The sequence below is a fragment of the Dromiciops gliroides genome, chromosome 3 (assembly GCF_019393635.1).
Source record: "Dromiciops gliroides isolate mDroGli1 chromosome 3, mDroGli1.pri, whole genome shotgun sequence".
Lineage (NCBI taxonomy): Eukaryota > Metazoa > Chordata > Mammalia > Microbiotheria > Microbiotheriidae > Dromiciops > Dromiciops gliroides.
In genome coordinates, this window is record NC_057863.1 from 521,695,612 (window position 1) to 521,983,969 (window position 288,358).

General features: G+C 37.9%; 1 protein-coding gene across 12 annotated transcripts; it reads left to right on the forward strand.

Moving 5' to 3' along the window:
* The first annotated feature begins 54,958 nt into the window (after positions 1-54,958).
* YAP1 (Yes1 associated transcriptional regulator) lies at positions 54,959-216,440 on the forward strand. 12 transcript variants are annotated; one of them, XM_043997456.1, is made up of 9 exons: positions 54,959-55,991; positions 60,294-60,544; positions 139,076-139,191; positions 165,499-165,618; positions 188,109-188,302; positions 190,711-190,758; positions 206,203-206,333; positions 211,035-211,147; positions 212,340-216,440. In XM_043997456.1, the coding sequence occupies exons 1-9, from the start codon at positions 55,659-55,661 to the stop codon at positions 212,576-212,578; spliced, it is 1,545 nt and encodes a 514-aa protein (XP_043853391.1). In that variant the 5' UTR covers positions 54,959-55,658; the 3' UTR covers positions 212,579-216,440. The 12 variants fall into 12 exon arrangements, with proteins under 12 accessions (XP_043853391.1, XP_043853393.1, XP_043853392.1 ...); XM_043997458.1 differs by having other exon boundaries at positions 188,109-188,290; XM_043997457.1 differs by having other exon boundaries at positions 165,499-165,612.
* Positions 216,441-288,358: the final 71,918 nt, after the last annotated feature.

The following is a 288,358-nucleotide window of genomic DNA, read 5'->3' on the forward strand; positions in this document are numbered from 1 at the left end:
ATCCAGCCTCAGACACTTGACACTCAACTAGCTGTGTGACCCTGACCAAGTCACTTAACCCTCATTGCCATGGGAAAAAAAAAGAGAGAGAGAGAGTTTATTGAGGTGAATAACTTTGGTACTTGTTCAACTGAAAAATTCTTACTTAGAGGTTTGTCTTATTCATTACTATCCATTAAACTATAGCTCCTTGAGTACAGGGATGTTTTTTGCCCTTTTTTTTGTATCCCCAGTACTTAGCACAGTACCTGACATATAGGAGGTGCTTAATAAATCTTTATTGAATTGAATTGATTACAGAGAGAGAGAGAGAAGGCAATGCTTAAGCTATATTTTGAAGGAAAAAAAGGATTCTGTGAGGCAGGTCAGGAAAAAGTGTATTCCAGGCATGGGAGATAGTCCATACAAAGTCATATAGTTGAGAAATGAAGTACTATTCATGAGGCGTTTTTCATATCCACCTCTGCAACATATTCCTCATCCTACCCCTTCTCTAATCACATGGCACCACAGAGATCACCAAGCAAAACAATATAGAGAAAGAAGAGAAGAGGGCCCAGCATAGGGCCTTGGAGAGAGATACACATAGTTAGCATGCACAACATGGATGAAGATCCATCAGAATAAACTAAGAAGGAGAAGTCAGGTAAGAGGAAAACTAGGAGAGTGTCAACAAGACCTAGAGAAAAGAGTCAAGGAGAAAAAGGGTGATTAACAATGCCAAAGTTTACATAGAAGACAACAAGGATGAAGGTTCAGAAAAGACCATCAAGGTGGCCATTATTAAGAGGCCACTGGTAACTTTGGAGAGAATAGTTAAAATTGAATGATAAAGGGAGCAGCTGGGTGGCACAATGGATAAAGCACCAGCCCTGGATTCAGGAGGACCTGAGTTCAAATCCAGACTCAGACACTTGATATTTACTAGCTGTGTGACCCTGGGCAAGTCACTTAACCCTCACTGACCTGCAAAAAAGAAAAAAGAAAAAAGTTGAATGATAATGTTGGATACCACATTTTCATTCTGGCCATGTCTCCTGGCACATGCATTCACTGCTTGCCCCTGAATCTGTTCATACCCAAAAGGCAAAGTATTAAAGTGTTATTCCAGGAAAAGAAGTGTCATAAAAAGAAAAAAAGAAAAAGAAAAACCAGGATGGTCTCAGTCACCATCTTGTCTATCTTTTCTTCTTAAAAAGTCACTTTCCACATCATTTTCTAGACTACCTCCTTCCTCACAAGCTGATATAAACTCTACCCATGATCCTCCACTATTTTTATCATGATCTTGGCTCAGAAGTCTTGTGAGACCAGTGGGTGCCCTCCCCACCCAGAGCATACTTTTTATTGATGTAACAAGAGCAATAATTTTGTTCAAAGAGCTCTGATTATCAATTTCAAGTGAAGAATTAAGCAGGGACATTTGTGTTTTATCAAATGTGTTTGCTCCTCTCAGGTAAGATTCCAGTATAGAATCCAAATCAAAGAGGGATTTCCTATAGATGATATGATCATATAGATGCTCTTGTTCCCAGATAACATTGTACTAATTACATTGACCCTTGGAAAATTCTAGAGATATCTAACTGAGATCCATAATATTCAAAAGAATTTGGTCTGGGCTGAGCCAATATAGTGGAGGAAAGGCAGTGACTTCCCTGAGCTCTCCCGAAGACCCCTCCAAATACCTTCAAATAATGCTATAAGACAATTCCTGGAGCAGCAGAACGCACAAAAGGACAGGGTGAGACCATTTTCCACCCAAAGATGACTTAGAAGGTCAGCAGGAAAGGTCTGTTGTACCGGGATGAGAGTTGAGCACAGACCCATACAGGCAGCACCACGCAGACCCAGCCCCAGCCCCAGCCCCAGTCCCAGAGAATGAAGCCTCAGGAGTCTCTGAATCAGCTTTGGCAGCAGCTGCTTCTGGAATTCAGCCCACAGACAATGAGAGGGGCGAGCAATTGGCCAGGGGGAGATTACAGAGGTCTCTGCTGGCACTGAGGCAAAAATCTGTTGTTTTGCCCATGCTCAAATGTGAATCCAGTTTGCAGTCTTGGGTGGTGAGCCAGGTAGGGGAGGGACACAGGCATACCAGAGCTTACAGCCACAGTAGAACAGGAATCTTTTCTGGTTTAGAGGGCAAGCAGGCCTGTGGTTGCTTGCAGACCAAAACACAGGGTAGGGGAGTGGTAAATGTGCCTCTCCTTAAATTGTACCACCTTGGACCCCCTGAAGCTTGGGACAGTGCACTCCAGAAGCAGTGCCCCACTTTAATAAGGAGTTAAAAGTTAAGAAATAGGCTGGGAAAATGAACAAACAGAAAAAAATGCTGACCCTAGCAAGTTTCTATGGTGACAAGGAAGATCAAAATACACCCTCAGAAGAAGATAACAAAGTCAAAGCTCCTACATCCAAAGCTTCAAAAAAATATATTAATTGGTCGCAGGCCATAGAAGCGCTCGAAAGGGATTTTGAAAATAAAGTAAGAGAGGTAGAGGGGAAAATGGAGAGAGAAATGAGAGGGATGCAGGAAAATCATGAAAAAAAAAATTCAACAGCTTGAAAAGCCAAATTGACCAAATGGAAAAGGAAGTACAAAAGCACTCTGAAGAAAATAATTCCTTAAAAAAGTAGGATTGAGCAAATGGAAGCTAATGACTTTATGAGAAATCAAGACACAATAAAGCAAAACCAAAAGAATGAAAAAAATAGAAGGCAAAGTGAAATATCTCCTTGGGAAAACAATTGACCTGGAAAATAGATCCAGGAGAGATAATTTGAAAATTATTGGATTACCTGAAGGCCATGATCAAAAAAAGAGTTTAGACATCATCCTCCAAGAAATTGTCAGGGGGGATTGTGCTGATATTCTTGAACCAGAAGATAAAATAGAAATTGAAAGAATCTACCAATCACCTCCTGAAAGAGGTCCCAAAATAAAAGCTTCCAGGAATATTATAGCCAAATTCCAGAGCTCCTAGGTCAAGGAGAAAATACTGCAAGCAGCCAGAAAGAAACAATTCAAGTATTGTGGAGCCACAGTCAGGATAACACAAGACCTAGCAGCTTCTACATTGAAGGATCAGAGGGCTTGGAATATGATATTCCAGAGGGCAAAGGAACTGAGATTACAACCAAGAATCACCTACCCAGCAAAAGTGAGTATAATATTTCAGGGGGGGGAAATGGGAATTCAATGAAAAAGAGGACTTTCAGGCATTCTTGATGAAAAGACCTGAGCTGAATAGAAAATTTCACTTTCAAATACAAGATCCTAGAAAAGCATAAAAAGGTAAACAGGAAAAAGAAATCATGAGGGATATTAAAAGGTTAAACTGTTTATATTCCTACATGAAAAGATGATACTTGTAACTCAAGAATTTTCCCATTATTAGGGCAGCTGAATGGAGTATATTTAGACAGAAGGCATAATTTAATATGAAGGGATGATATGTTTAAAAAAATAAAATTAAGTGGTGAGAGGAATGCATTGCGAGAAAGGGAAAGGGAGAAGTGGAATAGGGTAAAGTATCTCACATAAAAGAAGAAAAAGTTTATGGAATTGAGGGGAAGATGGGGGAGTCAGTGAGCCTTACTCTCATCAGAATTGTCTCAAAGAGGGAATAACATACACACTCAGTTGGGTAGAGTAATCTATCTTACCCTAAAGGAAAGTAGAAGGGGAAGGGGATAAGGGGAGAGGGCTGAAGGAAGTTAGGGCAGATTGGAGGAGTGAGCACTCAGAAGCAAAATGCTTCTGAGTAGGAATAGGGTGAAAGAAGATAGAAAATAGAGAAAATATCAAAGGGAGGGAATAGGATGGAGGGAAATACAGTTAGCAATAGTAACTGTGGGGGAAAAAAAACTTGAAGCAACTTTGTCTGATAGGCCTCAGTTCTCAAACATATAAAGAATGGAGTCAAGTTTGTTAAAATAAGAGCCATTCCCCAATTGATAGATGATCAAAAGACATGAAGTTTTCAGATGAAATCATCAAAACTACCTATAACTATAGGGGAATAAAATCTCTAACTCATTATTGATTGGAGAGATTCAGGTCAAAACAATTTGGGGTACTACCTCATACCTATTGGATTGGATAATAGGACAGCAGAAGAAAATGGCAAATGTTAGGGGCAGCTAGGTGGCGCAGTAGATACAACACCAGCCCTGGAGTCAGGAGTACCTGAGTTCAAATCTGGCCTCAGACACTTAACACTTACTAGCTGTGTGACCCTGGGCGAGTCACTTACCCCATTGCCTCACTAAAAAAAAAAAAAAATGGCAAATGTTGTAGGGGATATGGGGGAAATGAGACATGAATATACTCTTGGTAAAGTTGTAAACTGATTCAAACATTCTGTAGAACAATTTGGAACTATGGCCAAAGGGCTATAAAACCATGCATACTCTTTGAGCTAATAATACCACCACTAGGTTGGTATCCTAAAAGAGATTTTTTTAAAAAGTTGAATTTGAAATTGGGGAAATGCCCATCAATTGGGGAATGGATGAACAAATTGTGGGATGAAATTATGATGAAACACTATTGTGCTATAAGAAATGATGAGGAGGATGTTATCAGAAAAACCTGGAAAGACTTACATGAACTGATGCAAAGCGAAATGTACAGTATACAAAATAAAGCAATATTGTAAGATGATCTGCTATGAATGACTTAGTTATTTCCAGCAATACAATGATCCAAGACAACTCTGAAGGACTTATGAAAAATGCAATCTATGTATAGAGAAAGAACTGATGATTTCTGAATACAGATTGAAGCATAATTTTTGTTAGTTCCTTTTTTAAGTTTTTTTTCTGTTTTCTTTCACGATCTGACTAATGTGGAAATGTTTTGCATGACTACACATGTATAACTTATATTGAATTGCTTGAGTTCTTAAGGGGGTGGAGAATTTGGAACACAAAGTTTTAAAAACCAGTGTTAAAATTTGTTTTTACATGTAATTTGGGAAAAAATAAAATTCTAAATAAAGATTAAAAAAAACTTTAAAAAAAGGATTTGTCTACCTACATAAGAAAAATCAAGTGGCTAAAGAATGCTAAATATCCAGACTGTGCTATGCAGTTATATAGCCCATAGAGCTCATCCATCTACATCTATAACTTGGACAAATATTGCAAATAAACAGTGAAAATTGAACCTGAGGAAGAGAGCAGTCTGTATTATCTTTAGAAAACTGCACATTTTTTTTATACTTTCCTGGGGGTGGGGGGGGGGTGTATTTTTTTAATACCAGTATTCTTCCAGTGATGTTTTAGGACTATAAGCTATAGAATACCACAGTCTCTAAAGAAGTAAAGTTGGGAATTGTCTGACAGAGTAGAATTTTGTTTCTGAGAGATTTTTAGAAATGGCAGGCTCCTAACCAGGGAAAGAATGCACCTAATTAGCCAAGTAAGAATTAATTTGCCTGAGGTCTTAAAAATCTAATTTAGAAGGGTTAAAGTGAAAAGGAAGAGGAGAGAAATTTCCTACACATAGCCACAAAATTAGGTACTATGTGGAGAGTAACAAGACTGGGCAGTCCAGTTGCCCAGAAATTCACAACAGATAGCAATAAAAAGTATGAGTTTGGATAGGTCTCACTGAGACTTGGTGTTATGAGACCCATAATAAAATTATTCTGGGAGGAGGATACATTTTTTTACAAGGAATAAGACATAAAAATGCATGGGTGGGAAATGGGAGGATATTATGAATGTCCCTGTAAATTAAGAAAATATACTCAGGTGAGGACATCCAGGACCCAGACAGGGGAAACATGATGGAGAACATATGGCTGAAGATCAAGGGGAGCAAGAAAAAACAACAATGAATATTGTCATTGGAGTATACTACAGAGCAGCTGGACTGAAAAAAGAGATAGATGAGGAGTTCAGGAAACATCACAGGACTGTCATGAGATAAGATATAGTAGTGATAGAGGATTTCAATTATCTTGTTATCTGTTGTAACTATCTCCCCTTCCCCCCTCTTTCTCTTTTTCTGTGTTTTTGTGTGTGTGTTTATGTACGTATGTGTTTCTCTTTCTCCCAGCAAAATGGAGCAGTTAATCATTTCTTGACCTGCCTTAAATTCATTCTTCATTGGAGGAACCAATGAGGGGAACTTCCCTTCTGAATTCCAATACTGTTTCACAAGAAAGGACTATTACATAAAAATGAATGGAACTGTGGAAGGGGATGTAGGTGGGGGAGAAGTGGCCATTTCACTTTAGAATATGTGATAGAAGTGAGGGAAGCCAAGCACTGGTCTGACATGCCTAAATGTTGAGACAGCAGGTTTCCAAACATTCGGAAAAAGAGTAAGTTAAATTCCATGGACTAAAATTCCACAGAAGTCATTACAAGAGGGATAGGAAATTCTCAGAAAATTCTGAAAACACAAAGAGAAACCATTCAGATGAAGAGATAAAGAAAGAGTTGTCACACACACACACAGAATGACATTGATTAACCAGCTTAGATTTAAATATATAATATATTTATATAATGTATGTGTATGTGTATATATACATATATATACACATATATTTATGTATGTGTATACACACACATATTGTTGAAGACGTGGCATGCAGCAGAGGATGAATATAAAATCATGGGATGGTTTTGTTAAAAGAGCATCCAAAGTGCTAAAGCTCAGAATGAACAAAAGTTTAAAAAAAAAAAAAAAAAGAATCTGAGGAGAACCAAAAGGGCTGGCTAGGATGTTTTTTATTCTATATTGCAGAAAAGTGGAGGATGGAACATCTTAATGTGGTTGAAGTTTCTGTTGTTTTAAGATCCGTTCATGAGATTTCACTGCTCCACCCCCCCAACTTTTCTTCACCAACACTGATCAGTAACTAATCTACAACTTTCATTTTTACAGTGGGCGGGAGGGTCTGAGAATTTAACTGTCTAGAGTTTCTCAGCTTATGAGAAAGGCAGGACTTGAACACACATCATCCTGACTCCAGGGAAACACTCTATCCACTTCATTTTTCTGCCTTTCATCTAAACATATACCAAAATTTATAAATCATAAAAAGGACAAATCAAACAATTAATCATATTATAAAATATTTATGACTTTTCACTTTAAATTTTGGTTTTATGGCTTAGGACCTGAAAGGTACTTTATCAATAATCTAATGTTTTCATGGACAGCTGCAGGGAACAGTGGACAGAATGTCAGGCCTGGAGTTGGGAAGACATGAATTCAAATTCAGTCTCAGGTACTAGCTGTGTGATTTTGGGCAAGTCACTTATCCCTGTTTGCCTCGTTTCCTTATCTATGAAATGAGCTGGAGAAGGAAATAGCAAACCACTCTAGTATCTTTACCAAGAAAACCCCAAATGGGGTCACAAAGTATCAGATACAATTGAAAATGACTAAAACAAAATGTTTTCCTTTAAATGATGAGGAAAATTGGGGCTTAGAGAGGCTGTAATTTGTTCAAGATTACCCAGTGTGTCATTTGAAATATATTGGGGGTGCCTGTCTCCTTTCTAGATTTTAGGGAACATAGCTGGAGTTTCTAATATATTGATACTTATAAACTAGAGGCTATAGCACCAGTCTTTGGCATTAAGTATTTATTAAATCATATTAAATGTTGGTAAAAAGAGAGCACATGGCTCCAAAAGTTCAGAAGCCCTACATAACCTAGGATAGAGAGGAGGCTGGGGCGGGACACGTGGCTGCCCCCCTTCAGCATCCTAGCCCAGAGAGAGAGCGAGGGAAAGAGAGTGAGTGACCTTCCTTCTCCCCAAGGATTTTATCCTCTCTCAGGTAAAGTCAGGTCACTGCACCTTGACCCAAGCTAATTGGCCAGTAATGTTCAAGTCCATTGATTGGCATGACTTGAGGGTGGTCCATATCAAAATGAACAGTGCCCTGCTGCTCAGGGTCTGTGAAAGAAAGACCCTCTGAGGGCAAAGCTTTTAAGGAGGCTTGGTTCTAATCTCTATTGTCCCTATTCAGAGCCCAAGCTCCAACTTTACTAACTCTGGACTGACCTTAAAAGAGGTCAGGCAAGGCTCCCTCGATGGGGCCCTCTGGATGCCCCCAAACCCCATTATTTTTCTCATACCAGTTAGTATCAGAATTATGTGATTTAAACCTAGGTCTTTGGAAAGTTCAATGTTATTTCTATTTAATCACTTCTTAGTTTCTGGCTGGTTTGTATCATTCTCTTCCATTCTCTCTACTCCATTCAACTTTGCCTACCCAACCCCCATTATCTGTTACTTTTTCTTTTTCATGAGTAGTACAGGATTTGTAGCTACTCAAAATGGTAGTCCAGGGGGCAGCTAGGTGGCACAGTGGATAAAGCACCAGCCCTAGATTCAAGAGGACCTGAGTTCAAATCTGGACTCAGACATTTGACACTTACTAGCTGTGTGACCCTGGGCAAGTCACTTAACCCTCATTGCCCCACACAAAAAAAGGTAGTCTAGGTCTCCGGATGGCAGTTGCTACTTCTCCTCTCAGAGATCTAGCAGACCTTTATGGTATAGGGTGTGGTCTTTTAGTGCTATAGCTCATGAATTCCCCATGTTTCAGCTTCATTATTAGTTGATATCAATTAGTCATTCTCAGATATGTCAAACTTGAGGCCTGCTGTGGCCTGCAACACTCCTGTGCACCACAGGAACCTGATCAAAATGTAATTGGGAAATGTTTAACAAAATAAATAAAAATACAACATATTTAATATTAATTCAGTTTTCTAAGTTAACATGCAGCCCACAGGGATTCATTTCTATTTGAGTTTGACATCACTGAACAAATGAGCTTTTACAAAGGAGTTTTTACTAAGGTAGGATGTAGTAAAAATAGTTGTTACAAAATATCTTTCCCAGGGGCAGCTAGGTGGCACAGTGGATAGAGCACTGGCCCTGGAGTCAGGAGGACCTGGGTTCAAATCCAGCCTCAGACACTTAACACTTACTAGCTGTATGACCCTGGGCAAGTCACTTAACCCCAATTGCCTCACTTAAAAAAAAAAATCTTTCCCAAATCTGAAGATGACTCTCCCACAGTACCTTCAGAACATCTCGAGTTTAGAGAACACATGTTGTCAAGGGATAACTCACAGCTCCCCAAAATCTTCTCCCCTTTGTGGGGCTCTACTGGGTTCCTTTTAGAGGACTGTAATGTGTATCTGGTTTGTCCTTAGCTCCCATTGTAGACACTATCACCACTCACTGTTGCTCCGAGAACACTAAGACAATGATGAGAAGTCCATCTCTTCATACCCTCTGAAATTCACAAGGACATCGTCTGATCCAAAAAGGAAAAGGGATAGAAGCTTTCTTCCTTCCCCCCTCCTTCCTAGGGGCTTGATGGGAACTATACTTTCTTCTAAGTTGCCAGACTCTCAGATGCTAAAACTGGCTTGTTTTATAGAAGAGCTGCAGGCTGTGACAAGATCATATAGTAGTTTAATGCCTTGGAATGACTGATTGATTGTTTCAGGAGAAAGGTTTTCACCTAATAAGGGCATTCGGGCCAGAATATTTTGTTAGTTATTTTAAGTCTGGTTGGATGATTACTTGATGGATGTGTTTTAAGGAGCATCATGTCATAGTACAAGAACCTCAGACTTTGGGTCAGGAGACATGGTTGGTACTCAGGTCTCTTCTGCTAAACATATGATCTCAAGCAAGCTACTTTGTTTAATTTCCTCATTTATAATTTAAGGGACTAGCTGGACTCTAGTGGACTAGTTGATCTCTAGAATCTCTTTAATCTTCAAAATGAAACCAATATAGAGTAACAAAAATCAAATCGATATGCTTATTTTAGTGAGACACCAGAAATTGGATGGCTATGGGACTGAAAATTTAGCTAGGATTATAAGTTATCAGCTCTGAGCAATTCTTATAAATCTGTCCCCACCTCCCCCAAGAGATCTCAATCCCGTCATCTATAAAATGAGAGGATTGGACTATATCATCCCTAAGATTCCTCCCAGCTCTAATTTAATGCCTCTACAAGTTTTGTTACGTTTCTTATGTTCTTATGTTTATTGACTTGCTATTTAGTCATTAATGGAAAAAATTAAAAAGGAGGCTCTTGGAAGAGTTTAGTCATTTAGTTGTCTATCTAACTAGGGTCATAAACAATGTTTAATGTATTTTATGGTAAACTAAGAAAAGCTGTGGCTCAACAACTTGAGAAGTACATGGGACACTTGGAGAGGGTTCAGAGGAATGCAAAAAGATGATTAAAGAGGTAGAAGTAGAACTTTTGAGTAAAGGATAAAGGAATTGATATTGTTTAGCCTATAGGGAAAAAAATTGAGAGAAGACTTAGTAATGGCATTCATATATATGAAAAGGTTATTATGCAGAAGATAGTACCCAGCTGTTCTCCAACTCGATGAGAGACAAAACACTAAGAAAATGGATTTGAGTTAGCTATTAAGAGGGACTTCCAGGGGGCTGGTAGGTGGCGCAGTGGATAAAGCACCAGCCCTGGATTCAGGAGGACCTGAGTTCAAATCCAGCCTCAGACACTTGACACTTAGTAGCTGTGTGACCCTGGACAAGTCACTTAACCCCCATTGTCCTGCAAAAACAAAACAAACCCCCCCCCAAAAAAAACCCAAAACAAACAAAAAAATAAATGTTGACTAACTGAATGAACTAACAAAAATTAGTTTAAAAAAAAAAAAAAGAGGGACTTCCTGACAGAAAAGTTTGTTAAACACTGGAATAGACATCAAGGAAAGTAATTAATTTTTTTTCTGTTAATTCCTTATAAGGAAGTGATTTTTAAGCTCCTTTTACCATCTCATAGGCTTGTTTAGAGGATTAAATTAGATTATCTAACTATATACACACATAGGTATAATGTTTCGTAACTATATGTATGTGCATATATGCTTACACATGCACATATATGTAAGCTATTATCATTTTCACCAGCATGATGTAGTAGCTAGACCTGCAACTTCATGTCACCTCAACTACGCACAAAAATAGACTATAACCCAACCCCAACTCCATGATCAAGAACCCTAAAATTCCTCTCTGACTATATCCTCTAATCCTTCGATCTCTCCTTCTGTTTCCTTCGTTCTAAACTTACTCCTCACCGTGTCCTCACTGTGACCTCTAATTCCTCAAACTCTCCCTGTTCTCCTGGTCTCTCATATTTGCTTTGGCTTCACTTTCCCCCTTCACATTATAGCACCTGGTTCACCCCACCCCCTCCCATACTAAATATTCCCCCAGACAAACTACCCCAGATTCAAGATATTCTGTGGGTCTGTATCCACTCAGAACCATAGCTCATGAACCTCCTCATATACTTACTTTTATGAGTCAGCCAGAGGACACAATTAGTTCAAAATAAAGGCATTTGATGACATAGCATAGTTCGAAAAGAAGCAATAGAAAATTTCCTCCCCAAACCTGAGGCACATTCTCCTACAAGCACACACACACACAATCTACAATCCAGCTCTATTGGCCTCCTTGCAGTTCCTCCAACAGGACCCAACATGTCCAGTCACAATGCTTTTGCATTGTCTGTCACCTATTCCTGGAATGTTCTGTCCCCTCATCTCTGACTTTTTTTTCTTTTTAATTTTTGGAATAAAATGAACATTTCCATAATATAGAGTTTTAAAATATGATTGCACATGAAGCTGCAAATCTATTATATACAACTTGCTATTCCTTTTAAATACATAATAATATTAATACGTAAATTTCTTTTTTCTTTTTCTTCCTTCCCCCCCATTTGTATATATGTATACATATATGTGTGTATGTATAATCATTCTATACATACTTTTATCAGTTCTTTCTCTGGATGCACATAGCATCTGCCTTCATATGTCCTTAGTTTTCCTGGCTTCTTTCAAGACTCAGCTCAAAGTCTACCTTCTGTAGGATGCCTTTCCCCCAGGCTATAATGCCTTTCTCCTTCAGATTACCTCTCATCTACTCTGTATATATCTTAAATGTGCCTACTTATTTACATCTTGCCTCTTCCGATGGAAAGTATTCACCTTAAGGGCAAGGACTGATTTTTTGCCTTTTGCTATTTTAGCACTGTGCCTGGCACATAACAAATGCCCAATAAATTCTTGTTTATTTACTGACTGAATATATCCTCAGGATGTAGCACAGTGCCTTGCACTAGTTGGTACTTAATATTTGTTGAATTGACTTTGAGTCAGGAAGACCTGGGTTCAAACTCTGCCTCTGTTACTAACAGTGTGACCTAGAGTAAGTCACAAAATCTTTATGTGACTCAATTCATAGATGGGTTGTTTTCTGAGTTGGCCGTGGGAATTTCCTTACTAAAAGTTCCCCACACTGATAAAATTGTATATTTTTGTGTATTCTTTTTACTATTATTTTTATTTAGTATGAGTATTTCCATTCCCCGCCAAATCCACCTTTCAAGGTTCTTTTCAAAATGATTTTATCATTATTGTGAATTTAATACATATCTATTTTTAATTAGCCACTATATGTATACATACAGTGATATTTCTTAAATCCTTATCAAATTATATGATAGATACAAAAAACCCTATTTCTATAAAACTTGTATATGTTTCACAGGGACAAGGACTATGCTTGTAATTTCATTGTTATAGGGACTCCTAGGTGAGGAAACTCCCTCTACAAAGCAGGTCAGCACCTTCTCTGCAACTTAATAGTCCTCAAGATTTTCCTGGACTGCTACTCTGGACTACATGTAAGACTATAGACTATTGTAAATGAGGGAATTTGAGACCAGAACTTCAGGTGATCCATCAACAAACAAGATTAGATTTTTAAATGTATAAGCAGTATTGTCTACCCCTTTGTTACCTTTATCAGGTGGAATTCCTCTTTAATTGGGTCAAGGAAGGAACAGCTGATCAGTTAGCCAAATAAACTAAGTACTGACCCCTCCTCCTTTAATATGTAGGACAACTTTTAACAGTTGTTAAGTAAAGTGGTAGACCAAGCCAAGATTAATAAGTCAACAAAGATTTATTAAGCACATACTGTGTCAGACACTGTGCTAAGTAAGCCCTCAGGATACAAAAAAAAAAAAAGAACAAAAAAAACCAGTCCCTATTCTCAAAAAGCTTATAGATAACATGCCAACAACTATAAACAAACATGATATTGATAGATACACACATTTGTATGGATATAGATATATATATATACACATAGACACAGATAGAATGATGATAAATTTGAGGTAGTCACAAAGAGAAGGCACAAAAATCGGGGTTAGGACTAGGAAAGGCTTCTTGCAGTAGGTGGAACTTGAATATCAGACTTGAAGGAAGCCAGGCATCTAGGAGGCAGAAATGAGGAGGGAAAGAAATCCAAGCAATTTCAACTGTCTCCAGGATCTAGGATTCCTAGGGCCCAAAGGAAGGTTAAAAAAAAAAAAAGTGAATTGATGACTACTTACCTTGATTTCACTCAGTACCTTCTCCTCTCCCACCCACCACGCTACCAGCAGTGAGGCTGCACTAGCTGACCCAAGGACCAGACCCGTGGGCTTTCAACAAAACCCAGCCCCACAACTCTGCTCCCCACTCCGCACACCCTTCTTCCCTCTGTCTGGTCCTGTGGAGATCTGAGCTCCAGGTTGTAGATGGCTACTGCAGTCTCATTGGTCCACCTAGTAGGGACATTCTATGCTACAAAAGACAGAATGGGAGGTACAAGACACATGTCTGGACTCAAAATAATAACAACAACAAACATTTTATAGCACTTAGTATGTCCTAAGTGCTTTACCCCACACCCCAACTGTCTCCCTTGTTCCAGAACCTTGGAGACTCAAACTTGAAAGAACATAAATCATCCCCAGCTACAGTGGCACCAGTGTTTTGGCAGGTCAAACTGCCTGGACAGAGGACTGAGAAACAATTGGAATGAGATCGTATACCCTGTGTGGGAGGGCTGTGTATCACTCCACTAAGCCTGATGGGAAAAGCCCTGCATCCAGATGAGACTAGTTCTATCCCCTCAAAGGTCACTTGGGGCAAAGACCTAGCCCTGTGTGGGTGGAGGCTGAGATGCTTTGACATCCAGTCTCCAGGAAAAAACACTACCAAAGGGGAAGAAATCAGAAAGTAAGTGATTAGGGGGAGGGGGCTGGAGGGAAAAACTGAACTTACCAAAAGTATCAGGAAGAAGAAAATTCAAAAACCTTGAACATAAGCAGATAAATTAATTTGGAAAACATTAATAGTAAAAGGAAATGTGACTTTCAAATCTATTAAACAAATTCAGGCATTTACAAACAACGACTACAAAACAAAGGAAAACTGATGCTTGGTAAATCAGGTTCCTGTGGAATATGCAAAGAACATGCAATCACATACACACATATACACATACAGATATGTATGGGGGTATATGTATATATGTATATGTGTGTGTGCGCGTGTGTGTATGTGTGTATATATATACACACACACACACACACACAGAAAGAGAGAGAGAGAGAAAGAGAGAGAGAAAGAGAGAGAGAGACGGTCAATAATAAAGAGGCATTTGAAACATTCTTAGGGAAAATAATCCAGACTTGAGATTATTTGCTTCTCAGAAACTCCAGTCAGCAAAAATGCAGAAAGGGTGAATAAATATAGCATCCAAAGACACATATAACAAAGTGACAGCAGAGACATCCAAAAGAGACTTGGTTCTTTTCTTTCTTTCTTTCTTTCTTTCTTTCTTTTTTTTGGGGGGGGGCAGGGCAATGAAGGTTAAGTGACTTGCCCAGGGTCACACAGCTAGTGTTAAGTGTCTGAGGCTGGATCTGAACTCAGGTCCTCCTGAATCCAGGGCCAGTGCTTTATCCACTGTGCCACCTAACTGACCCTGAGACTTCTTTCTAATGTTCACAGGGAGGCAGGACTGAAGGCAGATGTCTGGTGGAGGTAATAATGAAAAGAAATGGGCCTGGCATATTATAGATACAACCTGGCGAATTGATGATGATGGTGTTTGTAGTGGTGGTGGTGGTGGTGGTGGTGGTGGTGTGATGTGACATGGTTGTTGTTGTTATAGAACTACATTACAAATGGGAGAGTGCATGAAAGGGGAAAGGAAAACAGGGGGACGGGGGATTTTGTGATGTACCCGGGTCAGATAGAGGGCTAGCAATGAGGGGAAGGTGACCACTGTGGTCTCTAAAAAAGAGAATAGCCTGAAGGGAATTGAGAGAAGGGGTGGAATCATGGGAAAGGGAGGGGGGAAAAGAAGGGTGACTTACTTTGATGGTGGGAGGGGGTTCCACCGATGTTCTATGAATTCTGAGTGTTGTCTGGGGGATTTGGTGCTTGAAAAGATCATTTATCCTACCTTGAGGAGGAGGTGGAGGCTGAGTTGGAACTCAGAGGGGAGGAGGAGCAACTGGCACCTGGAGGAAAAAGCACTGGCCCTGGATTCAGGAGGACCTGAGTACAAATTTGACCTCAGACACTTGACACTTAATAGCTGTGTGACCCTGGGCAAGTCACTTAATCCCCATTGTCCTGCCAAAACCAAAACAAATTAAAAAAAGAAATTCTCTCTAAAAAGGGGGGGCAGGGTAAAAATGAAATTTGAAATCCTAATGAACAGGACTAGTTAAAGGGTAAGAGAGGAAGAGGGAATCTCTTTGAGAGAGAAAAAGGGGGAAGAATTATATAATCATATAAAAGCAGGATAGAAAAAGGAACTAAAGCAAAACTCCAAAAGGAAAAGGGTAACAAATGAAAGGATCAAGAGTGAGAGAAAGAGTACCAGTGGGAACAGGGCCACCTTAAAAAATATTAAAGTAAAGTAACTGAAGGACCATAATGCTGTGTTTATAATAGGAGGGAGAAAATCATAACTTGAAAAAATTAGAGACAGATGGAGGAAATATAAATCTAACTCTCATTACCTTAAATAAGAAAGAATTAAACAATATAATAAAATGAAAAAAGAGCAACAGATTGGATAAGAAAACAGAATCCTATAATTTGTTGCTTACAAAAAACACATTTAAAAAAAAAAGATACATGCAAAATAAAACTGAAGGAAGGGTAAAAAGTTTACTATGCAAAAAGTGAATCCAAAAAAGGAGTTGTAATCATGCTATTTGATAAAGCAAAACTAAATATTCTAAAAGCAAACAAAATTTGTGTTAAAAGGAACTGTAGGCAATCAACCAATATCAATAATAAACAGTTCCAAATGCTTTAGCATGCAACTTAATAAAGGAAACATTAATTGAGTTACAAGAAGACATAGATAGTATATAATAGTGACTAGAGACTTCAATATCCCTCCCTCAGTTTGGTATACCTCTATCAGAAAGATAAATAAAATAGAACATATGGAAATGAACAAATTGATGGAGAAATTAGACATATCATCTATGTGAGACTACAAAAGAATATGCAGATTTCCTAGCACCACGTGAACCTTTAAAAAATTAACCACTGACCATGAGACATTGCAAATAAATGTAAAAAAGGCAGAAATTATAGATACATTCTTTACATACCATAAAAATAGTCATTGGTTTATAACGATTGGAATGACGCCACCTGCTAGAGAGCTCCTGTAGGAAAGCTCCACCATGAGGAGAAGGCCTCTGAGTGCAAGCCATGTGGTCAGTTCCTTGGCGTCAGGAAGTGACGTTTGCTCATGGGTACTGTCTATCAAAGCTACCAGGCAAATTTCTAGGAGGAGGACACAAAGTAGGAAGCAGACGCTGGCAGAGGGGTTTTTCCTCTTTTTGTTCCTGACCTCGCCATGACGGTTAGATGATGGGGTCTCTTAGAAATAGTTACATTTTTACCTTTCTGTCTGATCCTAATGCTCTTTAATAAATGCTTAAACACTTAAGTACTCTTGCTAAAGCTTATAATTTATTGACGACCACTCATTAGATTTTAGATAGTACAGCTAGAATTTTAGCCTCTTACAGGTTCAAGGGCCACAAACAAGACCAAAATGGAGACTTAACAGTGAAATGCTAAAATAATTAGTGGGCCAAAAAACAAAACCATAGAAGCAAAAATTATGTGAAAGAAAATGATAATGATGAAACAACATATTAAAATTTCTGGGATGCAGCCAAAGCAGTTCTCAGAGGAAAAATCCTATCTTACAAACATATAAACAAAACAGAAAAAGAGAGGATTAATTGAGTACCTTAATAGATAGAGCACTGTGGGGCAGCTAGGTGGCAAAGTGGATAAAGCATTGGCCCTGGGATTCAGGAGAACCTCAGTTCAAATCCAACCTCAGACACTTCACACTTATGAGTTGTATAGCCCTGGGCAAGTCACTTAACCCTCATTGCCCTGCAAAAAAGAAAGAAAGAAGATAGAGCACTGAGCCTGGAGTCAGGAAGACTTGGGTTCAAATCCAGCCTCAGATATTTACGAGCTGTGTGAACCTGGGCAAGCCACCTAACCTCCATTTGCCTTAATCCACTGGAAAAAGAAATATCAAACCACTTCAATAATTTTGCCAAGAAAGCCTTTTAAGGGGTCACAAAGAGTCAGACACAGATGAATGACTGAATAACGTCAAAAATTTGAAGAAATTGGAAAGCCAACAGATAAACAAACCTAAAATAATCACAAAAGATAAGATTTTTTAAATTAAAGAAGAAATAAATTGGAAACAAAAAACTATTAAAATAAGTAAAAACAAAAGCTGTTTTTTGAAAAGATAAATAATTTAAAAAAAAACTTTAGCTAATCTGATTAAAAAAGAAAAAGGAAGAAAATCAAAACAGAAATAAATGTGCAAAGTGAAATCACAACAAAATCAGAAGAAATAAAAATAAGAAGAACATATTATGCACACTTATATGCTAACAAAACTGAGAACCCAAATGAAATGAAAGAATAACTTCAAAAATATAAAATGCCCAAACTATCTGAAGATGAGTTTGAGACATTAAGTAACACAATCTGAGAAAAAGAAATAGATCTAGCTGTAAAGAAACTACTAAAGGAAAAAAAAACTCCTTGTCCTGATGGATTCACAGGAAAATTGTATCAAATTTTTAGAGATCAGTTAGTACAAATTATTTTCCAAATTGAGAAAGAAAGCACTGTATCAGAATTCTATTATAAAACAAATATAGTCCCAATACTTAAACCAGGGAAAGATAAAACATGGAGGAAAAACTATAGGTCAACATCTTCATAAATATTGATTAAAAATTATTAAACAAAATTCTCAGAGACTACAGTGATTTATCCAAGAAATCATTCATTATGACCAAGAATATTACCAGAGATGCAAGGATGGTTCAACATTATGAAAACAATGAACATAATCATATTCAAAACCAGAACATCTAAAAGAATATAATTATCTCAGATCCAGAAAAAAGCCTTTGACAAACTACAGGTCTCTTTTATGCTAAAAAACTTCACCAAGTATTATACACAGAAGGACCTTTACTTAATATCATCAAAAGCATCTATCTAAAATCATAAGCAAGCATCATGTCCAATGGAAATATTCTAGAACTTTTTCCAATAAAAAACAGCATGAAGTAAGGATTCTCACTCTCCTTACTATTACTTGATATAATTCTGAAAAGGCTAGTAATGTCAATAAGACAAAAGAAATCAAAGGCATAAAGATAAAGTAAAAAGGAGATAAAACTATCCATATTTGCCGATATGACATTTATTGTACTTGGAAAGTCCTAGGGAATCAGTAAAGATATTAACTGAGACAATAGCTTCAGCAAAGTTGACAGCTAAAATATAAACCCTTGAAACTCAGCATTTCTATACAATAATTTTTAAAACACAAAAAGAAAAAATAGAAAGAAAAATCTCATTCCAAAGAACTGCAAAATGCATGAAATATTTGGAAATTGACCTACCAAAACACATAAAAGATTTATAAAGATTAAATTACGAAGTGCTCCTTAAATAAAGAACCACTTAAATATCTGGTGGGATATTCAGTGCTTATGGGTTGGCTGTGCCAATATAATAAAATTGATAATAGTACCAAAGTTAATTTATAGTTTTAATGCTATACCAATCAATTTTCCAAGGGATTACTTTATAAAATTTGGTAAAATAATAATGAAATTTGTTTGGAAAAACAAAAGATCTAGAATGTCAAGGGAAATGATGAAAAGAAGCAACAAAATGGCAATAGCATTTACAGACTTCGGACTAACAAAGCAGTAATCATCAAAACCATTTGGTATTGGTTAAAGAAACTGATCTATGTCAATGGAAGAGGCTAGATAAGGGAGAATATGAATGGATCTCAATAAACCAGTGTTGGATAAAGTGGGAATATAAATTACCTAAAGGAAAAAAGAACTTATTTGACTAAAAACTCCTGGGAAAATGGGAGAGCAGTCTGGCAAAAATTAGGCTTAAATCAACATCTTCTATCATATTCCATAAATCATTCTAAATGGATATACAACCTTAACAGTAAAGATCATACTAAAAGAAAAATTTAAATGGAAGCAGATTATATACCTCTTATAGTTATTGGTGGAGGATATATCCAATCAAATGAGATAAAGGTAATAAAAAAGATTAAGTTGGTAGTTTTTATTAAAATACACTAAAAAGCTTTTGCACAGACAAAAATAATGCACCTAGGACAAGAAGGGAAGCAGTCAAATGGGAATAATCTTGGTATTAGATTTCTCTGATAGTGGTTTGGCATCTAAGATATATAGATATAGATATAGAGATATATACACACATACATATATATATAGTTTGTGTGTATATGTGTGCATGCATGCATGCATATGTAACCAATAGCCATTCCCCAATAGATAAGTGGTCAAATGATATGAACATAGAGTTCTCAATAGAATTGCAAATCATTCAAAACCACATGAAAGAATGCTCTCAAAAGCACCAATAATAAGAGTAATACACATCAAAACAACCCTGAGGTTTCATTTCGTATTGTGCAAGTTGGCAAAGATGACTAAAAAAATGATAATAATCAACGCTGGAACAATGTTAAAAACAACTTTGAGCAAATACTTTATTTTGACTCTTTTAAATAACCAAATTAACTATAAGGGGCATATGAGGAAAGACACTATCTGCATCCAGGGAAAGAACTGATGAATAGAAGTGTGTATAGAACAGTTTTACATAAATATACATATTTGTGTCTAATGGTAGCCATCTCTGGGGGGAGGATGAAGGGAAAAGAAGAAAAAAAAATTTTTAAAGGAAATTACATGATAATTTTGTTTTGTATTTGAAAAGAATAGCAAGTTGTGCATAGTAGATTTACAACCTCATGTGCAATCATCTTTTTTATTGTACTATGTTAAGGAAATGCTTCTTTTATTCCATAAATTTAAAATTAAATAAAATTAAAAAGAATGATAGGGACACCAATACATTTTGGTGGACCTGTGATACCACCATTTTGGAAAGCAAGTTTTAATTATGCAAACAAGTGACTAAAATATCCATATAATTTGAATCAGAGATGCCATTATTGAACTAATACCCTAAGGAAGCATCCACATAAAAAAGAAAGTATCCACATACTCCAAAATATTTACAGTAGCACTTTTTGTGATGATGATGATGAAGATGACAACAACAACAATGACAGATAATATTTATATAACACTTACTCTGATAGCAAAATGTTGGAAACGATGTAGATGCCCATCAGTTAGTAAAGAGCTAAACAAATTGTGGTACATGAATGTAATAGAAAACCTCTATCCTGTAAGAAATTTTTTATGTGATGAATACAGAGAAGCATGGAAAGATGTGTATGAACTGATGCAGAGTAAAGGAACCAGAACCAAGAAAACAGTATACACAATAACCACAACAATATAAAAGAAAAGAACAACCACACATACAATCAGAAGTAAATATAACAAAATTGTTAAGATCAAACAGGTCTTGAACAAAAGGAGAGGACACTCCCAACCCACCCCTTTGTAGAGTGAAAGGCCTATAAGTGTTACACCCTGCATGCGTTTTCAGACTTTTTCAGTGTATCAATTGTGTTACATAGAATGGCTCTCTTGGAGGGGGAGGAAGGATACTGGTGATTACTATTGATGATGTAAAAAACAAAAGTCATCGATAAGGATTTTCTTTTTGTCATTGCTCATGACTTTTTTTTTTCTTTGCAACAAACATTTATTTTATTTTTTTCCAGTTACATGTAAGGGTAATTTTCAACATTCATTTTCATAAGATTTAGAGTTCCCAAAAAACAAAACAAAACAAAAAAAAGGGGGCAGCTAGATGGCCCAGTGGTTAAAGCACTGGCCCTGGATTCAGGAGTACCTGAATTCAAATCTGGCCTCAGACACTTGACACTTCCTAGCTGTGTGACCGTGGGCAAGTCACTTAACCCCCATTGCCTAAAACAAAAAACAAAACAAAACAAAAAGATTTAGAGTTCCAAATTTTTCTCCCTCCCTCCCTCCCTTTCCTCCCCCCTCCACAAGATTGCAACCAGGTTATATATGTATAATCCACAAGTGCTCTTTTTATCAGTTCTTTCTATGGGAGTGGATAGTATGCTTAGTCATTAGTCCCTTGGGATTGTCTTGGATCATTGTATTGCTGAGAGTAGTTAAGTCATTCACAATTCCTCATCCAACAATACTGCTGTCACTATGCACAATGTCCTCCCACTTCTGTTCACTTCACTATACATCAGTTCATATGAGTCTTTTCAGGTTTTTCTGGGATCATCCTGTTTGTCATTTCCTATACCACAATACCATTCCACTACAGTCATATACTACATCTTCTTCAGTCATTCCTCAATTGGACATTCACTTGATTCCCAATTCTTAGCCACCACAAAAAGTTGATATAAATATTTTTTGTACAATTTTTCCACCTTTTCTCTTTTTCATGATTACTATTGTTAATTGTTCCCCTCCATCCTATTCCCTTCCCCATGATATTTACTCTATTATCCATCTTCTTTCATCCTATCACTCTTCAAAAGGGATTTGCTTCTGACTTCCCTTTTCACCAATCTGCCCTTCCTTCTTTTATTCCTCCCTCCTTATCCCCCTTATCCTCCTACTTTCCAATGGGTTAGATAGATTACTCCACCCAATTGAGTGTGTATGTTATTCCCTCCTTGAGCCAATTCTAATGAGATTGAGGTCTTTAAACCAATTCTGATAAATGTTAGGCTCATTTACTGCCCAGATTAGATTACCCCACCCAATTGGGTGAGTGTGTTAATCCCTCCTTGAGGCAACTCTGATGAAATTAAGGTCTTTGAGCCTATTCTGATGAATATAAAATTCATTTACTGCCCTGCTCCTCCCCCATCTCTTCCCCACTCCATAAGCCCTTTCCTGTTTCTTTCATGTGGGATTTCACCCCATGCTACCTCTGCCCCTCCCCCTCACCTTTCAATTTAGCATTAAAGATGTCATCATGGGGCAGCTAGGTGACACAATGGACAAAGCATCCACTCTGGACCCAGGGGGATCCCAACCAAAACCTGGCCTCACACACAAGACAGTCACCCACTGCATGACCCCAGGTATTTCCCCCAACTCCAATTTTTATGGTTCTCTGGGGTCTTGTATTTGAAAGTCAAATTTGCCATTCAGTTCAGGTCTTTTTTATCATGAATACCTGAAAGTCCTCTTTTTCATTGAAGTCCCATTTTTTTCTCAGAAAGATTATGATCAGTTTTTCTGGGTAAGTGATTCTTGGTTGTAATCTCAGTTCCTTTGCCCTCTGGAATATCATTTTCCATGCCCTCTGGTCCTTTAATGTAGAAGCTGCTAGATCTTGTGCTATCTTGACTGGGGCTCCACAGTACTTGAATTCTTTCTTTTTGGCAGCTTGCAATATTTTCTCCTTGACCTGAGAGCTCTGGAATTTGGTTATAATATTCCTGGGAGTTTTCCTTTTGGGATCTCATTCAGGAGGTGATCAGTGGATTCTTTCAATTTCTATTTTACCTTCTGCTTCTAGACTATCAGGGCAATTTTCCCTGACAATTTCTTGGAAGATGATATCTAAGCTCTTTCCTTGGTCATGGTTTTCAGGTAGACCAATAATTTTTGAATTATCTCTCCTGGACTTATTTTCCAGGTCAACAGTTTTTCCCAGAAGATATTTCACATTGCCCTCTATTTTTTTTTATTCATTTGGATTTGCTTTATTGTGTCTTGGTTTCTCATAAAGTTACTAGCTTCCATTTGTTCAATCCTAATTCTTAGGCAATTATTTTCATCAGAGGGCTTTTGTACCTCCTTTTCCATTTGGCCAATTTGGCTTTTCAAGCTGTTGACTTTTTTCTCATGTCTTTCCTGCATCACCTGCATCATTTCTCTTTCTATTTTTTCCTGAACCTCTCTAACTTTATCTTCAAAGTCCTTTTTGAGCACTTTTATGGCCTGAGACCAATTCATATTTTTCTTGGAAGCTTTAGATATAGGGGCCCTGACATTGACATCTTCCTCTGAGGGTATACCTCGATCTTCCTTGTCACTAAAGAAATTTTCTATGGTCCTCACCTTTCTCTGTCTGCTCATCTTGCCTTTCCTTTACTTGACTTTTAGCTCCTTAAAGTGGGGGCACTGTTTCCAGACTGCAGTATCCCAATATTCAGAAGGTCCCAGGTGGTATGATTTAAGGAGGAGCAGGTTCTTCACTCACCTGGCCTGTTCCTGGTCTATAGATGACCTCAGACCAACTTGCTAATCAACTAGCTTTGTGTGTTGTGGTTGTCAGCTCTGAAGAGCCTGTGCCCCTCCCCAACCTGGGCCACTGGTTCTTAGCAGAGGTGAAAAATCCAAGTTCTGCCTCAGCACCAGCATAGACCCCTATAATGTCCCCCCTGCCAAGGGCTCAGCCCTCTTACAAGACTGTGAGCTTAGTTCCAGACAACACTGGTGCTGCAGCTGATTCAGATGCTCTGGGGGGGTCTCTTTTTCTGGCGAGGCCTTCCTGGGACTGGATCTGTGTCAGGGTGACTGTGGGGTTGGGCTCCACTCCTGTCTCAGAACAGCAGCTCCCTCCTTCCGACCTTCCAAGTCGTCCTTGGTTGGAAGATGATTTCAGCACATTATTCTGTGGGTTTTGCTGCTCCAGGGATTGTCCTGTGGCATTATTTGGATGTTTTTGGAGCAATCATATCATGAATTCAAGAGTTCACTGCCTTTCCTCCTCCATCTTGGCTCTGTCCCGGAAGTCTTGATTTATTTTTTAAAAAGAAAATACACCATCTCAGAAGTAAACGACTTCAGATTCAGAGGGAATTTCTGCAGGGAAGGCCAGAAGAAAGAGTTTGTCCCTCTCTTCTCTCATCCTTATTTCTCATTTTCTTTTCTTTTTCTTTTTTTCTTTCTTTTTTTTGGGGGGAGCGGGGTGATGAGGGTTAAGTGACTTGCCCAAGGTCACACAGCTAGTAAATGTCAAGTGTCTGAAGCTGGATTTGAACTCAGGTCCTCCTGAATCCAGGTGTTCTATCCACTGTGCCACCTAGCTTCCCTCTCTCATTTTCTCTCTTTCCCATCAATCCATTAACCACTGGAAAGAAGGGACCAGTAGGAGACAATAATAAATAAAAAATCATTTATTAACCAATTACAATGTCTCAGATGCTGCATTAAGTGCTAGGAATACAAAGAAAGACAAAAATGTCCCTGCCTTCAAGGAGCTGATATTCTAAGTGAAGTGACGACATTTAAATAATTATATGGAGCAGATAAAAAGCCATCTGAGGAGAGACAGGGAGGGCAAAGATGGACACAGACAGATGCAGAAAAAGAGACACTCAAGGTAGAATAAGCTTTTAGAAGTGTGACCCCTTGCACCAGAGAATGTCAGCTGTGGATACAAGAAAGGATTTCCATTTCTAATGCATCTTGGCTGTGTGATCTCTGGTAAGTGATTTGACTTCTTAGTGTCCCCACATAGCTTTCTAAGAATATAAATGGTATGACAGTTGTTAGTCTGCTTTAGGAGGAATTTTTTCACAAGAAGTTCCTGATAACAATAAAATCAAAGATCCAGACAAATGTGGCTCACCTCACTATCCCTAACCCCAACCCCATATACAAACACACAAAAATAAGACTGATAAATCAGAGAAATATTAGAGATATTGCATCTGATTTAAATGAGGTAAGTGTTGGCAACTTGACTTATTAGCGACCTGGTTTATACTGGTAGCAACCTCTATTTATAGTAGTTGCATATAAATATTTTCCAGATAACAGTTGTAAGTACCCATGTTATTATAAACCATTCAAGATGTTACTGATCATTAGTACAGTAAAAGCTCACTTATTTGGATTAGTTGGCAGGAAGGATGGTATAAATTAAGGAAAAGTTTTAATTATACAACATTTTAAAGGAAATACAGTTTTATTGCTTTCATGTACCTAATTAATCCCAATATAGGTCACATATGTTCACCAAATCTGGCTTGTACATAGCCTAAATGCAACTTATAATCATTCTCTTAATAAAAGCATAAAAATTAATGATGACAAAATAAGAATTTGGTGAACATGTGGGATCTATTTTGGGACTAATTATATTCAATGAATATTTATAAAGCACCTACTATGTACAAAACACATAGGATACTTTAAAATTGAAATGTGATATCATCAATGTTGGCATTCCCTCCAGTGATATAGATTGCAAGGCATTCATGAATTTCCTCTGTATTATTTCACGTATGTGTTATATCCCCCGTAATCCTGTGCACCTCCTTTCAATATCCTCCCATAAATTCAAAACAGGGTAGAGGCACACTCATCATACCAATGAACTTGTTTGAATTTCCCTGGAATTCTGAGGGTACCAATGTGGCACACAAGGTCATACTGGTTATCTCTTTCTCTTGCCATATCACAGGACTGTATTTTTTCTGTATACATTTCATGACATCATTTATACCACTTCTCAAATCCTTGTTTGTCACATGTAATAGTCTGTTAAGGCACCAGGGATACAAAGAAAAAAATGAAAAATAGTCCCTGACATCAAGGAACTCAATATTTCAATGGATCTCATTGATGTGGAAATTTCTTCAAAGGTGCAGATTGAAGCCCAAGCACACTTCCTACTCCCCCACCCCCTAACCCTTAGCCATAAAACCTCCATATGAGATCCACCCAATATGCCGAGGGATTTTTTCCTAGATTTTTTAGCATGATGTTATGGATAATTGTGGAACATGTGAGCTATCAGCTATTCTTCACTCTTGTTATATGACTAGCTATTCCAACTCCCTTTCTGTTTACACATTTTCCCCACTCTCACCCCCACTGGAAACATTCTTACTTTTTAATATCATTTAAAAAAATATATTTTGTTTTAATTAGCCTTTGATCCACCTTCTCACCCTTCTTTCCCCCTGCCACAAGAAAAACACAAGAAAACTAAATCCATCAGCAATCAAAACAATTTTTTACATTGGGCATGTCCTAAAACATTTTTTTGTCTCATTCTTCATTCTGAGTCCTTCATTTCTCTGTTGGGAGGTAGGTAGTATGTTTCATCATTAGTCCTCTGGAATCCTGGTTGGTCATTACAATGATAAGAATTTAACACTTTTAATATTTCATCCTATTTAAATACCATAACTTGTCCATCCATTCCTCAATTTAAGGGCACCCCCCCTCATATTCCCATTCTTTGTCACTTCAAAAAGTGACTATTTGTGTACATCCTTAGAGGTTGTTTTGCTTAGGATTAATTCTTTCCTTAATCTACTGTTCTTCTAATTTCCTCTTCCACTTCTCTTTCCCTTTTATTTCCTTGTTGAGTGAAAGTATTGCTGCACTCAACAATTTGTGTGTGTGTGTGTGTGTGTTCTTCCTTCTTTTGACCAATACAGATGAGAGTGTGATTCAAGTGACATGTGCTCCCTCTCACCTTCCTCCTTGTTTGTATTAATGTGTACATAATTCATCTAGATTTTATAAGATAATTCCCCTAACCTTCCTTTCCCTTCCCTTCCCCTCACAAGTGTATTCCTCTTCCTTCTCTTTCAATTCTTTTCTTAAGATCATCAAGACATGACAGAACCACTTCCAGGCCTTGTCTAACTGGACTTCATACTTTATGAACTCTGATAATGAAGGGGGATACATGTATCATCTTCCCATATTTGAATATAAGTACTTTATTCTTGTTTACTGCTTCTCCTTCCTTTACATCCTTTTCCACCTAGTTTCTTTAAAATTCCTTACCTTTTGTTCTTCCAAATCAACTTTGTTATTATTTTTTCAAATCAGTAAAATAATTTTTACTAATTTAATTGGGATGGTATTGGATAAATGGATTCATTAGGAAACATTGTCATTTTTAATTACAGGGTTAACCAAAAGACACAAAGTCACAAAGGAGTTTCAATATTTTTTCCTTTATTTTTTGTTTTAAAATTTATAATATCATAGCATTATATAGGAAATATAGGAAATAAATATATATGCATATATATAGGAAATAAAAATAATTTTCAAAAAGTTATCAAAACCTCAAACCCCTTTATGACTTTTGGCTCACACTATATATTAGGCTTTACCTATCCATGAACAATAAATAATATTCCAATTATGTACATCTGACATTAACCCATTTTTTTTTCAAATGTTTTCTTCAAGAGCTCTCATTCCATTTATAGAAATATGTTTAACTCTTTAAAGCTCTAGCTTCATCTCGTCTAGGAATTCTAGTTGAGTTGTGTCCAAGCCTTATTTTTCTTTGAGGTTTTCCTTGTAAATGTTTTATGGCCATTCTCTTCTTTTACATTTCTGTCTTGAGCATTTCTGCCACCATCATCACTCCTTGTGGTGGGGTTTGTTTTTTGCTTGCCCATTCTTCCAGCCTACTTTCTAACTTCAGACTTGATATTATGTCTGGACTCTAACACATTTCTGGAAGGAAAGTCTGGGCTGGGCTAGTTACTGTTTTCTTGGCATATTAAGTGTTGTGCTATTCTAGAATTTCAAGGACAAGTTGTTAACCTCCAAGTTTTCAGTGCTCCCAAAGTTGTCTGATTTAAAGCAAAGATTGATAACTCTCCCCCCTCCCCAATTCTGCACCCAGTTCCAGTCTAACTCAGCAAGTTTTTAACCCAGGTTTGGGTCTGTGCAAGAGAAGACTGGACTCTGCTTCTATCAGCCAGCTGGAAAACATTGTTGGTTCAGTGATAGAATTGTAGGCTCCCCTTTGGGCATTTTGGTTCCTGCCTTGGTTATTCCTCTATAGGCTGTGCTAGATGCTAAAAGTGAAACCCTACTCTGACCTTGGAGTCTGAGTCACACAGCTGCTCCTCCTGCTGTTGGTTTCTGAATGTCCTTCTTCCTAGGTAAACTGCCCAGGTCCTCCTTGCCTACAAATGCCACCTCTAAGTATAGGTTCCCTTTTCCTTCCACCTTGGATCTATGACCTAGAACTGAGAAGTAGCCGACAAAGCCATGAATTTGCTCCTGTCTCTATCATTGTGCCCTGGTATGGGTCTAGGACCCATATCATCTGACACCTCTTTTTGCCTTGGTGCACAGATTCTTTTGGGACAACTAGAGAGTGCTGCATAGTGTATTTCTGCCCCAGACCTCTCCTCAATGTCCACAGACCTTCTTGTCAGTCTCCCTATGCCAAACCCAGGCTCACAATCTAGGTGTCATCCTCAATTCTTTCTCTCTCTCTCTCTCTCTCTCTCTCTCTCTCTCTCTCTCTCTCTCTCTCTCACACCACATATCCAATCTGTTGCCAAGGACTGTCCATTCTACCTTTGTATTGTCTTTGTATTCTCTTACACTCTCTTCTGTCTTCTGACACTACCATCATTGCCATGATGCAGACCCTCATTATCTCAAACCTGGACTGTTGCAATAACTTGCTCACTAGTCTCAGTCAATTAGGAAGAATCCATAAGTTCTACTAGCAGGTGTCCATTTGTTTTCTTCTTTTTTAAATTCAAATTTTATGCCTGCTCTTCTGACATTTCCCTTCTGTCTCTACCTTCCTTCAAAGCTCAGTGAATCTCTGGATTTAAATCAGGCAGATAAAAATGTGATAGAATATTAATGTGCTGGTGCAAACAACAGTGCCAGTCACATAAATATCTGATTCTTAAGTGCTTCTATTTTGTTCTCTCAACTAGGTTAAGTATGCCTCTGTTAGGTTGGGTTTTTCCTTGTTGACTTAACACTTATTCTAGATCAGGTCAAGGTAAGTTTTAGCCTAACCACACCTAATATCACAAATTTTAAAATAGCATATTCTTTATTCATGAATTTTCACATTTTTAGTCTTTAATTCTCAGAAGTCTTGTGCCCTGGCCTTTAAGCACATCTCCATAATAATCCAGTTTTCAACTGTTTTGCTATTACATAAAAATCAATAACTCTGTGTGTGTGTGTGTGTGTTTTACGTACATATTTGTGAAGACGTAGATTGAAGGAAGGACAATAGGGAGCATATGATTATGATTTTTAGGTGAAGTTTAATCCCATTAGTCCCATTTAGCAACAGTGAAACTGAAGGAACAATTATAAATACTGATAGAGAAGGTATGTGATCACTGCTATTGATAGTGGTGCTCCAGGATAGCACTCACAGTTGTTTCTAGTTTCTTGTTGGGGGCATCACTTGGAAGCTGCCCTACCTGTTATAGATTTAAAGTCTAATATGAACATAGCCAATGTCCCACAAAACAAGTTAAGAGTTCCAATTTGAGAATTCAAGTTATGGATTAGTGAAAATGCCCAGAGTCAGAAGATAGAGTATCTTGGTCAAGGAAGAACAAGGAGGGCAGTGTCACTGCTCTTGAAGTGTATGTGGGGGGATAGACAGTAAAGTGTAAGAAAATTGGAAAGGTTGGGGTGGAGGGGTGCTTTGAATGCCAAACAGAGCATATTTTATTTGATTCTGGAGAGGACAGGAAGTTGTTGGTATTGATTGAATAGTAAGAGGGTGGGGAAACCCTGCAATGCTCAGATTTGTACTTTAGAAAGGTGATTTTGACACATCAGTGGAGGATGAACCGGAGTGACAAGAGACTTAGGACAAGGAGGCCAACCAGCAAGGTATTCCAATAGTCCAGGTATGAAAATTGACAGGACTTGGCAACATATTGGATATGGGGGCTGAGGGAGAGTAAGGAGTTGAGGGTAAGACCTCAGTTATGAGACTGGGTGACTAGGATCGTGGTAGCCTTGGCAGTAATAGGAAAGTACTTACTATGTGTCAAGCACTGTGCTAGGTGCTAGGGAAACAAATGAAACAGAACTCTCTCTACCTTCATAGAATTTACATATCATTGGAGGAGGCAACATGTATACAAATAAATAATAAAAAATAAATACAAGGAAAACAGAACTTTGTCAAGATAAATAGAACTTCAAGAATAGAATACCTCCTGACTAATTGTGTCACTTTGCACAAGTTGTTTGACCTCTCTGTGCCTCTGAAAAAATTGGACTAGAAAATTTCTGAGCTTCTTTCCAGCATTTTCACCCCATAACTGTTCCAGACTCAGACAATTCAAGGAACTCAGACAAAACCTCATCCTAAGCTGATCAAACTATAGTATTTCTCAATAGCATAGCATATTATAATATAAAAGAAAACTTTTAAAATGTAAAAACCATTCTTGGCTCATGGGTTGTAAAAAACAACAGAAGGTGGATTACATTTGGCCTATGGGTCATAGTTTGCTAACCTCTGTTCTATACAAACCAATTTAGAGGACAGGCTCATTCATTTAGAAAGGGTACAAAACACATGCATTCTCCATCTCCCTTTTGTCCCAAATCCCAAGGTTGCAGGCTGAATGCCAGGAAACCACCTTGAGCCAGACTGACACTTGGTTCTGGGTGACCCATAAATATTAGTAGTAGAGAGATTTTACGATTTAGAATTCAAAGGTTTTCTGCCTCAGAGTCAGGAGCTGAATTCATGCACATTCATCAGTCAATTTAGCTGGCTCTACCGATGTGATCTCCCTCCTCGGAGCAAAAGGGACCTACTCTCCTTGATCTGCCATCAATGTCTATAGCTTTATAGAGAGTGTTTTAAAAGGTTTAGTGCAGTTTTAAACTGTAATGGCTTAAAATATTCACCCTCTAAAAGAACTACATGCAGAAGCTTTTCTTTAGAATTCTCCTTCATGTGAGCACATTAAGTAAAACTAAGCATACTTAGATAGTTCATCTATGGCCTAAAGTACATGAAAATGCCTGATCCTTTTATATGAACAAGTAATCATTTGTTATTTGTTTCTCAATACTGTGTTTTATTTAATTTCCTTTTCATGTAGTAAATGCATTTCAAACTACAGGGACTATATTTCCTTCTGGATCTTGTAGTGTGGGGAAGGAGAGAATAATTTTAATGGGAAATAGATATGCTGTATCCCTAAGCTACATTTGAAGATTTTTCTGGAGTAATTTCCAGGAGGGCCAAAGTTGCAATAATATTATGAAATGCTATATAAGAATGATGATTTTTTTTTCATTAAAAAAAAAATAGGTCGGGGGCAGCTAGGTGGTGCAGTGGATAAAGCACAGGTCCTGGATTCAGGAGGACCTGAGTTCAAATCCGACCTCAGATACTTGACACTTACTAGCTGTGTAACCCTGGGCAAGTCACTTAACCCTCATTGCCCCACCCCCCCCCAAAAAAATAGGTCAAGCTTAAAGGAATCTGGACTGAGGTGGAGACAAGGGGAAGGTACCTGATGAAATTAGACAACTTCCTAGACTATCTACAACCAGAGCATCAGTTTTTTTCCCTTTGGGTAGTACCTTATCACCCCTTCTATAATACAAGGTGTTGTCTATACTCTCCCTCCCTTTTTGTACATATGAAGACCAAAATCCCCATTTCAAGGTATTTCTCTAAACATGATAAAATATTTCTAAACATTTCAAGGTATTCCTAAGGTACAGATCTAAGCATTGTAGTTCTCCCACCCCCACCCCCCATTCAATCAAAACCAGAAACTTCCTGTCTCCTCCAGGATCAAGTATAATATCCTCTGTTTTGCATTCAAATCTAAACGTTTCAAGGTATTTCTTTAAATATAATAAAATATCAAACATCTTGAAATTTCATGATAAGGCAGGCAAGTTGTTTTTTGTCTTTTTTTAAAAATCTTGGATATACTTCCTTTTTTGTGACTACAATAATGAATAAAAGTAATCAATGAGAAAATATTATTTCAACTTAAAATCTCCAGAAAAAATATATTTAGTTAATCTACCTTCTATTCCCAACCATAGTTTATAGTGGCATGAGTATTGTTTTTTTATTTGTTATTACTTAAAAAGCTATAATATAATATAATATAATATAATATAATATAATATAATATAGTATTGTATTATATTATATTATATTATATTATATTATATTATATTATATTATATTATATTATATTAATTAATAAATATTAAGTAAACACTTTGTTGCAGGCATTCTGCTAGATTCTGTATATGTACTACAATTTGTTTAGTCATTCCTCAATTAATTGAACTCAGTTTGTTTCCAGACTTTTGCTAGCAGAAGTACTACTATGAATAATTTTGAATTTGGAAACTTTCTTTCACCTTGTTTTGTTGGGTCAAAGTATGTGAGCATTTTAGTAACTTTTCTTACATAATTCCAAATTGTTTTCCAAAATGGTAGTATCACTACCCAGCTCAACTAAAGTGTATTAGTGTGTCTATCTTTCCTCCGATTACCTTTCCCAATTTACTAGATGTTAGAGAAAATATCAGTTGTTTTAATTTGTGTTTTTCCTATTGTTGGATAACTGGAGCATAATTTCATGTAGTTGGTGGTGGTTTGTAATTCTTTTAAAAATGTTCACAGTTTTGGGCCTCTTATCCTTGGAGGAATACATACTTGTTTTTCATTAGCAGCCCTGATGCACTTTCTTTTTGTGTTAACTTCATCTGGGGCCTTCTCCTAGCTGAAGTCTTCTTTTTAATGTTTCCAGGTACCCTAAATATTTGTAACAACAACAAAAAAAAACGCTCCTTTTTTGATCTAGGGATTACAAAGAAGATACTGTCTACTGCCTTGGTTTCTCTGGTGCCACCATCTCCGAGTTCTCTTTCCTTCACACTGTTGTTTTTGTGTTTCCTTCATTGATTCCTTTCCCCCTTCCAACTCCCTTAATTCTGACATTTTCTAATATCAATCCTTGGTCCATTTTTCTCATGTTTATGCACTACTTCTTGTTTAATATCACATCACCTCTTTGTAGACAATTTCCAATTCTACAATTCTAAACATGACCTCTATTTGGAGCTCATTCAGATTTCCAATTGACTAGTGGACATCTCTACCCAATGGCAGTAGTAATTCAAGCTCAGTCAGTACATCTAGAATTGAACTCATCATTTCTCCCTTGAGTCCTATCTTACTCAACAGTTTCCTACCTTTGGATTTTTATTGTTAAATAAAATTTTAAAGTTTGTTAAACATAAAATGTTCAAGGGAACTCTTAATCCAACTGAATTTTAAAAAATATTTTCCTAATGGCTTTTAACATTGTAGTCATTTATTCTCCAAATTCAAAAATTATACCTTCTCTTGTAACCAAAATAAAGTTAAGCAAAAACACCTAATACAGTGAGCACATCTGACAGTATATACAACATTTTTCTCTAGTAGTCCTCTATTTCTTTGTTGATAGGAGGGTATATTTCCCAGTGTGCGAATTTTAAAAGTTTGAGAGAGATAATTTCTGGGTGATTAGTCATTTTATCAATAATGACTTAATTAATAATTAATAATTACTTACATTTTAAATAGAAGATCAATGGCATTCTTGAATACCAAAGACAATCATGGAGGTGGGAACATGGCTTATATGCCCTTAGAAAAGTGGATGTTCCAGAGGGTGGTAATTAACCCTGATTGGTTAATGAGAAAATAAATATTACAATGAGGGGATGGCCCTATTTTAATGAATTTCAATTATGTCATTTATTTCTAAGTCACACCCAGCCTTAGGCAATCTATTCAAAGAATTTATCCCCCCTAAACCTGAGTAGAGCACAATGGCTTCCCCACCTGGGTGTGGTCTGAACAAGATTGTTAAGAAAGTCAATCCAATCTTGTTATCAGTAATGTCCTTTGAGAGAGTGAACTTTAAAATTTTGAAACTGCATCTCCCAAATCATTGGTTATTAATAATAATTTCTTTCACCAATACAATGTTAATAGTAAATCTAAAAATGAATATTGAGTATTCACCATTGCCAAAAAATTTTAAACCAATTTAAATATTCAAATGACCCAAAACTAAAATTTCATGATAAAGCAGGCAGATTAAAAATAATTAAAACTTGCATATACTTTCTTCTTTACAACTATAATGAGGAATAAAAATAATCAATGGGAAAATATGTTCCACCTTAAAGTCTCCCCCCAAAATTAAGTTAATCCATCCTCTGTTCCCAATCATAGTTTATAGTAACCTAAGTATTGTTTATTTCCTTTTGTAATTACATTTTATTAAAATGCTAGATATTTAGAGGCATAAGTAAAACATTTTTTTGTTTGTTTGTTTGTTTGGTGGGTCAATGAGGGTTAAGTGACTTGCCCAAGGTCACACAGCTAGTATGTGTTATTTGTCTGAGGTTGGATTTGAACTCAGGTCCTCCTGAATTCAGGGCCGGTGCTTTATTCACTGCACCACCTAGCCACCCAAAACTTTAAAATATATTCAGAGGGGGCAACTAGATAGCTCTGGATTCAGGAGGACCTGAGTTCAAATCTAGCCTCAGACACTTAACACTTATTAGCTAAGTGACCCTGGGCAAGTCACTTAACCCTCATTGTCCTGCAAAAATAAACAAACAAACAAACAAACAAATAAATAAATAGATGAATAGATAAACAAACAAATAAATAAATAAATGAAATATATTAAGAAACAGGGGTCAGTTTCTGGAAATGAAGCCTTAGACACTATCATTAATTAAAATACTCTGTGTGTGTGTGTATCATCCTAACAAATGGCACTATTGCTGCAAAGACAGGAGCAGAAGAAATTTAAGCTTATTTTCCTCCTGGGCTTCCTGTTTCATTTCATGTCCATTTTCTTGGCCATGCATTTCTGCTGACTTTTAGCAAAGCCAGTCAAAATCTTCTGTTTTGACCAGTATTGTCTTATTCTGCATGCAATCCATTTCAAATGAGAAACAGCTGAAGTGTCTCTTCATTCATGTTTTTTATCCAGGAGTGGAGGTCATTGACTAGCACTTGTAGCTACCCAGATGTCAAATATCTCAGGTCATCAGACTTTAAACTTCTTTTCATCAACTGTTCACTTACATGGGTCATATGTAGCAGAATATGAGCTAGCAGATTTTTTTTTCTATTCTGGTTTTTTTTTACTTCTATTTGCATTTTAGTGAAGGGATGGGCTATTGTGAGAGCCAATATGATTTTTTCTTGCTGCTTTCTTTGTCTAGGGAGGAAATCCATATTGTCCAGGAATCTGTTCTTTTTGGGACCAGAAGGCAAAAGCAGGGAAAAAAAAGAAAAGCAGTGAAAGTGTCAGAGAACATTTGTGATTGGTATTAGCAAAACAATTAGAACCATCTATAAATTGAATGAGAGGTGGCAGGTTCCCTGACTTTGGAGGTCTTAAAGTAGAAGCTAGCTGACCACTAGGTAATATACAGATTGTAGAGGAATGGACTTGGAATCAGGAAGACCTGAGTTTGAGTGCCGTCTTAAAAACTTGTCTGCTAGATGATTCTAGGCAAGTCATTTTAGCTCTTTGAACCTTATTCCTAACCTGTTTTAATAAATAGCATTTACCTCACAGGATTGTAAGGATCAAGTGAAATAATATATATAAAACATTTTGCAAACCTTAAAATGCTGCTGCTGGTGGTGGTGGTTGAAATAGTCCTTTTGGCAAGGTTTGGACTGGCTTTCTTACAAGGGGCCCTAAGTTACTTAAGAGCAGGAGATTATTATTTCCTGATTCTGGAAGAAAGGCAGATAATATAAGCTCAGAATGGAATAGTAGAATTTTTTGCTCCAGTGAGGTGGTTTGCTCTGAAAGTCTTGGCCTCCTGGAATACCAGTGCAGCCACAACAGTAGTCAGTGGTGGTACAGTTGTCAGTTTCTCCCTTAAAATCCACACCTCCTCAGGAGACGAGGGAGACAAAAGTTAAAGGGACAAGGAATAAGGCATAAGACCATTTAGGTTTGATTTGGTTTGGTTTGTAGCAAGTTCTCTAGATGACTGGAGTACTGAAGAGGGAGGAGAAAACAGCCATGGCAGAACTAGCAATCCATATCCCCTACCCTGCCATACTTTATAAAGTTGGCTTTGACTGGCATTCATTTCTAAGCATTGCATAGGACTGAACTAATCTGTCCCTGTTCTTTGCATTTCCTTGTATCATTTTGTTCAAGGCAGGAGGGCACAGAAGAGCTCTGGGAATCCTATAGAAGACAGTGACCTTCCCTAGGATGGGGCTTAGATCTATAACTGGGAATATGATCCTAAGCTAGTCATATCTTCCACAACCATATTTCCAAAGGCAGAATAACTATGAACATGGGCATTTAAATATGCCCCATCAGACATTGAGCCTAATGTAGTTGTACCCTAGTGTTATGGTTTTTGGGTATGGGTTAGACGAGCTTTCTTCTGAAGGCCTTCTTCCAACATCCATTCAACACTATAGCTCATGAAACTCCACCAATATGTTCACATTTATTTAGTTATCTAGAAGACATAATTCAAAGCAAAAACATTTTATGAAATAGCATGGTAAGAAAAGAAATAATAACACTTCCCCCCAAAACCTGAGACACTATCCCACAAATACACGTGCTATTAATGGGAAGAGTAGACAGCTATAGAGAACACAATTAGAAAGAGGCACATGTAGGAAACTTCTATGGGTTAGGCACGTGTGGAGGGATAGACAGATCCTTCATGTATGAAGGGAAAAACTGACACCTATGAAGATATAGGGCTGCCAATGTTTTCTGGTGATATCATTGCACTCTCCTGCAATGGGAAGAGCTTCTGTAGCCTCCTATGGTATGGTATAGTATTCCCACCCCCTCCCCCCCATCCCCATACATGGTCTCTGCCAGGCATTTCTTTATTCTGGTCTCAAGTGGCTGTGAATGAACCTTGTTTCATTGGTCCCAAGATCAGTGCTGGTCACTGCCAACTACAGCATCACCTGATAGTTTGGTTTTAGGGCTTTTCTTTCTAGCTTCTGGCTTTGGCCCCAGTCATTAGGTAAGTCGCTTCCTTCCTCATAGGAGAATGAGTAAGCTCTGTTGCGTACTTGTAGTTTAAAAATTCCAAGTTTTTCCCTGCTGCAGTTCTTTATAGAAAGCAGAAATCGTAACACATGCAATTATTAGGCTAGGTTTAAAAAGAAAAAAAATGAACCACAACTTTCTAAGGAATCTTGTATATTCAGGAGTAATCTGTCTGGGTTTTGTTGTTGTTGGTTGGGTTTCTTTTGGAGTTTTGACTAGAATCTTTCCAGAAGATTCTTTTTACCATGCATGAAGATCTCTGGACCACAAAATAGGGTCACTTAATCCTTTATTCTTAATTCTGCTTTTTAAAAACTGTATTTCTTGGTCACTGAAGCCTATATCACTGTCAGCAACCTCTATTTAGTTTAGGGCTAGATTTATGTGGCACCCTATTCCCAAATGGGGATCCTGTGTGGGATCCCCTTATATGGAAGCTTAGATGGAATCCATAACTCTGATTATCCAACATGCCCTATATTCATTATTCAAATGAATCAAAACAAACTTAAAAGCAAAGACCAGGGGGCAAGATAATCAGCTGTCTCCTTCTTACTTGACCAAATTCCTGGCATATGTGTACAGGTAAAATATTGCAACTTTACGTGAGTAATATACCTATTAGAAGGAGCAGAAGGTGAATTGATGTACAAAGAAAAAAAAGATTAAACCAACTTTGGAAGGATGTAAAGTACTGTCACTTTCATATGTGAACAATTTGGTAGCTGAAAGGGGCAGAAAAAAAACCCAACCAAACTTTTGTATGAAAAACTGTTAAAATTCACAAGTGAATTTTCCCCATTTTTCCCATTACAATATGAGGAGAGACAGAAGGACTGGATAGAGAGCAAAGAAATGACTGAGGTTGCAGCAAATTGTGATCCCTCTGCTCCTTTGTGACTATTTTTTGAGCTTGAGAGGTTAAAACTCACAGTGATACTATGGGAAGATTAAATATGGTCTGTTAATTTTATAACTGATATAAAGTCAGATTTTGTGAGTTTTACCTCCTAATGGAAAGATGAGTCATTGACCACCAGAAGATCTTGATTTGAGCCATTAAACAGTAAGGAACCCAGCTGGAGTGGTTATAAAAGTAATCAAAACTGAAGGATAAAAAATCCATCAGGATCAGTCAGCTAACATGGCTGCAACTGCAGTACTTGGAAACCTAACAAGAGAAGTAACATTTTTGTATATTGGCTGAAGAAAAGGCCAGGAGTCTTCTAGTAGACAACTGCTTGACTATGACTCCAGTATCATCTACTGTTCTTTATCTGGGTTTGCATTTTGAGAGGAGTAAAACCTCCCAGAAGTGCCCAGTTGCTCTCTGCTGATTCCTCTGAGTTAAAAAGGAAAAAAACAATTGAGGAAAGACAAGTTTTACTTTGAGCTCTGCTTTGCTCTAACAGGATACTAATGTCTGATTGGACTATGCAAAATCCTGTTGAATGAAGCATAATTGATTGGGCTTGTTTGAATTGCCCAGACTGCCAACTTGTAAAGTTTTGCTGGGCACTCTAGTGACTGTAACAAGATGCTGAGAACTGATTGGATGACACAGAATCCAGTTGATGAGGAATTGTCTGGGCTTTTCTGCGTTGCCCAGAGAGCCAATGTTAGGAGTTTTACTCTTCCTTTTCTTTTTTTTTTTTTTTATAATGTTTTTTTTTTGCAGGCAACGGGGGTAAAGTGACTTGCCCATGGTCACACAGCCAGTAAGTGTCAAGTGTCTGAGGCCGGATTTGAACTCAGGTACTCCTGAATCCAGGGCCGGTGCTTAACCACTGTGCCATCTAGCTGCCCCCACTACTCTTCCTTTTCTTAAGAGGCAAGTTTGTCACTATAATAGTATACAATTTTCTCAATGCTGCTTTAAGGGTTATTGTAAATTAAAATAACAACAGTTCAAGAATAGAAGAGATTTGTCCAACAGGAGAGCAGTGAAGGCCAGAAGGGAGAAGTTAGCAGAGAAGTGACTTGTGTGATATAGATCATTTCTGCCCCATGAGTTATATTTTGAAGAACTCTCACTGTTTATTTTGATCATTGACAATGCTATGCTAAGAATTAGTGAAAATCCAGCAGTTCAATAGCTAAAGAAGTGGGTGCAGAGACAACCAGAGTCCAAACCAGAGTCCAGTTTCCCTGATGACATCCCACCACTCCAAGAAGACAAGATCTCAAAGATTTTAAATGAACAGTTTTGTTTTGTTGTTTTTCTTTTTTCCTTCTATTATTATATACACCATTTGTAATATGTATTCTCTGCAGAAGCCCTCCCTCTGCAGGCAGTGTCAAAGTGCCGGCTCATGAGGGACTGCCCCTCTGGACAAAATTTCCCCTTTCTCCTTTTCCTATATTGTTATTTACATAGTGTTTGTTAGCATAGGGTGTGTTTCATCAAGGAAACACTGGATTCCTAGAAGAAAAAAAGGGGGGGATGTGTCAAGATAATGGAATGTGGTAGATAAGGGGATTTAGCAGATACTCAAAGGCCCACCTGGAGATTAATCTAAACTGATTGAATTAAGTGAGAGTGACTGACTGCTGACTATCTTACTTCCAGTTAACTGGATTGTAAGCATATCTGGTTGGTCCTTAAAAGGGTATTGTTCTCAGAAGCTAAAAACTTTGAACGTTACATCCAGACCACCTTTGGGTCCAGTGAACCAATGAATTTGAATGATGCTAGCCAATCAGCTTGAAGAACCTCCCATTTCTGGAAGGAGAACATGAAGGAGGAAGTTGATGCTGGCAGAGGAGTTCTTTTTCTTTTGGTTGGAGACATAGGCTTGGTGGAGGACTTCAAATGGGAGTTTAGGAAAGCTAGGATTTCCATGCTATAAGAAATCTGTCCTCAATCTTTCTCTTTCTTTTACTATTTTTTAATAAACCCTTAAAAAACCTAAACTCATTTATCAGTGATTTTAGCCAGTTTCCCCAAAAAAACTGGGGGGACAGATTAGAACCCACATTTAGAATTTTAAAATACACAGCTAGAGAAGGAAATGACAAACTACACCAGTATCTTTGCCAAGAAAACTCCAAATGGGGTCATGAAGAGTTGGATATTACTGAATAATAAGAACAAAGGGTGATTAATTCAGATAGCAAGGAAGTAAAGCACTTGATGCCAGATGCTACACTCTAGGGCCACTCCATGTGCTTGCTACACATGCCCCAGCAAAACTATATCAAGCTTTGAGCTTCTCTTAGAGTGTCACATAAAATATCTCCCCACCACTAGGCTCTACTCCCTCCAATCCATCTTATACACATTACTGGCACATTCTTATACACATCAAAGTATCATGATAGGACTTTAATTGGCAATAAAGATTGTCCTCCATGAAATGTTAACCTTTACTAAGTAACATTTAATAAATATATTTTAAATACTTACTATATAATATACATTGTGAGATAAGAAATGATCCCTACTGCTTATCTAATAGGGGCCAGGTATTTATATACATATACATATATATGTGTGTATATGCAAATATTCATACATATATACATACACACAGATAACTATATAAAAATTTTCATATGATAAGTATAAAAAATGAATATGCAGTCTTTTGAGGTTGCATTAGGGAGATATAATTTTTAGCTGGGGACTTGGAGAAGGCTTAATAGAAGTGGCATTTGAGCTGGGCATTATGAGATATGAGTGCAAAGGTAGGTTGAATACCAGGCTAAGAAGTTTAGGCTTAAATTTAGTAGGAAATGAGGAGACAGTCAAGGTTTTTGAGCAGAAGATTTCTAGATTAAGGAGAAGAACTAGGTCAAATATTTGTCCAGCCTAGGTAGGATTTGAAAATGGCTCTTTTTCTTACTTCCCTTTTCAAAATTTCAGTCCCCATGAATTACTCTTTCCCCAGAAACACCAAGACTTATAAAACCCTATTTTAAAAGATACCTAATCAACTCCTAGTCTGATCTGTTTTTGGAAGGTAAATCAAATAGAAATGATGTTAGAACCTAAACATATTGGGGAAAGGCAAACAGCTATGTGAGGAAAACAGTTAAGTTTTGTCAAAGCCAATAATTGCCATTTATCCCTTGGGCTATTTAGGAAGCATCAAGATACAACCTTGATGCTGATATTTGAGAGAAGGTGCAACAATAGATAGATTTCCTGACTGTCTGAGTGAATCAGAACCCTAGTTTACAATAATTAAGGTAATTACTATAACTAAAATCTACAAAATTTTATCATTTAAAAATGTGTTTATTCAACAAACATTTATTAAGCACCTACTATGTGCTAGGTTATATTTTGATTGTTAGGGATTCAGAGACAAAAATAAAATGATCTGTGCTCTCAAGGGATTAATATCTTAATTATATAATAAAAGCTGCAACAATGACCTTTTCTTCAATGCATATGCATTTAGTCAGTAAATAAGCATTTGTTATTTATTAAAAGTTTCCTCTTATACTGTATGTTGAAAGGAAAAAGATCAATAATCAATGCCTTGAGTGCTCTGCTCTATATTGCCTTACTAATCTTTTATCAGCTATAATCACTTTGATAAGAAATAACTATGTGATTTATAGTCCAAGGTTAAAAAAAACCAAACCTGTGTGTAAAAAAACTATCATATATTCCTAGGAAATTCCTGTGTTAATTAACCTTAGAAGTGTAGCTAAATCATTATGAAGTGTGGATCTTAAAAATTGACCATAATAATCATGTCAAATATTAATCTTTGTTTTTGTTTGTTTTTTGCAGGGCAATGAGGGTTAAGTGACTTGCCCAGGGTCACACAGCTAGTTAAGTGTCACGTGTCTGAGGCTGGATTTGAATTCAGGTCCTCCTGAATCCAAGGCCAGTGCTTTATCCACTGCGCCACCTAGCTGCCCCTATATTAATCTTTATATTAAAATGATAGAGTAAGAAAATGCTGTAAAGGGCTGATTGAGACATAATGGAAAGTACAAAGTTAAGATGTCACAAAGTTAGGACATAGTGACCTGTAAAATGTAATTTTATATGACTCAGCTTCTAGAGGACATTGTTGCACTATACATGAATGAAGAAAACGATAAATATCTGTGAATTCTGTATCATGACATCTCAAACTCTACTGGGTGGACTGTAGACCCCACCTTTGTTTCTCTCTCTTTTTTTTCTCTTTTTCTTTTTCCTTCTTATTCTTATTTTTTTTTTTTGGTAGGGCAATGAGGGTTAAGTGACTTGCCCAGGGTCACACTGCTAGTGAGTGTCAAGTGTCTGAGGCTGGATTTGAACTCAGGTCCTCCTGAATCCAAGGCCAGTGCTTTATCCACTGCGCCACCTAGCTGCCCCCTACCTTTGTTTCTCTTAATGAAGGTTGGTTTCTTTCTTCAGAAAGGCTTCCCAGTTTCTTTCTTTTCTTTTTTTTTTTTACAATATACACACAAAAAGGCACATTAACATCAATCTCCCCCCCCCCAAATGAGACATTAACACCAAAAATCATTGTTTTGAGATAAATTTAGGAATATGCAACTACCAAGGGGCTTATGAAACAGGATTGCCAAACACAAAAACTTTAAAGCAGTCTCAAGTTAGAGGCCTAGAGCAATTTGTGAAACTCTAAAATGAGTCAGGAAAAGGTCTTGAGAGAGAGGCAGGAGCAGTGAGCATGCATGTAGAATGGATGGATGGGTGTTTTCCTAGAGTAGGCCAATATGGAGACTGGCTTTTTTAGGCCCAAGGTAAGAGGAATTGTGTGTAGAAGTCTGGGTTCTAGAGCTTCCTAATGCAAGGATATCAGTTTGGGAAGCAATGATTGGCAGTCATTAATCAAGTTTGGATTTGTATCATGTGACCAAATCACCATTTTCTGTGTTCCTTACAACCTTCACATGGGAAAAGAGATTATTTGGAGGCATAGGAAGTCCTGGGGCTTGGGTTTGGGGTGAATTCAGAGGCAATGGTATGATTGCTGGTGTGTGTACAGTGGCACCAAGGAGCATGTTAGCAACAGAAAAGCTTCCCCCTTCACGTCAACTTTAAAGGTTAGCTACCCCAAACCATCTGTGTATGTAATCCATAACATAATAACCACTTACATTTATATAGTGCATTAAAGTTTGCAAAGCCCCCTTCACCTACATCAGTTTCACGTGAGCTTCATAGCAATTCTGTGAGGTGGGCTCCTCTGTAACTATTATTACAGATGAGGAAATGGAGATTCAGAGAAGTCATGTCATAGTTAAGCATCAGAGGTGAGATTTAACCCCAAATTTATGATCTAATTAAATCTACGACTCTATGCACCACATTATGATGCCTCTCAATATGGATGTGTCATTTATGAATTCATAATCAAGGTCCTCCACTCCCTGGTTTCCATTTTAGCTTTTCATACCTGCTGAGAGCAATGAGTTCCACATGGTTACCTTCCCAGCATGAAATAGTATTTGGTTTTGTTGTTGTTGTTCTAAACTTAAGTCTAACAAGTTCAAGGTCTGTGCTCCTATTTTTTATCAAATCTGTCATCATCCTATCTTCACATTGTTTTGTTGACTTTGACCACAGATCTGTGAAGACTCCTAATCTTGTTCTGCTATCACTTCAACTCTTCATCCCCTTGAAAGCTCTGCACAGAGAGGATTTGGTCAAATGCAACTGAAATATGGAAGTCTTGTTACCACCTGTTCCTTTTAAGATGAGTACTAGTTTCCTCTAGTATTACCTTCCTTTTCAATGCCAAGAATTTAAATCTGATGATTGCTTAGAAAGGTAAAGGAGAAGAAGGGATTGATTTTGTTTCTTTCTATCCCTTTCTTTTTTTTTTCTTTTTTTGGTAAGGCAATCGGGGTTAAGTGACTTGCCCAGGGTCACACAGCTAGTGTTAAGTGTCTGAGGCCGGATTTGAACTCAGGTACTCCTGAATCCAGGGCCCGTGCTTTATTCACTGTGCCACCTAGCTGCCCCCTTTCTATCCCTTTCTAACCTGTGTTTGAAATATTGCAACTGAAAAACTTTGTAACAAATAACATCTTAAAAGATGTAACAAAGGCACTTAGACAAGATAAAATCACAGCAAACCACCTCCCACACCACTTGTCAAAATAATTCTGGTCTCATTTTAAAGGCAGGTGAAAACAATATTGAACATAGCAACATCCTAAGTCCTTTAATTATAATGTTCATTATAGTAAAAGCTCTGGTGCAGAGCTTTTCACAACCCCAGGCTTTCAGTCATCTTAACTTCTAAGGAGAAAAAAAGCTTTTGGATTGAAGCTTTCCTTAGTTTCTAAGCAAAAGTACTTTTCAAGGTTGGTTCTGTTTTGGTTTATTTTTTTTTAAATAACTGGATATCATAGAGGCTGTAGCCAAGATAGGGGTTGAGTTTAAAAACCAAAGTTGGGCAAGTTGATATTATTGAAAAGGGAAGACTCATGTCACAACTTTTGTTGTCTTCTATGAAGAGGCAATTTCAGGAAAATACTTCTGAAACTGCATAGGCTAAAATGCTGGGAGTGGAATTAGCAAAACCTGGTCTCAAATTCTACCTCTGACATTAATTACCTCTGCAACCATAGACATCGAGCTTCTCTGAATCTTAGCTTCCTCATCTGTAAAGTGGAGGGAACTCCGTGGGGAACAATACTTGTAATACCTGCTTCCCATGGTTTGAGGCTCAAATGAGAAAGCATATGAAGTAACACTTTCCAAACTTTAAATGTTATATATAAATGCCAGTTATGATGATGGTGGTGATGAAAAATTGTGAAATGCTACAACTGAAAGGGACCTTAGAGTAGGGCTTCTTAAATTTTTTCCACTTGTGACCCCATTTCAGCAGAAAAATTTTTATGTGATCCTGCATACATAGGTATATAAAATAGGTATACGTAACCTTTTTCTGTTGCGAAATCTTTCATGATACTCACATTCTGTTATGTGACCCCATATGGAGTCAAGACCCACAGTTGAAGAAGCTTTGCCTTAGAGAACATATAGTCATACATAACCCCCTCACATACCACACACACACACACACACACACACACACACACTGTCATTTTACAGATAAAGAATTGATACTTAGAAAGGCAAAATGAGATCAACAGAGTACAACATGTATAGATTGGACTAGATCATCCCTGAGTTCTCTTTTGTAGGAACTTTTAAGAAGTTCTTTCTTTTGACCTCAGACCTCAACCTTCATCTTTCCAGGAAAAAGACTTCTAATCTTATTCAGCTACCATTTCAGCTCTTCAACCCCTTGAAAGCTCTACACAAAAAGGATTGATTCCTTCCTTCTTCCCTCCCGCCCTTCTCTCTCTCTCTCTCTCTCTCTCTCTCTCTCTCTCTCTCTCTCTCTCTCTTTCTTTCTTTCTTCTTCCTTTTTTTTTAACCATGGAAGATAATTCTGTTTTATTTTAACACAAATTTGCAAGAAAATCCCTGATTTTACAGATGAAGAAATTGAGATTGAGAGAAGTGAAGTAACTTCCCTACAGTCACACAGGTACAAAGAAAATATTGGAGGCAGGATTTGGTCCCATCTGACTCTAGGGCCAGTGCTCTTCAATGTTGCATGTGGCTTAATTGCAGTCAACAAGCAAGACCTTATGCTAAGCACTGGAGATACAAAGAAAGGTAAAAGACAGCTCCGGCCACAAGGAGATGGAAGGCTAATGGAGTTGCCAAGATGCAAACAACTAAGTACAAAGAAGACATAAAAAGGATAAAAGTAGAAGGAAGGCAAAGCATTAAGTGTCTGGGGGGTGTGGGGGAGGAGTGGTTGGGGAGGTTGGAAAGGCTTCTTGTAGAAGATTAGATTTTATCTGAGACTTGAAGGAAGCAAGGAAAACCAGGAGACAGATATGAGAATAGAGAAAATTCCAAGCATGGGGAACAGCCTTGAAAAATACTGAGGTAAGGGGCAGCTAGGTTGTGAAGTGGATAAAGCAGTGGCCCTGGATTCAGGAGGACCTGAGTTCAAATCCAGCCTCAGACACTTGACACTCACTAGCTGTGTGACCCTGAGCAAGTCACTTAATCCTCATTGCCCCTCAAAAAACCAAAAAACAAAAAAATGGAGTTTCAACTAAAAAGCTAGTTGAAATAATAATTAATGATTTTAGCAAAGTAGCAGGATATAAAATAAACACACATAAATCACAAGAATTTCTATATATCACCAACAAAATAATACCCCATTTAAAATAACCATAGACAGCATAAGATATCTGGGAGTGTACCTGCCAAGACAAACTCAGGAACTACATGAACATAATTATAAATCACTTTTTATACAAATAAAGTCATATTTAAACAACTGGAAAATATTAACTGTTCATAAGTGAGCAGAGGCAATATGGTAAAAATAACAATTCATCCTAAACAAATTTACTTATTCAATACCATCTCAATTAAATTACCAAAAAAAAAATTATTGAGCTGGAAAAAATAATGACATAATTCATTGGGAAGACAAAAAGATCAAGAATAACAAAAGAATTAGTGAAAAATATGTAAAGGAAGAAGGTTTAGCAGTACCAGGTCTTAAACTGTATTATAAAGTAGTAATTATCAACATCATCTGGTGCTGGCTAAGAAATAGAAAGGTAGATCAGTGGAACAGAGTAGATATACAATGCACAGAAGTAAATTATTTTAATAACCTTGTGTTCAACAAATGTAAAAATTTAAGCTTGTGGGATAAGATTTCACTATTTGATAAATTGTTGGGGAAATTGGAAAGCAGTCTGGCAGATATTGGGTATAGATCAATATCCTATATCATTTACCAAGATATGGTCAAAATGGATATATGACAGAGATATAAAGGGAGAGATCGTAAGTAAATCAAAAGAAAACATGGAAAATATTACCTGTCAGACTTTTGGATAGCAGAAGAATTAATGAATAAATAAGATATAGAGACCATTGTGAGATGTAAAATAATCTGATTACATTAAATTTTTAAAAAGTTTTGTACAAATAAAACCAATGTAGCCAAGATTAGAAAGAAAGCAGAAAATTGGGGGGAGAGGGATTTTATAGACAGTTTCCAGATGAAGGTCTCATTTCAAATATATAGAGAACTTTGTCAAATTTATAAGAATGAATCATTCTGCAACTGATAAATTGTCAAAGGATATGAACAGGCTGTTTTTTGATGAAGAAATCAAAGCTACATGTTGTCATATGAAAAAGCCCTCTAAATTATTATTGATTAGAGAAATGCATATTAAAACAACTTTGAGATATCATCTCACACCTTTCAGATTGTCTAAAATGATAGAAGGGGAAAATGACAAATGTCAGAGGGGATATGGAAAAATTGGGACATTAATACAATGTTGGTGGAACTTTTAATTGATTTAACTATTATGGAGAGCAATCTGGAATTATGCCCAAAGAGTTATAGCCTTGGACCCTGAAATACCACTATTAGGTCTATTTCCCAGTGTGATCAGGGAAAAATGTAAAGAACCTATTTGCTCTAAAATATTTTAGCAGCTTTCTTTGTGGGTGGCAAAGGTATTGAGGGGATGCCTATCAGTTGGGGAATGGCTAAATAAGTTGTGGTATATGATTGCGATGGAATACTACTATCCTGTAAGAAATGGTGAGCAAGTTGATTTTAGAAAAACATGGAAAGACTTGCATGAAATAAGGAAGAGTGAAATGAGCAGAACCAAGAGAACATTGTATATACAGTAACAGCAGAATAACTGTGAACAACTAAGTTATTCTGATTATTATAAATACTCAATTCAACTACAAAGGACCTATGAAGATTCTATCTACTTCCAAAGAAAGAACTGATAAATAGAAATATGCATAGTGTGGATTTTCTTACACATGTATGCATGTGGGCATATGAGTGTGTGTGTGTGTGTGTGTGTGTGTGTGTGTGTGTGAAATGGTGGTCTTCTCTAGTTCTCCATTTCAGGGTGGGGAAGGAGGGAGGGGACAGTACAGAAGTTAAAATGTAACAAAAACAAATAAACAAAATTTTAAAAATACATGGATTTGAGAGATGGAATATATGAGATGAAAAGTAAGGAAGCCAGTGTCACTGAATAGTACAGCATATGGAGGGAAGTCAGATATAAGAAGAGTGAAAAGGCATGAAGGAACCAGTTTATGAAAGGCTTTAAAATTGAGACAGAGGGTTTTATATTTGATGCTGAAAGTAATGGGGAACCCACAGAATTAATTAAATAGAATGGGTGACAAGGTTAGACTTGTGCTTTAGGAAGATCACTTTTATCCCTGAGTAAAGGGTGGGAGTTCTCTGTACCAGTAAAATCACAAGTCTAGACAAAAATAAAATATGTAATTCTTTCAAATACATGGTCTTATTTGATTCTTATAAGGACCCTGTGAGGAAGGAAGCAAGAAAGCATTTATTAAACACATACTACTATATGTCAGACACTGTGCTAAGAACTTTACAAATATTATCTCATTTGATCCTCACCATAACCTTGGGAGGTAGGGGAGAAAGGGAAAAAGCATTTATATAGCACCTACTATGTTCTGGGCACTGTGATAAGTTCTTTTTAATTTTAACAAACATTATCTCATTTGATTCTCACAATATCCGTGAGGATCACTATTGTTGTTCCCATTTTATATTTGAGGAAACTGAGGCAAACAGAGGTGAAGTGACTTGTCTAAGGTCACATAGATACTAGTCAGTAGAAGTCAGTTTACACCCAGTTATCTGACTGGAGGATCAGAGCTCTATCAACTACATGACCCACCTCCCTCTAAAATAGGTAAGTAGATAGGTAGGCAGACTCTAAAAGTCTTAAACAGCTTGTACAGGTCCAGTGTTCTTTCTTCTATCCCTGCTGCTATGACAAAGGTTTTGGTAAATTGATTGCTAGCTTAATGAGAGCCAACAATATATCATTGCCCTCACTGAAAGAGAGAATGTAAATTTTGTCTACATTCATAGAAATGACTGTCCAGAACAACACACGTTATAGATCTCTTGCACTCTGTAGTTGAATTGCCATGTTCGGTTCTCCCAGTCGTATTTTAAGAAAACGAAGGAGCAACAAGTCTACTGCAGGGTGATCAGGATTGTGAAGAGACTGGAAACCATTTCATTTGTGAGATGGTTCAAGAAACTAAGGAATTATTTATATATAGCCTAGAGATGAATAGATTTGAGAGAACATTGTAGCAACTTCTAAATAGTTGAAGGGTTGTGGTATGGAGAAAAAAAAGAATTGGGTTTATTCTGTATTGGTCTAGTGGGGAGAACTAGGGGTGAAACTAAGAGTGGAAGTTTCTAGGATGAAACCTAACTCAAGTATCATGGCATCATAGTAAAGGGACAAGAACACTGGTTCTAAATTCAAATCCTGCCTCTTGTTCTTATTACCTGTGTAATTCTGGGCTAGTCCATTAATTTCTGAGGGGGGAGGGAGCCTAGATTTGTCTAAGATCTTTTCTAGTTTATATATATATGTGTGTGTGTATTTCTTGACAATTTGAACTGCTCAAAAATGGAATCTATTACATAGACATGAAGTAGCTAGTGAGTTCCCCACTACTCGAGATTTTTAATTAGGAACTGGAATCCTCTCATTTTATTCCTCACAACATCCCTGGGAGGTAGTTGCTGTTATCTCCATTTTACTGATAATGAAACTGAAGCAGACTGAGGTTAAGTTACTTGCCTGGGGTCACACAGCTAGTAAGGATCCAAGGTAGGATTTGAATGCTAGTGTTTCGGATTTGATATCCTGCTCGATTTCTACTGCACCACCTAGCTGCTTGTCAGGGATGGAGAGCATTCTTGTTTCAGTTATGGATTAAAGCAGATGACTTCTGAAGTCTCTTTCTCTTATGATTCTATTACCATATGATTTTTAATATTCACACTTCTTCATGAGAGCTTTAAAAATAGCTGTGTCCTCTAGAAGAATCTCAGTAGAAGTCTTTGAGGTCTTTCTCTGTCATGCTTTTCCCAGTTTAATTTACATGTATATCTGTATTCTGATGCTTATTAGATCAAATGCTGAAATGAGACTCTAGGGGGAGGGCTATCAGAATCTGGATCAGTTTAGAGAACTTCCAGTGTGAAAACCTCCCCTACCATTGTAGATGAACAGCTCATTTGTAATTTATAGTTTCAGAGAGCTGCCTGGGAACTGAGAGATAAGTAGTTTGTCTATCATGCTGGAATCATAGAGTCATAGATTTAGAGCTGAAGGGGACCACAGAGGACATCTACTCCAGCTCCCATGATTTATAGATGAGTAACTAAGGCCCAGAGATGTTAAGTAATTTGCTCAGGGGCACACAAGTAGTAAGTGATAAAGCCAAGATTAAAGGCCAGGTCCTGACTGTAAATGCAATAGTACTTCCACTGTATCACTCTAGTTACCTGGCCAGTATGTGCTTCAGGCAGGATTTGAGCCCAAGTCTTGACTTCGAAGTAAAGGAAAACTGACTCTGGAGTCAGAGGAGCTGAGTTCAATGCCAGCCTCAGTTACCTGTGTGACCTTGGGCAACAACCCCATCTATTAAGCACCTAGTGTGTGCCTAACACTATGCTGCCTACTGGGGATACAGACAAAGATGAAAGTCACTGCCCTAACGTGTACTTAGATCCATGCAGCATCCTCTCTAGAGCAAATTCCCCAATTTCCACTCACAATAGCAGGGCAAGTCCCCACTTGTGGCAGACTACGCTATTTTCTCTCCGGGTAATTCTGAGGGGCTGGAGATTTCTAGTGCTCATCAGCTATCCCCATGTGTGTTTCCCACTAATTATTAGCCAGATTTAATTAGATTTTAGAAAGGCTATTTACTAACATATAGCAAAGACAGTAGGACCAAAATAATGCCCCCAAACCTGGGGTTCTCTCTCCCCTTACATAGTGTAACGATTGGAATGACGCCACCTGCTGGATACTTACTGTAGAGGAGTTCTGCCCATGAAGGGAAGGTCTTTGAGGGCAAGACCAGGAGTCAGGAAGTGACGCGGGCTAGTGGGAGGAGGAAGGAAGAGACTGGCGCTCAGTCTCGGGCTCTTTCCTTTGGACTCTGGTGGAGAGCGGAGCTAGAAATGTGCTCTCCCTTTAATAGCTAGGAATTTAGGCCTTTTTCTCTCTCTTTACCAATTCTTATTCTCCTTAATAAATGCTTAAAAGTCTAACTCTTGCTAAAGCTTATAATTTATTGGCGACCACTCATTAGATATTTTAGACAGACTAGCTAGAATTTTAGCCCTTAACAATAGTCAATGAGAAAATGGGTTTAAGAGTGTGGCAAAGAGTTAATCCATAGTTCCTGGTTACTGCCTTCTTTTTCCCTTTATGGAATCCCGATGAGATTTCCTGTAGGCCTTTATTGAGCTCCAAGTTGGTGTTTTTGTATAGTTCATAGCCTTCATTTTTCTCTGTCCCTAATGGGGCATGATTCCTGATGTTGCTTTCCTTGACATCTGTCTTTCCACATCCATCTGCAGGTGTCTCCTCTGTCATCAGCCCTTGTGATCACCTCTCGTGGACATCTCCATCAACTTCAGTTGTCATTGGGACCTTAGATGGTTCTGAACTTTCCAAATTCCCAAAGCTGTAACCTGGTCAATTCTGTCTCCAGATATTTACATTCACCCAAGATTAGGGAAGAACAAACACAAAAGAAACTAAAGCCATGCACTCGCTATCACATGGCCAGGTAGAGTGAATGTACCTTGCTGCCATTCCCCTACAAGGCAGCTCCCAACAGCTTAACTCCTTTTGTACACACATTCACTTCTGACTCAACCACTCATGAGTCATCAGTCCTTCTGGCTCCTCAGCCAGTCAGAAGACTCTTTGTCACCACACAGCTACTCAGTCACTCATGGCTACAAGTAGTACCATCAGACTTCCACAAGTGGCTGGATTAGAAACTGACAGAAAATATGTTTTAAGGACTGAATGCTGTCAGGAAATATCCACACCTCTCACAAGGACTCACACACACACACACACACACACACACACACACACACACACACATGAATTAACCTTCCTGGGGTTCAGTTCCAAACTTCCCTATTACTGTTAAACCACCCCATCTTCCTAGTCACCCAAGCTCACAACCTTAGTGACATCTTCAGTTCTCTCACACACATCCTCCATATCCAACCTGTTCCCAAGTTTTGTTTCTATCTTCACTATATATCTCTTATTGTTGCCTTCTCTTCACTCACACAACAACTGCTCTGGAGCAGGCCCTGATTTCCTTAGCCTGGACTACTTTAATAGCCTGCTGGTTGGTCTCAAGTCTCTTCCCATTGCAGTTCATCCTCCGCTCAGATGTCAGACTGATCTTTCTAAAATCGAAGATCAGACTAGGTCATCTCCTCCCCTTAATAAAACTCCAATGCTTCTCTGTCATGTGCAATATCAAATATAAAGTCTTCTGTTTGGCTTTTTAAAGCTCCTCATAACCAGGCCCCTTCCTACTTTTCCAGTTTTCTTTCACTTTATTCTCTATGTACTCTGTGATCCAGTAAAAATGGCCTACTTGGCTGTTCCTTCACCTGATTTGTCCCTTTTCACTATCCTCCATTTCTGGAAAGTTCTGCCTCTTGGCTTCTTTCAAGACCTAGCTTAAACCCCACCTCCTGGAAGAAGCCTATCCCACCTTTCCTCTCCATCCTCCCACTCTCCCCTTACTTCTAGTACTTTCTTTCCCTCTGTGATGACCTTTCCTCATCTACATCTTGCATGTACAATTGTTTACATGTTATCTCCACAAGAATGTGAGGTTTTAAAATTTTGTTTTGTTTTTGTTCTTGCTTTTGTGTCCTCAGATCTTGGCACATAGTAAATATATAATTAATGCTTGTTGATTGACTGCCTGATTCATCTATAAAAGGAACAGAATAGCCTATAGCCTGAGGTCCTTGGAGCTCTAAATCTGTGATCCTACAATGCTGTGCCTCTCACTTATTCTTTGGAAAATAGATTAAAAAAAAACACTCAGATTTCTTTAAAGCACTTCCAGACTTTGTTTTTCTACAGATGTGCCACAACCACATTATGGGTTCATTTGCATGGGGAAGTTACAGTAACAATACTGTGTAGTGATTTTTTTTTTTTTACAATAAGGTATTTTATAACAATGTCACAGGTAGAGTTAAAAAGTTGAGGCTATCCCCTTGATTATAAAGAAAACTTTTTTTTTCAGAAAAAGCAGCTTTTTATTTTATTTTTTTTTAATGTATGAGGTATTTTATTTTTTCCATTACATGTAAAGATAGTTCTCAACTTTTGTTTATACATGCTTTACAATTTCAGATTTTTCTCCCTCCCACCCCTCCCTCCCCCTCCCCTAGACAGCAGGTAATCTGATATAGGTTATATCTATATATCTCTATACATATACATATAGATATATATATACACACACACACATATATATACACATAATAACATTAATCCTATCTCTGCATTAATCCTGTTACAAGAGAAAGAATCAGAGCAGTGATGCAAAACCTCAAAATAGAAAGAAAAAAAAACCAACAGCACCCAAAACAAAAGAAATAATATGGTTCAATCAGCATCTATACTCCACAGTTCTTTCTTTCTTTTTTTTTCTTGGATTTGGAGATCCTCTTCTATCATGAGTTCCCTCTTCTGTACCATTGCATTGGTGAGAAGAATATAGTCCATCACAGTAGGTCAACACTCAATGTTGATGATACTGTGTACAATGTTCTTCTGGTTCTGCTCATCTCACTCATCATCAGCTCACGTAAGACCCTCCAGGTTTCTCTGAACTCTTCCTGCTCATCATTTCTTACAGCACAATAGTATTCCATTGTATTCATATACCACAACTTGTCCAGCCATTCCCCAATTGATGGGCACCCCCTCAACTTCCAATTCCTTGCTACCACGTAAAGAGCAGCTATAAATATTTTTGTACATGTGGGTCCCTTTCCCCCTTCCATGATTTCTTTGGGCAAAAGACCTAAAAGTGGGATTGCTGGGTCAAAGGGTATGCACAGAAAAGCAGCTTTTTATTAAACTGAATCGCCATATAAGCAAAGTGAATCCAATATTTTCAGTAAGCATACAGGTGCCTCCAAATCACTTTTTTCCCTCTGGATAATCAATAAGGTCCTTTCTAAGGTGTATAGATACAAGTTAGGAAAGGGCAGGGAACATATGAAAATTCAAGGTTTTTGTTTATAAACGTCCTTCATTCAAAATGTGGAAATATCCACGAGGACTACCTAGTGCAAGGCTGGCCTGTTTTATGAGTTAGCAATTATTGCTTCGTAGTCTCAAGACTGCTACATTAACTTTTTTACACACGAAGGGCTCAGAATCAGTGCAGTTCTGTGGCTCTTACCAACTTAAGTGATTTTACAAAACCAAAGCGAACACAGTCAAATAAGATGGAAGGACTATGTGTGTAAGGGGGAGAAATGGGAGCGGATCTCTCAGGGGGAGGAGACCGCACAATGCACCCGAGGACATCCTGTAGTTGAGAGTAACCTTAATCCCCGGAGAGAAAGGAGAGATCTTAAAACCAGATTTGGCCCAAAGTTTCCCCAAGTGCTGCTTTCCACTGCAGCAGCACGGAGAAGCAATGGCCAGAGTTTCTGTCCCTTTAAGCAACCAGTGAGGATTAGGGTGAGGGGGAGATCTCAGTTGCTTGGTGGTCACGTGAAGCAGGGAGAGAAATTGGAGGTCCCGGAGGTGCCTGGGAAGGAGGAACTTCGGGGGAAAGTTTTTTTTTTTCTTTTTCTTTCTTTCTTTCCTTTTTCTGCCCCTTCCCTCCCCTGGGCGCGGATTCGGTGCGGGCGGGCGCGCAGAGGCAGGAGGAGGCGGAGTCGGCGGCCGGCTCGGGCGGGCAGTTCTCCAAAACTTTAGTTTTGGTGTCTGCTGAGAGTTTGGGTCTCAGTCGGGCGCAGCCGCCGCCGGGAAAAGAAAGGAAGGAAGGAAAGAAGGAAGGAAGCAAGGAAACTAAGGAAAAGAAAAAGGCGAAAGGAAACGAACAAGCCTCAATTCCGTAGAGGGAGTTCAGGGAGAAAAGTTTTCGGGCGGCTTCAGGTCCCAGGCTGAGCCACTCCCGAAACTTCGGAGCGGCGTCCGGAGAAGAGTCCGGGGGCCCCACAGGGGGCGGAGGGGTCGCTGCCGGGGATGCGGTGCTGCCCTGTGGACTCCCAGCTCTGAGACTAGGATAAGGAGGAGGAGGAAGGAAAAGGAGGCCACCCTAGCCGCCTGTGTGTACGCGGCTCCTGGTCCTTGCCGCCTCCCCTCGTTCCTTCTAGTTGTGGGTCCGGGGCTGTCCCGGACGGGCGGAGCCCTCCCCTCGCCGGGTTAGGGGGTGCTTGCCGGGGGGGAGGGAAGCGCAGGGTGGGAGAGCCATGGATCCGGGCCAGCAGCAGCCACAGCCGCCCTCCCAGGGCCAGGGGCAGCCTCCGTCCCAGGCCCCCCAGGGTCAGGGTCAGGGACCACCGACCGGCCCCGGGCAGCCGGCGCCTCCGGGGGCTCCGGGTTCTCAGGCTGCGCCGCCGCCGCCCCCAGCTGGGCATCAGATAGTGCACGTCCGGGGGGACTCGGAGACCGACTTGGAGGCGCTCTTCAACGCCGTCATGAACCCCAAGACTGCCAATGTGCCCCAGACGGTACCCATGCGCCTCAGGAAGCTGCCCGACTCCTTCTTTAAGCCACCGGAACCCAAATCGCACTCCAGACAGGTAACTTCACGCTTCTCTCCCTCTTTACCGCCCCCCCCCCCCCCTTGTGAATCCCTTCTCACTCTGGCGCGGGACTGGGGGGACCCAGGGACTCTGGGCTGGGGGGGGGATGGGGAGGCTTAGAAGCATGGCCCTTCTGGCCTGTCTGGGATGGGCTGGTCCCGGGGGCTCTCAGGGCTCTAAAGAAGGGGGTGGGACAAGAGAGTACTTGTGAGTGGGTTAACTGGAACTGCCGGGACCGGGCAGCGGGTGGGGGGGTGGGGGGTTGGTTTAAGCCTTTGCCCGGCTGACTTTCACACTCCTCCGGCCCCTCCCTGTTGCTGCTGCTGCTGTTCTGGGCTGAGATTTTTTTTTTCCTCCCCCCACCCCCCCGCCCCTGTGTTCCCTTCAGGTTCTATACAATCCTGGGGGTTGTAGAGATTTGTGGGGCTTTGGGGAGGCCCCCCTTTTAATTTCCTTTCCCCCCTTTTTCTCAGGTTGGCGGGAGGAGTTAAACGGGGGAGGTTTGTGGGGGGCGGGGAGGGGAGGAGAAGGAACTGGGAAGGGAGGAAGGGGGGTGGGGAAAAAGTTGCTGAGAGCTCTGTGCTACTTGGTGGGCTTGCACAATGCGAGCACCTCCCCTCCCTCCGCACCTTCCTTCCTTCCTTCCCCTGCTGGATGGAGGGGGAGGGGGGGAGTCTGGCATTTTGTGTGTGGGTGAGTTGCCAGCGGCAGCCTAGTTTGTGAAGTTGAGCTCTGGGCCCCCCTCTCCTTCTGGGCCTCTCAGTCCACATCAGTCTCCTGGGGAGTCAAATAATTGTTCTCTTGTTTTCCAACGTTGATTAGGGGGTGGGGGTTGAACCAGTCTATTTAGTTTCTTACTCTTTCTCTCTTGCTCTCTGCTCTTCCCCTCCACCCCCCCCCCACTTCCCCCCCAGTAAAGCATTTATTTCCGTCCCTCTCCGTCTTAGCGCTTTTCAGAGCCACGAAACACAACTTCCACTTCAGAGACTTCCGAGACTTTTCCTGAAAGTTGTTTATGGAGTTAGCCCTGCCACCCTCCTGCACTTTGGTGCCATAGATTGTTAGTTCGTTTCACTTCTAAAAAGTTAGTCACGTTAAGTAGTTTTAGAAGTTTATTCTCCGATTAAATACTTTTGAATGAGCCATTTTTGTTATTTGTGAAGGACTGGGGTTGCTTTTTACATTTTTTTTTTAAGCAGGCAGCCTTTGATAATGCTATACAGGTTGACTCATAGGTTGAGCTTTTCTTACGAAGTCCAAGTATGATTAAAAGTTAATGTTTGGGAAGCGATGACTAATTCTAGGATAGCCATTGCTTTTTAATTTTTACTGAGGTTGTGAACGTGGCTGCTTTTAAATATTCACCCCGCTTCATTATTTATTATTTAGGGGATTTTCAAAACAAAAAAGTCAGCGGTTCTTTCTTTTGGAATTAATTATATGTTAATTATATTTCCGTGGGTTTAAGAAATACTAAACATAGATTTTCTTTAAAAAAAAATTACTCATTTAGGCAAAAACTTGGCATAGTGGTCTTGGCCATAGTCTGTTTTCCACATACTGTCTAGTATGTAACTAATGTAAAGAATAGTTAGCTCTTCCACCCCCACTTCCCATTCACATTAGTTAAAAGTCTACAAGAATGCAGTAGATAAGGGCCTTTTTAGAATCTAAAGCTCTTTTAAGCCTCTGGACGACTGGGGGGGGAGGGGTTCTGGTAAAGAAAAAGAAGGAAAAAGTTGTTAGTAACTATCCCCCTATAGGCAAGCTGTGAAAAGTGGGGTTGGCGTTGCATCTATTATTATGGATCCATTACATACGTATGCACACTTTAGCAATACCCAGCGCAGCCAAAAAAGTCCAACAAAAACTGCAAAATAGATTTCCCATTTTAGATTCATCTAATAACGATATATCAAAAAGAAGTGGGACTGCAAATGGTATATATCCTCCAAATACTACACCAATATATGAGCCAATTAAGTACTACGGTAGTTGCTTCTGGTAGTTTGTTTTAGATACTTTGGCTTTTACAATAGAGTTCATAATCCAAAATCGTTCATTGGACCTCAGTCATGTTAATAATTATGTGCCCTAAATTTTCCTTTGTCTTGTTACTGCTTAACATATCAAGAAAGCTCCCAATGATCATGAATTGAAATACAAAAGCATTTAAGGCATATGTTTTATTCCACTAATTTCTTCCATTTCTTTCCTTCATTGCCCATAGGAATTTAAGAAATTCCAGGCACTGAGTAAATCTTTCATAACTTTTACCTGATTGTAATCTCTGATCAGTTCCACACTATACTATGTTCCATAACTAAATTAACATTGTAAGCATCTCATGGATCTTACTTTTTGAGCTGGAAGAGATCTTCAGGGTCCTTTACTCCAACCCCCTCATTCTACAGATGAGGAAACTGAGGTCCTGGGAGGTTATGACTCAAGCTGTCAAGTAATGCCCTCATTATTTAGGTGCAGAGATGTGGTAATAACTGTTTAATTTAAATTCAGGTTCAAGTGTGGATTTTTTTTTACTTGTTAATGAATTTTCTGTTGTCAGAAACAATGTTAGCATTGTTTAAAAGTTGTTTTAATTGTGATGCTTTATTGATTGGAATTTGTTCATAATGTGGAACTAAATGCTAACACTGTAGTGTTGCTCTGTTTTGGGGTGGGGGAAATGCTGATGTAGAAAACAACTCACTTTTGAATACTGATTTCTTCAGTAGCAACTGGTACCTTAGTTTTTTCTGAAAGAAAAGAATGCTTTCATTACATTATTTCTGATTTTTGGATTAAGTTCATAAATACCTTTTGTACTTTGTGTGTATTTTATTAACCATATCCTCTAGAAAATACAGATTCATAATGTGTAGCATTAAGCATACATTAAGGCACTGAGTTCCAATTGCTTAACCTGCTGGATTCTAATCAGGCTTTGCTACCTAATATTTTGATTGACCTGGGGCAACTCAATTTAATCTCTCTGGACCTCTGTTTCCTTTTCAGTCAAAGAAGCATATATTAAGCACCTACTATCTTCCAGTCACTGTGCTCAATGCTGTGCTCAAAAATAAAACCCTTATGAAGGTTCCTTAACTTGAGTCAGCTAGGTGGGAAAGTGGATAGACTGCTGGATTTAGTATCAGAATGACCCCAGTTAAAATTCGGTTTTAGTAACTGTATGATTCTAGACAAATCACTTAATCTTTCTCCGATTCAGTTTTCTTATCTGTAAAATGGGAATGATAATAGCACTTACCTTCCAGGGTTGTTATGAGAATCAAAGGATATATTTGTGAAGCACTTTGCAAGCCTTAAAGTGCTGTATAAATGCTAATTACTCTATCAGGTAATCTGCTATCAAAAATGCATGCATGTAAATACATACTAGGGTAATTTGGGGTTGGGGAAACTGAACTAGTAGCTGAGACTGGGAAAGGCTGCAACATAAAAAGCGGTGCTTGAGTTGAGTTTGGAAAGAAACAAAGGCTTCTAAGATTTGGAGGTGAACAGAGAGTGCTTTCCAGGCATGAGGGACAGCCAGAGGACAATTAGACTAGATGTAGTGTTCTGTTTGAGGAATAGCAAGAAGTCTCAAATCTGTAAGTAAATTTATGAGGTAGTTGGTAGGACCAGATCACAGTATCACAGAATCATAGGTTTGGAGCTAAAAGAGACCTTATGCTTCTCAAGTATCATTCCTTTACATCTGGGGTTTCAAACCTGGACTCTGAACCTTTCTTTTTCATTTTATGCATTTATGAATATCATTCTGAAAAGATGTCCATAGGCTTTACTGACAGTCCTTGACATGCAAAAGTAGGTGAAGTCCTGCTTTTTAGATCAAATGAAATTTCATATTTATAAAAGTATAGATTTAAATCAAATCATACAGCATCTTCAAAATAATCTTCAATCTTCACTATACAATTCTTTTATTTTTTTAAGTACATCCTACAATTTTAGTCACACCAATGTCCCTTACTGTCTCTGCGACCTTGGGCAAGTCAGTTAACATCTGAGCTGCAATTTCTTTACCTGCTTAAAAAACAAAACAAAACAAAAAAGTAGATGTTTATTGTTGACAAATAACAGGGTTATTGACATCAAGTAAGAGTATATGTGCAAATGCTCTGAAACTCGTAAAGTACTGTACAAATGTAGGTATTACTTATGCCTGTGTGGAGTACTAAACATTGAAAATTGCTTTAGCATCATAACATATTCCTAGCATTTTCTGTGGAATAATAATATTGTAATGAAAACTTTTTTTCCTTCCACTCCTGGCAGGCTAGCACTGATGCAGGGACTGCAGGAGCTCTGACTCCTCAGCATGTCCGAGCCCATTCCTCTCCAGCCTCATTACAACTAGGGGCTGTTTCACCTGGGACACTTAGCCCCTCTGGAGTAGTCTCTGGCCCAGGAGCTGCACCCACCGGTCAACACCTCCGACAGTCTTCTTTTGAGATCCCAGATGATGTACCTCTACCAGCAGGCTGGGAGATGGCCAAGACATCATCTGGCCAGAGATACTTTTTAAAGTAAGTACCACCAATTGAGGAATAGGAGAGGTAAAGAATTTTTGGTTTTTGAAAATAAGATGTCAAACACATTTAACCTTCCCTTGACTATGCCTGGACCTTCAACTATTGTCCTTTTCTTTAGCTGAATTTCTGGAAAAAAAGTAGTCTGTTCTTGTTGCTTCAAAATACTACTTCTCTTGGTGACCTCATCGGCTCCCATGACTATCTCTATGCAGATAATTCTCAGATGTCTTTGTCTAGCTGTAAATTCTCTCCTGATCTCCATTCTCTAAGTGATGATGTCCAGTTGGACATTTTGAACTGGATGTCTTGTAGACATATTAAACTCAGCATTTCTGAAACTGAACTTATCTTCTCTCCTAGGTATCATCCTCAATTCTTCACTTCCTCGAACAAACCCCTTACGTCCCACCTCACCCCCTACCTACCAGGCAGTCTATTCCCCAGTCCTCTCATTTCTACCTTACTAATATTTCTTTGTATATGCCCCATTCTTTCCTCTAACACTGCTCCCACGTTGGTGTAGGCCCTCATCACTTTATGCCTGGACTATTATAATAGCTTTCTGGTTGGTTTCCTTGCTGTGATCAAGCCTTTCCCTACTTCAGTCCATCTTCCACTCAGCTATCAAATTGATCTTCTTAAAGTGCATCCCCAATACATTCAATAAACTCCAACGTTTCCCTCTCTTACTTTTAGGATCCAATATAAAATCCTCCTTTTGACTTTTTTTTTCCCTTAAGTGGGGCAATTGGGGTTAAGTGATTTGCCCAAGGTCATACAGCTAGTAAGTGTCAAGTGTCTGAGGCTGGATTTGAACTCAGGTACTCCTGACTCCGGGTGCTCTATCCACTGCGCCACCTAGCTGCCCCTCCGGTCTTCTTACAGTTTAGTCCAGTGACACTAGACTTGTTAGCTGTTCTTCACAGGTGACACTCCCACCTCCCAATTCCAGGGGTTTTCACTGGCTGGCAATCCACCTTGCCTGGAATTCTCTCTCCTCATCTCCACTTCCTGGCTTTCCTATGAATATATCTTGTTTGTACATGGTTGTTTACATGTTTTCTCCCCCAAGGAGTGTGTCAGCTCCTTGAGATCAGGGACTCATTTTTTGCCTTTCTTTGTTTGCCCAGTGTCTGGCAGGAAATGCTTGATGGGAGCTCGTTGACTTCAATTTATCACCTGTTTATTCCTTAACTCCCTGTAATTTGCTGTATTTTGTACCTTGTCTGTTCTTTTAGAGTGAGATTACAAATGATCTTTTTTTTTGGCTGGGCAGTGAGGGTTAAGTGACTTGCTCGGGGTCATACAGCTAGTAAGTGTTAAGTGTCTGAGACTGAATTTGAACTCAGGTACTCCTGAATCCAGGGCTGGTGTTTTATCCACTGTGCCACATAGCTGCCCTCCAAATGATCTTTTAATTACCAAAGTCAGTAGCCTTTTTTCCTTCCTTGACCTTTCTATACAGGTGGTTTCTATTAACCACTCTTTTCTCTCTGATACTTTCTCCTTCCTTAACTTCAACAACACATCATTCTTCTGATTCTCTTCCTATATCTCTGACCTTCCTCTTTTGATCACCTTAGCTAGTTCCTCTTCTTCCTCCTGCTCCTTGAGTCCAGTTGGTTCTCAGGGCTCTGTCTTTTTGCCCCATTTTCTATCCCTGTTGAAATCAATCTACTTTCACAGGTTCAGATATCCCATTAAACTCCCAAATTTCACCTTCTGGCTGGGCTCTCCCCTGATTCCAGGCTAACATACTTAACTTTCACCAATACTCTAAATTCAAAATCTATTCTTTATGCTAGCTTGCCTGTTTCTGTCGGTGATACCAGCATTTATACCCAGTTACAGGTTTGAAGCTTTAAAGTTATCTTTGATTCTTTGACAGCACCCCTGTTTAACCCATATCTAATCAGTTACCAAGGTCTATTGAACCTTAAATCAGTGATCCATCTTGTTTCTTTCCCCTTTTCTTTATTCTCATGCCCATGGCCACTACCCTAGCTAAAGAGCTTATGACCTCTTACCTGGAGTTTTTTTATTAGCCTCTTTAATTGGTTCCTTTTCTTCCATTGTCTCTCTTCTCCATTTTATTCTTTGCAGCTGCCAAAATGAGGCACATGTCACGCCCCTGTTCAAAATTTTGAACAGGATTCCTTAGCTTGACATTTAAAAGAGTGTCCACAATAACAGGTTAACCAAGATTTACAAAACTTTCCTCACAATCAGTGTAGTATGTCCATTATACAGATGAGGAAACTGGGATAATGGTAAAGCCAAGCAAGTAAGTGCCACAACTACGACTTGAAGTCGGACATCAAGTTTTCTTTTTCCTGTGCCTCTGAAGCTAGTTCTAACCTTTCTTTCCAGTCTGATTTCACACTTTTCCATTCATTCACTAATAGTCCAGTTTGAGAATGTGAAATTATTCTCTTATCTCATCTGGTACCATATCACCTCCTTAGACTTTTGTATGACATTTCTACATTTACCTGTTGAAATCTCTTCATTTTCTTCTCAGCTTAGGTATCACTTGCTCCCTTAAGTCTTCTCTGAATTCCCACCATTACTCTCTCCCTCACCATGAAATTGAATTTGTTCTTCACAGTTTCTCATATAGCACTCTATCTGGTTCTTTCCTTTATCCTATTGAATTATACATTGTATCATTTACTTGTGCCTTATCTCACCTATTGTATTGCAAGGACTATATTTTTTTCCTCTCTATATGCCCAGTGCTTTCATGAAGCAAATGCTTAATAATTGTGAAACTAAAATGTAAATGAAATTTTATGTATGTATGTCTATATGTAATATGTTCTGTATGCTATACGATCATATATATATACATATATATATACATGTGTATGTGTTTTTTACTAGGAATTTACCAATGAGTATCATCCTTAATGATATCTTTATGTCTTGATCATTTTCTTTGTTGTGATATTATACACAAGAAAAGTTCTTTAGCTTTGTGGCATTGTGAGAGCCTGATGGATATTTATAAAGCTTTTTGCATTTTTTTTGGGGTAGCAATTTTGATATTTCTATATTGTTTGTCAAACCTATTAACCCATACAAAAATATGAAAGTATGTTATGTTATTTTCAAATGGCAAGAATTATGGTCAGACCAGCAGTCATTAAATGTATATCTTATTGGTATTACAGTTCTTTACATTATTTTCTGTTTGGGAGTGAATATTGTCAGTAGAGAAGAATTGTGAAGAGTATTCAGTTGTTAATCTTCATTTTTTATTTTTATTTTTTAGTTTGGGGATTTAATAATGTACTTCTGTTGAAATATTCATATATCAAACAGTGTTGGAAACAAGACAGTTTTCTTTAAAATTTAGTGTTGGTAACTTTCTCAAGTTTCAGGAGTCTTTTTAAAATGAGTGCCCACCAAGATGGTTAAGTGGCCTTCAAGTGTTTTAAGAAAATGTAAAAAATGCACTTGGATTGCACCGTGTTGAATAGGCCTTTATTATATCATATTTTGAAGTTAAAGGTAACATCTAGCTTTTATTCCTCATGTTGAATCAGATCTTGTGCAAAATATTCTATAAACTCCAAATCTTAAAGACTAAAGTTTCTCTGTAGGAAACTTACTCTCTTAGGAATATAATATTTAGGCAATTAGTAATGGTAATTTTTACAAAAATCACATTTTATGTAATTGACCCATAGTATACCTTTTAAGTCAGTTATTTTGATCTTGATAAATTAATGAAAAATAACTCATATTGTGATTAAGCTAGTTTATAGTATGAACTCTTGCTAATTATAAATGACTGTAGCCAACACTAAAATTATTCTTTATTTCAGATAATTGCATTAATTACACTTTTTACTGTTGTGTATTCACTTTTTGATGTTGCTCTTGGTTTTTTGGTTTGGGGGTTTTGTTTTTTATTTACATCTTATAAAATACACTTGATCTCTTAAGTGACCTCTTGTGAAATGAGTTTTTAAAGTTTTTTTGTAACTTATGCTCGTTCAGGTGAAGAACAGAGGAAATGAATTGATCTTGGAGTTTCTACAGTTTCTTTTCCTCTTCTCCATAATTTTTTTCCTTCTTCTTTCTGTTTTTGCCCTTTTCTTGGTGTCCTGGTATCCATTTCAAAGGGTCAGGTTTCAACAAGAACAATAAAGGGCCTGAGACTGGAAAGTACACACAAGTCTGGCAAACTCATCTGCATGAGCCAGACCGCTTGTTCTCCAGCAGACATCCAAAGTCAATGATTGAAAGAGCGGCTAGCTGTGAAGGATGGGTCTTGAAGGGGAAAGGAGTGGAAACAAACCAGGTTGTTAGGAAGAAAAATAAAGGCTGTACTTTTTGAACCTCTCCCTGCTGGGTCACATGCTGACCTGGGGAGATTTTAAACAGCTTAATAGGCTGTTTGCTTTCTGCTTTCTGCTTTCCTTGGTTGGTGCTGTTGGGAGAGTGTGGAGCTCTGTTCACACTTAAAGGATGACATTAATAGTCTCTTAGTAAGCTTTTTGCATCCTTTAATATTATCACTGGGTGGAATCACTCTATTGTTACATAAGTTAGAATAAATGAACTCTTAGTTTGAGTCTTAGTCTTAGTTTGAGACCATTAGTTGTTTATTCAGAACAGCTGACTTGATATTGCTATGTTAGGCTCAGATTTATTGAAGTAGAATTTGTCAAGCAATCTTTATTATTGTGTTAGAACTACCTACTGGCTAATTTTTTTTGATACTTTAATTACTTTTGCTACTTTAAAGAAAAGCTTTTTTATTATGAAGATAATATTCTTTGACTTTTAATTTAAAAATTTTCTGATTACATTTCAAAGAGGGGCTTTGAACAACTGCTTTTATGTTCAAAGCAGCTTGGTAACTGTCATTTAGGGCATTTATGTCCTGATGAAGGGATCCAGAGGCCATGTTGAATAAGACATGTTAAAGGAGATGGGAAATATTGTAATGCCTGGAGAACACAAGATTAGAGGGATGGTACAGCTATTTTCTATATTTGAAGGGTCCTTGTATCATAGAGATTAAACTTATTCCATATAACTCTGGACAGAGTCTAATAGCAGGGGGTAAGAATTGGTGTGGGGATTTTTCCTTTAAAGGAATTTATCTTGGTCTATGAGTCCCTGAGTTTCTTGACACTGGAAGTATCCAAACAGAGACTGGATGACCACCTTATCTGGGCTGTGGTTGGAAAGTTTCCTGCATTAGTAGTGAAGTTGAGCTAGATGATCTCTTAAAATTCCTTCCAGCTCTTAAGTTTATGTAATATCTTAGGTGACATCTATGCTTTAAGAATAGTATGTTGTGTTGAGAGAGGCTGGTGAGCAAGATGCATTTATATGTTGAACTTTTCTAATTTCTCTCCAATTCTGAACTCTGTTGTACAGTTCACTGGGATATAATCTGGGAAGTATGTATTGATAATTTAGGGCATATTTGAATAGTACTTGTATGGATAGAGGTGACTGAATGGTATTATCTTTCTTCAAAGCCAGTCTGGGTTTGGAAAATCTAAGGAATTTTAGCTCCAGATTTTCTCAAAATTTCAGTTTTGCAAGAACCAGCCTATTTTAAAGCCTTTTTTTCTTGTGAATTATTGTTATTTAGAAAATATTGGCTAGAATGCCAATAATTTAGAATTTTTTATTGTTAAGGAAAAAATAATAACTTGAAAATTTGAAGTGTTCAGTGGATGCTAGAGCTAAACACCTATGAATAGTTGTGCTTATTTATACATTTTAAAAAAGCATAATCTCTTTTGGCTGTGTTAGAAGTCATGCCACCAAAAATTATATGAAGAGTACATTTCCTTCTTTGATATTTGAAAAGTGCTGTTAGTATATAAATGTGGCAAATTTAAGGTAGATGCATAAAATGATGTTCATTTTAATAAAAAATTATTCACATAATTCCATTTGTAATTAGCTGAAATTTAAGAATATTTAAGAGGATGTTAACTTAGTGCATAGATATTTTTGTAAATTGGCTAAACTCTTCATTATAAGTGATAGAATTTGAAGGGTTAGGGTTAGGGATAGCACTAGGTGGTGCAGTGGATAGAGCACCAGCCCTGAGTTCAAATCTGGCTTCAGACACTTTACACATACTAGCTGTGTGACCCTGGGCAAGTCACTTAACCCCCATTGCCCAGCCCCCCCCTCCAAAAAAAAGAAAAAGTGATAGAATTTGAACAAATAAAGGAGTTGACTTGGATATATTTACCAGACCAGTTGGCTTCAAGATCTCTTCCACCTTCCCATTGTCACACTATAGAGCTTTGAAGGATTTTCAGTGGTTGAGAAGCCTATTTTTAAAGACATCTAGAGGAAGTTTCAAGGAGTGAGTTTCCATGGAACAAGGCTTCTACGTAACAAAAAATATCATGGAGGTGCAGTAAAAGTTGTACTGGGTGGTAACATCTATCTGGGTTTTGTATATCACCTTACCTGATAAATCTGTGTAGTACAGATAATCATATTTGTCAGGTGTCATTTCCTTTACAACTCAAAATGCTTCTCTAGAGTATAACACATGGAATTGATGTGGGGAAAAAAAACTTAACCCCAAAACCTCAAAAACCCTCTGATCTTTCCACTATTCTAAAAATATTGCTCACACCAGCTGTCTTAATGTTTTCCCTGCAGGAAATGGTTCTTCAAGTAGTTGGTCAACAACTTCCTATTTCTTTATGAATTGCTAAATGACTTCCTGATTTAGTTTTCAATATCATCTCTGGTGATGGGTGTTTATCTATTCAGATTAATTTTTATCATTAAGTACTTTGTAGCCATTTGTTATGTTAAAATGAGTTTGTATTGTGTGTTGGTTTTTATAATTTACAAAAAATGCAAATTTTCCAAATCTCAAACCAAAGTATTAACATATTTGAATTGTTCTCATATATAAAATTTTTTTAGCTTCTTTTTGTTCTGATTTTTAAAAAAGATTCATTCTTTATGTAGAATATAAGTAAGGGCTTATCTATGGGGTGAAAAGAGGGGACATCACATACCCTCGTAAATAAATATAAAATATACTCTAAGTAATAACATAGAGTAAGAAAGAGCACTAACAAAGGACTGGATTTAGTCACTTTTACTTACTCTCTCTGTGACCTCTAAGTTTCTTCCAGCTTTAAATCCGTTATTCCATAATCTAGGGGGATTTCATAAGCAATGGCACCTGAACTGAACCTTAAGGAATAAGAGACTCCCAAGAGGTAGGGGGCAAAGAGTCTATATAAGGCATGAGGGAAACTGCAAAAGCATAGAGGTGGAATGACATATATTGAAGAGTAGCTGTTAGCTGATTGAGGGGAAGTAATGTGAAATCAGTCTAAAAAGTTGAAAATTTTTAAAATACCAGACAGAGGGTTTCAGTGATTAAAATTAAGAAAATACTGAGTACAACACAGATTCACTATTTTGCATTAACTACTTTTCAGTTCTTTTGGCCCTTCCTAATGTAGAGATTAGAATTATTTATATATTAATTGTATCTTTAAGGTCAGAGAGTCTTTCAATACTTTTTTCAGCTTCTTCAGAAGGATGGACTAGACTCATTGCCTACTGCAAACTGTGGTAAATGTATAAAATGAGAAAACCAAATAAAATATTTTGGCCTTTGAGTACTGTTCTTGACTGCCTTTTGTGCTTATAACACTTGCCAAGTAGTAAGAACACATAGTGTGTATTGTGTATGTAACTATTTAGCTGTTCTACAAGAGAATACTTGTATTAAAAATGAGAAGTTTCTGTGTCCTGGTATAGTTTAGATGGTGCTATGTTAAATGTATCTCATCTGATTTCCCTTTAAAAATGAAGGCTGTAATTTGGCCATTGAATGTTGATTGGGTTGCAAAAACAGTTCAAATTGCAATCACATAAAGTATTTCCATATATAAGGGGAGGGAAAGTCTCCTCCTATTTGTCTTGGTATTGAGACTGAGTGGGAGAGAGATGAAAGTGTACCCTTAGCTCTCTGTAGAGTGCTTGCAGTCAGCTCAGTGGGTGGGCATCAATGGAGAGAGTGAGCCACAATACCATACTGATTTAGGGGGGAAAACCCTGGAAGACCACTGTTGAATACTCTGTCATGCTTTTTTTTTTTCATTCTAGTGAAAGAAGAAAAACAGTTTGAAGATAGTGGATGTGACTGTGTAAATTTGAACACATGATTAATCTACTAAACTGATAAATATTAACTATTTTAGTGTAAGTAATACAGGGAGTGAACTCAGGTACCTGCATGAAGCAAAGAAATTTTAAAATTAACTGTTCAGGAACATTTTTACTATTTGTGAATTTTTTTTTTTTTAGTTAATTGAATTTTTTATTCTAATGTTTTTAAAGTATAGTGTAGGATCACTTTTTAATATTAATATAATGAGAGATATTTTCTAATTAATAATTAGAAAAATATTTAAAAGCATAGGCAGTTTTTAAAACTTAGGAAGGAGGACTCATTTGGTTGTTTTTTTTTTTCCTTCAAGTGGTTATGCTAAATCACATGTAACTCCAGAATTAGTTTAGGCTTGATACAAATCAAGGTTGAGATCATTTATTTTTTTCACTTGTACTTTGATCCTAAGTTCTTCAAGGTTAGTTAGTGTCTCTGACAGTAGCATAATTTAACCATTTATTGTTGCATGAAAGTTTGATAAGTCATCACTATCTGAAAGCAAACAACAATGGAAGGAAACTCTTAAAAGAGGGATGCAGATTGGTTATAGCAGTGCCTGAGAGAGGCAGTGCTTACAGAAAAGGGTTTCTGCTTCCAGGATTAATCAGAACTTCAAACCATGAAAGGGACATTACCGTTTTTATGAAGAAGAATTGCTTCATGGCTCTGGTCAGTCAAGTACTGTAGCACTGAGTTTCCTGGGAACAAGTACTGCCACCATGGAAGCACTTTTATTTGCTCAGGGCTCGACCTCTTCCAAAGGCAAACAAAGAAGTTTGGTATAAATCACAACACTCTTCTTTCTCTGCCTTCACATTCTTAGAGGCAAGGAAAAGTGCTTGGTTGAATTGTTTTAATCCTCATTTGGTTTATGGCATAGGAAGGATTATAATATATAGCCTCTCAAGTTACAGACATTTGTTGCTCTGAATAACATTGTAAATTAGTGAAATGATGGTAATTTTGAAGTTTTATTAAAATATTAAGACTTTCTCTTTCTCCACATAACTTGTTTATGCAATATTTGTGGTGAGTGCTATTAGCTGACTTTATGCTGATTTGTGGTATAATTTTTCAGTCATCTTATGAGTAGTTTTTCAAGTTCCATCTGTGCTATCAAATTCCTTCAAACAATTTCAGACCTTATTTGTTAGAATCTTTTTTTCCCCAGGGAATTAAAGGGATGACCTGTCCCTTCCTTTTCTCCCTATGTTTTGGGCTAACTTTACTTTTTAAAAAAACTCCCCTTTTTAATTGATTTTTATAGCCACAAGTTAACTGAGAAATTACTTTTTTGTTAAGCATGTGTGAAATCTTACTAAGTAATATTTGAAGAAAACTCTTTTCTTGTGAAGATACTAGGTTCTTTGATACAAGTGGACAAGAAACTGATTTGAAATACAGTTCCCAGCTTATTGAGAAGTGATTGTCAGATTTAGCAGGAATTTGTGGGCAGGAAGGAAAAGAAGATGTAGGAGATTAGCAGGATGCTAGATTTTTCTCCCTGAAAGTGAGAGGAGTTATTTTTACCTTATTTTCACGGAGGTAGTATCTGTAAGCATAAGGGTAGATAACTTTAGAGAATAATTCTTTTAAAAAAATTTTGTGAAATTTACTCCTTTAAAATACAGTTTACTTTTTAAAGGCATTTTAAAGTGAATCTTTCTGAAAAAAATCTATTGTAATATGTGTAACCATGCCCTATTTTATCTGACTTATTTTCAGATTTTGAATGTTTTCTTTAAATCATAAAATTGAATGTTCTCATTCAGAGTTTAAAGAATCAGTATGTATCTTGAAAATGGTAACTATGTTTCTGAAGCCAAGAGGGATATATAGTCAGACAAAGGATATTCCTTTTGTAAAGCCTTTTTAGAAGTACATTTTCTTTTCCTAAAACTGGGACAGAATCTGGAGATAAGGTCACTATGCAGATGACCCAAGGGCCCTGTGTCACACAGGATATATGTATGCTGAACAGAACATTAATTATTCCTAGTGGAACAAGTAGGGCATTGCATTTTGGGAGCTAAACTGTAACTGTATCCATAATATCAAAGACTTTGCCACCTTTGAGTATGTGATTTTTATGGGTCTTCCTGTGTATTATAAGCAATTTAGATGTAGTACTTTTAAAGTAAGGCACATATAAATGGAAAACTAATAAGCCCAATCTTTTAAAAAAATACACAGATTATGCTTTCTTTGGAGGGGAACGAGGGGTAATAAAATAAACAAAATCTATATACTGCCCTAATTTAGGTCAACAAGTATTTATTGAGCCCTTAACATGCATACCAGTATGCTAGGCACATGTCAATATATGAAATGGTCCCTTGCCCTCACAGACCTTAAATTGTTGCTTCCTCTACCCTAAAGGCAATTGGGAAGGTTGCCTTTCTAAGCTGTCTTATCTTGAAAAGACCCAGCTTTAGGTATACATCATTTTGAGTGTTTTAGGGAGAGTATTTACTACCTACAAATGATAGTATATCATCCTATGAAAAGGTAAACATTGTTAGGAGCTAGATCACAGTTTCAGGAGGACCTGGGTTTAAATTAGGGTAAATAAATAAATATGTGGTGGAAATGGAAAGGAAGAAATATGTGACCCCTTGATTGTTACCCTTATCCTGGGGCAAGAGATCATCTTTTCAAAGATCTATCCCGCTTGGTTAAATAGAAGAATATTCCTTGTAGAGAGAGATTTTTTTGTTGAGAGAAGCAGGATGACTTCATCAAAATAAGTCAACAGAGTAATCTTTAGGCTTAAATATCTTTTCTATCTTCAATGGAAAACCAGTCCTTCATTAGCTATTTATTATGGGTGCTAAAATATGGATTCACCAGGTTTTTATTCTGTAAGTCAGAAATAGTATGATGCTTCGGTTGTTAAAAGTATCAGTAAATTGTTTGTCTTGGGAGAGGAATGTTGATTCTGAGATGAAATGTGTATTAAATATATCTCAATCATGTGCCCAATGAGGACCTGTATTATAGTACAGGTATAGTATAGTATAGATGGGAATTAACTAAATGGGGGGGTGCAGAAAAGGGGTAGGGAACAAGCATTTTTTTTTTGGTAGGGCAATGAGGGTTAAGTGACTTGCCCAAGGTCACACAGCTAGTGTCAAGTGTCTGAGGCTGGATTTGAACTCAGGTCCTCCTGAATCCAAGGCCAGTGCTTTATCTACTGCGCCACCTAGCCACCCCTGGGAACAAGCATTTTTAAAGAAAATGAAAATATGGGAGATGAGCAGGATTTTGGGTTTTCCTTCTGAAAGTAAGGGGAGTTATTTTTATTAGATGTTTATAGAGATGCTGTCTGTCAGTATAGGGGTCTCTAACTTTAGGGAATAATAGTCTTTAAGTAGGCTTTTTGTAATACTACATAGCCTACATTTGATCCTCATAGCAAGCTTGGGAGGTAGATGCTAGTATTATCTGCATTTTGCACTCGAAACTAAGGCAGAAAATTCAGCAGGTGAGTTAACCAGAGTCACCCAGCTAGTTAAGTGTCTGGGCTAGATTTTAACTTGGGTCTTCTTGACTTCCACCTAATTGCCTTGAGATGTGCACTGGAGCCCTCTGCGTAATTAACACTTCACTAATGATTCAGTGACCTTTAAAAATTTATCAAATATACTTGGATAACTTTTTTTTTTAATACAAGGGTAATACCTATTGGGCAGAGTTGGCTGAATTACAGAGATTTCTCTTGTTCTGATACACATGTCCAGACCAATGTAGGCTATGTTTCCTCTCGCACTTTGAGTGGATTCCAGGTGATGTAATCAAATCCTTTTTAACCCCTCGTAACTGGTGGGTGTGCAGATATTCCTGTTAGAACCAGTACCAGTTTCTTCTTGTAGATGAGGAAATAACTGTTGCCTTTTGGCACTGATGATAAGTTATTCTCATTGTCCTTGGTATATGAAGCTGACCCTGAATTAGCATGACTCAAGAAAAGGCTGCAGGACCAGAAGGAAGACCTTTTTCACACTCTGTGTTTGAAAGCTATTCTTTGGTTTGCAACTATTACCTATGACTTTCTTTCTTTCTTTTTTTTTTTTTAATTTTTTTTTTTAGTGAGGCAATTGGGGTTAAGTGGCTTGCTAGTAAGTGTTAAGTGTCTGAGGTCGGATTTGAACTCAGGTACTCCTGACTCCAGGGCCGGTGCTCTATCCACTGTGCCACCTAGCTGCCCCCATACCTATGACTTTCTAAAGCTAAAAATAGTGACAAACTCTAGAAGTTGTTAACACAGGAAGCAAAAACCACTAATTGAAGTGGAAACATGGGAACACTGGACATGAACATTCTCTCAGAATTTATGAGAGATCAGAGGAAGCCCTTGATTTTGAAAGATGAAGTTCTGAGAGAAAAGGTCTGTGTCCTAAAATCTTAGCAGGAATGTAGGGTTAGAAGGAATGGGGAATGTAGAATACAGATTCATATAATGACTAGAACATTATATGTAAGGAAAAACAACTTTGAAATACTTAAGAACTATGCAGATGATGAAGGAAGCTACCCATCTTCTGACAGATATAATGGATTAGAGATACAGAATGAGACATTTTTGGACATGGCCAGTGTGAATCTTTGCTTTGCTTGACTAGACTTATTTGTCATAAAAGAGGGTATTTTTTTTTATTTTGGGAGGATTTGGGGGTGTGGAGGAGAGGGTTTAGCACAGTGCCCAGTGCTTAATCTGGCCTTAGACACTTGACACATACTAACTGTGTGACCCTGGGCAAGTCACTTAACCCTTATTGCCCCGCAAAAAAAAGCTGTCCAAAAAAGGAAAGAGAAAAGTACTGAAATTTTTTTTTAATTCACAGAAGAAAGTTCAGAGGGAGACATAGAAAGCAGGATAGCTTTGAAATTAATATGGTGAATTTATTATATGCTTTAAAAGTAATCAGTTTGTGTTATAGAGTCCTCGTTTCACACAGTCATCTTTACTTTTTCTATCCCTAGTGTGAGCATAATTTTTTGCATATAGCCATTAATAAATGCTTCATTCATTAATTCTTTTTTTATGGACATGTTCACGTATGTTGGTGTTAAGTTGATAACAAAAATAACCATTTAATTCTGGGAAAAAAGGAGGGATAGGTAGTTCTTCAATTTCCTCCTCCAATTTCAATCTAATAGCCACTTAAACTCTATCCTTGCCTCTGATCTCAAATTCTTTGCCCCATCCTATCACTATTCAAATCTTATCCAATTTTTGGTCCTGGATGTATCCTACCATCTGCCTCTCCCCCTTGAGCTATTGAGTGCAGCTGGATGAAATCTCACAACTATGTTGACTAGGTATCTTACAAATTCATGTTATCCCATATCAACTGGGTCCTCAAGCAATAGGGCAATATTTTTTTGGTGCTTTGTTTCATTCATGTCTGACTCTTTGTGACCCCTTTTTCGGGTTTTCTTGGCAAAGATACTAGAGTAGTTTGCCATTTCCTTTTCCAGTTCATTTTATAGATGAAGAAACTGAAGCAAACAGTTAAGTGACTTGCCTGGGATCATACAGGTAGTAAGTGGTCTGAAGTTGGGTTTGAACTTGGGTCTTTTTGACTCCAGGCCCAGTACTCTATCCACTGCACCACTTAGCTACCCTTTTATTCCTCTCTAATTGATTCACTAATTGAGGCAGCTAGATGGCTCAGTAGATAGAGCATTGGGCGTAGAGTCTAAATCAAGGCTCAGGCATTTACTAGTTGTGTGACCCTGGACAAATCACTTAACCTCTATTTGTCTTAATCCATTGGAGAAGGAAACGACAGACCATTCCATTATCTTTGCCTAGAAAACCTTTTGGATGGTATGGACCATGGGGTTAGGAAGAGTTAGACACAATTGAACAACAACAGTTGATTCAGTATCTCCCCACAGAAGCTATTCCAAACTTTTTCTTCTCTTCTCAAGCCTTCCACACCTCCCTCAACAGAGGAACTTGCCATTTACTTTTCTGAGAAAATTGAGGTCATTGAACATTGAGCTCTCTATTCATAATGTCTTCATCTCCAAATCCCTTAACATTATCTCCTACTTTCCTTTTCCCCAAGTCTGACAAAGATGTGATCCTTCTTGCCAAGGCTAATCCCTCTATGTCTACACTTTTCCCCATCTTTTCTCTAGCTGATTGCATCCTCAATCATCCCCCCTCTTTCCAAACTTCAGCTTTTCCCCTTTGCTCATAGTTCCTTCCCTACTGCTTTCAAACTCTCACAAATCTTCCCCATACTTAAAACCCATCACTCCATAAAACTTTAACCAGACCCCACAAGCTATCATGCTGTAGATCTCCTTTTTTCAGCTAGAGCCATTGGAAAAGTTCACTTCACCCACAGCCTCCACTTCCTCACCTCTCTTCATCCCCTTGCATTACTGAACTTAAACTAGTTTTTCCAAAGTTGCCATAATTCATGGTCTTTATTCAGTCCTCATTTTTCTTGACCAATCTACTGCTTGTGACATTTTTGACCTCTCCCTCTTCCATCTCTTGTCCATCCCAGATGCTTGGAATATGTGCCCTCCTTACTTCTGCCTTAGATTCACTCTCTTCTCTTAAGATGCAGTTCAACAAGCATCTGTTGAATGAGCCTTTTCCTAATTTCCCCAAGTCCCAGTGCTCTCCCCTGTATTTAATTATGTATAAATTTGCACTTTTTCCATTCTATTTATACTGTATATGTTTGTTTTTCCCTTTACAATTTGGGTTCCTTGTTAGTAGCACTTGTTTCATACCTTGTACTTATATCTCCAGTGCCTAGAATGTTTTAGGTGCTTAAGAAGTGCCTGTTGATTGATTTTTCTCAAATTCATGAAATCTGTGTTGTGTTCCAATGTATTTACTGTATTCCATTTTGCCAAAATTGTGTAGCCATCCTGACAGTGATCTTTTTTATGGGTCACAAAAAAGTTGTACTGCAACTGCTTGGGTATCCTATTGGCTTCTTATGTCTTTCGCATATTTCCTACCCTGTGGAGTTGGAATGAAGCCAGTATTGGTTTTATGTTTGTGGATTGGTTATGTCCAAGACTTCATCATTAGTCATCCTGTTATGCCTCTTTAAATGTAATCATTATAATAACATATCACTGCAGGCTGCAAAGAATAGCAAATACCTAGCAAGGCATGTCCTAGTGACTGAGTTAGAAGCTAGTTATCTTTCGTGGACAGACAGAAGACAAATCTATGTACTACACATAAAGACCCCCCAATATCCTTGAGAATTTCACAAATGAACTTTACTGGAACTTGACCATTACCACAAATAGAAGAACTTAAATACTTGGACAAAACATGGGTCCATAAAAATGTAAGAAGAACATTATTGTTTGTTTGTTTGTTTTGAACAGGGCAATGCGGTTTAAGTGACTTGCCCAGGGTCACACAGCTAGCAAGTGTCTGAGGCTGGATTTGAACTCAGGTCCTTCTGAATCCAGGGCTGGTGCTTTATACACTGCGCCATCTAGCTGCCCCAATAAGAACATTATTAAAATGTTCTCATGCTAAATACTCATAACCTCCAAGCTACATGGAATGAAAAGTTTTCAAAACATAGAGACCTAATGGAATAAATCAAAGTCATGTAGGAACAGCTGTGTAGCTATGGGCTAGTCACTTAATCTTTCTTCCCAACAATTCTCTACATTACAGATTGACCATGGAGAAAGTTTTCATACCTGAAGTTTCCTATTCTAATGAAACAAGCCTAAACCTAATAACAGCCAGAGGTAGATAGGTGGTAGAGTGTATAGAGCTCTGGGCCTGGAGTCATAAAGACCCAAGTTCAAATCTGGCCTTCAAATACTTACTAGCTTTGTAAATTCTGCCTCAGTTGTACCTGACAGATCCCTTCCCCCCATATGTGTGTGTGTGTGTGTGTGTGTGTGTATGTATTTAAATAACATGTGTTTTATTTATATATAAACATGTATTTATATATAAAAACATTTATATATAACATATTAGCTATCATTAATAACGACAATGTTGTCAACTAACATTTACATAGTATTTTAAAGTTTGCAAAGCTGTATATATTTTCTCCTCACTATAACCTGTGAAGTAGATATTATGTCTCTATTTAATAGATAAGGCCAGTGATTGAGAAATTAAATGGGATGCCCCTGCTCAAACAGCTAGTGTAGGAGGTAGAATTTGGATCGAGGTCTTTCCTTGATCCAAATCTGGTACTGTATCGAATATGTTATTCTGCCTTATAGGCATATAGATATTGTGCTCATAGTTTAATTTGTCTACATCTTCCTCTGGAGAAGTAAAAAGATACAATTATGCATTCTGAAATCAATCTTGTAAATTTGGAAATTTCTTCCCAGATTTTCATATTATACATAGATATTCTTATATTTCAGTATTTTGAGGTTTTTTAATTTTCAAAAAAGTTAGACTTTTTTTTTTTAAAGGACATACCATAACATTGATGGTTCTCTAGGGACAGAATTGTGATAGTATTTCTTGTTCAGTGAGTATTTGATAGTCTTAAAATTAAATGAATATAAAACAAAATTCAAACACAGCAATGTAATTGGTAGAATTTTAAGAGATAAGGTCTTGTGCTATTTAAATGCATTGTCAAAGTTCTTCAAATTGTTAATTCTTTAAGTAAAGTTGTACTTATTCATATGCGCTGTCTGTGTAGTCCCTGTAACTTTTTGTTATTTTGTGTTTCCATCAAATCCGTTGTAGATATATTAAGCTTTAATTTGGGGGTTATAATTTACTTAAAAAAAAAAATTGTGGGGCAATGAGGGTTAAGTGACTTGCCCAGGGTCACACAGCTAGTAAATGTCAAGTGGCTGAGGCTGGATTTGAACTCAGGTCCTCCAGAATCCAGGACTGGTGCTTTATCCACTGTGCCACCTAGCTGCCCCCTATAATTTACTTTGTTTTTGTTTTGGTGAGGCAATTGGGGTTAAGTGACTTGCCCAGGGTCACACAGCTAGTAAGTGTTAAGTGTCTGAGGCTGGATTTGAACTCGGGTCCTCCTGGATCCACAATCCAGGGCTGGTGCTTTATCTACTGTGCCACCTAGCTGCCCCTATAATTTACTTTTTTTTTTTTTTTTTTAGTGAGGCATTTGGGTTAAGTGACTTGCCCAGGGTCACACAGCTAGTTAAGTGTCTGAGGCTGGATTTGAACTCAGGTACTCCCGACTCCAAGGCCAGTGCTCTATCCACTGTGCCACCTAGCTGCCCCTATAATTTACTTTTATCTTTTGTTTTGAAAGAGAATTATGGGAATTACATTTTGTTTAAGGCTTATTCTTTAATTAGTGATTATCACTACATAATCAATTTAGTGAAATTTAACTTTAAAAACTAAAATCATTGCACCTTTTGCAATTGCATTAGAACCATTGATAAAACTACAACTACAAATAACCTGAATTTTAAGATTTTACAAGTTTTTAAATATAAAAATATATATTTTATATATTTTAGAGGATCTGTTCAAAGATATGGCGGTTGTAATTGCTTATCCCTGTTTTACGTTTGGCTGAAAATCGAATAACTCAGCACTTACATATTATCCATTCTTTATTTAAATAAATTGTGAAGCAAGACTGTTAGAATAGTGCACTGTCAGCCATACCTATTTCTATGGAAACCAAACTTTGTCTTCAAAACAATCCTGGACTTTGCTTTAACTTTTCATTAATAAACCTTTTGTTGAAACAGTGAAAGATCAGAATCCTTTACCTAAACTTGAATTAATATCTTGTTGGAAAAAGAACCTAAGGGTTTCAGGAATGCTAATTATTAAAGAGGAAAGGTTAGTTTTGGACAACAGTGTATTCGGCGTCAAGATTTCTGCTCCACTGTTTTAAGACTGAGTCAAGTAGAGGTCATTTACTGTTACTGGTTTACCTATAAAGAATTCAGATTTTTGTACAGTGTTGTATAGGAAGCACATATCTAAAGTTGCCCTGAAATTATTTACATAATGTTATTGTTTCAAGGATTCCCTTCAATTTTTAATTACCTATTGGAAATGATTTGCTGGGGAAGCCTTATTCTTCTTGAGTTGCCAAAATACTCTGGCTGCAAGGTGTCACGACATTATTAAATACATGCATATCTTCATTATGAGAACAATATAAAAGTATGACTCATATTTTCCCAATTAATCCTTATGGCTTCCCTTTTATTTGGGGTCATACTGTTCTATCCTTATACGCTGAGTGCTGAGAATTTAAATAAAAGAATTCATGTACCTTCTTATTTTAAAGACATATGGTTGGGACAGTAACCTTGCTAAATGTTTCTCCCATGTCTGTGTTTGAATTGTCCAAGTGTCTTAAAGTTTATGGAATATCAGTTTTCAAAGCCACATGCTTGTAGAACCTGTTGTTTGTATAAAAGGGAGAGGCTTCTGAGTTTTAAATGTCCATCTATATAAAACCATTTAGTGATATGCCAGAGAAAGTTAAATTTGCCGTTTTCAAGAAAATGCTCACAGGCCAAAGACTAAAATATAGAAAGAAGTCAACATAGACTACTTTCTTGAGTTTTTACAGATTTTAACTATTAGCACATGCCTGTTTTGTAGTCTAGTCTTATATTGCATCGATTATTGACAGGAAGGTTTTCCTTTTCCCCCAATCTGATCAATTTTATGAGCCCTCTCCTAGAGACATACATAAAAAGGCAATATAAGTTAAAATTGTTACACTTTGTGGGAAGGGAGAACCCAAATTTTTCTGTTGCATTGGGAATTCATTTTATCAAATGTTGCTCAACAAACATACCGTTGCCTAAGGCTCAAAAATCTTATACCAGCATTATCTTTGTGAATGCTGTTTATTGGAAGAAGATTCACCTTGCTTTGTGTCCCTTCTGGGTCTTGTATATGGCGGGAAGGTCTGATTTTGTGTCCTTTCTCTTCCAATTACCTCCAATTACTTGTTTGATAGCGATAGCCTGGTGGAATGTACGCTCTTTGGAGGCAGGAGGGGTGTTGTTTTCTTTTTGAGGGTTTTATGACTTTTAGGCACAGTACTCTGTATACTATAAGGACTTAATTTTGTTGAATTTAATTTAAATCAAGGCAGAAGTGGATAGAAATGATAGGACATTGGCCATTAAACTTCACTTGATCTGTGATCTCAAGACTTGGGTCTTCTCCATTACTAATGTCATACCCATTTAGGTTATTGAAATGTTAAACTTTATTTTGAATGAAGAATACAACATTTTATATTGTGTTTCTTTCAAGGAACTCAAAACACACACAAGGCTGGTGCTTTATCCACTGTGCCACCTAGCTGCCCCCAGTTACATCTCTTTTACTAGAGAAATTTAGTCTTTTTCTAGACCTGTCTGTTGGTTGGGCAGAAAATTAGTTTTTTGTTCACAATTAAGCTTGTTCTTAAGGTCATAAATTTTAGTGGCAACACAGTGATAATTTTATTCCAAAGCTTACTCCATTATTTTATACAGTTTTTTTTCCGTTTTATTTATCATCACAGTTTGGGGTTAAATTTTTAGGTTGATTCACATGCACCAGTGGGGGTAGTAGGTAGTAGATGAAGAAACTGAGGTACAGTTTAAATGAATTACTGGGGTGCACATTTCTAGTAGAATTATCATGGATATCTTTTTTCTCCTTGGATCTCTCTCTCTCTTTTTTTTTTAGTGAGGCAATTGGGGTTAAGTGACTTGCTGAGGGTCACATAGCTAGTAAATGTTAAGCATCTGAGGCCGGATTTGAACTCAGGTACTCCTGACTACAGGACTGGTGCTCTATCCACTGCACCACCTAGCTGCCCCTCCCTTGGATCTCTTGATTCTCACCTGTTCCACATAATGGCTGGGGCTTGCTTAAAGCTCTCTGGCTGACATTAAGTAGTGAAGAATGGCTTTTTGTTTGTATTTAATTAGGTTCTTTTGGTGACAGATGATAAATTTGTAACTTATATGAAATCACTGGCTGTATTATATTCCTATTAAAAGATAATACTCCACCAAAAAAAAATTGCTTTGGGGCACCTAGGTGGCACAGTGGATAAAGCACTGGCCCTGGATTCAGGAGCACCTGAGTTCAAATCCAATCTCAGACACTTGACACTTACTAGCTATGTGACCCTGGGCAAGTCACTTAACCCCCATTGCCCCACCAAAAAAAAAAAAAAAAGATAATACCACTGATGTGGAATGTGTATCTGAAAAGGCTTAGGCCATTGGTCTTTTTTTTTTTTTTAATACACCACCCGGAAGTGAAATGCTGGACACAGATTACTTATGAAATAGACCTGCTCCTTATTCTGTGTTCTCCTAAACCTTCTCATAGCTGCTCAGTTAAGTGTTTCATCTTTTGGAGTAATGAAAAATTAATAGGTTTAACTTGGTAAAGAAGAAATAGGCTTAACTTAGAATAAGTCCTTTTTAAAAGCTCTCTCTCTCTCTGACAGATCACATTGATCCATTTTATTCCTGCCTAATTGAATGATTGTACAAACTAATGATTTGGTCCATCTTGACTTTTTAAAATAACTAAACAGTGAATAAAAATTGAACTTTTCCAGTGAATCAGATTTCAGCATTATGATTCATGCTTCTAAAAATGAGTAACATGATCAGCAGGATATCCCTAGCCCTCTCTTGAGAATGGGTAAAAAAATCTATGGCAACTCCTCCATTTTTGGTGGTAGAGTTGTATCAGGACTAGGAGGAGGCTTTTACAAGAAGGGGGAGAAAAGAGCAGCTATTTATGGAGCCTTTCCTCAGGCCTGCAATTTGAATCCTTGCTCAGAGTTGCTGAGCAAGTCAGTGATGGCATGTCAGTGGTAATTGATTCTTCCACCCTGCAGTCACGCTGGAGTAGGAGTTCAGAACCACTGGCTGTGTAAAGTTTTGGCCTTTAAAATTTTCTTTAATTGCTGACTTTTTAAAGTGGAGGAGGGATTTTAAAATGCTTTATGCCCAAATTGCTAACAGCTAAATTATTAAGTGGTTAAAGGGGGACACACTTTTTTTTTTTTACTTCATTGGAAAGAGTTCAGCATCAAAGAATAAAAAATGTTATCCTCTACACCCCTTCCTCTTGTTGATTAAAGTCAGCTTATCAAATGCAGAGCTTTTCAAACAGTTTGGCTTAAGGTCACAAAAACAGATGTTAGAAGTTGTCTATCAAAGGCTTTCCAACAGAAAATGTCTTGATGTACCCATGCTACTGTGTTTTTTGAATTATTTCTTAGAATGTAGGCAACTTCATGGTCTACTGGTGAAAGCATCACTAGTTTATTTTATTTTCTTAAAATAAGTGCAATTGTAGTTAACTTTTAAAAAATTGAAATCAGATAACTCATAATTTGGAAAGTTTGGTTACTTCACATCATAGTAATTATTTCATATTAACTCTAGTTAGAACATTTTGCAGGGAGTTTAACATATTCTAAGTACCTAGAAATATTGTTCCATTATCTTGTGCTACATTACATTTTAAAAGTCCATTTATATATTACATCATCAGTTGATACACTGTGTTGGTTTATCCAGGTTAGAACTGTTTGAAGCTACTAATATTTTTAAACTGCACTAAAACTTTTGGAACTAACTGTATTTTCTTACTAATATGCTATGCCATTCACATTGGACTTGTAAATAAAAAAATGTTCTATGTCATTTAACCTCTAAATTATACTTTCCTACATTATCCCCCCCACACTCATCCAAGTATGTTTGCTTTGTACATCAATAGTAGTCTTATATGTATGTGAGGGAGGGACAGGGATACTATTGTACCATTATAGGATGTCCCTCAGACTTCCATTACAGCTATTCTATAATGCCTACAAACTGCATTTTTGGGCTAATGTTTCTCTATTCCATAACTTACCATCATCATGGGTTTCATGTTTAAAATAAGTGAAGAGTATTTCTTAGCTTTATTGCTAGCCATTGAAAAGAGACTGCTATAACCTTGTGACTTGATAGGGAGATAGTCTTAATTCCACTCATTCTAACTGATTTAGTGATGACTTATAGGAATGTTTTTAATCAGGCTGTCTGTGTCCTTAGGTTGGACACAGAGAGAGTACCAAGGAGTTCTGTTTATAACAGCTGTGCTGACTTTTCTTCCCTGTGGTCTGTTCTACATCCCCACAAACACCTACATCTTTCAGGACTTGCTTTTAGAAGCTGTTTCCAACTATTCAGTGCAACAACATATATTCATTAAATATGTTCTATGGGCAGGACTTTCATTTTGGGGTTCAATATTTGGACCACTGAAAGGAGTTTGTTTTTCTATTTTGGAAATATATAGTGGTTACTTTTTATTTTGAACTGTCATTTGAGTGTTTATTAGGTGCCTGGATTTGTTTGTTTATTGAGGCTGAAAAAATCAAGGAAGTAAAATGTATAGATCATGGCCTCAGCATATTTTCATTCTAGTTGGGGAAATCACAAGTATGGAACAATTAGAGAAGGGTGAATGATAATAATATATAACTAAGTGGTAGATTTAAAGTATTATAAGAATTCAGTGGAAAGAAAGATGATTTATTTGTACTGAAGGGCTGTATAAAAGAGTTGAGATTTGGGCTGGCATTTAAAAGATGGATAATATTGGGGCATGCTGGACATGTATTAGGAAGACCTAAGTTCAAATCCTGCTTCAGACATGTATTATTAGCTGTGTGATGCTGGTCAAGTCACTTGAACTTTCTCACTCAGCCTCAGTTTCTTCATCTGTAAAATGGGGATAATAATAGGACTTACCTCACATTGTTGTTATAAAGATCAAATGACATATTTGTAAAACACTTTGCAAACCTCAAAGCATTATATAAATGCTAGCTATTGTTTTTATTATTAAGTAGGTAAAAAGTCATACAAAGCTGAATTGTTGTTTTCTATTGCTTTTGGAAGATGAAAGAATAATTCTAGTTCAATTTGGCAAAAGTTTTCTTTCTCATCTGTGTTGATGCCCCTACCTCCTCCTACCAAAAAAAAATGCATAATATTAGACTTGCATAGTAGTTTCAAAGGAATAACACAAGTTTCAGTTCACTACTTCTGCTGGGGCAAAAAAGTACCCCCAACTCAGTTTTCTCACTTATAAAATGAGAATAAACCATAATACTTTCCAATTTCACCCGTTCCCCCATCATAGGCCTTTTTCCCACTCCAGACCTCTCTTTTCCAACTATTAATTTCTACCTTGAAACATTCTCATTTTATATGTCTTACCTATACCCCTCCAGTTTGAGTATAAGTTCCTTGAAGGCAGATTTACCATTTTTCATCTTCAGAATCTCCAGTATCTATTGCAGTGCCTTGTATAAATACCTAAATGGATCTGTGAGCTTATTGATATGAATATTCCTTCCACAGGATTATAACCAGTCTGTGCCTTTTCTTCTTGTGTGTCTCTTGTCCCTTTTTTCCTATGAAACCATTAAGGGAGTCTACCCAAGCTAGGAACCTTCCTCTAAGTATCTTGATGTTCCATGGGTACATAGGCTGTTCAGTGATTATCCTTTGCTGTTGCTAGCTAGTCAAACTAACGTTTTCCTACCTCATATCTCCTTAATATCAAGCAAGCATTTATTAATTTTTTTACATGCACTTTCTAGGTAATAATAAAGTCTATGAATTTTCCAGGCATTTGATATTTCCTTCCCTTTCAGAAATATTTTTTTTGATTCATTTCGTCAAACCTCATAATTTTATCGCCTTCTGCTCCAGCCTCTGTTGTGTATGCTTGTACTAATACTACTGTTTTATCCTTCATATCGTTTTTGTTTCTTGTAAGGGACTGTGATGTTGAATTCAAATATGGTAAGGGGTCACTTATTAAATGGTTGAATTAAACTGAGTACCTAATTATGAGTACCTAAACCTTCCCTAGAGTCCTATATGAAGTTTTCATTATAGCATAGTGGTGATCCTGGCTTCTTGAAGAATATTCCAATAGAGCACAAGCCCTGGCAGGTCCTGTAGATCTGGAAAGTCTTTAAATATAGACCTCAGCAACTGATAATGTCTTTTGCCCAAGGACTTGCCTACCTGTGTTTGGAAAGATTCATAATCAGAAAGTTGGCAAAAGAGGTGATTTTTTTTTTAAAGAAACAGTAGCTCTAAAATACTAATTACTAAGATATTGAAAGGTTTTGATTGTGTTTACAGAGAGTATACACATCAAATCACAAAGTCTTGAAGAATGGATAAATAAAATGAAAACTTCACAAACTACACTTCATGGATATTGTATATACTCAATAAATGCCCACTGAAATGAAAAAATGGAACATTTCAATAAATCAGCAAGCATTTATAGATTACCTCCTTTGTGCTAGTCACTGCACCAAAGTATGACAAAAATTAAACAGTCCCTGCCCTCAGTAAGATTACATATTATTAGAGCACTTTACTTTGAGATTTATATGATATATGACTCAAGAAGGAAGAAAAAAAATTTACACATATTTTACTGATAACAGCTGTGAGGGATATTTGAGGAATCTACTAGTTAAAATGAGGGAGGGGGCAACTAGGTGGCACAGTGGATAAAGCACTAGCCCTGGATTCAGGAGGACCTGAGTTCAAATCTGGCCTCAGACACTTGATACTTATTAGTTGTGTGACCCTGGGCAAGTCACTTAACTCTATCCGCCCTCCCTCCCCATGAAGGAAAGTCAGGGAGCAATACAAAAGTAGTGAAAGTGTTTGAAGGTTGTAGAGGAAGAAGTGATTACAGAGAACTAGCCGCTGGACCTAAGGGGGGGGAAAGAGTAGTTTTTATGAAGGTGGAGAAAGTTGTATATATTCTCACCCCACTACTTCTGTTCCCCCCCCCCACATATCAAGTATAGCTTTTTAAAGTAAATGGGTTGGTAATAAGGTTTGGTTTTTTTTTTAATGTAATTTTAATTTGTATTAAGTCTAGCAGTTTTTCTAAACAGGGATTTTGCTTTTTAAATTATTTTATTTAGAGGTGGAAGATGGCAATATTTTGATTTTTCTTAAAAACATTTATAAAAGCGCAAAGGCAGTGATGGTACTTTTAAACTTTCTAAGAACCATCATCTTACTGAAATATTTGTCTGAGTACTAATGTTACAGAAACTACATTAACTAAATGGAGAGAAACTGTGATTGTAGCTTTCCTTTTTTAGAATCTTTTTTTGTGGAATTTAATAGCCATTGTTTAAAGTTGCTACTTTTTGCTGAGTTAGATGTGTTATTAGAGGATTTTTTTGGGGGGGGAAGTGAGGCAGTTGGGGTTAAGTGACTTGCCCAGGGTCACACAGCTAGTAAGTGTCAAGGGTCTGAGGCTGGATTTGAACTCATGTCCTCCTGAATCCAGGGTACTCTATCCACTGTGCCACCTAGCTGCCCCATTATTAGAGGATTTTTGAAAACTTCTTTCTACATAGGACTGAGCCTGAAGTCAAGAAGACCTGAGTTCAAATCCAGTCTCAGACACTAGCTGTGTGACCTTGGGCAGGTCTTTTTACCTCTGCCTCAGTTTCCTCATTTGTAAAATGGAGATAATAATAGCACCTACCTCCCAGGGATGTTAAGGGGATTAAATGAGATAATAATTGTAAAGCAATTAGCACAGTGCCTGTCATGTAGTAAGTGCTCTATAGCAAAGCTTCTTAAACTGTGGGTCATAACTCCATATGGGGTCATATAACTGAATGTGGGAGCCACAAAAATTTTGGCAACAGTAAAAGGTCACCTATTTTTATATGTGTGTGTGTGTGTATATGTATACACACAGATCCTGGGATTATGTAAAAATTTCCCAGGCAAAAAGGGGTCACAAGTGGAAAATGTTCAAGAAGCCCTGATCTATAGATGTTAGCTGTTATTATGTGATCCTTTTTCCAAATTTGTAATGCAATAAAATTGCTATTCATTTTTTAATTGGAATACTATTATTTATTTATTTATTTGGGGGTTTGGGGGGGGTGAGGCAATTGGGGTTAAGTGACTTGCCCAGGGTCACACAGCTAGTAAGTGTCAAGTGTCTGAAGCCACATTTGAACTCAGGTCCTCCTGACTCCAGGGCTAGTGCTCTATCCACTGCGCCACCTAGCTGCCCTGGTATTCATTTTTAATAGTATAAGTAGAAAAAATACAGTATTGCAGTACTATAGGCAAAAGTTGTAGGAGATAATTATAAAAGTTACACTTGCTTTAGTATGTGTGTTCTATGAGGTCAATGCATCAAGGAACTGTCATTTCATTAGTGTGGAAATTCTTTGAAATGTAGCTTTCAAAATGTGGTGTCATTTGAGATGGAGCCCCATTCTGATGAGAGTGTTACTAAGCTAGGGGGCAAACGGGGTGGCAAAGGACCAAACTCCATGCCAAATGAGAACTGGATGTGACTGGAGATGTTTAGTTTAGAAACAGAAAACTTAGGGAATGTGATAGCTAATCTACAAGTATTTGAAAGGCTGTCACATGGAAGGGGGAATAGATTTGTTTGGTTTAGCCCAAAGTAGGAGCAGTGGGTGGAAGTTGGAGACACATTTAGTGTTGATGTCAGGAAAACCTTAACAATTGGAACTACAGTATTCAGAAGTGGTGCAGGTTGCATTGTGAAGTATTGGACTCTCTCTCACTGGTGGTCTTTCAGCAGAATCTGGGTGAATTACATGCTTGTCAGACATGGTGATGTTGCAGCTATGATTCTTTAAGATTTTTATTCTCTCCAAGGCAGATCGTAACCCCATCTTTAACATTTACTGGCTTAGAGTGTTGCTTGAGGTCCATAGAAGTTAAATGATTTCCCCATGATCACATTCCTGGTGTCAGAGGCTGGATTTGAATCTAGGTCTTGCTGACATTAAGTCCAACCTTCCAATTGTACAACACTGCTGCCAAGGCTAGTGCGTGGATTGATAAAAAGCTTCTGTGAGTAGGTAGGAAGATATTCAGCAAACCTTTATTAAGCATCTACTATGTACAAGGCATTGTGGGGATAAAAGGATGTGTGTTTTTTGTTTTCAAGGAACTTGCCACCTAGTAGAGGGGAGAAGACACATTTTACTATTTTTATAATTACCCAAACTTTATTACTTGACTGGTGACAAGAAAGTTATTGTGAAAAGAACACTGGTCTCAGAGTTGGCATGTCTGAGTTCTACTTTAGCTCTGCTTCTAACTAGCTATGTCCTTGAGCAAATCACTTTATTTCTCTTGGCTATAAATTGAGGTGATTAGACTAAATTAGGTACTTTCTAGTTTTAAAATACTGAGATTTTAAGAATTGATATTTTTAGAAGATTTTGCAAATAGATTTATTGATTACTGGCTATGGTATTGCCAAGTATAATTTATGCTAAACACAAATGAAAATTTGAAACAGTAGAATGAATAAAGAGTACATTCCATTTTTAAACTGAAAATGTGTAATTTTTTTAGTCTCATGATTATTGTACATACTAGAAATTCTGGAAATTTTTCTCCTGGTCTCTTTCATTAATATTAACATATAAAATGAACTAATCTGTCTTTCCTTCCTTCCTTCTTTTCTTTCTTTTAGGGAGGAACTTGAATCATTTTAACATTGTTCATTGAAAGTAGCTCTAGGGGGCAGCTAGGTGGCACAGTGGATAAAGCACCGGCCTTGGATTCAGGAGTACCTGAGTTCAAATCTGGCCTCAGACACTTACTAGCTGTGTGGCCCTGGGCAAGTCACTTAACCCCCATTGCCCGCAAAAAAAAAAAGAAAATAAAATTACTGCCTTAGGGGCGGCTAGGTGGCGCAGTGGATAAAGCACTGGCCCTGGATTCAAGAGTACCTGAGTTCAAATCCGGCCTCAGACACTTGACTTACTAGCTGTGTGACCCTGGGCAAGTCACTTAACCCCCATTGCCCAGCAAAGAAAAAAAAAAAAAGAAAGTAGCTCTAGACAATCACCTCTTGATTTTCCTAATATACTTTCTCTGAACGTTGGTGGATTTGTGGCAAGTCTTATTTTTAGCTCCTTGGTGACATTACAATAACAGTATAAGTAATCTCTTTGGAAATACAAATTTCTATTTGTTGCCCAGCAGAAACTAGAAGAGAAAGTGAAATTGCTTTTCCTTCTTTAAAAGAAAAGTGTTTACCTTCAATATCCCTAGAAAGTTGGCAAGCAGGCAAACTTACACAGGGAGAAAAAGCATTTAGCTTAAATTTTTGGCATTTGAGAGGTGACACTATTTATAGCCAGGATGATGTGAGGAATAGGATACTGGGGAACAATGGATCATTCATCATTGAATGGTATAGCTGAATGAAAAAAGGACCTTAGTTTAGTTTAGTGCTTTCATTTTTGCTGTTAAGACAGCTAAGCCTCAAAGAGGTGAGTGACTTACTCAATGTCATACAGGCATTAGATGGCTGACTTGGATTTTGAACCAAGATCATCCATCCTCAAAGCCTCAGCCCTTTATTCTGTTTTTTTGTTTTTTGTTTTGTTTTTTGGTTGGGCAGTGAGGGTTAAGTGATTTGCCCAAGGTCACACAGCTAGTATGTGTCAAGTGTCTGAGGGCAGATTTGAACTCAGGTCCTCCTGACTCTAGGGCCAGTGCTCTATCCACTGCGTCACCTAGCTGCCCCCTCAGCCCTTTATTCTTGTTGAATATCAAGTCCCACCTTCTGCAAGAAACCTTCCCCAGTTTTCTTTAATCTTAGCACTGTTTCTCCAACATTATCTCTAATTTATCCTATATATATTGGTTGTACATAGCTGTTAGCATGCTGTCTCCTCCATTAGACTGTGAGCTTCTTGAGATCAGAGACTATTTGTTTTTGCCTTTCTTTTTATCACTAGTCTCTTAACACAGTATCTGGTACATAGTAGGCATTTAATAAATGCTTGTCACATGGAGGTGAATTCCCCCGAATGGTAGGTATACCTATTTTCATTTGGAAATAGAAAAATCCAAAGCCAAATTATTTTGGATTAGAAATATATGCTGTGAGGGAAACATTCTGTCTAGTGGTGACTTGATTGTGAAATGCTCTACTTTGATTTCTACAACTTAATGATCTATACAGTAAATTATTTCTTTGCTTTCCATCTATGTATCATTCATCATTGATAATAAAACTACCCAATGACATGTATTTCACCTTGTGGGAAGGGGGCCGTGCAGCTGACCCATAGGAATAATTTACCTTGCTTATTTTGTTAACTCCTACCACCCAAATCATCCTACATTACAGAAAAATTCACTTAAATTTCCAAAACATCTATGAAATTTCAGTTCATTTCAAGAAACTATCCAGAAGTTTGTGGGAAGAGGAAGAGGAAAAGGAAATGACTCTAGTGTCTGTGAAATTCTTCCTTCCCTCTTTCTTCTATGAGATTCAAAGTCATTCTTTCCATTAATTAATTCAGTGTTTAATAAACTAGGTTTTCTCTAGTTCTTTTCCAACTCCTGAAGTAGAAATATGATTGTAATTTTTAATTAACAAATTAATAGAAATAATTTAAAAGAATAAAATTTTGAGGTCTTGTGGAGGTCTTTGTGAATTTACCTGGCTTTGCTATGTTGAATCTTCTTCACCACCCTTTTCCTCCATTGGTACTGATAACAGAGAATTAACTATAGATATTTTACAATAATTGATTTATAAAAATCATTCATTAGCAAGTATTTATTAAATGCCTCTTGTGTGTCAGGGACTGTGCCAGGTACTGGAGATACAAAGACAAAAAATCATTTGTCGCTTCCTTCAAGGAGGTTATATCTTATTAGGGGAGACAATGTGTATGTTATGCACAATAGCATCTTGTCATCATCTTGTAGATCTGTATCTAGATATACAGAATTAAAAACTCGGTTCTGCTAAAAACTTAGCCTTAATTAATGGTGCTAAAGGAAGCCAGCTGTAAAAGTTATGAGTAATATCTAAAAGACTTAGGCTTAGACAAAAATAAGTATGCTTTAATTTCACAGCAAAATGTTTTAACAGTTTGGCCTCAGAGCATTATTATATATATCATTAATAATAAAAGAAGTAATGAATTATAAGTTTCCTTTTGTAATTCAAGAGTCTTAAAATTCCTTATAGAAAGATAAAATTTTTGTTTTTATTATTAAGGCCCCTTCCATCTCTAAAATGCAGATTAAATTCAGGTTTGTATTTAATTTGGATGATCATTTAATCAAAGATCAGGAATCATGTAGTTATTGCTTACAGAGCTATTTCCTTGAGTCACTCCCCCCTCCCCCCCAAATGTATGAGTTGTACAAGATGAGACAGAATACTGAGACTTTACATCAGGAAGTGGAATATTCAAATGAGTCTTATTAATAAAAATACAGTGCATTGATATGCTACTTTAGATATATTCTATCTGATCATGCCCAAAAAAGTGACCTTTTTGTTGTGGGGATTAAAAGTGTTTAAAATATCTTAATAAAAACCAAAATAATTAAAGTGCTGAAGAAAAGCTATAAAATATTTAATTCAAATGTTTGTTACAATTAAGAATTGTTAAAGAAATACTCAGGAAATTGCACATTAAGTCAGCTTAAAGGAATGATGAAAGAAAAGGGGATAAAGAATGTCACAAAAATAGGAGAATGGAAGGAAGATTCTGAGAAAAAAGTGTTCAGGTTTTAAGGTGTTGCTGTTCTTATCACAGTTATTCATTTGGGAAATTCAGAAGGTTTTTACCTTTTATATTTTGTATTTTTATCACTGATCTTGAAAATGGATAAGCTTATTAACTATTGTTTACAGTCTTGATTATAATCCTTTTATATGTCTAAGGAATAATTAGGAAAGGAAATTTTCTGTAATTGCTAGGATCATAAGATTTAGGGTCTAAAGGAATCTTAGAGATAGTCTATTCTTTACCCCTCATTTTACAAATGAAGAAACTGAGAAATGATTGACTTAAGATCATATAGGTAGCAATAAGCAGTAAAGCTTGGGATTCACGCCCAGGTTCACAATTTCAAACTGAGTGTTCTTTCCATTACAAAATACTGTCTTTACTCACCCACATAGGAATAAATGAAATTCAAATGGGGGCTGGATTTGGCAGCCTTTTGCATTCTCCATTTCTGGTATAGACACCAAACTACTTCTGCCAAACTTTAAGTTCATTGAGAGGAGTAAACTGTCTTTTCCTACTTGGTATCTTGCTTAGTGCTTAGCGTAGTTTATTGAACACAGATACCCAGTTCATATTTGTATGATTGAATAAGAAAAAAAATTCTGACAAATACACATGCAACAGAAAGTAAACAAGTTTTATTCCAATTTAGAGAGCCACTAATGGTTTACCCTTATTGTTCCATATTGCTTAGAACAAGTCCATTGGTAAAGGAATGTTTTGTTCATAAGATATTTAACCTTTTAAATAGGTCCAGTTATTTGTACATAATTTAGTGTTATCTTTGGGTTGGAGGAGGGTACCAGACCTATGATTTCAAATATATAGGGAACTCTGGGTATAGAAACTCCTTCTTACCAGTGCACGTAGGGCAGCTTGCCTGTGACAAAGTCTTAATTGCCTGGCAGCACTAAATCAGGAAAAAAATTGACTTTGCCTAAATTGACTTGCCTAGGGTCATACAGCTAGCATGTACAAGAGTTAGGTCTTGTACCCAAGTTTTTACATCTTCAAAGCTGGCTTTCTCTCCACTGTCAGGCGCCTCCTGAGTTGTTTGTTGGTTTATACTAAATAGGCCTCTGCACCACCATCTTGGTCTTCTGAGATTTCATCCTAATATGGAGGTTTTCAGTTTGGGCCCTAGAATATTAAGTGGGTGTGTTGTTTTTTTTTTAAAACAGACTGAATTGATAAGTGAGATATTTAATTTTACCTTCTTATGTTTATCTCTATAAGACTAAAACTTGTTTAAAGGAACCATGCTAAGTAGATATTAACATTTCTGAAAAATGTTATCGGAAAGATCCTTTTAAATAGTAGAAGATATAAACTGACTTTTACTGTATTGTAATATTAAACAAATTTAGAGGCTTGATGACCATCAGTTAAGGGACATAAAGAAGATTCATACATTAGATTGAAGGTTGGACTAGATATAGCCTTTGAAAATACCTTCTGATTAATTTTAAAATATTTATTAAATGCCTAGACCAAAGACACCATCTTAAGAATTGGAGAAAGAATTCAAACAACCTTTCTCCTTGGAGTACAGTAGAGGGGACATGATGTGTGTATAAATAATTATAATATGATTCATTGCTTATTGGGGAGGGAGGAGGCAAAAGAGTAGCACAAAATTCCAGGATTACTGGTAATGAGAGGAATGTCATGTGAAGTGTACAGAAGTCAGAGAAGCTGAATTTCAATCTCAGTTGCTATTCCCTGTATGGGAATTTATTTATCTCTCTTGGTCTCAGTTTCCTCATTATAAAGTGAAGAGGTTGGTCTGGGTGACCTGAGTTCCCTTCCAGATCCAAATCTATTAGCACTGTAATCCCTGTGGAGAAGATGGCATCTGATTTGGACTTTTGAAGGAAAATAATCTCAGGAAATTACATAGTTGGTACAGTTTTGGGCCAAAGTAAAAGTCAGTTTCAGTCATATGGGGGAGGGTATGAATAGAGAGTAAGATTCTATACTATCTGTAGTTAAATAACAATAGCCACTTAATAGAGCAGTTCAAGAATATTTAAAACATATATGAGGGGGGTGGGGCAGCTAGGTGGCCCAGTGGATAGAGCACTGGCCCTTGATTCAGGAGGACCTGAGTTCAAATCCAGCCTCAGACACTTAACACTTAGTAGCTGTGTGACCCTCGGCAAGTCACTTAACCCCAATTGCCTCACCAAAACAAAACAAAACAAACCATGTAGGACTTTATAATCCTTTAAAAATTAATAGCTAATTTTAGTTAAATTTTCTAAAAAAAAGAATTATTTATGTGGTGAGAGAAACCAGAAATTGAATTTAAAGGTTACTTTATTTAAGATATATTTAACATTAAGAAACATAGTCTTTTTATCTTGCTACTAAAAAACAATTCCATGGGAACACATTTTCAATTTCTGAAAGCTACTACATAAAAAATATGATTAACTTATGGAAATTTATTCTTATGATTTTTCAGAACTATTTAGTTTACATTAAAAGGAGATGTGCCTATCTTTACATGTAACGGAAAAAATAAAATACCTTATATGTAAAATTAAAAAAAAATTAAAAAAAAAGATGTGCCTGATATATGAAAGTTCTATATTATAATTTGAAATTCATAGTCTCTTACAAGGTATAGACTAAGCTTCTGCTTACAGGAATTCAGCATAATACTTCAAATGAAAAGCCATATACTTCAGCATTTCAATTCAGAGCCTCAGAGAAGTTTTATTGTTGTTGTTGTTGTTTTTAAATTAACTTATTTATTTTTTTCTTGTAATAAATGTTTTGGTTTCTAGTTTTGGGTCAGAGAGGTTTTTGTATCTTATCAGCATGGTTTTCCCTCCATTGGTACAGATTGCAACCTATCCAAGCCTTTTCGTCAAATATGATTCTTGTTCATGTTCTTCCATAGGATCCACTCTATGTGGTGGTCTTTCTCTGTTCTTTTTGACATTCTCATGCACTAGCAGAGTCCTCTAATTCTTTGTTCTCTCCATGGGATTGGGTAACCCACCTCCTTTCATGACAACAGATTTTCTCAGTGACACACACACACCTTTTATTATTACTTGAGTTATTTTGGGGAATAGGCTCAAACCTGCATTAGTTTACCATGCATTCTTTTGCCTTATGGACCACCTATAGCTTTAATTCCTTGGATATAATGTATTTCAAGACTGACAACTGTACAGCATTACAAGGAGGACATATGTGTTGAAAAGATGGGTCTTTTCCCTGGAAACAATTTGGAATTATTAAAGGCATCGGGCAAGTTCCCAAATGCAGTCCATGTTGCTTTCTTCATCTAACTCCATTCTGGGCCCAACTCTAACCTCACTTAATTTCAAACTTCATTGACTCTTTCCTGGACATTGTTGTTCAGTCACTCACTGGTGTCCAACTCTTGGTTTCTTGGTTTTCTTGGCGAAGATACTGGAGTCGTTTGCCATTTCCTTCTCCAGTGTGAACCCCTTTTACAGATGAGGAACTGAGGCAAATAGATGTTAAGTGCCTTGCCTAGGCTCACACAGCTATTAAGTGTATGAGGCCAAATTTGAACTCAGATCTTCCAAACTCCAGGCCTGGTGCTCTATCTACTGCACCACCTAGCTTCTTAGACACTATGATAATAGGATTTCTTGCTTTTTCACTCTAATCTATGTTTGGTGTAGCTGCCAAATTGTTCTTAAAATCCAGTTCTGATCATTTCCCTGTTCAAGAAACTTCAGTGGTTATCTTGTTGTTGTGTTGTTTTTTTGTTTTTTGTTTTTGGGGAGGCAATTGGGGTTAAGTGACTTGCCCAGGGTCACACAGCTAATAAGTTGCCAAGTGTCTGAGGCCAGATTTGAACTCAGGTCCTCCTGAATCTAGGGCCAGCGCTCTATCCACTGCACTACCTAGCTTCCCTCAGTGGTTATCTTTTAATATTTCTATTCCTTCTCTCCTTCCCTCAACTCTCACAATACTACTTTTTACTTGCTTTTCCTTGACAAGAAATTCCACTTCTTGTCTCTGCTTTATCACTGGCTGCTGCACCTTTTCCTTGGAGGAAAATTCCTTCTTTACGTCTGGCTTTGGGAATACAGGAAGCCTTTCCTGATATGCCCACATTCCACCCAAAAAATCACTTCACATTTACTTTGCATATAGTTTGTACTTGCTTTATCACTGTATACATGTTGGTTTTTTTTCTCATTAAGCCATGAGTTTAGAAGCAGAAACTTTTTATTTTTGTCTTTATATTCCTGGCACATAGTACATGCTTTATGCTTATTGAATTGAATTTTAACTCATTTTCAGTCAGCCATGCCTATCCCAGATACGTGAATTAATGTAACTTACTCAATGAACTGGTCATTCAAGTACCTGTCATAGCTTAGACAATAGGGATGTTTCATCTGTTTAGTTTATCATAAATGGAGTATTAGGCCAATCTCTTTTGAATAATCATGGGTCTCATTGATGCGGAACTGGAATGGGACTGTATAGGACTTTGTGACATAATGGATATTGTGCAAGTAGATCAACCACACAATAAATATTTGTGTGTGTATATGTACATATATTTATAATTTATATCTATACCTATATGTCTCTGTATATATTAATTTATGCACTTTTCCCCTGAATTTTTACTCTACCATTCAAATGTGAAATTAATTTGTTTGAAACAAATATTTGAAGAAAAGGAATTTGCTTTTATGGATGTGATTGTAGTCTTCGAAATATGCCCTTTGGCAAGCATTGCAGAAATTTCATTTGATACTACATTTATTCTTGCATCCTTGTAGAAATGAATTTTTTAACTTGGATTTTTGTGCTTGATTTAAGAGGAAGAAGGATTGAAATACTAGGTTTTAATATCCTTACTTAAAAAGATTATGCTTTTTTAAAAAAATGAGTTGGGTATTTAACTGGCTATCTACCACTTTTCAAATGGAAGAAACCATTAGTTAGATGTATCCTGATATTATGCATTAGTTTTAGTAATCATTGTAAACTGGAGTCCTTGTGTGAAATTGGAAACTGTGACCTCCTGATCCAGAGGCCCGGCATGTGGCCAACTGAACCAAATTGTTGCCATTTCCTAAAAATAGTAATGCCCTCTGCATCATGATCTGAATTCAGCTTCATGTTCACAGTGTTCTCACATAGTTGGTCTGAATCCCCAAAAAAGTATGTATGTTGGTTTTTGTATATGTTTAAGTAGACATGCTATTGTGAAATTAATTCTTTGTTAGTAGGAGAATGAGAATTTTTTTCCTGCAAAAAAGTTTTGTAATATTTTAATAGATTAGAATTAATATAATTAATTATATTTATTATTATAATTAATTATAATTAATATAATTAATATTATGTTTTGCTCTCCTTATATTGGACTCATGATAGGCTATGAAAAGAAACAGACAACTTACCCCTTTAATACCCAATTAAAACTCAACAGGATATTTTAAATATATGGTATAATTTCCTTATGTAGAAAAGACAGTACCAAGGAAGTTTTGTCAGTTTTTTAAAGACTATTCTTGATGTAGGGTTGAGCTAAGAAGAATAGTATTAAAGGTAGAATTATTTTGAAGCATTAGAAGCCAAGTTAGTCTGTGAGACATGATGGCATGGCTATTTATAAAAAGTTGACATCACAGTTCTGTTTCGAACTGTTCCAAGTCAAACAGAATGGAGCCTCTCCCAGTTAAAATGCTAGTAGTCTTTAGGGGGAAGGGTCCAACATTTTGTGAGCATTATAAAAAGCTTTTACTCCCAGGAGTTATATTTCAGGGCTTGTCATTTAATCTAAACAGTCTTCAAATCTGCAACAATTAGCAATGTTTCAAAATACCATACCCTTTAAAGTACTTAAGTAGAAAGAGTTGGTAGAATTGTGTTTGTCTTAGGAAGTATTCCTGGAACCATTTCCTTTCTTTTGAGTATTAGCCTTAATGAAATTTGACTCACTGGACTCCCTTTCAACATATTTTGGGATGACTTTTTCCTGGATCTCTTTGCCCCCCTACTTTCTTTAATGTATATAAAGGATTAAGTTTAGTTGTTGAAAACGCTTTGGGTAAAAAGTAATTTAATTGAATTAATTCATTCCAATTTAAAAGTAGTCTTGGGAAAATCATCCTAGAGTTTGTTCTACATCAAAACTTTTGCTGTTCTGAACTTCACAACTACAGGTGACTTTTATGTGAACAGAATGTTTTAGAGGTTTGGGGTTCAGTTCATAATTTAGTAACTTCTTAATATATACAGAGTTGGGAGTTTTAGAAAAGGCCCCTGCCTTTATGGAACTTTTTACTTTATTAGCATCATTTGATGAATATACAGGTAAATATAATACAAAAATTATAGTTCAGCATACTAGAGAAGTATAAAATAAACGTGTTGTATAAGGTGCAAAGGGAATACAGCAATGTTCCTTGGAGCCTTCATTGGGGAAAAGTACGTATGAACAGCCAAGCCCAAGAACAGACCAGAGTAGCCATTCACTGTAACTACGGTTCTGCAGTCTTATGGTTTCTGTTTATTCAAAAAAGGGTTAATTGAACAAAATTAATAGAACCAGTGAGGGTGTTGTGGATATCTTCACTTCAAGAGATAACCCAAAGATAGTTCATTGGAAAGTCTTATAACTTAAATGCTTGCATTTATGTCTAGTACTTCCATATTAGGAGGAAGTAAGAGTTCCTTGCAAACATAGAGCCAGAGGACCTGTAAAGACTGGAATCAGTGGATGAAAATTAGATTCAAGGTTTCTCTTAGGGATAGATTTTAAGAGCAGTCAATTGTTACCAACAGGTAAAATTTCAGAGGTTTAGTTTAGGCTTTAAAATATCCCACTGAGGGGGAAGGAAAACTCTCTTCATTGACCTGTTGTGTTATCCTTGCATCAGTCATGTTACTCTGTTTTGTACTACCTATTACCTGGACTCCTTCTCCAAGTAAAATAAATGAGTAAAGTAATTGTATTCTAGTAGCTGCTATTCATGTACATGTAGTAAGTTTAGTTCCTTTACCACTTAGAGTACCAAATTGAAAATAAAACTTGTTCCAAACATTTAGATGCCTCAATAAAAATGAAAAATTATTATAAAAGAATATATCAGTAGAGTATTACATTGATTATTTAGTGGAAGTATTGATGCTTTGTTTCTAAATTACAAACATTTACAGATTATCCTCACTCTATTAGAGGTTTCTTACTAAAGTAAAACAACTAAATAATAATACATGGACTATATCTGAAAGTGCATGCAACATCCTACTGTTGTAATACCTTGCTTCCACCTCTATTTTTAAATTTTTAATTGTTTTTTCAAATTAACATATCTATTTTCTGGCTCTCCTATCACTAGAAAAAAAATGAAAAGAAAAACCAAATTCTTTATAGTGAATATGCATAGTCAGGCAAAACAAATTCCCTCATGGACTCTGTGTGTATATGTAGACCCATACATATGTGTGTGTGTGTGTGTATAAAATTTTTCATTTTAAATGTATACCTTCATGATCCTCTGGAATCAATTGTTCTTAAAGCTTTTGTAGTTGTCTTTACATTGTTATTGTCAAGTTGTTCTCTTGGTTCTGCTCATTTTTCATCAGTTTATAAGTCTTCCAAAAATGGTCACTTTTATACTATTGATATTGTAACATAATTTGTTCTTCTGGTTCTTCACTCTGTATCACCATGCGTGCATAATTTATTTAATTTATTATTCGGAAAAAGAGAGAGAGATGGAGAGTGTGGTCACTACGTTCCACAGAGATTAGAGGTGTAATTTCTACTGTTCCCTTGTCTCTGGTCTAGAGAACAAGAATTCTAAGGTTGTTCTGATCTTTAGCCAAGCATCAAAAAGCCCTGCCAGCCAGTGTCTTAGGATTTTTGGAGTGATGGCAATGTGCCCAAGTATCTTGGCATAAGAAATTGCTAAAAAGTAAAATGCCAATAAAGTATAGAAGCTTTGGTATCCCATCCCTCTAGATCAGTGGTTCTCAAACTGGATGAAGGACCCTCTGGGGATCCCCAAGACCTTTCTAGTGGGGCAGCTAGGTAGTGGATAAAGCACTGGCCTTGGATTCAGGAGGACCTGAGTTCAAATCCAGCCTCAGACACTTGACACCAGTTCTGTGACCTTGGGCAAGTCACATGACCCTTGTTGCCCTGCAAAAAAAAAAAAGGAAGAAAAGAAAGGGGGAAAAAAAGACCTTTCCAGAGGGTCTGCAAAGCTTCAAGATAAAATTAAAATCTTTAACTTTCTAATAGAGTAAATATTGATAGATTTAATCCTAATAAAAAGTTTTGAGGGGTCCTCAATGATTTTTTTTTTTGTGAGGCAATTGGGGTTAAGTGACTTGCCTAGGGCCACACAGCTAGTAAGTATTAAGTGTCTGAGGCCAGATTTGAACTCAGGTCCTCCTGACTTCAGGGCCCGTGCTCTATCCATTGCGCCACCTACCTGCCCTGTCCTCAGTGATTTTTAAGGTAGTAAAGTGGCTCTGAGACCCAAATTGAGAATTATTTCTCTAAATCTTTTAGATGAAGTATACGTGGTGGTGTCTTTAGGAGTTATGGTCTGAATTGCATGGTTTAATACTTGCTCATATGATTTCTATTATTTCACATATATGTCTTTCCCTAACATGTTGAAACTTCCAATTATTCAATAAAACTTTATTATGGTACTATCAGTCAGGTACTGTGCCAGGTGCCGGTTTTAATTTTTATTTCATTTTAAAGTCTTATGGTAGCCCTCAAGGGTCTTATATTCTATTGATAGGATTCAACATGAACTCAGAAAGGTAAACACTAAATACATTTTAACAGTATTTTATACATAGGGAGGAAGATACTAGCCCTTGGGGTAAGGAGGTTCAGGATAGGCTTTGTCTTATGCTCCTTTTGCATTGCCTACAGTATGGGGAACCTCAGTACTCAGTAGATTTTTTTTTTTGTTCTATGTTGGTAACCACTAGTGGTATGCCAAGCCAACTACCTTTTCTCTTCTGGGAAGACTTGCAAGTTGCTCTTTGATTTGTACCTGAAGCCACTATTTAAAGAGCTTGTTTCTGTTTGTAGCTCTCCCTCTTAGACAAAGACCGAGTCCTGAAGCTTTTATTCAAAAAAGAGCTGCCCCATTCTTGATTGATTGCATGCCAGGCTGGTCTCTCTAGTGCTCAGATTTCCCAGAAGCCCTTGGCTGTGTTGCATTGTTTGAAGATATGCTTCAGTGCATCTTTAAAAGACTTCATTCCGCCGTCCTGACTCGCCAAACTTGTTCAGTAGCTGCCAAAGCCCAGGTTTGTGAAAGGTATCAAGCACTTTTATGAGATCCATTCATACAGCATTTAGAAGTCTAAATGTCATCTCCTTACTTTTCCCTGTATTTGGAATGCAGTGAGTATCAAGTTTATGGCACTTCCAATTTAAAGGTATGTGGTAGGACTGGGAGTGCCCAATGAGGGCTCCTCTTCTGTAGTCAGAGTGGAAGAACTTGGCCATGGGTTTTGGTTGTAACAGAAAGCAGAAAAGTTATTAGCATATGATCAGCTTAAAAAAATTTCTTTGGGGGGGGCGGGGCAATGAGGGTGAAGTGACTTCCCCAGGGTCACACAGCTGGTAAGTGTCAGGTGTCTGAGGCTGGATTTGAACTCAGGTCCTCCTGAATCCAGGGCCAGTGCTTTATCTACTGTGCCACCTAGCTGTCCCCAAATTTCTTTTTTTTTTTTCCCCCTTTTCTTTTTTTTTTTTAAGCGAGGCAATTGGGGTTAAGTGACTTGCCCAGGGTCACACAACTAGTAAGTGTTAAGTGTCTGAGACTGGATTTGAACTCAGGTACTCTTGACTCCAGGGCTGGTGCTCTATCCACTGTGCCGCCTAGCTGCCCCTCCTTTTATTTCTTAATGAAGATAACTATCTGGTCATAAAAAGTAACAGCTTTTACATGTTGGGGGAAAGAACCATTGAAGACATTTCAGCAAAATTTCCCTTTTAAAAGATGAAGAAGGGGGGCAGCTAGGCAGGCAACACTTGTGTGACCCGGGGCAAGTCAACCCCCATTGCCCCCCTCCCCTCCAAAAAAAAAAAAGATGAAGAAAATGCTCTTTTGCTTGTATGGATTTCATAGCCATCAATTATGAAAGGGTTGGAGTAGAAGCCATCTCATGACAGGACTTTTGGTCTATTGTAATTATTTATTAATAGGGAGAGGAGAAAGAAAATGAAAAGTTCATCTGAAGGACAGATGGAAAGATTATTAAGTCTTGAGGAGGGTCTGTGTTGGGGTAAATGGTACTTAAGTTACACATGTAGATGATATGACAGTGCCAGAGATCATGGAAGATGGGGAGAGTATGAGCTCTAGAGGATCTTAGGGGAAAAGTGGAAAGGGAAAATTTAATGCCCGGAAGTCCTCCATTTCATTAGATGATAGAAGTTGTTGACTGCTTTCTCATCTAAGCCTTCTGGGTATCCAAGCAGCCATGGTAAAAGGGGAAAGAGAAAGTACACTGCTGTGGTAATAATTCTCCTATTCTTGACCATCCAGAGTGGGTTCTGTGATGCCTTGTGACCAATGGATAGGGTATTCTCAGTGTTGGTGGTTCTTTCTGCCTCTTAGCCATTCTGAATGGATTATGAAATGTGGGTGATATATATGTACACGTGTGTTTTTTAATGATGTAGTATGAGCTTCTACATAATTCAGAAGTCCCCCTTAATGACCATACTTTTGCCTGTTATACACTTTTTCTCACTAAAGCAGAACTTGGGTCCTATCAGTGACTACCTCTACTTCTACATGAGCCAAACCGTGACTGCCTTCCTTACTTCTACTCCTTCCTCTCTCCCCAACATTAAAATAGAATCCTGACTCTGATTCTCTGGCTTTAACACCTGTTGCTCCATCCATAGTTCTTACTCCCACCTTGCAAGAAAATGTGCTCTGATGCTTGACCATGCTGAAACCCTGCCACCAAAATTTGTCTTCATATTTGTTAAATGGCCAAATTTATGTGTCACATAAGTTGGTAGTATATTTGTAATAGTCTTATTTCACTCTCCTAGTTTCAGCTTGATGTGTCTAATTTGAAGTTAGTAGAGGTAGGTTGGGGATTACTATAGTGACAAGATAAAGGGAAATGAGGGATGTCTTGAGCCTCAGAAATGGCAGTGTAGGGGCAGCTAGGTGGTGCAGTGGATAAAGCACTGGCCCTGGATTCAGGAGGACCTGAGTTCAAATTTGGGCTCAGACATTTGACATTAGCTGTGTGACCCTGGGCAAGTCACTTGACCTTCATTGTCCCTCAAAAAAGCCCAAACAAACAAACAAAAAAAGGCAGTGTGAAAGCTTATTGTCAAGCCTCCACAACAGAGGGTTCGTAACCTGGAATCTTTGAACTTATTTTCTTAATATTTCAGTAACTTATTTTAATATAATTTCTTCTTTTGTTATACTTACTTTGTTTTATGCCTTTAAAAACATTCTCAAGAAGGGGTCCATTGGTTTCACCAGAATGTCAAAGGGGGGGTCCATGACAAAAAGGGCAAAGAACCACTTCTGCAGGGTCACTGAAGCGTCAGTGGAAACAGGCATCAAATGAAGGTCAGCAAACTTTTGATGATGAGATGATGAGAGATGAGGTTACAGGTTACAGTTTCTCATCGTTGAGAGTATGAGTGAGGGTAGATGTGGGGAGGGGAAAGTATAGTATAGAATTACAGTAAAGTAAGTAAAGAATAGGCAGAGAAAGGAAGGATGGGTTTAAGAGAAGGTAAAGGTAGAAGGTGAATAATTATAATTATAATAAATCCCCCAACTTGTTGGGGTGGGGTGCTGATTTTGCAGGGGTAATAAAAAGCCAAAAAGGGGGGGGGGGGAACCCAGGATCTGGGATGGGTGAGGAGAAGGAGGGAAGAGGATCAGAATCTAACCATCCTTATTATAGATTACTTAGTGGCTATGTCATTCCCTTTCTTCCCCTTGATCCTTTTTCCTTTTAAAGAGGGGAGGGAGAAAGAGATAAGAAATATTATAATTGGATATGATAGAGGCAAAAACAAACCCAACAATCTTAACCCTGAATGTGAATGAGATTAATTTACCTACAAAACAAAGAAGGGTTTGGCACATTGGATTTTTTTTAAAAAAAGGAAATCCAACATTAACATTCACACAGTTGAAATGAGGGTCAAAGTTCAATCTGTATACCTCAGCTGAATCAAGAAAATCAAGAGTGGAATTTATGCTGTCCCTACCACAAGACAACAATAAAAGAAATAAATATCCCAGAAATAACATTATACTTAAAGGCATTTTAGATAATGAAACAATATCAATACTTACTACATATACATTGAATGGTATAGTGGCTTTTCCTTGAAGTATTGTGGTGCTATCTAGACTATATATATTACAGGAAGAAATAATAAAATAATACATGTTGGGGACTTCGATATTGAGTCCTTTTAGATTCAGAAAAATAAAATTTAAAAATATTTTAAAGAAGCTAAAGACTCATTGAGTTGTAGAATACATTAGTTATGATAGATATTTAGTAATGAGTAAAAACTGTAAGCAATATTCTTATTCCTCAGTTTTGCATGGTATCTTTATATTTGACCATATGCTAGAATATAAATAATTCAGATACAGAAAAGCAGAAATATTACACACATGGCTATGACACAATATTAATTGCAATAAGGATTCATAACACAATAAGAATTGTAATAAATAAGGGGAAATTTAAGAAAGAATACAGACTTAAATAAAAACCAGTATGATCCCAAAGAATAAGTGGGTCAAAGAACAAATTATAGAAACAAATAATTTTGTAAAGAAAATAATAACAAGATTTTTGTCATGTAGCCAAAATAGTCCCTAGGGGAAACAAACAAACAAACAAACAAAAACTTCTGTTTTAGTGTTGTCAATAAAAAAGAGAAAGAAAGGATCAAGTAATTGGGTACAATAAAAAAACCTGGAAAATCAAGTTAAAATCTCCCAAATAAATCCAAAAATAGAAAATCTAAAAAATAACTGCATACTTTAACTTAGTATAATTAATATTATCAAAACCCAAGAATTACTATTATTTGCAGTGGAGAAAAACTAAAAATCTTTCCAGGGGAATCAAGGTTAAGGCAAGGCCTTCCTGTTATCACTATTATTTGATAAAAATTCAAGAAATGTTAGGTTCATCTATGAGTTGGAAAAAAAAAATTAAAGGAATAAATTTAAGAAAAGAGGAGACAAAAAATTCTCTCATTTGCATATGCTATGATGGCTTACTTAATTCTAAAGGTTGGACACAACAGTATTCAAAATAGTACCTTCAGTAAATTAGCAGAATATAAATTAAATCTGCAAAGTTATTAGTCTTTCTGCATATTGCTAATGAAGCCCTGCAGGAAAGAAAAAGAAATTCCATTCAAGATTACTACAAAATGCAAAAAATATCTGGGAATCAACCTACTAAGATATAATCAGGATTTATTCTTTTTTTTTTTTTTTTTTAGTGAGGCAGTTGGGGTTAAGTGACTTGTCCAGGGTCACACAGCTAGTAAGTGTTAAGTGTCTAAGGTCGGACTTGAACTCAGGTATTCCTGACTCCAGGGCTGGTGTTCTATCCACTGCGCCACCTAGCTGCCCCTATAATCAGGATTTAAATGAATATAACTACAACATCTTCTAGAGAAATAAATGAAGACTTAAATTAAATAATTGGAAACATTCATTGTTTATATTTGGACTTTGCTAGTATAATAAAAATAATAATGATGCCAAAATTAATTCTTGGGTATAATGCCATACCAGTCAATCTACCGAGGAGCTACTTTATAAAACTACAGAGTAACAAAATTCATTTGGAGGGACAATATTTTGAAATTTCTAAGGAAATAATTTTTAAAATAGTAGAAATGAAGGGGACTTTGCATTATCAGATTTCAAACTATTCTAAAATCATTAAACTATTTGGTTTTCATGAAGAAATAGAACCCCTTTTCATTTCAACGGATCAGGTAAGGAAGATCCAGAATGAATTGCATAGTTGCTTCCTGTTTGATCTACTCTCAGATACCATCTACTGCAGTAAGGACTCCTGTTTGATTAAAAACTAGTGGGAAGAGGGCAGCTAGGTGGCGCAGTGGATAAAGCACCAGCCCTGGATTCAGGAGGACCTGAGTTCAAATCCAGCCTCAGACACTTGACACTTACTAGCTGTGTAACCCTGGGCACGTCACTTAACCCTCGTTACCCTACCCCCCCAAAATTAATTAAAAATACAATAAATAAAAACTACTGGGGAAACTGGAAGACAGTTTGGCAGAAATTAGACTTTGTAAAAAATTAATTATTATAGCTATAACTAACCTGGAAAAATTATATAATTGGACTTATAAAAAATTATGATTATATGAAAAATGATAAATGTAGAAAAATTATAATTGGGCCATAAGTCCCTTCGTGGTTGCCGTTCAAATGTAAAATATTTTGATAACTAGGGCTAATTTTGGGGGGGCTAAACTATGGATGACTAATCTTTCTGAGTGGAGGACTAATCTGGGGACTTTTGACTATTTGGCTATCTGACTTCGTTAATTTAATGTGGGCCGTTTATAAAGTTCCACCACACTGCTCCACTCCCAAATTGATGAGCAAAATATTAAGAAGCCTCTTAACTAAATAATCCAAGCAGAGTTTATTTATGAGATACTGTTGAAAATTAAGAATACAGGGAAATAAAGTACAACCTGACTGCTTTCCTGCGGTCTCTTTTCCACCTGCTGCACTTCGAACTTCTTGAATAAGATTAGGGCCTTAGCTGCCTCCGGCCTCAGGGCACGTTCCCTGGTTTGTTTTAAGGCCTGTAACCTTGTCAGCCATGTCTCTCCTTTTCTGAACCGAACTCTCCTCTGTCTGCGCTCCCCTCTAGTCGCGTCTGTCTAGTCCCTCCGCCTAGTCAGCCCCCACCTCTTCAATCTTGTCTCTCTATCTAGTCCTCTAGTCTGTCCCCGAGTCTTCTTCTTTTTAGTCCGTCTCCCCCTTCCTGTCTCACTCCCAGGTGTGTGTGTATATATATATATATATATATATATATATATATATATATATATATATATATATATATATATATATATATATGTACACCTTTATATATATATATATATATATATATATATGTACACCTTTATATATATATATATATATATATATATATATATATATATATGTATGTACACCTTTTCTTCTCTCCACTCAAATCTTGGGGCTTCCTTCGCCCGCACAGACCAAGCTAATCCGCCAGCCAGAGCTGCAGCTGGTGGGGGGGGGGGGTGCTCTCGAGCCTCATGCCTCAGCACAGGCCATCCGGGATCCTTCAGATAGCTCCGCTCAGGTCAGAGGGAGCTGGGGGCTTCCCCCCCCCCCCCAGCTGACTGACTTGGCGTCTTGTATAGCCCATGGGGCTTTTTTGCTCAGCTGAAGCTGAGGAGGAGGGGGAGAGACCCTGAGGGCCTAAGGCTTTCTAATCTCAGCCTAAAGGTAGGGTCCCCAAATCAAAATAAATTTCCACAACTTGGACCAGCATCTTACAGTGCATGGCACAATACCCTCCATATGGACGTGTGACCTAAATTTTTGAAAGTCATATTTAAAAAATCTTAGAGAAGGAAAACATTTCCTTACCCAACTCTCACTAGGACAATAATTCTTAAGTGAACAAAAGAAAGAGGTGATTAAAAAAAAATAAAACGGATAATTTCAGTGACACAATTTAAAAGTTTTTGTTGTTTGTTTTTCTTGGCAAAAATAGAATCAGTAGAGGAAGAATTAGAAGAGAAATCGTTAACTGGAGGAAAATCGAAGCATCTATATGATAAAAATCTGATAACCAAGATATCCCACTTTGTTTAGCATTTACTGACTTTGTGTTTGACAACAGTAGACTACTGTTTTATTTCTTTTAAGGTAGTATTCACTTAGAATTAGCACTGAGAGCTGAGGGCTTAAAATCCTCACAATGAAATTTTATACAGGTGAAATAAGACCGCATATTGAGTGCATATAGCTTTATTTAATTTTTTTCCTATAAATGGCTTGATTTATTGTTGACAAAACTACTCCCCTGTTTTTGTAAATGAAAATAAATTTAAATGTATACTCTTTGTATTCAGCATTTCCTTGGGCTTTTATGTTTGTTTCTCAAGCCTGAGTGACATTTCCTGGATATGCTACCAAGCAACACTGTGACCCACTCAGAGAGAAAAGGTATAAGGCATAGCCTACAATTCAGTGTGGTATAGTAGAAAGACCACTGAACTGAAAGTCATGGGACTTGGTGGTACTTTCAGTGTGCCTTTGAGTAAGTTACTTTTTCCTTGAGCATATTTTCCCCTCAAGAAAATGATGGGGATGCTTGAAGTTGTAAAATTCTGTGACTGAATTAAATCCTTTTAGAAGTTACTCTGTGCCTCACATGGACAGAAATTTAATTCGACAAACATTTATTAAATGGCATTTTACCAGGCTTTGTGCTAGTTGCTGGGACTACAAAGACCAAAAAAATGAAACTGTCCCTGACCCCCAAAAGCTTACATTTTACTGGAGAAATCTAACAACCTTCAATTCCGTCTTCCTACCCAACCTCAAATTCACCGTGAGCCTAAAAGCAAGCACTCAAAGGAGAAGAAGAATGGTGGGTGAATAAAAATCTTTCATGCAGCCATTTATTTGTAAAATATGGTAGATTAGAAACCTTGAAGACCCAGTGATATGATAACAGCAGGAAGTAACAGCTTATACCCTCAGAGTAGACAAAAACTGAAGAGGCATTGTACTTTGGGGCCCTTTAGTGTCAGGACAGACAGTCTTCCATTCTTCGGCAGTCAGTAAGATCATGGCTATGTAATAATAATTGTTGTCCCTACCAACCCTGAGTCACCAAGAAGTAATAATAGCTAGCTTACTTCACTTATTAAAGGGCAAGGGGAATTTTCTATAAAAATTGGTTGAAATAAACATGGCCGCTTAAGGGGTATAGGCAGGTAAACTTCAGTTATCTGGGAAGGTAACTTTTTTGGTGGAGCAAAGTGCATTCCCTTATGTTGTTAGCTGAATGAGTCATTACTCAGTTGACATGTCCTGACACCGTTTTCTCTAAGTGTCTCTCTTGTCCTGGTCATGAGGAGCTCCAAGATGCTGATGAAATTGCTTTGCTGCAAGTAGTTTCTTAATCTGTGAGTCATCCTCATCAAACCAGCCCTGATACCTTCATTTATTAGTGGCCGTAGTGATGATAGTTGCCTGACAGATGGTATCCAGGCAGTGCCCACTTAGCCTTTACATGGGCACTTCTAGATGAGCGTCCCTGTTCTAATAGGCTGGCTTCAGTGCTTGACGTGCATCTATGTGATATGAAGGTCATTTTTCTGATACTTCGTGTCCCTAGTGAGTATTCTAAATGACTCAGACAGGGACCAGTCCAGTAATTGGCACCACATATAGCCAGAACAGTCTGAGTTAACATCTTTCAGCTTTCGTGTTAGTAAATGGGAGTTGATGTTGGGTATTATTAACCAATGTTTTGTAACCTGCTGGGCAAATGTAAGCTGCTGTGAATAATGATTTCTTGTTCATTGCCTTTCAGTCCCTCTTCCAAATACAATTCTAGAATCTTAAGGTGAAATGAACTTTATAGGTTATCTATAGTAGCCTACCCAACACAAGATTACACATTTTCAAAATAGAGGAAAAGCTGTATTTAAAACTTTTAAATATATATATATATATATATATATATATTTTTATTTTATTTTATTTTATTTATTTTTTTTTTTTTGCGGGGCAATGGGGGTTAAGTGACTTGCCCAGGGTCACATAGCTAGTAAGTGTCAACTGTCTGAGGCCGGATTTGAACTCAGGTACTCCTGAATCCAGGGCCGGTGCTTAATCCACTGTGCCACCTAGCTGCCCTAAATATATATTTTTTAACAATACATTTTGTTTGATGGCTATTTTTTTTATATCATAGTCATGTTTGGATTTAGCCCTCTGTTGCTCCAGAAGATGGATGTTTACAGCTAGAAATGTAGGGATCATATACTTATGTTTTCATTAGTGTAGGGAACTTAATTGCAGGTCAGCTTTTTCTGTGCAAGACAGTCTAAGTGAGTTGGTTAGAACACTGAAAGAGGTTAAGTGAATTGCCCAGGATTACCAAACCACTCACTCTGTGTGACCCTGGACATGAATCCAGGTCTCCCTGTCCAGGGCCTACTTTTTTTTTTTTTTTTTTTTTGCGGGGCAATGGGGGTTAAGTGACTTGCCCAGGGTCACACAGCTAGTAAGTGTCAAGTGTCTGAGGCCGGATTTGAACTCAGGTACTCTTGAATCCAGGGCCAGTGCTTTATCCACTGCGCCACCTAGCGCCCCTCAGGGCCTACTTTTTAATCCACCTGTGCCTCCTGTATGAAAAATGTTTCTGCTTCTCATTTTTCTGCCCAACAGCCTCATAAAGAGCTTTTGTTGCTTGCTTCCATTAGCTACTCGTTCACTGGTTTCCTCTTATGTTCCTGTAGATGAGAAGAGCAGTGTAATAAATGCACAGGTAGGATTTTTCTGTTGTAACCCTTCCTGAAGGGGCTTCAACAGCATAGACCACTCATGTAGTGATGTGATTGGGGGAGGAACACAACGACCATCCAAAATAAAAATGAATTCAAGTTTGTCTATCCATTAATTATGAAACAGTCACATCTCCAAAGTCTCTGCACTTTTACAAAGGGGCAACGTGTTTTATTTTAAATTATACAAGCTTAAAAAAAAAACCTCTTTTCCTTGTTTACTTCAAAAGGCTAAAAAAGTAGAAGAAAATATAAGGTGTCTCTTGAAAACCAGTCATTGAGAGAGTATTAGGAATAATTGGACAACCATAAGCCAAAGTCATACTTACTGGGGAGGAGGGGAGGGTGCAGAAAGAATATGCAGCAAAGTGTGTGGGGGGAGGGAACTGAAATGAAGTATGGTTGGAACTTTCTTGAAATAATGATCTGGGAGAAGGAGGCACCAATCAAGATAGCAGGAGAGGTCGGGTTGGACCCATGCTTCCAAGGCAGTTTCTGGTGTGGGCAGCTGAGGTGGTTGTGGCCAGAGAAGAGGGAGTAAAGTGAAGTATGCCCAGAGCCCCTGTTACTGTCAGCTTTTTCTTGAATGCCAAATTTTCCAGATCTCTTGCTTAACATCCTGCTTACGCTGCCCCAGTCATTCTAGGTTGTCAATGTCTTACCAGTTGTAGCACCTTGAATTTGTCATGCTCTGTCCAATCACGTCCCCCCTGTAGATCTGCTAAAAATTGGCTTTTTGTATAGACTTGCAGCATGGAATTAATGTTGGAAGGGACCTTAGAGATCATCTGATACAATTCATTCTACAGACACTGAAATTATTTCAGCATCACTGCATATATATGGATTGAGATTGATTGTATTGTGTTAATCCAATCCTGATGATCCTGTCAGATCCTATCTAGTTTTTCTGCATCAGTATTTGCCATGGTGACTGCTGTTAAAATGATAGTTCTGGTTTAGAAAGTAGGTGTAAGGTCATCAAAGAATTACTGATGTCTCTTAACTTGCTTAAGTTTGAGAGTTCTGAGACAAAGGACTGATTAATTAGAAGGCCTATACCTTATTGTTAGCAACGTGAAAAAGAAAGAACTCTTCAGAAGAAACTTCACTGAATGAATTTCTGTCAACTATACAGATCTTCAGACAGTTATAAGAAACTAATGCTGCTGTTCTTTATTTTCTCTTAATAAATGATTGATGAAGCGATTTTAAAATATTGTTAGACTATTTAGGATGTAAAATTGACACTTAAAACTATTGTAAACTTAATAACTAAACAAAGCAAATAACATTTAAAACAAGGGATAAAATGTTGAATGAGTCCTAAGCATTCAACAAAGGGGAACCAAAGGAATTAACAAATAAAGCAAAAACATTGCTTTTTGTTTTTGTTGTGTTCTGTACCTAGCTTTTCTTTTGGTTGGCTTTTCCCTCCCCGTTACTCTGTCTGACTTGGTTTTCTTGGTAAAATCATATTATTTTCTTGACTAATTTGGATGAAGCTAATTATGTTTGCTGCATGTTTTGTCTTTATATGTCTCTTTTCCACTTGCATTGGCTCTATGGTAAACCAGAAAAGTTGTTGAAAGCAATTGATGCCTTGGCACCTTTCATTCTGAATCATCAGTGTCAAAAGAAGGATACTTTACTTTTGAAATAAATGTAGAACACAGAGTAGGAACTAGCAAGTAAAAACTAGAGGCAACAATAAACGTTACTTCTTAAGAGAGAGGCAGCTTCTCAAAGTGGATAGAGAACTACAAAGAGAGGAACTTAGATTCAAGTGCTGCCTCTGATAGACACACTGGCCATTGACCCTGGCACTTAGCTTGTCTAGGCAACTTTCTAAGGCTATGGTGGCCGAGGAGGTGCCAGCCTGGGTTAGGAGAAGGAATTTCCTCTCCTGGTGATTAGTTACCTATGTTATATTGATGAAATCATAGATCTTGTCCCTATCCATTTAAAAACATCATGATTGAAAAACACCCCCAAACCAAAAACAAAAAAAACCCCCAAACCTGAAGGAGCTGGCTTAAAGATTCAAAGGCTTTTAAGGAACTTGAATACACTTCATTTTTAAATGCCTTATAGGCTTAGACTGGTATGTGTTTTGTTTATAGGAAAGGATATTTGTTGGGTTTTTTGTTTGTTTGGGTTTTTTTGCGGGGCAATTGGGGTTAAGTGACTTGCCCAGGGTCACACAGCTAGTAAAGTGTTAAGTGTCTGAGGCCGGATTTGAACTCAGGTACTCCTGAATCCAGGGCCGGTGCTCTATCCACTGCACCACCTAGCTGCCCCAGGAAAGGATATTTGAAAGGAGGACAATGATAGTTATACTCTGCAAAAAAAAATTTTTTTTACTATCTTTTTAATTTTTTTGCAGGGCAATGGGGGTTAAGTGAGTTGCCCAGGGTCGCACAGCTAGTAAGTGTCAAGTGTCTGAGGTTGGATTTGAACTCGGGGACTCCCGAATCCAGGACCAGTGCTTTATCCACTGTGCCACCTAGCTGCCCCCACAAAAAATTTTAAGATGAGGATTGCCACTAATATTTTGTAGATTATCATTTCTTATCCATAATTTTATCAAAATACTTCTTGAACCAATTTGTATTTGCAACCCATACGACCTTTTTACCTGTTTTTCACCAGGTTCCTCTTCCAGTTACCTCATTATTATATAGTGCCCTGGGCTCTTAAGAGCTATGGAATCTTTGGCCCTTCTACCAAGTAGCAAGGTTTTGAGTATGGACCTCGAGGCAGATAGGAGATTTGTTTTCTTATCTAGCTGAAAAACAGTCTAACTAAATTCAGAAAAACTCTTTACTAGGAGGTTGGTCACAGGGGAATGACTTCTTTTCACGCACAAAAATTCATGAAGATTTCTAAGATATAAAGGGTGTTTAAAGGTGTTTTTGGTGGTGGTGTTTTTTAATTTAAAGATAGAATGAGTTACGGATAAAGGCAAGATGTAGACCAAGTATTTGTAAGAAATTTTTGGAGGAAAAAACCCCCAAAAACTTAGCTGCAGGGATCAGGGGAAGCTTCCTAGAAGAGACAGTACCTGAAAAGGGCTTTAAAGGAAGAAAAGGATATATACCAAGTAAGAACTGTGGACTAGGGTGTGTTCCAGGCATGGGGGAAATACTAAGCAAATCCTTAGAGGTAAGAGAGCAGCAGGAAGAGATCAATTGTCAGACCAGTTTAGCTGGAATGTATTCTGATTGAAAGGAAATAGAATGAAATGTCTAGAGAGGTAGGTTGTCATGTTGAAAATGCCAAATTAAGGAGTTTATATTTCATCCGGTAGTTATTAAGGGGAACCACCGAAAGTCTTTGAGCAAGGGAATGACATGGTCAGACTTGTGCATTAACAAGATTATTTTGGCAGCTGGTTGAAGGATGGAAGAGAGAGGGGACAAATCTGGGGCTAGGAAAATTGTTATAGTAATCCACATGAGGGAATGAGTATCTTAATTTGGGTAATAGCTGTAAGAATAGAAAGGATTTTCAGGTTCTACAGATACTGTGAAAGTAGATTTCACAGGACTTGGAAACTGAATGAATGTAGACCCTAAGAGTGATAGACGATTCAAATGTAATTTTAAGGCTCAGGCCTCAGTGACTGGGAGGATCATGGTAGAATCAATGGAAACAAGGAAATTGGAACAAAAGTTAGATTTTAGGGATTATAGATGTTCAGTTTTGAACAGTTTGATTTTTGAGGTTCTGATTCAACCTTCCAAGTAGATATGCCAAGAAGGCAATTGGAAATGAATAACTGTAGTTTAGGATTGATTATAAGGGGTAATACAACTCACATTACATAAAACATAAGTATTTAAATCCACAGAAAATGGATGAAATTGTCAATTGAGAGAATATAGTGAAAGAAGGAATCTTGAGTGAGGCATTCTGGAGAACAGTGATAATTAAGGAGGAAGATGGACACACAGAGAGAATATTTTAGCCAACATGCTTCTAGTAAAGCTCTCCAAAAGTTACATAAGCTTTTAGCTTATATTTCTTTTCTTTTTTTAAAACTCCGATCTTTTTCACTTGAACTACTGCCTAATCAGGTGTCTTCCATTATATATTTGTGCAGTTAATTTTTTGAGCCCAAGTTTAAGACTGTTCATTTAGCCCTGCTTATCTTAATTTATAAATTATTTTAGAATGTAGGTATTTGGGATTTTAGATTAATTGTCCATGTTAACTATCTCTCAGTTTTGTATCATCTGTAAATCTGATGAACGTACTTACTTTATCTTCATCCAAGTCATCAATATAAAAAGATGAACACAGGACAAGGACAGGTTACTGGGACAATTGAAAACCAAAGACCTTCAACATTGACAGCACCTCATTATTCACTATTCCTTTGGCCCAGTTTTTCAACCAGTTCTGATTTGTCCATAATGTCTTCTAGCCTGTGTCTTCATCTTTAACTAGATGAAGTGAGGGACTTTGTCACATGTCTTGTTGAAGTCCAGGCTTCAAGGAATGTCCTGGAATTCTGCTCTACTCACTGTACCATTTAGGACTGGTTTTCATTTTATCTTTATGTTACTGGTGCCTATCTAAAACTGTGCCTTGTGAGTGCTTAATAAATTCTGTTTGGATTCGAATGATTTGGGTGGATAGATGCAAAACTTGTTCCAGTGTTTCAACTGAGTGTCTGCAGGAAGAGTATACAAATCTCCACTTTAATTAAGGTGCAGTTTATGGATGATGTATCAATGTAATTGTTGTAATATGACTAGACAGGGCAGTATTATGCAGGTATGTGTGTTGATCATATGGTATAATTTAACCGCACTTTCATTTCTCTTGAAAGGTTCATTTTCTTTTTTTCCCCCTTTCTTTCTTTCTTTCTTTCTTTTTTTTTTTTTGGCAGGGCAATGAAGGTTAAGTGACTTTCCCAGGGTCGCACAGCTAGTAAATATCAAGTGTTTGAGGCTGAATTTGAATTCAGGTCTTCCTGAATCCAGGGCCGGTGCTTTATCCTCTGTGCCACCTAGCTGCCCTGATTCATTTTCTAATAGTAGGTTTATACTGTAGGATTATTTTTTTCAACTGTTGTTTCCAAAGTGAGTTTTTGATTTTTCTAAAAAATTTTTTTCAGCTTAACCAGTATCTTTCTGAATCTTAGAACTAAGGCATGTGCAAAAACAAAGCTGTTTTAGGGAAAAATTAATCCTATTATGAAACAGAAAAGATGGAATTTTAATCTGGGGTTGTAATGTAGTATCTATGGATTCTCTATTAGTTATTTTAACTAATCCAGCTCTCATAAAGTAAACTTATTTTTGGATAGATGTTAGTTCTTAGACTAAACTCTTACCATTCATTTTTCTTGAAAATGTTCTATCAACATAACATGAATATCCAAAGGGTACTTAATGGAAAATTGGTAACAATCTAAGATTGGTTCCTGCCTCATGGTTAGTTTAAAAAAAATCAATCACCACCAACTCTGCCATCTCCAGTGTCTGGTTCCGAAGGCCTCTTACCTAGTTGCGTGAGTTTCATTTGTGATAGTTCCCCGTGTAAATGTGCCACTACTTTACTGGGTTTTGTGATTTCATTACTCCAATGACTATCATGGCCAAGTCATATATATCACTTTTTAGGAAAATTTTTCAGCTGTCATTAATGGAAGTTAATTAAATGCTGTCCTTCATTGCTCAAGATAGAGCTTCATAGAACTTTGTGCTCATATTACAAGTTTGAATGGAGAAGAGTTTTATTTTTAAGTTCTGTTTATACAAATTAGTTCCTGAAATGCCCCCACCCCCCAAAACACTAGCTTATTACTAAGAAAATCAGGAAAGCAAAATGGACAAAGTGGCAATCAGTGAATTTACCATGCATTTGACATTGTGTGAAGTGCCACCTATTGCTCCCACACCTCTCTATTGATGAGTGTATTTTGGATATGGCATTTAATAGGAGTTCAACTGCCTTTTGGTGTGTTTTATTTGGGGGGGGGGGTTAATACTGTTCTTCTGGCTCTGTATTCTTTACTGTGCATCAGTTGGTGCAAATCTTCCTTCTGAATTCCTCATATTCCTCATCTCTTATGACACAGTAATATTCTATTATGTTCATGTTCTACCATTTATTCAGCTAACTTACAAACATCATGCACCCATTTTGTCTTAGGTGGGAGGTATTAGAGATCATTAAGTTCAGCTCCTTCCTTTTACAAATGAAGAAACCAACATGGGTAAGGTCATAGAGCTAATAAATACCAAAGTGGTCTAGATATCACATCTCATGTTTAATCTGGTTTTTCCCCCCATTACACCAGCCTATGTCCTATAGTGGCAGAACTCCTGCTTATGTATATTATGCAGTTTTCCAAATTAGATAAACATTTTAAAAAATAAGATGACATATACATTTTATATAGTAAAACACAAATCTCAAATTTCATATGTCAGCTTTTATATTTGCAAAATTTCGTGATTCCTAATATTGATTCATTAGCCATTTTGAAAGTTTTGTCTGGAATATTTAAATTAAATTATTTTGTTTTCTGCCTCTTGGAGACTTTCATAACATGCCTTGAAAAATGACAACAAATTGGCATCACCAAATAAGTATTGAAAATTACTAGTATAATTAGATAGAAGTCATATTTGAAGCTATGTTACATCTCATGCTGGGGTCATAGAATTGTAGAGGATATCTTCTCTGAGAGAGATTTCCATTTACTGATTTTTATAATTAATAGTTTCAAACATACCTTATCTTTTGCATTATAGGAATCTGGTATGAAACTGAAATCGTTAAGACAGTTTTAATTTTTAGAAAGTTTGTGTGTCAGTATAGTTTCAGCTGTGGCACTGTTGGTCATTTCTGAAAGATAATTTGAAACAATAACTTGTATACCTAAGTCTGTTTTTACTAACTAGTCTATGAAAAAATAATTTGATCTGAACCATTTGTAGTTAGTTTGGTCTGAGATGAGAATGCTGAATACCTTTTTGTGTGGCTGCCTAAACCTGTCCCTTTAACAGGGCCTGTATCTAAGGCCTCTGGCTTGAGTCATGATGAATGAGGTTAGAGGATATACTTGATTTGTTTGTGTTCCTTATCTTCACAACCTTTCCCACTGCCTCCTCCTCTCCCCTAGTTGTGGTAAAAATTAAAGGACAAAACTGGCCAGGTCTGTTCCAACATACAAGGTAATCATCCTCTCAGTCATGAGGGGAAAAGTTCACTTTAAAAAAAAAATCTAGCTGGGATCAGAATAGTTCCATTTCAGAAATTCTTTGATCATGGTCAGCAAGCAAGTAAGTAAGTAAGTAAGGGCCTACTGTGTGCCAGGCGTTGTACTAATCATTTTAGATGGGATCCTGAAAAGGGGGAAGATTATAGATGATGTTCTCCATCTCCAGAAGGACATTAGTTTTCTTATGTATACATTTCTTAATAAGTCTTATCTTTGGTCCTCTATTTATTAATAAAATGTTCAGAGACCTGTGATCAACTGCTGGATACATTTGCAAATGCATTTGTATTGTATTGAATTTTTGAGAATTATTTAGTTCCATACTGACTCCATAATTAATTTTTTAAAAGTAAAATAGAAGTTGATGTGATCTACTTATCCTGCAAGAAGAAATAGCCCTGTGGTTCAAGGACTCAGGTCAAGAGACTTGAATCCGAGTCCTGGTTTTACCCCTGACACTGTCAGTTTTATAACTAGTTTTTCCTTCTTTCTGTCTCTGCTTACCTTGTACAAAAGAAATACCAAAGCCTGCTTTCTTCTACTTTGTAGAGCCAGGATAAATTAAATGACATGTAAGCCCATTGAGATTCTTTGAAGAAAAGCACCGAGTAAATGTCAACAGTGTTTTCATGGACATACTCTTATAAATAAAGGGAGAGGAGACTAAAGATTAGATCTGTGATTTCATTAATACAGGGATCTCCCAAATGAAGAAACTTCCTTTGTCGGTCCAAATCTGCATATTCTCTTCAATTTATATAATCTCAGAGTTACCTGTGATACGGAGGCAGTATGAATCCAAGGCAGGACTTGAATCCAGATCTGAGTGATACAGGCCCAACTCTTTATTATTCCAAACAGCCTCTCAACTACTCAGAGCTCCCTGAAACTAGATTTAGGGGATGATATTGATTCTTTTAGTCTCCTCTCCCACTTCTTCCCCCCAAGGAAAAGTATCCTTTGAGGTTTAGGAATTAGTAAAAGCAAAGATTGCATAAATTTCTGTGTGTTTAATCACCCTTCTGTGGCTAATATGGTTAATCAGTGTTTAAATTTATTTTATACTTGACAGCAAATATTAGGAGGCTGCTAAGTGGTACAGTGGATAGAGCACCAGGCCAGGAGTCAGGAAGACCTGAGTTCAAATCCCCACTCAGGCACTTACTAGCTATGTGACTCTGGGAAAGTCACTTAACCCTGTTTACTTCAGTTTCCTCATCTTTAAAATGAACTGGCAAACCATTCAAATATCTTTGCCAAGAAAACACCAAATAGGGTCATGAGGAGTCAGACACTAGGGGAGGGGGGGAAGCACAAACGTTAATTTTGTTCAACTTAAGCCATCATAGCATACAATTTGGTGTACTGTTTCTACCAGTGGTATGTATAATGTATTGTCACGTATGACATGGGTTTTTTGTTTTCAAGTGTTTCTGTCAGTCCATGTGTTTATACATAGCTTCAGCTCATTTTTTTTAGTCTTTTGAGCCAGCACAATACTTAAATTACCATTAGCTAAAGATAGTTTTGTATGTCACAGGAAATCAGAATCTTATCAGAAAGGCAAAGTGTTCCATTCAGTCTTCCATCCTTATCGAGGAATTGTGTGTGTATGTGTGTATATCTAGACTTTTACTGGAGGTTCTAAAAATAGCTCAGGGTAGAAGTGTACAAATATAAAAAGCATAGGATTGTGGCTTCGGAACTGTAGCTCATAGAGGGATTATATTGAACAATGTAGTATTGTTCCTAGAGTCAATTAAGCTTGTAGGTTTAGCTAGCTTGGGAACAGCCTCTAGCATGTGACACTATAAATAATACTTGCACAACAAACATGGGCTTGATAAGTGAGCCATAAATCTGGGCTGACTGCCCACTTTTCTGAATTTTCGAACCAGCTTTGCCATCATAGTATCCTGAGACTCTAAGAACAATAACAAAAGTTTAAAGTTTAAAAATTCTTCGCAAATGTTTTGGTTCCAAGTTTTCCAATTTTATCTTGCTCTTTGTTCCCACTTGGAGAAACTGACCTTGTTTAATAGAAAGCCACATTGCATCCTGTCTGGTTATTTGATTTCAAATGAAGGGCTTAGGGTTTTTATTGTTGTTTTTTGCCAAGTGCAGTTTTCTCTTTACTAATGTGAGTATGGTTGCAATAGGTGTTGCAGGCATGAAAGCCTATTACGTTTCTATCATTTCATTAGATTTTTCCTCTTCAATATTATGAGACTTTTTTTTTTGAAAGAATACATGCACTAAAGTCCCATACCATAATGTTACTTGTAAGCACAAGGCCAGATGGCTGTGATGAATTCAGAAAGATGTATTTCCTTCCTTCCCTTCTTCCCTTCCTTCCTCTCTCCCTCCCTTCCTTTCTCCCTTCCTTCCTTCTCTCCCTCCCTCCCTTCCTCCTTCCTTCTTTCCCTTCCAAGGAGACTTTTGATGGCATTTCTAGGCTTCTGCTTTTTTATTTCCAGGATAAAGGGATAAAACACTCCTACTGCTCAGACCTCTGTTGTCTCTTTACTTTCATTTGAAAACTATATGCAGAATAAATAAACCTCTTACCTATCAAACTCTTCAGCCTGTCTACGAAGAACCCACATCACCTTTCCTGCTCATCTTTAGCTAGTTAGCTCTCACCAGTGCTATGACCAGCGCAGTTTTATTCACTTGAAAAGATCCCACATCTGTCCCTTCCTTGATCTCTACACTTTCATTCCACTCCCCCTTACCTGGATTGCCTTTACCCATCTTTTTCTGCCATTCTGAATCCTGTGCTTTAGGATCCAGTTCACAGTTCACCATTTCTAAAAAGGTTGGGGTCATTATCTGGCTTACATCTTCCCTCAAGGTTTAGTTTTACATGCTGCCTATTTAGGGGGAGGCCTTGAAAGTACACCCACAGTTATTAGTGTTCTCACTCACCTTAAACCGTGAGCTGCTTGAGAGCTAGGATAGTGTTTTGCCTTTTTTTTTGTATCCCCAACACTTAATATAGTATCTGGCACATAGTAGGTGTTTAATAAAGGCTCATTGAGTGACTGACAAAAAGCGTTTCCCTATAAAATCTTAAATCTTTCCATAACTGCTCCCTCTCTTTACTTTCTTCCCTATTCTGTGTTACACTCATGTCTCTTCATGTGGTTTCCCCTCTGTATATTATAAACACCTTGAAGATAGATGCCATTTTATTTTGCATTTCTCTGCACCTCATCCCCCCAGCAGTTGCTTAATAACTTTATTAAACTGTCCATTGATGAATTTGCAAGATTTGTCTTGTGTTACAATGAAGTTGAATATTATTAAGCCAATATGTGAATGAAAGGAGGTAGTCTGTCATTCTTGCTATAAGTATTATTTTTATAGGAAGAATGAATGATTTGAAAAAGAGAATCTGAAACATTAACCTGTTCTTTTTTTCAGGGCACTGACTAATAAGACTGACTTTTGAATGAGCTTATGACCTTTGCCCTCATAACAAAACTAACTTTACCTCAACTATGAAATAATATATTGTGTTAATGATTGGTAACATAAATGTAAAAGGTAATTGGCATTACCAGGCAAAGGGACAACTTGATCATTTGTAGTAATTATTTTCTTTCCCATTTTGCTGAAAGAAAATAATTGTAACTTATGATATTTAACCTCTATTTTATACATAGACAAAGATAGAAGTACCAGTTCTCTGCTGCAAATATGTTGACACATTGATGTGCAGTCTGGAAAAAACTGCGTTCTATCTATCCCTGTATAAGCCTTATTTGCCTATTTGGGATATGGAGTATCATCCCATTGGAAGATATGAGTTTGAAAGATGTCCCTTAAGCAGTTAATCTCCTAGAATCAACCTGAAGTATCTATTTTCCATCAGGCAACATAGTCACATGAAATCAAATATTTATTTGAGGCATTACTTTTAGCTCAGTTTAGTGGTAAAGTTTGCTGCTTTGAAAGAAAAAAAATTTGAAAACTCTTTGCAATATAAGCAAAGTTTGGAGTAATTTTAATTTCAAAATAGTACTTTGGTTCTTTTGAAACACTTAACAAATTTGTTTATGTCACTACTTGAATCATAGGGTTATAAGGGGCCCAGAGACCTTCTGCTCCAATATGTATGTGTAAAAGAATCCCCTTTCCTACATTCCAAACAAATAGTTACCCAGTTTTTGCCTAAAAACCAACAATAAGGGGAAACCCAGTATCTCCCAGGGTAACCCATTCCACTTATTTCTTATATAAAGCCTGACTTTACTCCTTTTTGGGGTTCTCTTGCTGTCCCTACTTCTGCCCTCTGGGTCCAAGAAAAACAATTACATATTTGAGCACTAGCATTATATTTCCCCTAGGTCATCTTCAGACTAAAGATCACCCATTGCTGTTCTGTCATGATAGTCAAGGCTTTCACCATTATGGTTGCCCTGGCTTTGGCCTACGGTCAGGAAGACCCAAGTTCAAATGTATCCTCAGACATTTACTAGCTATGTGACTCTGGGCAAGTCAAAGTCATTTAACCTCTGTTTACCTTAATCTAGAGAATGAAATGGCAAACCACACCAGTATCCTCACCAAGAAATCCCCATATGGGGTCATGAAGAATTGGACACAACTGCACAACCACAATCCTACTTGCAAGAAGCCTTTCCTGATTCCTCTTAATATTATTGTGTTCTCTCTGAGATCATATCCAGTTAATCCTGTAAATATATTGTTTGTACATATTTGCATGTTGTCTCCCTCTTTAGACTGTGAGCTCAAGAGCTCAGGCTGATTTTACCTTTCCTTTGTATTCTGATAACTTAGCACAGTGACTGGGATATAGTTAGAGCTTAATAAATGCTTGCTGACCTGACTTAAAAATTAAATAGGAAATGTAATATAGACACTGTCATGAAAACAGTTTCGCTCACCCAGTAAGAGTTTTTTCTTGAATCTTTTTAATGTTAGATTTGCAGTCTCATCAGCCATTGAAGAAGATTGATCATCTTTTATTTGCCTAATTTCTTTATTCTTTTCCACCAACTTTGTTTCTTCCTTGAATATCACTGCTCAGAGAAGAGGCAAGCCTCAACGTTGGAGTTATTGGTGCAGAAGTTGACTCTTTTGTCATAAATGTATATTCTTGTGCAAGAAGCCATTGGTGATCCAGTGAAGAACTCCTTTGTGTGGAGAAGCTAAATCACAGATTGTTAAGAGACAGAAAGGACCTTAAGAGAGGTTATCTGTCTCAACCTATTCATTTTACAGATGAAAAAACTAAGGCCCAGAGAAGTGATATGAATTGCCTGAGGTCACACAGCTAGGGAGCATGGACAAAAAAAATTTGAACCTTAGGTCTTATAACTTTAAGTCCAGGTATTTTTCCAAAACAATACACTCAGAACTCTCTGCCAGGCATAGTTATGTGTCATCTAGAATCTAAATAGGAAAGAATTTCACAGAACCCATTTTTATGTTATACTCTTACATGTCTTAGACTTGGGGGGGGGGAACACCTGGGTCTAATTGACTATGGAGACCTTGATGGATGCATCTTTTGATAGAAGCATTATTTTGTTTATGTGTTCTTTCTTACCCTGAAGCAGATCATAAAGAACCCTAAGTTCTCCATAGAAGGTCCACCTAATATGGTGAAAGCCAGCCTCTTGACTAATATTTAATATATAGTTCATTTCAACAAAGATGCTTACTTTGTGCAGGGTACTGTGCTAGGTGGTAGAATAAATAAGAAGACAAAATTGAGAAAGTCCCTGTCCACATGATTTGAAGTGATACAGAAGAATTTCAAGAGGGAGAGGGTGCTGATAATGGGATGATCAGGAAAGATTTTGTGTAGAAAGTTGAACCTGAGCTGTGCTTTGGAGAAAGTTAGGGATTATATAAGAAAGAAATGGATTTCAAACATGGTTTTCCAAATGTGATTTGGCTGCATAGATCTCTCCCTTCTGTTCAATATAGGCTCTTCTTGTCTTATCTGTATTGCCCATCTAGGATAGGTTTGCTGATGGATTAACTTGACACTTTGTTCCTGTATTGTCATATACAAATATGCCAAGTGAATTAATAGCTATGTACATTACTAGAGTCATGTAATATGTGGGTTGCTAGGCCAATCTCTTGAGTGACCAGGTGACTCATTGAGAACTCCTTATGATGCTCTTCAGCTTGTCAGGAAACAAAAAAACCAGTCACAGATAGGAGCATCAGGAGAATTTTGTCTAAAAGAAATATCGCCTATTTTAAAGTATGCACGGTACATTTTTCGCAACGCTGGCTCTTTCTTTCTTTTGAGTGTAAATTCCTCTGTTTATGCCGTACTGGATACTGATCATCAGAGAATCATTGAGAAAAGTTAATCTCTGTGGTTTCATAGAATCTTTTGTGATCTTCGTGTATACGTTTTAAAAATTAAGTATATTTTTGATGTTTGCATAGACCACTGTCACAAAGAATTTGTAAAGATGAAAGCATGTATATCTGGGTTGTAGCTGTTGCTATTATCTTATTTGACTTTTTTGGATAATAATATCTATCTTTCATTCTTTTGGAATCTGCCTTTCTTCCCTAAATATCTTTAAAATTTGTATTCAATCTGGTACATATTTTTATACAGCATGTCCCAAAAGTTTTAGTGTACTTCATTAAAGCTTTAAGCCACACTAAGACTTTAAGAGTTATCCCATACATGTCAGCTCTAGGCAATCTTTCTTTCATTTTCTGAAGTGGCATTTACCCTTTCTTACGTATTATGTCAAATACTGAGGTGGTGATGTCCAAATGTGATAGTTCCACTACCATTAATGATGAGAACAGATTGCCAAAGAAATGTTGATTGTTGCATTCCATTTTACATATATTTCCTAGGTGATCTGATTTTGCTGGGTCTCATGCCAAGCTTTCTTGGTTTGTTTTGAGATGATGCTACTTGTAATATTTTATTCTCTTTCTCCATAATACTTTGCAAACAAAGTTTGTATGCCCCTTGACTGTTTTTTCCCCTCCATTTTGACAAGACCATGTATATTCTCTGAGATGGCTCCTGGGCTTATTTGACCACATTGTGCTAGTTATTTTATATTGATTATCACCATTTGTTAGAGAAGTTTAACCAGTTAGCTTGAGCTTTTATCCATTTCACATTTTTTAAGAATAGATTGGGTTGCAGCTATACCACTTGGTCGCAGCATCATCTTATCATTATTCATTCTCTTAATTTAGTATTTATTTTTTACCTTTTGATCTGATTGTACAGATTACTGATTTTGAAATGACTCCTTCCCTTGGCACAGAGAAAAACAGTTAAGTAAAACTAAGGAATGCAGACAGTATGTTGTCAGGTATGCAACATTCTACAGCTGTAGTTCTACTCCCTGCTCCACCTTTCTGTCAAAGCAGGGATAGGTGTTTAATGATTGGAGCCCTGAATCCAGTATTAGTCATTGTCTTTGCCACTGTCTTTGAGTGTTTTTATTTATATTATTGTAGTTGTATATATTGTTGTTAGGATTCTATTTTTGTTAAATTCCATTAAGTTGAAACTTTTTTATATCATGTGGTCTCTTTCATCATGGTGTTCTCCATAGTGTTATCAACTCACTCCTTGTTTCCTGATCAGTCTTCCAATTACATTAGAAATATTTAAATTTATGTTTGTAGAGAAGGCTAGGATGCATAGCAACCTTTTTCCCACTGTTGTATCATTATCATTATAGAAGTGTAGTAGGGCAGCACTGGGTTAATTATAATTTTATAATTTTATCTATTTAATGAATCAAATTGGCCAAAGAATCTATCAACTAGTCTCCAACCTTCTGGTGATGAGCCTATTTGCATTTTGCTGTAGAATGTTATCAGGCCTGTAAGTATACCCTGCCCAGTAGACCAGCTAAAGCTGGTACTCTACTAGAGTAACGTTTGAAAATTTAGGATCACCTTATTACACTGATGATACATTGGAATAGTTTGATAATACTCACCCACTCACAGACATACATACATTTAATTGCTGTCTTTAGTTTTTTATACCATCTTTACATCAAAATATATATACTTATCTTCCTCCCCAAAGGGCTATCTCTAATTACAAAGAATAAGAAAAAAAGAGCAGTTCAACAAAACTAATCACTACAATCTATCTGTGTGTGTGTGTGTGTGTGTGTGTGTGTTTATACACACAGATACATACATATACAGACTCCATATCTATAGACCTTTACCACTGCAAATGCCAGAGAGCAAGGTGCATTTTCTTATCTCTTTTCTGAGCCAAGCTTGATCACTATAATTTACATGGCATTTGGTTTAATTTTTTTTCTTTCAATTTCTGTTGAATCAATTAATCAATGAACATTTCTTAAGCACCTACCATGTGTCCAGCACTGTGCTAAGCATTGGGTATAGAAAAAGTGGCAAAAGATAGCCCCTGTCCTCATAGCGAACTTATGATCTAATGGGGGAGACGACATGTAAACAAATATACTCAAAGTAAACTATATAGGACAAAGAGGAAATCATTAACAGAGAGAAGACACTGGAATTAAGAAGGCTTGGAGAAGTCTTCTTGTAGGTCAGATTTTAGTTGGCAATTAAAGTAAGCCAGGGAGGTCAGTAGTCAGAGTGGAGTCAGAGCATTCCAGGCATTGGGAACAGCCAGAGATAATGCCCAGAGAAGAGAGATGGAGTGTTTTGTTCATGGAGCAGCTGGGAGGTCAGTGTCACAGGAGCTAAGAGTACATGTTGGGGAGTAAAGTCTAAGAAGACTGGACAGGTATGAGGGAGGTTGGTTATAAAGGGTTTTGAATGCTAAACAGAACATTTTGTATTTGCTCCTGGAGGCAATAGGGAATCACTGGAGTTTACTGAATAGGGGGTGACATGATTAGATCCATCATTTAGGAAAATCCTTTAGTGGGCTGAATGGAGGGTGAATTAGAGTGGGGAGAGACTTAAAGCAGGCTGACCTGTCAGCAGGCAATGGACCAGGTGTGAGGCGATGAGAGCCTTCATTGGACCAGTGACAGTGTCAGAGGAGAAGGAAGTGTATTCAGGAGATGTTACAAAGGTGAAATTGACAGACTTTGGCAATAACTTGGATATGGGAGTGGGAGAGTGAGAAGTCCAGGATTACTTCTAGGTTGTGATCCCGAGGGACTGGGAGGATGGTGTTGCCCTCTGCAGTAATAGAGAAGGTTGGGGCAAGGAGGGTTTAGGGAGAGAGATAATGAGTTCTGTTTTGGTTATATTGCATTTAGGAGGTCTATAGTCCTCCTCTCTTGTTTTTCTGGTTCTGCTTACTTCACTCAGAATCAGTTCTTATAATTCTTTCCACGTTTCTGAATTCTTATTTATTGTTTCCTATGGTATAGCAATAATCTATTATATTCATGTCCCAAATTTTGTTTGATCATTGCCCAATTTATGAATATCTACTTTGTTTCTGGTTCTTTGTTACTTTAAGGAATGCTGCTATGAATATTTTTGTTATATACAGGATCTTTCTCTTCACTTCCTTGGGGTATATGTCTAGCAGTGGAACTCCAAGCAAAAGGTATATAGATATATGAGTCCCTTTCTGTGCAGATTTCCAGGTGGTTTTCCAGAATGATTGGGCCAATTTCCAAATCGACTAATGATGTATTCATACCTGTGTCTTTCCACAACCCACTAACACTGACTTGCTGTCTTTTGACATCTTTTCCTAATTATCTGTAACACCTATTTGTTTTAAATAATGGAAGGGACTTCCTCTTCTGTTGTGGGTGCCCTGATTTCCTGTGTGGAGGCAACTGGTAGAGTGGTAGATAAAATGTTGGGCTTGGGTTCAGAAAAACCTGAATTCCAATCTAGCCTCAGACGCTTACTAGCTATATCACCCAGAGCTAGTAATTTAACCTCTATTTGCCTCAGCCTCCTCAAATGTAAAATGGGGCTAATAATGGTACTTATCTTGCAGTGTTGTTTTCAGGATCAAATGAGAGATTTTTTAAAGCATTTGGCATTGTACCTGGCATATAGTAGGCATTATATAACCTCTTGAATATGTACTTTGGAAGTCTCTATTGTAATTTGGGCATTCTTTCAGAATAATTCTTGACCCGCCCTTGAATGTTGGTGGTGTAATCTGCGTAATCTGTTAGAAATCTTTTAATACTTTATTTTTGTTCAGTCATTTCAGTCATGTCTGACCTTTTGTGACCCCATTTGAGGTTTTCTTGGCAAAGATACTGGAGTGGTTTGCCATTTCCTCCTCCAGTGTATCCATTGTCAGACAATCTGAAATTAAGTAATTTTTCAGGGGTCACATGGGAAGTGTCTAAGTCTGGATTTGAACTCAGGTCTTCCTGACTCCATGTCCAGTGCTCTCTCCACTGAGCCATCAGCTACCTCTCAAATACTTTATTTACTGTACCTCTAAGTACATGAAAAGGTGCTTGGCACTCACTACTTCAGTACAGGAAGCAAGGGACAGGACATTTCTTAGAATTTGGAAGTGGGTGTTATTTCAATTTCTGGTATAGGTTTATTGCTGTTCAGTCATTTTAGTCATGTCTGACTCTTCATGACCCCACTTGGAGTTTTCTTAGCAAAGATATTTAAATGGTTTGCCATTCCTTTCCCTAGCTCTTTTTATAGATGAGGAAACTCGAGCAAACAGGGTTAAGTGACTTGCCAAAGGTTGGACAGCTAGTACCTGAGACTGGATTTGAACTCAGGTCTTTCTGAACCCTAGACCCAGTGCTCTATCCACTGTGCAACCTGACTGTCCTACATAAGGGCCTCCCAGAAAGATAGTAAGTTTCCACTTTGTTCTTTGGAGCATCTAAATATTTAGTATATGTTTGGGGGCTAAGAATAATGCTTTCCCTGGTGTGTTTTAGAGTATGATTTCTGGTATAGCGGTAGGACTGGTACCTACCCATCAGATCTCCAGGAACTTTGGAAATCATTTGGATTTTAAGTCTGAGCTGTAAGTTTCAGAAAGCTTTCAGCTGACACTAGAATGCCATGTCTCTGAGCTCTTTCTGTGTACTAAAGTTCCTTATGGAACTGGCTTTAATTAAGCCAACAGGATTGAGAAAAGAAATAAATACACACACACACACACACACACACACACACACACACACAAAATCACACCTAATCTTATAATGGCTCTCTCGAGGACTTTAGCACAATTTTCTATTCACACATGTTTACTTGGATACAAAATCAAATTTTATAACATCATGAAGTCCGTGGAGCCTAATGCCTTACACTTAATAGGGTTTCCAAAAAAAACCCCAAAAAACAAAAAAAAAACTTTGTTAGTTGCATTGTTGAAGAGAGCAGTATATTACTACTGTGTTAAGGACATTCTGTATATCTCTTGACTATGGAAGGACTCTGCGTTACAGTTTTAACCACACCTAGATAACACCTCTATGAGCAATAATCCTCTGAATACAAAGTACAGTAAATGTTCAATCATATAGTTATTAGTAGGAAACCTGACAGGTTCGTTCTTTCTCAACCTTATTTGTTGTAGAACGAGGTCACAGGCTTTCTCTTGGTCATAAATCTTCTGTCCTTTCCTTCTTCTGAGAAGAGGATAAATTGTGTGTATCTTTAGGGAACTTGTAGAATTCCACACTTCCTTTTTTTTTTTTTTTTTTTGCCTTAAGGTCAACTAGATAGATAACATTAGGTAGAGGATGAGACAGATCCTACTGCTTACTTAATATTCATGGAATCATAAAATATGGTCTTATTCTATATATTTACTATTTTAAATATTTCCTCTATTTCTTAATCTATAATCTTATTTTTGTGTTGGTCTTGATCTACTTATTTATCGTTCGACATGATTTTCCAGTATGAAAATCTCATCTGGATATTTTTTTTTTCATGTCATACCACTAACTTCTAGTTTAGTTCTTTTTTTGAGTATTCTTTTTTTATTATTATTATTTATGTAACCATTTTAGGAAACTGTTAAAAGTCACTTTTTCCCCTCAGCAGGAAGCATTTAGTTGATTAATACTTTGGAGTCATTAATTTGATTCTAAACATTGGTGGGTTAACAAACCTCAACCGTACCCAGAAAAGTAGGGAGATTTAGAATGGCAAACAAATGTAAGAATTTGGGCTTGGAAAAAAGACATTTTTAAAAATCAAAATACATAGTCCTTACATAAAGCTTTTTTACTTTTGTAGGGAATTTTAAATGTATAAATAAATGTATCTGAAATAGCTTCATGGATTACACAGCTGTTGCCAGTTTCCTCTGTCCTGTATATTAAAACCTTGAAAAGTCCAGAGTCCACGAAAGACATGACTGCATTTTAGATTTCTTAAGGGTTTACTAGCAAGATAATGTGTCTGTCTTTAGGAAAGCAGTGCTTAACAACATCAAGAATAAAATGCAGGGGCAGCTAGGTGGCACAGTGGATAGAGCACTGGCCTTGGATTCAGGAGGACCTGAGTTCAAATTTGACTTCAGACATTTGACGGTGCTAGCTGTGTGACCCTGGGCAAGGCACTTAACCCCAACTGCCTTATGTAGAGAGAGAGGGAGGGAGGAGAGAGAGAAAGTAAAGTGCAAGCAAAGCTTAGAGGGATGCACTTAGCATACCTGTGTTGGTCACTTAACCTCTGTGTGTCACAGTTCCTAGACTGTAAGAGAAGATTGGGCTAGATGACTTCTGAGTTCACATCTAGATCGAGCCGATATCCTGTACTTCACATTTAAATCTAATTTCTAATCTCCAAATACAGGATCTGGGTTTAAAATTAATTTTCCCCTCTGTTGTAGTTGCAACTTGTAACACTTTTTCTTATATACACCATAAAATGTTTTTATTTATATATGTATATTTATATATATATACATATACATAAAATGTGTGCATGTGTGTGTTTATATATGTATATATGTATACACACATACATATATCTATATATACTATGGAGAAAAAAGGTAGATGAAATTCAGTTTTAGGCTGATAGTAACAATCCAAAGAGTTTCTACGATGCCCTGAAGGCTATTTATGAGTCAGAGACCTATGGTATAACTCAGTACTGATGGAGCCACATCGATTAGTGATAAAGACATCAGCCTGGAGAGATGGGCTGCACATTTCCATGGTATTCTCAACAGACCATCATCAACCAGTGCTGAAGCCATTGACCTTATACCTCAGTCCCTCCTTAGCCAAACTTCCAACTGAAGAAGAGATTTTGAATACCATTAGGTTCCTCTTATGTGGCAAAGCACTTGGTGAAGATTCCATTCCAGCAGAGATTTACATGACTAGGGAACTACTGTTCATACAAAAGCTGACCAAAATATTCCAGATTATATGGCAAGAGGAGGTTACCTCCAGGAGATCAAGGACACCTTAATTCTTCATCTCTATGAAAGAAAAGGAAATAGATTGTCCTGTGACAACCACAGGGAGAGGTAGTCATTTGCAATGAGATTTTTACCCAAGTTCTCTTAATAGATTGGTCCTTCACCTGGAAAGTGGTCATCTACCTGAGAGCCAGTGTGACTTCAGAAAGGGCTGAGGAATGGTTGACATGGTGTTTGCTGGATGACAACTAGAAATGTCAGGAGTAGAGCAGAGGCTTGTGTACAACATTCATTGATTTGACCAAGGTCTTTGATACTGTCAGTTGCGAGGGTTTGAGGAAGATGATGGCAAAATTTGTGTGCCCAGAGAAGTTCATCAGTATTGTATATAGCAGGTTCATGATGGCTGCTTGCATTGGTTCTGGAAGATGGACGATTCTCTTAGACTTTACAAGTCACCAGTAGAGTGAAGCTGTGTGCTTGCTCCCGTGTTTTTTAACATGATGTATTGAGTGATGTTGTCAGATGCCTTCAATAAGGATAGCATCAAGGTCAGCTACTGTGCTGATGGTAAATTATTTAACTTGATAAGGCAATAAGCCAAGACTAATGTGGGAAGAGAATTTGTGTGTGACTTTTTGTTTGCAGATGATTGTGCACTCAATGCAGCCTTTCCCTACCCTGTAGCAACCGAATTATGACCTTTCCCTTGGCTTTATTTTAGTTCTTTCCTACACACACACACACACACACACACACACACACACAGAGTAATCATTATGTCTTAAACTGTAGCCCACTGGTCCTGGTGTCAAAATCCATGAGAAAGTAAAGAAGGGGGGGGGGGAATGAGAGACCATTAGATTTTATCATGGCTGACCTTCAAATGACACATTTCAGAAGAGCAGTTTGAGTTTATTTGGCATTGTGATTTAGACTGGCAGTCTTGGATGACTGAAAAATGGCTGAGCACTGCTTTTTTCCAAATACTTTCAACTTTCAGAGTAATGGGTGTATCTTGATGAATAGGACAGGTGATAATCTGGCTTTCTGATCTGCTCAGTAGATTTAGTTCATCATACAACTTCCTTCTCCTCCTTCTCCTCCTCATCACAGTTTTTTTTTGTTGTTGTGGTTGTTGCCAACCCACTCACTTTTTATTCCTTTGCTCCCTTCTAAGGAGGGTAACCCTCTCTTCCTTACCTAAGCTAACCCTCCTGGTTTCTTGATCCCATTTAATTATGCCTTCTTTGGGACCTTGCTCTGTCAGTTATCCCCTTTCATATCACCTTTCTTACTCTAGAGCAAAAAAGGCATTCTTTCTCTTCTGCATACACTCATGCTTAAATTTCTTCTTTCTATAAACTTGTTAACATTTCACACTCCTGTCCAGTTTCTACCTTTTCAGGTATTGCCAAATACTGGTGCCTTCACATCTTATTGCAGTATGGCTCCCTTCCTCCTGCTGTTCTGAAATATCTCTCTTGAAGGTAAAGGAATGATTGAATCCAGTGGTCTTTTCTCAGTTACCCTCTTCATTGGTTCTTGTATTTTCTGACATTTCTAACACCTTAACCTAATTTCAGTTTCACTTCCCTTGATTTCCGTGACAGTGAATTTTCCTGATTCTGTTTCTACTCAATATCATTTTGTCTCCACTGCTTTTTCTTACCCTTTTCATACCCTAAATGTGGGCATTTCCCAAGATTTTTTTTCTTTTCAGCGACTTTCCCTCAGAGATCTCTTTGCCTCCGGTTGCCAGCTCTGTGTAGACCAGCTCTCAGGACTACATTTATAGCTCATTTTTCTGATTCTACATTTGTAGCTGTTTGTTGATCACCTCCATTTGGATGTCCTTCTGCATTTTACATTCAGCATGTCTAAGTCAAAACTCATTATCATTCCCTCTACACTAAAACCAATTCATTCTTCTAATGGTGTCAACACTCTCCTTCATTAGAACCTCAGAGACATCTTGGACTAATTCCTATGTTTCTCTATGTATACCTAAAAGAGCTGTAATATTTATTAGTCCCTTATCCTCATTAGCAATTACCGCTTTCCTTTTTCCCCTCTTCACCATTCCCATTTCTACCCTATTTCATGTCCTTACTCTTTCTTGCCTGTTCTGATTATATCAGTAATCTTCCAACTAGTTTTCATGCCTCCAGACTCTTTTACCCATTTCCAGTCCATCCTGCCTACATTCTTTAGCTTTTCTAAAAAGCAGAACTCTTCTGAAAGATTTTCAGTGATCCTCCATTACCTACAGATATTTAGCTTGTCATTCAAGGTCTTCTGTGTTAGGGTCCTAACCTGCCTTTCCAGTTTTATATTGTTAAGGGCTAAAATTCTAGCTAAACTGTCTAAAATATCTAATGAGTGGTCGCCAATAAATTATAAGCTTCAGCAAGAGTTAGGCTTTTAAGCATTTATTAAGGAGAATAAGAATTTGGTAAAGAGAGAAGGAAAGGCCTAGATTCCTATCTATTAAAGGGAGAACGCATTTCTAGCTCTGCTCTCCACCAGAGTCCAAAAGAAAGAGCGCGAGAAAGAGCACCAGTCTCTTCCTTCTTCCTCCTACTAGCAAACGTCATTTCCTGACGCCAAAGAAAAGACTCCTGGTCTTGCCCTCAAAGGCCTTTGCTTCATGGGCGGAACTCTTCTACAGTAAGTCTCCAGCAGGTGGCGTCATTCCAATCATTACAATATTCTACTTTTCCACCATATTCACCCCATGCCCCTGCAGGACTGGTATTTGTCCATTTCCCTGTACGGCTGTTCCCTGCACAAAATCCCATCTTGGCCTACTAAAATAAATGCTGCATTTATATTAGCATTTTATAAATTTATGAAGTGTTTTCCTTATAGAACCCCAAGGTAGGAAGTACAATTATTATTTTCCCATTTTATAAAAGAGGAAACATAGAAAGAAGGAATCAGTTTTGTCTCAGGATAGAGAAGAATTCCTATCTAAAACTAGACATAAGCTAAAATAGTATGAGATCCCTGGTTAGAGGAGTTCCCCATTACTTTCAAGTATTTGAGCAGAAGTGAATAACCATTTGAGAATGTGATAGAGGGGCGGCCCCTTTTGACACCAAGACCCTATGATTCCATATGTAGAAATGGCAGGTGAGTTTCCTAGAGCAGGAATGTGATCATGTCACTCCCACCACGCAATAGGTTTTAGTGCTTCTCCTTCAATAAGTCACCAAACATTTGTTATATACTTAGTGTGTGCTAGGCACAGAGGGGTATCTTGCAGAAGATGAGAATTTAGTTGAGTCCTGAAGAGAAAGTCAAGGAATACAGAGATAGAGGTGAGGAAGGAGAGCATTCTAGCCCCTGGGGGTGGGTGAAAAGGCAGTCAGGAGATGGAGTGTCCTGTGGGTGGGAAGAGTAGGAAGGATTCAGGTTGTCAAAGGACTTCAAAAACCAAACAGGATCTTGTGCTTTGTATTTGTTACTTCTGGGATCAAATACAAATGTTTTGTTTTGTATTTAAGGCCTTCAGCATAACTCCATTCTGCCTCTCCAGCCCCACTGCACATTAATCTCCTGCTTGTATTCCGCAATACAACCCAACTGCTCTTTTTTCTTACTCTCAATACCCAACGCTGCATCTCCAGTCTCCAAGTGTTTGTTATAGGCTGTCCTTTCTCCCTGCAATGTACTCTCTCCTCTGCCACTCAGAAACTAGTTTTCTTCAGGGCTCAACTCAAATGTTAAGGGCTAAAATTCTAGCTAGTCTGTCTAAAATATCCAATGAGTGGTCGCCAATAAATTATAAGCTTTAGCAAGAGTTAGACTTTTAAGCATTTATTAAGGAGAATAAAAGTTTGGTAAAGAGAGAAGAAAAAGGCCTAGATTCCTATCTATTAAAGGGAGAGCACATTTCTAGCTCCGCTCTCCACCAGAGTCCAAAGGCAAGATAGTGAGACTGAGCGCCAGTCTCTTCCTTCCTCCTCCCACTAGCAAACGTCACTTCCTGACGCCAAAGAAAAGACTCCTGGTCTTGCCCTCAAAGACCTCCTTTTCATGGGCGGAACTCTTCTACAGTAAGTCTCCAGCAGGTGGCGTCATTCCAATCGTTACACAAACATCAGTTTCTGCATGAGACTGTTACTGATCCTTCCAACTGCTACTTCCTTTTTATCCCCTGGTGACAAGTACAGTGCCTGGCACATAGTAGTCAGTTAATAAATACTTGTTGATTAATTGTTATTGTTTTACCTCTGCTTTAACCTAGGCTATTTGGGTCAAACTCTAAAGGTTCCATTTGAAGGCCAACTGCATTTAATCTATCTAGAATGAGAGGTAGTGCTAAGCCAGCTGCTTGGAGACTAAACTGAAGGGCAGATTATTTTCACTCCAAATAAGTAATATTTTCTGCTTGACACTAAGATTCCTCTGCTAATGTGATCCCCCTTGATCACAGAGCTGCCCCTGGAGACCAGGGCAGAGACCACTATTAGGAGTGTCAATCCCTTATTTCCCTTTCCTTCTCCATCCCCCACACCAAGCACATTAACCCTTGACCTAGAGGCTAATATCTCCTTGCCCCCTATCAAAAGGTATTTTTGAATGGGTGTCTTTCAGTTCTGTTTTAGTAATACTGAAATGGCATTAGCTCCCATAGAGTCTACCAAGTTGCAACTAAAGATTATGTCTAGTATGTGGTAAGAGGATCAGATGTGAAGCTTTTGTTTGCCAATCTCAAAATTATTTGTAATTTCTTTAAAAAAAAAAAAACATTTCCAAGTTAAAAATTGCAAAATACAGAATGCATTATAGTACATATAGAGTTTCTGAAAGATATAGCCAATGCCCTCAAAAATAATTCATTTTTTAATGTTTAATAAAACTAAAAACACAGGTAGGATATAGAACCTTAGAAATCAGCAGAGGTCACGGGCCAATCCACCATCCGTTTTTGTCAGCTCAGCTAAGAATGATTGTTTACATTCTAAAATAAAGTTTTCTTGTATTTTTACACCATTCTTAGCTCACAGGTTGTACAAACGCAGTGGGAGTTGGCTCTCTGGTATAGGCTTCCAACTCCTGCTTAAGCATAGAAGTTCACTCAGAGAAGCTCAGAATCTCATCCAGCTCTCACATTTTAGAGACGAGGAAACTGAGGACAAGAGAGATTAAATAACTTCCTACTTAGTAGACAATCTGCAACCCTTTGACCCCAAACTCAGTACTATAAAAAACTATTATTATTATTATTATTATGAACTAAACAGGCAAAAACCAAAATGAACATTTCAATATTCAAAGAAGAGGAAAAGAGTATACAAAACTGTGATGTAATGATTGGAATGACGCCACCTACTGGAGACTTGCTGTGGAGAGCTCCACCATGAGGAAAATGCCTCAGAGGCATTGTGGCTTTTCCTTGGCGTCAGGAAATGAAGTTTGCCCATGGGTGCTGTCTATCAAGTCTACCAGCCAATCAACTGGAGGAGCCTCCTATGGTCTGGGAGGAGACAGGAAGGAGGAAAGGGAGCCTGCGCAGAGAGCGCTGGCCTTTTTTGGCTTCCGGACTTGATGGTGGTGGCAGCAGAGGACTTCACAGGAAATTTGAGGAGAGATAGGAATGCCAGGCTGTTAGAATTCTGTTCTCAATCTTTTTCTTTCTATTTTCCAATAAACCCTTAAAAACCTAAACTCATTTTATCAGTGATTTTTAGTCAGTTTCCCCCAAACTGGGGGAACACATTAGAATCCACATTTAGAATCTTAAATTACACAGTGAATTACATTTAACTTTCTTAAGGGTCGATTTAAAGTGATAGTATTAAAACTTGTCTGTGTTATGCCTCCTGTACTTACTTGAACTTCTATCTTGTGTATTTTATTTATATATGTGTGTGTTTGTATATATGTGTGAGAGTATATATGCATATATACCTTTATACACGTGTGTGTGTTTGTGTGATTTCCCTCCATTTACATGTTGAAAGTTTTTTTTAACATTTGGGTGTTAGGGTTTTTTTAAGTTTTGAGTTCCAAATTCTATTCTTCCCTTCCTTCTCTTCCTCCCCTGTCATTGAAACAGTAAGCAGTCAGATATAGGTTATACATGTGCAATTGTGTAAAGCAATTCCAAATTAATTATTTTGTACAAGAAGACTCAAAAGAAAAAGAGTGAAAAATAGCATGCTTCAATCTGTATTCAAACAATATCAGTTCTTTCTCTGGAGGTGGATAGTATGTTTATCATTAGCCCTTTGGGATTATCTTGGATCATTGTATTAATGAGAACAGCTAAGTCACTCAACAGTTCTTCAGCAGTATTGTTACTGCTTGTCCCCTCACTTCTTTTGCATCAGTTCATGTAAGTCTTTCCAGTTTTTTCTGAAATCATAATGCTTGTCATTTCTAATAGCACAATAATATTCCATTACAATCATGTACCGTAGCTTGTTTAGCCATTCCTCAATTGATGGGTATTCCTTTGATTTCCAATTCCTAGGGACCACAAAAAGAGCTGCTATAAATATTTTTGTACAAATATGTTTCTTTTCCGTTTGTGTGTGTGTGTGTGTGTGTGTGTGTGTGTGTGTGTGTGTGTGTGTGTGTGTGTGTGTGTGAATGTTTTTGGGATATAGACCTCCTTCTGTGTGCTTGTTTTTTTTTCAAGTTTCATTGATACTCTTTCATTTCTGGCATCACTATCATTATTGTCCCTGCTCTCTCCTTCCATTCCCCCTTCCTCCCAGAAAAGGTTTCGTTCATGACAAATATACATTCAAGCAAAAAACCAAAAAAGACATATTGACCTTCTCTGAAAATGTGTCATTCTACACCCGTAGTCTGTTACCTATCTGTAAAGAGGTAGGAAGCATTTGTCATCCTTGGACACTGCATTCTTAAGTTTTTCAAAGTTGTTTTCCTTTACATTATTTTTGTCATATATATTCTCAATTCTTCTCACTTTACTCTTCATTGATTTATATGAGTCTTCCCAGATGTCTCTGAATCCATGTTTTCCTATTTCTTATATTCCATTAAAAATCTTATAACAGTTCATTTAGGGGGGCAGCTAGGTGGTGCAGTGGATAAAGCACTGGCCCTGGATTCAGGAGGTCCTGAGTTCAAATCCAGCCTCAGACACTTAACACTTAATAGCTGTGTGACCCTGGGCAAGTCACTTAACCCTCATTGCCCTGCAAAATCAAAAAACCAAAAAAAAACCAGTTCATTTAGCTGTTCTCCAAATGATGAGAATTCACTTGTTTGTACTTCTTTGCCACAACAAAAAACCCCTTTCCCACTTCCCACTAATGCATGAAAGAGAATCAAAGAGAAAGACATCACCATTCAGTTAAATTTCATTTCTTCATCTTTTTCATAAATAGAGTAAACATATTATTGATTTTGAGTTGAAATATAAGATTTATTTGTTGAAGGAGATAGTTTTATAAAGTTCTATAAGTTTAGCATGTCTCCTTGAAGAAAATGAAAACCAGCTTCTTTTAACATGGAAAGGTTTCTTACCCATTCTTACTTTAACAATTAATCAAGTTATCTAAATAGTAAGATTTCTAATGATTAAATTAACTGATTTTTCACTAATCTTAGTTTTCTATTTTTATTGGTTCTAACTGGTTTTTAAGCATATAATTTTTTTTTGTTTGGTGAGGCAATTGGGGTTAAGTGACTTGCCCAGGGTCACACAGCTAGTAAGTGTCAAGTGTCTGAGTCTAGATTTGAACTCAGGTCCTCCTGAATCCAGGGCCAGTGCTCTATCCACTGCGCCACCTAGATGCCCCCCAGTATAATTTTATATTGATAATTATTTACATGCAGGAGTATAAAGTTGTGTTCCTTATATATGAATCTTACGGGGTTTTTTTGTTGTGAATATTCTTAACACTCTTATAAAAATATGTATTTGAAAAAAAATTGACAAAAAATCCCCCCAAACCAAAAACAAATGGATTAGTATTATCCCAACCTGTGATTTCATCACTATAAGGAACACTTGCTATGGAAGTTTCTTTTGCCCATACATATTATAACTCATTTGGAACTTACAATCTTAGATAGTTTCTTGGGGCACCAGAAGTTTAAATTCCTTTACCAAGGCCACAGATGCTATATATTAGAGGCAGGATTTGATCCTGATTCCAAAGTCAGCCCCCTGATCACTGTAATACAGTGCTTCTCTGCTGGATTATTAATGGGTAAATAGTCATTTATAATGTCAAGGGATTTCCATTTACCTGAAATTTTCAGGCATAAGTTCACATGCCTTTCAGGAATAGAATTTGTAAAGTAAGTAAGTAATGAATACCAAGCCTATGTAGGAAAGTTATTGAATAGTTAGTGTTTACATGGCTAGAGTGGAATAGTAGAAGGAACACAGTGCATAAGGTCTGCTCTTTCAAGGTTAATTGGGGATCTTTTGTTCAATGTTTCCTTCCTATTTTTGAGAAAAGAAATCATTGTTGTGAAAACATGAAATATTCTCATCTAACTCAGTGGTTTGTTTTGTCTTAGTCACATCGATCAGACGACAACATGGCAGGATCCCAGGAAGGCAATGCTTTCCCAGATGAATGTTTCAGCTCCCACCAGCCCACCAGTCCAACAAAACATAATGAATTCAGCCTCGGGTAAGTCAAGTGTGATTAAAAGAGTGCATTAATCGTCATTTGCAAACTTCTTGTTTTTTTAAACAACACCTCTCCTTTGAGTTGATGATGCAAATTCATTTCATATATTCTCTTGTTAAATCCTTGAAGGTTCCAGCATTTAACTAGATGACACCATTTTCATTATTGGGCCAACCCCCCCCCCAAATTAGGAGAGTGATTGCATTTTGCAATTTGGATCCAATTCGGGGTAAAAGGGGTTCCTAATTCTGAAGCCATTATTTTTATATCTAAATACTGCTTATTAATATAGCACCATAAACTAGCTTAGTTATTTTAAGCAAATAATTTCAATCTGGTTACTTAAAAACAAAACAAAACAAAACAAACAAAACCCAAAATATATACTTTACCAAAAACTACATTGTGCCTCAAAATCTCTGCCTTGTCTGCGATTTCTCTTTTTCTCTCTTTGTGTTCAAGACCTTATAACTGGAGTCTCCCACTTCCTTTAGTGGTTTGGATAGAAAGTAAAGGTATATTGTCTCTCCTGAACATGCAGCAATTCATTCCACCCTAAGAATCACTAGAGGGCAATAGAAATGCTTCTTTGCTTAGGGTACATGTGTGTTGTACATGTCCCAGATCCAACCCTCAAAATTAATTGGTAACTAAATTAAGAACTGCAGGATTTTATAATGCTGGAGTAGTTTCTGCCTCTGATTCTTCCATTGCCTGTTTCTCCTAATGCTGTTCTCTGGGTGTAGAGGCAGGCAGGCTTAATCCCAGAGTTTTCTGAATACAGAAATTAATTTCTTATGCTTTTTCTAAACTGTTGTGACCTGCAGAAGCAGAGGCCTAATAAATCAGTAGGGGTTTTTTGTATGAGTTTTTATTTTTTTGTTGTTACTTTTGACTATACCATTAGAATCTTTCCATCACACCATAAGGAAAACAAGATACAAGATGGAAACCATCCTTTGTCAATTTTAAAGTAGGTTATATATTATAATCTTTCATTATAAGGTCTAGTGTTCTAAAATTTTCTGAAAAAAAAATCTTAATCTTAAACAGAATTAAAATTTTGTATTAAACTGTTGCTGAATGATGGTTTGGTCAAATTTATGTTAACAATTATTACTATTTAAATTTTTTTATTTAAAAATATCTTTTGAGGGGCAGCTAGGTGGCGCAGTGGATAGAGCACCGGCCCTGGAGTCAGGAGTACCTGAGTTCAAATCCGGCCTCAGACACTTAACACTTACTAGCTGTGTGACCCTAGGCAAGTCACTTAACCCCAATTGCCTCACTAAAAAAAAAAAAATCTTTTGAGGGGAAATATTAAAGAATTTGAGAAACATAGTTAACTCTTTGATTTTGAAAATCGTAATTTCACTTTAATAGCAAAAAGATTTCAACTAATATAACAGGACTTACTCAGTGGCACGAAAAATAAACAAAAAATCACCAAACCCAAATAGCAGCACAAAACCAACTCACCAAAAACAAATAAAATATGTCCCAATGACTTCTCATGTGTGTATTAGAAACGTAATTTATATTAAAGGCAATCTATGTAATTAACCAAAGGTAACCACACCTATCTCTGTCTGCAAGAGAGTGTCCTAGCAGCATAGAATCATAAATTAAAACTTAAAAGGAAACTTAATGAACATCTAGTCCAGTCTCCTCATTTTACATATGAGGAAACTAAAACCTAGAGAAGGAGGTGACTACTCTAGGGCATACAGGTAGTAAATAGCGGGATTAGCATTTGAACACATGTCCTCTGAGTCATAATCCAGTGTTCTTTCCATTATGTCATATTCTACTCCCTCTCATTGTAAAACAAGTTTCAAGGGAACATATACCCCTTTGGGTTGGTGAATATTGTGTGGTGGGCCCCGTGTCTCTTTCCTAGGCTACTAGACTTCAGTCCTCCTCATCTAAAGTGTGTGCTGGTGGTATTCCGATGGTTCCTTCTCTCAGTGCTGCTTCCCTATCTCCCATAGTAAGTTTTGTGACCACCTCAGCATACCCACAGGTGATATCATAAGAACAGAAAAGATTTTTATGACACTCCTTTTTTTCCCCCCTCATCTATAGCAAATAACTGGGAAAAGTGTGGGGTATAGCAACAAATGCTTAGAGTGTGTGTGTATATGGGGGGGCGGGGGGCAGGCTTTTGGACAGAGCCTGGACAAAGCAATTTTGGTGTCCAGGGTCAAGTTTTAAAGTTGGATCCTCTAGGTGTCTCTACTCATTGGAAGTTTTGAGCATTTACTATATTACATATGAATTGACTTTATCACCAAATAAATTCATGTAATGGAAACCACAGTTTTCTGGCATTTAAAGTGTTCCTTACGAAGCACTTTTCTCCCTTGGATTTTACAGTATTCTGATGTGTATATGGATAGTTTGGACTCAGTCTTGTGTTTAAAACCGAATATCTCTCACGATTTCTGGTTGTTTTCCTATATCTAAGTCTTGTACGCATGCTTTTAGAATGTGGTATAAGTGAAATTGAAGTATCCTTTATATACTGCTATATGTAAAGTATGATTGATCTATTTGAATGTCTTCTAAATGAATGTTTTGAGGGCAAATTTTAATTTTACTGTATTCTGTGTTAGTGGCAGAGGTAGACAAGTAGAGTCATCCCTTGAACATCACTATAAGTGTGAGCCATGCTATGATGAATCCACTTTGTGATGAAGTTTATTTCTTTGTTGCAATAAATAAAATTCCTTGGGTGTTATAAAAGAAAAGCCTCAGACTTAACTTTGGCTTCTTCTGATTGATACTATAAAAAAGTAATCAATATTACTGATACTAATACTGAAAGAAAAACCTGGCTTAGTATTGGCTTTTTCTAACTGATACTGTTATTAAAAGGTTTTCTGCCTTTCTTCATAGTAGCAAAATATAAGGACTAATTAACCTTCATTCAATCAACAGACCTACTATGTACAAGGCACAGAGTGAGAGGCTTGAAATTTAGGCCTAAAAATACTGTCTCTGTCAAGCATTGGAGACATTTTTCAGGGGAGTAGTTATATTCAAAGAAAAAGGAAGGAATGTGGGAGTGAGATATCTAGGATAAAGGGGAAGTGTATTAATAGAACTAGGTGCTAGAGGCTATGGGGGAAGGTGGAGTAGGGATGAGAATAGGGACAGAAGTAGCAGGGGAGAGATATTTTGTTCTACTTCTCCACCCAGGGACTAGGGGGGCATGCAATAGGAATTTGTTAGCTGTAGGGCAAGTATGGAGAAAATTTCAGACTTAAGTTGACCCCAAGGCTCTAATTAGAGTTCTGGCTAGAAGGTGCCTTCTGCAAATTGCTTCTCCCAGGTGGAGGTGCGCCCCCCCCCCCCCCCAGTTTATTAGAAAAGGGGATCAGACAGTTAATTGTTAATGACAAGCAGCAAGGTCTAATGGCGAAGGCAAGTCTTCTGCAGTTACTGTTTCCAAAGTTTACATCTCCAGATGGAGCCCCCTTGAAGCTATAAACTGTCAAGTAGCAGGGTTTAGACTGCACAGACAAGATTCACCTAAGATGGGCAAGTTTGGACATGTGATTTTATGTACTAGTGGAGGCAGTACCAGTATTCACGATCATAGATCCTTCAAAATATTAAAGCATCAGATAATACTTATGGTGAAATAAAACAATGAAAGATTTTACCTGAAAAAGTATTCTTTAAAGGATTCTAAGGCATCTGGGAATCTGGGGTGAAGACAGTATCACATAAAAATCAAAACCTTTTTCTTACTTAAGTATTTAGCATTGTTAAGTAAGTTGCAGTTACTTAACTGAAACTTAGTATTGCAATTAAATAGATTAGAACATATTATGAGGGAGGGTTTTGGAGGGTAGGAGTTGAAGGAGGTCCCATGACTAGCATTTTCAAAAAGCATCAACAGAAAATTTAAAATTAATAAGATCTTGTACCTTGGAAATTATTATATGATTATAGAACTGTACCTTATGTTGTACATGTTAATATATGAAGTAGAGAATTTAACATATAACAATAGTTGAAAAACCTCATTTGACAGTAAGCAATGTGATTCCACTTTTCTGAGGACTTAATATATTGGCTATAAAGTCACAAAACACCTTTTGCATGTAAATTTTTACAAATGAAGTTCTAATAACTACCTTTAGAGCCAAGGGGTGACACTACAGGGCAACTGAATAAAAAATAAATTTTTTAAAGGCCTCTCTGTCTCAGAAAAACAGAAAATGAAACCTTTCCAGTCATACCTGAACAAGCAACTCTCTCTACACTATTACTGACGAGAACTCATTTATGAGTTCTATTTGAAGGCCGTACATACTGCAGAATCCATCCCCATTTCTCTCTTTAAGCTTGCATGATACTTTCCTCTCCTGATTCTCCTCGTATGTGTCTTACCTCTCTTAATTTAGGTGGTTCTTCAGCATTCATCACCTGACACATACATAATCCTGTATGTCTCTCAAGGCTATGTCCTTGGTTCTCTTCTCTCTTGTGTTCTCTCTTTTATTGGTTTCACTGACTCCCATAGGACCAGATGAGAGAAAATGAAAGCAATGGTATCAAAGACTTGAGGAAAGAAGAGATCGTGATCAGATGCTGTGGGAAGTAGAAGAGAGAGCCATGTGGCTTCTCCCAGCTGACACAGCTTCCTTGGCCACTCTTTCCAGTACAGATTGCACCTTACCTCATTCTCCCTAGCTCACAGGTTGAGGTGGGGGAGTTGAAATATTCCTATCTACCAACCAATCAAAATCCTGATAGAGTGAATTGTAGGGATTGGTGGTTGGGGTAGAGGGAAGAAACAAAGATAAAGAGATAGACATTAAGAGACTAGTAAATAATTGTAACCAAAATCAAGATAAGTTGATAAATGGATGGACTGAATCTCAAAGGATGAGAGGTTACTAAGAGATGAACAAACTGATTTCTATAGAAGGTGGTAAACTATCTTGAGCACTATCACCTCATAAGCAAGAACCAGTGGAAGGAAAAACAGATTTACAGAAAGCTTGATGAGAGACCTAACTAATCACAACTTCTTAAGGACATTTAGGGCTAAAATTGAGAAACAATGAATAGATTTAAAATATTTTAATTCTGTAAAGATTTCACTGTCAAAAGTTTCTCCATCAATAGTAGTAGAGCCACCAAATTTGGGCTCAACATTAGTGCTTGATGTACTCAATAAAGAAATAGAAATGGCACTTAAAAATGAGAAGAGGTGTGTATAATCTGCAAGATAGCAAATATATACAGAGGAAGTTCATCCTAAAGGTGACATGATTTTGAGTTCTTTTAGGGATTATTATATCTGAAACAGAAAGAGCCCAGTGACTTAAAAACAACAACAAAACACCTCACTTTGTTATGATTGAGGGGAAAAAAGGTCATGGAATATATCTCAATAACCACCAATCCATATGTTTACTTTCTCATATCTGCAGAATATTTATGAAATTAATTTATATATGCAGTAATAATAAGCAAGCTTTCACCAACTACACTCTGTAGTCAAGTCACAACTGACTGAAAGACATGAATACAACATCCTACGTTGGTGTTGGGTTTTTTTGCTATTTAAAAAATTTTTGGTTCAGCAAGTTTGTTGTTTCAAAATTGTTTCCTTGAAGGTCCTATTCCATAGGACTACCTACCATATAGATAGATAAAACATTTCTTGAAAAATAAGACATATCCCAAAGAGAGAACTTTATTTTACCCTCTGAATATTAATATCACATATCAAGTGAGGTATAAAAAACAAGATCTTGAGCACCAAATATTTGCCGTTGTTGTAGAGAATGTCAAGAACAGGGTTCAAATGGGAAAAAAAGGATTCCCTATAGTTGTTGTCCTCCACAGTACTCTAGATGCTTCTGTCTTTGAGGGACATTGTATTGATTACCTAAAATTCTAGAACACTGCGAAGCTGCCTAAATAAGATCCAGAATCACTCAAAAGAGTTTGACCTTACTCTCCACAAAGGTTAAAACCAAGTGGAAGAACATGTTGTTTGTTATTGATTGTGATACGCAGTGGGATAGTCCTCAGAGTTGTGCTGTCATCATTATGCCTTAGACAGACACTGAAGATGGATAATGAACTGGGTCAAGAATTGAAAGGGATAGAAACAGGCTGGGTTGCCTTTGGAAATTGGACACTTTTTAAATAACATTGCTATATTTTGTTTCTATACCACCTTCTTTTCCAGTCATATCCCTTCCTCCCACCTACCCAGAGAGTCAGCATTCCTTGTAATAAAGATTTTTTTTTAAAAGAGGGCTAAAGGTAGTTTAGCCAAGCTAAAACCACATCAGCTGAATCTGCACCAATAGACCTCCACTTCTTATCCCCCCCCCCAAAAAAAAAGAGTTATACTGTTGTTTCAGTTGTGTCCAACTCTTTGTGGTCCCATTTAGGGTTTTCTTGGCAAAGATACTGGAGTGGTTTGTCATTTCCTTTTCCAACGCATTTTACAGATGAGGAAGAGAGGCAGATAGGATTAAGTGATTTTCCCAGGTTCACACAGTAAGTGTTTAATGCCAGATTTGAACTCAGGAGGAAGAGTCTCTCTCTGACCTCAGGCCGAACACTCTATCCATTGCACTACCTAACTGCCTGCAAAATAAAAGGGGGGGGGGTTGGGGTTGCATTTTCCCTTCTTTAGGTGACACAAGCTTGATCGTTATATAAACAATATACTGTTTTTTTTCCAGTGACATTGTGATTGTCATCATGTATATTGGTTTCCTGGTTCTGCTTACTTTCTGTCAATTTCCTTGCTTTGTATTCTTTTTAGTCACTACAGTGGGGTAATATTAAATTTCATTCTTTTTTTAAAGTATTTTTTAAATTAAATTTCATTCTTGAGCCAGAATTTATTTAGCCATTTTGCCATCAATGATCATATAACTCAATTTCCAATTTTTTGCTCCTGCAAAAAGTGCTACCATGAGTATTTATTTCATTCTCTTTCTTTCTTTTCTTTTTTTTTTTTTAGTGAGGCAATTGGGGTTAAGTGACTTGCCCAGGGTCACACAGCTAATAAGTGTAAAGTGTCTGAGGCCGGATTTGAACTCAGGTAGCCCTGAATCCAGGGCTGGTGCTTTATCCACTGTGCCACCTTAACTGCCCCCTCACACAGTGATTTTAATGATTCCAAACTTCTTTCTGAAACAAAAGCCTGCCTTTTAAATATCCTCATTCTTCTAATTTTCAAATCGTGGAGTACATAGTCTTGAAACAATTAAAGTATTGAGCTACTCAAAGGGAATTGATGCATACATAGTGAGCCTGAGTAGGGTACAATACAATACCTATGAAAAGTTGCACAGATATTGAGTAAAGGATTTGTTTTCAGATAAATATACAACGGGAAAAGGAAATGTGATTGTCATGTATCAAGAGCAAGAGGCAACTGATGGATAAATTGACATGTTCCACTAATATCTACACAATCACAAGGCCTTCAATGTGAGGGGTTTATAAAAAGATGGAAGTTGTGCAGGATGAGAAGACATGGATGGACTGTGTAATCTAGCAGTTAAATATTAAGATCATAGATCATTCACATCAAAGAAGAATGAGATATTTAATCTTAAAATTGAAATTGAGAGAAAATAACTTTTCAAATATATAATAATGATAATGGTGAGAGAGGCTGAGTCTCCTTTCTCACGTAAGCAGAAGTATAGCAGCCATTCGTGAGCCCATTCCCATTACTAATTAGTATTGGAACTTTGATTTGCTCCTTTTGGGGGGGGGTGAGGCAATTGGGGTTAAGTGACTTGTCTAGGGTCACACAGTGCTTTTTTTTTTTTTTTAACCTGGTCCAGTTCTTTTCTTCTTAGGTAGCCTGGTGGTCCCTCATTCTCTGAGGCTTACGTTATTGGTCCTAGACAGTACATATAATCCATTAGTTTAGCCCTTTGCAGTTCACTCCCAACCTCGTGATCCGCCAGCTTAAACCTTCCCTGTAGGAGGGTTTACCAGGTGTATACCATCACACCCAATGATAACTCGTATTTATACAACACTTTAAGATTTGGAGGAGCAGAAAAGCAGAGAAACAGGATATTAGAATTAGAGCTAGCAGGTATGAAAGAAGGATCTTTCCAAGCTGTTCATTTGGGTTCCGGTTAATTCTCCTTGTTGTGAAAACAGCTTGGGATTCCTAGGATGTTTCTCTGAAAGGAAAAGCTGAAGCTGTACCTTAATTGAGAAAATGCCCTGTCAGTCCTGTTAGTGCAAATCAGGGAAGAACATGCTATGGAATAAGACTGATCAGGAGCGATCAGGGTTGCAAAAATAAATAGTAAAGAGCTATGTTAGCTTGCATCTAGCCCTGTTGCCACTACTGTAATAGCTGCCAAATGCTGAAGTACTGTGGGGAATGAGGAAAGAAGAGAGACATGCAGACATAATAAAATGGAAATCAAGAATAACGATGTCCAAAAACATGAAGATACCAAAGTTTCCGCTTCAAAAACAGGCAAATTGTACAATTGAATGTTCCATTTTTCACCTGGGGAGGGGGAGGACAACCCAAATTTACATTTGCCACAGTACCTCATACATTGTAGACATTCATTTACTTTGTAATACCCAGAATCAAAGATTTTTAGCTGGAAGGGAGCCTAATCAGGAAGGCAGGCAGTAAGCATTTAATAAATGCTTATGCTAAAGCATAATGCTAAAGCACTATGCTAAACCAAAGATTCAAAGAAAGGCAAAAGCATGGTCTCTGCCCTTGGGGAACTCACATTTTATTGAGAGAGAAAACATGTAAATAACCAGATACATACAACACATACCCAGAGTAGGTTGTGGGTAAATCTGAGAAGGGAAGGCACTAACAATGGGAAGCCTAGGAAAGACTTCCTTCAGAAAGTCAGATTGAACCTGAATCTTGAAGGAAGCTAGGGAAGGTAAGAGTAGTGTAAGTAGCTAAGAGAAGTGAAGAAGGAGAATGTTCTGGGAAGGGGAGAGGGAGTAATTGGTGCATAGCGTGGATTTGAGACAAACTGTCTCATATATATGAGTTATGGTGGTTAGACCAATGTGGCTGGATTGTGGAAGGGAAGAAAGTATAAGGAAGTTGAAAAGGAGGAAGGGTATATATAGGTTATGAAGGGTGTTAAAACCAAACAAGATTTTATATTTGATCCTGGAGGTCAGTGGAAGGAGCCACTAATTTATATTGATTTGGGACAGGGACAGTGGCACAGTAAATGTTTAACTGGGGGGAAATGTATGCACACAAACTTTTAAGTATAGTCTGCAGTACACTTTTTTAAGTCTAGACAATCAATAAAACAATGAAACAAGCCCTGATTTGTAGAATTGCTGATTTCTGGAGTGTGTAGATACTCACAGAGAAATTTTTTTTTTTTTTTGCGGGGCAGTGGGGGTTAAGTGACTTGCCCAAGGTCACACAGCTAGTAAGTGTCAAGTGTCTGAGGCCGGATTTGAACTCAGGAACTCCTGAATCCAGGGCCGGTGCTTTATCCACTGCGCCACCTAGCTGCCCCCACAGAGAAAATTTTAACAGGCAACTCTTGCAAGTGGTTAGAGCTGTCTCCTGCATATCCCTGGAAGAGGACATTTACAAGAGATGTTGTAAAGGTATAAAGAACAAGAATTATAAATAAAGTTCTAGTGGGGAGTCAAGGGTGACATTAAGGTTTTGAACCTATGTGACTTAGAGGATGATAGTGCCTTTCACAGTAACTGGAAAGTTTGAAAGAGGAATAATGGTAGGGAAAGATGAGGGTTTTTTTTCTTTTTTTGGAATTATTGAATTTGAGTTACCAATAGCATATTTAATTTGAGATGTCCAAAAGGCAGTTGCTCAGGAGTGAGACTTGGGGCTGGATATATAAATACAAGAATCATCTGCATGGAGATGATAAATTAATCCAATTGAAACTGATGTTATTACCAAATGTAGCCATATATATGAAAGAGAAATGAAGAAGGGCCCAAAACAGAGCCATGGAGGACACCAGTGTTTAATGATATGAAAATCCAGCAAAGAACCCTGGAAAGGAGCAGTAGGCCAGGTAGAAGTAGAACCAGGAGAGAAACATGTCAAAAACCTAGAGAGAAGAAAGTATCCAGGAAGGGATGGTGATCCCACAGAGTCAAAGGATGCCCAAAGGTAAAAAAGGCCTTTAGATTTGGCTATTAAAAGTTAATTTGGGGGGGGGGCAGCTAGGTGGCATAGTTGAGAGAACACCGGCCCTGGAGTGGAGAGGACCTGAGTTCAAATCCAGCCTCAGACACTCAACTAGCTGTGTGACCCTGGGCAAGTCACTTAACCCCAGTTGCCTCACTTAAAAACAAAAAGTTAATTGGAAAGGGAAAAGGACTCACATGTACAAAAATATTTATAGCTGCTCTTTTTGTGGTGGCAAGGAATTGGAAATTGAGGGGCGGCCCATCAATTGGAGAATGGCTGAACAAGATGTGGTAATATGAATGTAATGGAATTCTATTGTGCTGTAAGAAATGATGAGCAGGCAGATTTCAGAGAAACCTGGAAGGACTTGCATGAACTGATGATGAGTGAGATGAGCAGAACCAGGAGAACATTTTACACAGTATCATCAATATTATGTGTTGATCAACTGTGATGGACTTGATTCTTCTCAGAAATACAATGGTCTAAGATAGTTCCAAAGGACTCATGATGGAAAATGCTCTCCAAGTCCAAAAACAAACAAACAAAGAAACAAACTTGTGGAATATGGATGCAGAACCATACTATTTCTTTTGTTTTTTGGTGCTGTTGTTTTTCTTTTTTGAGGTTTTCCTTTTTGATCTGATTCTTCTCTGACTAATACAGAAATACGTTTGATGTTATTGTATATATATAACCTATATCAGATTGCTTGCTGTCTTGGGGAGGAGGGAGGGAGAAAAATTTGAAACTAGAAATCTTATAAAAACAAATGTTGAAAACTATCTCTACATGTAACTGGAAAATAATAAAATACTTTTATAATAACAAGAAAAAGTTAATTAGTAGCCTTGGAAAGAGAAGATTCAGTTGAAATGATGAACCAAATTAAAGAAGGTTTAGAATTGAGTGAGAGAAGAAATGGAGGCAACTATTATAGGTGGCTTTCTCAAGAGGTTTTGCTGAGAAAAGGAGGAGAGCTATCAGACGATAACTAGTGAGTGTGGTTGGATCAAGTAATAGGGTGTGTGTGTGTGTTTAAGGTTGAGAAGGAACCAGTAGATGAGGAAAGTTTGAAAAGTAGAGAATGGGGATGATAGTGAGGGCAATCTGCTGGAGAATATAGGATAGAATGAAATCAAAGGATGCATTTAGAGGGATTAGTCTTGGCAAGGAGATGGGACAACTCTTCTTCAAAGAGAGGATTTGAAGAAGAGATAATGGGGAAGGTGTCTGAGTCTTTTGAGATAAACACAAGGGGATAATGGGAAGATCCCTGCAAATGGCCTTAATTTTTCTGTGAATTATGAATTGAGGTCCTCAGCTGAGGGGATAGAGAAAAGATGTAATGGGAGGCTTTGGGGATAGTTGCAATATTAAGTGGGATAGCAAATCTATTAGAGAGATATAAAAGGAATACCTAGCTGCAGGAAGGACCCAGTTGAAATTATGTAATATAAATTTGTAGTACATCTAGTCAGCAATTTTATTTTCTCCCACCCTGATCAGCAATACATGAATAGCAGTGGAAAAAAATAAATGGTGGGAGTAATCCAGATTTGAGGTTTGTCTAGGTGTGATTGGTGATGAGATCAGAGGCAAAAGCTTAATAGTTGAAGACAATGTAGAGTTGAACTGGTTCACCATAGCATCAAGATAAAGAATGGAAGGAAGAATGGGGCTGCTGCAGGGGAAAAAATGAGGAAAAGAAATGAGGAATGAAGATCATGAGATCTTGAGAATGGAGAGCAGAATTAAGGACCATAAGGCATAAGGAGAGATGGAATGATCAAAAATTATGATCAGATGAAAAATTTTCAGAGTTCATGAACATGGAAGTAGAGCAAGACGAATGTTTTGACCATCTCTGTGTTCAGCCAAGGTAGCATGGAGGAAAAGGTCATTATAATTGAGTAAAATGAGAAGCTGGGAAGTTAAGGTGTTGGAGGAAATGTTATGTTTGTTGAATCCCTCTAGAGTAAAGGCAGGCATTTGGGTGAAGAAGACAGCCACTTAACTAAATGAGGACGGAAGGAGAATCACAGGCATCAGTAAATAATAGCCACCAGGATTTGGATTGGATGATAAATGTCTGTATTATGAACCTCAGAAGAGAAGATGTTGCTGAGTGATGTTAGTTATGATCTGGAAGTGACATTGAAGAAAGAAAAGTATTCCCTCTCTCCTACCACAACCAGTAAGTTGAGGGTATCAGTGAAATTGCAGCTAATGCTGAAATATAGTGGCCAGGCATAGAGTGTCATCAGGAGGCAACTGGATCTCAGTGACTGCCAGAATGTGGAAGGAATGAGAAAGGACAAGGTTTTGGATGAAGAAGTTTCTTAATTATGGAGCAGTCTTTCTGGACAGCACAGTGAAAGGGGTGGGGAGATTTGTAGTGAAATGTTGTGGGAATAAGGGATATGGGGAATAAGGAAACAAGAAGTTTGGGATGGGGAACAGGGGTTCAACAGCTGGGGATAAAGTCACAGGGCCGGGGAGATCATATGGTGATAGTACTATGGCAACTATTGAGGAATAAGTCCAGAAGGAGCATATATGTGATTGCAGAAAGGTCTGTTGAGGGAGACAGTAATTAGACTGTTCAAGGTCCTTCCTCAATCTCATGAAAGATGCTGATGTGATTTCTTGTGAGGTCCCTAGAAACCCACCTCACAAATGGCAGAAATAGTTGGAGGTAAACCCTGTGGATTCTGGTAAGGACACAGGGTGTATCCCTACAGAAGTGTAGTGGGCCTCCTGAAGAAGTCTTTTGAGGAGAATGTGGTAGCATGGAGAGAGGGAGGGCAAGACATGGTTTCCAGGACAGTCACTCAATAGTAGTAGTAGCAGCAGCAGCAGCAAGCAGCAGCAGGCCTCCACCAGTCGAGGGCGACCATGGATCAGCGCCTTGAAGAGCCACAGGCCACAGTGTGGCTGTGCAGTCCAATACGGGAGCCGCAGCTCCTGCCACAATGAGGACATTGGAAAACTGCATTCTTTGTTGCCTGTTGGTTCCTGCATCTCATTCGTTTTTCTTCCTCCTGAGCTTGAAGGCCCATCTCAGCTGCGCGCAAGCTGCTCCTGAGTACTGAACTCCATGAGGCTCCGTCTTTGGCCTTCTCCTCCCAGCTCCCAGAGCCCTCAAGTCTCGCTTGCATACATCTCTGTAGCCAAGCTGGGGGCGTCCAGCAGGTCTTTGGCCTGAGACTAACTCGCCATAGAGTAGGTCTTTAGGAATGCGCCAGTCTTGGCATTCGGTGCATATGACCGAGCCAGCGCAGTAGTCTTTGTTTCAGTAGTGTGTAGATGCTTGTAAGTTGCGTGCATTGGACCACTTCTGTGTTGGTGATCCTATCTGACCAAGATATACCAAGGATGCGCCGAAGGCAGCGCATGTGGAAGCTGGTAAGCTTCTTCTCTTGTCTAGTATATGTAGTCCATGTTTTGCTGCCACACAGTAAGGTACTCAGGACACATGCTCTATAGATAGCAAATTTGGTCACTCAATAGAAGACTGGAAAGAGCCTTGAGGTATAGAAAGAAACTGTGAGTCAGGTGCCCTTTTCTGATCTGGGCATGGCTATAGAACCTAAAACCTGAGGTTTTTTTGGTGTAACACAAAAAATTTACCATTCCCATGTTCTAACAATGCATTAATTCTGTCCATAGGATTATGACAAATTCCTATTTATCTAGTGATGTTTGAACACTTTTTAAAAATCCCTTCCTCCTGGTTGCAATTATAGGTACCTTTTCTTGAAACTTTCCTTAGTCCTTAAAGATACAGATACAAAAAGTGGTGACTTTAGCTTGAGTCTTCTGCTCCTTCATAGATGCTTACAGTGGCTGATTGATGACCTTTCTGAATCTCTTTCTTGGTCACAGATCAACCCTGCTGTTTCTGTCTCCTAATGCCTTGTGCTACTGTGGCACCATTTTTTTTTTCTGGTTCAGTTCCTTCAATCCTAGTTGGGGCTGGGGAGGTTGCCCCCATTGCTACTGCCACTCAGCTATTGATGTCCCCCTCCTCAGCCTGTAATCTGTTTGGAACTTTCAGTAACCAGCACCCTCTGGCAAGTGTATGTCCATGGGTCCTCAAACATCCAATCTCCCTGTAATCGTCAGTCTACTGGCTTTTCCCCTGCTTCCTATAATTATACCCTGTTCTCCATCTTTTAAAAATCTTTACTTAATTCTACCATCCCCTCAAACTATGTCTCTTTTCTCTTTTATAGCCAAACACCTAGAAAGAGGTGTCCTGTAGTCAATATTCATTACCTCCCTTTCCTCTCTTGCTCATTTCTCAGCCCATTCTGAGGTAGTTTCCAGTCTAATTTGACCAACCAAAAGTGCCTTCTTCAAGGTTTCCAGTCAACTTTTAATTGCTAAATCAGATGGTTCCTTTTCAGTCCTTCTTGTTTTTGACCTCTCTTTATCATGGCAATACTGCTAATCACCTCTTCCTTGTGGATACTTTTTTCCCTTGGGTTTTCCTGGCATTACTTTTTCTTGGTTCATCCCCTAAGTCTGCTGTGCTGGATCATCATCCATGTTTCCACCCTTTTACTTTACATGTCTTCTAAGGTTCTGTCCTGATCCTTCTTTACTCTATCCATATCTTCTTTTGGTGATCTCATTAGCTCCCAGGGATTCAATTATCTTTATGCATATGTTTCCCAGATCCACATATCAAATGTAATCTTTCTTCTGAACTCCAGTCCATTGCTAACCAACTGCCAGCTGAATGTTACCAAATGCTGAAAACTATAAATGTCCAAAATGGAACTAGTCTCCGCCCACCCCACCCCCCAAAAGAGTTTCTATTTTTGTCAAGAACATTATTGTTCTTCCATCTGTTGAGGGTATTGAGAGTTAGTTTGTTTGCAACTGCAGAATAATCTTCAGTTCACCCCCACCCCCACAATACCTAATCTGTTTCCAAGTCATATCATCCTACCTCTGCCTGATCTTTCATAACCGCTTGCTTCTCTTTACTCACATGGTCAAACCCTAGTTCAGGATCTTACAATTTATTGTATCAACTATTGCAATATCCTTTTAATTCATCTCCCTGCCTCCATTTTCTTCCCTTCACAGTCCATCTTCTATACATTTGCCAAATAGATATTCTGAATATGTGCCTGGCATTTTACTCTCCAGCTCAAGAAACCTTCCGTGACTCACTATTACCTTTGCCTGGCATTTAAAACCTTTCCTAATCTAGTTCCAGCCTATGTTTTCAAGCTGATTGGTTTTCATTCCCCCTCCTGTACTCTACATTCCAGTCAAGCGGACTTAGTGTCTGCTTCCTTTATGTATTGTGCCATTTATGCCCCACACCCCTGTGCCTTCATTTAGGGTCTGTCCCCCAAACCCCAACTTTTATAATCTAACTCAGTGCTCAAGTGCCATTTTTGAAGCCTTTCCAGATTCCTCCAAATTGTTAATGCCCCCTCCTCATGACTTTGTGTTTATTTTTAGAAGATGAACTCCTTGAGGGCAGGAATGGGTTGGTTTTTTTTTTTAATTATTTCTTTGTACCACTATTACCTATGTGGTGCCTTGTACATTAAAAGGTAAACTAAATCAATGCTTGTTGAATGAATGAATGAATAAATACTCTCATGGTTAGTTTAAGGCAATGTGATGGAAAGAATTGAATTGGAGACTGAGAACATGGGTTCAAATACTGGCTCAGCTGTTTACTATCCTTGATCTTTGGTAAATCCCTATATCTCTCTGGGCCTGAATTTCATAATATGTAAAGTAAGGGAGTAAACTACGTGATCTCTGAGATCCCATTCAGTTTCTAATCTATGATTCTCTGATCTCCTGACCCACTAAATATTTTAATAGAACTAAAACTCAACCACATCATCAGTTTGTGCTTATGTTCATATCCTGCTTAGTATTTGCTTATTTAAGAGAAACTAATTCTCTTTTGTCTTCTGTGCTTTGAGCTTACATCGCTCAAGAGGCATGTGAAAGGTATAGAAATTGTTTCAGTTCTTCTGATTTGATCTTGAGAGAACAAATAATATACATCAAAGAATCTCTGTTGCAGTAACTAAAAATTAAATTAGTGATTTGGAGAATGATGCTGGTAGAAGTTTAATTTTCATTTTCCTTAGTGATTTCCAAATTCTTCTGGTTACTGTCTTGCTACAATCATTTTATGACTCATGGGAAGAATATTTGTGTGAAGGATCAAGATGTTAATTCTTATAAAATGATATTCATAGACTACCATATAAGGATAGTACTGTGAGTCTAAACCCTGTGACATCAGTAGCTGTGGGTCTCTGAAATCATGTTCAAAATACAAACAAGAACTATATAACCTCTGGAGAATGATTTTCTTTACTTTTTAACCTAAAGTAGCCAGCCTCCTTCCCTACCTTACTAAAATCAAAAGACTTTATTAAAGATAGCTGGAGCCAAAATCAGTTCTGAAGTTTTCCTTAAGCATATTATTATTCATTGTATACAAATGACTTTCTAAAATCAACTCATTTAAATTTCTAACATCTTATAATTCCCATACTTTAATATCAATCTGCAAATCAGCAGACTCAGACATTGTCATTTAGGAAAGTTCTTTGTGCTTAAATCTATTTGTCCTCAAATAGTCCAACCAATAGTGTACGTTGTCATTTTCCACTTGCTAATGTAAAAATCAGTTATAAGTTGTAGCTATAGTACTTGTCACATAGGATCAGGCTGCTCTTTATCACAGTTTACCATATAGCTCAAAGGATTACCCTATTATCAAAGGATCATAGGTTAGAGTTGCAAAGGACTTTAGAGGTCATATAGGCCAACCTCTTTAGGCAGCTGTGTGGCTCAGTGGCACTAGGCCTGGAGTCAGAAAAAACATGAGTTCAAATGTGACCTCAGACACTTAGTAGCTGTGTGGCCTCAGGCAAGTCACTTACCCTGTTTGCCTCAGTTTTCTCATCTGTAAAATGAGCTAGAGAAGGAAATGGCAAACCAGTCCAGTATCTTTGCCAAGAAAACCCCCAAAGGGGTCACAAAGTGTGGGATATAACTAAACAACAACAAAAGGCCAACCTCTTATTTTACAGATGAGAAACTGAGGCCCAGAGAAGTTAAGCAATTTGCCCAAAGTCACACAGAAGACCTGGAATTCAAACTTGGATCTTCTCACTCCAAATGTAGTATTTTTTTAATAATACTGCAATGTAGTATTCTTTCTTCCTTGTTTTCATTATCCAGTGCTACCATTTTATAAGTCACATGTGATCAAATAAATCAGTCATTTAGTATTTATTAAATGCCTATTATGTGCCAGACACTGTGCTTTGTAGTGGGAATATAAAGATAGGCCGAAAAACCCCAGCCGGTGTGCTCAAGGAGCTCACAGCCAAATAGAGGAGAAATGTAAATAACCATGTCCAAGCACAATACACACAGGATAAATTAGAGATAGTGTCAGAGGGAAGGTGTTAGGATTATGGAGGACTAAGAAAGGCTTCTTGGAAAAGGTTGGACTTTAGCTGAGACTTGACAGAAGCCAGGGAAGTCAAGAGGTTGTGATGAGGAGGGACAACATTCCAGGCATGGGGGGCAGCCAGAGAATGTGCCTCAGGTATGATGAGATCTTGTTGTTCATTCATGTCCAACTCTTCATGGCCCCATTTGGAGTTTTCTTGGCAAAGATACTAGAGTGGTTTGCCATTTCCCTCTCTAGCTCATTTCGTAGATGAGCAAACTGAGGCAAACAGGGTTAAGTGACTTGCCTAGGGTCACACAGCTTCTAAGTGTCTCGGACCAGATTTGAACTTGGGAAGATATGTCTTCCTGACTCCAGGTCTGGCACTCTATTCACTAGCTGGCCCTATGAAATCTAGCATCTGAAATATATATTGGAGCAGAAAAGTGGTAGAAATACACTCGGGAAGAACTAAAACCAAAATCAGTTTGGACCATATCTCGACTACAATAGACCTTTCTACTCACTGGATTTTTGCCATCTTCATAGGCTCATAGGAGTATGAGATTTAGATTTATAGATGAAAAGTACCCTGGAGGTCATCAGAATCTAACTCAGTTGTTTTACAGAAGAGGAAACAAAAGCCCAGAGAGATTAAGTGGTACTTGCCTGAGGCCACACAGCAGAAAGTGTCAGAGTGGGATTTGAACACAAGTCCTGTTGACTCCTAAACCAGAATTTTTCTCCCTCACTGAACCGGGCTGCCTCCTGTGTTTTGCCATGTGTTTCTGATTTCAGAATCTTAAAGGATCTTGTTGATGCTATGGTGGGAAAGTATGATGCAGAATTTTACAATCACTAATAACATATTCCATTTCACCATTTATGGTGTACATTTTCCTAGGGTTACCAGGGACGTTAACTTCATTGAGAGTTGACACTATAGTTAAGCTCTTGTACAAAGATCCAGTCTGCAAATATGAAAATTATAATCAGAGAAAGTATGTTGGAGATTAACTTAGCATGGGAAGATTCTTTGTTTTAAAAACCCTTTGGAAAAAAACCAACCCTTTGAGGCCTAAAAGAGGTTCAGAGTTCCAGTTGCTCTTGTGATTTGGCTCTTTTTCTCTGAAGAATATTCAAATCTTGATTTTAGCTACTTAGCAGTGATACTTGGGTAAGCTAGTTCATCTCTTTGGGCCTCAGTTTCTTCATCTGTAAAATAAGGGGGTTGGGCTTGATGATATCCAGAGCCCCTGACAGTTCTGAGTCCTAGGATTTATATCTGAATTGTAGATCCATCTTATGTCATAGGGTGATAGGTTTTTTATTTATTTAAGTAAGTAGGTCATAGGTAGGTAGATGTGTGGGTGAGTGTTGGAGGAGCAGAGTGAGTCTCCCTGTCTTGCTTAGGTTGGAAGTGCAGTAGTTACTCACAGAACCAATCCCTAAACTAATCATTACTGAAGCTTTAACCTGTTCTTTTACCAGCTGGAGCTGGTTCATCTCTTCTAGGCAGCCTGGTGGTCTCCACTCCCAGGACCTCACAGCATTGGTACTGGATTTAGTGTGAACACCTGATTGGTTTTAGTCCTACTGTGGCTCTGAGCTCCTGAATTCAAGTCATCCACCAGCCTAAGGCCTTTTCAGAAGCAGGGAATACAGGCATGTACTACTATACTCAGTTATGACTGCTTATATAGAATCATTGCACCGTAACATTTTAAGGGGATTTGGAGTTCATCTAATCTGATTCTCTGTCCACTATGAGAATCTCCTTTACAAAATCAAGCAAGTGGACATATAACCTCTGCTCAAACATTTCCAGTGACAGGAATTCACTACCTAACCAGGAAGCTCTTGAACCATTTTTTTAGACATCTGATTCTTGAAAAATTCTTTTTTTGTACCATGTATTCAAAACCAAGATCCCAAAGCACTTTTGATGGCTCTTTGGAGGATGGATTGGATAGGAAGAGACTGCAAGCAAACAGTCCAGTTATGAGACTAACCTCATGTTACACTTTGACAGATGCTGAAATGCAAATTAGTCTTCATTTAATAAATAATTTATTGAATATGAACCATGCGGAGCCACAATACTGTTGAATTTTTGTGGCATTTATAAAGTCTGTATTCTAGGTGCTGGAAATAAAAAGATAAGATATCACTTAGCCCTTGCCCTGTACTATGTAGGATGTGGCGTGCACTCAGGTAACTTTAGTCCAAAGTAGAGTATGAATGGGGAAAAGGAGAGATGCAGACAGTGATCTAGGAAAACTCTAGGAAGAGAATACCTTCTGCTTGTGGGATGAACAAAGACTTCAGAGAGGAAGTGTCATCTTCAAAGAATCTCAGAGTTGAAAGGTCTCTCAAAAGCCATCTAGTTCACCCTGTGGCCCTTGTATAATAAGGGTGACAGTCTCAGGAAGTCTTTCCAAGATAACCCATTCTACATCTAGACAGCTCATCATTGTTAGGAAGGCTTCTCCTGACATTAAGCCTAAATCTGTACTTCTAGCATTTCCACCCATTACTTCTAGATCTCTCCTTGGGGGCCAAGTGGAACGTGCCTAATCCCTCCTCTCTATGATAGACATTTGAAGGTAGTTATCATATCCTATCCCCACCCCTAAATGTTCTCTCCAAATTAAAACTCTTCATTTCTTTAATTGATCTTGATAGGTCATCCTTTATAGTCTTCTCACCATTGTAGATTGTAAACCTCTAGACACAAGGAGATTGTTTATGTCCTTCCTTCCTTTTTCTTTTGTTTTGGTTTGTTTGTTTGTTTGGCTTTTGCTGGGCAATTGGGGTTAAGTGACTTGCCCAGGGCCACACAGCTAGTAAGTGTTAAGTGTCTTGAGGTTGGATTTGAACTCAGGTCCTCCTGACTCCAGGACTGGTGCTCTATCCACTACGCCACCTAGCTGCCCCGTGTATGTCCTTCCTAATTTGATAGCCATACCTGAATCCAGTACCCCAGGAGTGATCTGACTAGGGTTATAGAGTACAACAAAATTCTTACCTTCCTCAAAAAAGAACCTTCTATTTCTCTATAAAGCCTAGGATTGCGTTAGACTTTTTTTTTTTTTTGGCTGCTATGTAATGCTAAATATTGAGTCTATAGTTTGATATAACCTCTGCATCTTTATCACAGAAACTGTTACATTTCTACCTGTGTCTCCTCCATTCTTTTCTTGGGAAGGTTTTTTTTTTTAATCTGTATTAAATTTCATTTTATTAGACTTTGACAGTTGTTTTGAACATTGTTAGCTCACTTACATTGTTGAATACTGGTTCCCTTATCCATGTTAGCTATCCCACTTGATACCATATTTAAGGGGCCAGAATTTTCTGTGGATGAAGAATATTTAGAGGGAAGTTAATTAGGACGGCAAGAGCCCTTTAGAACATACCATATTAAAAACAACTAAAAACACTGGGGGTGTATATAACATAGCAAAGAAAAACCTATGAGTTGTGCATTATGGAGTGGGGGGTGGTGAGGAAGAGGGAGCGGAATTACTCTGCATCACCAGCTCTATGCTGCACACCTCTACTTTGGTGTTCCATAGGCATCTCAAGTGCAGTGTGTTCAAATGTCCCTAGTCCCTGCTTTGCTATTTCTGTTAAGGGCATCACCATCCTTCCAGTAACCTGGATTCACAACCTTAGAGACCTTTTTAACATTTCCCTCTGTCTGGTCCTCCACATCACGTTGGTTGCCAGGCACTGATCATTCTACCTCCATAACATCTCTTGTATCTGACCCCTTTAATTCAGGCCCTTATCATTCTTGCCTGTTCTATTGCAGTAGTCTCCTAATTAGGACTCCTTGCTTACAGTTTTTTTTTTCTTATCCAGCCCATCCTCCACACAACAGCCAAAATAATATTCCCAAAGCATAGTCAGCCAGTTTTTATAAAGCACCTACTATGTGTCAGGTATTGCGCTAAGTGCTTGTGTATGACCCTGTCCTTTCCTTCCTCAGAAACCTTACAAATGCCTAAACTTGTCATCTACAGTTCTTCACAGTTTGACTCCACCTTATCTTTGCAGACTTATTTCACATTATTCCCTTTCACATACTCTTAGTTCTAGCCCAACTGGCTAAAACTGGCTAGAGGTTTTCCTCAAGTTTGGCATTCCATCTCTTGCACCTGTGCCTTTGTTGATGCTGTTCACTATGCCTTGAATGAATGAGAAAGCAATTGTTACGTACTTAACTGTGTGCACTGTGTTGAATGCTGGGATACAAACAAGCAAAATAGTCCTTGCCCTTGCAAAGCTTATATAGTCTATATATAGAAGACAACACATAAATGGGAGCTGGGGAAAGGGGGATGAGGTTGGGGACTAAGGTTAGAGGACATGCAGCAGCAGCATTTGGAAATGGCCTGATTCTAGGCAAGATAAGGCAGAAACTCACCTATCAGAGCCCAGAGTTCTAAAACAGAGTCCAGGTTCTGGTGGAAGGAGACGAGAAGGATGTGCAGAGGGCCTGAATTGCATATGGCAAGGAAACTCCTTCATTTCCAACTGTTTAGAATACTTTCCTTCCTTCTGTGCCCGCCTCAGGTGCCAATTTCTACAGAAAGTCTTTTCTGATCTCTCTTGCTGTTTGTGTTCTCTTTCTCCTTAAATTACATTTATCTGTTTAAGTGAATGTTGTGGTATTTCCCTAGTACAAAAGTTATTTGAGAATTTGGGCTGTTTTTCATTTTGTCTTGGTTTATCCTCAGTGCCTAGCACATTGCCTTACTTAGTATAAAGTACTTAATCAGTGCTTGTTGAATTAAATTCAAAATAAGCAAGAGTAACGGGTAGAAGTTACAGAGAGTGGCAGGTAGATATGGCCCAATGATCTTTCTAACAACTAGGGGTATCCCAAAGTGAAATAGGATATCTAGGAATTTGGTCTGGTTTTTCTTCCCTAAACATCTTCTAGAAAATACTTGATGACTCTCATAATAATAGCAATACTGCAGGATGCTTGGTAGTTACATATACAATTTGACCTATATAGCCAAACAATTACCGCGTAAATAGCATTTTACATTTGTAAAGCATTACACTTATACTAGGGGTCCCAAAATGTAAGATTTTAAATGTAAGGCCTTGGAGGACCAGGGACTGTTCTGTTTTGGTCCCCATTTTGCATAGAGTAGGCACTTGGAGATTGTGATTTGCCAAGGATCACACATATGATAGGTTTTAAAGGCAAGGTTCACACCTTGGGCCTCCCTCATTCCAAGATTGTTATTCTTTCCTCAGTACCATGCTGCCTAGTTGAAACTGTGGAAGTAAATGAGTTCTCTAAAGGAGGGAACTTAGGAAAAACCTCAGGTTAGTCTCTTTGATCTTACAGGTGATAAGTGATAATTAAGCAAATCCAGTTTGCAAAAGTAAATTTATAATCATAAATTTGTTAAATCAGAATTTGAGAATTGATTGGATTTTAGTTCATCTACTCCAAACCTCTATTCATTCTTCTTGATTTTTAATTTCTCTGGCAATTTCTTTCTTTTAGTGCTACACTGTGAACTAATCATAATATGGGGTTTTTTTTGGCAACTATTTATTTCTTCTGGTGGCCTAGTTGTTGTTCCTAAGATTTTGGACAGGTTAAAAAAACAAAAACAAAAAAAACTGGGCCTGATTCATCAGTTCTAAGAAGGTCTAGATCTTCTTGTTTCATTAAGCTTTTGTTTGTCTTTAGTCAGTTATCTAGAGTTCAAGAAGGTCCTTAATCAGGAACAGGACATTAATAGTGAGTCACCTACCATATCCTGAGTAGAATTTTGTTTATTTTTATTTTGAATGTTGTAAGGAGAGCTTCTACCATAGCAACCAGCCCATCAACCTACCAACCACTAGTAGCATAATTTCCCTAAAGGCTAAATCATCCAAATTTGGCTATCAATTATATGCCATTCATATCATGCTAAACTGTAACATCTACCCTTAACAAAATCTCTGTAGTTTGCTTTACTTCACATATTAAAATAGTTACTTCTCTCCGTGCATATGTAAAACATTTTTTTCCAATCTGTTCTGCTTATTAAACATTCCCTTTTTGCTGGTGTGGTCGTCAAACATCATTGTGGAATAGCCCAGGGAAGTAAGAAGTAGAGGATCTTTCCAGAAAATTTGTGTTAGATACACAACTGCAAGATGGGGGAAGACTATATAGAGATAGGTAGTGTGTCTAAAATGGGTCTTTGCAGGCTTACTGGACTGCGAGTTCAATGTTTCAACAGTGTCCCATGTCAACCAAGAAAGCTCTAGCTAAGGCTGAATTAAGAAAGGGATAGTTTTTAGGAAGAAGGAAGTGACAGTTCTGCTCTGCTCCATTCTGCACTGAAGTATTGTGTTTCATTTAGGGAATCATATTTGAGAAAGGACACTGGTAAGCTGGGGAGCATCCATGATAATAAAGTTCCTCAAGACCATGACGTATGAATATTAACTGAGGAAACTAGGGATATTGAGCTTGGAAAAGACAAGATTCTTGGGGGACATAATAGCTGTCTTTAAGTCTATGAAGTACTGACACGTAGAAGAGAGACCAGGCTTGTCCTGTTTGTTCCCAGAAGCTAGAACTAGGAGCCAGTAGGTGGAAGTTGCCAGAATAGGTGCAAAAGACAAATTTGGGATCCAGAAGTAGAATGGGCTTCCTCCAGAGGTAACAGTTCACCCTCACTGGAGGTCTTAAAGCAAAGGCTAGATGACCATTTCATAAGTGTGTGGTAGAGGGAACATTTTGGGGGTGTGGTTTGAATTAAGTGCTCTCTGAAGTTCAAGCTCTGAAATTCTGTGATTCTAGATCAAGATTTAGAGAACATAATTTAGATAAAGTATCTTTTACTTACTGTGACATATATTTCTAAAATATACATGGAGAGTTGCTTACTAGCCAACTTCTAGGTGCACTGGACATTCATAAAGATATATTGAACAAGCAGAGTTCTGGAAAACATCAAATCCCACCAGCCAGCCTGTTTTTGTCCCTCTGGAGTTAAGAATGGTTTTATATTTTTAAAATCAACAAAAACATCAGGGTTGGGGGCCATATTCAGACTACCAGTAGAATTATAGTATATCTTTAGAGCTTTAAGAAAATCAGAGTTCAAATCCTGCCTCAGATACTTACTGTGTGATCCAGGGCAAGTTACATAAAATAGAAATGAAAATAATAGCAACCACATACAGAATTGTTGTGAGAGTCAAATGATATAAGGCATCTCCAACAGCACTTTGTAAACCTTAAAGAGCTATAAAATACTAGCTATTCACCTTCATTTTAATTCCACTGTTTTACAGTCCATGTTTTGCTCCCTCCTCATCCCTAACTGATATTCATTTGAGGCTTTCACTGTAATCCTAGACCTCATTATGTTGCTTCCTCACAAGGCAATTAACTGGTTTGTGATGCCTGAAATATCAGTTATCTTCACTAGAAGAAGCAGCATTTGTTTGTTTGTTTTAGCTTATCTATACAGCTTGAAAATGAGCATATTCTTTGTACCTCCATCCAGAAGTATTGGTAGACTGAAGATTTGACATGGGGTCCAATATGCTGCACCCTTTTTTCTGGGGCTTTTCTTCTCTATCTGTGTCTAAGTGACAAACTATGTGTCCCAAAGAACTTTACAAAAGAAGGACTTTATTCTTTGTTAATGCATAGACCACTTAGAAAGCTGTTAGCATGGGATGTTGCCATTCAGGCTGTTGTTTGCCTTCCATTGGTGCTTGTATTTTCTCCCTGCAGACTAACTAAATTTACTTCATTATGATAATAACAATGCCTAACACTTAGCTAGCTGTTTAGCCCTTTAAGCTTTGCAAAGTGTTATACATATTTCATTTCCTATAACTCTCACAAAAGCCCTATGAAGTAGGTACTATAAGTATTATTTCCCCATTTTATGGATGCGAAAACATCACAAAGGTGACAGTTGACCATAAGGCCTCTCTTATAAGTGTTAGAGGTAAAATTTACCTGGGTCTTTTTCTGATTTTAGATGCAGTGTCCTCTCCATAATACTATGTTAAATAACTCGTCTTTAGAAAGTGCAGAAAATTTAGGTTACTTAGCCAAAGCATATTTTATGTGTGACAGTGTATTTCCCCCCACAAAACACTGCAGTAGATAATGTGTGTGTGTACACACACACACAGAGTTATTCTTGTTTTGTAGAAGAGAAACCTGGGTTTAGAAAGGTTAAGTGATTTATGAAGTAAGAGAAATTTTTGTGGCTCTGATCTTTATCTTTGATACTGGTGCTAATTTCCTTCTGATAGACCAGATTTATCATCATCATTGCCATTGTCATCATCTCATAATGGATCATAACATTGGGGATGTCACTCAGGATTCCAGAAGGGATTTTGGAACCTAGGAAAGTTGTAAAATAACCATTATGGATAAAAAAAGCACATTATGAAATATGGCTTTTAAAACAAAATTAATTAGGAAAGGGATAAATTCTTATTTTGATTGCTTGGTTTAATGGATGGGTGGCAGGGTCATCATGATTTTTCTCTCAGAACATAAACTCAACTCAGTTTCATGAATTGTTTTATATGTGAAGTTTTTTAATAGACCAATTTTTCAGCTGCAGCAAATAAGAGCCAACAATGAATTCCTTCTATATTGCAGGGCCCCTTCCCGATGGATGGGAACAAGCCATGACCCAGGATGGAGAAATTTACTACATAAACCATAAGAACAAGACCACCTCTTGGCTAGACCCAAGGCTTGACCCTCGTTTTGGTAAAGGTTCATCTCAGACAAATGTTATAGAATATTTCTTGTTACTCTTTCTCTCTGTGAATGTGTTTAAATGTAAACAACATTAATAGTTAATAGCACTAGAAAAAATTCTGCAGAACCCACCCTACTTTTTTAAGTACTATTTTTTTCCATGCTTTTTGTCATTTTAAACTTTGGAATCTTGGAAGTCCAGATTAGTTATTTAGCCAAGCCTTTTAGTTTGCCAGGCATCCTGGGGTTAACTGACCCAATTCACTGCTCTTCACAAATCTTTGTGAGACACAATGACCTGACTTAAAGTTCTTTTCAAATTATAATAATAATCAGGCTGTCAAGCAGCATTTGAAACCTGCTTACCAACTCATAATTCCAGCTCTTCTCTGTGATGCAATCAATGTATTCTTATGCCTCACTTCTACTGAGATGGCTTCCAAACCATGTTAGCCCAACCCTGAGCTTTAAATGAAAATATCAACCCAGTCACCTTGGAGATTGGTTAATGAGTATGATGTGACTTTGTGAAACTAAAGTACTCAATCAATCTCTCTCTCTCTCTCTCTCTCTCTCTCTCTCTCTCTCTCTCTCTCTCTCTCTCTCTCTCTCTCTCTCTCTCTTTCTCTCTGGTGCACCCCCACCCCCAACAATAACAAAATCAGTTCATTTGGTTTATCATCATATCCTTCCCCCACCACCCAAATCTGGAGTTTTCCATCCCACCCCCCAAATCAGGAGCTTTCCACTCCCCACAAGTGTTCGTGTTTTGATAATGGTGTAGAAGTTTGCTCTTGGTTTATTATTCTGATAATTTAGTATTTTCAGTTTCTTTAGTTGGATTTCTGAGGTATTTTTCCAGAGCTATGGAAAAATGAGTATAAAAAGGAGCAGATCATTGTGGTTTTGAAGCTTTAGTCTTGGACTCAGTGCAGCTAAATGAAAACAGTGTGCAGATCACTGAGTAGGTCAGGCTGAGGGGATAAAAAATCTTTGAAGCTTTACAGGGGTTGACCTAACAACAACTGGCAGGGCCCTTACGAGAAAGAGGCATTAACTCTGTGAATGCCATCTAAATGCAGCCCTGGAAAAACTTAGGTCTGCTTAGTTAAAATAACTAAGCTGTCCAAAGCATTATGAATCTCATGTGACTGTGGGTACATTTTACCAAAAAGGGGAGGGGAGGGAAAGTGAAAAACTCAGACCTTCATTTGCCCTTAGGTGAAATACAGAGCAGGCTAAACTGACGACTGACCAGTCTTGCAGACAAGTTGAACCCACTCTTCAAGTAAAGTCAAAGGTGGAGCATACTCAGATGCTTTCAGCTTTGGCATAGATGGTTTGGCTTAAACACTAGTCTTTAGAGCTGCAGACCTGTTTGTATGTAGAGGTAATGCAGCATGCTAGTAATTTGCAACTTTGAATTCTATTTATTATGTGAATAAGGCCTTGTGGTTGAAAGAGGAAACCAAGTAACTATGAGAGGTAATAAATGTAGTGACTAGAGAGATACCAGCCCTGTTTCCCTAAATCATCCTAGAAGAAAGAGACTCAGCTTTTCCATGCCTTAAAACTAAAACAACAGCAGTTATGTTGCATTTTTTTTTCAATTTAAGCATTTGTGAAGTAGAGTGAGAATACAATCTTAGCTAAGCAGCAATGGTCATGAATTAGAACAAAACATTTCATTTTTAAGCAGTGATTTCAACTACAGGAGTGGGATGAAATAGTTTGCTGTGATCATTGTAAAGTTCCATTAACTCTTAACAGGGGCTTGGCCTTTTCCTTCTCCAAAGATAAATAAGCTCTTCACCTCCGTTGTCCCCCATCAAATCCCTCATCCCCAACCAACAAAAACCAAACCTTCGAACTAGAAATGTCCAAAAAGCTTCACAAGGTTCTCTTACTGTCTTCAGTTTCCCTTTTCGGGCCCACTGTGTATGTGTATCCCAGACAGGCTTGACAACATGCCAAGGCTTTTTATTTTGTGGCCCGACTTTTAATCTGTTCCAGACCTTTTCAGTCAGAGAGCTCAAGTGTAACTGGATGGGGGGAGGGAGGGGTAAAAGAGAAAAAAAGCATGTGGGCTTCTCTGATCTAGAGTGACAGCAAATAGAGACAAGCTGCTAGCTGCTGTTGAATTTGAAGGAGTTTTCCTTGAAATCTGGAATTGTACATATTGTATCGTGGGTTACATTTTATTGTTTGTGCCAAGGAAATATAAAAAATTCCTTTCCCTTCCTTCTGGCCCACTCCCTTTTTTGACCTTTTGAGTCACTCCAGCATAAGTGGTGTGTTTGTGTTTATAGTGTTAGTGGGATGATAACTATACCTATTTTTCCAAAACTTCTTTGTTAAAACAGTGTCTATCAGCTGTAATTTGAATGAAGTAGATCTATGGTAGCTTTGGAGTTTGAAACAGAGCACACATATAGATGTTGCTATTTGGTTGTATGTGGCCTTCCTATTTATTGTCCACCTCCTTTTTCTATTTCTGTTATTTGTGATTCTCTGTTTTAGAGCATTCAAAGAGTCGTTTACTGTGATTTCAAAGTCTTAATGAAACACATAAATGATGCTTGTAAGTTTCAGTGTAAAGAAATTAATTCCCTTTTGTTTTAATATCATCTTTATATCCCCCCTCACCAACCAGCCTAGACAGCCATCCTTTGCTACAAAGAATTTTTTAAAAAAGAAAAAAAATTAGTTTCAGCAAAATTCATATTAACCAAGTCTTGACCAGGAAGGGGAGAAAGGAATAAACATTTGTATAGTACCTACTATGTCATGCTCTTTGCTAAGCACTTCCTACAAATATTTCACGATATTCCTGCAAGGGAGGTGCTGTTGTTACCCCCCATTTTGTAGTTGAGGAAACTGAGGCAAACAGCAATTTAAATGACTTGCCTAGGATCTGAAGTCTAATTTGAACTCAGGTCTTCCTGATTCCACACCCAGTTCTCTATCCACTGATAGATGCTATGTTTCACATCCAGTAGTCCTTTACCTCTTCAAACAGGTATGATTTTTCCTCTTCTTTGAGGACAAGTTTATCCAGTATACACATTCCTTTTGGTTAATATTGTAGGAGTTTTTGTGTATATTATTTCCTGATTCTATTCACTACATTCTGTATCTATTCATGTCTTTCCATGCTTTTCTGATTTTTCATGTTCTCATTTCTCATGGTACATGATTTCTGTTGCATTCATGCCACACAATTCTTTTTAGCTAGTCTCCAATAAGCATCTCCTTTGTTTTCAGGGTGTGTGTTGTTTGGGGGTTTTGTTTTGGTTTTTGTGTTTGGGGTGGGGGTTGCTACTACAAAAAGTACTTGCTCTGAATATTTTAGTGTAACGGGGAATTCTTTATGGTATATTCCTAGCTGTGAGATCTATGGGTCAAAGAATAATGGACATTTTTAGACACTGGCTTAGCATAAATTGCTAAGCATAAATTCCAGCAATTTTCATCAAAGGTTGGGTCAATTCACATATCTACCAACAGTGTGAATAAACCTGTCTTTCTGTAATAGTCCATTTAGTTTCAGGCAAGAAACTGACTTGCCACCCTTTAAAATCTTTAGTCCTTCTTCCTCTCTTCCAGAGAAGTGTACAGAAACTTACCTATAATGATGGATCACTTTTTTAAAAATCCTTATTTCTTTTTTTTTTTAAAGTCTGTATCAGTGAGTATTACTATCTTTGTAGTTGGAGCACCTACCATTATTTGTTTTATTTCTTTATGAGACACCCTCTGCCTAAAAGTGCTGAAATCATACCATGGTTCTTTTTAAAAATAATTTATTGGGAATTTTGCAACACCCCTATCACTGTTGTGTAGTCAGGGTGCTGGGGGTTTATTTTTGATGAACAAGATGAACTGTGTGATGAGCTGTGAGAATAGTGCAAAATTAAAAACTCCTGTGTGTTAGCAGTTCTAAGGTTCCTCTTTTTTCTGATGACCTTTTTGCCAATATGTGTCATAAAGACAACCCCAAATTTAGATGGTCATTTTCTTATGCATTTTCGAGATCCTGGGAGATTCTGGTTTTATTAAATTTTTTTTAATCTTGTCATGTGTATCTTTGAATAATTCTTCAGTAAAAGAAAATTCTAATGAAAACACAGACTTGTGCCAAAACACTGACAGTTAATGAATTGTTCATATATGAAATGTTATTATTCCCATTGTTTATGTAAAAGGATGAATTAAACAATGTTAGTGTTAGTGATCTGTGCTTCTGGAAATAAGTGTGTGTGGCACCAGAAGGGTAAAAATAAGTACATTTGCGTTAAACAAAATAATATACTGGAGCCACAACTTCAAGGGAAGAAAGAACCTCATGCCTGTTAAGTTGCTTTGAACTGTTATTTTCAAGAGACTTATGCTAGGATCTAATTCCTAAGGAGTTAATGAACATTGCCATCTGGATTTGGGGGAAGGGTGTTCTGTAAGTATAGACTCTTGAGTCTTTTTAAAAAATAGATTCTTTAGGCATAGAAAAGGAAATTTTAAATCAGTCATTGATAGAAATTAATATCAAAGTGTCCCCTCTCTGTCCCCAAAATATTTTTTAATAAAAATGATTTAATGTTAGTACTAAAGACCATGGCTTTCCCTCATTGTCCCCCTTAATTTTCAGAACAAAATCCTTTCTGTGAGTAATAAAACAGTTAATAATTTTAATTACAAGTTACTTCTCAGGGACTAAGTATCTGTGATATCAAATAAAAAATATTTTTTATTTTGACAGACTTTCTCCAAATGGCCAACTGGTACCTGATATTTTGCCGAGTTTACCATATTGTAAAAACACCAAGGGACTCAGAAACTAGAAAATGTAAATTCTTTAATGGGATTTGTGGGTACTAACAAACCAGCACATGAATATGCTAAAGTAAATTGCCAGAAATCTTCACATAAAAAGCAGTGTATTGCTTAAAAAAAGAAACCCAACACCTTTTAAGCCTCTAATAATGACCTAAATTGTCATGTAATGACTAGAGAAGTTAATAATAGATCTACCACTTACCAGCTACATATTTTAATTCCTGGTTTAACAATTCACATTTTAATATTATTCATTAACATTCTCAAAAAAGGAAAAGAGTTTGTGGTCTATGATGAACTTCATGGAGTGTCAGCATGACCTATTGGAAATAAGACAGGATTTGGCAATCAGAAGCTTTGGATTCAAATCCTGCCTCTTTCACTTAGCTGTAAAACCTTGGACAAGACCCCCTCAGTTTCTGCTTCCTCACATATCCAATGGGCATTAAAATATTATTGTCTACCTTATAATAGAATACAATAAACTTTTATTAAGCCCCTAATATGTGCTAGGCAATAGGCTAAGCTCCCTGTCCCTGCCCTCAAAGAGTTTGAAGTCTAATAATGGAAGACAAAAGGAAACTGGGAGGGCTGGGGACCAGGGAGAAAGGGGAGAGTTAGCTGGAAAGTCCAGTCCTAGCTCTTTATAAAGGAAAGTTTTGGGAAGAATTTGGGAAGGTGTTGAGTATCTGAGATTGGGTTCGTAGCAGTATGGTGATGAGATTTCAGGTAATTGTTGTGAAAATCTAGTTGAAACTATTCAATATGAGTGGTGCAAAGTAGAATGAAGAGGAGGAAACTACTGAATAATATGGAATGTGGACTTGGATAATTTACCTGCTCTGAACTTTGATTTCCCTTCCTTTCAGAAGGGGGGCGGGGGGGGGGGTGAACTAAGTCCCCTTCTGCTTTAAATCCTATGAACTCAGAGTCTCCCCAAGCAGACTATTTGCAAACATTATCAGACAGAAGTTGTCCTTTTTTCCCGCCTGTCTCTCCCAGTGATTTAAAACCACCCACATTTTCCTCTGTAACCTTCTGTCATAGAAATCTTTGTCCTGTTTCTAAGAAGAAGGCCAGAAGTTTGGCAAGATTTAATTGCTACATTTAATTTGTTGCTTGTGCCTTTGGGCAATAATCATTTTGTGCATCATTGCTTGCTTCAGTCATGGCTGTAAAGCGAGGCAAGATGTACAAAGCCAGGCAGGCCGTGCTGTTACGGCAATGTGGCTTCCTCTTCCAGGTGCCTTGCTATAAACTCTGCACCCCAGAACCCTGCTCAGAAAACCACGTAGCCCTCTCCTTCCTTCATCCTCCCCCTTTCCACCTTCTTGCCTTGAGATAACAGGGTAGAGTGATAGAAGGATTAGCTTCCCCAAGGCATCTAATGTTTGTTTATATATCAGTAGTTACTTGAAGGGAAGGAAGTAAAAGGTAGGGTTGTCAGAAAAGTAGGCAGCTGTAGGAGTTTGAGAGCCAATAAGCATTTTAGGCGCCATCACTAATTGAAGATCCTGAACATGGTTATACTAAAATTTAACCTCATGGGGGGGGGGGGAGTGATTTACTTACAGTTCAGATTGCCAATTGCCAGATCTCTGTACCTGAATAAAAGCACATCTTTTGTTTCTGAGATCTATGTTTGTTTGATGGGTGATTCTCTCTTTCATCTCCACAGTTTTCCTTTAGATACATGCCAGTTACATTGGAGAAAGGGGTTCAGCAGATAATATGCTTATATTTCCTTCTATAGCCTACCTTGAGGGGATGACCAAAAGAGACATAAAGTCAAAGTCTCATGATGCACTTTGCAAGTTAAATTTTTTGATGTTTTCATTTTAAAGATGTATTAATACATTTTCCTTTCCATATAACAGAAAATTTCCAAAGTGTCATAGGAAAAATGGGGTCTGGAGTTTGGGGTAGGGGTAGGGGTTTGGGGTCCTTAGGAATTCCTCTTGAAAGAATTACACCTCTTGCACACAAAAGCAGTTAGAATATTATGGTAGTTTATTTAGGGGCAAGGGAAGGGAAACCATGAAAGAAATCCTTAGACTTCTCATAGGGAGAAAGGCATGGCACAGAGAGTGGCTTTGAGATACCAATCTCCTTGAGCAGGAGACTGGCAGGTGCTTTTATAGAGGACGGATGGTGGTGACCATCTGACTGTGGAAAGTTCCTTTAGTGAGGGAGGACCATCCTGCCACTGGTGGTGGCTAGAGGAATTGGGTGAGGGGTGGCTGCAGATCTCTCACAAGCCATCTCCTCAGGACACAAAGGAAGCAGCCACACCTAATCTTATCTCCCCTGGGTTGAGGGAGACTAGAATGAGGGGTAGAGGTCCCCAAGCTAGCTCGGTCTGATCTGGTTCCACTTATCTCTTTAGGTGTGTCTGTCCTTTGGTTTAGTTTCTCAAGGAGAAGGTTCTTTGATGTGCCCCAGAGAACTTCTGGGTTGCTATGGGCCCATAACAAAAGGATACCCTAGAAAACCCCATTACAGCATATATTTTGTGAAAAAGTTAAAATTATTGATTACTAATTTAAAGAAGGGATGTAGCCTTTAACTTAGTCAGTACAATATTGACCCTGACCTGTTGAGTTTGGTTGCCTTTCTATGTTGTCTTTATTTACACTGATTAATTTTATGTGTGTATGTATGTGGAGAGACAGACACTCCTGCTTTCTTCATTTTCCATCATTTAAGTAATAGAAATACTTAATTCATTCATCCTTCTTTATGGCATTAGATCCTTATAATATAATTTGACCAGCCATCCCCCCCAATCATCAGACACATTGTGTTTCCAGTTTCTAACCTAATCTTCCACTTCTTGCAGAATTCCCTAATAGGCACTCAGTTGTCAAGTTTAGGTGCTTCCACTGAAAGAGACTTGCTGCCTTACAAGGCAATCTGTTCCACTTGGGAATAGTTCTGATTATTTGTTTTTATTTGTGCTGACCTGAAAACTGCCTTCTAGTAATTTGTATTTATCCATCCTAATTTTGACCCCTGTTGCTGCATAGTCCTTTAGTCTGACACCCTTACAAATTATTTGATGACAACTATTATCCCTCCCCCCCCCCCCAAATGCAATTAGCCTTTTGGCAACACTTTCACATTGTTAACTTACTCTGATTTTGAAGTCAACAAAAAACTCCCAGGTCTCTTTTTCACTTACTACTGTTTAAGCCAAGTCTCTCTCTTCTTGTACTTTTGTAGTTGTTATTTCTTTTCGATTTCTCTTTGGTATTTTCAGCCTGTCATCTCAATCCATTGATCTTTTTGAGCCCATCATTTCTCTGTCATCTACTGACATACTGTCTGCCTCCAAGCACTCGGGCCTATCTATCTTTAGCTCTGAACAATAGGAACAACAGATATTTGTTGTGGTGTTAGGCATATTTAGAGCTTTTTGGAACTTCTTACACCCTTCTAGGTCCATGCTACTCTTGCATGTTTCCATGAGTCAAATGTTTTTGAATGTGCGTTTTAAAAACATCTCATTAGAGAGTTCTGTGTACCACCATCACTTCAGGAAGTGAAGAATGGGACCAAGCTGTATAACTTAAGAGCAGTGACTACTGAATGTTTTTAAAATAGGAATATGTTACTTAATACATTCCTCATCTCTCATGATTAAAAAATGAAATAGCTATTATCCATCTAAACAATAAAGAACCAAGTAGTTAATAGCCTTTCTCTTTCAAAAAAACCCAAACATAACCCTTGTGTTTGTTATAGTTTGTTTCTCTTTTATAGCCTTCCCAACCTCTAAAAGTGGTCCAAAGACTCTCATCCTTTTCTTGTCTTTGCTTACTCTGTTGCCTAATAGAAAATGTCCGCCTCCCCTCTCTTCTTCACTTATTGAATTCCTGCTTAAGCTTTCAGGCTTTACTCAAATGGTGCATCTTCCTTGGGGGAGAGAACTCTTGGATAACCTGGGGTCTCCTATAGCACTGTTAGCATTTAGTATGTGTCCTTTTTTCTTATTATCCAGCCTTATGAGGTCAGGAACCTGGGCTTATTTAAACTCAGTGGCTGTTTAGCACCCAGTGCAGGACTCTGCACATTATAGGTATCATAAAACATTTTCTAAAACTATTGATTTGAAGGGATTTGCATAAAGTCATACAGGTGGTAGTCAACTTCTGAGGTGGAATTTGAGGCAGTTAGGTGACACAGTAGATGGAGTGCTGGGCCTGGAGTCAGGAAGACTACTCTTCATAAGTTCAAAATGTCTTGAAAAGTTAGAATAAGAGACCAAATTGGAGCTCTGGACTTGGAGACAGGAAGATCTGCCTCTGATACTGTGACCCCAGGCACGTCATTTAATTCCTTAACAAATGGAGCTAATAATAATACCTATCAGAGGATTGTTAGCAGAATCAAATGAGATGTATGTTTTTTACATTATTGTGACTACACCATTTTCTAAAAATATTGCTACTTATAATGGCTATTGCACCCGTTTTGGCAGTAAGCATTTATTATTAATTAATATCATATATACCAGTAAAGAATTGACTGTGTGGCAGTTAGCACAGGCAGGAGAAAAGCCCCAGACCCGTTTTGTCTCTCAGAGAAACAGCATGTGGTTTCAAGACCTAAGAGGAAGAGCTCTCACCAAGCTACCACATTCTGAGCCAAGAGCATGAGCCAAGATCAAGCCAAGATGGCAACCTTCATGTGTTCAAGGCTGGCTTGATTAGCATCATTCAATTCCATTGGTTGACATGACCTGAGGGTGATCCAAATTAAAATGAGCTCTACAGATGACAAAAGGGGCAAATGTGCAAAAAACTCTGCAAAGAGTAAAGTCTAGGTGTGGTATAATCCTATCAGTCCTTCAATGAGCTAGACAAAAGAATCTATCTCCATTTTTTTGTTCCCTTGGGCCTTCGCCAAATAAGATTCCAGTAAAGAATTGGACTTTCTGGAGTGGGGGGGAGAAAGACACTAAAACTGGGTCTCTGGGTCCCCAAGAAATTTTTCTCACAGTTGTAACGTGGTACAGTGGAATGGGTCTGGAGTTAGAGAATGTGGTTTTGAATCCAGCCTCTGACACTTACTTACCAGCTAGCTATATGAATGCATTAGAGCAAAGTATTAACCTTTCTGGGCCTCTTTTTCCTCATCAGTAAAATGAAGGGGTTGGGCTAGAACTCTGAGCCACTTCATGCTCTAATTCTGATTCTCTGATAATGTATGTAAAGGGCTATTAAGCTTTAAAGTATTATATAAACATGGGTTGATAACATCAAGATGAAATTTGGTAGGGATAATCTTATACTCCAGTTTAAAAAAATTAGATGCAGAAACATAAGATAAAAGAGATATGGTTATATAGGATATCTATTTGAAAAAGATCTAGTGGTTTAAGTGGACCAAGTTTGCAGGATAAGCAAGATGAGCCAGTAGTGTTATGAGGCAACCAAGAAAGCTAATGCCATCTTAGGCTGCCTTAAGAGAGGCATAGTTCCCAGATCTCAGTCCCCCTCTACTCTGCTCCAGTCACACCACGTCTGAAATTTTGTGGTCAGGACTGGATGCCACATTTTAGGAAGACTGGTAAGTTAGAGTGCCAAGAAGAGGACAACCGGTATTGTGAAAGTCCTGGAGGTCATTCCAGGTAATAATAGAAATGGGGATGCTTAATCTGCAAACTAGAAGACAGTTGGGATATGATAGCTTTCATCAGGTATTTAAAGGGATGTCACAGGGAAGAGAGAATAGCCTTGCTTTGCTTAACTGATAAAGGTAGAACTAATACCTAGCTACAAATAGCAAAGGCTGCTTCAGGACATATTAGGTATTCGACTTAATAGATATAATGAAGTATAAGTTTTTATATTACATAAGATATAAGGTATTTAGATAGACGTTGGGTGACCATTTTTCATACATGGGTTGTACAACAGTGTCTATGAGATTCAGTGATCCTGTGACTCTCCTGGACGCTGATTAAATTCTGACTAAATTTCATCCAACTCACATTGAGAAATAACAAAAAGTGTCATCTCATTTTTGCTGAGGATTACAAAAATGCGGCCAGGCTTTAAAAATCCCTCACATAATGCCCTAAATGACTTTAAGGTCCACAATACTCCATAAAAACCTTGGTGTGTATTTCAAACTTTTTTCCTTCCCTCCCCCACTATGGTGCTCTTCTATCTCTTTCTCTGATTTGTGGAGTATTTCCTCTTTGCAGAACCATTAAAGAAATAATAGTGAATGGAAGAAATCCCTCAGGATTTGAAAATGGCAAAATTCAGTGCTGACCTTTAAAATAGAATCAGATACTAAATTGGGAAACCTTCAAGTTATAGTTCAAGTATCTAAAAAAGATACCAGAATAAGTTAGTTTATAGTGAAAATAAAATGGGCCTTTTCTTTTGAAGGAACTCAGGTTTCCTAGCCTTTTTTTTTTTCTGTCCCTCTTTTAGTTTTGCTTTTCTTGGTACCACTGAGAATTGCTATTGAAAAGAAGATGAGGAAATCACTGGGCATATAATCTTTTTTTTGTTGTTGTTTTTGTTTTTGTTTTTTTAATAGAATTTTATTTTCCAAAATATATGTAAAAACAAATTTTAACATCAATTTTTTTAAAAAATTGTTCCAATTTCTCTTCCTCCTCCATTCCCACCCCCCACCCACTAGAACTCAAGCATTTCAAAATAAATTATACATGAGTAGTCATGGAAAACATTCCCACATTAGCTACGTTGTGAGAGAAAACAGTCAAAAAACTCCCAAAACTTCAGACTAAGGAATTGTCAAAGAGAAAAAAAATTTTTTTTTTAATGTATTTCCATGGGCAGCTAGGTGGCGCAGTGGACAGAGCACCGGCCCTGGAACCAGGAGCACCCAATGGGCATATAATATAAAGATAAGGCTTATCACATGATAAACAAAGGCAAATAAACTGGTTATCAGAGGAAATACTGCCTTCAATAGTTTGGCCTTATAATCCCAGGAATTCATATGAACATAGTTTTCTAAATATGTTAGGTGTTAATAGGGTTGAAACATCCCTGTTCCTTCTCTTAAAGAGGGATTTTGAGTTGTATGTTTGCTTCTTTTAAAAAACAAAAAAGGTACAGCTGGGTGGTGCAGTGGATAAAGAACCGGCCCTGGATTCAGGAGGACCTGAGTTCAAATATGGCCTCAGACACTTGACACTAGCTGTGTGACTCTGGGCAAGTCACTTAACCCTCATTGCCCCCGGGGGCGGGAGGAAGGGGGAGACCGAAATGTGCCTTATAAATTTACCATTTGTAACCCTTTATAGTATGTCATATGATTTTACAGTTAAGTGCACTGTTAAAAGGTACTACTGGCAAGAATTTATATAGCATTATAAATTAAATTCTTATTACTAACTGTGCCCATATCACATTTTCCTTGGAAGAAAAGGAGTGAGGGAATGATAGAATAGAGTAACATTATTGGAAAATAAATTAATTTTCCAAAATAAAATTATTTCCTGTTTGAACAAAGACTTTATCTCATTAAATTATCTTCATTAAATCAGGAGAAATTTAAACTCAGTAATTTATTTCCAGAAAATCAGTTTGCTAGAATGAGGCTGGAAAATAGTTTACAACTTGCAAGTAGCTACTCTCCAACTTACCCAGAGTGAATAAATATTTTTAGGTAATCATAAAATCACTTTTAGGAGTATACCACCATAGAGAAGAATGAAATGGCTAAAAGAATAAATTGTGAGGGATAGAGTCTTATAATCATTTACACAGGGGAGCTATTTATAAATACTAGTGTATCTTTTGAAAAAATTGCTAAAAATATCTAAAATCACTAGGCAAAAATTTTAATGAAGGTCTAGCTTACCTAAACTAGTGGGGGGGGGAGGTATGGGGTACGGAGGCAGCTAGGTGGCCCAATAGTTAGGTGCCAGGCCTGGAGTCAGGAAGATTCATCTTACTGAGAGCAAATCTGGCCCTAGATATTTACTACCTGTGTGACCCTGGCCAAGTCACTTAACCCTGTTTGCCTTGGTTTCGTTGTCTGTAAAATGAGCTAGAGAATGAAACGGCAAACCACTTTGGTATCTTTGCCAGTAAAGCCCCAAATGAGATCATGAAGAATCAAATATGACTGAAAGAACTGAACAAATAGGAATGAAGAACAACCACCACAGCCTCCCTTTGATTTATTTGAAAAATATCATATTCATTTTATTTGGACACATTTAAAAATGTTTATTGTCCTCTTAGTTGTGTATTGACATAGTTGTGTATTGACATACACACATATTGGAAAACTTCCAATTTGTTGTTTTTTGTCGTTCATTCTCAAAGAGGGCCATGACTTGCAATGAATTGGATTGAAGTGAGGGAGAGCTGTGCAACCTCACTCCTCCAGAGCCATCTGGGTCCAGTGGTAAGATATACAGCAGGATGACTGGAGATGGCCCCAGATATTTAAGGCATTTGGGTTAAGTGACTTGTCCAGAGTCACACAGCTAGTCAGTGTCTGAAGTGAAATTTGAACTTGGGTCCTCCCAGCTTCAGGGCTCTATCTACTGCACCACTGCCTCCATTCAGGTTCTATACTGATGCCTCATGGAGACTTGAAGCTGACACCAGATTCTCAAAGATTCTCTGTAAGATATGGCATTACCCCATCAATCTGAAAAAACTTCCAATGTGATTATGATGATGACTGTGTTCCTTGTCACCTGAGGAGCCAGCTTACCTAACCATTAAGTTGGCCAGCCCAGCATGTCATAAGTTTTTTCAGCTGTAGGATCACCTACAGATTACCTTATTAGGCACAGATTGGGTATCCTCTGTGCTGGTAGAGGAAGTGCCAACGCCATTGAAATCATATTATCTTTTGGTATTTAAGGAAGCATATCTTTGAAAAATTGCTGGAGAAAAGACAAAATATTCCCCTTTTGTGATGTCTTCCTTGGACTGCTTCAGTGCTCCATGTATAATGGAAAAGCAATAACCATAGGGCTTTTCCAAATGGGTAAAATAAATCCCTCATGCCCTCCTTTAAAATTTTTTTTATTTTAAGCCCTATAAATGGATTTTTTTTTAAGTGAGGCAATTGGGGTTAAGTGACTTGCCCAGGGTCATACAGCTAGTAAGTGTGAAGTGTCTGAGGCCAGATTTGAACTCAGGTACTCCTGACTCCAGGGCCGGTGCTCTCTCCACTGTACCACCTAGCTGCCCCATATAAATGGATTTTTTAAAAAATTATTTTTATTTTCTTTTCCTGGCCATCGAACAAAGTAATTTGAGTATTTATTCAAGCATATGCTTTTTTCTCTTTTCTTTCTTTCTTTCTTTCTTTCTTTCTTTCTTTCTTTCTTTCTTTCTTTCTTTCTTTCTTTCTTTCTTTCTTTCTTTCTTTCTTTCTTTCTTTCTTTCTTTCTTTCTTTCTTTCTTTCTTTCTTTCTTTCTGTTGGGGTTAAATGACTTGCCCAGGGTCACACAGCTAGTAAATGTCAAGTGTCTGAGGACACATTTGAACTTAGGTCCTCCTGACTCCAGGGCCAGTGCTCTTTCACTTCGCCACCTAGCTGCCCCCAGCATATGTTTTTGTAAACAAAAATGCAATATGCTGATTAAAAACATTTTCCTAGGTTTGGAATGGAACTTGGTTTATGTTTGCCATTGTTATATAGAAGAAGAGTTTTTATCACGAGGGACTACTAAAGGAGGTCTTGTAGCAAATCTTCTAGAAAAGTAAAGGCCTAGTACATATCTTCCTTTATACTACATTGCAAACTTCCCCAGGGCAAATCATATTTCAATAATAAAAACAATAATAATAAAATATTCTTTAACCACTAATACTAACCATGACCGCTTAAATAATGTATGTTCAAGTTTCATGGCAACAACATAGGGTTAGTGGGTAGAGTGCTGGACTGAAAGTCAAGAAGACTTGAGTTCAAATCCTACCTCAGACACTAACTAGCTGTGTGACCCTAGGCAAGTCATTTAACTTCCCAGAGCCTAAGTTTTTTACTCTTCAAAATGAGAGGATTTCACTCTCTTGCCTTTAAGATGTCTTTAGCTCCAAAATCAGATGCAACAATGCACTTCAGAGCTATATGTTCTCTCTGCCATCCCACCTCAGTAGATTAACAACTTTAAGCAAATTGTAGATGATAAAATTCATTTAGGAAATTTGCAAGAGATTGGAAATAGTAATCACAAAAGACTATTTTCAAAGTCATTATTTATTCTGTTTAATTTACTGTGGATTTGCTGTAATCAATAATCTTTTTAAAAATTAACTTACCCTACCTTGAAGGAACTGCCCTAATTAACTCCTTTACCTGAACTTCTTAAAGTGGATTTTAATGGCTGTTTTTCAGGAGGGAGATCATCCCCCTCTGGAGAAATGGAACTGATAGCTGGTTAGAACATGTTCTACCCCTCACCTCATTTAGCAACCCCTGTGTTTTGATCCAAACTGCTTAATGAGGTGACAAGAAGAAAATGTTCTGTTCATCCATGTTATATTATTTGAAATTACTTAAACCATAAACGGGGTTCATCATTATCTGTTGGTTTAGCCAATAATGGAGGAAGTAGGTTTCTAGATGGCTGTAAATAGTGGTCGGTATCTACCATTAATATCTTTGAACTGTTGAACAGCTTTGATGCCTTCTTTCAGTAATTGAGGTAGGAAAAAGTAGAGAAGAGAAGATGACTGATCCACCTGATTGATCTAGAATCACATCTGTGAACATTAGAGTAGCCTTGACTGTCACCTTGTATTTTCTCCTAAGTTACTTCTTCCACAGATTCTAGATTCTTTCAGGAATGGGATAGAAGTCACTTTTACCAGGTTGTTTTTTTTTTTTAATACTTATTTTGTGGTTCAGGCAGTTAAGCTTGATGGTTGCAATGCCAGTGGATCGATCATTTATTTATGGTTTTATACTAGCTTATAACGGCTGAGAAAGACAAGGGAAGTTTTAGTCCCCTCCGAGTTCTAGAAATGCCATTAGAGGAAATATAAATATGAGCATTCGTACAAATATTATTTAAAACCATGCTTAAAGGTGGCAACATCAGTCAGCACCTGAACTTTTTTGCCTAATAAAAAGGCGTATTTGATTGTTGCCAGGATGGACTATTTAGTTATTCATAAGATCAGTAAAAATATTGTAAGTTGTTTTTCACAGGCAGAGCTAGGACCAGGGGTACTATGGTTAGATATAAAACACAGTTGACATCGGTGGGTGGCCGATGCAATGAAGGACATTTTTGTACGTGTTCTTCTTTTTTCATTCCAGAAAATGCCATTTTCCATGGCATATAGTGAAAATTCAAGCTATAACAACACGGAGAGGGTATAATTTTGAAGTGTTGAGGTGGGGGAGTGGAAAGCTGGCATACTTTTCAAACCTTGCCTGAGAAGTAAAAATGTCTAGGATCCAATGGATGCTTTTAATATAAAAGCTTTAGGAATTATGAATTGACTTTGTAAATAAAGTATACTAAAATAAAGAAATATCACTAACTAGAGGGTAATCTGATTATCATTTTATGATTTAAACTGTATCATTCACTTTTATTCTAATGTATTTTCATTGAATAGCTGTTCATCTTTTTTTTTTTTTTTTTTTTTGGCGGGGCAATGGGGGTTAAGTGACTTGCCCAAGGTCACACAGCCAGTAAGTGTCAAGTGTCTGAGGCCCGATTTGAACTCAGGAACTCCTGAATCCAGGGCCGGTGCTCTATCCACTGCGCCACCTAGCTGCCCCCTCATCTTTTAAATGTCAAAAAATTTCTCAGATACTCACATTATAGTAGGTGTCCTGTAGTACACTGCATACTTAAGAGTACTGTTTATTGGTAGACTATGCAACGAGAGAAAGCTGGATGTAGTTGAAAGAAGACTGAATTTGAAATTGACTTGGTTTCAGGTCTTAATTCTGCTAATGGCTGCTTGTATGTATTTATGGACCCTTTTTAATAAGCCCACCCCTCTCCATTCCACCAAGGTCTTTTACTCACAAAATGGGCACTAATACATTACAGCATGACCCAAAGAATTAGTAGGATAATAGAGTATTGGACCTGACACCAGGAAGATGTGAGTTCAAATCCTGTTTTACTTCTTAGCTGTGTGTTTCTAGCAAGTCACTCAACCTCTTGTTCTTAATTTCCTCATCTGTAAAATAAGGATAATGAAAGTACCTCCCTCTGTATATTATTGTAAGGATTAAATGAAATAATGGCGAGGAGGTGCAGTGGATAGAGCATTGGGCCTAGAGTCAGTAAGACCTGAGTTCAGATTTGCTTCAGATACTTACTAGCTGTGTGATTCTGGGCAGGTCACTTAGCCCTCGTTTCCCATAGTTTTGTCATCTGTAAACACTGACCTCACAATGTTGTTGTGAGGATCAAATGAGATAATTGTATAAATTATAAATATTGTTGAGATAAAATAATTGGGGCAGCTAGGTGGCACAGTGGATAGAGCACCGGCCCTGGATTCAGGAGGACCTGAGTTCAAATCTGGCCTCAGACGCTTAACACTTACTAGCTGTGTGACCCTGGGCAAGTCACTTAACCCCAATTGCCTCATAGTAGTGCTTTCTAAATGTTAGCTATTATCATTGTTAGCATCATTATCATCATGGTCATCTCAGTTTGTGTACCAGATTAATCCACAGCTGATCCAATAGCTCTGCTTTTTTTAAAAGCCATCTATTTTTATTTAGTATGTTTACTGCTTTATCAGCTAAGAATATTTGTATTTATAATGAAATTATTGTTTCTAAACCTCAGTTGTGAACAAATTAAAACTATAGGCAGTTTAATATCTCGATAGGCAATGACTGGTCCTTAATCAAATTTTGCCCAAAAGATTTTCATTTTAGCACTGCATCCTGTGAGACCTGCTCCAGACTTAGTTTTATGTATTTTGAGCAGTTCTCTTGTCTCCTTGTTGAAATTGGTAATTACAATAACATTATTAAAACTTGTATCAAAGTTCTTTAAAAGTTTGAAGTCTGTGAAGATACAGTAAAATTTTTCTAATGTTACAAATTGAAATGCTTGAAGTGAGCGGTCATACTTAGGGAGAGACGGTGTTGACCCATTTTCACTATTTGAGAGTCCTCTTATTTATTTTATGTAACTGCAGAGAGTAGCTCATTTGCTAAGCCAAAACAGTCAAAACAGGCAGAACTGTGTCTTTAAGGAAAACTAAAGCAATTTTTCATAGCTCAAATATCACAGACGCTGGAACAGTTGAAAACCACAGATTCTAAACAGTTCCAGCTCATAGCCTACCCTGTATACCATGATGCTTCTTAAGGTTTTTGTATTAAAATGTATTTATAATAACTATAAAATAAGTATTTTGTGGTTGAATATAAGAGGAAAGGACAGTGCTATTATCTTTTCTTTCCTAGCTGCCCTTCCCTTCCCCACCCTAGACAAAGTCTGTTTTGTTTCTTGCCTGCCTGTGAGGTCTTTCCTATATACCCCATGTGGGTGCATAACCCTGTGTGCTGTTCAAATGCTCAGCACATGCAAAAAGTAAAGAAAAAGATGCCTCAAGAAACTGGTAAATCTTGGCTCCAAGAGACAGACAATTTTTTTTTTGCCTTTAAATTATTCACCTAAAATGAGCTATGGACATGGACACCTTTTAGAACTATTTATGTCCTATAGATTGAAGCATTTACAATAAACATAATTAATTAAATGTCCACATGACTGACAGACTACATTTCTTATTTGGGACAAATTTTGGTAATTTTCCCCCCTTTGGCACACAGCAGTTCCAGCTTGGAAGAATTTTTGGTATGCATATGCAGAATCACAAATCATCTGTTCAAAGGTAGAATCCCCTCTACGGCATCCTTTCAAGATGGCTGGCCACTGTTTGAAAACTTCCATTGATGAGAAGGCTGTTAATTTTTGAAGCAACCCTTGTAATCTTGGATAGCTCTGAAATAATAGAAATTCCTTCCCTATATCAAGTCAGAATTTGCCTCCCTGTAATTTTCACTCATTGTCATCTCAACATATGGAGGTACACATAACTATCTTCCACATGACGGTAATAATGTTTCCTTAAAAACTCCTTTCTTCTAGATAAGCATCTTCTGGTCTCTCAATCTTTCTTGATAACATGTTTTCCATATAGAAACCTTCCTGGTTGCCTTCCTTATGTCATGATACATTTTATGAATAGATATCTTAAAATGTTGTGATCTAAAAGCAAATATAATAGTTCAGAGGTAATTTTACTGGTGCAGTGGGTTATGCAAGATTACACTGGTTTTTTTAGAAATAGTGTCACACAGTTAAGTCACTATTGGATGGAATTTTAAGCAGGTACATCATTTCAGCTCAACTTTTAAGGAAGGATTCCATTACAGATTTACACCAAAATGGAAGTGGTATAGTGAGTGTTCTATCACAGGAAATGTTCAAAGAGAGGCCAAACCCATTATGGATATTTGAAGATGGAGTTATTGCACTACATTGTTCCTGAAGTCCCTTCTTATTAAACTTGTGATCAAATAAAATCAAATTCCTAGACATTTTTTCATGTAAATTGTGGGCAGACCAGTTCTTCTCCCATCTTGTAATTGCTCAATTTTTTTTTAAATCTAAGTATAAAACTTTACATACTATCACCCGGTTTATTAGCTTTCCACCCTAATTTGTGTGATTTGCAGTTTTATAAGTATGGTTTCAGTCCCTTTATCTAAGTCATTTATTAAAAAGTTTTCAGCTTCTAACTAAGTTGACAAGTGTACTCATTAACAGTCTTTAGATGTGGTTGTTCAAACAGTAATGAATCTACCTAATTATATAATCATCTAGTCCATATTTCTCCTCAAAAGTATCTTGTCCTCGTTGTTTGGTCATGTCTGACTTTTCTTATGGTTTTCTTGGTAAAGAGAATGGAGTGGTCCTTCTCCAGCTCATTTTACAGATGAAGAAACTGAGGTTAACAGGGTTAAGTGACTGTGGGGTGTATGGGATGTTCGGGGGGGGGGGACTAGACACTGGCATAAGAGCTTGATGAGCCCTTTTTAAGGCTACTTAGCTACCTTTTCGTGTCCATTTGTCCCCAACTCTCACCTGTGGCTCCAATAAGCTGTAGCATGTGCAGTGGCCATAGCCCAAGACCATCTCAGAAGATGGGCTAAAACAGGTCGAAGATAACTAACTATGGTAGGCCTTAAACCTTTTGGTGAGTGAGGGGGATGTCTATTCCAAGCAAATGAAGGCTTCTCTGGATGAAATAGGCAGATGAGAACGATTTGTTTCAATGGCCATGAAGGTGGCCGAATCAGGTGCCACTTAAGGGCTTGGTCAGACCTTGACAACACCAAGATCATTTACTGCATCCTGGGCCATCGCCTGTTGTCCTGACTTTTATCTTGCTATTGGACTTTGATGTCTCTGAAAAGCGAGAATGAGGCTAATGACTTTGTGCAACTCTGCCTCATCTAAATTCAACCCTACCTCAAACGTAGTGTGAAAGACTTGAAATGTCTATGAATTTAAAATGGAGCATTCCTAAGAGACAGAGACACTCTGACAGAGACTGACTAGTTTGGCATGATTTATGCACAATGAACTTGTGCCAGCACTTTATAAACAACTGTTAACTATTTACAAATCATCTCTTTTTTTTTTAACAAAAATATTAAGGGATTAACTTCAAAAATACATTTCTTTTCCCAAGACTCAGCTGCCTTTTCTTTTTCAACCTTTTGGGAAATATAGTTTCAAAAAAAAAGTTCTAAGCTATTACCAATATTTGAAAGAATACTCCAAATTGCTAAAAAGAAGAAAAATATAAATAAAACTGCAAGGTTCTACCTCACACCAGACTGGCAAAGATGACAATAAAAAGAAAATGTTAATCATCAGAGGGAATGTTGGAATACCAGAGCACAAATAACTGTTGGTATAGCTGTGAAATGGTATTTCCAAGCTATTCTAGAAAGTAACTTGGATCTATATCCCCAAAGTCACTAAACTATGAAAACCCTCTGACACAACAGCAATACTTCCAGACATATCCTAAAGAGATCAAAGAAAAGGAAAAGGACCTTTATGTTAAAGTGCGCGTGCGCGCACGCACACACACACACGGAGAAAGGAAGGGGTTTTTGGGGGGCTTTTTTGGGAGAGGGTATTGAGGAGTTTTGAAAGGGCATATTATCCCCACTTATTACTCCTCTCTATCTCCTTTACCTTTTTAACATGAAGATCTTTTCACTATGTTGCATAGGTTGTTTTTTGTTTGTTTTTTTTTTACTGCTCTCAGTAGTATCTTCATTGTATATTGTTTTTTATATCTGTTGTAAAATTTAATATTTTCAAAGAATTAATGTACAGTTCTGTTAGTTATTAGGTAATAGAGACTAATTTCTTATCTAGAAGAGAATAATATCTCAATGTGATTCATTTTGAATGCATACAAAATTCTGAATAATGGTTTGTATCATGAATCAAGCATTTTCAACTCTATATAAGTATTTACCAATATTCTTTTTTTGTTTTGTTTTGTTTTTAGTGAGGCAGTTGGGGTTAAGTGACTTGCACAGGGTCACACAGCTAGTAAGTGTTAAGTACCTGAGGTCAGATTTGAACTCAGGTCTATCCATTGCGCCACCTAGCTACCCCTACCAATATTCTTTGATGGCATGATAGTTCATTCTCTTACAGTTGAAACTTTCCTGAATTGTTTTGAAAATGGAGGGTTTTTTAATGAATCAAGTTGCAATTTAGAAATGGGATACAATTTTATTTTATTTTGATAAAGTGTATTTTAAATTTTTACTCATTATTTTCATTTCATAGATTTTTTTTTCCTATGTTTCTAGTGTTCTTTGTATTTGTCACTCCTCATGACAGTATATACTACTCAGTTTTGCCCATTTACCACAATCTAGCCGTTTCCTAAAAATTTGGCATTTTTGTTTTCAGTTTTGCATATGTACACTGGTTTATATATAAAAGATTAATTGTATGCACAAAACTATATACTGTTATGTATTTATATGTAATGTAGCTATAAACTTGGTACAAATAGTTCTCCCTTCTGTTCTCCCTGGATTATTTCCTTGGGCGATATTCCCCAGAGGTGGGATTACAATAGGAAAGGGTATGACTGGTTTTGTGTCTTTCATTATGAGGCAGCCTAATTTTGATGTAGATGTGTTTTAAAATGTATTTTCGCTCTTTATTTGACCATTCTAGCCAGTTTTTCTAAATCAGATTTTTAAAAAACTGAGATAAGATATATTAAATAGTTAATAATTCAACCTCATCTTGTCAGAGAGAGAGAGAGAGAGATCTTATATTCTTATGGGGAAAAGGTGAACCTATTTTTCTTTGGGCACTCACACAGTAAAATATCAGACTGACTGGGAAAACATTGGTAGAGTGGGCTAATGTAATATACAGTCAGCACTCACTACAACTGAGTTAGTATTGTAATGAATGGTATGTATGCCATTTTTTATGGGTATGCATCAGTAACTCATCTTCTACTGGCTTTTCCTTAGTAGCATAGCTGAGAATTATCTCACGAATTCCACCACCAGAAATGCTACTGCCCCTACAATCACTTTTGATTGACATTGCTTTCCTTTTGCTAGTTGGATTTTTCAGGATCACTCTTTTATTCCTTTTCAGCCATGAACCAGAGAATCAGTCAAAGCGCTCCTGTGAAGCAGCCACCCCCTTTGGCTCCCCAGAGTCCCCAAGGGGGTGTAATGGGTGGAGGTAGTTCCAATCAGCAGCAACAGATGAGACTGCAACAGCTGCAGATGGAAAAAGAGAGACTTCGACTAAAGCATCAAGAACTGCTTCGGCAGGTGAGGCCACAGGTTAGAAACCAGCCTTCCCCTTTTTTATCCTCTGTTTCTAGTGTTGGTCATGATTAGCTTTAAGCAGCTGTCAATAATGCTTGCGCCTGTTATGGAGAGAGTGCACTCTTGTCTTTACTGACCTTTTCTTTGGACAGGATAGATGGGCCACTTAGTCCCATGGCCATCTGTGCCATGCCATTGGTCAGGAACTCATCATCTTGGAAAGCCTCACAAGACTGGCTTTCTTGAATTGAGATGGCACAAATATTGCTCCATCTCTGAAGACTGAATAGAGAGCATGAGACCACGAAGAAGCAGAATCTGTCTCCCTAAAGAAACTGCTCGTGTAATGGCAGAAGTACCCACTCCCCCACAATTGATAAGATACATCATCCTAAATATTACAGTCTCTATTTTTTCCCATTGTTGAGATTGGGAGATGTCTAATACCTGAAGATTTCAGATTAAGTTTTCCCTTTAGAAGCATAGGGCAGCAGAGAGCTTGGAATTTCTCTCTTCCACTCTCATGACTTTTCTTTCAGAAAGTGGCACTGGACCTTTAATGTCCACAAGAAAATATAACCCCTCTGCAGAAAGTAAATTCTTTTGACTGGTCTACTACAGATTCATACGAAGCCAAGGTTAAACTGCTGCTTTTTTATTATCTTATACAGGCTAAGAATTTGTAAACTTCATCCATTTTTCCTATTCTCCTTTTAAATAACATACTCGCATTTTTATAGTGCATCACTAGTATCAGTAGAAATACACGGTGACCTCACACATTGATATCATGTTTGAGGAGTCCATAACAGAACTACTTTTTGAGAAATTAATGGAAAAGATTTTCTTTTTTTTTTTTACACTGTAGGAACAGTGTTGACTTAAGAGCCAAGACTAGGTGGAATTCTCCTCCAGGGAAGACACAGTATTAGTGTGTTTCTAGTATAGCAGGCACATGATTAACAGAATGGGAAACTTTATGACAACATGTGATATCAGGAAATACTTTGAGGGGAATGTTTCTCCATCTGCTCTTAATAGGGTAGAAGGAGGAAGCAAGTTAATAAGATTAAATATCTTCCTAAATGTGATTTTCTGTCCGTACTCCAGAAAAAGAAAAACACTTCAATTAAATGGTGCTATGACATTATTACAAGGTAATGTCACCAAGCTTATAATTATCCTTTTATGATGGAAAAAGAATTCATTAGCATATAATTCAATCCTTTTTCATTGGTTGCTTTTCATTTTGTAGTTCCTGGGTGCTGGATAGTATAGTTCATTTCAACAAATACTTATTAAAAGCCTACTTTGTGAAATATACTGCTTGAACCATTGTTACAAGACTAAATTCTTTTAAAATCAAAGGCCATAAAAGTAAAGTAAAATATCCGTTATTGAGAAAATATCAAATATTTAATATGTTCTTTTGAAAATCTTATTAATGCTTTCCTTTCTAGATAACTTTTAAGGGATTTAAGTTGGCTGGCTGTCATCTCACTGTCAATAATAGTTTAGCCTGGGTCTTATGTGGGGAAATAGTGCTGTTGTAAATAAACTCCTTCCTTATAGAGTATCTTTCTTGACCTTATTCTTTGTGCTATTACTGTGGGTGTTGGGTCCTAGAAAAAAAAGTTTCATTTCCTTAAAGATAACAACTTTTTATTTGCTTCATTATCACTTTCTATGTTAAATCCTCAAGGAGTGTGTGGAGGAGGAAGAGGGGATATAGTCGACCTTTCCTCTCATACTAATAGTCTATTTGTAGGATGCTTTTAAGTCATCTGATAAAGAATTCAAAGCTTTTCCGTGAAGAACTCTTTTTACTAAAATATCCATGATGCTGTCTATGTTCCTTCCTCAACTCTTTAAAAGGCAAAATCTCAGAAATATGGAATTAGGTAGGATGGTGGCTAGGGCATTGGACTTGGAGTCAGAAAGACCTGAGTTCAAATTCTACTAAAGACATTTGCTAGTTATATGACCTTGGGCAAGTCACTTAATCAATCTGTACCTCGGATACCTCATCAGTAAAATGAGGCATTTGATTTAAAGGCCTTCATGGTCCATTCCAGCCCTAGATCTGTGGTCCTGTTATCATGGTACCCTTGGTGGGGGATGGGGGGAGGTCCATAAAAATGATTACTAAATGGTAGTTTAGTTCTTGTACCTAATAATCACAGGCAAGGTTTTTGGTTTTTGTTTTTTGTTCCTGTCCTTTCCTCAAATGCTATAAAAACTTCTTAGTTTTCATAATATGGTGGCTCCATTGGCTTTTACCTCCCTCAATCTGTCTCCTCTTGGGCTATCATGGGAATTCTGTGCTATGGAGATGTGACTGGATGGTGTTTGTTAAGTCAGCCTGCACAGCCAAATCATGTGGCTTAAAAGTAATTTTTATCCATCTTATTTTTTACTCTTAGGCATTGCGGAATGTCAATCCCAGCACAGCAAATTCTCCAAAACGTCAGGTAGGCTCTTAACTGATGTTTTAGCATAAGAAAAAAAAATAAGGTATTAAATTAAAATAGCCAAGAGAGAAAGTTTATGCACAGTGTAGCCATCCTCAGGGAAGATTAGCAGCATTAACACATCCATGGGCCACCATTCTGCTGAACTGCTTAATAGATCTGTAAGCAGAGTGCCACAGTCTTTTTTTAATCTTCCATTTTGACTTTTAGAGAAAATTATTGTTCCAAATTTCATACATATTTTATTTTTATTGCACATTGTGCTTCGTCCCCTAGTATACTTACATAATTTTTAAAGTTAAAAATATTCTAAAATTCTTAAATCACTTTTTCATTTAAAATGCTAATTTAAAAGTATCTAAAGACAACAACAAATAACACAGCCTGCTTCCTTGGGAAGACTGGCCTACCGGAGGTTTTTTCTAGGTTGTTTTTGTTGTTGTTGTTGTTTTAGGTTTTTCTTCAAAGGAAATGTGTTTTTATATCACTTACATACCAGTCTGACTACCTTCCTGTCCTCTTCCTCATCTCTAAAGATGAATTTAGAAGGATAATTGCATATGAATATGAATGGTGTTCATGGGAAAGGAGAAATCTTTTGAGAGTCTTTCCCAAGGAAGGACTAATGATTGGAAAAGAGGAAAAAAAATGTCTATTTTATCAGTATTGGGGGCTGAGTTCACAAGGCTCATTTGAAAGAAACAAATTGTCAAATTAGGAAGAAGAAATTGGAGGGGCAGGAGGAATGATGATTCTCTTCAAGTATCTGAAATGACTTGCTTAGAAAAAGAGTTAGACTTGAGTTTTGGTTTTTATTTTTTGACCCAAGAGGGTATGACTAGGAGCAACAAGTAGAAATTGCAGATGCTAAGTGAGGAACCATAAAAGGAAAACAGTTCAAAAATAACTATGCTAAAGTGGGCCCCAGGGCTGCCTGGAAAGGATCAGGTAGTGGGTGCTCTGCACTGATAAAGAGGAAGGTTCTCACTCACAGCTTGGAGACCAGGTTTAAATTCAACCAGATGATTCAAAATATCTTCCAACTCTGAAAGTCTGTGCAATTCTGTGAATCTTGATAACTATCTTATTACAATCTTAAAAGTAAAGTTGCATGTTCCAGAAATATATGTACTTATTATACAAGGAAGGCTGTAGTCATATCTGAGTTGAATTTTGCATATTTCAAAAAAACTGTTTACAGATAAACTATTTGCAGCCCTTTTCATGTAAAGAATCATTTTGGAGTATTTTTCCCCACAGACTTTAGGGAGAATGAGATTATAAGAGTTGTGAATTCCAAGGGGTATTCAGGTATAAAGTTCTTCCTGAGCATTTCTCAAATGATAGCAGCAAAGCTGAAAGAATGGGTAATTCCTAATTACTACATGAAGGAAATTTGGTGGCGTGAGCTGTGTTTGATTTACTAGACACAGTAATAGGATTGTTGACTCTGTTTGTTTATAAGTGTACATAAGTACTTTAAGAATATGGTATATTCATCATAGTACCTAAAGTATTTATAGTCTAATTTTTTCATCCTAGTGATATTCAAAAAACCATCTTACTTTGAAATTCTTGTATCAAGGATCATGACCATCCAATCCAACTCCTTCATTTTGCAGTTAAGTAACTTCTCCAAGATCATACAGGTAGTTATTCTCAGAGGTGAAATTTGAGTGTAGTTCCTCCATCCAATTCAAAGGGCGATGCTCTTTTCATTGCACCATGTTGCTGCCGTGAATGTAACATTTAATCTTTTAATGCATTTTAATAGTGTGATTATTAAAATAAATTTTATAGTTTTACATGAGAGGCAACATGGATAGAGAGATGGCCTCACAACTAAGAACCACTGGGTATAATTTCCACCACAGATACATATTGGCTGTGTGTTTTCCTGGGCAAGTTTCTTTACCTTACCTCTGAAACTCTAATTTCAGAACACATTCAAATCTGCATTGTTAGGAATTTTCTTACCGTGAATTCCCTATTCAAGTGAAATCACAAGTCCAGGCATCATTAGAGGCAACAGATGGCTGGTTTTAGATTCAGGAAAACTTGGGTTCAGTACCTGCCCCTGACACATATTAGCTATCTGACTATAGGCAAATCACTTAACTCAGAGTAAGAGATGTTGCAATGATGGAATTGTGAGGATGTGGTCACTGATTTAGATATAAGATAAGAAGAAAAAGTAAAAAAGGATACCATTGACAGAAATAGGGAAGTCAGAATTAAAAGTATATTGAGGGGGGCAGCTAGGTGGCACAGTGGATAGAGCACCGGCCCTGGAGTCAGGAGTACCTGAGTTCAAATCCGGTCTCAGACACTTAACACTTACTAGCTATGTGACCCTGGGCAAGTCACTTAACCCCAATTGCCTCACTTAAAAAAAAAGTATACTGAGGAAGAAATTCACTTAAATCCAATAACCAACTATGGGTTCAGCAATAAGATAACAAACTCACTTTTGGACATGTTAAGACTGAAGTACAGGGGGAGATTCTGGTCTGGATCTCAGAAGAGAGAGGAAGAAGTCAGAGCTCGTCATTGCAGAGGTGGCAATTTGAAGCCATGGTAATTGAGGTGGTAGTTGCCATGAAAGCATGTGCCTGAGGAAAGACTTTTGGGGGAATATAGCCACATTAAGTAGTTGGGAAGAGAATGAAAAGCCAGAAAGAACATTTAAAGAGAAAGGAGAACTAGGACAAGGATAGTCTAATTGTTCAAAATTCTTGTGTCTAAAACTGAACTCCTCCTCATCGCTCTCCCAGAATTTGCTTATCTTTCCAATTTCCCTATTTATGATGACAGCATTAACATCCTTCCAGTGATCCAGAAGTTTTTACTTCTTTACCATAGTAAGTTTGAGTCTTTACTATCTGCTTTTTAGATCACGGGTTCTTAACTTGTGATCTCTGGGTTTTTTTGTTTGTTTTGTTTTTTATAGTTTGACAATTATATTTCAATAAAAATCAGTTTACTTTGTAATCCTATATATTTTACTTTATTTTAAGACATTTTTCTGTCAGACAAGCCATAAAAAAAGTTAAGAACCTAGACTTTGTAACAGCTTTCTAGCCGTCATCTTTGTCTTTAGTCTATCCATGAATCACAGTGTTTTTAATTAATGTTCTTAATGTATAGGTCTCTTGGTAAAAGTTGTCTGTGGAAAGACCTTTAGTAGCTCCCTGTTGCTTGTTTATAGAATGAAGTACCAAGTCCTTGGCCTAACATTTAAAACTCATCACAGTTTATCACATAAAAAATTTTGCCCAGCAAAAGAAGCCACTTTCCAATTTCATCCTGTGCTCTCCTACCTTTCCATACCTTCAATACACACCCTCCGTATAACTGCTTGTTAAAATCTTTTTCTTCCTCAAAGGCCTAGGTTATGAATGATTTCCTTGACTGCCCCAGGCACTAGAGATATAACGAGAGATTTGACACTGTCCCTGCTCTCAAGATATTTTCAAATAATGGGTGAGGGAAGCAGTGCACATACAAATAATTATGCTCCAAGTTAGAATAAGATAAATATAAAGAATGAGTCAGCAGTAGAAGCACCAGAAGGTTGAGGAGGGAGAATTCACTTTAAGCTGGGTGAGAGGGGCAGCTAGGTGGCACAGTGGATAATGCACCAGCCCTGGATTCAGGAGGACCTGAATTCAAATCCATCTTCAGACACTTGACACTTACTAGCTGTGTGACCCTGGACAGATCACTTAACCCTCATTGCCTCATGAGCAAAAAAAAAAAAAAAAAGGCTGGTTGAGGGGAGTCAGAAGCCTTTTAAAAGGTGGTAGTTGCTGCATCTGGGCCATGAAAGAAAAAGAGAGATTTCAGAAGAAGGGCAGGAGTGAGAAAATTTATGCTAGGAATGCCCAAATGAGACTAATCTAGTTTAACTGAAACAAAAGACAGAAATATTAGCACCAGATTGTAGAGAATCTTGACTATTGAACTAAAGAGTTTCTATTTTATTTGGTAGGCATCTAGGTGCCATTGTAAGTTTTTGAGAAGTGACTGGCATGAGGAAAGTAATCACTAAGAAGATTATGTAGGTGGAGAGTCACTTTAAGAAAATTAAAGTTATATTTGATATTATTGAGTTGTAAATTTTTCCTTCTCACCTTAATATCTTCCTGTACAGAAAGCATGATGGAGTTGGGACAGAAATGACTTGATATCTGTTCTCTTCTTGAACTCTTGTAATTTTTAATAACCTTCTTTAGTCATTGAATTATTTTTCCATATTTACTAAAATACAATGACACAGTGAGAGTTAAAGAACAGTCAGTTCTATTGTTAATCATCCTTTGATGTTCTAACATTTGACAATTCCTGAACCTTTCAGTGATTTGCTATTTGAGATACTTGTCTTAGTTTTTTGATCAAATTGTCTTTGGGCCAGGAAGAAAGAAGTACCAAGTAGCTGCCATACTGGTTTAACTGTAGGATAGATGGACTAACATCCAGCTGCAAGGGGACCTAGAAAGAAGAGTATGTTCAAGCTGAAAAGGGAGAAGTTAAGTATAAGAACAGTCAGTTGACAAGAAACTAGCCCTAGTGGAAAGTGTACTAGACTGGAGGAAAGGGGGCCCAGATTTGATTCCTAGGTGTATCACCTGTGTGACTTAGGGCAGGTTGCTCAATTTCTTCAAGGTTTAGTTTCTTTGAAAAATGAAGCAATTGGACTACATGACCTCTAAAGTACTTTGCTGTGGTCCTAATGAACCTTTATACCCTGGCAAGGACCAAGTGTATTCTGTTTAGAGAAGGCTCTGTTGGCAGCAGTATTTGCTATTTCAAAGGGAAAAAAATAATCTCAGGGTGAGAAACAGGAATTGTGCCAGCAAAACACTTTACTTGACTTTTCAAAATATTGGAAAGAGAAAATGCATGAGTAAGTTTGATATGAGGGGCAAGTACAAAATACTGAGGTGGGTTTCAATAGATACGCCCATGCAAAGAAATTTATTATTTTACTGTCACACCTTCATTTTACATTAATTTTGAGGGGGGGGGCAGTGATGAAACAAAAGATCATTGTCGTAATTCTGAAAAAGTTGAAAACTGTTGATTTAAAGACTTGTCCTTCTGTGTCCTTCCTTGACTTGCTCAAATGATCAGTCTGTCTTCATTTAGATGATTCAGATGCAAACTTAAAGAACAAATTCAGACTTGGACTCCCAAGTTATTAAGGATATACATCTGAAGTGTAATTCATTTCCAAAATATACTACAGTATATGCAGTAGAGTGGATCCCCGTATAAGACTTGTTAATGGATTCTTGACTAGCTTGTCCCTACTGCTTGAAAATTATGGAGCTCACTTATATTATTTGTCACTATGGCTTTTCTGGAAATACCTCTTATATGATGTTCTGAACATTTTTTAAATGAGAAAAGTTATCATTATAGTTTTATTACCTTAGATAAATATGTGATATTTGATTGTGTGTGTGTGTGTGTCTGTCTGTCTGTCTGTCTATGTGGCTCTTTTAGATATCTGAGCTTCCTAAATTTATTCATCTATTAAATGGAAAGAATACTACTTGTAGTATCTACCTCACAGGGTTGTTGTAAGGACAAAATTTTATAAAAATAAAAAAGCTATATAAATGTAAGTTGTTGTTATCATGGAAAAAGTGTGTTGGATCTGGCTTTTGTAAGTCTTTTTAAGACTAAAAGGTAGTTCAAGTTTAGTTTTTACCAAGAACTTAATTAAGAACCTTTCTTTGCCTCCACTTCCTTTTGTCTATTTTAGAATGTACAATGTTTGACTAGATCAAAAATCCATATTCCTTCCCTTGATATTCATGGTTCTCCATCAACTTTTCTTACCACCTGGTATCATCTTTAACTCCTTCCCCAGACTTAGCCATTTGTTCTAGTCAGGCAGATACCATGCCCTTCCCTTCCCCCTATCCTCTATACTTGGGCTTATCCCTGTGCTTTTAGTTATACTGCTTTCCCCATATAGAGTCCCCTTCCTCCTCCTCCTCTCTGTCCATACAGATCCGTCATTTCCATCATGATTTAGCTTAAGACCAATCTATAGGAAGACTCTTTAAAATCTTCATATCTGCCTTGGAGATTAGTTGCTCTAGTATATATAGATGCAGGTAGTAAAAGGGAGTTCTTCTGAGACCCCAGTGTAAATGAAGAAGGAAGGGCTAACTGAAGGTAAACCAAATGTGAAATAGAAGGATTTAATTTGTCTTCAGAGCAAAGTCACTGCTTCAACTTTCATGGGAACTGCTGCTATAAATATTCTGTGGCTTCTGAAATTGCATGGCTGAAGTCCTTATTGGGAGTAATAAATCTAAGTTAAATTCAATTATTTATTGGTTTAATATGTGATGAAAACCTTAATATTAGTGTCAGGACAGATTTTGTACTATACCATTAGCCTCGGTGTTGGAGGAGTTGAAATGTCCGTGGTTCAAGTTAAGCAAAGCAAAATGATACCACTGTTCAAAGCAATATGAAAACATTTGCACTGCTGGCACCAAGTCCTGGCTTTTGAATTTGCAACTAGCAAAAGAATTTGGCTTTTTTTTTTTTAAAACTCTTGATTGTGTTTCATGGTAGCAGTGGCTAAGGAAATCTGTGGCGGAGCCCCTTTGGATTTTTTCCCCCTACATTGTCTCCCACTTCTTTGATTTCCAAATCTTAACTGAAGAGTGGAGTTTCTTTGGATATTTTTCAAAGGACCAAAGAATTTTGAAATTTCATTTTTTGGTGATCAAGTGATATGTGCACAAGGAAATTTTGTATCCAAAATAAGGTCATGTTTTCTGATGCTATAGCTTCAGGTCATTGTTCTCGGTGTTTGGTCTATTGTACCTTTTATTACATACATATCCCAGATTCCCCAGTAAGAAGTCCTGTTGTGGCTTTTTGTCTTAGAAGACTTCATGCATGGTGTGCCCTTCGTTCTCTGTAGAGCACTGCTTCTTTGCATTCCCATAAGCTTTATTAAGGATTCAGTTGTTTTTAAAAAAACAAAACAAAAACCACTTTCTCTCAACCTGAGAAAATGTCAAAGAAATTTATTTACTGTTTTAAAAGAAGAACTTTAAAAAGACAATAAAAGGTTGAATACACTGGAGGCTTCAGACCATAATTCTATTAAATGTAGTATTCACAATTAGCTCTTAGATAAAAGAAAGGAAACTCAGGTGTTTTTATCCTGGAAATACAGAGTGGTACAAAGTTGATTTGAAATGGTCAACTTAGCTGATATCAAAAAAAAGTTGATTTCCAAACCATTGCGGTTATTTAGCAAAATATTTTTGGCAGCTTTAGAGCCTAATCAAATGTTATATTACTGTTAATTAGACCTGTGATGAATAGGCCAGTCCAAGGCCAGACTTGAACAGTTAGAAGAAATGGTGTTGTCTATTTTTAAAATTGTCAACACAAACTTATCAGACAAACTATTTATAAAAGATGTATTTTTAGAGCTAGTGAGTGCCTCTAAATTTGGGGTTTTGGTTGACCAAACTAAACTTCCTTGAATAAATCACTTACAAAAGGAATCTTCCCCTCACCATGTTTCACCCAAAAATGGATGCACACTTTTTCGACGACTTACTGCTGGTAGTGTTATAGGAAATATCTGCTGTATTCAAAATAATTTAGGGATTACCAAATCATCATTTCTCGAGTTGCTTGAGGTTTCTATTTGGTGTCACATTCATATAAATGCATTATATTTTACTGTCTTGAGAAATTTGAGAAGAAAAATAGTTTAAGTATATATTTAAGTAACAATCAAAAGTGAACAATAGGGAAATTGGGTATGTATAGAACAACCTGGCATTTTTGCCCTTTCCCTTGTTAACCTTGAATATAGAGTGCAGTGATTTTTTTTTAACTTCTCTCTTTACCCCATTCCCTTAAAAATTAACCCTTCCAAAACATTTTTATTTAACCATCCTTAAAATGGTAAGCCTTATTTAGAAGAGAGAGAGAAAAAATCTCTTTAAAGCAATATGTTAAAGCATTTTATTTCATGCTTTAATTATCAATGCTGTATATGTTAATGACACCAAATAGAAAGGAAGGCTGAAAGAGTTTGGATGAAATGTCCAGTAATAGATTAAGAAAGCAAAGAGATCACCTGATCTATTCTTCTGCTTCCTGCAAGGCTAGTTAGATCTTGAGTTTGCATTGTAAGTAAGCTCATAATTCTTTGCATTCCTGACTGAGGATTACAAATGAGAATCCAACCAAACAGTGAACAATAATGGTTTAGACTAGTGTTTTTGAAAGTTGGGTGCTGGAAAAGTATCATGGGCAGCTGCTTTATGGGCTTTTTGCCAAAAGAAAGAAAAGATAACATTCACATGTGAGAAGAATACTCAAGCTTCAGTATTTTTGATAGATACAAATGAAATCTATATCTGGACAGGTTTTTTTCCTTCCTCAGTTATGTTAGATTTCAAAGCAAGATGACTTGTGAGCTTTAGTATTTTTTTTTTAGTATTTTAATGCCATTTTAAATTCTTCAGATCTAATATAACTAATTAAGTCTTGGGAGATAACTAGATAAACTACAAAAACTGAATTCATTGTGAAATTGCAACTTTTTCTAAGGAACTAGTGACTTATCCTGTACATAATGCCCAAATTAGAATACTCAACTAAAAATACTGCTGTTTTAAGCTTCTGTTTTCCCAAAGGTAGTCGGAATAAATAGTTTGACATACTTTCAAAAATAGGGAAACAAGCAAGTTATAGGAACTTAAGCCAAAACTTAATCATGCCTCTGTTTTTGTATCTCAGAAGCCAAATAGTTCTTTCCATGTTTGCCTTTTCATACATAAAGTGAATATTTTTAGCCTCCTTTCTTGTGTAATGATGCAAAAATGAGGAGGCTTTTCCCATTTTACTCATAAATCTTGACTAATCTGAGAAACATTTGAGGTAGTAAAAGATTTCTTTGCCTCCCAATTAAACTGATGGTAGTTAGGTCTTGAAAACATTCAAAAGCCTAGATTCACATATCTATCGAGTATCTGAGGCTACATTTGAACGTAGATCTTACTGGCTCCATTCCAGTGCCCTATCCACTGTATCGCCTAGTTGCCTCATGAATATCATCATCACTCCCATTTTACAGATAAGAAAACCAAGAGGCTAAATAATTTGCCATGGTCACACAGCTAGAAAGTGTTGGAGTCAGTATTTGACCCCCATTCTTCTTGAGTCCAGATCCAGCACTATATTCACCATGCCATGGTGCTTCAGTATATTTTTTTATTTTTATTTTTTATTTATTTAATGGGGGGGGGCAGGGCAATGAGGATTAAGTGACTTGTCCAGGGTCACACAGCTAGTAAGTGTCAAGTGTCTGAGGCTGGATTTGAACTCAGGTCCTCCTGAATCCAGGGCTGGTACTTTATCCACTGCGCCACCTAGCTGCCCCCCTCAGTATCCTTTTTTTTTCTTTTCTTTTTTTTGGTGAGGCAATTGGGGTTAAGTGACTTGCCCAGGGTCACACAGCTAGTAAGTGTGTAAAGTGTCTGAGGCCAGATTTGAACTCAGATCCTCCTGAATCCAGGGCCAGTGCTCTATCCACTGCGCCATCTAGCTGCCCCCTCAGTATACTTTTTAAAGGAATATGTGGTAGAACTTGTACTTAACAAACTTTGTACAAGTGATGCATTGATACTCATAATAGACCAGTCAGGGAGGTGTGTGACAATAAAATAAAACTTTTCACAAGTAGAAGAATCACTGCATGGGTGTGTAAAAAATGTTTTAGCCATTGTCAAGGTGCATTATCTCTTGGACCCTTTCTTATTATAAAAGTTTGCTGTTTCTTGATGAGGAGCTCAGCTTTATTACCATAGCAAAATCTTCCTGGATGGAGTTACATTTTCTGACCGTTCTTATTGGGTAACTTTGAGGAAATCATTTAAGTTTTTTAAATTAAATTTTATATAATTTTCAATCAGCAAAAATCTACTTTCTCATTTTCCCCCTGGACTCCAGTTGATAAGAAAAACAAAACCCCTTTTACAGTTAGTGGAGTCCAGCAAAACAGATTTCCACATTGGCCACATCCAAAAAAATGTCTTATTCTTTCCTCTAAGTCTCTTCTTCATCTCTTTATTGGGAGGTTGGTAATATCATGAGTCCTTTGAAATTATGGTTGTTCATGACACTTATCAGAGTTTGTAAGTCTTTTAAAGTAGTTTGCCTTTACAACATTGTTGTCAAATGTTTTTCCTAGTTCTGTTCACTTTATTTTCTATCAGTTCATACAGATCTTCTCAGGTTTCTCTAAATCTAACCTTTTCATCATTCTTACAGCACAATGATATTCCAAGACACATATTTACCATCATTTGTTCAGCCATTTTCCAGCTGACTTGCATTCCATCAGTTTCCAGTTCTTTGTCATCAAAAAAAGCTATAAATATTTTATACATCCTTAGTTACAGTTTGCTTAGGACTAATCCCTCCATTGATCTACCCTCCTTATTCTTTCTTTCTCTCCTTTTCCCCTCCTACCTTTGTTGAATGAAATGTATTTTCTATACCCAACTGTGTTTGACCAGTTCAGATGAGAGTAAGGTTCAAGAGTCAGAGGCACTTCACATCCCTTTTGCTCTTTCTATAGACTTCCTCTTGCACACCCCAATTATGTGAGAGAATTTCCTTTCTCTTTCTCCCCATCCCACCCACCCACAGTGTATTCCTCTTACCCTCCCTTTCCATTCTTTTAAAACCATCAAAAAAATAACAGAACCATGTATAATCCCTTTGGATGAAGGGCTTAAGAGGGGACACATGTATCATTGCTGCATTTTGATATGTAAACAGTTTGTCCTTAGTATCTGAAATTTTTTCATTTATATGTGCCTTTTTACATTTCTCTTGACACCTGTGTTTCTAGTGTCAGTCATTCCATCAGGAGTGCTTAGTTTTCTGTTTCATTAAAAATACATTTTTCCCCTTCCCCACCCTGTAGCATAAACTCAGTTTTGCTGGGCAAGTTATTCTTGGTTTTAAGCATATATGTATGTATGTATGTATATATCCTTTGCCTTCTGAAATACTGTATTCCAAGTTCTTTCCTTATAGTGTTGGCTGCTAAATTGCATATGATCCTGATTGTAACTCCTGAGTACTTGATTTTTTTTTTTTTCTGGCTGCTTAAGTAGTTTTTCTTTGGCCTGGAAACTCAGATTTTGGCTATGATCTGAGAGTTTTCATTTTGGGTTGCTTTTTCAGGAAGTGACCTATTTCCACTCAACCATCAACTGTGTGTTGGAGGTTTTTAGAGATATGGGCAATTTTATGATACTTTGAAATATGATGTCTAGGTTCTTTTTTTGGTCATGGATTTCTGATAGTCCAGGGATTCTTAAATTATCAGTCTTTTTTCTGGATCAGTTGTTTTTGCTTTGAGATACTTTGTACTTCTCTTTCTTCAGTCGTTTGCTTTTTAAAAATATTTCTTCAGGGCAGCTAGGTGGCGCAGTGGATAGAGCACCGGTCCTGGAGTCGGGAGTACCTGAGTTCAAATCCGATCTCAGACACTTAACACTTACTGGCTGTGTGACCCTGGGCAAGTCACTTAACCCCAATTGCCTCACTTTAAAAAAAAAATTCTTCTTGTCTCATGGAGTCATTATTTTCTATTTGGTCCACTAATTTTTAGGGAGTTTGTTACTTGGGCAACATTTTGTAGCTCTTATACCAAATTGTTCATTCCTTTTTCAATTCTTTCATAACTTTTGTATCTTTTCAAAGTTTTTTCCTTTAGAATTATTTCATTAATAAAAGAATCAATTTGTTTTTTAAAAATTTGTTTCATCAGCTACCAGGAATTGTAGTTATGTACCCAAGCTATGGTTTTGTTTTACTTTGTTTTGTTGAGGTTTTAATTGTAGATCTTTTAGAAGGAGTCATTTTCTCTTCAGAGGTTGTCTTGAGTGTCCCTGTCAACATAATCACTTTTTTATGGTAGAATTTTTTTTTTTTAATTTGTTCATACTTCCAGCTCACTTCCTGACTTTAGACTTTGTGTTAGAGCCAGGCTCTGTGTACTGATAGAGGAAATGTCTCAGTTGATCCTGCTGCTGCCTTCATAGGATATTGAGTGTTATGATATTCCAGATCTCAGGGACAGCTCAGGGTAGGGGATGCAAACTTTCAGTGCTCCCAGAGTGTCCTGATCCAGGCCAAAGTCTGATTGCTTCACGCTTGGTCTGAGTTCTGCAAGTTCCTTACCTGGGTTTGGGTATAAGTAATAAGTCATTTTTGAATATCAGTAAACTGATGGACTCAACTGCTATTAGCTAGCTATAAAGCTCAGCTGGTTCAGAATGATAAACTTATTGGCCTCTCTTTGGTCTGGGATTCCTGCCCTGATTATTCCTCTGCAGGATTCAGAAGAGACTACAAGCTTACAACCAAGATTTCATTCAGCTTCTGGGATCCAAGTTACGCAGCTGCTTCTTGCTTCGCAGCTTTCTCTTTGCTCAGTTCATAGCCTAGACCTGTGATCATTCTTGATCGTAGTTCTCTTCTCAGTATGCCCTGGATCTTTGACCCACAGCTGGGAAATACATGACAGAGCGACCAGATGGAACCTGTTCCTACACTGTATGCAACCTTAGGGCTTACCTCTGTGCTGTCTGGGTCTTCTTGCCTCTCCCTGAACTGGAATGCTTGGTCCAGAGTGTCCACATACTTCTTTGTCTCCTTATGTTGACTTGCCCTGAGAAAATGACTGTGTAATGTTTTCTGGGACTTCTCAATTAGGATTCAGTCTAGTGCATTTTTTGGATCTGTTGTAGGAATTGTGGGAGAGGAAGGGGGAACTTACTGTGCTTCCTACTATTCTACTATCTTGGCTCCCAAGTCATATAACTTCTAAAAGCCTCATGGAAATAATGCTACCTGCTAAGCCAATAGGCATATCTCATTGGTTGAGATCAAATGATATGATGTGTGGAAACCTCAAAGTGTTATCAAGATGTCAAGGTTACATTTTCAGTGTAAATCCCCAACCTCTGCAGAATTTCAGAATTAGGGGTGACCCTGAAGATTAGATTATTCGACCCAGTCCCTCATTTTACAGATTTGAACATGGAGTACAAAGTCCCTTTCAAATCATGTGATGCTATTTCATATTCATTTGTTTGTACCACGATGTATTTTAAGGAGAAACATGATAGTTTTTCATTAACCTCTTTAAGTGTATGTTTCAGATTTCTAAAGCTATGGGGGAATGTGTTAACAATATGTAGCCTTTGCTACGTTCAAAGTATGATGGCTATGACAGCCAGTTAAAACCAGCATTCTCTTTTTAGATAAAATCCTTTTTGAGTTGCTTGAATAATTGGGGTGTTTTTTTTTAAAAAAGGCTTAACACTTAGGCCAAAGTAATAAATGGTAATGAATGGATGATTTTTTTGTACAGTCTTTAAACATGTTGTGTCAAATGAAACTATTTAATACCTTAAAGCTTCTCCACTTGGGGAGAAATTTGGGTGCTGTGTTTTTTTTCTCTTTTGAAAACCATGCAGAATCTCTCTATCCTGTGGAAGACAAATATAAACATAGAATCATATCTACAATTGGCAGGAACCTTGAAGATTACCTGATCTAACCTCCTCGTTTTGTAGATGACAAAATTGAAGCCTAGAGAGGCTAAACCACGTGTCCCATATTTGGTGATGCTAGTCGTCCTGGAAGCAGAATGCTAGACTAGTCTTCTGATTCCCACTGCAGGGTTTTTTCCAATATTCCATACTCATCCTCCAAAGGCCAAAAGAAGAATTTCATGTGCTCTCTGTCAAAAGGGAAAAATGTGCTTCATGATTTCATTTTTTATTGCTGTAAGGAAACACAAAAAATATTTTAAAACTTTTATGAACCAAACAGATGACTGGGAAATAAAATGAATAGTTGAGTTTTTAAATCATTTCTTGTGTTAAAATATGTGTTTTCTAAAATTGCTACTACTATATTTTATAAATTAATTGATTGGTATTTATATATTAATGGCTATTACACCAGTTTGGGCAGTAATCATTTATTATTAATGAATATTATATATTAGTAAAGTATTGGCTGAGTGTCTCCTTAACTTCTCATAGTCTCAGGCCTTCATACCTACATAGTCCTAAGAGCAAGAGAAAGCATTCGGGGGCCAAGAGAGAGCAAAGAGCGGGTGACCCTAGCATGGCCAAGGGTTTTATCTTCTTTAGATACGTGGGGATCATTATACATTGATCAAAGCTAATTGGTTAGTGTCATTCAATTCCATTGGTTGACATGACTTGAGAGTGGTCTAAATTAAAATGAACTCTATGGATGACATAAAGGAACAGTATGCAAAAGTCCAGTATCTAGGTGTGGTTTGATCCCATCAGTTCATTGAGCTAGACAAAAGAATCAGTTTCTTTTGTTCCTTTGGGTTTGTCCCAGGCAAGAGCTGAACTTTCTTGGAGGGAGGAGAGGTGGAGGACTGAAGTGGATCTCTGGGTCCCCCCAAGAAATCCATTATTAATAATTATTTTCTCAAAAATGGCAGGTAGGCAGTTCAGTAGGTAGAGTGCTGGCCTGGAGTCAGAAAGACCTGAGTTCAAATCCAACCTCAGACACTTTAGTAGCTGTGTGTAAGCAAGTCACTTAACCCATGTTTCCCTGTTTGCAGGGTTGTTATGAGGATCAAACAAGAAAATATTAATAAAATACCTGGCACATAGGAGCTATATAAATGTTAGTTATTATTATCTGTTGTTCCTGATGCTTAAAGATTCAATAAGACTTTGAATTAGATAGCTAATATGTGTCAGGTGTGGGATTTGAACCCAATTTTTCCTTTTTCCAAGGTCTGCTCTCTAACCACTATACCACACCATCTCCTAGCCCATTTAAGAATTTGGTCTGCTCTGCTTAGGTAACAAGAGTCCGTGTGTGTGTGTGTGTGTGTGTGTGTGTGTGTGTGTGTGTGTGTGTTGGTAAGCTACATGATAAGTTATCAAATAAGTTATGAATGTGGTAGATAGGCTTTCATTTTATTCATTTCACTTCAACAGATATTGATTCAATCAACAGGGTGTGTCAAACATTATAATAGGTTCTGGAGGTGCAAAAGTTAAAACAAAATAGTCCCTGCCCTTAAGAATCTTCCATTCTACTGGAATAAATATACAAAAATGAAAAATAGCACAATCTGTGTCCTCAAGATTAATCTAACCACTTATTGGTTCTTTCTGACTTGGAGCAATGCATTTCTACTTTCATTTATGAAGTATGCCTCAACTTTATATACACATTTGTCCTCATACATTGATTCTAATGGAGGTAGGGGAGGTGAGGGAGTGGAATGTTGTTTGTTTTTTAATCTTTCTTACAAATGCTCTATTTGTTGCTCAATGGACTGGTATTTTATTCTTGCTTCTGTAGGAAATAGCTCTCCGGAGCCAATTACCAACAATGGAACAAGATGGTGGAACTCAGAATCCCGTGTCCTCTCCTGGAATGAATCAGGAACTGAGAACAATGACTACAAATAGTTCTGATCCCTTTCTCAACAGGTTTGTAAGAGACACTAGCAAAAATTAGGAAAAGATCGTGGTTTAAAGATCCTTCTGCTTAGCACTTGCAATAGTCTATTTTGAATATCTGTGTGTGCCAAAAGCCACAGCTGTAAATGAATCTCTCCATAAATGGCAAGTCCACTAGAAGTTGAGGATTAAAAGCTGTCTCCTGTGAGAGGAAGTAAAGTGTTCAGACTTGTAGAATGGATTCTTATTCAGAGTCAGAACATGTTTGCCTGTGCCTAATCTGTTGACTAACAGTTGTTTAAAATTACAGAATCATGAAAGGACATGTGAATGCCTTTCTAAGTGATCAAATGAGCTGCATCCAAAACATAGGTAGGGCTGGATTTTGAGGTTCATTTGCTGGTATTTTTCATAGAGATATTCAGCCTTTCAGCTTTCATTGCATTAGCGCTAGACATGATCATATCCTTCAAGGAGAGAAAATGTAGGAATCTGCTTTTTTCAAAATGCATTAAGACTAATGGCAGGACTTGGAAATCCCTTAGCTTAAGGATATTTTTTTTTGCTTAGTTACCACAAATATAGTGTTTCGGACAGATTACATAAGTGCTGGTAAGCAGTACTCTTTTGGAATTAGACTGCAAGCTGAAACAGGTCATGTTCTTTGCCTACAAGGGCATTTTAAATCAAGATTTGACTAGAATCAATTCACACTTCTAGGTTTAAAAACATCTGTGAAGTTTCAGATAGCTATTTGGTCTTAAGGAAATATTTCTGGCGTTTGATCGTCTTTATGGTCTTCATTTTTGTTATAAATAGATTTAAACAACCTAAGGGTTGGGTATTTGTTTGTTTGTTTTAATGTTTAGACACTTGTTTTGGTTTCTCAAGGATAACATGGAACCCTATTGGCTCTTAACTTAGCACTAAGTAATTCACTTCAAATAAAAGATATACCTTGCCTGAAATTATTCAAAGAATTTTAAGTGCAACTGCATTATCCATATTTGCTGTTCTCATTAGTGAATTTAGTCAAATTCAGTTACCTCTGCTACGTTTCACAGGTCTAAAATGTGTGTGCTTCTTTGTAAATCATGCTTTCATTTGGGTTTACTTTTTTTTTTTTTAATATCCTCCTCCTCTTGAATTTTAAGCAAGGGAAAGTCAAACCCACCATTTCCAATTTAACATCCTGCATAGTACCAAAAGAAGTCTACATCCTTGCCAGTTTCTTTAGTGTATTGACCATAAGAAATTATTCCTAATTTGAATCTTAGGCTTATTGGTATGAGATAACCAAATAGAAAAGTGCTAGTCGCATGATGAAAAAGCTTCGTTTCCATTACAAGGACAATGGCAAGTGCCCAGTGTGATGTTATAGACTTTCCAATTCTTTTGAAAATTATCTTGGGATATCATACTTGGTGTAAGAAAGTTAAGTCCTAGATGAAGTCTAGTCAATTATCAGGACAGAGCAATCACTTAATTACTATAAAAGGTAGCTTATTCCTAAAACCAAATCAACTAATTTGTGTTTTCCACCAAAATTTGTTTGCATATTCTCCAAACTATAAAAGATAGAAGGAAATTCATTATTACGGCACTAAAAATATAATCCATGTATCTGATCCTTTACTTAAACGAATATCTCTAACACCAAATAGGGACATAAGAGGCTTCTCTTCAGGATATTCTCAAGTTCAGCTTAGTTTCCAGAAGTTATAAAGTCATGGATTTGCATCATTATAGCTAGAAATATCCTCAGAGAAAAGCATTATGATATAGTGGAAAAGAGCAGGGCATTAGAGTGAGGAGAAATGTGGATCTGAATGCCAGTTCTGACATTAATTGTGTGTATATATGAAATAAAGAAATTGACTACATGAAGTAGACCAGCCCAGACTCTGAAGGAGGAAAAAGGGCCAGAGGGAGGGAGAGGTGGAGACTCAGTGATAAGTTACTAATCACTTTGAGTGGGGTCAAAATTAGTTTAGACAGTTCTCTGAGCTATATGTCAGGTGATGCCATAAATCCCTAGTTAGCTTGAATATTCTCTGAGATGGTTGAGGAGCAGTATAAGCTTTTTAAGGAGGGTGTAAGACATTTAGAGGAAGGAAGGAAGGGAGAGCCAGCCATCCTGTGAGTAACTGATAATGTTTGAGTACATTACAGAATGGGACGTTTGAATGCACAGAAGTGGGAAAGTACATAATGGGATAAGGGAAATAGCTAATAATCCAGTTTTACTCAAATTTTCAAAGGTATGTGAAGGGAAGTTGTGTCAAATAAGATTGTACAAGGTTCTCTGTCTCTTGGAGTGAGATTAGAAGGCATGCTATGACAAGCTAAGGAATTTGTATTTTTTTATGTAGGCAGTGGGGAGATTTAAGGTTTTCTGAGTTTAAGAGTGCTGTGCACAGAACTGTGCATTAGGAAGAATATTTTGACAACTGTTTGAAGGATGCTTTAGAGAGTGGCAAAACTGACTGCAGAGAGCAACAGGAAGCTATTGAAGTAGGTGAAATGTAATGAGGACAATGTAAGTGGAGAGCACAGAGAAAAATGGAGATTGTAAAAGTAAAATTGACAAGAAATAACAGTGGGTTGAATGTGAGCAATGAGAGGAGTGAAAAAATGTGAAGAGCCAAAGGTGACCCCAGGGTTTGAAACCTTGATATCTGGCAATAGGAAGTAGTTGGTTTGTTCTTTTTAAAAGAACAAATTGGGGGGCAGCTAGGTGATGCAGTGGATAAAACACCAGCCCCGGATTCAGGAAGACCTGAGTTCAGTCTATCCTCAGACCCTTGACACTTACTAGCTGTGTGACCCTGGACTTAACCCTCATTGCCCTGCCCCCCCCCCCAAAAAAAAGAGCTGATATAAGAATAAATGGAAATGTTCAATACAAAGAATCATTTTTTTTTTATTTTAAAAATAGCATTCAAGGGGCAGCTAGGTGGCGCAGTGGATAGAGCACCAGCCCTGGAGTCAGAAGTACCTGAGTTCAAATCCGGCCTCAGACACTTAACACACACTTACTAGCTGTGTGACCCTGGGCAAGTCACTTAACCCCAGTTGCCTCACTTAAAAAACAACAACAACAACAACAAAAAAATAGCATTCAGTCCGTTGCATCAGCAGCTAAGGAGGATGGAAAAATTTTATGGAGATGACAGCAAGTTCAAAGAACTTTGTTTCTTATTCTAAACTTATAAGCATAAGAATTCTGGGCTTTTCTTGACAATACTGGGAATAAGCTTTTTTCAAAGGCATGTATATTGACAAAACATTAAGCTAGACAGTCTTTAAACACTTGCCCAAACGACTTCATTTTATATAAAGGTGAGCATAAGGGTTCATTTTTATTTTACTGGATCTGTTTGAGAATGTTATTGTCACTAAAATCTGGCAAGGAAAAAAACTTTTCCATAAGATTTAAGTCTATGATTCATAAGAGGAGAGTCTCCATTAAGGGACAGAGGGAATAAAGAAATGAGGATGATTGAATGAATGGGTGTAGAATATACTTCAGAGCTGTGCTTTTCATCTGAGTAGTGCTTCAAGCTAGATTCTTGAGAGAAAAGCTTGATATGTGTGTCTTTACTCTTCTAAGTTGAATGGCTGCTCATCCATCCAGTTGTGAGAAAGATATGGGGCTCCATATTCTTTAGAGACAATTAAAAGCAATATCCATTATCATTGGTCCATAGACTTTTTCTACATCGCAATCTAAGATTGACGATTGAACTGCTTCAGACACAGCTTCTGCAGGCAGCCAAATGGTCTTAGTTGCTGCTTGTTTACTTAATAGCACTGTTTATAGAAGTAGTGATCTTTCTTCTCTGTTTACTGCCCCTTTATATACAGTTTCAAAGCTTTTAGATTTAGCCTAAAGAAAAACCTCTTTCTTTGCCTGTCCTTTTACTTAAAGGAATTTTCACTGAGGGATTTTTCTAACCTGTATTTTGAAGCTTTTCTGCTTAAAACTAAAAGATGCAATAACTCCAATAAGAGATGAAGCTGTACAACTTCTTATCATTTCCCTCTAAGGTAATGTGAGTGTTTCATTTGTTTTAGCCTTCTCCAAGAAGGAGTGGTGGCTCTTTGTTTAGGGATGGCTTTTTTTCTTTGGCTTGAACTTTGCACAGAAGTTCTTTAGCACTTAGCATAAGTCTAGTACAGGCCTGTGGCACCTTCATCCCCGATGTCTGGGATTTCTCATTTGTGCTGCTGTCCCCTCTTCCCCCTCCCATCCCATTCAGGACTCAAATGCCAGCCCACTGTAGCTAGGCCTCTCAGATTATCTTCACCTACAAAAATTGTGCTTAGTAAAGGCCTGATCAGGTAGCTGGGAAACTTAATTGAGTGATCTATATGTAAAGACTGGTTGGTATGGTATATATGAATGTAAAAAGCAATACACTTTTGGTAATGCCCCTGGACCCAAAGCTTGGCCAAGGGGATTGGGAGGGAGAGGGAGGAGAAGGGGGAGGTGAATGTGGATATTGTGATTTTCATTTTGTTGGCAGCTTTAATTAGGATCCTTTGTCTATTTCGCTTCACCGCCCATTGGTTATGTCTGGAGTCTGAAGGACACATATTTCCAAAGTTGCTAAGCAGAGTTTTTCTCTAACCCTCTTTTAGAATGATGTTGATGCTCACTAGGCTTGTTTCTGTTTTAAAGCCTATCTCAAATATCCTACATTAATTTTCTACCCTTCTCCTTTGCAGTGGCACCTATCATTCCCGAGATGAGAGTACAGACAGTGGGCTGAGCATGAGCAGCTATAGTGTACCCAGAACCCCAGATGACTTCCTAAACAGTGTTGATGAAATGGATACAGGTTGGTTTTCTGGTCATACAGTAATGCTGCCTTAAAAAAAAAGAAAAAAAGTATAGTCTTATTTCTACTCAGTCTTATAAAACTATACCAGGTACCAAGTATACAAAAACTAAAAAGAAATTATCCCTGCCCCTGGGGAGCACACAGAAGGGAAATGTCTAGTACCCAGAAAAGTGAATTCAAAATAAATACATTGTAATTTCAGGGGAGAGGCCCTAATAACTAGGAAAGCAAGGGAAGAACTCTTGTAGGAGATGGGACCAAAAAAAGCACCTGTTTTCCTAGCAGGAAAGACAAAGAAGATCCTCATTTAGGTGTCCTGTTTTTCTAGAGGTGGATTATTGGATCATTCCTTTTTTAGTTTTTATGTACCTGGTGCCTAGAAAGTGCCTCTCTGTGACTCACCTGGTGGCCCTGTCACTAACTTTTTATTAGCATCTTTGACAGAGGGCAAACACCAATGAAGAGAAAAACTAAAACTCGAGCTGGTCAATTCTGTCAGTTGAACATCTGGTAGATGGTATTGTCTCTAAAGTTTGCTTAGCCCTAATTCCAGGACTTACCTTATGTTGGTCTTCTGCACACGGAATGGCCTTCCTTCTTGTCTCTGCTGATTCAAATGGTGTTTTGAGTTCCAACTTGGTCCTGCCTTCTCTGCAGAGCTCTCTTGGTAACTGTAGTCTACATGTTTCTTTCTAACCTTTTCAAATTTTTATAGCACTTGCTTTCTCTATCACTGATTTTGACACTTAACCACATTGGTTTCTTGGACTAATACCTCAGCAATCTGTGCATATAGATGAATGACCTGTCTCTTCTGCTACATTTCTGAGGTTTTAGAGGACTTGCATTGTTTTTCTATCTCCTATTTCCTCCCTCTCCCCTTACTCCTCTTGGTGCCTAGGATATATTAGGCACTCAATAAAAATTTTGGTCAAATGAGTGCCTACAAAATCTAAAATGAACTCCAGGGATTATTCGTAGATTTGGGTTTTAATTAATGATTTCCATTGGGGAAGAAGGTATATTTCAGTGGCCTGTTAACAAATTTAGAATTCCAAACTGGAAGGTGAATTCAGAGCTGCTTTTCTGCATGGGTTTGTTTGAAGTTGTCTGGTAAGCATATAGCCTTGATGTGATTACCTTTTCGGTACAACTTGACTACCTCTTTGTTGTTGTTGTTCCAAATTAGGTGATAGTATCAGCCAAAGCAACATACCCTCACAGCAGAACCGTTTCCCAGACTACCTTGAAGCCATTCCAGGGACAAACGTGGACCTTGGGACACTGGAAGGAGATGGAATGAATATAGAGGGAGAAGAACTGATGCCAAGCCTTCAGGAAGCTTTGAGTTCTGACATCCTTAATGACATGGAATCTGTTCTGGCTGCCACCAAGCTAGATAAAGAGAGCTTTCTTACATGGTTATAGAAGCCTCAGGGAGACTGAATTCTGCATCTGTGAAGGATCTAAAGAAATAAGACATTTGTATCGTCATTTTCCAAATAAGCCACTGTGGCAGACTTTTGGCTTACTTAGAGCTGAACCAACATCCAGCAAGATTCTTTCATCCCAATATTTTGCTCTTCCTTGTCCATTGCTGCTGTTATATATTGCTGACCTCTTTCACAGTTGGCTCTGAAGAATCAACAACTTTTGTTTTGATCTTTATTTCTATTGCTGTTGCAACTACTGTTCATTTTGGGGGTTGGGGGAAATGAGCCTGTTTGGCTGATGAATACCATTCCTTTTGCCCAATTATGTGTTCACCTATCATTTTAGCTAAGTACGCTGACTTGTGAGTTAAATGCTACGTGTTGCAGCTTGTAGTTTATTCAAGTAGTTGTCTCTTCAGCTGCCTGTGGCAAGTGGAAAAACATGACTTACTGGTCTGACAAGCCAAAAAACGGTGTATCTGATCTAAAGAACTCAACGCTGACACAGAGGAGGGTGCAGCTCAAACCAAGAGTGATGATTGTGTCAGATATTCAGTATTTTCCACTATTAACTCTGTCCTAAGTCACATAGCGCTCTGGATTCTACTTTACGGTATTAAAAGGCATGGGACAATTTCTGTAGAAACACATTATTGCCACATACTCTAGCCTAATTTTTGTCTGTCATTAATTAAACAATTTATCATATTAGTGAACATAGTAGTTTTAGTTTGGGAGGGTTATTGTAGTTTTCTTTATGGTGAAATCTACATTTCCTGGTTTCGTAGTCTTATTTAAATCTTGATTGTTTGCCCTTTTTTATACATATATATTATATATACTTACAATATGTTTATGTTAGACTGATAGTTGAATATATAGTTTTATATGTTTCCCTCTTAACTTTTCAGTTTATTTTTTAAAAGGTAGTTTTGAATGTATCCATTTAGAATACACGACCAGTGGCTTATTTTTCATGCCTATTACTAAAATGTGTAGTTTAAATCTGTTTGGGGGCAGTCCAAAGGTATGTAGCAGGGAGAGAGGGGAAGTGTTACAGACAGAGGTCCTGCATCAGCACCCTGCTCTCTGTGGGCACAAAATAAATATAATCTGATCAATTTAAGTGGAACAAACCAAAAAAAAAAATGTGTTGTTTTTTTTTTTACCCCCCTTTAAGCTCCAGCCCACATGGGCTCCTCAAAATGTTAGTGAAATCAGTAAGGAAAATAACATTCACAGCAGAAGAAGGCTATATTAAAAGTTTTTCCTAACTCTCATCTTAGAAGACAATGTTAGAAAGAAAGCCTTATGCAATTAATTTAACAAACATTTGCTGAACCACCTACAACATACTGTGCTGAGCTCTGGGGGAGAAAGTTTGGACTATAAAAGGTCACCACCACACATGCTAACCAGACTGTCCTAACAAAATGCGAGAACCTCTGTGCTGGAAAATTTGCCCTAGACAGACTGTAGAAGACTTATAAGGCTATGTGTTAACTGGCAAAGGGATCAGGTAATTAGTTCAGTGCATTTTGATAGATGAATTGAGCACAGCGATAGAGACATGATTATATCTTTATTTTAACAGGAAGAGATGTTAGACTGTATTATCTGTGCAAGTAAAGACAGTTCCAAAGAGTATTTTTTTTTAATGAACAAAATGAGCAATGAATCAACTCTTCAGTATAAGCTATGAAGTATTTTTTGTTTGTTTGTTTATCATTTATAGAGACACCAGCTAGCACCTCTCTACTTAAGGGTCTGTCAATGTTTCCGTGATAAATCCTTATTTTCAAGGGTTTTATAACTTAGTCATTAAGAAAAAAAAGAATCCTGGCTGAAGCTTGGTTTGAAAAGTCTTGGCTCAAAGGATATGTATTTTTTTTTCTAATTATGCATTCTGGGTAGTTTGGCCCTTGGATTTAGAGGAGTGCAAAAGTGAAAGCAAGAACTTTTATGTTAGAAAATGTCAGTGCTCCAGAAGCTCAATCACTGTCTTGTATATAATGATTTTCAGGTTGATGGTTCATAGTTGACTTTAGGAGTTTTTATTAAACAAAAAAGCAGTGGAGAAATTGAGTATGGGGAAAATACACTGTGTAAGTGTGCTAATCTTTTAGAACAATAGAATACTATTTAGAAATGCACAATATAGTATGTAGATGGTACAGCATGTTTTTTTTTTCTTAATGTGCAGAAGATCAAAGCTACTCTGAAGGAGAACTAAAATTCTCTTCTGCCACTGGCAAAAATTAATGTTTCCTCTTCAGTAGTAGCACATAAACTTGGGGGTCTTGTAATGTTAATGGGACCTTGATAGAGATTTTAGGGTTGTTGGTTTTTTCCCCTTCCCTTCCATAAATATCACACTGTCTTGCCACTTGGTCATTTAAAAGAATATTATTCCAAAATTGAAAGTCATTTAAGGAATCGGACATAAAATCACAAAACAAGAATATCTAGATCTTATAATTTCCCTTCTACTTTAACTTGCCAATTTATACCTTAATGTTGTAGCTTCTCAGCACACATCACTGTATACCGATGTCAGACATCTAGTGTGCTGGAGTGAGTAACAAGGCTTCTTTCTTTCTGGAGTTCAAGTCACATCTGTGATGTTACTTTTAATATTTTATTTTTCCTATTTAGTTTTTTAAAACCGCTTAAAACTTCTTATTGGTAGATTGGGGATAGCATTGAAATGGGATCTGACCTTAACTGGGTATTCTTGAATTGTTTTTTAACACTAAACCAATTTTGTAATCCTTAGGTTTATCAACCTTTTAACACTCATGTTCTTTTCAAACAGGCTGAAAAATTCTTCCAAGCCATTTGTCCACTTGATGGTCCAAATTACTTTGGTTTTTCTGATCGTCAAAAGAAAATGTTGATGACGTAGATTTTAAAAAAATAAAAGCATAAATACCTTTTTAAAGAAGACTTGGTTGATTAAAGCAATATTTTAATCAGAGAATTGAGTGGTCTTAAATACATGTTCAGCATTAAATAGCTGCATTGTGTACTTTGTCAGGAAAACTGGGAAATATCAATAAATATGTGACAAAAAAAATCATACCAATCAGTGTTGGAGCTTAAACAATGCAAAACGGGGAGACAATTTCAGTATGATTACAGTTACATAGCTTTTGCACATCTTGGAAATGAGTACTCAGATGAATTTCACTTTGTAAGCATGTTTTTATAAGAATAGTGGGTGTGCCTATCTAAACAAAACTTCTGTATCTTGAAAAAGTACTCTCCACATTTTAAATGTTTTATAGTAGAGAATTAAATGAACACTTGTCAAATATATATATATAGTACAAATGTTACATTTTTGTTTTAGATGTAAGAGCATGCCAGTATGTTAGGTACCTACTATACTGTTACATTATTTTTTCCTTATGTAATACTTTTTCATTTGTTTATGTGGTATAAATATATACTTTATGCTTAAACTCACCTTTGTTGTTTTTAACAGTTAGTAATATTTAAAGCCGTTTTGGTTTCTTAGTTATAGATAGCATTTGGATTTTTAAGTCCAGTTATGGTGTTTTTGTTTTGTTTTGTTTTGCTGGTTTTTTTAAGCCTCTGTACTCATCACTTAGCCACCTGTGCAGTCATGGGCTTTTGTCACTTGTAACACACAGCAGCATCGCTCTTCATGTTTCCTGAGGACTTGCTATGCATAACAACACAGCACCAAGAAAAGTGGGAAGAATGTAATTCTATTTTCTGTGACAGTCTGCAGTTTTATTTCCCCAATCTGTCCTCTTGGTGCCCTGGAATTTCTTCACACATACATTTAGTGAATACCTCATTTTGGCAGATTCTAGGCTTCAAATGTTTGTTGCAGGTTTATTAATAAAGACATTCCAGAATTTTAATAGCAGGTCCAGAGCTCTGAATTGAAAGCTAATTTGGTTGATGTCCTTGAAGTTGACTCATTGTGGTGTGTATGCATGTGCGTGTGCACACGTTTATACGTCCATGTGTGTTTTATTTTTAATTCACAAATATGTGAGCTGTGATATCAGTATGAGAAACTTCTTGTGTGGAAGCTCCCTCCATCAGTATAAAGGGGAACTGGTCTGTGGCTTCATAGATGGATCCTGTTGTGTCCCTGAGGTAGATAGAAGTTAAGTGTTTTGCCCAGGGTTACACAGGCTAGAATGTGTCAGGGGCCCATAGAAACTTAGTCTTTCCTGACTCCAAGCCCAGCAGTCCTTGTTGCTTCTGCAGTTTGGATGCTTAGTATATTTTTTTGTTGGTGGTCAGTCATTTCCGTTGTGTCTGACTCGTCATGACCCCATTTGGGGTTTTCTTGGGGAAAAAGAATAGAGTGGTTTGCCATTTCTTTCTCCAGCTCACTTTACAGAAGAGGAAACTGAGGCAAACAAGGTTAAGTGAGTTGCTCCGGGTTACACAGAATCTTCCTGACTCCAGGCCTAGAGCTTTTATACACTGTGCCATCCAGCTTCCCTATGCTTAGTATTAAATCAGCTTTGTTTTTGTGGGGTGAGGTGGGGAGGGGAAGAATCCTTTACCATTTATTAGCAACACCAAGTGTTTTGTGATTGGGACTTTCAGCTTAATACCTTTCAGATGTTGATACCAAGATAGCATCAAATGTAGGCATGAGGCAGATTTCATAAACAGTCATAGAACATGTTTTGCGTTTAAGACTATGCACTTATTTGGGAGGAGATTTCAAGGCATGGTAGTGTTCAGGGTGGAAGAGAAGACTTGGGACAAGGAGAATGCAATCTACACTTGCAGAGATAAACTCAACATCACTGTGTCCTGTGCTTAAACTCGAGTTGTTTTTGTCATTCAATCATACTTAGAACTGTTCTGATGTCTAAGGTATAGTATTTGGAACTCTTTAAGTCAGATTGCATTTTATTAAGCCAGTAATATTATCATTTGTAGAAGTTATATAGGGTTTTTTAGAGTTGTAAAACACTCTACAAGTGTTATCTCATTTTATCTTCACAACCACCCTGTATGATAGTGTTATTAGCATCCCCATTTTACAAATGAGGAAACTGAGCTTGAGAGAAGTAAAATGATTTGTCCAGGGTGTCACACAGCTCAGGAATGCCTGAAACAAGATTTGAACCCAGGGCTTCTTAACTCCAGACCCAAGACCAATAGGTAAAAGTTACTGAAAGACAAATTCCAGCTCAATGTAGGAAAGAATTTCCAAATAACAAGAGCTGTCTGAAAATGGTATAGGTTGTCTTGGGATGCATTCTTTTAGGCTGTAGATCTTTTTAAAAGAAACTAGTTAGGGGGCAACCAGGTGGCGCAGTGGATAGAGCACTGACCCTGGAGTCAGGAGGACCTGAGTTCAAATGCAGCCTGAGACACTTGATACTAGCTGTGTGACCCTGGGCAAGTCACTTAACCTCAATTGCCCCCCAAAACCAAACCAAAAAAAGAAACTAGTTAGACTGAAATAGCCATCAAAATATTAAGTTCACAGGTAGAGGATAGGAAACCTGTCTTAGAGGGAAGACACTAGTCGATGGGTTAGGAGCTCAACCTTGAAGAGAGGCAGGAGTGGGACAGAGAAGTCAGTGCAATAACTTGTTTGAGGAACAGCAGCAAGCAGGTGAGTGGAGGGGTCGGTATATATAGCAAGATAGCCAAGAAAGTGGGAAGGGGCCAAATTGTGGCTGTGTTGGATTTTCAGAGGTGGTAAAAAGTCATTGGAGTTGGGGGAGGAGAGGGTGATGTTGACATGGGCAGGGCTTTGATTTGGCAGCTGAATGGGGGGGGCGGAGCTTGCAGTGAAAGAAATCGAGAAGAGAGACCACTAAAAAGCCCATTAAACTCTTTCATACATAAAGTGATGGAGGCCACACCAGAGTGGCAGCTTTATGAGCAGACAGAAGGTGTATACACATACAGGAGATGTGAAGGGAGAAAGAAACAGGAATTAGAAACATTAGATATGTGGATGAGTATGAATGAGGATTTGAGGGTGGCACCAGGGTTGTAAGCCTGGCTAACTGGAAGGATTGGCGGGCCCCACAAGGCTAATAGGAAACTTGAGGAAAAGGGAGGGTTTGAGAGCAATAATGTGTTATGCTCTGGATATGGTGAGTTTGAGATGCATACATCATAACCAGATTTCCCTGGGAAGTCATGAAACCTTCAGGAACATTGTTCAGCCAACCACCCTTTTATAACCTTGCTCCCAGGCACCCAACTGGCTCCTGTAACCAATTAATATTTGGCAGCGTTTGCCTATAGATTGTTCTCCAGCTATGGGAACATAAGGTAATATGCCTTCAAGTATTTTAGCCTGAGTAAAAATCATGCTAGAGGTTTTTATTTTCTAGTATGCAATCTGAGTATATACATGTCTTTCACAGTCTTAACCAGAAGGAAACTATTCTAAGTTGTTTAAATGACCCTATGTCAAGAAGTTACATAAGCATTGTTGCTACGCAAACATGCTGACATCAAGGAAACTTCCAGAGGAACACATATAGTTTCCATTGCAGTGGATAGACTGCTAGGCCTGGAGTCGGGAAGACCCCAGACCCAGTCTCAAACACTTAGCTGTGTGACCTTGGGCAAGTCACTTAACTTCTATCTACCCCAGTTTCTATGACTGTAAAGATAACATCTACTTTATAAGGTTATGAGGACACCATAGTACCTAGCACATAAGTGTTTGGCTCCTCCCTCTATTTTGTAATATTTTGAGAATTCAGGACAAAGACAGTATTCCCAAAAGGCTGGGGGGGAAATAAACTTTCATATTTAACTATTGCTACTGAATTCAGTGGAATTAAATGGAAGAATGGGGGTAGGGGGGAAGAAGCAAGCTCTACTGAGAGGCTTTTGGCATTATATACAGATGTGTGTATCTGTATATGTACGCAGCAAATGAGATCATAATTGTAAAGTGCTTAGCACTGTGTCACAAGTGCTACATAAAAATTATACATATATGTATATGGCAACTACGTGGCTCAGGATGGAGCAGTGGGTCTGGAGTCAGGAAGACTTGAATTTAAATCAGGCCTCAAACATTTATTAGCTGTGTGACCCTGGGCAAGTCACCTAGCCTCTGGAGAAGCCACTCCAGTATCTCTGCCAAGAAAACCCCATGCACAGTATAGTCTCGTGAAGTGAGACATGATTGAACAACAACATAAATACACACACACACACACCCTATCTACATACAAACAAAATTAAATTCGGAACTGTTGGCATGAAGTTCAAAGGGACAGTGGAGCCACTACTGCACCTACATCTCCTTCGCTACCACTGCTGCCAGGCCTTTTTCCCCTTCTGTAGCCAGGGCTATTGATGGCCTACCTTCCCAAGCTACTCCGGTCCCATTCTCAACATGGTGACGATTGTTACCCAGGGGCTTGTGGGCCAAGGCCTCCTTCTCATTTAGGAAACTCTTGCTGTTAAGACCCTGCACCCAATCTCCAGGTCTTGCTCTTAGTCCCTAGACACCTGTAAACCCTGGTCCAGAGAAGACCCAAAGTCTTCAGTGTCCATTCCAGCTCAGAGACTCTGGCCAGGCTACCTCAACCACAGCTGCTTCCACCACGCAACAGAGTTGGAAAATTCAGGGAAATGAGGTAGAGAGAAGAAATTCCTAGAAGAACCAGGGGTGGAAATTTAATAGTTAATAAGTCAAAGAAAAATTAATACAGTAAAAAAAGTTAGCAATATAAAGGATTCAGGAGATAAACATTATGTAGGAATACATGCTTTAAAAAAAGACACCCCCCACCCCGAAATGATGTAAGAAATAGGGTGAAATGGGTTACACAGTAAATGCTTTAAAGAGACATGTGAGGAGGGGCAAGAAAAAGGAAGAGAAGAAATAAAAATATAAATCAACATACAAGAACTAAAATAATTCCTGAAGATGGCAAAAGGTAGAATATAGTCAAAATCCCAGAGATAATGAAAGTTAAATTGGCAAACAAGCTCAAAGGGACTGGAACTTGAAAGCAAATTGTGGATATGCAAGTAGAAGGAATAGAATTGGAAGACAGAGCACAAAAAAGGGGGGAAGGAACCTGGCAAGTAGGTGGCACAATGGATAAAGCACTGGCCTGGGATGCAGGAAGACCTGAGTTCAAATTCGGCCTCAGACACTTGACACTAACTGTGTGACCCTGGGCAAATCACTTAATTGTGGTTGCCCCACCCCCCAAAAAATCGATTGAAAGGGGGGGGGGAGGAACTTTAGGCTAAAGAATGAATTGGAGAAAAAGTCCTAGAGTGAATAAGAAATGCAAAAAGAATCCAAGCTGCAAGTCCGTAAGGAATATAATAACTAAACTATAAAATTACAAAGACTCTTCAAGCAAAAAAAAAAAAACCATATCAAAAATACTTATTACTTTCTTGGCAATAACACTTGAAGAATGGCAAAATCTGGCAAAAAGAATCACATTTTAAGGCAAAAGATTAGACCCAAAAGTTACCTATCCCACACATTTGAACATTATGCAAAGTCAAGATGGTATCTTTTAAAAACCAGTAAGACATTAAAGACTAAATTGACAAAAACCTGCAAAGAATTCTCAATCCGTAGAAAAATACCTTCTTAACAAAAATAGCACATTTTCAGCCTGTTACTACCTATTCCGAAGATCATGAAATAAGGTTATGTAGGGGGTTTTATTAGGGAGACTGGAGCAAATTTAGGGTTTGAGATGAAAGCATTTTTGAGTTAACTAAGAAAAGTTAAACTAATCCTACTTTGGTGCCTCATTAGAGCATTCTGGTAACCCTGGCCCTGGCTCCCTAAAGAAGAGTCCAACCTTGGGTTGGACTGGCAAGTACTGGCAGTCTGAACCCTAGCACCAGCTAAGTATAGAAGGGATCATGGAATAAGAATTGCAGGAGGCTTCAGAAACCATCTAGTCCAAACTTTTCATTTTAGAGTTGAGCTAACAGGTCTGGGGAGGAGGCTAAGTGTGTTACTGAACAAGTAGTAAGCACCAAGATCTAGATTTGAACCCAGGTCCTATGATCCCAGAGCCAATGATATTTCCGTCATATCACAATGCCTGATTGATTACCAGATGATTTCTTTGGCCCTAGCAATCCACAAATAAAAAGGCATTTTAAAATTCCAAAAAATGATAATGTATTAATAGGGGTCATGGCTGGGGAGAAGGGAAAAACTAGTGCTTAGAATGTGATCTCCTTGAGGTCAGGCATGGTATCTAATAAGGATTTAAATGTTTGTTGACTGTCTGGTGCTTCTAAAAACAAAACTATCTTTAACAAAAGAGAAGTTTACCCCTAAACTTCATATAATTCAGTAGCTTAGAATTATATGTAGTTCATTAAAATAGAAGAAAGTTATTGAAGAATAAGATACATGAATCTCCTTCCAGATGAAAGAAAGAATGAAATATAAGGGTGTGTGTAGGGGGGGGACAGAAGACATAACTAATTTAACTTTTAGAACTTTGCATGTAACAGAAAAATTGAGAATTAAAGAAAAAGAATCAATCAACAAGTTTTAAGTACCCACATACACATACACATATATATTAAATACATATATCTATATCTATATACATACATATATACAGACATACACACATATATGGACATGGCAAATGTGTGGATTTGTTTTACTTGACTTAGCATGTTTATCACGAGTCTGGTTTTATCTCCCCCACCCCCAGCTGGAGGAAGAAGGTGGGAGGGAGAGACCCAGAGAGACAGAGAGATAGAGAGAGAACAGGAGCAGGCATGGGAAAGAAATATAAACATTTCTTTGATCTATATTTTGGGGCATCGATGGATTTATGTGCCATATAAAGGTGGAAAATCAGTGAAAATTATATGCTCCTTTACTTTAGATTCCAGCAAAGGTAAATAATTCTTTTGTTCATGTGTACTGTATTTTTTATTATCAGCTTCTATAAAGGATAGGAGAGCTGTTCTTATCACTGAAATTTAAATCACTGATGAGGAACTGATCTGCTTTCAAATTTAGTTTCTTCATAGCTACCAAAAGAAAGGGAGAGATGCTAATGATTAGACAGATGCAAATTATAACAACTCGGAGGTACCACCTGACACCTATCAGATTGGCTAAAATGACAAAAAAGGAAAATAATAAATGTTGGAGAAGCCGTGGGAAAATTGGAACACTAATGCATTGTTGGTGGAGCTGTGAACTGATCCAACCATTCTGGAGAGCAATTTGGAATTATGCCCAAAGGGCGATAAAGCTGTGCATACCCTTTGACCCAGCAATACCACTATTGGGTCTTTTTCCCAAAGAAATCATGGAAAGGGGAAAGGGACCCACATGGACAAAAATATTTATAGCTGCTCTTTATGTGGTGGCAAGGAATTGGAAGTTGAGGGGATGCCCATCAATTGGGGAATGGCTGGACAAGTTGTGGTATATGAATACAATGGAATACTATTGTGCTGTAAGAAACGATGAGCAGGAGGAGTTCAGAGAAACCTGGAGGGTCTTGCGTGGGCTGATGATGAGTGAGATGAGCAGAACCAGAAGAACATTGTACACAGTATCATCAACATTGAGTGTTGATCTACTGTGATGGACTATATTCTTCTCACCAATGCAATGGTACAGAAGAGTTCCAGGGAACTCATGATAGAAGAGGATCTCCAAATCCAAGAAAAAAAAAAAAAAGAACTGTGGAGTATAGATGCTGAATGAACCATACTATTTCTTTTGTTTTTGGTGCTGTTGTTTTTTCTATTTTGAGGTTTTTCATCATTGCTCTGATTTTTCTCTTATAACATGACTAATGCAGAAATAGGATTAATGTTATTATGTGTATGTATATATATATAAAACCTATATCAGATTACCTGCTATCTAGGGGAGGGGGGAGGGAGGGGAGGGAGGGGAGGGAGGGAGAAAAATCTGAAATTGGAAAGCTTGTATAAATGAAAGTTGAGAACTATCTTTACATGTAATGGGAAAAAAATAAAATACTTTATTAATTTAAAAAAAAGAAAAGGAGAGATGAAAAAGTTTATGGAAGCATAGACAATAAGGAGGAAGGATTGAGAGGCAATGGGCTATTTTAGTAAAAGATACAGAGCAGCTAGGTCGAACTACAGTACATAGAGTCTGGAGTCAGGAAGACTTGTCTTTGTGAATTCAAATCCGGCTTAAGACACTTAGTGTCTGTATGACCCTGGGCAAATCACCTAACCCTATTTGCCTCAGTTTCTTCATCTGTAAAATGAGCTAGAGAAAGAAATGACAAACTACTCCAGTCTGTTTGCCAAGAAAACCCTAAATGGGATCATGAGGAATTAGACATGACTGAATAAAATTGATTTGGAGTCTCAGCACAAAAGTTTGAATTCCTGCTATGCCACCATTTTTCTATTATTTTAGGCAAGTAACTTTCCTTCTCTGACTCTCATTTTCCTCCTTTGTAAAATGAGGGAGATGAACTTGATGCTCTCAACCATCCGTTCTAGTTCTCAATCATATCAATAGAACCTAGAATCAGTCAGTCAATAAAATTTTTATTAAGGTCCAGGCACTATGCTAGAAGAATTTCTTGGGTTGGTTCAGTACTCTCTGTCTTCAGGGAAATCGAATGAATCATCTTAAAAGACCTGATAATTCTATTGCAATGTAGTACAACAATCAAAGCAACACTGGATGCAGAGTCAGAGAATCTGAATTTGAACTCTACCACTGACATTTATTATGTTACCTTAGGCAAGTCATTGAACTTCCCTAAGCCTCAGTTTTCTCATTTGTAAAATGGGGGAAATGGAATAGATGGCTTTGTATACAACTATAGAACTATGATCCTAAAATCAGATCAAATCACTCAAGCCCTGAAACATAGTTTTATCTCAGTGATGAGTTTTCATGCAAACCAACAAAAAAAGAAGACGTGTTGTATCTGTGTGTGTATTTGTGTGCAAAACAATATTTTACTGAAAGAAAAATAACTTAGTGATCCCAAGATGCAAGAGCACAAGATCCCAAAGCTCACCCCCAAAAGAGCAATTCATTCCCTTTTCACTGGTAGAATCTGGTCCAGTGTTTTCTTTTCTGTCAGTTGACCATCTGTACATAAGCTGCATATGCAACAATTGTGTTTCCCTTCAATCTTTGTATAATTATCACTTGCTAAGGTAATTGTCTTACAAAGGCAAAATTCTAGGGGTAGTAATAACATAATCATTTGTATACTATTTCCCTTCCCTTTTTTTAAAAGGAGAAAATCAAGAAAATGTTTCCCCACATAATTTCTTCTCTCCGACTCCCCCCATTCTTCTTTAAAATAGCAACCACAGCTGCCAGGAACCTCCTCTGGGGCTTTAATAGCATTCATCATTTTTACAACTAGAGGCAGAAGGATCAAGAGAGAACACAGTAATTCCTCTTTAATGGACTTTCCTTTCACTGTCTCAGTTCTTCTGATAGACTTAGTACTTTTTTGCATAAAATACTGGTTTTCCTCACAGTGAAGTTAAAACATTGAATTAAATAAAGGAGCAACAGTAAGCGACCAATTCTCCCTCACTGACTGTATAAAGGGAATGTGGGATAGGTCTACACTCAGTTCTTTGCCCAACAACCCTTCAATAGATTTTCTCCCCCTTTTAGTCTGATCTCAATCTCCTTCCTGCTTCCCTAGTGGTGTTTCAATTATGCACAGCCAGTCGTAAACTCTGGTCACTAACTTTAAGCAGACCGGCCCAAGGACAAGGTAAGTAATTGCCCTTGCCTTGGATTATTTGTTGGAGGTCTAATGAACCTCCAATCCTGTTGAGACCCACTGGAGCCGAGAGCTGGGGCTTGTAGTAGGTTGGCCAAGCCTGCCTTCTCTTAACAACTTGTTTTAACCTCAAACTTTCAAGGAAAGAAAATCCTCTGTGAAAAATCACCTTCGAATCACCTCTTGACCAGTCACAATTTATTCCCTTCTGCTCCTTTTCCTTGCTCTTTTCTTTTTCAACTCAGGGCAACTCAATTCCATTCATTGATGGAGTCCCACTATGTGCTTGACACTGTGGAGGATGAAAAGAAACGTCTTTACTCAAGGTTGAAGAGAGCCCACTAATATTAGAAATACAATGGAGAAGAGCTAAAGAGACATTTAGTATTTTTTTGGTTTTGTTTTTTTTGTTTTTTTGGTGAGGCAATTGGGGTTAAGTGACTTGCCCAGGGTCATACAGCTAGTGTTAAGTGTCTGAGGCCAGATTTGAACTCAGGTCCTCCTGACTCCAGGGCTGGTGCTCTATCCACTGTGCCACCTAGCTGCCCTCGAGACATTTAGTATTGATGAAGTCCTACTATGTGTTTGACACTGTGGAAAATGAAAAGAAACGTCTTTACTCAAGGTTGAAGAGAGAATGCACGGTTGCTCACAATCTAGTAGAGGCAGCATGAAACAGAATTAACAGACCAGAGAAATCCTTTATGTACTTAGTTTTAGGAGGATAGTAAGTGCCCTCAGAGATCTAAGAGAGAAAACCTCCCTCTCCCAAACACACCGTGACCCCATACACAAGGATTCCATAATATGTCCTGATTAAAGCTTTTCTTCTTCTTCTTCTTCTTTTGGTTTTGGGTGCTTACATACCCAACCTCTTCTCCTCCTTTCTCAAACACTTACATAAAGTCAAAAGAATGGAGGGGGGCGTGGTGAGAGTAGGGGTGAGGGTGGAGGTACCTCCAGCTGGCAGATCATGTATAATGGAACAATTGTTTTCATTTTTCTTTGCCTTGCTGGTTTATTCCCCTACCAAAATTCCCCTTCCATTTACTACCTGTGTGACCTTGGGTGAGTCCTTTTTCCTCTTTGGACCCTCTCAAGGGCTCTCCCAGCTCTAAATTCATGGATCTTATGTTTTGACTTGCAATATTTTAAAATGTTAGAAAAATGGAAAAGAAGTGGGGAGGGGAAGATCTGCACTGACATCTTGGAAAAGGATGGGGTAGTCTTGTTTTTTCCCTTGTATCTGTTGGTTTCATTCCATAAGCGTTTCCTGGGTTTGGTTTTGTTGGGGGTTGGGTTGGGGCGGGTTGTTGTTTGAATAGCACCAGGGATGATTGGGGCTCTCAACAGGAAACTGGGCTCGGGGTTGAGTAGCCCCAGCAAGAGCAGCGAGAGGCACCGCAGCAGGGATTTCCTAAAGGGCAGGGAACTTCTAACACAGAGCCTCTTGACATCCTAGTCTAATCCCGGTTGTAGCAGAGAAGGGCCAGATCAAAGTTCATCTGGAGAAAAGGGAGGGAAGGGTGGGGGATAAGGAAGCCAAACCTGTTCCTTTGAAGTTACATTAGGCCATTAATATACATCACATCTGTTTAATTTAAAACCCCTGCCCAGTGTTGGTGAAAGTTAATTGCACACTTCTCAAGACCCAGCATTAAGTTACTGTGTATTTGGATGGGAAATGTGATTTGTGCTGTAGTTAATGACAGGGTTCAGAGCTGAGTCCACAGTAATGTTCTTTCTGGAACTCACCACGGATCTGCCAGCATCCATGCTCTACATAAATAGGATTATAAATCTGGCCCCAAATGGGTCTCTTGCACCAGCCCCTTCTCCATCTCTGTATAACTTTGCCTTTTGCAAGATTCAGGTTTACAAATGTGTTTACACTTCTCTCTCTTTCATCCAGCTATAACTTTTCCTCCCGGCCTTTTTTCTTTCCCCTCGGGGCCGGTTAGGTTTTTCGCAGGTATTTTTTTCGACAAGCCAACAGTCCAAAATGTAAATTTCTGTTAATTTTCCAGGAAAACACGGGTGAATCAAGGACACCCTGCTGTACTTTCCAGGAGATGATCCTGCTAGTGATTACAAAGAACTTTTCTTTAGCAATGATAGTAGTCTTCTGACTAGGGCCAGAGGAGAAAGCACATATATAAATGGAAGCATTTCTTCAGACAGACAAACCAAAAAATGTATATGAAATATTGCTGCTCACCGAGTTTTATTTTCACCCAGTGTTAAGAAATGAAATGCCATCATGTCTCACCTGAATCCCTGACCTCTCCTCTTATCCTGTCAGGAACAGAATGGCTGATGATACTCTGGTATGAATTAAATGGTGGACCTGAGAATCACAAAGAGGTAGCATAGGAAAGAGCATTGGATTTGGGGTAAGAAAACTTGAGTTTAAATCTTGGCTCTATTACTTATTTCTTTTTCACCTTGGATAAGTAATTTTCTGGGTCTCATTTTACTCATCAATAAGACGGGAGAGTTAATGAATAGAGTGCCATGGCTGGAGTCATGAAGACCCGAGTTCAAATCCAACCTCAGACACTCTAGCTATGTGACCCTCGGCAAGTCACTTAACCTTATTTGCCTTAGTTTCCATATCTGTAAAAAGAGCTGGAGAAGAAAATGGAAAAGCACTCAATTATCTTTGTCAAGAAAATCCCCAAAAAGGGATCACGAAGAGTTGGACATGACTGAAAAATGACACTAGCTGTGTCATCCTGGACAAGTCGTGTGACCTCTGCTTGCCTCAGTCTCCTCCTCTGTTAAATGGGGATGATAAAAATACCTACCTACCTTCCAGGGTTGTAGTAAGGATCAAAAGATATTGTCATAGAACTGGAAAGGATGTAGCACAGTGCAAGGCACATAGTAAGTGCTGTATACTTGTTATTATTACTTAGAAGATCTTTTCCACTTCCAAATTCAATCTAATACAACTTCACAGACATTTATTAAGCACCTAAAATGTGCAAAGCTCTGCCCTAGCCACTACAATCCTATGACTAGTTTGCTATTAGACCCTTTAAAAGTAGCAGTAATAATTGTGCTGTAAGAAAAGATGAACAGGAGGAGTTCAGAGAAACCTAGAAGGATTTACATGAACTGATGCTGACTGAGAGGAGCAGAACCAGTAGAACATCATACACAGTAACAGCAACATTGTGTGATGAACAATGATGATAGACTTGGCTCTTCTCAGCAGTGCAATGATACAAAACAGTTTCAAAAAACTCATGATAGAAAATGTTCTCAACATCCAGAAAAAAGAACTGTGGATTATGAATGCAGATTGAACCATACTGTTTCTACTTTGGGACTGTTTCTTCCCCTTCTTTTTTTGAGGTTTTTCCCTTGTGCTCTGATGCTTCTTTCACAAGATGACTAATGTAGAAATATGTTTAATGTGATTGTACATATACAACCTATATCAGACTGCTTTCTGTCTTGGCAGGGAGGGAGGGAAGAGAGGGTGGAAGAAAAATTTGGAATTAAAAATCCTATGAAAACAAATGTTGAAAACTATGCTTATATGTAACTGGAAAATAATAAAATACTTAAAAAAAAAGTAGCAGTAATAAACGGACCTGGAGTGGTGGTTTCTGGTCATAGGGTAGGAAGATCTTATAGCCATGGGAGCCGGTAGACTTAGGTAAAAGACAGGGAGGTCATAGGATATCCAGGTTGATTCAGTCACATGTGACAAACATCAGAGACAACCCATTTGTTAAGGAAAACTAAATCAGAAGATCATACCTTTCTTTAGTCCTTAAAGGTATGATAACTTTAGAAACAGAGGAAATAATCATGATACTTTTCTAATCATGAATTTTTGACATCTAATCTTTGGGCTGTTGGAGTACATATGTGTGTGTGCATCATGCAATGCAGTTTCTAAAGTCAAGATTAGCTGGATAACGTCAAGTTTAGCCAGTGGGTTTGGGCTGTTACCATTAGACAAAAAAATTATTATAGTAATAATAGTTTATTCATTCACTCATTCAATAAAGATTTCTTAAATGCCTACTACGTGCTAAAGCACTATGTGAGATGGTATAGAGAAGATCCAAAAATTAATGGCATAGTCCTTCCCCTCAAGGATCATAAGGTCCCAGGATTTATAGATAGAAAGTATATTTAAAATTATCTGCTCCAGCCCCTTCATCTTCCACTGAGTCCTAGAGACTTACCCAAAGTCACACAGGTATGAAGTAGGAGAGTTAGAACAAAGTCTCCTGATTCCAGATAATATTAATTAATCTTTCTATTGTGTTTAAAGGTTCCCAAAGCACTCTTTTCACAGGAACTTTGTGGGATGGCTAGTGAAATTTTACAGCATCAGCTTACAATCTGTTGAGGAAGATAAGAAATGAACACAAATAACTTTAACCTAGGCAGGGACTGTACTGGTGCCACCTCTGACGGACTAGAAAGACGATTGTTAAATTTTCAGTGTGAGTATTTACACCTGAGAAATCAACAAAGGTTACAAATCAAGGCTTGATATATTGTCTTGTTGGTTGTCTAGAAACTTATGGAGCAAATGTTAACAATGTGGATTAAACTGAAAAAGTAAGTCATCCACAATATCTTTTCAGAGAGCCAGTTAAACATTTATCAGTATCATGCTGGATATTGGGTAGATTCTGCCTCCCACCATCACCCCCTCCCCCCACACACACGAAGATTTCACTGAGAAGGTGGCAGTGGAGCTGAATCATGAGGGATAGTGAGAATTTCACTACAGTGAGAGAACTGAGAAAGGCACTACAAGGATAGGGTATATTGTAAGCAAAGTTTAGTTATGATTCCAATGATTTAGTATGATCCACTGATTCCAGTGAAAATCAATTCAATTTAATTCAACATTTATTAACTGCCTATGTCTAAGCATTGTACTTGGTGTTGAGGATTCCAAGACAATGGTGATACATCCCTCCCTTATAGGAGCTTTCTTTCTGCTGGGGGAATCCAACATGTTCACAGATAAATAAACACATTAACTTCAGGGAGGAGAGATCACTTCAGCCCCTGCCTAGGTTAAAGTTATTTGTGTTCATTTCTTATCTTCCTAGCTTGAACTAGTATGGTGGTGGTGGTGCTGCTGGTGGTGGTGGTGGTGGTAATGGACAAGATAGGACAGATAGAAATGATTTAGGGGAAAAGGAATATATAGGACTTGGTTACTAAAGGTAGAGGGCTGAGAAATGGAAGAGGTCAAAGATGATTCTGAGGTCATAGTTACTAAGCATGGGTAACAAGGAGAATAATAGTTCCATTAACAAAATTGAGTCAGCTAGATATTAAATTCTTCCAGCTACATTTGCACATTGCCAGATATATTCTAATTCTTATACTTTCAGGGAAGGCATGGAATTTTTATCTGTCCTTCTTTATGAGTTGCACCAGCACCAACCAAGTAGATTTTCTCCATTTCTCCTTAGTGCAGTCAGTGGTAGGAGGTTCCATTAGTAAAAGGAGGAGAGATAATATCACAGATTTAGAGCCATAAAACAGCTCAGAGGTTATCTAGCCCAATACCTTCATTTTATAGATGAATGAACTTGGGCCCAGGAAGTAAAATAGCATACTCAAGGTCACACAGATAACAAGTGGAAGAGAATGGTTTGAGCCCACTTCCTCTGGCTCCAAAGAGACATTTTAAATGAATTTTAAGCAATGGTAGACCAATTGGAATTCTAGTAGGCCAGGAAACATTTTCAGATATGTGAAGGATCTTTGGAAACAATCGTTTTTCTTTTCTTTTTTAAAATAATTTTTCTAAAATTCTAATCTGCCACTCCTCCACCCTGGAACTTCTCCTTGCCTTCCACAGCATTTCCCTAGGGGCAAGGTTAGTCAAGCTTGCCACATGGTTTCAAGTTCAAATCTGGCCTCAGATACTTGCTATCTGTGTGATCCTAAGCAAGTCACTTAACCTCTGTTTACCTCAGTTTCCTTCTCTGTAAAATGGGGATAATAATAGTACCTACCTTGCAGGCATATCGTGAGGATCAAATGAGAAATTAATTGTAAAATGTTTAGCACAGTGCCTGACATACAGTAAGTGCTCTCTATATATGTTCTTATTGTTGCTCAGTTGTTTCAGTTGTGTCTCACTCTTTGGGGTTTTCTCGGCAAAGGTATTAGAATAATTTTCGATTTCCTTTTCCAGCTCATTTTACAGATGAGGAAACTGAGGCAAACAAGGTTAAGTGACTTGCCCAGGGTCACACAGATAGTAAGTGTCTGAGGCCAGATTTGAACTCAGAAAGATGAATTTTCCTGACTCCAGGTCAGACACTACCTAGCTGCCCTGATATAAATGTTAGCTATCATCATTATTATTATTATTTATGTTGGCTCCGAGGCTGATAGCTTTGCATATTAGGTAGATTGGGTGGAATGATGACACTATCTGGTAGAAGATTGGTTCTGCAGAGTGTGTTGCAGTTATATCCTATGCAAATCATTCGACAGAAGGTAAATAGTTGATAGTAACTCAGACTGGGTAGCCTAAGTCACTATTTCTACTCCCATCCCTATATTTACACATGTATGTATATAAACCTATGGGGGAATTTGTCTCAGAAGCCTATCTCTGCTTTCTAACTAATCAAAATGGGGAAGCACAGTCTCTTTATTTCATAGGCCTCCATCTTCTTCTCAGATTGTTTCTTTACATTTTGACCTAATCTATGCAGTTGCCGTAATATGAAGCATGCCTTTAGAGGAAAAAAATAAGGCTTCCCACATCATAGAGAAGTTTCCTTCTCTGTTTTGTTTTGTTCTTTTAAAAAGGCAATTCATAAACATCATGCAGAAACCGATGCCATGGATTTTTAAAAGGTCAAGTTTCATAGCTAAGTCTGAAGTTGGTGTTAGGAGGGGGTGGAGGGAAGGCCTAACTTTGAAATCCTAAGCACCTTGCCAAGACAGCCCTTTGTTCCTGGTCCTGTAGAGGGCCCAGGTCCCTCCTAGAGTTTTCAGAACTTTGTATGCACTGAAGAAAGCAAGGAGTGGTGGTGACTCGAGGGCAGCTACCACTTCACAGAAGAAGGACCATTCCCCCAAGAAACCCAGGATTCTTGAAGCACATCCAGCCCTTGTGGAAAAGATGTCTCTTGGGCAGAGTGTCAAGTAAACTACTGATGAGCTTGAAAAACTCAGACTTGGCAATGCAATTCAAAAGACCCTTCCAAATGCCGATCTAGCAGAAAATTGTAAGGCAGGCTCATTGTTTACAGCCCAATTGAGCTACAGAGATCCTGGGGAAAATAGGCTTGCCATGTGGGGAACAAAAAACCCCCACCAAAAACCAAACCAAAACAAAACCCAAAACAAAACTGTACGAGGACAAAAAGTATGTGGGGTACCTCCACTGTGGCAACCTGACCTGGATTCCTTCTCCATATGCAGAAAAACAGTAGGCCAGCAAGCGTTTTCAGCTGTATGAAGGATTTCTTTGGCAAGAATCCTCTCTGAAAATTTTAATGCACCACTCCTCCAGCCCACCCCGGAACTTCTTGCTTTCCACAGCATTTCCCTAGGGGCAAGGTTAGTCAAGCTTGCCTCAGGTTTAAGATTTGCTATTGGCACTGCAGGCCAAACTGTCTCATTATACTCTCCCCTCCCCCACCTGAGTACTATCCTCAGCTTGAGGGGCCAAGAGCATTGGGAGGGGTGGGAGGAGAGAGGCCTGGGAGGTAGGGAGTCTCCCATGACCCAGAAGAGGTATGCACCTGGTGCAGCTGTGCTGGTTTCTGCCCTTCTCGTTATAGGATTGAGTCCTATGGAGTTCGTGGAGAGAGGCCTGTAGTATCTCACCTTCTAGTATGATTTATAACTTGACTAATCCTGAATAGGCTTGGGATACCTTTTCAGAATGTGGCCATTCTCTAGGGTTGGAAGGACAACTTTCAAAGTTATATAATTAGCTGTGACACCCAACCTGAATAACTAACCTTGCTATTCCATATTGAGAGTTCTCTACAAATAGTTCCCATCAGACCCACACTAGCTTTGGGGCTCCTTGACAGAGGCAGCAGCATTTGAGAACAATGCCCCCCACCCCTACTCCTTCCACAGCAGAACTCCCCTGGTAGCCAAAACTCATTTTAGGATTCTCCAAGTTTCAACATGCCATTGGGCCACTTAATTCTTCCGGTCTGGAGAAGTTCTAAGGCCAGGAGGGTTGTTGGCACAAATCCCCTTGTGTGAGCATATGGGGCAACAGCAAATTGGAGGAAAGAGTTCAGGCCTATGTGGCATCTACTTTGTCACTAAGTAGCTGTGTGACCTTGGACAAGTCACCTCCAGATACTCTCAGGGCCTCAGTTTTATAACTTGATAAGCTTTGTCAGTTCCCAGGGGAGTGTTTCCTCTTCCTGGGAGCTGAAATTGGGTTTCCACATGGCCTTTTCTGGTTGGAGCTAGGCCCTTTTCCAACACTAATACTTTTTGCTCAGTTGCAAAAAAACAAAACAAACCAATCTTTCGGTCCATGACTCAGCATGGCACAATGGAAAGAACACTGGATTTGGACTCAGACACGGGAAACAGACACTGGATTCACATCCTGGCTCTGGAGTTGTTGTGAGGGTTAAATGAGATAATATTTATGAAGTGCTTAGCCTAGTGCCTGGTACATAACAGACACTGTATAAATGTTAGCTATTACTATTACTATTACTATTATTATTATTATTATTATTATTATTATTATTATTATTATGTGGATCACCCCACCTCCTACAGGTCTTACCTTTTTTGTGTTTAAGAGAAAATAGCTGTTCCTTAAAGCCCTTCCAGCTCTAAATCGTCTGACCTATGGCATTTGGTGGCTTTTTCCTAAAACTGCCTCTCTACTCACCTTCACCACCATGCAAATGAGCAAGACTGGAAGTAATTTTTGAAAAATGCTATCACCTTTTCATATGCACTCCTCCCCTGGGACATTCTGCAACAAAATCAAAATAAGGTATAGACTAGCCAGCCCCAAGACATGTAGGCTGGCCCTTAAATAGGGCAGTCTGATTTTCCCCCCTTTGTTCTGTTAGATGATATCTGTGTTTGTCATCTCTTTATCTGAATAGTTTTTCCTACTTGTTTTTTGGTTTGTTTTTTTTTTTAGTGAGGCAATTGGGGTTAAGTGACTTGCCCAGAGTCACACAGCTAGTAAGTGTCAAGTGTCTGAGGTCAGATTTGAACTCAGGTACTCCTGACTCCAGGACTGGTGCTCTATCCTACTTGTTTGTTTTTAAACAACAGTAGGGAAGATTAGTCAATGATCTGCTCTTGGTTCAGCTTTTACCCTTGTGCCCTGCTCTAGTTTAATTTAAGAATAAGCTGTCAAGAATTCAGGTTCCCTCCCCTTTGCTCAGTTGAATTTGTCAATGTGGGTCTCCCTCTCTAGCTCAGCTTCCCTAGGATATATCTATTTAAGTTTGGCTCCATGCTGGAATGGAGTCAGATTCAGAGCTCAACATTTTGAGATCATGGACATCAGTCCCGGTAGTTCTTTTAACTGGGAAAGATCTAAGGAGGTGATGTCTGTCAGCACAAAATCTTCCATGATTCCCATGGCAGGAGAGGCGCAACCAAGTGATAGGGAAGATACATGACTTAAAGTCAACAGACCTGGTTCTTATCCTGGCTCCGTCTGCCATGACCTATGGTATGGGTGTAGCACTAAGAAAAACACACGTCCTTGCTGCTTCTTCCATAAGGAGGAGCAGCAGTTACGTCAGTGGTAATCATGCTGCCCAGTGATCTCTGCTCCCAGTTTATCAGGACAATGGCCATATGTGTCCAGTGGGTGACCACCTATAAAGTAGTATTTGAATAGTGCTATTAGGCCTCAGACACTTCCTAGCTGTATGACCCTGGGCAAGTCATTTAACCCTGTTTGCTTCAGTTTCTTCATCTGTAAAATGAGCTGGAGAAGAAAATGGCAAACCACTCTAGTACCTTTGCCAAGAAAACTCCAAATAGGGTCACAAAGAGCCAAATGTGACTGAAACTACCGAAAAACAACAACATTAGGCCCACATTTCCCAAAACGTCTCCACTATTGACCTACCAAAAACTTGTCTCCCATGGTCTCTAGTGAAAATGTTAGCAATGTTTGTTTGGGGATGAGGGAGGCATTATTCAAGTTAATTAAACATGCAGGATCCTGTGTCCAGTCTTGGGGATATACAGATGATTCAAGACATTGTTTCTGCTCTCAAAGAGCTTGTAATCAACCAGACTAATAGGGGTATGGAGGGCAGGACTGTCAGAATCATAAGAGTTGGCAGTGCCACATTAGGGACCTATTAGTGATCTCTAGATCTTCAGTTCTCCTTATTTGTGTATATACATCTTGTGTTTCCTCCAAATAGAATGTGAGCTCCTTGTGGGTAGGGATAGTTTTGTTTCTCTCTTTGTATTCCTTGAACAGAACTGGTTCTTTTTTTTTTTTTTAAAGTGAGGCAATTGGGGTTAAGTGACTTGCCCAGGGTCACACAGCTAGTAAGTGTCAAGTGTCTGAGGCTGGATTTGAACTCAGGTACTCCTGACTCCAGGGCCAGTGCTCTATCCACTGCGCCACCTAGCTGCCCCCAGAACTGGTTCTTAATAAATATATTAATCATATAGGGGGTGCCAACAAAGGGAAGGAGCAAGGACAAATATTGCCTAGAGACATCCCTCTTTGCTTACCTATACTCTTCTCCATATGACTTCCCTTTCCCAGTCCTACCATTCTGATTAGCTCCATTGCTTTATTCCTCCCTCAGTAAAATCAGGGCTTCTTTCCCTAGCCCCAAATTAGGAAGCTAGACTCCTCAGTTAAATGAAAATCTTGTCATCCTAGAAGCCAATAAATGAAGAAGATAATAAAACTATTGTCCTCTGGGAAATCTTCCAAACTCTGTGTGTGTTAAAAGATTAGCAGTAACCTTAAAGTATAAATATGGGGGTCTTAAAAAAAAAGGTAATAAAAAAGCAAAAGGAAAAAAGAAAAGAAAAGAAATTCCTATACAGCCAGAGCTTTAGCTAAGAGTCACAACAATCTTTTTTACTCTTGGCTTCCAACTCTTCACCAGTTATGAAATAGACCACCAAAATGCTCAGAAAGATCAAAGGATAAATCTGTTTCCTCTGAAACATGCTGCCTTAATATATGCTGGCTTCTTTTTCATGTATTCTTTTCCAGGATGTGTCTCTTTTAGGTATGTCCTACCCTGAAACAGATTCAATTCTACAGCTCATGGTTGCTCATTTGGAGATGGTTTGAAATAGGTGCTTTATGCCAATGAGAGGAAATGCACATTTTTTATATATTCCAGTAGCCTGTCCATGGAGAAAGAGCAAATGCGTGTAAAAATACACACATTTTCTCAATAATGGGGAAGGGCTGTTATTTAAGTGGGTGACAAAAGCTTGAGTCTTTTGTTCAAAACTTATTGGGAATTTATGTCATAAAACTTCCTAGATTAAATACCAGCTTTATGCTGGTACAAACTATTATGCTTTACAAACTATTGCCCCCAATTCAAGCTGTATGCATCTGACCTTTTTCAGTTACTAATGCTGTTGAGAAGACTTCAGTGGGAAATCAACATTAAACCAAGTTAAACCAAGGAAATTTATAGGTTAAAAAAAAGGGCAAAACTGGGTTTGTAAAAATGTGGAGAGTGCCTGCCCCTTTATGGGGAAAAGACACGTGGTAACTGTTCTTCAGTGGAAAACAAGCAGGTGGAAGCGGAAGGCTTGGTGGAGGGTATAGTTCAGCATAGATACTAGCAGATGGAAACAAGAAAAAATAGATGGGTAGGGGACCTTGGAAGTCGCCCTTTGAAGTCTACTCATCCTATGCCAACAGCAAAGAGTCCATATAAGATATTACATTTATATCTGTGTCACAGACTGAAGACAGGCACACTCCACATTTTTATAGTTCCAATAGTATTATTTTTTTTTCTTTTGCAGGGCAATGAGGGTTAAGTGACTTGCTCAGGGTCACACAGCTAATAAGTGTAAAGTGTCAGAGGCTGGATTTGAACTCAGATCCTCCTGAATCCAGGGCCAGTGCTTTATCCATTACACCACCTAGCTGCCCCCTGTGGACCTGTGGACACTGTCTCTCAATGTATTCTAAGATCGTATTTGCTTTTTTCATTATCAACTATTGATTTACAGTGATTTGAAAATGTTCAAAAACTCCCAGAATTTTTTCAGATGAACTACTCTCAGAGTACTCTCATTTTATATTTGGAGAAACCGACTCTTTGAACCCAAGTACAAGACTTTACATTCACTTCTCTTGTTTTTAACTTATTAGATTCAAACTCATTGTTTTAGCCTGTAAAGATCTTTTTGGACTCTGACTGTCATTTATCCCCTTAGCTATTCCTCCCAGTTTTGTTTTAGTTTTATTCTTCCTAACTGTGTTAATGTCTATCCAACTTTTCCCTCATCTTGTCCCTAAACTATGTGACCATCTAATATTTTGCTGGAATCTAGGTAAACTATATCTAAAGTGTTCTCATCTGTCAATCTGGGAACATGGTCAACAGAGGAAATGGTAAGTCTGGTGTGACACATTCTTTGCTTAAGATGTGCTGCCTGTCTACCACTTGCTTTTTCAGATGTTCACTAGATAATCCTTTAATAACATGTCCTAGAATTTTGCTAGAAAACAAAGTCAAGCTCATTGACTGGTAGTTTTCAAATTATATACTCATATTTATACTTTACCTAATGTTGAAGCAATTTTACATTTGGTCCTTGGACTTTTTCTTTGGGAGTTCATTTATAGCTTGTGTAACTTATTTTTCTGAGTTTGGGCTATTTCAGTTTTCTATTTCTTATGTTAATTAGACATTTTACAATTCTGTAAATATTCATCCATTTTACTAAAATTATCGGTTTTGTTGCTACATAATCGGGCAAAATATTTTCTAATAATTTCTATTTCTCTTCTTCTGTTGTAAATTCTCTTTTTTCATTTTTGACTATGGTAACTTGTCTTTTCCATCAAATAACTTATTTGTCTACTTTATTATTTCCACCCTCCCCATCAAAACAACTAGTTTTATTTATCAGTTCAATAGTTCAATTTTCAATTTCCTTAGTTTCTTCTTTGATTTTCAGAATTTCCATTTTGTTGTTAATTTTTAAAAAAGTTCCTTTACTGTTTTTAGTTGAATTTCTAATGAATCTGTTCTTTCTTTTTTATTGATGAAAGTAATTAGAAATAACACTTTTCCTCTAATGACACGTAACACATAATAAATTCTGATCCAACTTTTCGGTTTATTCTCTGTGAATCTTTATGTTTCAAGAACCTTTCTTGTAAGCAAAATTTGGTTGGATTCTGCTTTCTAATCCAATTGGCTATCCTCTATTTTGTGGCTAACTTCATCCCATTTACATTCCTTCATGACTGTGTTTTTTACTTTATTCTCTCTTTTTCTTTTTCCTTTTCTTTGTTCCCACACCCTTCTTCACAAAAAGAAAATGTTGACATAAAATTAATATGATTAATACCAGTAATGTATAGTTGACCTGGTTTGATCCCACTCCTCTGCCCTACTTCTCTTTGCCCACCTCAGATTCAAATCTGCTTCTTACATATTTCCTTCTTTTTAATCCCTTCAATGGGTGAAGTTTGTTTTGTTTGTAACTATTCCCTCCCTGAATCTCCCTGACCTCATAAATTCTGTTTCTCTGCCTCCTTTTTTCAGATTAATTCAATGTATTTCTACACCAATTTCATGTGTGTGTTCTCAACACTCCTTGACCAGATTCAATTAAGAGGGGAGTTTGTGCAATGCTTGTTCCTTCTGCTCTCTCTTCTTTCTCTACTTTTTTTCTAATTTTTCACTCTTTTGATTTTGTTCTAATATTATATCATCCATGGAGCTAACTATTGAGATGTTTGCCTTACAATGTTTTTCAGAGAGTTACAATGCATGGGTAAAATTTCCATATTCTATTTTAAGCTATTTATGTTTCTTCCACTTTTTTTGGGGGGGGGGTTGAGGCAATTGGGGTTAAGTGACTTGCCCAGGGTCACACAGCTAGTAAGTATCAAGTGTCTGAGGCTGGATTTGAACTCAGGTCCTCCTGAATCTAGGACCGGTGCTCTATCCACTGCGCCACCTAGCTGCCCCTCTTCCATTTTTTTTCCTCAACAACTATAATTTCATTTTTTTTTAAAACTCTTCCTTCATTTTCCTAGACATTCTTGGAGATTTTGTGCCCAAGCTCTTTCTTTCTCTGAGGCTTTATTTGTATTTGTTGGAGTGTTCCTCTTCACTTTGGGGTTTACCTCTTGGGCTTCTCTTAACCCATAATATTTCTCTTTGTATTTGGGGTTTTTTTTATATCTCCATTCCTAGCTGGATTGGGATGTTGTACCACAGCCAGCTTCTGCCCCCTCCTGCACTTTTGGTTCCTGTTTGGTGTGTCCCTTCTGTTGTCTACAGGTACCTGCTATTCTGGATGGAGTAGCTTGGACCGGGCCCTGACTTCTTCCACAATTCTTGGCTTCTACCTCCATTTCTAGGTGGCTTAACAAAGGTATTAGACTCTGCCCTGTCTCTTCAATAATCATGCACTAGTGGGTCAGTAAACAAGCATTAATTAAAAAATTAATATGTGTCCAAACAATCACCACCTTCAAGGGGTTCTCAGACATGGCAATGGCTCTATTTCCTGCAATGTCTCCAACAAGAAATATCAGCACTGACTCCAGGCCTCTCGAAATACACAAAGATTTTCATAGCTTGCCCTTCTCCCTATATAGTGACCCACTGGGGGCGGACCCTATCCCCTGCTGTTACTCTTACAGGCTGAGGCCAAGAGTCCACTAGCTTTCAGCCCTTTTTCTTGGAGCATATGCTAGCTTCTGGTTCTTTTGGGGCATCTTGTCTCAAGAGATCACAGGCTTCTGGATGAATTCTTGTCAGTCCTGAACTTATTGGAAAACCTTGTTTGTGATTCTCTTTGCTTTTCTCTCTTTCTTTCTTTCTTTCTTTTTTTTTTTTAGTGAGGCAGTTGGGGTCAAGTGACTTGCCCAGGGTCACACAGCTAGTAAGGGTTAAGTGTCTGAGGCCGGATTTGAACTCAGGTACTCCTGACTCCAGGGCTTGTGCTCTATCCACTGGGCCACCTAGCTGCCCCTCTTTGCTTTTCTTGATGACTCTTCTACCTGAAATCCTGTTATATCTTTGCTGGGGTGTTCATGGAAGAACAAAGCTCCTCTAGGACTTTTCACATCACCATCAACTAGAAGTGCACAGTTCTTTTGAGAATTGTTTGTTCATGTTTTTTGATCACTAACAAAAATTCCTTTCATAAGATTCCAGTTCTAGATGTGGAATCCTTAGGGGCCGTCTGGTCCATTTCTCTTATTTTACAAGTGAACCCAGAAGAGTTATTTGACTTACCTAAGATCACATAGATACCAAGTGACAGAGCCAGGATTTGAACCCAGGTCATTTACCCCAATCAAAACATTCCTTCCACTACGCCAGGCTGCCTCATTTTTGGAAGCCTTTCCTCTGCACCCCACCTACACCTAAAGTATTCATGTTATTCTGTGATTGTCCAAAGTCCCCCACCCCACATCAAAGAATTGGAAACAAAGCAGGTACCTATAGACTTCGAAAGGGCTAGATACACTGTGGTATATGAATGTGATGCACTATTATTGAGCCATAAGAAATGATGACTGAGGAATCTGGAGACAGGATGAACAAGTGGTATGCCACACCCCTGGTGGACTTTTAAGTCAGTTTCGTCAGGGCAGGTAGAAGTCAGACTGAAAGAAGAACCCAGTTTCTGATGAGACTGAGGGGAGGTCATGAGAAAGCATATGAGCTAGAAGGGCAGAAGCCCCAGGCCAAGGCAGCCACCACAAAGAAAGAGGACAGGATTCTGGGATCCAAGGTGATTGGGCCTGTTGGACTCAAAGAGTATCAAATTAGGTAGAGAGAATTACAAATCCTTTGATACAACTTCCCAGAGCAGAGAGGGAGTATTTATACTGGGAAACCTATATGGGCAATGGATCCTTAGTAGAATGGAGAGAGGGGAAAGCAAGAGCAAATGGGAGGGAGCTGAACAACCCTGCTCACCACTCCATTCAACCACAACTACAAACAATGATTATAATAATGTAAGTGAAAAGAACATCACAAGGAAACCAAACTCTGAATAATTATAATAACCAATCTTGGTCTCCAGAAAACAGATAATGAAACATACCTCCCTTCTGTCAACAAAGAAGCTGGTATTACTGAGTAGAATATTGTTTTTATTGTGAGACAATCGCTGGATTGAGTTTTTTGCTTAAATGTTTTTCTTTGTTACAAGGGAGGGTTCACAAGGGGATGGGGGTGGGGGTGTATGGTGCTATATGCCAAAATGATTGTAGAGAAAAAATAGAACAGATTAAAAAAATACAGTTTCAGAAGCTATATATTGCATTCCCCATTCCACCTAGCCCTTACCTTCCAGCCTCACACATCCAACCTCGCACAAATCTCCTAGACCCTGAGTGCTGCTGTTGATTTAATTAAAGCAGTTTACATTAAGGTGTGGAGGAGATTAACCCTCTCTGTGTATTTGTATCTTTCCAAAAAGAGGGTTAGTGCAAATGAATTTCTTATTGGTGGCAGCTGGTGACTGTGGTAGTGATAGATGAGGAGAAAAAAGGAAGGAGAGATATTTGAGGGGCTTTCCAATTCTGTTTACCTACTCTCACCTACCACCTCACCCCTACCTATGATGGGTCTTTCCTTACATAGCCTAAGGAGTTCAACAAACATTGCAGTTGTGTGCTACTTATTCTAAATCCCTCCAAGGTTCCTTAAAACAAAGCGTCTTTGCTTCAGGTGCTTGGGGGGAAATGAAGGGGACATACACAGCAAGTCACAAGTATTTAATATCACAAATCAGTAGTCCTTGAAAATGAAGAAGCCCCTGTATTTAAATTTAAGATTCCAGAAAAGGTGACTCTGGAATATGTATGTTTTGAATCAAAATACAGTATAACTCCAGGCCCGAATCTAAGTTTGGGGATCACTAAGCTCCAAAGTTCTATTTCTAGTGGGCCGACTGTCTCCCTGTAGGTTTTACATATCAACCATAGTCTAGTTTTCGAAATCAGGAGCAGTCAACTAGGGGTAGGCTTAATTACACACCCAGGCCTAGAGTAAGTTGATATTTGGGTAATACAAGATTAACCTTCTGTTTGCATTGGTTAGTAGAACACACTCTTAAAAGTATGAATGAACTCTTTCTTATTTGCCAATAAATACAGGCTGAGTGTTTGGGGATGTTTATTTTACTTTTATTGGCATAACTGAAAACACTATTCATTACAAGAGAGAAATGCATCCTTCCTACATTGATTGGATGCTGTGATGAATCATTAATTGTCAAAGAAAAAGAGAAGAATTGTGAATTGAATAGATTCTAGACTAAGGCTGGGCAAGGAAAGGAGCCAGCTAGAGCAAAACAGTTGGGATGGGTGGAATGAACTCATCCAAAGAGTAATAATAAAGAGACCAATACCATCTGGCTTCAGACACATACTGTGTGACCTTGCTTGGGCAAGTCACTTAACTGCTATTTGTCTCAGTTTTCTTAAGTGTAAAATGGGGGTAATAATAATATCTGCCTCCTAGAGTTGTTGTGAGGATCAAATGAGATAATATTTATAAAGCATTTAGCACAGTGTTTGGCAGAGAGAAGGTGGTATATAAATGCTAGCTATTTATTATTTTCATCATCATCATCATCATCATCATCATCATCATCATTATTATTGTTATACTAAAGGGAATTTCTTAGTGGAGTATCCCATGTGGGTCCATGTTGTTGTTGAGTAGTTTCAGTCATGTCTGGCTCTTTGTAATCCCATTTGTGTTTTCTTGGCAAAGATATTGGAGTGATTTGCCATTTCCTTCTCCAGTTCATTTTATAGATGAGGAAACTGAGGCAAACAGGGTTAAGGGACTTACCCAGGGTTACATAACCAGTAAGTGTCTGAGGCCAGATTTGAACTCAGGAAGATGAGTCTTACTGACTCCTGGCCTGGTGCTCTATCCACTGTGCTACCTAGCTGCCCCTCTAATGTCTTCTACTCGGGTTCAAAAATTCACCTGCACAAGTAATGAAATGGAGGACAAATGGCTAAAAAACAGTTCATATGAAAAAGATTTGGAATTTTCATGGACTACAAGCTTAATATGAGTCAACTCTGTGACTTGACAGTCAGAAAATAAGCTAACAAACTCCCAGGCTGCAATAAGAGAATCATAACATGCAGAAGAAAGAAAATGGGAGCCCCCATATTCTCTTCTCTAAGTACATAAGATCTGGAGTTTTGTGTTTAGTTCTGAGTTTTAAGAAGGACACTGATAAACCGTACAGAGAAGGGCAACCAGGAGAGTTAAGGGCCTTCAGATCATGCTACATGACTATGGATTGAAGGAACAGGGTACATTTAACCTGAAGAAGAGAAGACTTAGGGAGGGAGATGGTAGCCATCTTCCAACGTTTAATGGGCCAGCATGTGTAAGAGTCATTAAGCTTTTTCAGCTTGAACACGGACCATCATGACTAAAAACAGGGAAGTCAAAATCCAAGAGAAGTCTATTTCAGCTCGAAATAAGGAAAAAACTTCCTCACAAACAGAGCTATCAAGAAGGTTTCTTCTAGCTCTAAATCTATGATCCTATTCTAACAATGCCAGTCAGTGCTATCTATGCCCAAGGGGCTGGAGCATTGAGCTCTCTCCTTCATTCAAGGGTCCCCTTTGTACTGGGTGTATACAGTTGGTGACCAGGTTCTTAACTGAGGAAGCTTGATCCTAAAAAAGGGTCAGATTCCTTTTCTCACCATCTTTGGCTCATAACCCTCCCATTCAGGAATCTTGGAGAAAAATTACTTATAATGTATTTGATTTGTTTCTAAAGTTTCTCCTAAGAGGAGAGCAGAAAAGAGTTTAGTATTCAGTATGAATCAGAAATGGTGACAGTTATTTATTTCTGCTATAGAAAGGAAATTATTTTTTAAAAAAGGCTGGTAAGGGGTGGGGGGATGGATAGAGACCGACTTAAATAACTAACAAAATACTCTAGGCTGATAGCTTTGTCAGGTGAGAGCACGTGTATTGAATTGATCAATGAAAGATTTTAAATTAATATATGCCCAGTTACTTTGGGTTTGTATAAAATTAACTAGCATTCAGTTGCTGGCAGCTTAGAAGTGAGAGCAAGTCAGGCCCCTGAGAATAGCTTGGGTCAGGAGGAGGGAAGGAAAATGAGTAGAGCCTCTCTCTTCTCTTCTCCTCCATCCCTTGACCAGAGGATAGCTTTGTGAAATTTGGAGGTCAAAGGATTTGGATTCTCATCAGAGTCCTAGCAGATTCTGGGGGGAGCTATTCTGGGATACAAGGGGTATTCAGGAGAACAGGCACCTTTGGTGTGAGGGCTTGCCAAGCCCTTTTCAGAGCTGTTCATCCATATTTGGTGTTCACCTGATTTACCCAACTCTCACCTGTGGCTTCAAGAAGCTGTAGCATACTCAGCAGCCACATCTGGGAGGAAGATTAGAGGGTAACTGACAGGCCTCAAACCTGTCAATGAGGTAGGCGGATGTCTACCCCAACAAGCATGTGAACACTTTCCCAGGCAGAATGGGTCGATGAGAACAATTTGTTCCATTGGCCATGAAGGGGACTTAAAGAGGCATTATGGAGTACTTAGAGCTTGGTCAGACATCAAAGATGCTAAGATCATCCATTGCATCCTGAGCCATCACCAGTCATCTTGACTTTTGTCCTGCCATTAGACTTTGATGAGTCTGGAAGAGAGTAAGGCTGATGACTTTGTGCAACACTGCCTCACTTAAGTCTAATTCACATATAAGTCAGAGCATCACCCATGATGTTACTGGTTTTCTTTTAAAACAAAGGACAAACAACAATAGCAGATTCTACATTAGAAGCCAAGGACAAACTAGATGTGCTAGAAGAAAGGAAGCTTTAGGATTCAGCAGGGAGCCCAACAGACAACTAAGCCATACTGACAGGGAATAGCACGAAGACTCAGCAAAGGACGTCAGGATCTGGGAGTTACCCTCTTTACCAAATGTGCTCTAAGCTGGAGCCCAGTTTTCTCTAGATATTGTATAGGGGAGTATGTCACAGATAATTGAGAGGATGTTTTGTACCAATTGTTCTTATTATAACATCTAAGTAAAATATCCCTTATCTAAAAATAATTAAATCTGTGACTTTGTTAGTTATTGTTTTTCAGTTGTTTTCTGACTCTTCATTACTCCATTTGGGCTTTTTGTTTGTTTTTGGCAAAAGTACTGAAGTGATTTGCTATTTCCTTCTTCAGCTCATTTTATAGATGAGGAAACTGAGGCAAACAAGGTTAAATGATTTGCCCAGGGTCACACAGCCAGTGTCTGAAGCCAGATTCGAACTCAGAAAGACAAGTCCTCCTGACTTCAGGCACAGCACTTTATCTACTTCACCACATAGCTGTGACTACTTGGTATCAACTGACAATCATTATGGGAGAGGAATGAAGGGAAGCATGTTAGTAAGGGCTTATGAGCCATAATGTTAGAAAGCTACCCACTGGCCCCTTTGGGTCCCCTAGAACCTTGAAGTGAGAAGTAGCCATCATCCTCCAGGGAACCAGAATGACAGTGAGAATAAGTGTTGGGAGAATAGCTTCAGAGCATGTGCTATACACACACTCACAAAAATTAAAGATAAGAGAAAATAATAACCACTGCTACAGTCTCTCCAGAGGTTAAAACTTAAAACCATTCAAAGATAAGGTATCTGCAGCACTGCTAATTAAATATTTTCTATTTCACCTCTGCTCTGTAGAGCCTAAACAATTTCCTCCAAGTCTCTATTTTTGGCAAGCCAGGCCAGGGCTTGGGCTTTTTCCAGTGGTCATCTTCTTTAATACAGAACTCTCTTTGCTATTGGTCAATTCTAGCCAAGGGACCCAAGATCTCCAACCTCTGTAACTCACAAGGTTACCTCCAAGATTGGACACATGCATCTCACGAAATCTGTTTGATCACCTATGACCAATGAAAGAAACACAAATAAGAGGCAGCCAGAGGCCTGCAAGGAGCAGTTGCAATACTTCTCTGGTGGGGAGAAAGGCTTCAGTTTTCTTTCCCTACATCCTCAGAGATAAATTCAAATGGTACTGATAATTCAATTTGATTCAATTCAATAAACATCTACTAAGTGTTTACTATGGGTCAGGTACTGGGCTAAGAGCCAAGGATACAAATAAGAAAAAGAAAGACATTCTCTACCTTCAAGGAGCTTGCAATCAGGAGCAGCTAGGTAGCGCATTGGATAGAGCACTGGCCCTGGAGTCAGGAGGACCTGAGTTCAAATCTGGCCTCAGACATTTAACACTTACTAGCTGTGTAACCCTGGGCAAGTCACTTAACCCCAATTGCCTCACTAAAAAAAACCCAAAAAACACTAAAAAAACAAAAAACAAGGAGCTTGCAATCAAATTGAGGAGAGGCTACAAAAAAGGAAGCTGGAAAGATATAGAGACTAGGGGGAACCCAGAATGGAGTTATCATGTTCCATGGAGTCCAAAGCAAGCAGAGCTTCTGATGGAAAGCAGAGAGTTAATTGGAAACTTCAGATCCTAGGTGTTGAGTATCCAAAGCTGAGTTAATAAACATGATGGTGGGGTGGGGGGAAGAGGGAGGGAGAGAGGGAGGGAGGGGAGAAAGAGAGAGGGAGAGAGAGAGAGAGAGAGAGAGAGAGAGAGAGAGAGAGAGAGAGAGAGAGAGAGAGAGAGAGAGAGAGAGAGGGGAGACACTGAAACTTAGAGTATGGGGTTTTAAAGATCCACTGAGTCATTAGTCCTTTCTGTTCAGTGACCCTTAACGGAATTTCTTTGGCATTTCAAAGCACAAGTGACTAGAGTCACCAGGAGTTTTTTCCTTCACCTTTGATAGTTTGTCATTAGTCATTTTTGAAGAGAACCAATGATATCACAGGGTGATGTGTTAACTTGCAAATGAATTCGGTTTAAGTGAGGCAGGGTTGCAAAGTTGTCAGCCTCACTTTCTCTTCCAGAGTCATCGAAGTCCAGTGGCAGGACAAAAGTCAGGACAACCGGCAATAGCCGATGGCCCCAGGATGTAGTGGATGACCTTGGTGTCTTCCAGGTCTGACCAAGCTAAGTGTTCCCCAGCACCTGCTTCAGCCCCCTTTGTGGTCATTGGAACAAAGAGTTTTCATCAGCCTATTCTGCCAGAGGAAGTCTTCACGTGCTTGAGGTAGACATTCCCCCTAACTTACCTACTAGTTCAGCCTGTCAGTTACTCTCAACCCGGTTTAGCCTGTTTGCTGAGATGGTTTTACCGGGATGTGGCTGCTGCACATGCTACAGCTTATTGGAGTCAAGAGTAAGAGTTGGGTAAATCAGGTAAACACCAGTGGTCGATGAGCAGCCCTAAAAAGGGCTCAGCAAGCCCTCACACCAGAGGCGCTAGTCTTCTCTAAGCACCCCATAAAACCCAAATCACCACCACTTTTGATAGTAAGGAATGGAGCATGATAGTTTCTAGTTTATTCCCTGAGGGATTGGGCCTCCCTGGTCAGATCAGTTCAACCTATAGGATTTCTAGGAATTTCTTGAAAGGGAATCTGCCAAAACAGCATTTTCCTGGGTTGTTCTGGTATGGCCAGGTCCTCCCAGTGAGAGATGACAGCTCGAGATGTATGGTCATTAGGGTGCTTTGGACCATCCCTTTTGGACATCATCAGTGAATGACCCTTTGCCCTCTGACTTTATATCTCCCCAGCACCTAGCATAGCACTCATCATACAGTAGGCACTGAATAAATGCTTGCTGAATAAAGAATTTAACTTCTCCCTACATCAGAACTGGACATTTAGAGAGCTGTGCTGAGTGTTCAGGGAAATTGCTTTTATTTGTGTGACCTATGGACCCTTCTCCTCCCCACATTTGCTTTGACTTCCACAAGCTTGGATCAGTTAAGGGGTTTGTCAGAGGGGAAGATAGTCATGGAAAATACCTTTAAGTTGGAGAAACTGCTTTTCACAAGTGGTGAAGAATACCATTCAGGAGATTTTTGCAGCTCTTTTTATTTCTTTATTTCTAAATGTGATTTACCCGGGGCAATTTTCAAGGACTGTCTGTCAATCTTATCTCTCCGTATCATGAAGCCTCCCCCAAAGCAACCCCTGGGTCTTCTATCTGTTCATAGACTTAGAGCTGGAAGGTCATTGAGCCCAGTGTCCTTACTATATTGGTGAGGAAGCTGAGGTCCAGAGAAGTTAAATAAGTTGATGGGATCACACAGCTAGTAAATGTCCTTCCATTTTCAACATTTGAGTCTTTTTTTTTTCCTTTCTTCAAGAAAAGCCATGAAAACAGCTGCCATGTGCAGACGGTACAGAGAAGGCATTGCCATTTCTGGTATTAAGTCAAGTCAACAAGCATTTATTAAACATCTACTCTGTACCACTTACTATGTGGAGGATGCTAACAGAAGCTCAGCTTTTTACAGCACTTTAAGGTCCACAAAAGACTTCCTTCACAACAACCCTGTGAAATAGGTACAATAAAAACTGCTAGCCCCATTTTACAGATAGAGCCACTAAAGGTCAGCAAAGAAGAGTGAGTTGCCCAGTCTTATCCAGCCAGTAAGAATCAGTGAGCACTGAGTCTTCCGACTCTAAATGGAGCACTCTTTCCATTACATCACACTGTTTCTGGATCCAGATGAAGCCTGGGGACCTGAGGAGACTTGCTAACACTCCAGGGAACCTCTCCCCCTTTTTTTTCATTCTGGAAGAGCACCTAAAAATAAACTTTTAAGAGTTGGAGCAAAAAGCTACTGTTTAGAACAGTTTAGATTATGAAAAGGGTAGATAATTATAGTTTTCTTTCTTTGGTTGATTTTATGCAGTGATGATAAATGTTCCCTTTTCTGGACCTGAAGGCTTAATTTTCTGGTCCTTGCCCTCTTTTTTAACCTGCCTTTTTACGTGTCTTTTTTTTTTTAACCTGATTTTTGCAAGTCGTGGCATCTCCTATTTTTTCCACCGATCAGAACATTGTCATTCGCTGTCATCATCAATTTCTTATGATTTTAAATACCTGGGTAGCTTCTGGACTTATTGGCAGAAGGTAGGACAAATTGTGAAAGTTGATCCTTATGCCAGAGTGGAAAAAAAAATGCAGATGGATTAGTAGAGTTCACTCTTGTCAGATATATCCTGCTTACTTTTCTTTGCTGGTTTTGAAGTAAATTAAGCATGTCGCTCAGGGTCCTTCAAGTACTAGTTTCCCCATATCCATTTATGGCATCTGTTAATCTTGTATACTGTGACCAAGCAGTGTTTCTTGAACCTTTAAACCTAAACTGAAGGTAAACCTTTTTTTCTTTCTTTCTTTCTTTTTTTTTTTTTTTTAGTGAGGCAATTGGGGTCAAGTGACTTGCCCAGGGTCACACAGCCAGTAAGTGTTAAGTGTCTGAGGCCAGATTTGAACTCAGGTACTCCTGACTCCAGGGCCAGTGCTCTATCCACTGCACCACCTAGCTGCCCCTGAAGGTAAAACTTTTGCTGATAAATTATGTCAGAAGCAAGGTATTGGAAATCCCCCAATTAAAAATGGGCTGAGGTCCCAAATGTCTATGAATTGATCATTTGGTATTTATACAGTGGTGTACTAGATAGCTCCAGCCCATCCCAGCTCATAAGAGCCAATCGTTAAATTTTCAGGGTATTTATTTGTATATTGGAAATTTACAAACACTACACATCAGAGCTTGATTTATTATTTGGTTGACTGTCTAGACTTATGAAAGTGATGAAGAAAATCTCAATAATGAAGATTAAACTTAGAAGTGTGTTGTACACATTGTATGTTGATCAACTGTGATAGTCTTGACTCTTTTCAGTAATACAATGGTCCAAAATAGTTCCAAAGGACTCATGATGGAAAATGCTCTCCAAATCCAGAAAAAAAGAACTATGGAATCTAGATGCATATTGAACCATACTATTTCTATTTTTTTTGTCTTTCTTTTTTGAGGTTTTTCCTTTTTTGCTCTCATTCTTCTTTCACAGCATGACTGATGCAGAAATGTGTTTGATGTGATTGTACATATATAACCTATATCGGATTGCTTGCTGTCTTGGGGAGGGAGAAAAATTTGAAACTAGAAATCTTATGAAAACAAATGTTGAAAACTATCTCAACATGTAACTAGAGAATAATAATTTTTTTTTTTTGCAGGGCAATGGGGGTTAAGTGACTTGCCTAGGGTCACACAGCTAGTAAGTGTCAAGTGTCTGAGGCCGGATTTGAACTCAGGTACTCCTAACTCCAGGGCCGGTGCTCTATCCACTGCGCCACCTAGCTGCCCCAATAAAATACTTTTATGAAAAAAAAAAAGTGTGTTATACAAATTGCTTTTTTAGTTGTTGTTTGGAGATCTGATTGTAGAGCTATGTCAACTCTGGTAACAAATGACCAAACAGTCACAGAGGTTTTACAAACACTATTAACTTCCAAAATACCAAAGAATTCATACAGGTTATAAGGAAAAAGCTTTCCTTATTCCACTGTGGGAGGGAAATTAGACATGTGTGTCGGGGCCTCCTCTAGTAGGAGACCCAAGGAAGTGGGGCTAAACCTTGATTTATATATTTGTGGCTAGACAAAGAATCAAACAGCGTAGTGTAGCAACAGTACTGAGACATAACAGCAACAGTGAAGCAAGGTTGTCTAAAGACAAAAAGTCCATTCATGTCTGGGCCTGTTGGTGCTTGCCCAAGCTCAGGGACTATCAGTTCTGTAATTTGTTTGCAGCAATGTTCATCCAGAGGATGAGCTCAAAGGATTGTTGTTATGCCAAGTTCAGGGAACAGCTTACTTACTATGTCTTAGCCCTAGAAAACAGGGTGTCTCCTAACAGTTAAAAAAAAGAAAAATTTAAAAAGAGAGGTGGTGATCTTGACAGCTGGTTGTTAAACATTTTCTAGCATGACACTAGATTCAGACCACTTATTCCCAGAGATGGAATAGGGATTGAATCTGTGATTTCATTTTTATAGAGAACTCTTAGGAAGGAATTCCCTTTATCAAGGCAAGTTGGAACTTTTTCTGCAACTTGCAGTTTTAGAGAGTTGCCCAGAGCATTGAGATGTTAAATAATTTTCCCTGGGTCATGAAGCCTATGTCAGAGGTGTGGCATTTGAACACAGGTCTTCCTAGTTTTGAGACCAGCTCTTTCCTCAATGAGCCACATTGCCTCTTTATTCCCAGAGAAAAGGTTCAGTTCAGTTCAACAAATATTTATGTATTTTAATTCTGGCAGAACCCCATCAGTTTGCTAATTTGGTGTTATACACATGAAGGGTATTGGAGAGTGAGAGAAATAATTATTTCTCTCATATTAATAACCAATTACTATTAGGAAGAACCAGGATTTTTCCCTTCCTATTTCCTCATTCTCTACTAGGCCCAATCAGCCTCTGAAGAAGAGGACTGATAATCAGATTGGATTTAGCATTCTCCTTAATGTTGTTCAGACCTCAACCAACTGGGTAAGGCCATGGTGTTCTGCTCAGACTTGGGGTGGAGTGTGGGGTGTCAGGTTTATGTACATTGCCAGGGTGAGGGAGTTCTGGGAGTAAGAGTGACATAATCAAAGTATTTACCCAGCTCCTCATTAAAATAGGTCCACCTCTCATGATAATACTCATTCTTCTCATTAATTGTTAACCAATCAGAGTTGATTGCTGTCTGTTGGGAACACCCATTTTTCCAAGGGCATACAAGCATCAATAAGTCATTGTGATCTGTCTTTTGGTTTATAAGAGACAGTCAAATGACCATCCTTTTATTAATTATTCACTAGCTATAATTAATAAAATTATTAATTACCCAGAAATTACGTCTTGAACTTTTTATATGTCACAGGAGATACTTTCAGGGGAATCATGAAGACTGGAGGACACATGGACATTTTGCATCTGTTTCCAGTTGGCCTAACCATGTGGTTGGGAGTAGTTTTTTTTCCACTGGTTGTAGAACTGGAACTGTCAGCATCTCCCAAAGGGCCTACATCAGCACTGGCCACCACTTGGGCTGTATTTACATCTGAAGGAGTGATATAACTCCCTCACTCAAGACCAGTGACCACATGCAATAAAGGGAATGGTCCTTAGAGTCTCCTTCTCCTGCCTTCTTTCCCCTTGAGGTCATATGTCTCCCAGAAAATAAGCCTATATACTTGACCTTTTTGCTCTTTCTTTTCATTCTCTTTGCAGAGAATGTACTCTCTGATTTGGGCCAGGGTCATCTAAAAAACCAGGACATGTATTGCAGCCAGCCTAGCATTGATGTCATGAGGAGTAAGGGTCTGGGACTCCAACTCAGTAAAAAAGATGCTGGATTTGTATATGAACTTGGTGGAACCAATGCTAAATAGGAACTGAGCTAAATTGTGGGCCTAACCCTTCCCTCAGAAAGCACAAGGTGGTATGGGGGAGATTATGCCCTGATGTGTCAGAGGTTTAGGAGTGGAAATGTATGTTTGTTCTTGTGATATATGCAAAGTAATTATCCCTTTGTAAAAGCCAATTGATGTTGAGTGGTGAGATGGAACAGAATCCCTTAAAAATGAGAGGAAACACAGCCAGTGAGGCATTTGAGCCAATGACAGAAAAAAAGGGATACTCTAAATCCCACCTGGTACCTGAGAATCCTTAGAGAAGGGTGTCAGAGTAATATTTTATTTTTCCCAATTAAAGGTAAAGAATGAATTTTTAACATTCATTGAAAAAAAATGTGAGTTCCAAATTCTCTCCCTCCCTCCCCCCTCTTCTGAGATGGTAAGCAGTTTGATATAGATTATACATATGCAATCATGCAAAACATAGTTCCACATTAGTCGTGTTGTGAAAGAAGGCACAGACCAAAAACACAAACACACACGAATAAAGTGAAAAATAGTAAGCTTTCAGACATTCATACTCCATCAGCTCTTTCTCTGGATGTTGATAGCATTTTTCATCATAAGTCCTTTAGGAACATTATATTACTGAGCATAGCTAAGTCATTCACAATTAATCATGGTATAATACTGCCGTCAAAATGTTCTGGTTCTGCTCACTTCACTTTGCATTGGTTCATGCAAGTCTTTCCAGGTTTTTCTGAAATCATCCTGCCCATTATTTCATATAGCAAAATAGTATTCCATTACATTCATATACCATAACTTGTTCATCCATTCCCCAATTGATGAGCATCCCCTCGATTTCCAATCCTTTGTCACCACAAAAGAGCTCTTATAACTATTGTTGTACAAATAAATTTTTTTCCTTTTTTTTTTGATCATAGTACCATGTTATATTTATTTAACATCTATCATTTGTAGAACATTGTGCTAGGTGCTGAGGGACAGTCCAAAATCCAGTTAAGGCAGAATCCCTGACCTCATGGAATTACAATCTAGTAGGAGACTATATAAATGTCTATGTTACACAACAAAATACATGAAAAGGGGCTATATGAGGTCCCTCTCTCATTCCTGACAGGGGTCAGGGAAGGCTCCCAGGAGAAGAAAGATATAGGAGTTCTGTTTTAAAGGATGGGTCAAATTCAAAAGGTGAAAGAGATATCGGGAGGGCATTCCAGGCATGAGAAAAGCATAAGCAAAGGCTTGGAGTCAGGAAAGTATGGCATATGTTCAGAGAAGAGAAATTTTTTTCAGATGGGCTGTATCACAGAGTGTATAGATGGAATGATATGAAATGAGCTGAAAATTAGGTTGTTTCCAGATTGTAGAATGTCTTGAATGCTCACAGTGGGGTGAGGGTGGGGAGTTATTGAAAGACTATAAGAAAATATAAAGATTTTTAAGTGAAAGAGAGAAATGATCAGATCTATGAATGAGAAGGACCAAAATGGAGGAAAAGAAGGAAACAGTATAGTTCAGCGCTCTCCCACCACTAAACAACCTAATTACCAAACAACTTACCTTTAGACAGGTGGTAAAAATGATCCAGATCCCCTCAGGGATGAAAGTGAAAAGTTTATGTTGAAGAAAAAAGCCTCATGTGGTGAAGGAAAAGGTACAATCAAAACTGTAACCCATGATTGAAAGGGAGGGTTTGGCTGAGACAATATTCCCCTCCCCACCCCCAAGGGCTCATGAAAAGTTCTCCACTTGATTTAATCTCCAGCACAGGGGAGACTTAGAACTCAACTCTTGAGGTCTCAGCAAGAAAAATAAGCAAACAAATGAATGAATATAAAGAGAGAAGGAGAGAGAGAAAGAGAAAAGAGATAAAGGACTTTTTTTTTGGTGGGGCAATGAGGGTTAAGTGACTTTCCCAGGGTCACACAGCTAGTAGGTGTCAAGTGTCTGAGGTCAAATTTGAACTCAGGTCCTTCTGAATCCAGGGCCAGTGCTTTACCCACTGTGCCACCTAACTGCCCCAAGATAAAGGACTTTTAAGACGCAAGACACAAACCTAAAACAGAAAAATAACTCAAAAATACCGACAACAAAAACATAAAAAACAACAACAAAAACCCAGCTTGTCTACAAGAACAATTAATTTTTCAAAGAAATCATACAAGAATTAAAAAAAGATATTATCAGAGAAATGAAAGGTGTGGAGAAGTTTGGAAATAAGATCAACAACTTAACAGAAAAATATACAAAACTTCACCCTAGGAACAGACTTCCTAAAAATCAGAATGGATCAAATGGAAACCAATAACTCTAGGAGACACCAGACATTCTCAACAAAGTCAAAATAATGAGAAAATATAGAAGAATGTGAGATATCTCATATTTAAAAAGCACAACTAATCTAGAAAACATTAAGGAGAAATAACTTAAGAATCACAATATTGCCTTAAATCCATGACCAAAAAAGAACCTACATAGCATACATCAAAAAATCATTAATGAAAATTGTTCAGACATATTAGAACAAGAAAACAATGTGAAAATAGAAAGAATACACTGATCATTTCCTGAAAGAAAACTCAAAATGAAAACTCCCGAGAATGTCATTACCACAATCTGGAACATCCAGGCAAAAGAAAAAAAAAATACTATAAACAGCCAGAAAGAAAGTATTCAATATCAAGAAAACAAATCAGGCTTGCTCTTGATTTGGCAACTACTTATAAAGGAGCAAAAAACCTGAAGTTAAATATTCCAAAAGTAAAAAGATAAAGGTCTACAACAAAGAATAACTTTCATAACAATACTAAATATAATCCTACAAGGGAAAAAATGAATCTTCAATAAAATGGGGAACTTTCAAACATTCCTCATGAAAAAAAAAGCTGGAGCTAAAAAGTAACTTTGAAATACAAATACAAATGTCAAGAGGAAAAAAGAAACATAAATACAAAAGAAATATGAGGGGACAGCTAGGTGGCAAAGTGGATAGAGCACCAGCCCTGAATTCAGGAAGACCTGAGTTCAAATCCTGCCCCAGACACTTGACACTTACTAGCTGTGTAACCCTGGGCAAGTCACTTAATCTTCATTGCCCTGCAAAAAAAAAAAAAAAAGAAAAAGAAAAAGAAAAATCAGAAGGGACTATCAGAATAAACCATTTACATTCTAATGGAAGAGGAGGGCTGTTAAAAGGGTTCTTCTAAAATCATGATGCTACAAGAAGTAATCAATGGAGACAAATGATGTATAAATATTTTTGTTATGTTTTGAAAATAGTTTAAGAAAAAAAGAAAAGGGGGAAGGATACATTAGGAAAAAATGAAGGGAAATTTGGGAAATGTGTTAACAAACATAATCAGGCTGCACAAGTAAAGCTATAGACAAACAAAAGGAATGAGGGGAAGAGGTATCACTTGAACTTCACTTTCATTTAAACTAGCTAAAAAAGGCAGGAAACACACACAAAGAATTTAGGGTAGGAATATATTCAACTCAACTGGAATACAGATAGGAATAGGATGAGGGCACAGGACTATATAACAGGGAGTGTAAATTTGGGGAGGGACCAGTCATAAGCAAAACAAACCCTAAGCTTGGAGAGGGGTTAGTAAAAAAAGAGTTGGGGGTGGGGGTGGGGAAGAGAAAGATATGAGAAATTGACCAAAAATAAGAAAATAAATTAATGATCTGAAAAGAATTAGGAAAATTAGAGGAAAGACCTGCAATTATTGAATAGAAACAGAATGAAGTATACATATTTCTCAGTTTTGTATGGCAACTTTACAAAAATTTATAATGTCTTTGAGGATAAAAATCTCAAAACCAATGCAGAAAAGCAGAAATATTATACATATCCTTTACTGATAACAGTGCAATAAAAATTATAAATAAGGGCCATTGAAAAAATATTTAAAATCATCTAGCAATAAAATGACTTACTCCTAAAAAAGTAGTAGGGCAAAAAAAAAAAATAGAGAAACAATAGATACTTTCATTCAAGACAATGACAACAATGAAACAATATACCAAGATCTTTCAGATGCAGTAAAGCATTCCTTAGGGGAAATTTTATTTCTCTAAATATTTTTATTAACCAACAAAAGAAAGATCAATAAATGATGATAAAACTAAAAATTCTAGAAAACCAACAACTTGAAAAATTCCAATTAAATGCCAAATCACAATTCCTAAAAATAAAAGATGTGATTAACAAAATTGAAAATAAAAGATTTTAATTAATAAATAAAACTATAAGTTTTGGGAGGTGGGAACAATAAAATAAACTATAACAAAGGTGTTTAAAAAGAAAAAAGTTTAAATTTCAAAAATGAAAAAAGAGAATTCATAACAAAAAGAGAAATAAGAGATGTTATTAATAATTATTTTGTCTGACTCTTTGCCAATAAAACAAACAACTTAAATGAAAGAAATGAATATGTATAAATGTAAAATATCTCACTGAACAGAACAAGAAATAGAGAATTTAAATGACCAAATTTCAAAGAAAGACATTGAATAAGCCATAAATTAAATTCCAAAAGGAGAAAACCCTTCAGGACCAGATAGATTCACAAGTAACATCTGTCAAGTATTCAAAGTACAATTGATTCTAATATTATATAAACTATTTGCAAAAATAGCAAAAGAAAAGATCCTACTAAATTCCTTCTATGACAATAAAACTTAATTGACAATATTAATAATAAAACTAATAAAATCATATGATTATATCAATAGATGCAAGAAAAAGTTTTGGCAAAATTCAACATCCATTTGCGACATAGGAAAAGATGGTCCTTTTCTTAAATGATAAATAATAAAATCTAAAATGAAGAGGTACTGCCATATGTAATGGAAAAAACTAGAATCTTTTCCAACAAAATCAGAAGCAAAGCCTACTGTTTACAGAAACACAAACCTAAATAATTGGGAAAATATTAATTACTCATGTATATTCTAGGGTTCAAAGATAAATGCAGGTAGTGACTGGAGCCAAGAAATTAAAAGACTGAGTAACCACAAAAGGATGTCAATATAATAAAAGTGACAATGCTACTAAAATTAATTTATTTATCTAATGTCAAACTAATCAAACTACCAAAAATTACCTAACAAACAGAAGTAGAAAAAAATAAGTAAATTTATAGGGGGACAAAAATGGTCAAGAATCTCATGAAAGATAATGGAAAGAAGTATGAATGAAGCAGGCTTAGCAGTGTTAGATCTCAAATTTACTAGAAAGCAATGATTTTCCAAACAAATTGTACTAGTTAAAAAGTAGGGAAATCAATCAGCGGAATATGTCATTTATTCATTCATTTATTCATTCATCCATTTATTTATTTGTTTATTTGTTTATTTATTTATTTACTTACTCATTTATTTGTTTGTTTGTTTATTTATTTAGTGAGGCAATTGAGGTTAAGTGACTTGCCCAGGGTCACACAGCTAGTAAGTGTTAAGTGTCTGAGGCCAGTTTTGAACTCAGGTCCTCCTGAATCCAGGGCCAGTGCTTTATCCACTTCGCCATCTAGCTGCCCTGTGATAAAATACAAATGGATACCTAAATATGAAATGTCACACCATAAACAAATTAGGGAAAAGTGTCTATCAGGTATAAGGATAACAAAAAGTTCATAATTAAATTGGGTACAGAGAAGATTATGGAAGATAAAAGGGCTAATTTTGGTTTTATAAAATTAAAAAAGGTTTTCTACAGATACATTAAATTAAAATTTCTACAGGCAAAACAAACAAACAAATAAATGGATGAGTGAAAAGATAAATAAATGAATGAACAAACGTATAAATAAATAAATGAATGTGTGAATGCACAGGTAAATAAATAAATAAATGGATGGACAAAGGAATGAATGAATAAAAGGGAAATAGCTGACTTGGAAAAAATCTTTGTAGCAAGTTTCTCTGATAAAGGTATAATTTCCAAGATATTTAAGGAATTTAGTAAAATTATAAATAAAAGAACCATTTCCCCCCAGTTGATAAATGGTCTAAGTAAGGAAGTGTCAGTTCTCAAGAGAAGAAACCCAAGTTATCTTGAGCAATATGGAAAAATGCTCCAAATCACAACTAAATAGCAAAATGCAAATTAAAGCATTTCTGAGATTTGACTTCATAGTCATCAGATCAACAAGATGACAAAAAAAGGAAAATTATAAATGTTGAAAAGGCTGTGGGAAAACAAGTACATTGATTTACTATTGGTGGACCTCTGAATAGATACAACTATTCTGGAAAGCAGTTTAGAATTATACATGAAAAGTTACTTTTACTCAGCTATACCACTACTAGATCTATACCCTCCCAACCACAAATATCAAAGCAATAGGGAAAGATTCTATAGGTACAAAATATTTATAACACATTTTTTGTGGTAGCCAAAAGACTAGAAACTAAAGGAATGCACATCAGTTGAGGAATGGATGAATAAGTTGTGGTATTTAAATGTGATAGAATATTATTGTACTGTAAGAAATTAAGAAATTGATGATTTTAAAGAGACATGGAAAGATTTATGTGAACTAATGCAGAGTGAAATAAACAAAAACAGAACATTTGTGATGTCAATTATAAAAATGAACAATTTTGAAGACTATTATAAACTGATGAAGAATGAAATGAGTAGAATTATAGAACAATTTATACAATAACAACAACACTGTAAAGAAAGAGAACTTTGAAAGCTGTAAGGTTTATGAGAAATATGATGCCCATCCATGATTCCAGAGGATCAAATTGAAAACATACAATCCATCTCTTGACAGAAGTGATAGATTCAAGGTGCATGAAGAAAGATTTATACTTTTATGTAGAATCAGTGAAGACATTTGTTTTGCTTGACTAAGCATATTTGCCACAAGGAATTTGTTTTCCTTTTCTTTTTGTTCCCAACGGGGTGAGAGTTGAGAGGGAGAGAAAATAGATTTCTGTTGATTTAAAAAATGATTTAAAAATAGAGAGTTGGGGGGATTCCACAGATGTGGAATGTTACATGAGCTTTCAGATGAGGCCTCTATATAATTAGATTATTTAATTGTTTTACAAGAAACCCCTCAGAGTGGTGGAAATCTGTAATGTAAAAACAAAACACAATAAAATGAAAGGACAAAAGAAATGAAAAGAAGCAGCAAAGCAGGCAGAGAAAGAAATACTAGAGATTAGGAAGGAAGAATGGGAGTGTGGTATCACTGAAACCAAGAGATGAGCAAGTATCCTGGAAAGTGGATAAGGGATTCCATTCATGTGTCAAAAATGTCAGCTCAGTCAAGAAGACTAGAGAATGTCAAGATACAATGAGACTTGGCAAATAGGTCTTTGATTACCTTTAAAGGAGGGGCTTTGGTAGAATGGGGAAAGATATAAACTAGGCCACAAAGTGTCAAAGAGACAGTATGTAGTGAGGAGGGGGAAAATTCCAAATAGATCGAGACATTGAGATCATAGAAAACTTTTCCCAGAAATTTGCCATTGAAGAGGAGGGTAGAGATGGGGTAGAAGCTATCAAACAGAGGTTCTTGTAGGGCTTAGGAGCATGTCTGTAGGCAGGTGGGAAGAGATCAATGGCAACAGAGACTGAAGCCAATGTTAGACGAGGAGCTTTAGGGGATTGAGAAGATAGGAGAAAATTTGGAGGCCTTGTTCTGGGAAGTGAAACAGTAAGTCAATTAGAATAAAAGGGTCTGCTGAGCAGGACTAGGTGAGGTTATGTACCATAAATTCATAGTGGGAGAAAATACTTTGCTTTTGTGACCAACTTCTTCAATACTCAAAAACCTGTCAGTAAGAGTAAAGAAATCAGACAGTAGTGATTACCCAGGCATAAGAATTAGCAAATTGGGGGCAGCTAGGTGGTGCAGTGGATAAAGCACTGGCCCTGGATTCAGGAGGTCCTGAGTTCAAATCCAGCCTCAGACACTTGACACTTATTAGCTGTGTGACCCTGGGCAAGTCATTTAACCCCAATTGCCTTACAAAAAAGAAAAAAAAAGAATTAGCAGGTTGGGGATGGCAGAATGTCTTGGGATCACAGGATAAGGCCCAGACACTTCAATTGAATCAATACATCAGTGCATTTGACAAATTTTAAAACAAACCCATAAACAAAATAGTTTGCATTCTGATGACCCCTTTACAAGATATAAATCTTTTTGATTGGGTCAAAAAGGAAGAAAGGGTGATTGTTTGAAAGGATCAATTATGCCTTTGGGCCTGTATATAAAATTGTCTAAGGCACTCAAGAAACAGACCAGCCTAGGGGGTGGGAAGAGTTCCAGTTCAGAGGATTTCAGTTGGAAGGATTTGACATTCAAGGGGTAGGTTGAGAGAATTTCTTCTTTCTTCTCTCTCCCGCCCCCTCCCCCCCCTTGCCTCCCTTTCCCAACCATTGATCATGGTCACAAGCAGCCAGGGGCATAAAGAGACACACCATGGACAAAAAAGGATGCAAAAAGATTTCTGCTTGAGAGAGAAAATAGTCCCCCCACCCCCCCCGGGGCAATGAGAGTTAAGTGACTTACCCAGTATCATACAGTTAGTAAATGTCAAGTATCTGAAGTCATATTTGAACTCAGGTCCTCCTGAATCCAGGGCCATTGCTTTATCCCCTGTATCACCTAGCTGCCTGGGAAAAAGTAGTTTCAAGGAACATCATTCCTTGACCCAGAAAGAAGTACCAGCTATAGACTTTACAAAGGCAACAACCCTCAGAGCTGAGCAGAGAGCTATACCTAGGGGAAATATTATGAGAATTCTATGAACAATAAAAAAAAGGCCTTCCCTTTTTTCATTTGTAATGTATGTTCTCTATATGTGTACTTTGCTACCACTGTACTCTAAAGTTGATTGTCTTCCCATGGAGCTATGCATATTCACAGGAGAGTGTGTACTGGGCTTTTTTGGGGGGGTGGGAGGAAGAGGCTGCAGAGGGAGTTGAGAATTTTGTACCATTGTTTTTAATATACCTGCTTGGGAGAGCAACTTTCTAAAAGCTGATAGTCTGGCTTATTAATTATCAATAGGAAGTTCATGGGCATCAGCTTGTGAAACTAAAAACCCACCCCTCCCGGATACCCCTAGAATATGAGACAGTAGTAGCAGCTGCTCTCTGTGGACACAGCCTTATAATGAGTATGGGAGTTGGGAATTTAGTCCAGGAGAGGATGCTACAAGAGGATCATAGATTTAGGGTTGGATGGGATCATTTTAGTTGCTTCCTCGTGCATTTTGCACATGAAGCCATAGAGGCCAAGTAGGGTTAAGTGACTTGCCCAAGCTTATGCCTGCAGTGAGTAATGGGCAGAATTTGAACTCAGAGTGGTGAATAATAATACTATGGTTAGTCTTTTTATTGGCCAGTTTCCTCTATGACTGCTGTGACCCCACCTCATGATTCGAGGTGGCACTGATGTATGAACTTCTGCCTGGAAAAGTAAGATTACGTAATGGACCAGACCCCTGCAGGAGATCAGGACCATTTATTGCTTATTTCATGCTGAAATTGCCAATCAATCAACCCTTATTTGGGTAGATTTTCTCCTACTGCATTTAGTATAACATATTATAACCCTTTTTGCTTACACATTAAGGAGTGATAGGTTTGGGTTTTTTTGTTTTTGTTTTTTACATATAATGACTTCTAACCTAATAGTTTAATAGGTGTTTTCCCCTTGGTAAACTTTGTGAGAAACCATGCTAGACTTCTCTTCCTTCTTTCCTTCCTTCCTTCCTTCCCCAACCCCTCTCTGCTATACACATACACACACACACACACACACACACACACACACACACACACACACACTTTAAGTTAATGGTAGCTTCTTCCAAGGTCATCCTTAAGATAATTACTAACATATCTAGGACACCCACTATGAGATAATAGCTGCTTTCCAAGGTTACTAAATGTGGTCGTCCTTAAACTGATTATGAGAAAATGATCAGTATAGACATCCCATCCAGATAACAGCCACCTTTGTCTAGCAATGCTGAGAGTGTTGGATGTGTTCCAAATCCAAGTAGCCCAAGAGACTAAACATTAGTTAATAAAATACTATCCACGAATTCAGCCTTGTGAACTCTAGCCAATCAGTGCTCGCCAAACCTTTGGGGCTATGTTTGAGGCAAAACTTTTCCCGATAAGTTATTTCAGAAGTAAGGCTTTTTCTCTATATAAGATAGAGTAACCTGTCTGCTACTAGAGATTAGGCTGCTGGAGATCCACTGATCCATTTAGAGAGCATTTACTCCTAAATATTAAGGCATGAGAGAGAGGGTTAATTGTCTCTCCATTCTCTGAAATTATGCCCTGAATCCAGGACACTAGACTTGAAAGCAGGTAATGCCCATTGTGGGCAAAACGGACAAGGAGAAAGCAATAACTTAAGGAACTGGAGGTCATGGTGAAGGTGAAGAGTAGTTTTAGTGTGAGTGAGAGAGTGGAAGAGATGGAGAGACGGAAAGGCATTGGTAAGAGATTGGCATTTCAAAATTTAGGATCTTGGGAATGTTAACAGGTCCAAGATACCATCCTGGTCTGCAGCTGAAGTAGAATGGAGAAGGAGGTTATTGTATGGGTGAGGTTGAGGAATTGCATAGCCTGGATGTTGAATAAGTCCAATTTGAATATTAAAATCTGAAGGATGAAGACAGGAAATAGGGTGCCCAGGAAGACTGTAAACAAGGTTCTAAAGTCATTGAGAAAGCTGGGAGAGAGACATGGAGATCATTCAGTGATAACAAGGCTGGGGAGAGAATGGCATAAAGTCAGTGCGGTGCAGTGTGGTGTGCTTCCCAGGCCAACCCTATCGATCTAAAGTACAGGAAAAAAATAGTACTTTTGTTTATTACATTATTGGCTCAGTCAGTGGGAGCAGGTATTTTGTCCTACAAAAGCAGGTTAGTGGGACTGGGTTTGGGTGAGGCATGAGAATAACAGTGGTGCAGAAATGATTCCATCCAGAGTAGGGACTCTAGCCATGGAAGAGCTCAGGTTCCTGCAAAAACAGGAGGAAATTTCTTATGGTGGCAGCTGTCTACATGAATAGGGCATTCAAAAGTCAGGTATTCATATTTCAAGGATGCCTGCTCTTCCCTTATGTTCTCTCTGCTTCTAGCTACAACAGGGGTTTCTTTATGAGCAACTCCTTATTCTTCTACTCTGCCTATATTCTATGTCAAGAAATAGGAGATAATGCTCTGAGTTTAGTTCTTAGATGAGAGATATTCCTAAGAAGAGACACATCCACACTGACACCCCAAAAAGAACCACATTGCAGGCAGGCAGAAATTAGTCTAATGGGTTGCCCTGAGACAATGTTCAAAGGAAACCCATTGCCAGAAAACACTAAGAGCTGGGAGATCCTCTAGGCTCTGGTTATTGTGTAGGTAGTGGCCATGGCCCCACCTCCCTCCCCCATTCTTTGTTTTCAGTGTCCCTGATTTGTTTCCATGGCAGACTGCCTTTGACAGAATGGTTTTGTGGAATTCCTGTGGTTGACTGACTTCATCCTTTTTGCTCTCCTCTCGTCCCCTTCACCCTCCAAATTATTTAGGTATGTGTGATCTTATGGGCCGGGCCTGGGGCCTTGACAAAACTATTTTCTCTGTATAGTGCCCCAGGAGGGTGGGATTTCACCAGGAAGCTTCCATTGACAAGCCCAGGGCACATTGGTAGGATGGACTAGCTTAAGGGAAAAATCTGTGACAGGGTTTGGGGGAGAAAGCAGCAAGAACTTGTCCTTGGCAGTTGGAGAATAAAAAATTGCAAGCGGCCTTATCGCTGGGAATAGCTACTATAGCAGGTCTGGGGGTGTCTGCTGGGCTAGAAGCAGCCTTTCTAGCACTGCCAGTAAGGATATCTGCCTGTCTTTGGGAGAAGCCCCACTGGGTTGCTTTCGTAATCAGAACTTCCCAGGGAATAGGCTTGTGGGCACTACAATGAACAACAGTGAAAAGAAGGTGAACTGAAGTGAGTGGTGGATGGGTAGGGGTATATCTTTCAGGTCTTGAACTTCTGCAAATAATCATGTTTAGCTGTCCCTACATTCATTATTAGGTTATGCCTGGATGACATACATCCTTGGAGACATTACTACCCTGCACCAAGTTTTCTTTTCAAAATAGTTTAATTTGCCTACTATACTTCCCGAGGGCAGTAGTTTTATTTATCCTCACATCTCCCTCAATGCCCAGTACACTACCTAGGACACAATACCAATCAATAGATCGGGCATTGTGTGCTAGGCACTGAGGATACAAGAAAAAACAAAATAGTCCCTACCTTCAAGGAGCTTACAATTCTACTGGAATAGGGACTCAATAGAGCCAGCTCAATAAATATTTATTGAACCAAATTGCACCAAGAATGGCTATTTCTCAATATCTAGGTTCGTGGCAAGTAAAATAAATCACATTTCATAAAACCTAAGTAAAGTCACGATCTCAATGAATTGTCTTCTTTAATTTTATAAGAATCCGGCAAAACAAAACCAGAAATGTCAAAGGTGGAAGAACAATCCCCCTTACTTTTTTATTGTCCCCATTCACCTTTGCCCATCTACTTAAATTCCGCCGCCCTTCCGCTTCCCCTCTCTCCTCCCCCCTTTCCCTGGATTTATCAAGAAGTCAGCTAGTTAATTGCAAACCTTCCAGCAATGTTTTACTTGCATTATGGATTACTTTGGAAGAACAAATTTAAGTTTTCCCTCTTGAACAATGAATGGTTTATTTTAAACTGGGTGAAAGGTAATGGGGGAGGCGGGGATGGAGGGGGGAAAGCCAAGAGTGTTTCAGAGAGGTATATTTTAGAGTTTGCCAAGTGCTTAGGAAAGGGTTACGCCAACTTCAAATGGTTGGAAAATAGAATGTAATGTGAGAACACGGAGGTCCTGTTCCTCTTGTAGCTTTTCCTCTCCCTCCAGACTGGAGGAAGGGCCGGCAGCTTCAGAAAGCCCGCCACCTAGTGGAGGACCCCGGGTAACGAAAAACAGGAGTAGGGGAAATAATTGCGGGGAAATGCATGAGCTCTGTGTTATTTTTAATTGGGTTAGACTGTCCTTGGACAAGAAAGAGCTATTTCTCAGTGTCTGATAGTCTGTCTGCACTCTAAGTTTCCACAATTAGAGGAGTTAGAGGAATCCCAAAGCCTGCGACGGACAGTGTATAGAGCCCTAGGGGTTTTTGTTGTTGTTTGTTTGTTTCTTTGTTGTTGTTGTTGGGGGGAGGGCGGGAGTGGAACTTTATATATTTTCTATAGCTGATATAAAATAAAGCAATAGAAAGGTTAAGTTTTTTTCCCCCTCATGGAACTTCCAACCAGTTGCCAAACACTTCTGGCTTTTCATTTTATAGGTGATGCAACTAAAAAATTGAGTACAGAAAGTTCCTTAGATTGGAAGCATTTCTCCTAAAAGTTTTAGGAAAGCACCCTGTTTTGTCCCGAATAGAGACCAAGAGATTGATACTTTCTGTGTTCTGAGTAAATTACTGGTCTCACTCTCCAGTTTCCTCCATCTAGTTCTGTAACTAGTAACAGCAAAAATCTTGTCTGGTGTCAGTTTCTATAAGCATTTATTTAGCACCTCTTGTATTGCAGGTTTGGGCAATAACAAAGATAAAAATAAAAGTAATCCCTGCCCTGAAGGAGTTTACAATCTACTGTTTCAATAATAATTCTATCACAGACTGCTTAAGAATGTTCTGATTGGCCCAAGGGTAAGCAGAGTAGGGGATTGTCTCCATGGTATGATGTTAAGGGCACCATAAGGCATAGGTAAACAACTATAGAAATCTTCCAGTCCAGAGCCCTCATATTGTAGATGAAGAAACTGAGGCCCAAAGAGGCTAAGTAAGTGACTTTCTTCTAGTCACACAGCTAGTAAATGTCTGAAGAATGCTTTAAATCCAGCTATTCCTGACTCTCAGTCCAGCATTCTAGCCATTTAAGTTCCTGCCTCTCAAAAATACCTCTCCTACTTTATAGGGGATGACTGAAATTAAACCAATAAAGCTTTATCTCTCTTTTATTTTGCAAGGCAATTGGGGTTAAGCGACTTGCTCAGGGTCACACTAGTAAACGTCAAGTTTCTGAGGTCAAATTTGAACTCAGGTCCTCCTGATTCCAGAGCTGGTGCTCTATCTACTGTGCCACCTAGCTGCCCCAAGTTTTATCTCTTTAGGCTTGGATCTCTATTAAAAATGGAAGCACCTGGGGGCGGCTAGGTGGCGCAGTGTATAAAGCACCGGCCCTGGATTCAGGAGTACCTGAGTTCAAATCCAGCCTCAGACACTTGACACTTACTAGCTGTGTAACCCTGGGCAAGTCACTTAACCCCCATTGCCCTGCAAAAAAAAAAAAAAATGGAAACACCTCTGGAAGAGATAAAACCAAACTGTTATTAGTATTTTAACCTTCATATGAATGATTTTTAGATCCTTGAAGGTAGTAGGCATCTGAGGGGCAGTGGCAAGGATAATCTACTTTGAGAAAGGAAAGAACCAGGTGCATAGGGTACCATGGGATGCAAGAGACTACCTAAACTCCATGTCTTATTTTTTTTCCACCAGCAAGGCCAAGTGTGAGTTCCCTAGTGTCCCTTTAGCAGGTCCAGGGGACCTCATTATTTAAAATGTCTTACACCCCTTATATACAGCGTCTTCCTGTGTTTACCTAGACCAAGTGTTGTAGTACCTTGCTGTAGCTGGTCATGCCTCACATAGTTACCTATGTTGCAATGGTTGGTCCCTATTGGGTTATTCCCTGGTGCTATGACTAATTAATGTCTTTTATGCTGATTCATAATGCTTATTTGTACAAAGACTTGTACCCACAATCACCTGTGGGTCACCCTGACTAGAGTTGATATCAAAGGGACCTGTGCATTTTCCCATTGATAAATAGTCCAATGGTCAGTAGATGACTCAGTGGATAGAGTTCTGGGCCTGGAATCTGGAAGACCTGTGTTTAAATCCAGCCTCAGACATTTACTAGCTTCGTGACCCTTGGTAAGTCACTTAATCTCTGTTTGCCTTAATCCACTGGAGAAGGACGTGGCAAATCACTCCAGTATCTTTGCCAAGAAAACCCCATAGGGGGTCACAAAGAGGTAGATACAACTGAAAGACTGAACAGCAACAGAATCCAGTGATATTTGTGCTGTTGCCTCTGCATACCCAAGTTCAGCAGTGCTGGGACCTGGAGGAGACTGCATGGCATAAGCAGCCCATGTTTCTGTACATAGCCTTTGCCCAATAACCAGTCACTGTGGGACTGACTGGCCAGAGCTGGCCATTGCAGCCCTCTGGAACTTGCTTTCCTCCCCTCACCATAGCTTACAGTAGACTATGCCCAAGTGGGATATTTCCCCAGATCATACACCTGGTATAACTTTGCCCTCATCTCTCTGCCCAAGGTTTGGGAAAACCTATCTTTTTCCTATCCTAAATCCAGTGAGAATAAATTAATCATTAGAAGCTTACTTTTTCTTTTGTGAATTAATCACAATCGGTCAGACTAGATCAAGGGTTCTTAATATAGGATTCAAACTCCTACTTAAGTAGCACAGTGCCTGGAATCAGGAAGATATGAGTTCAAATCCAGTCTCAGAGAATGAATCAATCAATTAGCATATAGTAAGAACCTACTATGTGCCAGGCACTGTGCTAAGCACTGTAGATAGACAAAGATAAAGGAGTTTCTGCCTTTGTGGAGCTTATCATCAAATGGGGATGGGATGGGGAAATAAACGTACCCATGCAAGAATATACAAAGTAAATAAAAGATAATTTGCAGGGAAAGAACTAGCAGTTAACAATCATGAGAATGGGGGGCCACTAGGTGGCGCAGTGGATAGAGCACCAGCCCTGGATTCAGGAGGACCTGAGTTCAAATCCGACCTCAGACACTTGACACTTACTAGCTGTGTGACCCTGGGCAAGTCACTTAACCCTCATTGCCCTGGGGTGTGGGGGGGAAACAATCAGGGGGATGGAAATTGCCAGTAGAGCCTCATGATGGAAGCAAGCACATCTCAGTTGCAATCTGAAGGAAGCTAAGCATTCTTAGAGATAGAGGTGAGGAAAGAAGTGAGGAGGGAGTGCAATGCAGGCACTCTGGGCACAGCCTGTACACGTCTCAGGAACAGGAAATGGACTGTCTTGTGTGAAAAACAGGAAGACCCAATGATGAGGAGTATTGTATAAAAAGCCTGGAAAAGTAGGGAAGCAGCTTTTCTCCATCTGGGCTCCAAAGCCACCTCTCCTTGGGTTCTAGCCTTGTGTCTTTCACCTTCCCTGGAGGATCACATACTTTGGCCCCACTGGATGCTGCTCACCTTCTTGCCTTGCCTCTGGCTCTGATCAGTCTTCTCAAATAGACTAGAATACAGATATTTTGGTCAGGTCGACCTTTTCCATCTATATTTTATAGGCTGTAACACAAATGGTCTGGATTGTCCAGAGAATCTCACTCTCTCATTCTACACCTGTATCTCCACCTGTAGGTTTGTCCCTAAGTTAGATCTCCAATTGACTAAACTAAGCTGACAGACACACTCAAAGAAGACCAATACAGACTAGACAAATCTTCCTCATCTTTAGAGATCTAATAACTTTCCCACATCAAGGGCATGAGTCACCCGGCCAGTACCCACTTCCTCCTTGCTTCCCCTACCATCTTCTAAACTATATGTTGTTAATTTAATTATAAGTAACAATTCATAGGCATATGAAGATATGAACTTATCCTAGCCTCTTCTACCCCAGTAATTAGATGGGGCAATTTCACAGTAGGATACTAAAGGCACAGTTAGCAATTTTATGCAAAGTTATTTCTGATTGGTTCAGTCATAATGAAAGAGAATAATATTAAAGAATCCCATCCTACAAAAAGGAAGGTAAGGAAGCACAGCAGATAGAGTGTGGCTGGGCCTGAAGTCAGGGAGATTCATCTTCTGAGTTTAAATCTGGCCTCAGAAACTTAGTAGCTGGGTGACCCTGGGCAAGTCACTTAACCCTTTTCGCTGCAGTTTCTTCATCCTCCAGTATCTTTGCCAAGAAAATCCCAAATAGGGTCATAAAGAGTCAGAAACGACTGAAAAACAACTGAACAACAACAACAACAACAACAACAATAACATCCTGCAATGTGTTCTCCCTTGGGAAAGTAGAATATTTGTAAATATGAAGGACAAGAGTTATGATGGAACAGGAAAACATCCAGGTGCTCACTATGTGCCAAAGATCATACTAAAAACTGAGGATGCAGGTAGAAAATCAAGGCGATCTTTGTTCTCAAGGAGCTCAAATTCTAACTGAAGGAGAGAACAAATACAGAATTTAGTTTCAGGGTGGGTGGAGAGCCATAAGTGTCATTGGGTCATCTTAGCAGGATAAATGTAAAAGATAAGTTGTCTTCCATCTTCCAGGAAGGAGGTGGTGGCTCCCTGCTCAGCCAAGTGGCATAAGTGCCCTCATCATCCTACATCTCAGGACCCAGAAGGACCCAGGTGCAAGATCTCTGGAAAGGACAGATACTGGTAGGATAAAGGCAGGAGGTAACTGGGGAAAGGCTCTAACATAGCTTGATTGGCTCTGCCATCTAGTTCTGCTGGGCCCAAGCCCAGCATCTGGCCTGGGAAGGTCTGGGATGGGGTCTTAGGAGATGGGCTCCCATGTGACCTGGACATTTGATCTGCCAGCAAGACAGGATGAGTGGGGTATAGATTGGGATATTGGAGGAAGGGTTTAGAAGCCTCCTAGGTGACTCTGCCCTCTCACTCTCAGTAGGGTGAGATAATCCAGGGGCCAGTAGTATCGATGGAAGGAGCACAACATGACTTCTTCAGACCCTTAGTTTTCTCATTTATAAAATAAAAGAGCTGACTTACCTAAGCCTAAAGATCTCTTTAGTCTCTCAATTGTATCATCTTGTAATGATGTCACTCTTTGGTTTCTAAGAGGTACACTGAGCTACTTCCACTAATGAGATCAGTCATCTCATACATAGATGCACCTTTCTGGGTTGCTTGGGAGTGAAGAACACCCAACTATCCCCACACCTTTGACTTTGCTGTAAGACAAGCAATTGCTTTGAAGAAGGAGGGGATGGGCAGCCTGGCTCCTACTGTGAACACCCTCCTGGAAAGAAAGCCCCTTTGGCCTCATAGATTCAGGGGAGTCAGAATAATAATGGAAAAATTGTGGCCAGCATTCTGACTCCCTGGTCACATATGGTGGCCACATCAGAAAAGTATAATGACAGGAAGGGGTAGGGTACATGCACAATTAGTGGTAGAGAATAAACTACTTGAGGGCAGGCACTACTTTATTTTTGTGACTTGTATCTAGACACTCAATAAATGTTCATTAAATTGAATTGAATTGGACTCCTTGTTTTTCCAGTGCTGGATGTGATGTAAGACTAGAATAGATGCTGTTCCCATTGGGCTCTGCTTCCCATTTTGTGACTGTTCTTTCAACATTGCCTAATAAAGACTTGGGCTTCGCTTCTCACTGTTGTTATCCACCCAGACAGTTCAATCAATCAACAAGCATTTAAGTGTCCACCATGTGCTAGGCGCTGAACTAGGTTTTGGTTCACTTCAAAGATGAAGTGTCTTGTTCATGGAAGAGCCAGGAGCCCAGTGTTTCTAGATCAAAGAGTACTTAGTGGGAAGGAAGTAAGGCATAAGAAGACTGGAAAGGTAGGAGGGGGCTAGGTTAGGAATTTTTTATTTGTATTTTTATTTATAGGTTTGCATGCCAAACAGCATTTTGTATTTTGTTCCTGGAGGCAATAGGAAGCTGCTGGAGTTTTGTGTGTGTGTGTGTGAGACATAATTGGACCAGCATTTTAGTGAAATCACTTTAGTGGGTGGCTAAATGAGTAGGGAGAGACTTGAGGCACACAAATCCATTAGCATATTATTTTTTTTTATTTTTGTGGGCCAATGAGGGTTAAGTGACTTGTCCAGGGTCACACAGCTATTAAGTGTCAAGTGTCTGAGGCAGGATTTGAACTCAGGTCCTCCTGAATCCAGGGTGGTTACTTCATCCACTGTGCCACCTAGCTGCCCCACCACCAGCAGATTATTGCAATAATCCTGGTGTGAGGTAATGAGGGCCTGCCCCAGAGTGGTGGCAGTCTCTGAGGAGAGAAGGAGGTATGTTCCAGAGATGTTGCAAAGGTACAATGGATAGGCCTAGGCAACAGTTTAATTATAGGGAGTGAAAGATAGTGAGGAATCCAGGATGACATAAGTTATGAACCTGAAGGACTACACGGATTTTTGTTTTGTTTTGTTTTGTTTTTGGTGAGGCAATTGGGGTTAAGTGACTTGCCTAGGGTCACACAGCTAGTAAGTGTTAAATGTCTGAGGCCAGATTTGAGCTCAGGTCCTCCTGACTCCAGGGCTGGTGCTCTATCCATTGTGCCACCTAGCTGCCCCCACAAGGATTTTGTTACCCTCTCCAATGACAGAGAAGGTAGAGGGAGTAGGCAAGATTAAGGGGGAAAGATAATCAATTCTTTTTTGGACATATTGAGTTCAAGATGTCTACTGGACATCTAGTTTGAGGGCAACTGGAGATGTGAGATTGGAGGTCAGTAGAGAGATTAGGGCAGATAGACAGAATCATCAGCACAAAGATGAGATCAAGTGAACTAGTATAGTGGGAAAAGGGAAGAGTCCAGGATAGGACCCTAATGGACACCTATGGTTAGAGGATGGATCTGGAGAAAGATTCAGCAAAGGAGACAGAGAAGAAGAGGTCAGATAGGTAGTAGAAGAGAGAGAGAGAGAGAGAGAGAGAGAGAGAGAGCAGTGTCCTAAAAACCTAAAGAAAATATTAAGGAAAAGAGATAGATCATCAGTGTCAAAGGCTACAGAGAGGTCAAAGAAAATGAGGATTGAGAAAAGGCCACTGGATTTGGTAACTAAAAGATCATTACTTTGGAGAGAGCAGTTTCAGTGGAATGATAAGGTCGAAAGCCAGGTTGTAAGAGAAGAGAAAGCTGACCTTTTTGAGGAGTTTAGCTACACAGAGCAAAAGAGATATAAGGTGATCATGGGGATGGAAGGGTCAAGAGATTTTTTTTCAGGATAGGGGAGTCACAGGTATATTTGTAAGTACTAGGACATAAGCCAGTAGAGAGGGAGAGATTGAAAATAAGTGAAGGAATAAGGATAAAAGTGTGTGTGAGGGGAGGGGGGGGGTCTGCTGGAGGAGACAGGATGGAATGGGATTGCCTGAACATGAAGAGCGGTTAGGGTTAGCCTTGATAAAGTGTAAGGCCACTTCATCATGTGAGACAAGATAAAGGAGGAGAGAGTAGAAGGTGGTACCTGAGTGATAGGAGATAAGGAAGAGGAAAGAAGAGGAAGTTCCTAGCAAATGACCTCAACTTTTTTCTTTAAAATATGAGGCAAAGTTCTCATGTAAGAGAGTGCAGACAGGGGAGCCACAAGAAATCTGATGAGGGATGAAAAGGTCTGGAAGAGGGGCAGCTAGATGGCGCAGTGGATAGAGCACTGGCCCTGAAGTCAGGAGTACCTGAGTTCAAATCCAGCCTCAGACACTTGACATTTACTAGCTGTGTGACCCTGGGCAAGTCACTTAACCCCAATTGCCTCACTAAAAAAAAAAAAGAAAAGAAAAGAAAAGAAAAGGTCTGGAAGAGGGGCAGCTAGATGGCACAGTGGATAGAACACTGGCCCTGGAGTCAGGAGTACCTGAGTTCAAATCCAGCCTCAGAAACTTAACACTTACTAGCTGTGTGACCCTGGGCAAGTCACTTGACTCCAATTGCCTCACTAAAAAAAAAAAAGAAAAGAAAAGAAAAGGTCTGGAAGATTCACTGAAGAAAGTAGAATAGTGAGTTGATAAGGGAAGTATAGTAGGATTGCCTAGCAGCAGTTAGGGCCCAGTGGAAGTGGTTGACTCCTTGAACAGATTGAAGATGCCCAGTCTGGCCCCTAGCAGCCTTTCTTCAGGAGACATGCTGTACACAGCAGGAGGTGGAAGGCTGAGGGTGCTAGCTCAAGTTGAGTCTGATGTCTTTTCACCTGAAGAGGCAGGTTATGAGGTGGCTGTATGAATAGAAACAAACACTGCTAAGCCTATTCTTCACAGCTGGCTAAAAGCGGGAAAGGAGAGTAAGTCCTTCTCCTCTCACAGGTTCTCCTCTGGTGTTGGTGCAGCAGAAGGGATTTGGGGGAAAGAGAGCAGCTAAAATGATGGCAGAAATATACTTATATGATGAATAGTCATTCCCCAACAGATAAATTATCAAAGGATATGAACAAATTCTCAAAAGAACTTCAAAGTATTCACAACCACATGAGAGAATGCTTCAAATCACTAATATTAAGAGAAATGCAAATCATTATGTTATTGGGGAAATATGTGGCGGGTTTAGGCTAGGGGGGTTTAGGAATTTCTCTTTAAAGAATTACACCCTCTTGCACACAAATCCAATTAGAATAAAATACTTCCCAATTATATTTTAATCTGTTTTCTGCACACTTGGTAGGGTTGTAGGCTACATGCTGTGCTCAAGCATACATTTGAGAAAGGGGGCAGTTGGAGGCAGGGAGATCACTTATGAGGCATTTGCTGTAGTCTGTGGGAGACTGATAAGAGCCTGGACTAGGCTGGTGTGTGTGTGTGTGTGTGTGTGTGTGTAAAGAAAGCTAAAGAGGTCAATTAAATTCCCTTCTATTTCATTCCATCACACAAGCAGTTTATTGAATGCCTGCCTACAATGTACAGAATATTGGTTGTGAACAATAAGATTACAATGTACTAGCAATCTAGATCTGGCCTTTGGGGATTCTTCTTTTTCAGGTCTGCCATTTATTTAAAAGCAGAAGCCACCTATACTAAAAACTCCTAAGAGTTAGGCTCAGAAGAAGCATGGAGTTACAGCAAAACTTGTAGAATCAGCAGATTCTTGAGGTTTCTGCCCGGTCCTTGGGCTTTCCCAGGGGTCATTTTGAACTCTTTAAAAATAGAATAAATGCATCTCAATTCAGTGTAATGAGGGCCCAATGGGGATTTAATGTCCTTTAACAAAGGACTAGGGTGAACAATTGTCCTGTTTAGATACAGGACTGCCTTGAACAGAATGGACAAGATGCTTCAAAGGCAAGGTTCCTTCCAGTCCTGTTATCTCACAGTAATCACAAATAACCCATGCCCACGTTGTTCCCTTTTACCTTTGAAATATTTTCCTCAGAACTCAAGAAGATCATGATTCAGCAAGGGGAAAAAAAATGCTACGTTTGGCCACACCCCCTAACTGGGAGGGGGGATTAGGTTCTCAGGAGAGGTAGAAAGCCATTTGAAGGGATTGGCTTGGGGAAAAAGGATTGTACGGTGTGGGAGAAAAAATACATAAGTGTAGGTCTGGGGTCTTCCTCCTTTTCTTCTTCCTTGTTCTTTGCCAGCCCACCATATGGGTAATTGGATTGGAACTGCTGGGTTTCCAGCCAGGCTGTAATGGTCAATACTACAGTAACCCCAGTGGCCCTTCTGGCTATCAGACTTGGGTCCTGGACAAAAGCAGGGTCTGAAGCAAGAGGAGGAGAAGGGACAACAGTCCTCAAGTTGCTAGCTCTTGAGGATCCTGTAGGGCAGGGAGGCCTGTCTTATCTCTCATCACCTCTTACCTGCTTCCCATTGGCATCATCCCTGATCTGGAGATGGACTCTGGGGGACACAGTTTCTTGCTTCCCCCATGCCCACTCCATCCTAACCCATTCTCTTTCCACGAGCAGGGCAACTATGGGTAGAGAATCCTCTATCTACACCTAAGGAACTGGGAGGGTCCTTAGGAGAGAGCAAGAGATGACAGGAGATGGCTAGAGGCCTATGGCTCCATAATGTAGGTCTTTTACTTTTTTCCTCCCATTTTTTGCTGTGTTCAATAAACTCTGAGTTCTTTGAAGGGGTGGAGGGGGGGAGTGTTGTTATGTTATGACCTCAGAGAATAGATATTAGAGTTGGGGTATAGGCTCTATAGCTGTAGATTTCTTTTTTTATTTTTTGGAACAGTGTTACATATTACGCCCCCCCCCCCCAAATTCTGAATCCAGACACTATGAAATTCAACTACTTGGGACTGCCTGCTTTAAACACTGCACCTTGGTGGTGGGAAAACAACCTAGGCATTTTCAAGTTGATTGCCCTCTGGTGGCATTGTGGATACTGCAGCCATTAGGAAGTTTGCATCAGGCTCTTTCTTCCCTGGAAGGTTAAATACTGAAGCTGAAATTTAAATACTTTGGTCATTTAATAAGAAGATGAGAGTTATTGGTGGGGGGGGGACCCTTCTGTTGGGAAAGATTGAAGGCAAAAGGAAAAGGGGATGGCAGAGGCTGAGATGATAATGTCATGGAAGCAATGAACATGAACTTGAACATACTTTAAGAGACAGTGGAGGACAGAAGGCCCTGGCATGCTATGGTCCATGGGGTCACAAAGAGTCGGACATTACTGAACGACTGAACAACAAATTGCATCCGGGAGGAAGTGAGGTGACTACTTGGCCAGTGGTTCACAAAGAGAAACCATCACTTGGTGGCCAGCCCCCTCGTGGTATAGTTAATATGTTGACATGCAGATGCCTGTGAGGTTAAGAAAGTCAACCCACAAACTGGTTTTGACTGTGCTGGAGTTCCCCGAGTGTCACATGTGGGGTACACAGGAGTCACAGTGAGAAAAATTGTGCTAGATGAGATCGCAAAAAATGAAATTCACACTCATTCTATAGGTGAGAAAATTTATGTCTAGAGAAGTTAAATGACTCTTATGCCTAATTAATAAAAAAGAATTGGACTAAAATTCTCAAATTTAGTAACTTCTACACTACCCTTTGCTGTTTTCTTAATGGTTTAACAATACCATACGTGTTTTTACTAGAAAGTGAGTACATATGGCTTTTATGGTCATTACAGAATGACAGACAGTATTTTTTTCGTCTGACAGCTGCAAAAAGAAATGCAGAGAACAGCTTCATGATCGGTATGCCATGTTCATGGACTTCACAAAGGGATTTTACTCTGTTAACTTAATTGCTATGTGGAAAATCCTGTGAAATATTATCTTCTCAGAGAAGTTTTTAAACATAGGGTCATAGTTTTAGAATTAGAAGGCACCATAAAGGTCATGGAGGCCAACCCTTTAATTTTACAGATAAGGAAACCATGGCCCAGTTTGGTATTATTATAATATTATATTATTTATTATTATATTATATTATTTGGTAGGAATCATGTAAAAATCTGAAATTCTACAAAACCCTAAAGTATCTAGATTTCAAATACTCCGCAGGGCAATGGGAAGACACATGGTGGGTGTAAACAGGCTACAACATCTTATCAAGAATGACTTATATGTAAGAACTGACTAAAAAAAGACATTATCCAAAAGATGCTTTACAGTGGTAGAGTGTTATATGGTGATGATGGTAGGGGTGAGTAGTTATTGAGAAATGAATGTGATGTACAAAAGGAAATGTCAACAAAATATATTTTAATAAACAAAATGTTGCAGTCTGGATAAGGGAAAATAGAGCAGTAATTTTCCATAGTCATATGTTAAAATTCTTGGCATGAGGAGGCAAGATAGTAACTTAGAGTTGTTGAAGGAATTGTAGCAGGTACCCATCTTTGTAAATGGACTTACTCTCTCATCTCCATTATCTTCTATTTAGGTTGAACATCTGGAACTTGGAGACTATAGAACACAAAATCAAAAGGCTGATTAAAGAGTGTTTATCTTAAAATGTAAACTAAGCTGATTAAGATCTTCTAGATCTAAAGAGCAACAATAAAGCATTGTTTTCATTTATAATTTTTTTATTTGCCAGTGGTTTTCAAATTAAATTTTTTCAATTAACAAAAATCTTTTTTCTCTTGCATACCTCCCTCTATCTAATTGAAAAAACAAAACCCTTATAACAAAAATACATAGTTAAGAAAAACAATTGACTATTGGATATGTCCAAAAAATATGTATCTCAATCTACACTCTAAATCCTCACTTCTCTGCCAGGAGGTCTCTGGAACGGATTGTGGTTGGTCATTATGTTGATAAGTATTCTTAAGTCTTTCAAAGTTGTCTTTATATCATTGTTACTATATAAATTATTCTCCTGAGTTTGATCATTTTACTCTGTGTTAGTTCATACAAGGTTTCCTAGGATTCTCTGAAACAATCCCTTAAATCATCTCTTATAGCATACTAGTATTCCATTATATTAATATACCATACTTTTTTTCACCCAGTGCCTAATTGACAGATACTCCCTTAATTTCTGGACCTTTTTTGCCCACACAAAAAGAGCTGCAATAGATATTTTTGTATATCTTAATTCTTTTCTTCTTTCTTTGATCTCTTTGGCTTATGGAACTAGTAGTGGTATCATAGTGACTTTAAAAAATTTATATCTTTTTTCTCCAATAACATCTAATAACAATTTAAAAAATTCATTTAAAAATATTTTGAGTTCCAAATTCTCTCTCTTCCTCTTATCCCCTTCCTTGAGAAGGCAAGCAATTTTATATAGATTATACATGACAGATTAGTCACTTTTAAGGCAAGTTCCAAGTGGCTTTTCAGAATGATTGGACTTATTCAGAATTCTACCAACAGTGCCTCCCACAGACCCTCCAGCATTTGTCATTTTCCTTTTTCATCAATTTTGCCAATATAATGTGTGTGAGGTGAGAACTCAGAGTTACTTTAATTTGCATTTGTCTAGTTAGTGATTTGGAGCATTTTTATATAGCTATTGATAGATTTCTAGAACTCTAGAGGATTTCTTCCTTAGAAGACTGCCTGTTCACATTCTTTGACCACTTATCAGTTGGGAATGGCCCTTATTTTTATAAATTTGAATGTTTCCCTAAATAATTTGGAAATGAGACTCCAGAATAAAAAACTTGCTATAAAGATTTACTTTCCCAGTTACCTGGTTTTTTCATCTAAAAACTCAATGTTGTTTTTTTTTCATCTAAAAACTTTTTAACTATATAATCAAACTTTCTCATTTTATCTTTTGTGGATCCTTCTATCATTTGAACTCTTCCTCTATATATGGATCTGACAGTATTTTCTTCCTTGATCTTCTAACTTGTTTATTATATCATCCTTTATGTTTGTTGTATATCGATTTGGAGTTTATCTCATTATATAATAATGACCTATGCCTAATTTCTGTCAGACTGCTTTCCAGTTTTCCAAGGAGTTTTCATCAAATAGTGAGTTTTTTATCCCAATAACCGAGACCTTTGCATTTATCACACTATAACACTGTGCTCATTTGCTTCAGTATATTGTGTACTGTTCTGTAATCTATTCCACTGATCTGTTTCCTAACCAGTACTAAATACTTTTGATGATTATCACTTTGTAGTATAGTTTGATTTTTGGTGCTCTGAGTTCCCCTTTCTTTTGCTTTTAAAAATTATTTCCCTTGGGGTTCTTGAACCTTTGTTCCTCCAGATGAATTCTGTTATTTTTTTCTACCTCTATGAAATAATCCTTTGATAACTTGATTGGTATAGCATAGAATAAATAAATTAATGTGGTATTTATTGTTATTTTTATCATATTGTATCAACTGATGCATGAACAATGAATATTTCTCCAACTATTTTTATTTGTATAAGGAGTTTTTTGCAGTTATATCCATATAGTTCAGGTGTGTTTTGGCAGGTAGACTCCCAAGTATTTTTTACATTCTGTAGTTATGAGATTAAAAAAAAAAGATTTGGATTTTAGTCTCTGTCTCTGTATTTTGACTTGCTAAAATCATTTAGACATGGTCACATACTGACAAATATTTAGTTAAAAATAACAGAGTTTAGGGGGCAGCTAGGTGGCACAGTGGATAAAGCACCGGCCCTGGATTCAGAAGGATCTGAATTAAAATCTGGCCTCAGACACTTGACACTTACTAGCTGTGTGACCCTGGGCAAGTCACTTAACCTTCATTGCCCCACAAAAAAATAAAAATAAAAATAGCAGAGTTTAGCAAGAAATCTGTTTGTGCCTATAGGGGGAGGAGATCCATGGGGATCCCAATTTGAGGAAAGAAAGATCATGTATATATGTTTCTTTACCTGGGATAACTTTGAGAATGCATATGCTAGATAAATAGGTTCTCAAGGTTACAGGAATTAGATATGGTAGTCAAGGGTTCATACAATGTATATATAAGATGTTAGGCCAACAGTGGGATTTTTATATTTGAAAGTGTACTTTAGATATTAAAGATAGACATGGAAGTTACCTTCTTTCCCACTGGTAAGCCTCTCTTTCCATCACTTAAAGCTTAATTTCTTGTCACTGTGCTTCTCATGTAAAGTTGGTTTTGAATATATATATATATATATATATATTCTATTACTTATTTCAGTGGTAAGAAAGGTGCAAGAGAAATTTAATTTTTATACTTTTTGGTTTTGGTTTTGGTGGGGCAATGAGTGTTAAGTGACCCAGGGTCACACAGCTAGTAAGTGTCAAGTGTCCGAGGATGGATTTGAACTCAGTTCCTCCTGAATCCAGGGCTGGTGCTTTATCCACTGTGCCACCTAGCTGCCTCTTTTATACTTATTTGGGTAAATAATATCACCTGTAATTTTCTTACAGATTTTTTTTCCTCATGAAATTGAATAATGTAAATAAAGTATTTTATGTATATGTACATACATATACACACACTACACATACACACATATATGCATCTTTTCTGTAATGAATAAAAGCATTCATTTGAAACCAAGAAGCCAGCATTATATGTAATAGAAAAACAGAGGCTTTCCCCAAAAGAATAGTTAGGTGGTGCACTGCGCCTGGAGTCAGGAAGACCTGAGTTCAAATTTGACCTCAGACACTTACTAGCTCTATGATCCTGGGCAAGTCATTTAATCCTGTTTACCTCAGTTTTCTCATCTCTTAAATGAGCTGGAGAAGGAAATGGCAAACCACTTCAATATCTTTGCCAAGAAAACTCCTTGTGGGGTCATGAAGAGTCAGACATAACCAAAATGACTGATCAACAACTATACATACATGTATATTTATATATGAGTATATATGTATGTATTTAACACATTCACTTGCTTATAGTTTGAGAAAAGTCAGGGATTGAGGAAAAAGAACACACGTGAGACTAATACTGATTGTTAACATTATAGAATGGGGACATGTTCATCCCTGTGCCTATATTGGTATGATATACATTCATCCTTTCTAAAGAATGGGTAATGTTTTAACTATTTTTAACCTAGGAAGTTTAAGTAACTTTGTGTAATTTAATTGCTTAACACAGCCTCTGAGGGCTGAAGTGTTTACCACTCTGGGTCTTTGGACAGTAACTGGAGTTTTTATATATATATATATATACATGGCACTGCTTTCTTATGTAGCTAAAATCTGTCCAAGTCACTTCAGACTTTTAATCCATAGAATAATAGAAGAAAAGACCTTGGAAACCATCTAGTTCAACCTCCTCATTTATTGAATGAGAATCCAGAGGCCCCACTCAGTTGTGACTTCTCCAGAGTCATACAACAGTGGCTGAGGTACATTTCTTGAGAATTCCAAGGTGAACAGCTCTTAGAAAGATACACTTCCTGAATTCTTCAAAGCTATACAAGGAGAGCTCAGGCTTTGGTAAGTCCTACTAAGTTGGAAGGGTTTTGAGTGCAGCCTGTTCAAAGACTGGCTTTTACTATAGCATTTATGTGACACTATTAGATCAAATAATAGCAATAGCACGCATCTTTGCTTCATCCTGATCTTGGAAAAACTACAATTTTTTTCCAGTACAGATAATACTAACTTTAAAAATGTTTGTAGTTGTATCATATAAAAGACAGTTCTTTTCATTCCTATGGTTTTTAAAAATCATTTTTAGCATAAATGAATGCAGTATTTTAAAGGCCTTTTCTACATTTGCTGATTAAATCACTATATATAGGCATGTGATTGAATGTATATGTATGTACATATATTTGTTATTTACTTGATTGGTGATTATAATTGTTCTCCTAATATTGAATCACCCTTGCAGGCCTGATATAAATGCAAATTGTTCATAATGAATGCTTTTTAGATATTGTGGTACAATCTTTGTCATTTTTAAAATTTAAAATATTTCATGAATATTTATTAAATATTAGTCTAGAGTAGAGCCTCAGAATTAAAAGTAGTATTTTAACTTGCAAAGGTATCCTTTTTATAGCTTTTTTGAACATATTTTATTATTTTTTTTGTTCAGTTGTTTGTGACCCCATTTGGGGTTTTCTTGGCAAAGATACTATAGTGGTCTGCCATCTCCATCTCCAGCTCATTTTATAGATGAGAAAACAGAGTTAAGTGACTAGCCCAGGGTCACATAGTTAGAAAGTGTCTGAGGCTGGATTTGAATTCAGGTCTTTCTGACTCCAGTCCCAGCATTCTATCTATTGCACCACGTAGTTACCTACTACTTTTTTTTTTTTTTTTGCGGGGCAATGGGGGTTAAGTGACTCACTCACCCAGGGTCACACAGCTAGTAAGTGTCAAGTGTCTGAGGCCAAATTTGAACCCAGGTACTCCTGAATTCAAGGCTGGTGCTTTATCCACTGTGCCACCTAGCCACCTCCTACTACTTTTATTATGCAAAATTCATTATAATAAAATTAATCTATTTTGGTTCACAATTTCTTCTAATTGATACATGGCTAAGAATTATTCACCTCCATAATAGTCAAAAGTTATCATTTTATCATCATCTACTCTTTTTTGGTTTTAGAATATTTTGATCATTGGTTCATTTCAAATTTATTTTGATATGTGTTGTAAAATGGGAGCTTACTGATATTTTTTTTTTTTTAGTGAGGCAATTGGGGTTAAGTGACTTGCCCAGGGTCACACAGCTAGTAAGTGTTAAGTGTCTCAGGCTGGATTTGAACTCAGGTACTCCTGAATCCAGGGCCGGTGCTCTATCCACTGTGCCACCTAGCTGCCCCACTACTGATATTTTTTTACCCAATTCTTTACCACTTTTCCCAGAAGTTTTTGTTAAATAATGGATTTCTTTTCCATTGTATTATGATCTTGAACTTACTAGTCCAAGTAGTAGACATTTGGTCTACTACTTAATCTACTTCACTCATCTATTTTCCTATTTTTATCTGGTGCCAAATAGTTTTCATTATATTTCATAGTATAATTCAAGATCATATGGTAAAAGTTTATCTTTCTCTTTTTCTCCCCTTTCAGAATTTCCTTTAATATACTTTAATATTTTATTTTCCTATGTGAATTTTATTTTTATTATTTTTGAGCATTTCAGTATTTTATTATTTTGTCTAATTTTATGAATCACGTATTGGCATTTTGATTAGCAGGACATTAAAACTAAAGATTGATTTTTGACAACTTTGCCCATATTAGCTCAAATTAACAAAAATGCATATTTCCTCAATTATTGAATACCTTCTGTAAATATTCATTTATAATACTCTTTAAATAGGACTTATGTATTTTGCTTAGTGATTAATGCTCAAATGTATTGAATAACTTTGTAGTTATTTTACTTATTTATTTTGTGTAGTTATTTTATGTAGTATTTATATAGTTATTTTACTTATTTCTTGAAACTGGAACCTTAAGTTAGCCTGCCTGGAAGTGCAGTGGCTACTCACTGGCCAAACCTACTACCCATTGGAATAGAATCTTTGACTGGCTCCATTTACAACCTGAATCAGTTGGAGCCTCCCTCAGATGCCTGGATGTTCCTTCTCAGGGTCTCACTACATTGATGGCCGACTTATTTTAGACACTTTATTGACTCGATCCCCGTGGCAGCTAGGAAATCCCACGCTCAAGCAATACACCAGTCTCAATCTCCCTAGAAATAGAGATTACACATTTGTACCACCAGGTCTGGCTTGTCATTGTTTTAAATAGTATTTCTCTCTCTGTCAGATTTTGTTGTTAATTAATAGAAAGGTTTATTTTTTTGTGGTTTTCTCTCAGAGCTCACAATTTTGCTAAGACTATTAATTATCTCAATTTTTGTCATTGAATCTCTTGGGTTTTAAAAATAAATTACTGTATCATCAGCAAGTAGAGAGAGCTTTAACTTCTCCTTGCCAAAATTTATTCCTTTCATTTCTTTTTCCTTACTTATTACCTTGGATGGAATTTCTAGAACTATGCTTAATCGTAATCATGAACAGGTACAGACTTGCTTTTCTCCTGTTCTTTTAGGGAAAGCCTCTGTTTTTCCATTACATATAATGGTGGCTTCTTGGTTTCAAATGAATGCTTTTATTCATTACAGAAAAGACCCATTTATTCTTCTACCTTATGTTTTAAATTTAAATAAATGTTTTTATTTTGTTAAAGGCTATTTCAGCATCCATGGATATAATCATATGATTTTCAACATATTATTGATTTCCTAATATTAAATCATCACACCCCCAGCAGAGACTTTCCCCCTCCTTCTTTGTATCCCTAGTGTTTAGCATAATGTCTGGCACATAGTAGGCACTTAATAAAAACTAATTGACTGACACAAAAAGGCTCTACTTTGGGCTGAAGCTAACCTGTACTCATCCAGAAGGCACCCTGACTCTAAAGAGAGGGAGCCAGGCCTTTTGCACACACTGACTCAGTATTTCCTCATCCCAAAGTTCTGGGGAAAATCTCTTCAACAAAGTTTAGATATGGTTCATGTTTTAGGGCAGCCCCTAAAATGAATAAAACAGAATTCATTCTAGAGGAGGTGCTTATTGAGAGCTAGCTGATATTAGCAAGATATCAAATATTTATTTCTGCCATAGCAAAAGAAATGCTTAAAATTTGAAACACTGACAAGTGCACATTGCCAAATATTTAAACCATAAAAATGGTTCATCACACCTACTATACTCTCTCCAAGGTAAAGGCCCTTTGTGGGACCTTCACAGACTGCACAATTCACAAGTCTGCCTTGCCTGGCAAGCCTGGGCATGACTTAGATTTTCTTCCTCCTTTCTTAAAGCTTCTCTTGGCTATTTCTCCTGGAAGTGGTACCAATTCTCCCCTGATAAGTGGAGCAAGCACAGGTGTAACCAGAGAGTGTTAAGGAGCCAGCCTTAAGGTGCAATCTGCTTGACCTAGCCCAGCTGTGGAGTCTAAGGGTCAGGGTGTAATCACTCCAGCCTCACTTAGCCCTGATACCTTTATCAGATTGGAAAACAGTCAGTGTTAAAGCGGTCAGAGGTAGGAACTGGGTATAAAGAAAACCAAGATGCTTACCAAATATGAACAGACATCCTATTGCACCTAGTTAAAATGCCTTTTGATTAACTGGTATCCGGGCCCAAAGCATGAGATATTTAAAGAGAAAAATTTTCACCTGATAGAGGTATTAGACTTAAGTGCATAGGGTGGTTTTTACTCCAACTCTTACACAGGAAATACCTCCCCTTGAGTAAACATCATAGAAACATCCATTTCTCAGAATTGGCTAGAAACATCCATTTCTCAGAATTATAGTTTAGCATCCTGGGCTCTAGGATAGAAACATAAAACAGGCAAGGCAACTGGGCATTTGAGGTCCAGTCTTGCCTAGACAAGCATGGATTCTCAGTGTCTTGTGCTTGTACCTACCAAGGGAGAGATAGACAAATCCCAGGAGAAATACTCAGAAGGGGAGGAGGGTGAGAGTGGGGAAAGAGAGGGAGAGAGAGGGAGAGAGAGAGAGAGAGAGAGAGAGAGAGGGAGAGACAGAGACAGAGACAGAGACAGAGACAGAGACAGAGACAGAGACAGAGAGATCTTTTTCTTATAGCCTTACTTGGTGGGTTGCTCATCCTGGCTCAATTGCCAATCATCTTTGACATAGCTCCCCATAATGATGGGAGAATTAGGGACAAATAAGAAACTGCACTGAGCCAGAAAACACGTCCATTCACACAGAGCCAAAGTACATGCTCCATGGGATTGCCCCCTATTAAATATATGGTTTAAAGGTCTAACTAGAAAAACTGGTGTTTTTTTTTCTCTTTGAAATAACAGAAAAACAGTCAAAGTGGAAAAGGGCTAGCTTTGAATCTGAATATTGAGACAGTAGCAATGTGACTTAGAATAAATCACTTAACCTCTCTAGATTTCAGGTTCCCCCTTAGCAAAATGGGAGTGAGGGGTAGAGAGGAGGGTTTTTGTGAGAAAAATTTTTGTAAGATTTTAAATTCTGTATGAATGTTAATTGTTACTATCACATTTATATTCTCATTGTCATAACAAATTGATGATTTCATAGTTCTCAGAAAAATAATATCATTAACATAATAAAACTATCTTTTATGTGTATAATTGGTCATGGTGTCATCTAATGGTACACAGAATTTATTGACTATCAACAAATGCAGTCCCAGCCTAGTAGGAATTTTAAAACCCGATACACAAACAAACTAGCAAAATCCTGTCAAGTTTAATGATAGTGACCTTTGAAAACATTAACAAAAAATCACGACAAACTTACAATGCTCTACAGTTTAATTCTCAAAGGCCTGGCATCTTAGTGAGAGCATACCATTATTTTATTGAGAATTATTTGTGTTCTAATTTACTTTATAATATTTGTTTTATTCTTTGTTTAGATTTTCATTGCTTTTGTTCAGGTCAATAAACTATCAAGACATTACTCTATTCACTTAACAACAAAGAAAACACTACTATTTCTGAAGATGAGTCATTTAAACTAAGTTATGTCATTTTAATTTTGAAAAATGAAATTTTGATTCCAGTTAGAAATCCATCACCAGCCTCCACCAATAATGTTTACTTTCATACCACACGAGGGCGCTAAGACAACACTATTGGCAGAGCTTTGATATTTCTATAAATTTCAAATTAAGACAAATCTGAAAATATAGTGAAAAGACATTTGGCTAAGGAGAATAAAATCTACATTTTCTTTTAGTCCACACATATGCGATTACAACTCTAGTTGCATTTTCTTTAATGTTAGTTTTATTTTTAAAAAGAAAAAATATAAACTGAAAAAAGTTTAAAGTCATTAGAAAGATCATCTAGAAAAACAAAATAAGTATCTTTATGATGACAGTAACTATTTGTTGATAATCGAAGGAACTCTCCACAATTTCACAAAGTTTCTTAAAACAGTCATGATTTGGGGAAATTTAACTGACTTCCAATCTATAGGAACAATAAACTATGCAGAAGACAATGGTAATTTTTTCCTATGTTCTGAAAAAAAATAATAATAACGATAACTTTGAAGGTACTACAAGACCTTAAGGAGAACCACCATCCTTCCCATTGGTTCACTGCTTACACCATCATCCTCAACTCTTTCCTATCCCATTCCACCTATCCAAGTTGGCAAGTCTGTTTTAAAGACCTCCACATTTCCCATATGTTTCCTTCTCTATGTTCACTGAGCTACTACCCTAGATCAAAGCTTCTTTAACTGTGAGTCACAACCCTTTATGGGGTCACAAAGCTGAATGTAGGAGTTATATAAAATGACAACAGTAAAAGGTTTTGTGTGTCTATGTATGTATGTATGTATGTGTGTGTGTGTGTTTATGTATACCTATATAGCTTGCATAAAAATTTCTCAGGCGAAAAGGGGTCGAGTGGAAAAAATTTAAGAAGCCCTGTCTAAGATCAAGCCTTTATAACCCCTCCCCTAGATGACTGCAATAGCCTTTTGATTGAACTTCATGCCTCAAGGGTCTCCCCTTTCCAATCTATACACTGAACAGCTTCCAAAATGCTCTTCCTATAGCATAGTCTTATCATGTTACTCACCTGCTTGATATTACTCCACTAATTCCCAATTACATTTAGGATCAAATATAAACTGAGTTTGGCATTTAAAGTCTTCACATTCTGGATTCAAACTATTTTCTCCAGCCTGAGTGGATAGAAAACTAGACTTGGGGGGTAAGGAAGACCTAAGTTCATATATTGCTTTAGATACTGACCGGTTGTTTCATGTTTTTAAAGTCACTTAACCTTTTTCCACCTCTGTTTCCTCTCTGTAAGATGGGAATGATAATCGTACCTACCTGGCAGAGTTGTTGTGTGGATCTAATGAGATAATATATTTAAAAGTGCTTCATAAGTGTTATGGGCCCATAGCACCCCAGAAGTTCTCTGGGCACATCAAAGAACCTTCTCCTTGAGAAACTAAACCAGAGGACAGACATGCATAGAGAGATAAGTGGAACCAGATCAGGCTGAGATAGGGCTTGGACCCCTACCCTTCATTCTAGTCTCCCTCAACCCTGGGGCGATACGATTAGGTGTGGCTGCTTCCTTTGTGTCCTGAGGAGATGGCTTGAGATCTGCAGCCACCCCTCACCCAATTCCTCCAGCCACCACCAGTGGGGCATGGTCCTCCCTCACTAAAGGAACTTTCCACAGTCAGATGGTCAACCCCA

Bases quoted from the DNA above. Each gene is read 5' to 3' on its own strand.
- YAP1 (XM_043997456.1), top strand. From the start codon at position 55,659: ATGGATCCGGGCCAGCAGCAGCCACAGCCGCCCTCCCAGGGCCAGGGG. The intron at 190,759-206,202 runs GTAGGCTCTTAA...TTGCTTCTGTAG, and splicing joins CAAATTCTCCAAAACGTCAG to GAAATAGCTCTCCGGAGCCA. The intron at 206,334-211,034 runs GTTTGTAAGAGA...TCTCCTTTGCAG, and splicing joins TCTGATCCCTTTCTCAACAG to TGGCACCTATCATTCCCGAG.